The following is a 288,358-nucleotide window of genomic DNA, read 5'->3' on the forward strand; positions in this document are numbered from 1 at the left end:
CCTGTGTTTTATTTCGGCTGGTGACCGTATCGTGGGACCTACTCTCCTGCGTGGGTCCATTCAGCCAATACTAAAGTGGCCCGAACATTTTAAGTGTTTCATCCGATGCAGAGCCACGAGACTGTAACTAGTGCGGGAGGGACTTTAACCTTCCGACTGCCGTCTCTAAAGGAGCAGAACGGGCGCTATGTCTCACACGTTCTCGTGTTGCGTGTCATCCTGGAACTGTCCCAGACGACGAGTCGCCGTGTTACGATTCAGGTGAAGTCGTTTAGCGCGGATCCATCCAGCCGATATGTCGAACGCGATCAAAGATTCTGTGTTTCATCCGATTTTAAGAGACCGAACTGCACGAGTTTTAACGTCCCACGAGGTGCGATTGTCTCGACGTTTTCGATTTTCAAACTCAGAACGAAGGAAAATAGCGTTTCTTCTGCTAGTGCGCGCGTGAAAATATTTTTCCTGTCCCAGAGACAAAGAAATAATACTGTTTGTAGAACTCGGAGAGGCTAGCCTTTCAAAAGTAGGTCATTCGAGGGTTCTCTCTGGTGAAGACTTGGATCATCAGATTTGTTCCTGGAACTTGAAAAATAGGCGAAATCGAAGGTACACTCGACACACGAATTTATTGGACCTTTGCTTGAGGTCCAGACCTAGGCACGTTCTTCGTGAGAATCGAGCGATCAGTGTTTGATCACAGTTGGGGACGACACTTTTTTCAACCGACAGGCCGGTAGTGACCACCGAACATTCACCCTTTCGTCCGATACAGGGAAGTACAACTAAATGTGGTGGCCTTACAAGTCCATTGCTGCGGAGAAGGTGCTGTGTGCCACACGTCCCGCGCGTCGAGAGTCATCTCGGAACGGTCCCACACGACGACCAGCTGCCGCGGAAGGCAACGAGTAACGACAAATTGTCCCGCGGCGAGGTACGGCGCGGTTTAAAAGCGCGGCAGCTGGGAAGGCGCGCCGTGGAGTGCCCCTGAGGGCTCCGGGGCAGCGGCAGGGTCGCCGTCGGCGGCGGGCAGGCACTTGCGGTAGAAGTCTGGCGGCGGCGCGGCGGCGGGGCCGGCGTGCGGCGCCAGCAGGCGGCGGCACGAGTCGCAGACGGTGTCGCTGCGCGGCGAGCAGGCGCGCGCCTCGAACAGGCCGGGCCCGCAGCGCGAGCACAGCCAGCATGGCGCGCGCGCCGAGTGGTGCGGCGAGTAGGCGACGCCGGCGGCGCAGCGCGCGCACGCCGTGCCCCGGCCGCGCGCCGAGTCGCACGGCGCCACGGCGCCCCAGCCGGGCGCGCAGCGTGCGCAGCCGGCCCGCCGGTGGCGCAGCCGCGGCAGCGCGCCGGCCTCGCGCACCTGCAACACCGGCAGCCGCCGTTAAAACGGGCCGCTTCCCACCAGGGCAGCCGCGGAAACGCCGTCAGCGTCGCGGCGCGGCGGGGTCCGCTTCGCGGTTTGCCCGTGCCGCGCTCCAGGTCCACGCCGCCAATCACAGAACGCGCTGAGCGTGACGTCAGGTGTGGAATCCCGGGCCACACGAACTTTCGCCGAACCGCTGGCGCGGACGCGGCGGCAGCTATGAAATACTCATCATCCGGTTCCAAGGAAACTATTCGGTAGAAAAATCTGATTCTTGTGAATAGTACAGCTTTATATCTTCTCTCGATAAAGGACCGAATTTCTTTTCGTTATTCGTCATGTTTACTTGTTGTATCGCATTTACGTAAACCGTTACACGAGATTTTAATGAGTGTGCAGAAGTAAAAACGCATTGCGTCGACTTTTCGTACAATTCATTTTAGATAATACATTATTGCGTATGAAATTTAGCTAACATATGGAAATTGTTTTTAAAGCTGAGAGCAGAGCGATAGCTATCACCGTTGTCGAGATATTGAATGATATGTTCACATCTTTTTTACGTGAATAACTCATTACTTACAGTGAATCGAGTTTTTGGCGGACATATACGTTTCCCCTCACCTGGTCACATGCTGGAGGTTGAACTAAAACTTAGATTATGGAACATAAGCACATTTTCATGTTCGCTCTTTTTTCTTCTGTCACTAGCAGTAGACGTTTTACTGAAAACTCTGATTTGACGTCGTAACTACAGTGTGTTCACCTCATGTCCCTTCCTGTCTGGTTTGTTTATGTACATGTTGCCAAACTGCAGAATTATATGCTGAAAACTAATGTTTGTTTATTTTCGTTCTCCTTATATCTGTATGTGTGTGTGGCTAGCCGATGATAGTTACAGAAAGTTGAAAGTGAATCCAGTAGTTGTCAGACAGAGGTTGAAAGATTTGGTGTTCAGCTGATTTCAGTTTTGGTTTAAATGTTTTGTGGAGGAGTGCATGGAAGAGTAAATTCACTGCTTACATTAACAGATAAAATAGTAGAATAGTATTTCAACAGATGATTATTATCAGAATAGTATCAACCAACCCGTTTGTCCTCACTCTTTGACGCCACATAATACGTCCTGTCAACTAACCCCTATTGTTGTCAAAGTTGTGCCGTAATTTCCTCTTCCTCCTCTATTTAATTCCGTACCTCTTCTTTAGTCACACGATCCTCGTATCTAATGTTCAGCATTCTTATGAATCACCACGTTTTGAAAGCGTCTATTGTCTTTTTGACAGAACTGTTCATCATCCACGTTTCACTTACGTACAAGGCTGCACTCCACACAGATACCTTTGTAAAATAGTATCCAACCATTAGAATTTATATTCGGCATGAACAAATTTTCTTTTTCAGAACGCTTTTCTTGCTATTAACAGTCTTCAGTCAGGTTTGCGTCTGCATCAGGAGATGCCTTACAATTTAAAATCTGGTTTCGAAAACTGTTCGAAATATATATTATTCTTTCGTGATTCTTAAGCAAGGTGCTGGCGATGATTACATTATGCTCTGTGGGAAATTCTATCAGGTGGGTTCCACTTTCATCCCTTCCCCCTAGCCTTTGTGTTCTTACTGTTTCGTGTACCTGCTACCGTATCACATTTTAAATTTTTGTCACGCTTAACTATCTGAATAATTTCTTTTGTCGTACATTGTTTCAATGTGTTAGGAGATAGTGAACAATCGTGAACGATAGTCATGAAATCTGTTCGTGGTGAAATGAGAAAACATGAATAATGAAATATGTGAAAGAGTACATTGTACAGAAAATGAAAAATTGGTATGTCTTCACCCAACTTCGTCTTTCCTTCATGTAGGTGTAAGATACAGTTAATCAAACGCACCGCGCGTTTCAGTGGGTCCTGCCCCGTACCTCAGTGGCTGTTCGTCATTGGCTACCGCTAGCGTCTGCCGCTTCCAGGTGGGAACGCCAATTCCGCGAGCCGCCGCGTCAAAGCAGAAAACGCTTGCCGCTGCCGCTGCCGCACGCCGCGCTGCCGCGCTCTAGTGGGAACCGGCGTTTACGCGCTGCGATTGCAGCGTGCCAGGCGGCCGATAAGCCACACTATCGAATATGAAACGGGCGCGGATCCGCGATTCAGTGTGCTTCTGGCAGATTCGCGCGCCGCGCGAGTACTGCGGCAGGGGTGAGGCGGTGAGTGGGAAGGCAGCCCCCTGCCGTACGTTCACTTCGGCTCGGAGCATACGGGCAGTGGAAGTATTGCCCGTCCGAAAAATACGGCCTTACGGTATGATGTATTTCATTATCACTCAGTAGTGTTTCATTTTTCGCCGTTTAAGCGCTCCATCTCTTTTCGTTAGTACATAATAGTTTTCAGTTACACATATCTCTACAGTTGTTTTGTTTTGTTTGTTCTTTTGCCAAGAACAATGCACAGTTCAGTAACTGGCGAGCCGTTAGCCGCTGGGATTATATCTTCTGCCTCCACAATGTTTTCAGATCGTAAGGAGGGACAGACGATTCATCGTGACGGTAGTGAATAAGGAAGTAAGGAGTATTATAAAATCACGTGATTTAGAAGTAAGGCAAGAAAGTAAAACACGGTTACCTGCTTGCTGCCTGTTATGCTGACGTATCTCTACGATCTGTTGCAAAAAGTCGATGAGGTGTAATTTGCATAGATATGACCCCTTTCTGCTTCTGGTAAAAAGCGTCCGAGATATGAAGTACGTAAGTTTCACTATCGTTACTTGGATATGGATGTAATAAGAGACATTATACTATGTACATGTAGACATCCGATTTCCACTGCGGCCGGCCGAAGTGACCGTGCGGTTAAAGGCGCTGCAGTCTGGAACCGCAAGACCGCTACGGTCGCAGGTTCGAATCCTGCCTCGGGCATGGATGTTTGTGATGTCCTTAGGTTAGTTAGGTTTAACTAGTTCTAAGTTCTAGGGGACTAATGACCTCAGCAGTTGAGTCCCATAGTGCTCAGAGCCATTTGAACCATTTGATTTCCACTGCAAACTAGAAACAGTCGAAAAGCAGTCACAAATAACAATGTTTTAATTGCCTCACGGTGATGAGAAAAAGCATTTCAATTGTTGCATACCCATTATCAGCATAAATAAATTAATTATACAACAGGCTACACAAATGAAAAAAATGGTCGGTATTATTATGAGAGTAGGAATATCGTAAAAGAGTGAGGTGATTAGATACATTTAATTTGTTGAAATGTACTGCTGACAAAGGTAGATCTACTTTCACGACGATGTTTTTCGAACTCCATCTCACAAGGCACACGCGGCTAGCTTGTGCATTCCCGTCGCGCGCATTATCCTCCGCTGCTGACAATACACTGACTATTGTGTTGCGCGACAGAGCAATTGTTCTCAGTAACAACTATTTTATTCGCGATCACAGTTTGGCAAGCCGTAAGTGAGTAACCAGCATCAGGCATGTGCGTATCATTCCGCTTAAAGGAACGCTCATCATTACTTTAATACTGCTCAGATCAAGATAAGGAATAAAATCCTTTGGTAAGTTTCCATTCCAGTCGCTCAGTGTTAAAAATACGATGGGTTACCGTGATTCAAACAAAACTCCAACAGAATTGGCAATTCATTTTTGTGTGCGTTGTTAACCTTTTCTCATTCGAAGATGCATCACCATTTATAAGTAACGGCCTCATCCCTCTTGTTGGCAGATTTAATTGTACTTCCTTTACCAAAACACAGTGTAATTTGTACGTACAACAGAGTGCCTCATTAAACAAGTAACTGGCAATCACGGCGCTCAAGAACTTACGAGAAACCTCATAGTGTCGGTTTGCAGTAACTTAAGCAGAAGTCTGATATTTATTTTCATATTAGGAAACTCTTGTTTCGCTAGCTGTCGGTAACACTAAAAAAATTACAGTCACTGGAGTGAAAAAACTAAAACGGGAAGTACTGATATATCGCCATAAAAAGTTCCATGTGTTTACGAATTGGTAAAATACTCTCCTACTTGTGTGCTATTATTCCCCAAACTTTCGTTTCGATTTCTGTATATAGCGGTTTAGGAGATATAAGAGATGTTGCGAGTATTTCATTCTCGCGGGCGTGAGATCGGAAGTGAGCGCGCTACATGTGATACATTTTCTCGAGATTGGAAGCAGGCAGAGACAAGCCTAAACAAAAATTCAACATGTTAGCTAAATTTCATACGCAGCGACATATGGTATAATCCGCACCAAACGCAAAATCATAGCGACCTCTATTTTTCGTTGCAAACTTTTCGAATTTTCCGTAGCGTCTTTCTAAAAAGTGTGACCGTTAGCGAGATGATGGGCACTTCACCACAAAGCTGACATATAACGCTACAAGCAAGGTAAAAATGAAATATATTTACTGAATAGTTTCTGTAAAATCGATTGAGAAAGATCGCAGTGTTCGCGTACATCGTTTCTGTCAGCGCAAAGCGTCGCGTGCAAAGTATGTGTACGCCTGTCCATACGCGTTGGACCCGCGCGACAAGAACGTGCGCGTCGCGCTGTAGTGTCGTGCCACGTCACACGTGCTGTACACGTCTCAGTTTGCCTTATGCGGGTGTCACTGTTTGCTAGTGTCTGCTGCTTTCCCACCACCAATGCCAGATTAGCCACGTAGCAGGAGTTAAGTTTAGAGGTTTTTTTTTTTTTGGACAGTCATTTCAAGTATAGCATTTATTTGTTGCAAGTAGACCAGTGAAGAGGGTGAATTAGCTCACCATTTGGTCAAGTTCGCAACATTCTCCCAACTGATTAATAATGTTTCTGGCGTCACAATGAAGAACAGGCCTAAACGCTGTGTCGGAGCTAGCCTCGATGGCCAGCAATAGCTTCTTAATGAAGTTTAGTTCACGCAATAAACCCCTTGCATGCAACCAACGCCACACAGCACAACAATTAGAAATGTAAAAGCTCCTTGATGTTGGCAACAGAGGTTCAAAAAGGGCAGTCGGCACAAGTCCCTTGAGGTACAGACATCAAACAGTCGGTGCCTGGAGACCAATCGTCAACTTTTTTTACAAAGTAATAGATTATTAAGTGGGTAACATCGATTTCATAAAGTGATTACAAAGTTTTTGACAGAAAAAAGGGAACCGCTGAAGCATAAGGTAAAGTGCTTCTTTGTTCATATATACGAGGGCTATCCACAAAGTACATTACGTTTTGGAATTAAAAATAAATAAAGTATTGGAATTTTTTTTATTATATACAGATGAAAGCGACACTTCAATACTACTTTTCTACGTAGTTGCCATTTAAATTAAGGCACCTATCGTAGCGATGGACGAGCTTGGAAAGTCCTTCGTCGTAAAATTCGGCCGCCTGAGCCCTCAACCACGTGCTTAATCAGTAACCCGGTAGAAATACGATTTTTGTGGATTTCCTGGAAAGAGGCACTACAATAAACTCTCAAAGGTATTGCCAAACTCTGCCCAACCTCAGAAGAGCAATACAAAACAAGCGCAGGGGAAAGTTGGGCTCAAAGATCTTGCTGATTCACGACAACGCCCGGGCCCACACGGCAAATGCCACTCGTGAAGTTCTCGAATCTTAAGTGGGAGTTGTTTCCTCATCCGCCGTACAGTCCCGACCTGGCACCGAGCGACTTCCACTTATTCCCAGCAATGAAGAAGTGGTTGGCTATGCAGCGTTTTGATGACGACGCACAGCTTCAAGAAGAGGTAACCACGTGGTTGAAGGCGCAGGCGGCCGAATTTTACGACGAAGGAATTTCCAAGCTCGTCCATCGCTACGATAAGTGCCTTAATTTAAATGGCAACTATGTAGAAAAGTAGTATTGAAGTGTGGCTTTCATCTGTATATAATAAAAAAAATTTCCAATACTTTATTTTTAATTCCAAGTATGTTGGTTCTCGGTACGTAACTATGTAGGAATCAGCTATTTGTGTTTCACATCATCATAAAACACTAGTTTTAATTTGGATGATCCCGAATACAGTAGACATTTATTTAGCGCTCAGAATTTTTTCACTCTTAGTACTGGTAGAGTTTTTAATACCACAATGGAACGTCATAGACTTGAAGTCATATTTTAAAGATGAAAACAGAACACTGGTGAAATAACAACCTTGCAATCGATTTTGCTTTAAAATTTGAGCAATAATTTTGATAGTGCGCAGTTTTGTCCATCTGTGACGTACATTTTACGCATTAGCAGGTTACAGTACCCCACCCCACTGTATCCTCTATATTGTAAAGCGTGAAGCACGAACACAGCTAATTGGTTAAACAATTTTTTTAATAATAAGTTAATAATTTTCAATTTACAAATCGTAGCGCTGACGAACGGTGTAGCTCTTGAATCTGTACTTCACATTAATATTGTCAGCCTTACAATTCAAAGGAAGTGTTCCCTTAGCTTTACATCTAGCAGTTTTTCAAAGGGTAGTGATCTGGAGTGACGGCTACCCAGCTACTCAAGACATTGGCAGCGAAAATTATTCAATATTGGACACAGCTTTGCTGCATATAAGCCGGTACTCTTTAAATGATACGCTCAGTGGTTTCCACTGCATTGTGAATTTACACATCCAATAAAATTGTAACTTGCATTGGCAGCGAAAATTATTCAATATTGGACACAGCTTTGCTGCATATAAGCCGGTACTCTTTAAATGATACGCTCAGTGGTTTCCACTGCATTGTGAATTTACACATCCAATAAAATTGTAACTTGAAGATGTCTGTACGTAGGAGATACTTAAGAAAACTGAATATGAGGATGTTTTTCATAACAGCTATCAAAGCGAAAACAATTATTTTTAGAATTTTGGTGTGTCTGTACGCGCACTACGTAAAAACTAATGCACGTAATTGGATGCGATTTTCAGTTGTATTTTTCCAGGTCTAACTTAAAATGTGATACAGCTTCCATTTTGACACGCCGGACAGAATCAAAGTTATGGCAGTTTTGCCATAAAAGCATGGGCTGTCACACCCCACGGGACACTGCTGCAGACAATCAAATGTGCCGGCAGGACGGCAAAGCTTTGTGGGCCGCCGCCTGCGACTGCGGCTTTCATGCGCGGACGAGCTCACGGGGAAAAGCTAGTCGCAGTATAAAAATCTTCCAAACAAAGATGTCTCTGGCACCAGTTACAGGCTAATGAAGTAGGTGAGCGTCTCAAGACTACGGGGTGTACACAAAGTCCGGGAACACTTTCAACTATTTATTGCACAAGAACTAAACATTGTACAGATGTCATACATATTGCATTTTGAAGAGAAACTCTGCGATATGCGAACCGTGAGAGACCCGGCAGACGTCAATACGGTAATCAAATTCTTGCCATACCCGTTCCAGCATGGCATCGTCGGCTGCGGCAGTCGCTTCCCGTGTTCTCTCCCGGCGCTCTGCTACACCACGTGGTAGAGGCGGTACAGAGGCGTTACATATACCAGATCTTGGTTTTAAACATCTGTTGAACAGCTGTAGCACACTTCTTTTTGTCGAACTCCAACACAGAGAGCTCGCTCCGCACCTGAACTCGCCGTGTTTGCGACTAGTGCCGACTATCGGCAAATTACCAAACTACGCTGCGGCGGTGTACATGGGGAAAAAAAAGACTTTCAGGGTTTATCTTCAAAATGACATATGCATGATATCTGTACACTGTTTGGTTCTTGTGCAATAAATAATTGAAAGTGTTCCCGGACTTTATGTACGCCCTGTATATTTTGCGGGAAGTGGCGAAAAAAACACGTGTACAGGAAACGGTGAATTGTGCGCGGCACTGGCTTTTTCAAATGGCCGTTGAACTTTGCACACTACTGTCGCCATTTAGTAAATTTTTGGCAAAGAGTGTTTATTAATGTGTTGTTTTCAATCGTTGTAACTTCTCCGACAACAGAAATAAGTTCGGGCTTGTCTCAGACAGTCCCTCCGCGCAATGGACAGCCTTGGATGCGTTCAGTGCGAATACAAATCCGGAGAAAGTCAGACTCGTGACAACTCTAAAGCAATAGGCAATCTTCTTCCACCTGGTTTTATTGTCATTCCGGAAACGGCAGACTCTTTAGTTCCATGTTCTTCATTCGTTGACAAGGTTTTGTGACCTGAAAACTATTACGGAATGAAAACAAATGTACTGCAATCTTGTATGATTTTAGAAAACATGTCTTCTCGTGACATTCGTCAATATTCCTTGTCTATAAAATTACCTGTCTGCTAAAATATGATCCCCTTAAAACAAACTTTGCTCATCTCGTGCTCCTAGTATGCACGTCGCTTTTTTTAAACGTAGAAACAGGGGCGACAGCAAGTGTCGATCTGCAGGTACCGGTGGCATATTGTGTAGCTTTATATAGTATTACTGACGCACAGACTGCACGAGTGTGTCGTCTTTCGTCCCTTTTTGATAGCAGGACGACCATACGTGATTTCTAAAATGAAGATACGCTTATACATATTCTGTCTATCGAAAACTCACGTAGGATTAGCACCTAGGGTGTCGTTGAAAAATTCTTCACAAACAGTAAATATGACTGTTTCGTAACGATATCTAGTTGTTTTGCTGTATTAAGTAACATGTGTTACCTTTCGCATCACAATAGAACTCTTATTGAATACGTACACCCACGTAACAGATTATTTGAAAAAAAAAAAAGGGTCCACTTGCATTGTGGCTACAACGTCCCTTTCCTCAGTATGTTGACGTCACGTACCGCCACGTTATTGTAGCATACGATATTAAATTTATGTAGATCGATTATGTTGACCTTTGAAAACATCTGCACACATGCACATCACTTTTTACCCTATTTACTGTTAATTTACAGCCGGCCGGAGTGGCCGTGCGGTTAAAGGCGCTGCAGTCTGGAACTGCAAGACCGCTACGGTCGCAGGTTCGAATCCTGCCTCGGGCATGGATGTTTGTGATGTCTTTAGGTTAGTTAGGTTTAACTAGTTCTAAGTTCTAGGGGACTAATGACCTCAGCAGTTGAGTCCCACAGTGCTCAGAGCTATTTGAACCATTTTTTTGTTAATTTACAGATCGTTTCTTTTTTTTTTGTTAGTCTTCAAGAAAGTGACAGACCGTTTCGTATACTCCTTCGCTGTCATCTCGAACTATTAGCCTATTGATGATTTTAAATCTTCAGAACAGTCTTCATTATCACTTACTTGCTCATTTTAGCGTCCATTGTCCTTATCACCATTGGAGGTTATAAAGAAGAATCGAACGTCATTCCATTATTTGCATCTTCATTTGGAAAGTTGTCTATGATATCTGCAACGAAACTGAAACGTATGAGTAAGAGGGCAACGAAAAGCCCATATTACTTCCATTTTCACGTGAAATAGCTGGAAAGTAATGATTTTAGTCAGTCGTTGTCTTTACTAGCTCTCGCTATTTTACATTCAACCATTTCAATATGACTCTTTCCATTCGAATCCAGGAACTGCCGCACAGTAGTTAGTGGGTAGCCGGTAAGCCGAGGTCACGTAGTTGTGTACTTCGCGCTTAGGCGGTGTGACAGAGGGAGTGGGGAACAACCAGTGCGCACGAGTACAGTCAGGTCTCTCCTGCACACTTTCTCTATGTGGCCCACGTTCTCAGCAGGGTCGTTTGTGGGAGCCGACATTTTACCAGCGTGCTTCTCTTATTAAACATAAAACAGGAAGCCAAGTGGATGATGTTTTGTTGAGAGCGCTAATTAAGAGTAATTTAAACATGTGCCTGAGTTTGTATGGATGGAAAGACAACAGCTGAGGGCTCACTTTCAACGCGTTTTCTTCTTCTTCTTGCAAAATTTTGATGGTCAGAGATTCAATACATGTCGATAGGCGGGAAGCTATAGTGGTCTAAACTCTTGGAAGGCGGCTGTCGGTTCCGCCCACTCTCGTATAGTGCTGGTGAACAGACTCTCGCTTCTGCTTTACTATTCATCAGCCATGCTGGGTCATATTAGTTGCGAAATTAAGAGATTCAAATGCTGTTTAGTCTCATTGGATTCTACCCCTGATATATCTCACGTAGGTCAGGTGATTCTGATAGTGTGCTATGTCCTACTATCAGGACCAGTGGAAAGATTTGTGAAGTTTTTGTATATAGAAGGTCATACTGCTGAACAACTCTCCCAAAACTTACTATCTTTTTTAACAGAGAATGGCATTAATGTCAAACATTGTCGAGGGCAGAGCTATGACAATGCCAGTAACTTGAGTGGCAGGGACACCGGCTTAGAAGCACGAGTTAGTGACATATGTAAGTACGCTGAATATATTCCCTATTTTTCGCATTCGCTAAATTTGGACGCCATGCGTGCTGCAGAATGTTGTATAGAAGCCTCCATTTTCTTTGATTTCCTTGAAAGTATCTATACATTTTTTTCCACTTCGATCTATTGATGGGGCCTTCTTTTGAAAGCACTGAAAAATGATAGTACTGAAATTCCGATTCTGGAAAGGTTATCGGACACTAGTTGGTCGGCCAGAGCTGATGCTATAGAGGCGCTTTTATTTGGTTTTCATACGACCAAGCAAGTTTTGAGTGACATATCTACCAATATGCATCAAAAGGTAGAGAGCCGCAATCAGGCGTAGGGACTGGTTTTGAAAATGAGTAAGTTGGAAACGGGAATAATGTGCGTCGCTTGGAACAGAATCCTAGAACGCTTGCAAGCGGCTAGCGTTTCGCTGCTGTCGTCTGATCGAGATCTGAGCGCCTGATATGCACTTTATAACTCCTTCAATGAATATATCCAAGCAATGAGGTTCACGTTTTCAGAAACTGAGGTAAAAGCCAAATCCCTGACCAACTGTGAAGAATATCAGCAACAAACTTCAAGACGACACAAGCGAAATACAAAGTTCGACCATTTTAGGGATCAACTACACTAGATGAAGCTGTAGAAAATCAAAAACCTGGAGAACATTTTGAATTTCAGGTGTTTATTGTAATAATTAACAAGGTACTGGCTGCATTACCTAAACGCGTGGAAGAATACGATCACCTGACTAATCTCTTTGCAATATTGCGCGACATTCGATCTCTCACAGCAGAAGAGATCTTGGAAAGAACTCCCAGTATCGTGAATGCTCGCCCGCATGAATCAGAAGTGTCGCTAGGCGACGAACTGGTTCGGTTCGCTGGGCTGCTGAAAACGGATATCGCTGCTGTCATTGACAAAAAGAAGAACGAAACTTTGGAACTACAAATTTACACGTCTTTTATGGGAAATGTACAAAAAGCCTTATGCATTTACTTACGTTTAATGATCATCAACTGCAGTGGAGAACGTTCTTTTTCAACGTTAAAGCGCATTAAATATTAATTAAGAAAAACGGTGGGAGGAAGCGTCTAAATGACCTCAGTATAATGGACTTTGAATACGATTTGCCCAGAGACGTTGATCTAATTTGTATTATTTCTAAATTTGCAGAAATTAAATCGAGAAAAGTTTGTTTTATTTTATATCCTAAACCATACGACCTCAACAAAGCAAGCGCCCCTTGTCAGAACTTAGTACGGGCCCCGCGCTTGCTTAATCCGGTACTGCCCACCACCGTCCTTCAGGTACACAGTAGTTTGCAAAATAAATAATAACCGAGATTTGCAACATCTCACTTTACGTTTAATAATGTCAGTGATGCAATAAATAGCCGGTATTCGTAACTTTACCACTCACCATTTTACGGCGGCTGACGCTATTCCATCCACCTCCCAATCGTCATTACAGTCTGATACAGCACCGAAACCGTCTTCATGTTCGTCATTGCAAACACAAATATGATTGAATGTCTTTGCCAACAATTTTGTGCAAGAATAAGCTTAGAGCTCTAAAAATATGGGCGTTTTCTAACAAAATTTAGCATTCGTCTAGCGTTTTGTAAAGAAATCCATACATTTCGGCACATTTTTTAGTGATGTTTTCCCACCCCCGAAATGTTCACTTTATTTTAACGACACTTGTGACTTTGCTACAGCACGAAAGTCTTTACTGCTGTAGTAGGCATAAATATGCCGGCGAATTGCACCCGTCTTGAAACAATTTAAGTGGGTGAGGCAAATTTTTTTCTCTCCAGGGGTCGCTAGAAATATATTATCTGATCCAAACGGCTCTGAATCGTTACAGTTCACGTCTACATCTTTCAACTTTTGCGATTACACCCCTTTGCTTACCACTCTTCTTGCACTAATTGCATGAGCTTTTGATGTTGGTTCCAAAACTTTATCTGCAGGAACTGTTGGCTCTCCATGAATATTTGCGTCTTTTTTATCCTGCTCGTGAAAGTCACCAGTTCTTTGTAGTAACTAAACTGCCTCGCTGTCTAGCGATACATCTTGGCGCAAAGTATTGTCAATAGTATCAAATGGTTCGAATGGAGCTGAGCACTATGGGACGTAACTTCTGAGGTCATCAGTCCCTTAGAACTTAGAACTAGTTAAACCTAAATAACCTAAGGACATCACACACGTCCATGCCCGAGGCAGGATTCGAACCTGCGACCGTAGCGGTCGCGCGGTTCCAGATTGTAGCGCATAGAACCGTTCGGCCACTCTGGCCGGCTCAATAGTATCAGATTTCCCAAACCACAGTGAAACAAAACACAGTACAGCGGAAGCAGACGTTACAAACCATTCACAAGGCACGTTGTTTATGTTTACAGCAAACAAACCCGGCAACGTGGGAGCTTTGTGCCGGCCGGTGTGTCCGAGCGGTTCTAGGCGCTTCAGTCTGGAACCGCCCGACCGATACGGTCGCAGGTTCGAATCCCGTCTCGGGCATGGATGTGTGTGATGTCCTTAGGTTAGTTAGGTTTAAGTAGTTCTACGTTCTAGGGGACTGATGACCTCGGATGGTAAGTCCCATAGTGCTCAGAGCCATTTGAACCATTTTTTGGGAGCTTCGACACCACGATCGGCAGCGATTGCCACACTGGGGTTGGTTCGCGCACCACGCCTAGCATCTAGCGCTCCTCTTTCATCACTTGCTAACCTGTTACGCTGCCAGCTTGCAACACATACGTCAAGTGCAAAATTTCAGTGACCTGGGTGTAATAGAAATAAATCTTAACACCAAGAAAGAGTTTCACGGTATAAACGAAACTTGGTAGGCGTGTTTCTACACCTGAAAGATGATCCCTATTCAAATTTCGCGCCAGTCACATAACAGTGGCGCAACTAACAGGATTAAAATCAGGTTTCTTTTAAATACAGGCCGTAACGGTCTTGAGCGTTAGTTGCCTTTGACGCTGCACGTGGTGAGTTGATGTTAAAACAAGAGAGCGTTTAAGGTGGCAGAGACGCCATTATCAATACTTGACTGAGTTTCAGCAAGGTCGCACAGCAGGTCTACGAGAGACCGCATGTCGCTTCTGCGATACTGCGGACAGATGTGGCAGGAATGTGGCCCCTGTACCTGGCTGCTGGCAGCCGTGCTCACGGGAACGCACGGCCGCAAGAAGACCGGCCACAGGATGGCCACGTGCGCTACCGAGAGGGGAGGCCGTTGTGTTCGGCACATCGCACGGCATCTGCGGGAGCAATCCGAGCAGCGGCTGGTGCCACAGCGACACGAAGGAGAGCTGCAAATCATTTACTTGAAGGACAGCTACCAGCCAGACGCCCCGCATCGTGTGTTCCACTGATCCCAAACCACAGACCTTTGCGATGTGGCCGAGCGTGATGGCACAGTGATTAGCACACTGAACGCGTATTCGGGTGGACGGCGGTTCAACCCCGCGTCCGGCGAGCCTCATTTAGGTTTCCCGTGATTTCCCTAAATCGCTTCAGGCAAATGTCGGGATGGTTCCTCTGAAAGGGCACTGTCGACTTCCTATCCCATCCTTCCCTAATCTGATGGGACCAATGACCTCTGTGTTTGGTGTCCTCTCTCAGACCAACCAATCAATCATTTGCGACTTCAGTTGTAGCAAGCGGCAATTCATTGGAGGGCAATGTGGATGTCTGTTGCGTTTCCTGTTGAAAGCTCGTTGTGCCTCGGTGTCAGCGACTGCCGTGTTTTTGTTAGGAGGAGGCCAATTGAGAGCCTCCAACCAGCCTGCCTGCGTGCTGGACACACTGGACCTACACCTGGAGTTACGGTCTGGGGTACGATTTCGTGTGACAACAGAAACACTCTCGTGTTTATCCTATGCACGCTGACTGTAAATTTGTACGTCAGTGTGATGATTCGACCTGTTGTGTTGCCATTCGTAAACAGCATTCCAGGGTAACACTCGCCCACAAGCCGCTGGTGTAGCTCAACACGCTCTGCAGAGTGCCGACATGTCGCCTCGGCCTGATGGATCACCAGATCTCTCTCTCCAGTCGAGCACGTATGGCACGTCACCGGACGGGTGCTTCAGCGTGATCGACCACCAGCGTTAGCCGTCGTAACAGGCCCGGTACTCCTTCTCTCAAACTGACATCCGTCGCCTGTACGACACAATTCATACACGTCTGCGTGCTTGGACTCAACATTGGCGCTTACACCGGTCATTAATACTCGTATACCGACATTTCACATTTACAATGGCTTCCTTGCTCTCTATTCTTGCAATGTTAATCACGTAAATATGTTACCTAAACAAGTGTGCTCCCGAAATTTCATTATTCTACAGTAACTATGTTTGGCCGCGGTGGTCGAGCAGATATAGGCGCTTCAGTCCGGAACCGCGAGACAGCTACGGTCGCAGGTTCGAATACTGCCTCGGACATGGATGTGTGTGATGTCCTTAGGTTAGTAAGGTATAAGTAGTTCTAAGTTCTAGGGGACTGATGACCTATTTAAGTCCCATAGTGCCCAGAGCCATATATTAAACATAACGCGTAGTCAAATCAAAACAAGACAGATGGACAAAGTAAGTAAAATGTTCATTGTTTCAGAAGTAATCGCCATAACTCTTAATACAATTATTCCACTGTGAGACAAGACGGTCAGTGCCTTCGTGGAAAAACGTTCGCGGTTGCCTACGGAACCATGATTCTACCCACGCATGCACTTCTTCGTCCAAAGCAAATCGACAGCCACGAATGCCTTTCTTCAGGGCCTCAAAAATATGGAAAAAAATCACATGAGCAGGGATTGGGACCGCATGGAGAATGTGTAAGGACTTTGGTGCGAAACTTCTGCAGCGTAGTGCAAGCAAACGGGGGGGGAGGGGGGGCTGCTTATGGGCGCTCAACGTCGAGGTCATCAGCGCTAGTGCAAACAGTCTTTGCAACATACGGGAGGCTATTACCCTGCAACATAATGGTGCCGTCCATCAACCCTCTGTTTACTGACTTTCTGGAACGCTGCACCATAACTGACGCACAGTCCTACGTAAACACTTTACAAAAATCGAAGCGCGCCAAGTCGAATCCCTAGAAATGTTGAAGGACGGCATAAAAATAAAAAAAAACGTTCGAATGGCTTTGAGCACTATGGGACTTAACTGCTGCGGTCATCAGCCCCTTAGAACTTAGAACTACACTCCTGGAAATTGAAATAAGAACACCGTGAATTCATTGTCCCAGGAAGGGGAAACTTTATTGACACATTCCTGGGGTCAGATACATCACATGATCACACTGACAGAACCACAGGCACATAGACACAGGCAACAGAGCATGCACAATGTCGGCACTAGTACAGTGTATATCCACCTTTCGCAGCAATGCAGGCTGCTATTCTCCCATGGAGACGATCGTAGAGATGCTGGATGTAGTCCTGTGGAACGGCTTGCCATGCCATTTCCACCTGGCGCCTCAGTTGGACCAGCGTTCGTGCTGGACGTGCAGATCGCGTGAGACGACGCTTCATCCAGTCCCAAACATGCTCAATGGGGGACAGATCCGGAGTTCTTGCTGGCCAGGGTAGTTGACTTACACCTTCTAGAGCACGTTGGGTGGCACGGGATACATGCGGACGTGCATTGTCCTGTTGGAACAGCAAGTTCCCTTGCCGGTCTAGGAATGGTAGAACGATGGGTTCGATGACGGTTTGGATGTACCGTGCACTATTCAGTGTCCCTTCGACGATCACCAGTGGTGTACGGCCAGTGTAGGAGATCGCTCCCCACACCATGATGCCAGGTGTTGGCCCTGTGTGCTTCGGTCGTATGCAGTCCTGATTGTGGCGCTCACCTGCACGGCGCCAAACACGCATACGACCATCATTGGCACCAAGGCAGAAGCGACTCTCATCGCTGAAGACGACACGTCTCCATTCGTCCCTCCATTCACGCCTGTCGCGACACCACTGGAGGCGGGCTGCACGATGTTGGGGCTTGAGCGGAAGACGGCCTAACGGTGTGCGGGACCGTAGCCCAGCTTCATGGAGACGGTTGCGAATGGTCCTCGCCGATACCCCAGGAGCAACAGTGTCCCTAATTTGCTGGGAAGTGGCGGTGCGGTCCCCTACGGCACTGTGTAGGATCCTACGGTCTTGGCGTGCATCCGTGCGTCGCTGCGGTCCGGTCCCAGGTCGACGGGCACGTGCACCTTCCGCCGACCACTGGCGACAACATCGATGTACTGTGGAGACCTCACGCCCCACGTGTTGAGCAATTCGGCGGTACGTCCACCCGGCCTCCCGCATGCCCACTATACGCCCTCGCTCAAAGTCCGTCAACTGCACATACGGTTCACGTCCACGCTGTCGCGGCATGCTACCAGTGTTAAAGACTGCGATGGAGCTCCGTATGCCACGGCAAACTGGCTGACACTGACGGCGGCGGTGCACAAATGCTGCGCAGCTAGCGCCATTCGACGGCCAACACCGCGGTTCCTGGTGTGTCCGCTGTACCGTGCGTGTGATCATTGCTTGTACAGCCCTCTCGCAGTGTCCGGAGCAAGTATGGTGGGTCTGACACACCGGTGTCAATGTGTTCTTTTTTCCATTTCCAGGAGTGTATTTAAACCTAACTAACCTAAGGACATCACACACATCCATGCCCGAGGCAGGATTCTAACCTGCGACCGTAGCGATCGCGCGGTTCCAGACTGTAGCGCCTAGAACCGATCGGCCGCCAAGGTCGGCACGGACGGCATCAATCGGTCGCAGGATAACACCTGCCCACACGCTGCGACGGTTGTTTCGGGTAAGCTACAGAGATTTCGCCTGCACATCCCCCATCACTCCCGATCCCTTCCCACGCGATTTCCGTATTTTTGGCTGCTTGAAGAACTGGATTCGTGGCCATCGATTTCCTTCGGACGAGGAGATGGACGCCTGAGTACAGTCACGGTTGCGTAGCAAACGGCAAACATTTTTTCATCTTGGCATTCACCGTATGGTCTCACAGTGGATAAATGCATTAATAGTTTTCTATTGAAATAACGAACAGTTCAGTTACTTTTTTCCAAGTGTTTCGTTTTCACTGTCCCTTATACCTAAAGCACCCAGTGAAAAGCCTGTAACCACCTACCTGTCACTTCCTGTCATTTCCTGTCATTTTATCGCACCGAATACGTTACAAGATCTACGCGTTTTCAGTTTTTCCACAAAGTGCCACTGCTCTGAAACAACATATGTTCCCTGCACTTAAGTTAAACCACCAAATACGGGCTTCAACTGCAAAAAACGCTATCCTGTATGGCGTCTCCTAAGTTCTGCATATGGCGTAGTCACCGAAGATGCACCTCAGTAGCCATGCCCATCAGCACGGAATAAATGCCTGACTCGTCTGGTTCTGCCTTTCACTGTTGGTAGTGTTCTGGCCTGCGGGATTCCACAAGACTCGACCAGCAACACGTCCGTGTCCCGTGTGAACACGACTTACGAGTGTGCGGATTCTGCTGGCTGGTGCTAGTGGGACTTTGCGTCACGCAACGTAAGCTCCGAAGACGGGCGAAAGGAACGTTTGAAACTTTTAAAACAATGGTAATCGCTAATCTTAGTAGCGGTACGTCCAAGTATCAACAAATACGTAAAAGGCTACACCTGTAAATCCGTCCTCACACGGGGCGATAAAACATTCGTGGACGAGGAGCTGGTCGAGTTTTGTGACGTCACAACGTGGAGTTTCGCTTTCCACGTTTTATCTCGATACACGTCGTTTTGATACGACTTTTTTGCGATAAAACGACGGGAAGCGTCATAATATTGTCGATTAAAACCCTCGGCATATCGGAGCATCAAAGGCACAGACTCGCATAACCCGGTTTCACTCCACTAACACTGCGAACTACTCCTACCTTACCGTCTTCCCAACATCCGCTTCATCATCTCCTCCACGGAAGGATGTTGCAAACTCAAAGGTAGTTGGTTTACACCTTGCCATCTGCAAATAGTTTATTCAACTTCACGTTTTCTGGGACTTTCTTTCCAGTCTACTAGAATTTGTTCCGTAGTATTCGATGTTTCAGAACGTTGTCACTCAGGAGTGAGTTCGTTCGATTTTGTGAACGTGCCGGAGATCATGGACCAATAAATTGCGAGACTGCTATCTATATCACTAAGTCAGTCGATTGCGATTCAGTATTTATTTTTTTACTTATTCACTCAAAAAACTTTACACATTATGGGATACTCAATTCCTTTATAAATATTATCTGAAGGAACGTGTATATATGCACACACACACACACACACACACACACACACACACACACACACACACACATACATACATACATATACATATACACTCCTGGAAATGGAAAAAAGAACACATTGACACCGGTGTGTCAGACCCACCATACTTGCTCCGGACACTGCGAGAGGGCTGTACAAGCAATGATCACACGCACGGCACAGCGGACACACCAGGAACCGCGGTGTTGGCCGTCGAATGGCGCTAGCTGCGCAGCATTTGTGCACCGCCGCCGTCAGTGTCAGCCAGTTTGCCGTGGCATACGGAGCTCCATCGCAGTCTTTAACACTGGTAGCATGCCGCGACAGCGTGGACGTGAACCGTATGTGCAGTTGACGGACTTTGAGCGAGGGCGTATAGTGGGCATGCGGGAAGCCGGGTGGACGTACCGCCGAATTGCTCAACACGTGGGGCGTGAGGTCTCCACAGTACATCGATGTTGTCGCCAGTGGTCGGCGGAAGGTGCACGTGCCCGTCGACCTGGGACCGGACCGCAGCGACGCACGGATGCACGCCAAGACCGTAGGATCCTACGCAGTGCCGTAGGGGACCGCACCGCCACTTCCCAGCAAATTAGGGACACTGTTGCTCCTGGGGTATCGGCGAGGACCATTCGCAACCGTCTCCATGAAGCTGGGCTACGGTCCCGCACACCGTTAGGCCGTCTTCCGCTCACGCCCCAACATCGTGCAGCCCGCCTCCAGTGGTGTCGCGACAGGCGTGAATGGAGGGACGAATGGAGACGTGTCGTCTTCAGCGATGAGAGTCGCTTCTGCCTTGGTGCCAGTGATGGTCGTATGCGTGTTTGGCGCCGTGCAGGTGAGTGCCACAATCAGGACTGCATACGACCGAGGCACACAGGGCCAACACCCGGCATCATGGTGTGGGGAGCGATCTCCTACACTGGCCGTACACCACTGGTGATCGTCGAGGGGACACTGAATAGTGCACGGTACATCCAAACCGTCATCGAACCCATCGTTCTACCATTCCTAGATCGGCAAGGGAACTTGCTGTTCCAACAGGACAATGCACGTCCGCATGTATCCCGTGCCACCCAACGTGCTCTAGAAGGTGTAAGTCAACTACCCTGGCCAGCAAGATCTCCGGATCTGTCCCCCATTGAGCATGTTTGGGACTGGATGAAGCGTCGTCTCACGCGGTCTGCACGTCCAGCACGAACGCTGGTCCAACTGAGGCGCCAGGTGGAAATGGCATGGCAAGCCGTTCCACAGGACTACATCCAGCATCTCTACGATCGTCTCCATGGGAGAATAGCAGCCTGCATTGCTGCGAAAGGTGGATATACACTGTACTAGTGCCGACATTGTGCATGCTCTGTTGCCTGTGTCTATGTGCCTGTGGTTCTGTCAGTGTGATCATGTGATGTATCTGACCCCAGGAATGTGTCAATAAAGTTTCCCCTTCCTGGGACAATGAATTCACGGTGTTCTTATTTCAATTTCCAGGAGTATATATATATATATATATATATATATATATATATATATATATATATATAGGGTGGTCCATTGATCGTGACTGGGCGAAATATCTCACGAAACAAGCGTCAAAAGAAAAAGTTACAAAGAACGAAACTTCTCTAGCTTGAAGGGGGAAACCAGATGGCGCTATGGTTGGCCCGCTAGATGGCGCTTCCATAGGTCAAACGGATATCAACTGCGTTTTTTAAATACGAACCCCCATTTTTATTACATATTCGTGTAGTATGTAAAGAAATATGAATGTTCTGGTTGGACTACTTTTTTCGCTTTGTGATAGATGGCGCTGTAATAGTTACAAACATGTGGCTCACATTTTTAGACGAACAGTGGGTAACAGGTAGGTTTTTTAAATTAAGATACAGAACGTAGGTACGTTTGAACATTTTATTTCGGTTGTTCCAATGTGATACATGTACCTTTGTGAACTTAACATTCCTGAGAACGCATGCTGTTACAGCGTGGTTACCTGTAAATACCACATTAATGCAATAAATGCTCAAAATGATGTCCGTCAACCTCACTGCATTTGGCAATACGTGTAACGACATTCCTCTCAACAGCGAGTAGTTCGCCTTCCGTAATGTCCGCACATGTATTGACAATGCGCTGACGCATGTTGCCAGGCGTTGTCGGTGGATCACGATAGCAAATATCCTTCAACTTTCCCCACAGAAAGAAATCCGGAGACGTCAGATCCGATGAAGGTGGGGGCCATGGTATGGTGCTTCGACGATCAATCCGCCTGTCATGAAATATGCTATTCAATACCATTTCAACCGCGCGCAAGCTATGTGCCGGACATCCATCATGTTGGAAGTACATCGCCATTCTGTCATGCAGTGAAACATTTCGTAGTAACATCAGTAGAACATTACCTAGGAAATCAGCATACATTGCACCATTTAGATTTCCATCGATAAAATGGGGGCCAATTATCTTTCCTCCCATAATGCCGCACCATACATTAACCCGCCAAGGTATCTGATGTTCCACTTGTCGCAGCCATCGTCGATTTTCCGTTGCCCAATAGTGCATATTATGCCGGTTTGCATTACCGCTGTTGGTGAATGACGCTTCGTCGCTAAATAGAAGGCGTGCAGAAAATCTGTCATCGTCGCGTAATTTCTCTCGTGCCCAGTGGCAGAACTATACACGACGTTCAAAGTCGTCGCCATGCAATTCCTGGTGCATAGAGATATGGTACGGGTGCAGTCGATGTTGATGTAGCATTCTCAACACCGACGTTTTTGAGATTCCCGATTCTCGCCCAATTTGTCATTAAATGACGTAACTATCCGGCGAACGGTCCGGACACTTGGATGATGTCGTCCAGGATACCGAGCAGCATACATAGCACACGCCCGTTGGGCATTTTGATCACAATAGCCATACATCAACAGGATATCGCCCTTTTCCGCAATTGGTAAATGGTCCGTTCTAACACGGGTAATGTATCACGAAGCAAATATCGTCCGCACTGGCGGAATGTTACGTGAAACCACGTACTTATACGTCTGTAAGTATTACAGCGCCATCTATCACAAAGCGAAGAAAGTGGTCCATCTAAGAAATTGATATTTCCTTACGTACTACACGAATATGTGATAAAAAATGGGGGTTCCTATTTTAAAAAACGCAGTTGACATTCGTTTGACCTATGGCAGCGCCATCTAGTGGGCCAACCACAGCGCCATCTGGTTTCCCGCTTCAAGCTAGACGAGTTTCGTTCTTTGTATAGTTTTTTCGTTTGATGCTTATTTCGTGAGATATTTGGCCCGGTCACTATCAATGGACCACCATATATATATATATATATATATATATATATATATATATATATATATATATATATATATATATATATGCCTACGCATGCTCGGGCCCGCACTTACATGAAGTACATAAAAATTACCAGTAATACTGCAGTAAATAAATGATTTTTTAGGTTATGTCTAGAAGACAGTGAATTATTTGCAGGTATTGCAGTTCCTCCAAAGTATTATATTGCAATTTGATGCACGTCAGTTTGGTAAACTATGCTTTTCGTACCGCACACAGCAGCCGACGACTGCTCTGCGGTCGCAAATCGCGGTAAGGGCCACGTTTTGTGTGAGGCACCAGATCACTTCCGATCGGGCATCAACCGCGACGAAACAACGCCTGGCGTGCTTCGTGCTGAGGAAACGCCCCGCGCTAGGACGGCTTAGCAGAGTTTGGATTCTGACAGCTGTCGTTACTGGGGTTTTGTGCGGCGCCTTGTAAGCTTCGAGAATGGATGAAAGGAATGTTTCAAAATTTTATAATAATGTTAGTGCCTAATGTCAACAGCGCATCTAGTTGTCGCTTCTAAAACTTGGCGATCCTCGTAGCGATGCGACAAGAGCGAGCATCGAGCCTGTCTTGCGAGCCCAGGAGCGCACGTGCCGGTCCGGCTGCAGTGCGCCTCGCTCGCTGTGGTCCCCGAACCGGCCCCTGCGCCCCGCGCGGACATCGAAGCGGCGACCCGCGGCCACAGGAGGAGGAAGGGCGGCCGGGCGGCGCGCTTCCGGCCGGGCGGCGCGCTTCCGGCCGGCCAACGCGGCCCGGCGCCACCCACGCAGGCGCTCCGGCGACACGGCGTGGCCGCCCCGCCGGCCGCTCTCACGTCGCGACGCCAACACGCTCACACGTTAACACCTCGCCTCCGGCGTCCTCCTGACCACACCGTGCCCGCAGCGGCATCGTGGCTCGTCTTGAAGCTCAGACGCGCGGGAACTTCCGTGCCTCGCAACATACCAACACAAACCTAGCGTTCAGTTGATCCTGAACACCGTAAGGTCCTGAAGAAGATTCCAGCAAAGACGTCGAAACATCGATCGTCTAGAAGAAACGTGATGCGGCCTAACAACTCGGAAGATTTTATCTTTAACACAGATCTACTTCTACAAGTGTACTCTTCAGACTACTGTGAAGTGCATGGCAGAGGATGCTTCCTAATGTACCATTTGTTCCGTTCCATTTGTGAAGAGAGCGCCAGACGAGTGATTGCTTAAATGGCCCCGTGCGTGCTGTAAATTCATCTGTGTTCGTGGTCCCTACGGTGACGAAACGTCTAAGGTAACAGTATATCCCTGGATTACTGACTCAACGCTCGTTTTTGAAACTTAGAGTTCGCGTTAACGGGATACGTACATTTAAGTTATATCTCTGCAATTCACGCTTACGGGCTTGGCAGATGGTCCATAGAACCACTCTCGGACTACGCCTCGACGATTCCATCCTCGAATACGACGCAGGAAAAATGAGCAGCTACATCTTTCAATGTGAGCTCCGATTTCTCTTATTTTGTTACGACGGTCATTTCTCCGTATGTACAGCAAGCATGTGAGAGTCAGCAAAAAGTTTCGCCGTTCTGAGGAGAAGGTTGCAGACTGAAATTTCTGTAAGAGATCTCGCAAAATCGAAAAATACCTTTATTTTAGTGATTGCCACCAGAAGTAGCTAATCATACCCGTGAGACACCCTGCCCTGTTTAGCGAAAATACATAACAGGCTGCGTTCCTTTTAACTTCTTCCGTGTCATTTTTCACTCCTGTCTGCAGCAAAACTCCAGAAAAGGAAGGACAACGCTGTCTCTTTAGCAGATTCGTTGCAGCTTCTATCAATTAAACGCAGTTGGTTTGCCTCTATCTTTAAGCCTCTGCATTTTCAGATTTTTCAGTATCTTTTCCATTCTTGCTGCTCTTGTCTGTATACATTCATATTCGCTGGTTGATACTGATCCCACACACTTGAGTTATATTCCAGGATGGGCGGCGCGAGTCTTCGTAAGGAATCTCCTTCGCAGACTGATTGCAAAAACCAGTATTCTACCGATGAACCGAAGTCTGCGAAGTGCTTTACCTACAACTGGGCGTATCATTCCGTATCCCAAAAACTTATTACACCGAGGTATGTGTATGAGTTGTGTCTTTCATTGATATTGTAGTCATAGCATATTAAGTTTTCTTTTCGTTTTGCGAACTCTGCAATTTTATGTTTCTGAACATTTAATATAAGTTGCTAGTCATTGCAACACCATGAAATCTTATCAAGATGACAGAATACTTGGGGAGCTTCTTTCTGCTAGGCCTTTATTATAGATACCTGTGTCACCTGCGAAAAAATATGAGGTTACTATTAATATTGTCTACAGTGTCATTAATACACATCAACAGCAAGTGGTACAACACACTTCCTCGGGGCGCACCTGAAGATACTTGCACACTGTCGATAACTCCCCGTCCGAGACAACACCGTGCGCCCCCCCCCCCCCCCCCTGCCAAGGAATCGCCACTTCAGCCACAAATTTCTCTTGATTCCCTGTACTATCGTACTTTTGATCAGCTGCTTTATACAGGCCTGTCCTACGGGATTTTTCGTGTTTGTTGTTGTTGTGGTCTTGTGTCCAAAGACTTTTTTTTTGATGTAGCTCTCCATTCTAATCTATCTCGTCGAAAACCTCTTCTTCCCTGCATAACTACTGCAGTGTAAATTAATTTGCGTTACTTACTATGCTCAGGACCTCGTCTTCCGGTACAAATTTTACTCTTCCTTTGTGGGCGTACTGTTACTGTATAAATGTTTGAGTTTAACTGGAATAATTGGAACTTTTAATTCCGAAGCGTATCGCAAAATTTTAGAAGTTTATCTCGGGTGAACCAGCACTATTACGGATTTAGCATAGAAACCCTCTGAAAACATTGATGTTGCGGCACGACACTGAGGGCAGGAGCCCTGAACCTAGCATAAAACTGCACATGAAAAGTTAAATTCAGTGCGACAGTCAAGTTTACCCGCTCCAGGCGAGACTAGAAAAAGCACAGAATACTGCGACACATATCTTAGAAAAGAACAATGTGCCTAGCTTCATGCGCAAACTGCCAATAAATAGAAACTTCACACTGTGTAATTAATTGAAAATAAAAATTCACACATCTTCTCTCAGTATATGAAAGAAAACAATAATCACGACGAACAAATAAAATTCTGCATATACAGATGATTCCGTGATGATGTTACAAAGTTTTAGGGGCGATGGAGAGGGGTAAATGTATCGCTCTGAGGTAAGGGAACCCAGTCACGAAAGTCATAATCGAAAATCGTTTTGATACTTCCAGATAGTGGACTTCTTCTCTTGTAGCTCTTTGCTTTGCATATTTTGGGAGGAGTTAGTATGGACCAAAACAAGGTAAAATGACGAGTAAACATGGGCTTTAAAATGCACTCCTTAACAGCTACAGGCACTTGTTCATGTTGGCTACTGTCAGACACACCCCTGCTGCAGAACAAGTGCTCGTAGCTTTTAAGTCACAGATTTTACGGCCGATGTTTACTAGGCAATGTTTCCTTCTTTCGGTACATACTACCTCCTCCGAAAATACGGAAGGCAAAGAACTTGCTGTAGAACAGATCCGCTGTCACAGGTATCAGAACGATTTTCGCTTATAACTTTCGACTCAGTCGCTTCCGAACCGGGGTCCCTTACCTCAAATCGATACATTTACCCTTCTCCATCATTTCTAAAACTTTGTTAACATCAAAACGAAATCACTCCGTATATTCTTCATGTATAGTGTGGTGAAAGGAATTAGATGCATTCCTATTCATAACTTTGAAGATACCTTCTCTATCACACATTAAAATCTCCAATACTTGAAGATCGAAAATTGTAGTGCTACCTCCTTCTGTCCTGTGTACCGATCGAGTATTACGTTAGAAATGACACACGAAAGTAACAATGTTTCGTGAAATCACATGCTAAGGACGTTCATGTTTAGATGTTGCATTTAGCTGATTTGCAGTCACGCACATACCATCAGCTACAATGCCACAACTAGTACTTCGTTGACGTTGTCAGCAGTGGAAAGCGAAACGTCGTAACGAATCCTTCGAGAGCAACAAATGCTGTTCATTAGCACGGTTTTTTCAATAAGTTTCGTCTAAGAGTAAACGGACGTAACTTCGTGCGTGTTCGTTTGCCGCCGTCACCAGATAATTCGATGTGGTCCTAATTTTCAGTTTCTTCACTTTGAATAGCTACGACTTCCTTTATTATTATTATTTACATTTTATGTCCTTCACTGGACCACTCTAGCCAACTTTATACAAAGAATTTTTCAGTTTCCTGTCAGGCCAGTACTTCTTCATTCTCTCGGATCTCATCCTAATTTCTTCATCGGAAATCACCCGTCCTATTGTCTGTTTGTTGATTCTCGTTTGCAGTCTGGTTTGTTTATCTCTGAGTTTCCTGATTTTTGTCAGTTTTGTTTCTTAGGTCTTCCAATGTAATCTGTAGCTCATCCATATCTTCCTTGATTTCTGTAATTCACTTAATGTTGCACTTACTATTCCACAATTTTTCTATTATTCTCCAGATGATCCTGTTCTCTGGCGTTCTGATTAGATGTCCGAAAAATGAAATGCGTTTCTTCATGATTGTACTCATTACCGATTCTATTTCCTTGCAGACTAGTTCATTTGTGGCTACTCTTCAGTGTCCATCTTTCTGGTACGATTTGTTGATGCACGTTCTGATGATTCTTCTATTTTGAGTATTTTTTCTATTTGTGCAGTGTTAGTTGTTTTGAAGACTGTTTCACTTGCGCATGTTATTTCTGGTTGAGTTACTGTTTTGTAATGTTTTAATTTTGTTGCTATTGACAGACTCTTTTTGTTGTAAGCGTTCTTGGTGATATATTGTGCTCTAGTCAGTTTGTTTATTCTGTTAGGCCATGTTGGCTTTTCATTGAGGTTATATGTTATGATTTTTCCCTGATATTTAAATTTGGTTTCCTATGGCAATTTTGTTTATGAATGGTGGGTCACTTAAAATGACTGTTTTTTCAAAGGATATTCCAAGACCAATTTTCTGTGCTATTTCCTATAGTGAGATAACTTGTTGTTTGGTTTCCTGAATGCTGTTGGACAAGAGAGCAAGGTCATCAGCAAATCCTAGACAATTTAAACTTATGTTGTCTTTGGGTCTTCCAATTTGGATGTTCTTTTGGTTATTCTTGTACAATTGCCTCATTATGTACTGTAAAGCACAGTTGAACAGCAGGGATGCCAAGCAATCTCCTTGTCTTAAACCTGTTTTTATGATGAATGACTCAGAGTGTTGCCCCCTGAACTTGACTTTTGATACAGTGTTGGTTAAGGTGAGTTCTATCAACTTGATTAATTTTGTATGGAACCTGAAATTTCTTAAGATTTTTAACATTGAAGGTCCATGGATACAGTCATATGCATTTTTAAAGTCCACTAAGATTATTACAAGAGGTTTATTTCGTGTCTTGTAATATGCTATGGCTAATTTTAAAGTGATGATCTGTTATGCACAGTTTCTCCAAGGCCTGAAGCCTCCTTGGTATTCACATAATTCTTCCTCTAGTTGCTCTTTGATCGTCTTGTATAGGATTCTGGAGAAGTCTTGTATGTGCAGTCTAAGAGAGAGATACCTCTGTAATTATCTGTGTTGCTTTTATCTCCTTTTTTGTGGAGTGGGTGGATTACGGCTGTGGTCCAATGTTCGGGAAACTTTCCTGTTATCCAGATTTTTGTTAGGGCTATGTGTAAGGATGTTCGAACTGTATCACTGGCATATTTCCACATTTCTGCAAAAACTTGGTCTTCTCCGCATGCCTTATAATTTTTCATCTCCCTGAGTGCCGTTTCCACTTCTTGGATTGTTGGACGATTTATGAGATCAGGTGGAGTCTTGATGGGTGGGTCTGTATTAACTGTTATAAGTTTCTAGGGTTCTTCACAATTCAAAAGTTTAATAAATGCTTTTGCCATGATTTCGGCATTTTCCTTGTCATTATGTGCCATTTTTCCATCTTCCCTTTTCAGCATTAACGCGAGAGGGGCAAATTTTTGTAATTGGTTTCCAAACATTTTGTAAAAGTCTCTGGAATTGGTTTTATGGTAATTTTCTTCTATTGAGTCGATTCGGTCTTTCTGTGATTGTCTCTTGGATTGCCTGAGAATTTGTGTGAACTTTTTCCTGATATTTTTTAGGTTGGTTTTCTTCTGTTTTGTGTGTTTGAAATTTTAACCATGCATGATGTCTTTCTTCATGAATTTTGTCACATTCTGAGTTCCACCAGACATGTCTTTTACGTGAGTTCAATGGAGCTAAATTTCCTGCTTGTTGTCTGAAAATTTGAACCAGTTCTTCTAAATTATCTGTCAGTTTTACGTTTTGTGTGACTTCTTTATATTTATCATTTATAATTAATTGGTGGGTATCGAAGTTCCTCTTTCGTTTACTGAATTTTGGTTTCTTTTTTAGTGGTGTAAACTTAATTTTGATTTTGACAATGTAATGATCTAAACCTGTATCTACCCCTCTTAATATTTTAACAGTGTAAATTTCTCTGTGGAAGAATTTGTCCATAAATACATGATCCAGTTGTCATTCTCCTTTTCTCCAATCAGGATGTTTCCAAGTTTGGCATCCTTTTGGAGTATGTGGACTTTGAGATCAATTTGTGTTCCCTAGAGAGTTCAACAAGTCTTTGACCGTTCTTATTTGTTTGTTTATGTGGAGCCCATTTCCCAATGATAGCCCGCTATTTCTTTCCTCTTCCGAGTTGGGCATTCAAGTCCCCTAACAGGATCTTAATATTGTTTACTTGGTTTATTGTTTGGTCAAGGAGATACCAAAACTTCTCCACTTCTTTCATAGTCTTTGTTAGAAAATTCTTTTTATTAGTGGGGGCATGGGCATTAATGATGGTGTAGATTTTGTTGGATGCTTTTAAACTCAAAGTTGCAATGCTAGGGGAGATGGCTTGAAAATTGATATTCGAATCTATTATTTTCACATTGACTATAAACCCAGTTCCAAATTGGGGACCTTTTTTCGTAACCCTTATTCCAGGTTTCCCATTGTAAATTCTGTAGCCTTGTGATTTGAATCGTTCTTCCTTCCTTTATTATACTGAAATTATATTCGTTTTAGGGTATGGCTCGAAGAAGAGCACTAAAGGGGTCGGACTGCAAGACGAAGGGCTAGACAGACACAATCCTTGTGTAGGCAAAGTAATAGGAATAGGGTGGTCGGTGATGATGATAATCCTACCGCTGATTTGAAAGAGAAATTTAAATGTGCATTGAACGTAATTCCAAGTAATTAAGGGAGTTACAATTGTGATTTGATGAATTTACACCGCAGATTTTGTAAGGCAAATCATTTCGTGTCTGAGGTTACTTCACGCGATACAATGACATTCACATTGTGTTGGCATACGAGGAAAATTAATCTGCTGCCTTTAACACAAGATTTATTTTCCAGTGCACTGTATCAAGGACTCAAGTCAAATAATGGAACAATTTAATAGAAATCAAAGAATTATTTCAAGAGAACTCGTAGCTACAATCCAGCATTTGCTACGGGTCACTCCTGAGAGTAAAATTTAAGATACAGTTGTACCTAGGGTATACCACTTTGAGATAGATGACCTTTTTTTATCACAGATCAGGCCCTGTGTCTCAATTGCTCGAATTTCGACCATAAGCCATACTAATTATTAACATTCTTCTGTCTCCTCTCCCTCCCCCTCCCCTGCACCCCCTTCGGAACCGCCATCCAGGTATTGCTTCCCCTGGCGTTCGGAGCTGGGTGGTGGCTCGGAAACTCTTAAGTGACGGGAATACGTAATAGGTTGTCAGGCTCATCAGTCTACTGACTGACTGGTTTGATGCGGCCCGCCACGAATTCCTCTCCTGTGCCAACCTGTTCATCTCAGAGCAGCACTTACAACCTACGTCCTCAATTATTTGCTTGACGTATTCCAATCTCTGTCTTCCTCTACAGTTTTTGCCCTCTACAGCTCCGTCCAGTACCATGGAAGTCATTCCCTCATGTCTTAGCAGATGTCCTATCATCCTGTCCCTTCTCCTTATCAGTGTTTTCCACATATTCCTTTCCTCTCCGATTCTGCGTAGAACCTCCTCATTCCTTACCTTACCAGTCCACCTAATTTTCAACATTCGTCTATAGCACCGCACCTCAAATGCTTCGATTCTCTTCTGTTCCGGTTTTCCCACAGTCCATGTTTCACTACCATACAATGCTGTACTCCAGACGTACATCCTCAGAAATTTCTTCCTCAAATTCAGGCCGGTATTTGATATTAGTAGACTTCTCTTGGCAGAAATGCCTTTTTTGCCATAGCGAGTCTGCTTTTGATGTCCTCCTTGCTCCGTCCGTCATTGGTTATTTTACTGCCTAGGTAGCAGAATTCCTTAACTTAATTGACTTCGTGACCATCAATCCTGATGTTAAGTTTCTCGCTGCTCTCATTTCTACTACTTCTCATTACCTTCGTCTTTCTCCGATTTACTCTCAGACCATACTGTGTACTCATTAGACTGTTCATTCCGTTCAGCAGATCATTTAATTCTTCTTCACTTTCACTCAGGATAGCAATGTCATCAGCGAATCGTATCATTGATATCCTTTCACCTTGTATTTTAATTCCACTCCTGAACCTTTCTTTTATTTCCATCATTGCTTCCTCGATGTACAGATTGAAGAGTAGGGGCGAAAGGCTACAGCCTTGTCTTACACCCTTCTTAATACGAGCACTTCGTTCTTGATCGTCCACTCTTATTATTCCCTCTTGGTTGTTGTACATATTGTATATGACCCGTGTCTCCCTATAGCTTACCCCTACTTTTTTCAGAATCTCGAACAGCTTGCACCATTTTATATTGTCGAACGCTTTTTCCAGGTCGACAAATCCTATGACAGTGTCTTGATTTTTCTTTAGCCTTGCTTCCATTATTAGCCGTAACGTCAGAATTGCCTCTCTCGTCCCTTTACTTTTCCTAAAGCCAAACTGATCGTCACCTAGCGCATTCTCAATTTTCTTTTCCATTCTTCTGTATATTATTCTAGTAAGCAGCTTCGATGCATGAGCTGTTAGGCTGATTGTGCGATAATTCTCGCACTTGTCAGCTCTTGCCGTCTTCGGAATTGTGTGGATGATGCTCTTCCGAAAGTCAGATGGTATGTCGCCAGACTCATATATTCTACACACAAACGTGAATAGTCGTTTTGTTGCCACTTCCCCCAATGATTTTAGAAATTCTGATGGAATGTTATCTATCCCTTCTGCCTTATTTGACCGTAAGTCCTCCAAAGCTCTTTTAAATTCCGATTCTAATACTGGATCCCCTATCTCTTCTAAGTCGACTCCTGTTTCTTCTTCTATCACATCAGACAAATCTTCACCCTCATAGAGGCTTTCAATGTATTCTTTCCACCTATCTGCTCTCTCCTCTGCATTTAACAGTGGAATTCCCGTTGCACTCTTATGTTACCACCGTTGCTTTTAATGTCACCAAAGGTTGTTTTGACTTTCCTGTATGCGGAGTCTGTTCTTCCGACAATCATATCTTTTTCGATGTCTTCACATTTTTCCTGCAGCCATTTCGTCTTAGCTTCCCTGCATTTCCTACATTCCTCAGCGACTTGTATTTCTGTATTCCTGATTTTCCCGGAACATGTTTGTACTTCCTCCTTTCATCAATCAACTGAAGTATTTCTTATGTTACCCATGGTTTCTTCGCAGCTACCTTCTTTGTACCTATGTTTTCCTTCCCAAGTTCTGTGATGGCCCTTTTTAGAGATGTCCATTCCTCGTCAACTGTACTGCCTACTGCACTATTCCTTATTGCTGTATCTATAGCGTTAGAGAACTTCAAACGTATCTCGTCATTCCTTAATACTTCCGTATCCCACTTCTTTGTGTATTGATTCTTCCTGACTAATGTCTTGAACTTCAGATATTGTGATCTGAGTCTATATCTGCTCCTGGGTACGCCTTACAATCCAGTATCTGATTTCGGAATCTCTGTCTGACCATGATGTAATCTAATTGAAATCTTCCCGTATATCCCGGCCTTTTCCAAGTATACCTCCTCCTCTTGTGATTCTTGAACAGGGTATTCGCTATTACTAGCTGAAACTTGTTACAGAACTCAATTAGTCTTTCTCCTCTTTCATTCCTTGTCCCAAGCCCATATTCTCCTGTTACTTTTTCTTGTACTCCTTCCCCTACAAACGCATTCCAGTCGCCCATGACTATTAGATTTTCGTCCCCCTTTACATACTGCATTACCCTTTCAATATCCTCATACACTTTCTCTATCTGTTTATCTTCAGCTTGCGACGTCGGCATGTATACCTGGACTATCGTTGTCGGTGTTGGTCAGCTGTCGATTCTGATGAGAACAACCCAGTCACTGAACTGTTCACAGTAACACACCCTCTGCCCTACCTTCCTATTCATAACGAATCCTACACCTGTTATATCATTTTCTGCTGTTGTTGATATTACCCGATACTCATCTGACCAGAAATCCTTGTCTTCCTTCCACTTCATTTCACTGACCGCTACTGTATCTAGATTGAGCCTTTGCATTTCCCTTTTCAGATTTTCTAGTTTCCCTACCACGTTCAAGCTTCTGACAGTCCACGCGCCGACTCGTAGAACGTTATCCTTTCGTTGATTATTCAATCTTTTTCTCATGGTAACCTCCCCCTTGGCAGGCCCCTCCCGGAGATCCGAATGGGGGACTATTACGGAATCTTTTGCCAATGGAGAGATCATCAAGACACTTGTTCAATTACAGGCCACATGTCCTGTGGATACACGTTACGTGTCTTTAATGCAGTGGTTTCCATTGCCTTCTGCATTCTCATGTCGTTGATCATTGCTGATTCTTCCGCCTTTAGGGGCAATTTCCCACCCCTAGGACAAGCGAGTGCCCTGAACCTCTATCCGCTCCTCCGCCCTCTTTGACAAGGCCGTTGGCAGGATGAGGCTGACTTCTTATGCTGATTATTTATCAAAATTTGAGCAGTGGCGGGGATCGAACCCGGGACCGAAGACGTTTTGATTATGAATCAAAGACGCTACCTCTAGACCACGGGAGTCTCAGTCCTATAGTGATAAAGTTGCGAGCCTGGATGCCATAAGGTCGCGAGATCGAATTCCCGCCAGACACAGGGATTTTTCAGTCTGCGTTTATACACTAGTTCTACCAGGAACGATACGCGGTTCGTATTCAACATTAAACTGTTCGTCCCCTGTTCCCAGGAGGATTACTAGTTTAGGTTAAACCTGCGCAAGTTGAGCAGTGGTGTCCAATTGAAAGCACTTGCAAACGGGTGGATGAACATTCCTCTTGAAAGACTCCGAGCCAATCGTGTCACACGAATTTAATTTACTACTTTGCAACGTATTTTCACGCAGTGAACAATAAAATATTTTCTTCCAACTTGCAGCCCTTGTCCCGACACTCTAGAGACGTTTTTAATAACAGATCTATTCGGAAAGTAAGGTCCGACTGGGCACGAAATAGGGACCACAGTGAAAATGCGATGCAAATTTGCGCTGATGTTCCGAGCGCACAGTCATCACGTAAAGATACCTAGGTAAATAGTGTCGCCCGCCAGGTATTAGGGCAGGGTGAGAGATTTCGCCTGATGTCGTGCAGTCGACATAACATAACTGCCACGCGTTTCGTTCTTGATGAGAATTCTCGGCCGCACTCTGCAGGGGCAATGAAGATGCTGCAGATGCTCCGGAAGCGTTTTCGACGGGAAGTGTTTCACCATCCACAAAACAGCCCGTAATTGGCTTCCCCTGAGTTTCATCTCCGCTCACGTGAACCGCTGGCTATAAAGACAACACTGTGGGACAGACAGCGGGCTGTAGAACAGTGTAGAGAATTGGCGGATGCCGCAGGGGGCTGCCTTCGACGACGAGAACATAGGAAAGTTGGCGCAACGCTACGAAAAATGTCTTAAGTCGGAGCGGTGACTATGCAGAGAAGTAGCTAATCGTTGCAAATAAAACATTTTTGATTTTCACAGTAGTTTCCATTTCGCAGCCGGTGGAACCGTTACCTTCCGAACAGCCCTCGTACATTCCCCTACTTTTACATCCTGAATCAATATTTCATAGGGGAATAAAAGAAAAATAACTGAGCCATTACAAATTCCTTCGACTACTATGCCACCCGGGGTAGCCGTGCGGCCTTAGGGCGTCTCGTCACGGTTCGTGCGGCTGCCCCCGTCGGAGGTTCGAGTCCTTCCTCGGGCTTGGGTATGTGTGTTACCCTTAGCGTAAGTTAGTTTAAGTTAGAGTAAGTAATGCGCAAGCCCAGGGAGCGATGACCTCAGCAGTTTGGCCCCGCAGTACTCACCACAAATTTCCACAGTGTTTCTCGATGCCTCAAGATGCGTCCTGTCAGCGCTGTGGTAGCAAACATTTCTCTGCAGGCCGTGCGGGCAGAGAGAGAGAGGCCCGCCGGAGCGGCGGGGTCGCGGTCCCGTTGCCGCAGGCCGGCAATAATCGGAAACAGAGAGGCCGGGGGGCGGGCCGCGCCATTGTGCGGCTGTGCCCTACGTAGCGGGCGGGCCGCCGCCGCCGCTTCCTGCCGCCTTCCGACTGTGAATGCCGCGGCGCGGCGGAAACTGCCCCGGAAGCCTGTGGGAACCGTGCGCTACTGTACGCCACCGGCGCCATGCAAATTCGCCCGCTCCCGACTCGCGGAGCGATGGCGCACCGTTAGCGAGATGTTTTTTTATTTTCATTTTTCGCCGCTACTCTCTCCATTGCTATTCATGACATGCGTACCTGACTTAGCCCACAAACGGTCGCAGCACTCTGCCATTCTTCACGGGCTGTGCGGTATTTATCTCGTGGGAACTACAGCCGCAACGATGCGGACGTCCAGAAAGTTAGACACTCTCTAGATGACCGGTGCCGGTCATAAGTAACTGTACACCAGTGGTCGTCAAACTGCGGCCCGCGTTCTCAGCCGTACTTTATACACTGAAGAGCTAAAGGAGCTGGTACACCTGCCTAATATCGTGTACAGCCCCGTCTCTAATGACCTCGTTGTCGACGGGACGTTAAACACTAACCTCCTCCTCCTCCTCCTCCTCCTCCTCCTCGTGTACAGCCCTGCGAACACGACGGTGCGCCGCAACAGGACGTAGCATTGGACTCCTCTAATGCTCGAAGTAGTGCTGGAGGGAACTGACACCACGAATCCTGCAGGGCTGTCAATAGATCCGTAACAGTACGACGGGTAGGATATCTCTTCTGAACAGCACGTTGCAAGGCATTCCAGATAAGCTCATGTCTGGGGTGTATGGTGCCACCGGAAGTGTTTAAACTCAGAAGAGTGTTCCTGGAGCCGCTCTGTAGCAATTCTGGACGTGTGGGGTGTCTCATTATACTGCTGGAATTCCGTCGGAATGCACAATGCACATGAATGGATGCAGGTGATCAGACAGGGTGCTTACGTTCGTGTCACCTGTCAGAGTCGTATCTAGACGTATCATGTGTTCCATATCACTCCAACTGCACACGCAAGGGACGCCCTTCCTCGTACTACTTCTGCCCGCTTTCAAACCGCCGTCTCCACATCTTACTCGATACAACCAGTACGTAAGGGACCTTCGACATCTTGGCCAAATACAGAGCTTCTTTTCTGAAATCGAAATATTTATAACTTTTGGAAAACGAAAGCAATACCGACGATTATGTCGGTAGGTAATTAGTTCTGCCAAGTATAAATATCGATTCCTCTGTCTGTACGGTAGCTTTCTTTCACGCTTACTGATTGCGATAGAAACAGTCGATCGCCATGGGAGCAACAAAAAAAGAACGATGTAAACAGAATGCGAATGTACACTAATCATTTCTTTTGATCACTGCATTTGTGCCTACTTTAATTACTACAACTGCATGCTCAAAAGACAACAGGGAAAGAACAAATGGGTATGTGAATATTTGAAAAGAAGAACGACATACTCCACATTAATTTACTCTCTAAAATGCGATATCCCTTGCGGTGAAACATTAGTTAATAAAGTGTAGCGGGACAATGTTCAAAACGTAACTGAAAATACGTTCACTAAATACAGATAAGAACATCTATGATTGACATGTCATCTAAAGTCGACGTGCAATTTTAAAATGTTAGAAATAAGGAAATCCTTGTAACGTACGTTGTTGTTCTACATTGTTTAGCTCTGTTATTTACAGGGTCACAGACAAAGCATCCTAGGTTTTGGAGGGAAAAACCGTAATTGTAATGATCTGCACTACAACAGAAACAAGAAGCACAACTTAAGGAAAAATGATGTAATGTGTGTTCCATCTCACAAGCGACGTTGAAGCAGATAGTTCCTGTGACTTAGTATGGGCAGAGGTTATATTCGACAACCGGAACAAATTAATAACTGGCTCCTCTTACCGACCCACGGTCTCACATGAAACAGTTGGTGAACAGTTCAAAGAAAACTTGAGCCTCATCACAAATAGGTACCCTACTCATACAATAATAGTTGACAGTGACTTCAATCTACCTTCCGTATGTTGACAAAAAATACGTTTTCATACCCTATTGTAGATAGAAAACAACTTCCGTAATTGTTCTAAATGCTTTTTTTTTAAATTATTTTGAAGAATTAGTTCACGAGGCCATTCAAATTGTAAATGATTACGAAAACACAGTTGACCTCTTGGCCACAAATAATCCTGAGCATCACGACGGCTACAGGGATTAGTGAACACACAGTCGTAGCGAGGCTCAATTCCGTAACAAATAAATTCACCAAAACTAAACGCGAAATATATCTATTTACAAAAGCAACTAAAAATTCGGTTGACGTCTTTCTAAGAGACAGTCTCCAATCCTTCCAAACTATGTAAGTGAAGACCATACGTGGCTTAAGTTCAAAGAAATAGTATCAACAGCACTCGAGAGATTCATACCAAATAAATTAGCCGGCCGGAGTGACCTAGCGGTTCTAGGCGCTACAGTCTGGAACCGTGTGACCGCTACGGTCGCAGGTTCGAATCCTGCCTCGGGCATGGATGTGTGTGATGTCCTTAGGTTAGTTAGGTTTAAGTAGTTCTAAGTTCTACCCCCCAGGGGGTCCACAACTCTTTCGTGGATACGTGCGTGGCGAGCACGGGGCCCCGAGCCATTGCAGCCTTCTTTCTCTCCCGGGCTGCATTTCCTTTCCCTTCCCCTCCTTTCCCCTCCATACCCCTTTCCCCTCGCCCTCTCCTCTCCCTCTATTGGTGTCCTTGCTTATGTTGGCCCCCGCTATCCTCCTGGTTCTGTTGGTTTTACACTCTGGCTTTGTTGCGTAATCATCTCCTCCTTTTGGCATTCCTTGGTCCCCCTCTGGGGTTTGACCTCCATTCCAAAATTTCTCTTCCGTAGTGTGAGCCATTTGGGGAAGAGCACCTTACCTAGTGTCTCCGACGTGTGCCCTCCTAGTATATTCCACCTTTTCTTCTACGTCGTTGTCTGATGCTAGGGTGCATAGCCAGCACGGTAGCCAGCCCGTGTGGTGGGGTCGCTATGTACCCTTTTGGTTGAGCCCCCTGAACACACAGGGATCACACTTCTGATACCTGAGCTGTGACCTCCTCATGCATGCCTTGGAGTGGTTGCTCGTCCTCCTGGAGCATCGGAACTCCCGACAATGGCCGCCGTGCCAGACGGCCCTTGCTGTGGCTGGGTGGCGCCCGTGAGGAGAGCCCCTGATCGGAGTGGGTGGTATCAGGGCGGACACTATGCAGATGAAACGCATAAGGGTCCAAACCTCTGGCCGCTCTTCTGCGGCCGTCTCTCTGCGTGGTACTGATTCCTCAAGTGCTGCTTCTCTTGCCCCTTCGGCCTTCCCTTCCGTGGCTACCCCCTGGGAGGAGGGTCAGGCCCGTCGTCTAGGGGCAAAACCTTTCCCCCGTTATCTAGTTTGCACCAGGACTGATGGAGGTACTTTCACCAGTGTCAAACCTTTATTCTTTGTGGAACACATTGAAGACAAGTTCGGCGAAGTGGACTCCCTGAGCAAGATGCGGTCGGGTTCATTACTGATAAAAACTGCTTCGGCTGCCCAATCTGCGGCCCTTCGTGCCTGTACCCATCTTGGCACAATTCCCGTGTCCATTACCCCTCACCAGTCTCTAAATATGGTACAAGGTGTGATTTTTCACAGAGACCTCATCCTTCAAACTGATGAGGAACTTCGGGACAATCTCGGACGGCGGGGTGTTCACTTTGTTCGGCGTGTTCAGAAGGGTCCTAAAGATAATCGTATTGATACTGGTGCCTTTATCCTGGCCTTTGAAGGGGATACCCTTCCTGAGAAAGTTAAGATTATGGTCTATCGCTGTGATGTGAAGCCGTACATCCCACCTCCTATGCGGTGTTTTAAGTGCTTGCGTTTTGGCCATATGTCTTCTCGCTGTACCCAGGACCCTCTCTGTGGTGACTGTGGACGTCCACTCCATGAGGGGAGTCCCTGTGTTCCCCCTCCTGTATGTGTAAATTGTCATGGTAGTCATTCTCCACGTTCAGCAGATTGCCCAGTCTATAAGAAAGAAAAAAAGATACAGGAGTATAAGTCTCTTGATCGTTTAAGCTACACAGAGGCCCGTAAGAAATATGCACGACTGCACCCTGTGTCCATGACATCTAGTTACGCCTTGGTTACATCTTCATCCCTTCCTCCCCCTTCCTTACCCCCGTCCCGGACCCCTCTCCTTCCCCCCTCCCCTGCGGCTCCCACACCTTCTCCTCTGGGCGCCGCTCCCCCTCCCCAGCCGGAGAAGTGTCCCACTCCTTCGGCGTCTGCCGGTCAAGGGCGCCTCTCCCGGGATGCCCCTTCCCGGCACCTCCCAGGTCAAAGGTCTGCTGCAGCGCGGCGACCGCGAGAGCCGCGGTCTATCGGCCCCCAGGTCGCCAGGTCTCTTTCTGTTCCTGATCTTGCTGCAGCTGGCTCCATTATGCCACACAGCCCCCCTCGATCTCAGCCTGAAAAGAAGAAGAAACATAAGTCCCGGGACAAAGAGCCTCTGGTGTCACCGGAGGTCCCTTCACCGGCTTCACAACCGGATTCTGACCTGTCGTTTATGGATGTCGCCCCCTCCTTGTCGGTGACGGGTGGGGACCCGGCGGTATGACTGGATTTAGCGTGTTCAGCCCTCATTTAAACCATCGTTCTGTGGTTCTCCAATGGAATTGTAATGGCTACTATCGTCACCTTCCGGAATTGAAATCCCTTCTTTCGTCCTACTCAGCAGCTTGTGTGGTTCTCCAGGAATCTCATTTTACTGATGCTCACTCACCGACCCTCCGTGGGTTCCGTGTTTTCTGTCGAAATCGGGTCGGACCCTTGCGGGCTTCTGGTGGCGTTTGTACGTTGGTCCGTACAGACATTGCTAGCACGTGGATTCCTCTCCAAACTACATTGGAAGCAGTTGCTGTTAGGGTCCACTTAGACTCTGCAGTCACAGTATGCAATCTTTATCTCCCTCCTGACAGGACTCTTACACCTGCTGCCTTAACCACCCTTCTTCAGCAACTTCCTCCTCCCTTCCTCCTCCTTGGGGATTTTAATGCTCATCATCCTTTGTGGGGCAGTGCCTTTCCATCTAGACGAGGTCTTCTTATCGACCAATTTATTGCAGACCACGACCTGTGCCTTCTTAATGATGGCTCCCCTACTCATTTCAGTGCTGGTCATGGTACCTTTTCTGCCATTGATCTTTCTCTTTCTTCTCCCTCTCTCCTCCCTTCATTACACTGGTCGCCACACGACGACCTTTGTGATAGTGACCATTTCCCGTTGATTATCACGCTCCCTTCCCGCTCCCCGATGGACAGGTTACCTCGTTGGTCTTTCCACCGCGCCGATTGGCCTCTATATACTGCACAGGTCGAGTTTTCTCCCTCTTTGTCGGGTTGTATTGATGACGTCCTACGTGACGTGTCTGACGCGATTGTTCGCGCTGCTAACCTTGCTGTCCCGCGCTCATCTGGACAATTTCGTCGTCGGCAAGTCCCGTGGTGGAGTACGGCCATTGCCATTGCCATCCGTGATCGCCGTCGAGCTTTGCAACACTTTAAGAGGCACCCATCTGTAGCCAGCCTTTCTACCTTTAAGCGCCTTCGCGCTAAAGCCCGTTATTTAATCAAACAGAGCAAGCGGATATGTTGGGAACGATTCGTTTCTTCCCTTGGTTCCACTGTCCCTCTGTCACGGGTATGGGCTACACTTCGCTCTCTCCAAGGTTGCCATCGGCAGTCCACCCTCCCAGGCCTTCACCTCCCAGATGGCATTTGTACGGACCCATTAGTTCTCGCAGAACATCTTGCGACCCATTTTGCAGTGGCATCAGCGTCGGCCTCCTATCCAGCTGCTTTCCTTCATCAAAAACAGCAGGCTGAAGCTGTCACCTTATGTTTCACCACTTGTGAGTCAGAATCTTACAACGAACCTTTCACTGAATGGGAATTTCTTTCTGCTCTATCTGCTTCTCATGATACGGCTCCTGGCCCAGATTCCATTCATAACCAGCTGCTTCAACATCTCAGTGCTCCACAACGGCACCATCTTCTTCAGGTGTTTAACCGTATCTGGCTCCAGGGTGACTTCCCTTCTCAGTGGAGGGATAGCATTGTGGTTCCTGTCCTTAAGCCTGGTCAGAACCCCCTATCTGTTGACAGCTATCGGCCAATTAGTTTGACCAATGTTGGTTGTAAGTTACTTGAACGGCTGGTAGCCCGTCGGCTCACTTGGGTCCTCGAATCTCGGGATCTATTGTCCCCTTACCAGTGTGGCTTTCGAGAGGGACGATCTCCAATCGATCATTTGCTTCGCTTGGAATCCGCAGTTCGGCAGGCTTTTTCCCAGCGCCGCCATTTGGTTGCAGTGTTTTTTGACCTTCGCAAGGCCTATGACACGGCCTGGCGCCATCACATCTTACTAACCCTTCATCAGTGGGGTCTTCGGGGCCCACTCCCGATTTTTATCCGCCAGTTCCTGTTCCATCGGTCATTCAGAGTTCGAGTTGGTACTGCTTTTAGTTCTCCACGGACCCAGGAGACGGGCATCCCACAGGGTTCTGTCTTGAGTGTCCTTCTTTTCCTCATTGCTATCGATGGACTTGTGGCCTCTGTCGGTCCCTTGGTCGCCCCTGCCCTGTATGTGGATGATTTCTGCATTTGGGTTAGTTCCTCCTCGATGCCATCTGCAGAACGGCAGCTCCAGGTGGCTATACGGCGTGCCTCTGCATGGACCCTCTCCCACGGGTTTCAATTCTCTCCTTTAAAATCGCGGGTGGTCCACTTCTGTCGCCGTACTACGGTCCACCCTGATCCAGAGCTCTATCTCGCTGCACAAAGATTGCCTGTGGTTCCACAGTTTCGTTTCCTAGGTCTTCTTTTCGACAACAAGCTCACTTGGCTGCCCCATATCAGACTCCTGAAGGTAGGATGTTTCCGTAAACTCAATGTCCTTCGCTTCCTTGCCCACTCCTCCTGGGGTGCGGACCGTTCCCTCCTTCTCCGTCTTTATCGTGCTCTAGTTCTGTCACGTTTGGACTATGGTTGTCAAGTTTATGGTTCAGCTGCTCCTTCCACGCTGCACGTGCTGGATCCAGTCCACCATCGTGGTATCCGTTTGGCCACCGGTGCCTTCCCTACTAGCCCTGTTGATAGTCTCCTGGTTGAAGCTGGGATCCCCCCCCTTTCTGTTCGGCGGTCCCAGCTTCTGGTGTCTTATGCCCTTACTATCCGTTCTTCTCCCGCTCATCCTTCCTATTCTATCCTATTCCCAGACCATGGACGTCGCCCGCCTGACTCCCGCCCTCGGGCGGGTTTACCGGTTGGGCTGCGCCTTGCGTCTCTTACCCGTGATTTTCGGCTTCCTTCTTTGTCCTGTCTTCCTCGCTCCCTCCCCTCCACCCCTCCTTGGTTAGTTCCTCGGCCTCGAATTCGGATGGATCTCCGCCGCGGTCCGAAAGATTCCATCCCCCCGGTGGTGTTCCGTTCCTTTTTCCGCCAAATTTTATGGGAGTTTCGGGATGCTGTTGTTTTTTACACTGATGGCTCTAAATCTGCTGATCATGTTGGGTATGCCTTTACGTCCTTTGTTGGAACGGAAAATCATCTACTGCCACCCTCATGTGGGGTGTTTACTGCGGAATTGATGGCAATTTCCCGGGCCCTTACCTTTATTAAACAATCCCAACACTACCGCGTTTTGTTATGTACGGACTCGATGAGTGGCCTTCTTGCTATTGACCGGTGTTTTTCGCGCCATCCCTTGGTCTCTGCCATCCATGACCATCTCGCTGATCTTCACCGTGCTGCTTGTTCCATTGACTTCCTATGGGTCCCGGGCCATGTGGGTATCCCGGGTAATGAGCTCGCTGATCGTTTGGCTGGGGGAGCAGTTACTTACCCCCCGTTTTCTGTAACCCCTCCTGCAGCGGATTTACGGCTTCACATCAAATCCCACTTTGCACAGTCTTGGGCCAATTCTTGGGAGGCTACTCCACTGTCTAATAAACTTCGTGCCATTAAGGTGAATACAGGCCCATGGCGTTCTTCCTTTAGCCTCTCCCGCAAGGACTCGACCACACTGTGTCGTCTCCGCATTGGCCATACCAGGCTGACCCATGGTTTCCTTTTGCGTGATGAGCCACCCCCGCTATGTGGTTGTGGAGCCTTCCAGTCAGTGGCCCACATTTTGGTTGAATGCCCCCTTCTTTTGGCTCTGCGTGCTAAGTACAGACTCCCCCACACTTTACCTTTGATGTTGGCTGACGATTCCCGGATGGTCTCTCTGGTTCTAGGTTTCCTCCGGGAGAGTGGTTTTTATTCTCAGTTTTAAAGTTTTTAATCTCCCTCTGGTGTTGGGGCAGGGCGGTGAGTGTTTGGGTGTCTCCCACTGTAGGCAGTGTTCAGAGATTCCCGATTCACCTCCCTGACCGGAATCCTCTTTTCTTTCCCTTTTACTTTGTTTTTACTCCTTCTTTTTAAGGCTTGGTTAGTTTTTCTATTCCCATACGTACTTTCTGCATTATAGCAGTTGTACCTTTTAAGTCACAGGTGGTCTTGCCTATGCTGTTTCAGCATAGTGTTGGGTTCGTTCTCTTGCCAACTTCCCTCATTTGTTTTTACTAATGACAACGTGACTGCCCTTTTACGTTTCCCCTTTATCCGTTTTATTTTTCTGACTATACTGAGATGTCCCGTTAACAGAATGGAGTCTATTTGAAACAAGGGACTGATGACCTTGCTGTTTGGTCCCTTTACCCTCAAACAACCAACCATCTAAGTTCTAGGGGACTGATTACCTCAGTAGTTAAATCCCATAGTGCTCAGAATCATTTGAACCATTTTTTAACCAAATAAATTAATAAGAGACGGAACTGATCCCCCATGGTACACAAAACGCGACAGAAAGCTGCTGCAGGAGCACCGAAAAAGGCAAGTATAATTTAGACGAACGCAAAATCTCCAAGATTGGCGAAGTCTTACTGAGGCTCGAAATTTGGTGCGGATTTCAATGCGAGATGCATTTAATAGTTTCCACAACGAAAATCTCTCTCGACATGTGGCGGAAAATCCAAAGAGATTCTGGTTCTATGTTAAGTAAACCAGCGGAAAGGCTCAGTAAGTGATGAGGAGGAGGAGACAAGGTACCCAACCCTTCGGAGTAGGTAAAATCGTGGCAAATGTCCGGCGTGGCAAATGTCCGCACACGCTCCACACCATTACAGAGCTTTCAGCAGCTTCAACTGTCCCCTACTGACTTGCAGAGTCGATGGATTCATGACGTTGTCTCCATACCAGCACACGTCCATCCGCTCGATACAATTTGAAACGAGATTCGTCCGACGAGGCAACATGTTTCCAGTCACTAACAGTCCAATGTCGGTGTTGATGGGCCCAGGCGAGGCGTAAAGCTTTGTGTCGTGCAGTCATCAAGGATACACGAGTGAGCCTTCAGCTCCGAAGACTCATGTCGATGATGTTTCTCTGAATGGTTCGCACTTTTTTGATGGCCCAGCATTGAAATCAGCAGCAGTCTGCGGAAGGGTTGCTCTTCTGTCACGTTGAACGAGTCTCTTCAGTTGTCGTTGGACCCGTTCTTGCAGGATCTCTCTGTGGCCGCAGGGATGTCAGAGATTGGATGTTCTACCGGATTCCTGATATTCACGGTACTCTCGTGAAATGGTCGTAAGGGAAAATCGCCACTTCATCGCTACCTCGCAGTTGCTGTGCCCCATCGCTAGTGCGCTGACACGTTCAAACTCATTTAAATCTTGATAACCTGCCATTGTAGCAGCAGCAACCAATCTAAATCTACATGATTACTCTGCAATTCACATTTAAGTGCTTGGCAGAGGGTTCATCGAACCACAATCATACTATCTCCCTATCATTCCACTCCCGAACAGCGCGCGGGAAAAACGAACACCTAAACCTTTCTCTTCGAGCTCTGATTTCTCTTATTTTATTTTGATGATCATTCCTACCTATGTACGTTGGGCTCAACAAAATATTTTCGCATTCGGAAGAGAATGTTGGTGACTGAAAATTCGTAAATAGATCTCGCCGCGACGAAAAAAGTCTTTGCTTTAATGACTTCCATCCCAACTCGCGTATCATATCTGCCACGCTCTCCCCCTATTACGTGATAATACAAAACGAGCTGCCCTTTTTTGCACCCTTTCGATGTCCTCCGTCAATCCCACCTGGTAAGGATCCCACACCGCGCAGCAATATTCTAACAGAGGACGAACGAGTGTAGTGTAAGCTGTCTCTTTAGTGGACTTGTTGCATCTTCTAAGTGTCCTACCAATGAAGCGCAACCTTTGCCTCGCCTTCCCCACAATATTATCTATGTGGTCTTTCCGACCGAAGTCGTTCGTAATTTTAACACCCAGGTACTTAGTGGAATTGACAGCCTTGAGAATTGTACTATTTATCGAGTAGTCGAATTCCAACGGATTCCTTTTGGAACTCATGTGGATCACCTCACAGTTTTCATTATTTAGCGTCAACTGCCACCTGCCACACCACACAGCAATCTTTTCTAAATCGTTTTGCAACTGATACTGGTCTTCGGATGACCTTACTAGACAGTAAATTACAGCATCATCTGCGAACAACCTAAGAGAACTGCTCAGATTGTTAGCCAGGTCATTTATATAGATCGGGAACAGCAGAGGTCCCAGGACGCTTCCCTGGGGAACACCTGATATCACTTCAGTTTTACTCGATGATTTGCCGTCTATTACTACGAACTGCGACCTTCCTGACAGGAAATCACGAATCCAGTCGCACAACTGAGACGATACCCCATAGGCCCGCAGCTTGATTAGAAGTCGCTTGTGAGGAACGGTGTCAAAAGCTTTCCGGAAATCCAGAAATACAGAATCAACTTGGGATCCCCTGTCGATAGCGGCCATTACTTCGTGCGAATGAAGAGCTAGCTGCGTTGCACAAAAACGATGTTTTCTGAAACCATGCTGATTACGTATCAATAGATCGTTCCCTTCAAGGTGATTCATAATGTCTGAATACAGTATGTGCTCCAAAACCGAACTGCAAACCGACGTCAATGATATAGGTCTGTAGTTCGATGGATTACTCCTACTACCCTTCTTAAACACTGTTGCGACCTGCGCAATTTTCCAATCTCTAGGTACAGATCTATCGGTGAGCGAGCGATTGTATATGATTGCTAAGTAAGGAGCTATTGTATCAGCGTAATCTGAAAGGAACCTAATCGGTATACAATCTGGACCTGAAGACTTGCCCGATCAAGCGATTTGAGTTGCTTCGCAACCCCTAAGGTATCTACTTCTAAGAATCTCATACTAGCAGCTGTTCGTGTTTCCAATTCTGGAATATTCCATTCGTCTTCCCTGGTGAAGGAATTTCAGAAAACTGCGTTCAATAACTCAGCTTTAGTAGCACAGTCGTCGGTAACAGTACCATCGGCACTGAGCAGCAAAGGTATTGACTGCGTCTTGCCGCTTGTCTACTTTACATATGACCAGAATTTCTTCGGATTTTCTACCAAATTTCGAGACAATGTTTCGTTGTGGAACCTATTAAAGGCATCTCGCATTGAAGTCCGTGCCAAATTTCGCGCGTCTGTAAATTTTAGCCAATCTTCGGGATTTCGCGTTCTTCTGAACTTTGCTTGCTTTTTCCGTTGCCTCTGCAACAGCGTTCGGAGCTGTTTTGTGTACCATGGGGGATCAGTTCCATCTCTTACCAATTTATGAGGTATGAATCTCTCAATTGCTGTTGCTACTATATCTTTGAATTTGAGCCAATCTCGTCTACATTTGCATAGTCAGTTCGGAAGGAATGGAGATTGTCTCTTAGGAAGGCTTCTAGTGGCACTTTATCCGCTTTTTTAAATAAAATTATTTTGCGTTTGTTTCTGGTGGATTTGGAAGAAACGGTATTGAGCCTAGCTCCAACGACCTTGTGATCACTAATCCCTGTGTCAGTCATGATGCTCTCTATTAGCTCTGGATTGTTTGTGGCTAAGAGGTCAAGTGTGTTTTCGCAACCATTTAAATTCGCGTGGGTTCGTGAACTAACTGCTAAACATCTAACAACCACACCAGACACTTGTTGTCTTATACAGTCGCTGCCGGCCGTAGCGCCGTGTTCTGCCTGTTTACTGCCTGTACCAGTTTCTTTGGCGCTTCAGTCTAGTAACTTGTTTGTAGCAACTACCAGCCGAATCCATAAACACCAACTAACGTTAAGAAGTTATCGCTCTGTTGCATGGTGTTGCCAGTCGGCAACGAACCGTAGAGTTACGTATAGTGATAAGGAAACCACTCGTATATGCATGATGACGTCGTCTGGCTACACACACAGTCTGCCTGCATCGAGCTAGGCTGTGTTCAGCCTCATTACGTTGGCAGAAACAGTTCAAAATACATAATCTTCTCTTGATGTCCAGTGTACATAAACAGTCGCGAAAGCAGACGAAAGAGTGCATTATTTCTGCCCCATACATCAGATCTAGTTAGATTTTTCAGGTGTGCAAAACGAAGCTTAATGATAGCCGATAGTACGTTTTCACGTCTCTGTAACTAAACTATTAATAATTAATCAATATTTTCGGTGAATAAATCAAAATTAAATCAAAAGTTCTTTGTTTGACGTGTTTTATAGTAATCTGGTTTGGTGTGTCAGGTCTTACCTCCAGATTTTTTTCACTTAAATTGGTTTCCTAAAAAAAGTTAGGCATAGAAGTTTAAGACTGTAATTTTCCTGCTCAGAAAAAAAACAAAAATACTTACAAAGACAGTAATATTTTAAGAAGTGCTTAATTCTAACTGGCGTTCTTGAATTCGGCCATCAGTTAGAGTTGGCCGCTCACCTCAGGGGTATCGAGGTAAGGAGAGCGGCCATTGCAATGTTGGAGGGAGGAATATTTTATTGTTTGTCTCCAGTACTGACAACAGACAAGCGTGCGCGATCCGTACCGATTAGCTGCCGCGGTTCACACTTTGACGCGTAGGTAACATGGATTCGTGGATGTCCGTTATAGAGACGGCAGTTTTCAAATGTAGTACAGATCTGTTGCAAGGAATATGAAATAAATTTTTAATGTAGTAAAGCGTAATGAGTAGAAGAAAAATGACATTTGAATCATTTAGTAAACATTTTTTATCGTTAGTTACATCTGACATTGTCAGAGAACGAGAAACCTGTCACATATAGATTTCTTAAAATTAAAAAAAATTGTTTTTGATATCTAATTTTATAATTGACTGCAATCTCATTAAGCATGGTTTTAAAATATTTTGTTTTACATTGAAAGCATTACATGTACGGACACACTGCAAGCTACACAGACAATACAGTGTTTCAGTATGCTGTATACCTGCTAACATTTATTTTACGATGAGTGATCTGAGGGTGGTTGCGTAGTCCACTGAAACCAGTCATCACATTTTAGTGTTTTATAAAATGTACGTGGTCTAGCCAATTATAAAAAATTTAAAATATATATTTTTTAATTTTAAGAAATTTGTTATCCTGTCTCGTATTGCATAATGCATTTAAAAAGCAGCACAATTGCTGAAACATTCTGGGAAATTAAAACTGTGTGCCGAACCAAAACTCGAACTCGGGGCCTTTGCCTTTCGCGGGCAAGTGTTCTACTGATTGAGCCACCTAATCACGAGTCACGACCCGTCCTCACAGCTTCACCTCCGCTAGTACTCCGTCTCCTACCTTCCAGACTTCACAGGAGATCTTCTGCGAAACTTGGAACACTCCTGGAAGAAAGCATACTGCGGAGACATGGCTTAGCCACAGCCTGGGGAATATTTCCAGACTGAAATTTTCACGCTGCAGCGGAGTGTGTTAGCTCAGGCTGTAGGCCACTTACCCACGAAAGGAAAATGTCCCGTGTTCGAATCTCGGTAAGGCACTCGGTTTTAATCTGCCAGGAAGTTTCGTATCAGCGCACATTCCGCTGTAGGGTGAAAATTTTATTCTCGTACAATTGCTGTCATTAATCACGTAATCATTCGCTCACACATACCACTCAACAACACGTCGTTAGACAACTACAGTGGGCCGGCCGGTGTGGCCGTGCGGTTAAAGGCGCTTCAGTCTGGAACCGCGTGACCGCTACGGTCGCAGGTTCGAATCCTGCCTCGGGCATGGATGTGTGTGATGTCCTTAGGTTAGTTAGGTTTAATTAGTTCTAAGTTCTAGGCGACTGATGACCTCAGAAGTTAAGTCGCATAGTGCTCAGAGCCATTTGAACCACAACTACAGTGTCGAAAGTTTGAGGTCGCCGAGGGTGGTGGCAGTCTGAAACAGGGAGCAGTCGACACGACGTATTGCTAGTGGTGCACTCTTAACGATCACTACTTGGGGGCCGGCTGTGAACTTCACGCATCCTTACTATAGCTAGCTCACTGGCGGCTCATAACTTACTGTACTAAATTATGTAGGTTACCAGTTAATAATAAGATCGGAACATATAGGGCCCGAGGTGTTGCTTCATATTTTCAGCACTGGCTCTTGAGCGAAAAGGTTTGACGACCACTGAATGTGCACATGTGCCATCACCTGTTTCATTCGTGAAGTCAGGGGCTGAGTGTGAACACTTCAGACGGTGGTGTGGCAACAGAGTTAGCGGATCCACTCAAATAAATCTGTTCCTTATACTCTGCAGCAGAGGATGTGCTGCTTTTGTCCCTGTCTGATTAAAACTGGGCGCTGGAATGTATGACGTACGTTATCACAATCGGCCGATTTTATTTTCTATAATCGGATCTTTTAGTTAATAGTAAGAGTCTTCCCATCCGGTATTGTGTCGAGCAGTAGTTTATAGAGCCACAGGGCTGTAGCAACAGACTGTTCCTGAGGCTGAAAAGTAGCTTGACATCGCAGTCACTGATGAAACGAAATATTATGACAATCTACGCCTACGTCATACTCCGCCAGTCACATATGGTGTGTGACAGAGGGTACTTCCTGTTCCACTAAGTGATCCCTCCCTCCCTCCGTCCCTCCCCCTACTCTGTTCCACTCGCGAATGGCGGAGGGAAGACGGAGGGAAGAATGATTGTCGGTAAGTCGCTGTATTGACTCTAATTTTCTCGTTGTGGTCATCACACGAGAGGTGTGTGGGAGGAAATAATATGTTGTCCGACTCTTCCCGGAAAGTGCTCTCTCGAAATTTCGATGCACAACGCCTCTCTTGTAATGTCTACCAACGGACTTTTTGAGCATCTCCCTAACGCTTTCGAGCCAGCCAAACGATCCCGTGACGAAACGCTCCGCTCTTCGTCGTATCTTCTCTCTCTCTCTCTCTCTCTCTCTTGTATCAGTATGAAAAATCCTAAAGCCTCCGTCAAATAAATGCTTTATAAGCCACTTCCTTTGTGGATGAGTTACATTGCCTTAATATTCTTCCTATGCATCTCAATGTGGCATCTGCTTTTCTTGTTGTTTATTTTATGTGATCATTCCTCGTAAAGTCGCTTTGGCTATTTACTCCTAGTTATTTCGTGGTAGGTACTGTTTCCAGAACTTTCTCATCGGTAGTGTAGTTGTACAGTAGTGGATTTCTTTTCCTGTATACGCGCAATCTGATGCGTTTATTCACGTTCAGGGTCGACTGCCACAGCCTCTGCAGGACATTATGCAGGTCGATACTGTCCTCCGGGGTTGCTACTTAGTTGTAGACAACCGCATCGTCTGCGGACAGTCATACGAGTTTCTGATGCTTTCTGCTATACTACTTACATACATTGTAAACAGCTACGGTCCTATCACACTTCCTTGGAAACCTCCGAAAATTACTTTTACATCAGTCGATTTTGTTCCGTTAGTAGCGACTTGTTGAGTTCTATCTGCAAGGAGGTCTTGAATCCAGTCACAAACCTGGTCCGATACTCTATAAGAGTCAGTGATTACAGAATCAACCTGAATATCATTGTCTACAGCGGTATGGACCTCATAGAGGAACAGAACGAGCTGAGTTTTGCAAGATATATCTTTGCTGAATTCATGCTGATATTTTAGTTCTCCAAAAAGTCATAATTCCTGAGCGTAAAACATGTTCCATAATTCCACAACAGGTCCATAATTGCGTGATTCTGTCCTACAGACCTTCTTGAGGGACACGCGTTTTTTTCCAGTCGCTAGGTACCTATGTTGCTCAGCGTTCGCCGATAAACTGCTGTTAGAAGCGAAGCAAGTTCTTTCACATAATCTTTGTGGATTATTATAGGTATCTCATCTCGTTCTGATGACTTTCCAATACTAAGCGATTATAGTTCCTTTTCCATTCCGCGATCGGTTATCTCAACATCTTCCACTTCGAGTTTCGGACAATGATTGAAAGATGTTACGATCTTCCGCGGTGAAACAATTTTGGAAGACCGAATTCGGTTTTTCGGCCTTCTCTCTGATATCTTCCGTTCTGGTGACAGTACGGTCTGTGAGCGAATGGGCAGGTGATTTAGAACCTTTCGTATCCCGCCTGGGAGGCGGCGCGTGGGTAAGGAACAGGAACGGGAAAAGGTACTAAGCTCTCGGTACTGCAGCTGCAGTTAACGCAACTTTACTAGTGAATAAACATGTACAAACATACACTCCTGGAAATTGAAATAAGAACACCGTGAATTCATTGTCCCAGGAAGGGGAAACTTTATTGACACATTCCTGGGGTCAGATACATCACATGATCACACTGACAGAACCACAGGCACATAGACACAGGCAACAGAGCATGCACAATGTCGCCACTAGTACAGTGTATATCCACCTTTCGCAGCAATGCAGGCTGCTATTCTCCCATGGAGACGATCGTAGAGATGCTGGATGTAGTCCTGTGGAACGGCTTGCCATGCCATTTCCACCTGGCGCCTCAGTTGGACCAGCGTTCGTGCTGGACGTGCAGACCGCGTGAGACGACGCTTCATCCAGTCCCAAACATGCTCAATGGGGGACAGATCCGGAGATCTTGCTGGCCAGGGTAGTTGACTTACACCTTCTAGAGCACGTTGGGTGGCACGGGATACATGCGGACGTGCATTGTCCTGTTGGAACAGCAAGTTCCCTTGCCGGTCTAGGAATGGTAGAACGATGGGTTCGATGACGGTTTGGATGTACCGTGCACTATTCAGTGTCCCCTCGACGATCACCAGTGGTGTACGGCCAGTGTAGGAGATCGCTCCCCACACCATGATGCCGGGTGTTGGCCCTGTGTGCCTCGGTCGTATGCAGTCCTGATTGTGGCGCTCACCTGTTCGGCGCCAAACACGCATACGACCATCATTGGCACCAAGGCAGAAGCGACTCTCATCGCTGAAGACGACACGTCTCCATTCGTCCCTCCATTCACGCCTGTCGCGACACCACTGGAGGCGGGCTGCACGATGTTGGGGCGCGAGCGGAAGACGGCCTAACGGTGTGCGGGACCGTAGCCCAGCTTCATGGAGACGGTTGCGAATGGTCCTCGCCGATACCCCAGGAGCAACAGTGTCCCCAATTTGCTGGGAAGTGGCGGTGCGGTCCCCTACGGCACTGCGTAGGATCCTACGGTCTTGGCGTGCATCCGTGCGTCGCTGCGGTCCGGTCCCAGGTCGACGAGCACGTGCACCTTCCGCCGACCACTGGCGACAACATCGATGTACTGTGGAGACCTCACGCCCCACGTGTTGAGCAATTCGGCGGTACGTCCACCCGGCCTCCCGCATGCCCACTATACGCCCTCGCTCAAAGTCCGTCAACTGCACATACGGTTCACGTCCACTCTGTCGCGGCATGCTACCAGTGTTAAAGACTGCGATGGAGCTCCGTATGCCACGGCAAACTGGCTGACACTGACGGCGGCGGTGCACAAATGCTGCGCAGCTAGCGCCATTCGACGGCCAACACCGTGGTTCCTGGTGTGTCCGCTGTGCCGTGCGTGTGATCATTGCTTGTACAGCCCTCTCGCAGTGTCCGGAGCAAGTATGGTGGGTCTGACACACCGGTGTCAATGTGTTCTTTTTTCCATTTCCAGGAGTGTATTACATAACTTGCAAGGTGGTGTGAAGTTGAAGAGAAGTGTTCTGGCTGTCTGCATCAGATAAAATGGGGCAGAATCTGTGGCGGAGCTCGTAGAGCTGCACAGCACCACTGTCGATACCACAGAACTTTATAGTTATGTATATATACTATTGATCCGCATGGATAAAGGGCAAAAAGAAAATGTAAAGTGGCGCAAGCCCCCCTTCCGCAAGGATGTCCGCAAGGACTTTAGCTCCGCAAGGAGATGACCGCACGGTCTATCAGGGTCCTGTTCCAGAGGTTGCCCCTCAGTCTGCAAGATCCGGGCAGTTGCAGAGGGTGGGCTTACTGGTAGTTGGGAGCTCCAACGTCAGGCGCGTAATGGGGCCCCTTAGGGAAATGGCAGCAAGAGAGGGGAAGAAAACCAATGTGCACTCCGTGTGCATACCGGGGGGAGTCATTCCAGATGTGAAAAGGGTCCTTCCGGATGCCATGAAGGGTTCAGGGTGCACCCATATGCAGGTGGTCGCTCATGTCGGCACCAATGATGTGTGTCTGAATCAGAGGCTGAGACGGTTCTGCGACCGTGTGGGCTGCAGATTCCTCGACTTGCGCCATAGGGTGGTGGGGTTTGGGGTTCCGCTGGATAGGTCAGGAGTCCACTACACGCAACAAGCGGCTACACGGGTAGCAGGGGTTGTGTGGCGTGGGCTGGGCGGTTTTTTAGGTTAGATGGCCTTGGGCAAGTACAGAAAAGGCAACAGCCTCAACGGGTGCGGGGCAAAGTCAGGACATGCGGGGACCAAGCAGCAATCGGTATTGTAATTGTCAACTGTCGAAGCTGCGTTGGTAAAGTACCGGAACTTCAAGCGCTGATAGAAAGCACCGAAGCTGAAATTTTTATAGGTACAGAAAGCTGGCTTAAGCCAGAGATAAATTCTGCCGAAATTTTTACAAAGGTACAGACGGTGTTTAGAAAGGATAGATTGCATGCAACCGGTGGTGGAGTGTTCGTCGCTGTTAGTAGTAGTTTATCCTGTAGTGAAGTAGAAGTGGATAGTTCCTGTGAATTATTATGGGTGGAGGTTACACTAAACAACCGAACTAGGTTAATAATCGGCTCCTTTTACCGACCTCCCGACTCAGCAGCATTAGTGGCAGAACAACTGAGAGAAAATTTGGAATACATTTCACATAAATTTTCTCAGCATGTCTTAGGTGGAAATTTCAATTTACCAGATATAGACTGGGACACTCAGATGTTTAGGACGCGTGGTAGGGACAGAGCATCGAGTGACATTATACTGAGTGCACTATCCGAAAATTACCTCGAGCAATTAAACAGAGAACCGACTCGTGGAGATAACATCTTGGACCTACTGATAACAAACAGACCCGAACTTTTCGACTCTTTAAGTGCAGAACAGGGAATCAGTGATCATAAGGCCGTTGCAGCATCCCTGAATATGGAAGTTAATAGGAATATAAAAAAAGGGAGGAAGGTTTATCTGTTTAGCAAGAGTAATAGAAGGCAGATTTCAGACTACCTAACAGATCAAAACGAAAATTTCTGTTCCGACACTGACAATGTTGAGTGTTTATGGAAAAAGTTCAAGGCAATCGTAAAATGCGTTTTAGACAGGTACGTGCCGAGTAAAACTGTGAGGGACGGGAAAAACCCACCGTGGTACAACAACAAAGTTAGGAAACTACTGCGAAAGCAAAGAGAGCTCCACTCCAAGTTTAAACGCAGCCAAAACCTCTCAGACAAACAGAAGCTAAACGATGTCAAAGTTAGCGTAAGGAGGGCTATGCGTGAAGCGTTCATTGAATTCGAAAGTAAAATTCTATGTACCGACTTGACAGAAAATCCTAGGAAGTTCTGGTCTTACGTTAAATCAGTAAGTGGCTCGAAACAGCATATCCAGACACTACGGGATGATGATGGCATTGAAACAGAGGATGACACGCGTAAAGCTGAAATACTAAACACCTTTTTCCAAAGCTGTTTTACAGAGGAAGACCGCACTGCAGTTCCTTCTCTAAATCCTCGCACAAACGAAAAAATGGCTGACATCGAAATAAGTGTCCAAGGAATAGAAAAGCAACTGGAATCACTCAATAGAGGAAAGTCCACTGGACCTGACGGGATACCAATTCGATTCTACACAGAGTACGCGAAAGAACTTGCCCCCCTTCTAACAGCCGTGTACCGCAAGTCTCTAGAGGAACGGAGGGTTCCAAATGATTGGAAAAGAGCACAGATAGTCCCTGTCTTCAAGAAGGGTCGTCGATCAGATGCGCAAAACTATAGACCTATATCTCTGACGTCGATCTGTTGTAGAATTTTAGAACATGTTTTTTGCTCGCGCATCATGTCATTTCTGGAAACCCAGAATCTACTACGTAGCAATCAACATGGATTCCGGAAACAGCGATCGTGTGAGACCCAACTCGCTTTATTTGTTCATGAGACCCAGAAAATATTAGATACAGGCTCCCAGGTAGATGCTATTTTTCTTGACTTCCGGAAGGCGTTCGATACAGTTCCGCACTGTCGCCTGATAAACAAAGTAAGAGCCTACGGAATATCAGACCAGCTGTGTGGCTGGATTGAAGAGTTTTTAGCAAACAGAACACAGCATGTTGTTATCAATGGAGAGACGTCTACAGACGTTAAAGTAACCGCTGGCGTGCCACAGGGGAGTGTTATGGGACCATTGCTTTTCACAATATATATAAATGACCTAGTAGATAGTGTCGGAAGTTCCATGCGGCTTTTCGCGGGTGATACTGTAGTATACAGAGAAGTTGCAGCATTAGAAAATTGTAGCGAAATGCAGGAAGATCTGCAGCGGATAGGCACTTGGTGCTGGGAGTGGCAACTGACCATTAACATAGGCAAATGTAATGTATTGCGAATACATAGAAAGAAGGATCCTTTATTGTATGATTATATGATAGCGGAACAAACACTGGTAGCAGTTACTTCTGTAAAATATCTGGGAGTATGCGTGCGGAACGATTTGAAGTGGAATGATCATATAAAATTAATCGTTGGTAAGGCGGGTACCAGGTTGAGATTCATTGGGAGAGTGCTTAGAAAATGTAGTCCATCAACAAAGGAGGTGGCTTACAAAACACTCGTTCGACCTATACTTGAGTATTGCTCATCAGTGTGGGATCCGTACCAGATCGGTCTGACGGAGGAGATAGAGAAGATCCAAAGAAGAGCGGCGCGTTTCGTCACAGGGTTATTTGGTAACCGTGATAGCGTTACGGAGATGTTTAATAAACTCAAGTGGCAGACTCTGCAAGAGAGGCGCTCTGCATCGCGGTGTAGCTTGCTCGCCAGGTTTCTAGAGGGTGCGTTTCTGGATGAGGTATCGAATATATTGCTTCCCCCTACTTATACCTCCCGAGGATATCAGGAATGTAAAATTAGAGAGATTAGAGCGCGCACGGAGGCTTTCAGACAGTCGTTCTTCCCGCGAACCATACGCGACTGGAACAGAAAAGGAAGGTAATGACAGTGGCACGTAAAGTGCCCTCCGCCACACACCGTTGGGTGGCTTGCGGAGTATCAATGTAGATTTAGATGTAGATGTAGATGAACCGGTTACTGATTTTACTCAAGACCGAAGGCTTTAGGCCTAAGTGTTTTTACTCAGACCCGTTGACAGAATTTTAATTTAAAACGAACGCTTCTCTCGTTGCTCTTCTTACGCTCATAATCACCTACGTAACAGCATCACGACCCACGTTGGAACGAATACAGAAACGATCCTGGGTAGGTTCGAAAACTCGTTGTTAGATCTCCGGAGGTACATGCACCAGTTGTCTAATCACAGATCACACAACTCCGCTGAATTACGGGACGATGGTTAGTGGGAGCAGATCTAATGCCCGACAGCATCCGTATTTGTTTTACCGGGCTCAGATTGCGCGAATCTGGTGCCCACAACGCCAACGTGAGTTCAGTATCATGTTCCTCAAACCGCTGTAGCACGATTCTGGCCTTGTATCGCACTAGAAGGTCCCATCAGCGTCGGGGTAGAAAATGGTTCAAATGGCTCTGAGCACTATGGGACTTAACATCTATGGTCATCAGTCCCCTAGAACTTAGAACTACTTAAACCTAACTAACCTAAGGACAACACACAACAACCAGCCATCACGAGGCAGAGAAAATCCCTGACCCCGCCGGGAATCGAACCCGGCGTCGGGGTAGAGATCAAGTATGGAGTATGCAGGTGGTCTGCAATTATGTTCGTGCAGTCCACAGGTTACCGGGCCTTAGATTACTAACACACGTCCTATGAAAGCACGGGCGAACGTCCCTCATGTTGTAGTACTGTTGCCGCCGCCCTGCGTTCGTGGTGTGTTGTGTGTTTCGTGTGGGCGTTCACTTGGATGACGATGTACCCGGTATAAAGAGAAACGTAATTCGTCGGACGTAAATGTCGATATCATGAGGCCAACATGGGAACACTTGGGGGTCGTCAGCTGCGAAGCCCTGTGTCCAACAACGTGAGGTGACCCGTGTCGCTGCGTACCTGTACCTCGTCCTCGTACTCTGTCGTCATATCTGTCACAGATACCGCTTTTCCGGGTTCTTCGACCCCCAAGTTTTGTTATGAGGCGCAGATACCCAACACTTTGTCGCCTAGCAGTGCTTTCACCGTTCTTCAACCACTTTCCGTATATGTTAACGAGAGTAGCCACCTGACCATAGAAATCTGCTACTTGTCAACGTCGCTTATGCCACTGGATTGTACCAGTCGCGGCCCATATCGTCGCTATAATGATTGCTCATTCTTTGTTGCTCCGCTTACAGGCTTTTCTTCCGTCACGTGCCTGCATCGACACCAGCAGACATTCAGTCTCGCGGCGGGCAGTGGTTATAATGTTTAGCCTCTCGTGGCGTAATGGTAATTATGGCAGGTCGGCGAAGAGAGGAACGGCTCGCTACGTGAGAAGGCATCACAAGGTAACATATATACGGGGTGCTAACTAATATATCTGAAACTTCTGGAAAATCGATATAGGACTTAAAAAGAAACAAAGAAGTTCATAAATTAAGTGTCCCAAAAGGAATAGCCAATATTCAGCGATATGAAAGGAACTATCATACCAAGCAAAACGCCTATAACAATGGGCTCTGAATGCTTACCTTAAGAGCTATGAGCACTACCTCATCTTTCGATATTGTGAACAGATCTCCCCTATTCCAAGCTGTTCCGTTCCCATATTTTGGGAGGGGGTAGCATGAACCAAAACAAGGAAAAACGCCCAGTAAAAATAGGTTCTCGAGTAGATATCGTAAGAGCTCTGAGCGCTTCGTTAGCGTGAGACAGCCGGCCGTAGTGGCCGAGCGGTTCTAGGCGCTTTAGTCCGGAACCGCGCTACTGCTACTGTCGCAGGTTCGAATCCTGCCTCGGATGTGTCTGATGTCCTTAGGTTTGTTAGGTTTAAGTAGTTCTAAGTTTAGGTGACTGATGACCTCAGATATTAAGTCCCATAGTGCTCAGAGCCATTTGAACCATTTAGCGTGAAACACATTCTTCTACTGAAAAAGTCCTCATACCTCTTCAGGCATGCATTACAGAGCCCATGTTTACTAGACTTTCTTACTTCGCACGATCGTTCCTATCGTATCCCTAAATACTGGTCACCGCTTCTGCTACAAACTCTATACATATGGTCAATTTTTTTCCTTAATTACAAATACTTTTTTGTTGTTACACATTTGGTTTCTTTCTGTCTCGTTGTTTTCAAATTTCCATCTTGGTTCTACAGAATTTTTTCTTTTCAAATGTTGTCTTCTTAGCCGGCCGGAGTGGCCGAGCTGTCCTAGGCGCTACAGTCTGGAACCGCGCGACCGCTACGGTCGCAGGTTCGAATCCTGCCTCGGGCATGGATGTGTATGATGTCCTTAGGTTAGTTCGGTTTAAGTGGTTCTAAGTTCTAGGGGACTGATGACCTCAGAAGTTAAGTCCCATAGTGCTCAGAGCCATTTTTTGTTGTTTTCTTATGGCTAAATTAAATGCTTAAAAATGTCTGCCATTAGCTTTAACACAAGCATCTTCTGTACCTGCTGAAGTCTTTCTTTAACACGCTGGCGAACAATACCAACATTCGCAATGAGTCCTGAATACACTATGTCCTTTCGGAGATCAAGCAGACCAAGATCTTACTGCCTCACGACCTATTTATTTGGGAAACGCTGATTTAAAATTGTTCTCGCTTACATTCTATTAAAAATATACTGTATGAGGTTCCATTATGTATACCATGGAAAATGGAAAGTCCAGTTAATCTGTCTGCAATTATGCCAGTCCGTGCTTGACTGTTGTTGACGCTTAATACTCCCATCCGCACATACAAGAGTGTTGTGAAACTTCTGCACTCCATTCCTGGTAGACTTTGCTTCGTCAAGTGAATAGCACGTTAGACAGGAAAAGTTGGTTCTGACCACACGTGCCCAGTAACGAAGCACAAATTGTTTCTATAAGACCTTGCACTCTCTGAAGAGGGTATGGATAAAAGAGCTGCTCTCGTAATAGTTTCCACACAGCCACACGAGTCGTGTTCTCGATTTCTGCTGCTTCTCTGGTACTGCTACCATCATTGCCCTCAATACGATGGAGTACTCTATCTTCTAAATCAGTTGTTCTAATACAATTTGGACTTTCACAATGAAATTATCTTTGCTCGAAAGAGCCTGTCTCCACAAGACGTTCACGAAGTTTTTGAGAGGTCTTATTGTTCGGCAAATCTCCAGTTATGAAATCTTTCAGCATACAAACGTCTGGTTTCGGACGCATTGCAATTCGCAGGTCCGTGCATCAGGTGCAGGCTAGCCATCTACTGATCGGAATATATTTCTGCCAGAAATGGACAGTACAGACTAGCTGAATAAGAGCGCCGAGCAGGCGTCACGCCCACGACTGGAAGTCAGACAAAACACATGGCTGTCCAGCTGAGGTCGCTAAAGCGCGGTTGTTCGTTGGCGCCCCTCTCGGGAATAGCCGATTCGATTCCTACTGGGGGAAGAACGTTCACTAGACACTTAACATTAATCCAATAAGAAGTGCAGAGTACGCTTCCACTGTTGATTGTGTTTTCAGTACTAAAAGGATTTGTTTATTTACTACTATCATGGCAGCTAAGGTAAACACAAGAAGGGTCTGACGTAACAGTTCCCCAAACAAACATTTAGAAAGAAAAAAGAAGTACCTGCAAAACCAAGATGGAAATTTGAAAACAAATAGACGAAAACGAGGCAATGATAGAACAACAAAAAAGTGTGAAAACGAGGCAATCATAGAATAACAAAAAAGTGTCTTTTAAATAAGAAAATAAAAAAATGACAATGTATACGTGAACATTTTGACATCTTTTAAAATCTGTCAGTTCCCCAGAGGTTTCCCACAAATTAGTTAACATCCTGTATACAGAATAAACATTAATAAAACCGAGAAACCGCAGGGACGGATTCCTGACTGCAGATGGAGGAAAAACATTTGTCCGGAAAAGCATCGTTGCAACGGTAAACGGCGCTGACGAATGGAAGTTCCTCTGACCACGTGCGGTGTGTCCCTTGTGTGATTGACGCAGCGTAGGAGAATGGTCCGGTATTGATGTCGGTAACAAGCCGAGATGGTTTTTCTGTACTATTGTCAAGCAGACAAACAGTCGAGAGGCACAACGGCTGTACCAAAACAAGTACTCTCATAGACACTAAACATCACACAAATTTTCAAGCTATTTTTGGGCGTGATCGTGGGTACTTCCAGACAGGCGACCAAAAAAGGCCTGAAATGTTGTGTGATAACGTTCGTGTCTCTGACGGTACTCGTTTTGGTATAGCCGTGCTGTCTCTCGACCGTTTCCATCTGCCTGGCTGTACACAAACACTATCTCGCCTTGTTCCCGACATGGATACTAGACCATTCTGCAGCTTCCAGTACGCTGTGTGAGTCACACATTTTGCAACACACGGAACGTGGTCGGAGAAAATCTCATTCGTCAGCGCCCTCTACCGTGGCAACGATGCATTTCCGGACACGTGTTCGTAGGACCTTTTTTCCTCCATTTCCAGCCAGGAACCCGTCCCTGCAGTCTGTCGAGTTTATTGGTGTTCACTCTGCATACTGTAGATGACCTGGATGGGCGCCAAGCAGTGATAAGTTGAGACAGAGACACTGTGTCGTGATGAGCACGCCACCATTTGGCTCGACACAAATTTCCCGGCGGCGCTGCCCAGTGAGGCCCCTGCGCGAAGCAGTGGAGGCTGTAGTCATCACCTGGGCCGAGCCAGCTGGCTGGGTGCGCGCCGTCCGGAGGACAGCGGGGAGTAGGCCGGCGAGCCAAGCAGGGTCAGGCGGCACTGATTTGGCGCTTCGACTCTGATGTGTCGGCCAGGTAGCCATAAAATGTTGTTCAGATCCTCCGGTGGCAGTTACATGTATCTGGCGTCGTTAGTCATTCCAAGTAATCTGAGATACTGACTCATTTCCGTTACTGTTCCAGGGTTGCGGAATTGACGTGCTCTGCAAACAGTTCGTAAATAATTTTCCTTTTTCGATTACTTCGACTTGAATCATTTCTACTCAAACACTATAATTTACAGCCCTCTTTCCTCGCTTCCTGGCTCGAGTGGTTTCATATGTCTCGTCTGACGGTATTTCTGGGACGTAGTTATTTTAAGCACTAACTATCTACTTTTTGATTCATCTCCAGGACTGTAAAAATAAATAAATAAATAAAATAAAATCCGGAATGCGAGTACGACTTTCTGACCTAAACATAACTTAGGAAATACTCATTACAGAGCTGATGGTACAGCAAAGCTGTTCCATTAGCGTTTCCAGAGCCTCGCAAGATGGGTGCCGTGTAAATGCAGCGTCCTTCGACGTCGTCCTTCTCAAACCACTTTACGCTGAACACGACGACGCCTTACGCAACACGGCCTGACAGCCGCGGTGCGACAGTGTTTGTCCTACTGATTTCCATGCGTGTCTTGGAGCGATCCGACAAAGCTGACGACTTCTCCATTACTTTGCGGTATCGACGATGGTAGTTCAGTTTCACGCGTCGCCACTGACAACGGGTTAGATTTATCACAATAACATTTGCTTCTCGCCTGCAGATGTGCCAGTAGATTGGACACGGTCACAGAGGTAAACAGAATTAGGTACTACTACAGTCAGAGACTACTCGAGGGCAACATCGCCTAGAACATCAGATGGCTGCTCGGTTACTTCTGATGATTTGGCGTCCCTTTATCGGGTTTCCTGTGGTGAACAGTACACAGTCGGTCATTATTTTCCTTAAGCACCCGGATGAGACTTGGCAGGGCTTGGCAGAACTGTAACGCTATAAATATAATTAAGAACTTATCAGAAATTTGAAATAAAGTTGTACAACACATAAGCTACATTAATATAAGAGATGATTAAATAGACTGTATTACATGTGTGTGTCAAAGGTGCCGCTCTATCTTTTGGGGCATCTATTCCTGTCTTTTGCTAATCTTCTCGTCTACATTGCCGGGCTACGGTCGCAGTTTCGAATCCTGCCTCGGGCATGGATGCGTGTGATGTCCTTAGGTTAGTTAGGTTTAAGTAGTTCTAAGTTCTGGAGGACTGATGACCTCAGATGTTAAGTCCCATAGTGCTCAGAGCTATTTGAACCATTTTACATTGCCGGAAAAAAAGCAACACCCTCAATGACAAGGTCATTTTATTGACAGGTGAGGTAACAAGTAGGTCATCATTGTAGGCGTATATAATAACAGATTCAGACCAACTGAAACGCACATATCACTGGTAGCGGCGTCCAAACAGTTGCATTATTTTACAGCGGAAATGCCCCCTCCCTTGGGGGCAATGTTGCATTTTGACAGGGGCTCCTGCGAGTCCTGGAAAGGAGTAAGTTCCCATTTCATCATGTCCCATGAATCTTTATCTGGCGAAAGATCTGGTGGTCTTGTTGGCCAGTGCAGTTCTACACTGTGAAGAGCAGGACGTTGCGTCGCAGCCGCGATGTGTGGACGCGCATTGTCCTGCTGAAAAACACAGGCCCTTCCTCGGAGGAATGGCAATAGCGCAGGGATAACGGCTTTGCAGAAACAACAAATGTGACAGCTAGCTATAATTCCTCCAACCTCCCCCCCCCCCCCTCTCCTCACCCCCACCACCAAGAAGCCTGCGATGGGATTTACATGTCGTGGGCGAATACTCTGGAACAGGCAGCTCACCAAGTCTATGCCGTGTACGTGTACCACTCCACTCCCATACCGAGAGAGCCTACTGCCATCAGTGAGCACCATTTCACTCCCCAGTCAACTCTCCACGACGCCAGAACGGCCGCGCTTGGCGGTGTCGAGGTACCGGCGATAGTCTGGCCAGAGGCACGCGTCATCTTAATCTTGCTGCAGGAGGGCGGCTTCAGATGATCCTTGCTGACACAGCAGTTGCAAAATGTTCCCGAATTTCGTCCCTGCATGACGTTCGGTCTGCCACCGCTGCTCGTACAGTGCTTCGATCCTGCCGTGCGTCTGTACAAGGCGGACGCTTAGAGCCTGGTCTACAGGTATGGGAGCGGTCCACAGGTCACTGTTGAAAGTAGGGACACCGTGCCCGACATGTGCAGCAAGGCGTCGATACGTCCACTCTGCTTCCTGCTGGCCCAAAATGCCACCCATTCAGATGGATGAAGCTGTTCAGCAAGGCTATGTACTCATCGGCAGGGCAGTGTTGTGCCCTAGAAGGAATGTTGCAGACACTGTTCACCTCTAAACCCAGCACAATTACTGCCTGCAGTGTCAAAACAAATGGTGTGCAGACAGATCCCCGATCGCCATCTGCTCGCCGATGATCGTGTGAAAGGAATCACCAACACCACAGCCCTTTAGAAAGCACTAATACTACCTGGTGCCACTGAACACAGTCCTTTTTCTGGGAGTGTACATGGGAGACTGGCAAAAGATAGAAAGACACGCCCGAAAAGATAGTGGCAACGTTAACACAGACTGATTTATGGCACATGAATGTATGAACATCTACTACACATAATGCCTTTGCGATATGTTTTACATGCTCTAATATTTTTATGCCCTCTTAATTCTCCCCCCCCCCCTCCCTCCTCCAAATGCTCATTTCACTACTGAGTGGGCTACATCTGCATCTTTTTTGCTCAACTGTCACACTCGTTCCTTCTTATTTCCTCAGCAGTTCTTTCTATCACCGCTTCATTTTCGACTTCACAAAGGCACTCCTTTTTTTACCATTCTTATGTTACACAACAACACCGCAGCGAAGTGTGGCGTTGCCGCACCATGTATCTGCCACGTTCCTCAACCATGAGCCATGGGTGAAATTTGAGCCGACTTACGTTCAGACTTAATCGGACAGTTCACATTCCAGTTACTTTTCGTTCTAACTGCGACAATATCTCATCCTGGAGACGGTGGTGGCTGGTGACGATACAGTTGCAGTTATCTTGTAAACAGCACTTTTGGAGACTCACGTTTACCGGAAACTTTCACACCTCATAGTTTTCGCCATTAATTGTGATACAGTTCATGTAGCTCAAAAATGGTAAGATTATGTACATATGCACATCGTCAGTGAAGACGGCTAACTGAATAATCTGAACATATATCTATTATTAGCAAATACAGCTCAACACCCAAGAGATCCACTAAGAAAAGAGATCGACTGAAAAGAGGAAAATGAAACTCATATGGAGGCTTGAAACTAATCACGAATGGGGAAGAATGTTAGTGGTGTATTGCACCTTACACTATATACTAACGTGCAAGGTAAAAATATAAACAGACAAGACACATGAATAGAAAGAAGAACAGAAGGCTGGGTAAAAATTTAATCTGAACTGGCTGTTTTGCTGGTAGCAATTAAGGGAAAGAACTCAAGATAAGTTCGAAATTGGGCTATAGATTGAGGTGACAAAGGTCATGGGTCAACGATCTGCACATACACCGATGGCGGCAGTATCACGTACACAAGGTATAAAAAGGCAGTGCGGAGCTGTCACTCGTGACTCAGGCGATAATGGCCGCACGGCGAGAACTGACAGACTCTGAACGCGGATTCGTCTTTGGAGCTAGACACAGGGGACATTCTATTTTGTAATTTCATAGGGAATTTAATATTGCGGCATTCACAGTGTCTGTAGTGTGCCGAGAATAACAAATTTCAGGCATTACCTCTCACCACGGACAACGCAGTGGCCGACGGCCTTCACTTAACGATCGAACGCATCGGCATTTGTGTAGAGTTCTCAGTGCTAACAGGCAAGCAACAGTGCTTGAAATAACCACATTAATACGACGAACGTATCAGTCAGGACATTGCGGCGAAACTTGGCAACAGACGACAGACGCAAATACCTTTGCTAGCAGCACGACATCATCTGCAGCGCCCCTCCTGGGCTCTCGGGCATAACATTTGGACCTTAGACGACTGGAAGTCCGCGGTCTGGTCAGACGAGTCCCGATTTCGGTTGGATGGTAGCTGATGGTAAGGTTCGAGTGAGGCGCAGATCCCACGAAGCCACAGACCCAAGCTGTCAATAAGGCACTGTGCAAGCTGATAGTGTTTACATGGAGTGGACAGGGTGCTCTGGTCAAACTGAACCGATCGTTGACTGTAAATGGTTATGTTCGGCTATATGCAGATCATCTGCAGCCTTACATGGACTCACGTTCCCAGATATGTCACCAGGTCACAGTTGTTCGCGAATGATTCGAAGAACATTCTGGACAATTCGAGCTAACGATTTGGCCATCCAGATCGCCCGACATGAATCCAATCGAACGTTTATGGGACATCATCGAAGAGGTTTCTTCATGAACAAAATCTTGCGCCACAAATCTTTCGTAATTATGGAGAGCTGTAGAGGCAGCACGGTTACATATTTCTTGGCGCCCACTTCTCGAGTCCAGGCTGCGTCTAGTTGCAAAAGGAAGTCCGACACGATATTAGAAGGTAAGAAGGTGTCACGTCAGTGCATATACCAGAGATACTTAGCATGTTTGTTGTAGCAGGATTCAGAGAAGGAGATGTTGGCTGTGAGACGCTGATGACTGTGGAAAGACGACAGTAATTTCTTGTCAGGAGGTTCTTGTCCTGTAGTCCAGGGACGTAACAATATTCGTGGGGGCCTTGGCCAAAATGACCTTAAAGTGATGTCCGATCTTTCGTGCATGACAGCCACCTTTCTCCCTTCGCCATCTCATTTAAACGCGTCCCCCTACCCTGTCCCCGCCAGACAAATACACATACATAACCAGAGACAGAAAGAACAAGAGAGAGACATTCAAATTATGGTCCAGGTACAGGATGAAAACAATCTAACATTGGATCCCCACTTATAGCATCAATACAAACATTGAAACAAGTGACGAATTATAGTACCGTGAATAAACAGCATTTGCATTGTTTTGAGAACTATGTTTCCATTCGAGGAACTTTAATATGAAGAGAGTAACGACAAAACAGCTGTAATCTATTACAAGAAAAATAGTTTGTGGCTTTTGTCAGATTTATTCATCCTGCAGCACAATTACGGTCTTATTTATGACAAATTTGATGACAAACTACCCATCCAAAATGAACGAGCGTTCTCTGAACAACGGAAATGTTATGGGTTGATTTGGCATCGACACTATTATTTTTAAATTATTTGAAAATATTGTTGATAGTACAAGTGTGGAGAAAATGTTTGGGTGAAGAAATATAAAAATACCTAATTTGCAGGCAGACCTGTTCGTTTAGTGAATTAAATGGACTAAAATGAAGTGATCGTATAGTATTATTAGTGGAGGCAACGTCTGGGGTTCTCTGGCCGCTAGCTGCAAACAGTTTTATTTAGCACCACTTCGGCGACTTACACGTCTTTGTGATGAAGATTAAAAGACTAGGAAAACACAAACACCCTGTCGAATGAGGAAGTTCTCCAACCCCACCGGGAATCGAAGCGGGGTCCATGAGATCTAGAGACACAGGGTCTAAGCACTACACCACGAACTGCAGACAATGAGTAAATTATTTGCTGACGTGGTACCCGAAGATTGAGATTGGACCTTGAGAATCCATAAGACCAACAGAAAAGTCAAAATACATTAAAGGAAAAAAACCCAAAACATAATTAATGTAGAGTGATGAAATTTCGGGAATAAATTGACCTTTTTTTTGTCATCAGTCTACTGACTGGTTTGATGCGGCCCGCCACGAATTCCTTTGCTAACCTCTTCATCTCAGAGTAGCACTTGCAACCTACGTCCTCAATTATTTGCTTGACGTATTCCAATCTGTCTTCCTCTACAGTTCTTGCCCTCTACAGCTCCCTCTAGTACCATGGAAGTCATTCCCTCATGTCCTAGCAGATGTCCTATCATCCTGTCCCTTCTCCTTATCAGTGTTTTCCACATATTCCTTTCCTCTCCGATTCTGCGTAGAACCTCCTCATTCCTTACCTTACCAGTCCACCTAATTTTCAACATTCGTCTATAGCACAACATCACAAATGCTTCGATTCTCTTCTGTTCCGGTTTTCCCACAGTCCATGTTTCACTACCATGCAATGCTGTACTCCAGACGTACATCCTCAGAAATTTCTTCCTCAAATTAAGGCCGGTATTTGATATTAGTAGACTTATCTTGGCCAGAAATGCCTTTTTTGCCATAGCGAGTCTGCTTTTGATGTCCTCCTTGCTCCGTCCGTCATTGGTGATTTTACTGCCTAGGTAGCAGAATTCCTTAACTTCATTGACTTCGTGACCATGAATCTTGATGTTAAGTTTCACGCTGTTCTCATTTCTACTACTTCTCATTACCTTCGTCTTTCTCCGCTTTACTCTCAATCCATACTGTGTACTCATTAGACTGTTCATTCCGTTCAGCAGATCATTTAATTCTTCTTCACTTTCACTCAGGATAGCAATGTCATCAGCGAATCGTAGCATTGATATCCTTTCACCTTGTATTTTAATTCCACTCCTGAACCTTTCTTATATCCATCATTGCTTCCTCGATGTACAGATTGAAGAGTAGGGGCGAAAGGCTACAGCCTTGTCTTACACCCTTCTTAATACGAGCACTTCGTTCTTGATCGTCCACTCTTATTATTCCCTCTTGGTTGTTGTACATATTGTATATGACCCGTCTGTCCCTATAGCTTACCCCAACTTTTTTCAGAATCTCGAACAGCTTGCACCATTTTATATTGTCGAACGCTTTTTCCAGGTCGACAAATCCTATGAAAGTGTCTTGATTTTTCTTTAGCCTTGCTTCCATTATTAGCCGTAACGTCAGAATTGCCTCTCTCGTCCCTTTACTTTTCCTAAAGCCAAACTGATCGTCACCTAGCGCATTCTCAATTTTCTTTTCCATTCTTCTGTATATTATTCTTGTAATCAGCTTCGATGCATGAGCTGTTAAGCTGATTGTGCGATAATTCTCGCACTTGTCAGCTCTTGCCGTCTTCGGAATTGTGTGGATGATGCTTTTCCGAAAGTCAGATGGTATATCGCCAGACTCATATATTCTACACACCAACGTGAATAGTCGTTTTGTTGCCACTTCCCCAAATGATTTTAGAAATTCTGATGGAATGTTATCCATCCCTTCTGCCTTATTTGACCGTAAGTCCTCCAAAGCTCTTTTAAATTCCGATTCTAATACTGGATCCCCTATCTCTTCTAAATCGACTCCTGTTTCTTCTTCTATCACATCAGACAAACCTTCACCCTCATAGAGGCTTTCAATGTATTCTTTCCACCTATCTGCTCTCTCCTCTGCATTTAACAGTGGAATTCCCGTTGCACTCTTAATTTTACCACCGTTGCTTTTAATGTCACCGAAGGTTGTTTTGACTTTCCTGTATGCGGACTCTGTCCTTCCGACAATCATATCTTTTTCGATGTCTTCACATTTTTCCTGCAGCTATTTCGTCTTAGCTTCCCTGCACTTCCTATTTATTTCATTCCTCAGCGACTTGTATTTCTGTATTCCTGATTTTCCCGGAACATGTTTGTACTTCCTCCTTTCATCAATCAACTGAAGTATTTCATCTGTTACCCATGGTTTCTTCGCAGCTACCTTCTTTGTACCTATGTTTTCCTTCCCAAGTTCTGTGATGGCCCTTTTTAGAGATGTCCATTCCTCTTCAACTGTACTGCCTACTGCGCTATTCCTTATTTCTGTATCTATAGCGTTAGAGAACTCCCAACTTATCTCGTCATTCCTAAGTACTTCCGTATCCCACTTCTTTGTGTATAGATTCTTCCTGACTAATGTCTTGAACTTCAGCCTACTCTCCATCACTACTATATTGTGATCTGAGTCTATATCTGCTCCTGGGTACGCCTTACAGTCCAGTATCTGATTTCGGAATCTCTGTCTGACCATGATGTAATCTAATTGAAATCTTCCCGTATATCCCGGCCTTTTCCAAGTATACCTCCTTCTCTTGTGGTTCTTGAACAGGGTATTCGCTATTACTAGCTGAAACTTGTTACAGAACTCAATTAGTCTTTCTCCTCTTTCATTCCTTGTCCCAAGCCCATATTCTCCTGTTACCTTTTCTTTTACTCCTTCCCCTACAACTGCATTCCAGTCGCCCATGAATATTAGATTTTCGTCTCCCTTTACATACTGTATTACCCTTTCAATATCCTCATACACGTTCTCTATCTGTTCATCTTCAGCTTGCGACGTCGGCATGTATACCTGAACTGCTGTCGATTCTGATTAGAACAACCCGGTCACTGAACTGTTCACAGTAACACACCCTAATACCATTTGCTGCTGCTGTTGATATTACCCGATACTCATCTGACCAGAAATTCTTGTCTTCCTTCCACTTCACTTAGCCCTACTATATCTAGATTGAGCCTTTGCATTTCCCTTTTCAGATTTTCTAGTTTCCCTACCACGTTCAAGCTTCTGACATTCCACGCCCCGACTCGTAGAACGTTATCCTTTCGTTGATTATTCAATCTTTTTCTCATGGTAACCTCCCCCTTGGCAGTCCCCTCCCGGAGATCCGAATGGGGGACTATTCGGGAATCTTTTGCCAATGGAGAGATCATCATGACACTTCTTCAATTACAGGCCACATGTCCTGCGGATACACGTTACGTGTCTTTAATGCAGTGGTTTCCATTGCCTTCTGCATCCTCATGTCGTTGATCATTGCTGATTCTTCCGCCTTTAGGGGCAATTTCCCACCCCTAGGACAAGAGAGTGCCCTGAACCTGTATTCGCTCCTCCGCCCTCTTTGACAAGGCCGTTGGCAGAATGAGGCTGACTTCTTGTGCCGGAAGTCTTCGGCCGCCAATGCTGATTATTTATCAAAATTTGGGCAGTGGCGGGGATCGAACCCGGGACCGAAGATCTTTTGATTATGAATCAAAGACGCTACCCCTAGACCACGGAGACTAGATAACAGATTTAAGTGATTAATATTGCAAAATGACGGGTTAATGTAAGCACGGTGGCTACATTCCTGGCAAGCCTTCCTGCAACATCGCAGAAGGAATACTCAGCTTCTCTCAGTCCTATTACAGAATATCGTTCAGACTCAGTGACGTGCCAATAATGGCATTTTTGTTGTCTTAAACACATTCTTGAGTAACATCAACCTACCAAGTCGGCCCCGGTCATTACTGACATCGTTATTGTGATGGCTGAATGGCTTCGGCTCGAAAGAAAGTCAATCGCAAGAAAGAACCTCACAACGCACGGTCACAAAGGTAACGAACAGTCACGACCGTTGCAGGTGTGTTTAAACCAAGTAGCGCCACTCGTAAGTGACTAGCGCGAAATCTGAACAGATATCATCTTTCAGATGTAGAAACACGCTTACGAAGATTCATTTATGTCCCACAACTCACGCCTACGGCGATTCCTTTATGTCCCACAACTCCTTCTTGGTGTTGTAATTTTTTTCCGTCAGTATATATCAAGCTAGACCAACATTTGTATTAGAACACTAGTAACAAGGAGTGTTGTCAGCAGGCGAAACTATTTTCGTCGGACCACAACTGTGAATGCTTTGATTGGACGGTGAGGTGGCACATGAGACTAGAACACATGAAATATTATTTCGCTTTGTTACATAAATTAAAAAAAAATTACTTAACTCTAACACACTTCTTTGTCACAGGAGTACCGGATAATTTACAACTGTCATGGACCAGCAAAGCACCAATTGATTCACTAATTTTCAAACTGTTCTCTTCAGCTACAACGTTCAACATTAAGAACACTACAAGTTCATATGAAACTTTAACTACTCGTTGGTCTCGAAATGAGGCAGTATGATTGCATGCTCAACACTATATTGACCTCAATCTGAGTGCGTTGCAGAACTAAGGTGCGGGAGGTGTAGTCTTCAGGAACGCCTCGTATACGTCACTGGGATCGCAGCGAATCCTCGCTAATGTCTGTGAAAACGATTCGCGTTGCCAACTTTGGAGTGGCAACGCGTCCTCTGTATGCTATCACAAACAGCAGATTAGGAAAATTAACCATTGACGACTCTAAAACAGAAACATTTGAATAGCGTTGGAATTAGTTACCCTATCAGCAGACTTCCTTGGCAATCGGATTTTAACAGTTTCTGAGGTGCTGTGCCTCGTGAATGAAGCATACGTCTTAACAGCAGCCTGTTGTCTGTCAGCTATTGGCAGAATCTGAACGGAAAGAAGTCCATTTTGATCGCATTCAGAGGAAAGGACTGGTTCGACAACACAGCTGTTGGTCATCAACGTGCTATGGACATTTGCAGTCGTATATCGACGCATGTAGTTTTTCTTATCTATTTTTCACTTTCCTATTTTCACTTTTCCTCTCTTTTGGGCGTCGGCGGGCTCCTTGTTCTCGGACGGCCCGGGGCATTGCCCCGTCGTTCCAGCCTAGTTACGCCCACGGTCTGGTCCCAGTATGGCGTCTGGAGCAATAGACTGGCTGCCCGATAGCCGGCCGTCCATTAGGGAACGCGGGATGGCGGCAGAGTCCTTGTAGAGGAGTGTGACGCCGGGAAAAACTGCCCGGCATTCCTGTGCGGCGTGCGACCCGATGTCGGCGGGATACAGATCGGCCATTAGCCTGTTCCCGGACACTTCCTCCACTGGCAGGACGTCCAAATCAGGCGAGAATGGCCGTAAGAAATGCGCCAGCTCTGATCGCGATTCCGCAGGTCCCGTGGCACGCCCGTTGCGTCGTGCTCACGGCGAAAGAAGAACGGAGAGTCCAGCTGACGCTAAAGGCACGACAGAAACTCGAACCCATCCATCCTTCATGCGTGATGTTATACATATGAGTTTATGGTAGACAGAAAAGTTAATTGCGGCGACTGGTGTCGTACGTATTGCGAGTATGCGGTGGACGCTTAATCACTTCTGTTTTGTAATTGCAGTAACAGTCGGCTTCCCAAGCTTCTTTTGTATCACCCATACCGTCGCGCCACAGTGACCTTGTATACCAATAAATGGCTCAAACGGTCACTGGTTGCCAATTATGGGGGTCTAGATAAAAAAAAGGTATTTTCAGTATTCCATATAATTATTGATAAAATTTAAAAAACTTAAAATGCTGTAATAATGTACACTCATTAAGAGGTATGAGCTAACGTTAGAGGTTTAACGCAATAAATCAATTTAATTTTATCCGTATTTTGCAGCTGCAAACGTGACTGTATCCGGTACACTGGAAGTATGAGTTAAGAAACAAGTTCAGTTGCAAATTGTCCTTTAAAAAAAAAAAATACACGATGCAATTCGTACCCTGTGGGTCCATCATCAGGCGTAAACTGCCTTAATAGATGATTTATTTTTGTCTTGAATGAGTTGAAATTCATTATCCTGTCATGAAAAGGTTTGATGTTAGGTTATGAAGTTTGTAAGTCAAATGCGGAAAATATGTGCTAAACAGTGGAATAAAATGAACAGTGTAAACTTACCACATGATCAAAGAAAAGCGTTTTTAACTTGCAACACCATCATAGATTGGTTTCTCCATCGTGTTCTTGTATATCACTTCACTCAAGAGACAAATTTGTACACACATTTTTGCAAACACTTCACAAGGTGTGACCCAAGATGAATTTACTCGTAGTACCAGAGATCTAATTATAAAACAACTGACGTATGCAGGGAATAACTTTAGAATGGGTCTTCAAAATTACTAAAATAACTGTGGCTTGCGAAAATCTGTCTGTTCATTAACATAGATTCTGGATTTTTTATTTTACGGTCCATTTTTTGTGTATTTAATTTTATGTTTGGACGATTAAGTTTCCTAACTCATTATTAGTTAAGAATGCAACTGTTACTTTTTTCTGAAAATGTTTGGGATTTTTAGTGATATGGGGCCCACGAATGGTATACTGGCGAATTTTTTTCTCTTCTTTCACTATGTGGCCATCTGTTGTCTTACTTTGGTGTATCTGTCTGTCTAAATTGTCAATTGTTTGGCTGTATAGCCATCGTTCATGGCAATGCTTTTTATTGTATCTAGCTCGTGCCTGAGGCTGTTTTCTTCGAATTTAAGAGAGTTCGGCATACATAGAAACCACGCATACGCAGACATAACACTGGACAACTCATCATGCCATCCCACCACACAGAAACATGCTGCCTTTAGGTCCATGCTACACAGAATACACTCTCTTGATTTCGAAGGAACTGCCTCAGGAATGAGATAGATGCAATAAAAAGCATTGACATAAACAATGGCTACACAGCCAAAACAACTGAAAATTTAGATGGACAAGTACACAAAAGTAAGACAATAAATGGCCGCATTGTGAAAGAAGAGAAAATATTCGCCAGTATGCCATACCTGTGCCCAATATCACAAAAATAAACTTTTCAAAAAAACAAATGAACAGTTACATTCACAACTAATAATAAGTTAGGAAACTTACTCATCCGTAACATAAAATAAAGTACACAAAAATTCGACAGGCCTGGAGTGTACAAAGTACTATGCCCCAATTGTCCTGCCTACTATGTAGGGAAAGAAGGCAGAAACTTAAAAAACCCATTTTCAAAAACACATAAATGCTTTCAGGCTCAACCACTTCGAAAAATTACTTATTGGGCAACATATGTTGGAAACGAAACATATCATCAACAGTCTAGAAAACAATTTGGTAGTATTGCATAGTGAAGCCAATGGTAAGATCCTAAATCTGTTAGAACAGCTGGAGATACACGATCATAAAATATAAAAACCAGAATGAATACTGCTCACTCGCTGTGAAGTGTTTACAAAAATATATGTATAAATGTGCCTCTTGAGTGATGTACGTAAACGTGATGGAGAAACCAATCTACAATGGTTTTGATCTGAAGATCTCCATTGAACTGGCTGAAATTGGTTATCGCCGGCCGATGTGGCCGAGCGGTTCTAGGCGCTTCACACTGGAACCGTGCGACCGCTACGGTCGCAGGTTCGAACCTGCCTCGGACATGGATGTGTGTGATGTCCGTAGGTTAGTTAGGTTTAAGTAGTTCTTAGTTCTAGGGGACTGATGACCTCAGGTATTAAGTCCCATAGTGCTCAGAGTCATTTGAAACATTTGAAACTGGTTATCTACGTAACAAAACTTGCGATTTAGGTAATAAAGCGCTCTAAAACGACACTAGACTCTCAAATATAGGTCGTCTCCCGCTTCACTGACGATGTTTGGTAATATAACGGTTTAATTTATTACTTCTTATTGTTTATTCGCACAGCAGTTTTCAGACAGTACTCGTCTACAGCCGAATGTACTTGCAAAACTGTATCATTTTACGACACACGAGCCAGGAGATATGAAATGCGTGAAAAATGAGTTGCGTGAAAAACTATCTTTTCTCAAAATGGAGTGCATATTACGCAGACTCAATGTTTTCCTTCTATCTTTATTATTAATAAATGGGCGAATCATCAAAAATTAATGAAACCAATATAATTACGGTTTTGCGTCTTCAGCCAAATAGACTCTACATATTTAGCGTCAAATATTTAGGAGCTCTTGGCCGCATTGCTACTGGGAGCTTGACGGTAGATTGGCTCTGTTAATGGCTGTTGTGTCAAGTTCTCACAAGGTTCCTGAAAAAAAGAGCACATCTTAATACCGGCAAAGATAGCACATCGGCCGATTCACAATAATCTTTTCGGTGGACGAAGAACAAGCAACAGGACAGCACTGCATCCCCGTCGATAAATTTCGTTTTCAGCGTCACATTCGGAGCATTACAACATTTTATTTCTGAATTCGCCGAAAAATAAACAGTTCCTAATTTGTTTTTCCATGTATTTTTTTGTAATCCTTTTTACACTGCCCTAAAAAAAGTTAGTATACCTGGAAAGACGATGTAAATTTTGATCCGATGACGGCATATGCCACCTGGGGGATAGTAGATGTTCTGATAATAGTTTCAGCATAGTCCACCAACAGATAGCGTAATGGAATAGAGACCAGAGTGCCGTCTGTGTTTTTGAAAGCTTACTACATCCGAGTGAATGAGTTTGAAACAGATCAAATTGCAGCCTTCCGAGTGTCGCGATGGTCCTTTCGGAGAACTGCCATACAAGTTGGACGTGCTGCGTCGGTTGTCCAACGACGCTAGTGTCAGTGGTCACGTGAACATTCACTCACACAGAGACGAGATTCTAGACGTTCACGCAGCACAGACGCCCGCCACGGTCGTCGTAATGTAAGGGCAGCAGCGGCAGATCGTACAGCTACCACAGCACAGGTAAGAGGGCCTGTGAGCCCAGACGTGTCAGCACGAGCTGCTGCGAACCGATTATTGGCAGTGGGGCTGCGGGCACGCACAGCTCTAGTCCGTCTTCACCCGCACCACAGCATCGACGTGCACCGCTCAACTGGTGCCGTCTGCAGATCACTAGCAAGTCGGAATGACGCACCGTGGTCTTCACTGATGGTGATGCTCTTTTGCGTGTAGATGTGGACCTGATGAGCGCTGTCTGGCAGATTCCATTCGTCCAAGACATACTGGCCCGACACCAGACCATCTGCTGTTTCTGGAGGGGACGCGTATCAGCCCACGGTACGTGCAGAATGTTGTTAGACGCGATCTTTTGCCGTTCTTGTACAGAAAGATGTGTCGTTCCAACAGGATAACGCTCGCCCACACACTGCCAGTGAAACTGAACGTACTCTGCAAGAAGTGCAGCAACTTTGCTGGCCAGCACCACCTGCGGACTTGTCTCCATTGCAGCACGCACGGGATATGATGGGACGAGAAGTGACTCGTGCGGCTCGTGAACCAGCAACTGTTACAGCACTGTGTGGACCAGTCGAGTAGGCATGGCATAATGTACCTCAGGTCAGTATTCCCCACACGTACGATAGACTAGATGGCAGAGCCAGTACCTGCACTGTCGCCTGTGCAGGCTGCACCACGTGGTGATACGTGTGTTTCAGCAAGGGTCGATAACTGGCACCTCAGATACGTCTGCCACAGACAAGCGTACACGTACCTCATACCGTCGCGTAAGAGTACGCAAAATTACTTTTAGGAAAACTCTTATTACTCCTCTAATGATAATTGGATCAGAATAAAGCTTTCACACAGTGTTACCGAGATGTCAGACTAGTTGTTCCACGGGTAATTGATATAATATTCTTGCAGATTTTTAAATTATTTAGTAAAATTAAGAATGCATACTTCTACCTGCGCCTACCGTATGCTCAGGGAGCACACTTATCTGCCAGAGTAACGCTTTATACAAGCTTTCTTAAAAAATCTCAACGAGCTAGGTCACTTTAGACAAATAGGTAGTGATGAAGCGCTTCCCTCTCCCACCTCACGCCCCGCACTCTTAAGTGCCCCTATAACACTCATATATATATATATATATATATATATATATATATATATATATATATATATATATATATATATATATATAAGGAATGGCAATTTTAATGACTTTATTAGTGATGCGGTTTGCCGATTGTAACTGTAAACTTTCAACTGTATCGGATTTCACGTTAATAGCATGATAGCATGTAGAGTCTGCCTGTAAGTGTGCACACTTACGTGGCCGACATGTTGCAGGTAGGACTTGGTAACAGTTCTGCACAGTGACACGCGTGCGGAGACAGAATGTGTTGTCTTGTCATTTCTGCACTGCCCAGGATACTACAGGTAATCTCCTGCTTTCACATTCTTTGGCTTCCCCAGCTCACAGTCAGACTATCACCTTCCAGCCTAACATAGGCGTAGGGCTAAGCTACATATCAGTCTATCACCCAACCAGGTTCTTTGCTCGCGCAAGTAAATGAAAGATATTCCGCGTTAAAATAGCTTGTAAATTCTAACATTCCTTGACGTTTTCCAGATTCTTTACAGATTAAAAGAAGAGAAATTTGTACACTGGAGGGTGCACGTAAGAGTGTAAACGCTATTAACAAACTTTTTTGGGGGGCGGAGGTTATGACCTCCACGATGATTCCCCTGCCACCCGCCTCCTTTGATCCGCACCTGTTCTGCTGAAAGAAGAAGAAGAAGAAGAAGAAGAAGAAGCCGCAGGAACCAGTCGTCTCACCTCAGACCATGAGCGTAAGTCTTGTGGCCTTCGGGGAGCACGAAGTGTGTCAAGCTTCCCTCCTCCCTCTGGATACCCACAAACCAAACAAGTGCTGGTCGCTCCCCGCAACTTGCCTTCTACTGTGCGTACATTCAGCGGCATATGCAGATACTGTGTGCAGAATATGTCGCGAATACACTTAGTAATACTGTAATAAAGAAGAAATAAATTAAATAGGTCATGTTTCATGTGCCAGTTTTACTGCACGGACAGCGAAAACTTTTTTCGTCTCATCATTTTGTGTAGGCTGTCAGCGAGGAAAAGTTTCATAAAGGTTTGAAATTATGCGTAAAGTTTCTTGAAAGTCACTAAGTGTTCTCATTCTCCAATGCTGGACAAATAAAGTATCGGCATTCGCGCGGCGTGGGCCACACTTCTTTTCCACCCCGCCTTCATCCCCAATCGTTTGATAAATAGGTAGTTCTTACCTCCGTAGCGGTTCCCTCCTGCCAATAAGTGATACACTATGTGATCAAAAGTATACAGACACCCCCAAAAACATACGTTTTTCATATTAGATGCATCGTGCTGCCACCTACTGCCAGGTACTCTATAACAGCGACCTCAGGAGTCATTAGACATCGTGAGAGAGCAGAATGGGGCCTTCCGCGGAACTCACGGACTTAGAACGTGGTCAGGTTATTGGGTATCACTTGTGTCATACGTCTGTACGCGAGATTTCCACACACGGAATGGACAGTGTCTTGAAAGGAGGATTTAACATGAACATCAACAAAAGCAAAACGAGGATAATGGAATGTAGTCAAATTAAGTCAGGTGATGCTGAGGGAATTAGATTAGGAAATGAGACACTTAAAGTAGTAAAGGAGTTTTGCTATTTAGGGAGTAAAATAACCGATGATGGTCTAAGTAGAAAGGATATAAAATGTAGACTGGCAATGGCAAGGAAATCGTTTCTGAAGAAGAGAAATTTGTTAACATCGAGTATAGACTTAAGTGTCAGGAAGTCGTTTCTGAAAGTATTTGTATGGAAGTGAAACATGGACGATAACTAGTATGGACAAGAAGAGAATAGAAGCTTTCGAAATGTGGTGCTACAGAAGAATGCTGAAGATAAGGTGGGTAGATCACGTAACTAATGAGGAGGTATTGAATAGGATTGGGGAGAAGAGAAGTTTGTGGCACAACTTGACTAGAAGAAGGGATCGGTTGGTAGGACATGTTTTGAGGCATCAAGGGATCACAAATTTAGCATTGGAGGGCAGCGTGGAGGGTAAAAATCGTAGAGGGAAACCAAGAGATGAATACACTAAGCAGATTCAGAAGGATGTAGGTTGCAGTAGGTACTGGGAGATGAAGAAGCTTGCATAGGATAGAGTGGAGAGCTGCATCAAACCAGTCTCAGGACTGAAGACGACAACAACAACAACAACAATCGTCCCTAGGTCGACTGTTCCCGATGAGATAGTGAAGTGGGAACTAGAAAGAACACATACAGCACAAAAGCGTACAGGCTGACCTTGTCTGTTGACTGACAAGAGACAGTCGACAGTTGAAGACGAAAAATGGTTCAAATGGCTCTGAGCACTATGGGACTTAACATCTGTGGTCATCAGTCCCCTAGAACTTAGAACTACTTAAACCTAACTAACCTAAGGACATCACACACATCCATGCCCGAGGCAGGATTCGAACCTGCGACCGTAGCAGTCACGCGGTTCCGGACTGAGCGCCTAGAATCGCGAGACCACCGCGGCCGGCCAGTTGAAGACGGTCGTAATGTGTAATAGGCAGACATCTATCCAGACCATCACACAGGAATTCCAAACCGCATCAGGATCCACTGCAAGTACTATGAGAGTTAGGCGGGAGGTGAGAAAACTTATATTTCATGATCGAGCGGCTGCTCATAAGCCACACACCACTCTAGTAAACGCCAATTCAGCTGGCCACAAAACTCCGCAGACATGAACATTATTGATCATTTCTGGGATGCCTTGCTACGTGCTATATCAAAAAGATACTTCCACTCGCTCGTACTCTTACGGATTTATGTACAGCCCTGCAGGATTCGCGGTGTCAGTTCCTTCCAGCACAACTTCAGACATTAGTCGAGTACATACCACGTCGTGTTGCGGCACTCCTGCGTGCTCGCGGGGGCTGTACACGATATTTGGCGGCTGTACCAGTTTCTTTGGCTCTTCAGTGCCTAGAAGTATGTACATCCATTTTTTTAATATGTATCGATTCGCTCATTTATGTAATTAACTTTAACAGATCTTAAGCAAACCCGATAGAAAGGCGAGATGTAGTGAGCAAACAAGCAGAGAGAAAACAGCAGAGATTGTTACTCCGCTAGGTGCAGTAAGTACCCGAGGGGTAGGGGGTCAGCACCGAAGTCCTTGGGTCCATCGCCACGGGAAAGGCCCTTCTACTTACTTGCGTGCTCTGTGCACGCCACCAGCCCGGTCACACGAGTCAGGGAGTTGGCACTTTGTGCCACATCGCCCTCACCTGCTACGTTCAGTTCTAAGAAATCCCGCGTGCCCTGCCACCCGGCGGAATGACACCTCTCACGTAGCCAGCTGGGGACGTGTCCGGACAACGACTCGCGTTCGTATCGCGAGCGGTGTGAAGTTTTTTCTCCCCGCGAACCGTCAGGCTGGCTGCGCTGCTCGTGGCAGGTGTAATTAATTACGCGACCGAACCCCTCGCCAACTCGCAAACTGCAGCTCTGCGACACGCGACGGCCGCACAAAGCCCGCCCGACGCGCCGATTCCCTCGAGAATCTGGAGGCCCGTTCTACAACTCCACTTCACACGTCGTAGTCGCATGACTAGCAATCACGCTGTGAAACCGCAGCGTTCTCCGCAGCTGGTATTGAGGTGCAACGACGTAAGACACGAGAGCAATTTTTTGTGATGCTTTCAGTCCCCTACGGGAATGGATAGCTGCAACGTTCAGCTCTTACGCCGTAGGCATACAACTGACCGAGAAAACATTATAATACAGGGTCCGGCAAAAGGTCTCCCGTGTTACAAAAGGTAGTTACAACCAACAAACGATAATACAGATAAATTACTCTTAATTGTAAACAACAAATACAATGCCATTTTATATTATTTGTTTTAAAAAAATCATGTGTGATAAATGGTGTCCTCTATTGTTGACACATTGACGTAGCCTTCCCGGAGTTTGTCCACAGTTCTTAGAGTCTTTTCCTGTGGAAGGGCAGCCACTTCCTGTGTGCTTTAATAGTTTAGTTTCTTAAGTTTCTGCAGGTTAATTTAACATCTAATAGCCACAGTTCTAGCGTTTTCGTTTGCGTCGGAAAGTAAACCGATTTTGTGACATATTACAAGATCCCAATCAGGGGTGAATTCTTTAGTTTCACCTGAGTGTTTCGGTAGTTAGGTTTTTGAACATCTGCGTATTATTACACACACTTCCTGCGTTTTCGTCAGGGTCTACAGTAGAGTTGCGCAGTACGTGCCGATAGTCCGTTTATCTGCACAGTTTAGTTTTCCACGGTCTTTAGTATGGACAGGGACTGCGATTGTTGTGTGTGGATGCGAGCCGAGTTGGTGATACTTCGCTCTCAGCTCCAGGCTGTGATGGCTTCGGTTACAAAGCTTGAGGCTGCAGTGGATGGGCGCCACTGTTGTGGGCCGGCCGTGGGGATCCAAAGGACGTCCAGCACGTCCTTCGAGCGGCCCTCACTGGTGGCCAGCCCAGTTACTGCTGTCACTGAGGCTGACCCCTCACCTGTGGTCGAGTGGGAGGTCGCCCCAGGGCGAAGCAGGCGGCGAAAGACTTCCCAGGCGGCCGCACGTGAGGCCTCCCCGGTTTATCTGACAAAGAGGTTCCAGGTGCTGTCTGTGGCTGACACTGTCGCTGAGCCAGATGCTGTCGCCTGTCCTCTTTCAGAGGAAGCAACTCAGCCTGCAAGATCCGGACAATCACAGAGGATGGGATTATTGATAGTTGGGAGCTCCAACGTTAGGCGCGTTATGGGGCCCCTTAGGGACATGGCTGCCAAGAACGGAAAGAAAACCAATGTGCACTCCGTGTGCACACCGGGTTGAGTCCTCCCGGATGCCATGAAGAGCACAGGGTGCAGCCAACAGCAGGTGGTTGATCACGTCGGTACCAATGATGTGTGTCACTTTGGATCAGAAGAGATTCTCTCTGTTTTGAGTGGCTAACAGAAGTGTTAAAGGCTGCCAGTCTTGCTTCCAAGATGAAAGTAGAACTGACCATTTGCAGCAAAGTCGACAGGACCGATTGTGGACCTCTGGTACAAAGCCGAGTGGAGGGTCTGAACCAGAGGCTCAGACGGTTCTGCGGCCATGTAGGCTGCAGATTCCTCGATTTGCACCAAAGGGTGGCTGGGTTTTGGGTACTGCTGAATAGGTCAGGTGTCCACTATACGCAGGAGGCGGCTACACGGGTAGCAGGGGCTGTGTGGCGTGGACTGGGCCATTTTTTAGGTTAGAGGGTCTCGGGAAAACACAAGAAGGGCATCAGTCACAAAGGGCGGAGGCCGAACACAGGCAGAACTTAAATACAGGAACCATTGATATAACAGTTGTAAATTGTCGTAGCTGTGTTGGGAAAGTACCAGAGCTCCAAGTCCTAATAGCACTGATGCTCAAATCGCTATAGGCACTGAAAGCTGGCTAAAGCCGGATATAAGCTCAGCCGAAATTTTTGCGAAGAACCTAACGGTGTTCCGAAAGGATAGGCTAAACGCGATTGGCGGTGTCGTGTTTGTTGCTGTTAGAAGTACAGTAGTTTAACTTGTCACGAAATTGAAGTAGATACTTCCTGTGAGTTAGTATGGGCAGAGATCATTGTTGGCAACCGGAATAAAATAATATTGGATCCTTACACCGAACTGGGACTTAACATCTATGGTCATCAGTCCCCTAGAACTTATAACTACTTAAACCTAACTAACCTAAGGACATCACACAACACCCAGTCATCATGAGGCAGAGAAAATCCCTGACCCCGCCGGGAATCGAACCCGGGAACCCGGGCGCGGGAAGCGAGCTGCGGACTACACCGAACTCTCAATTCAGATGATACAATTGCTGAAAGGTTCTAAGAAAACTCGAGCTTGATTTCAAACATGTACCCGACTCATACAATTATAGTTTGTGATGACTTTAATTTACCCTCAATATGTTGTCGAAAATAGATGTTTAATTCCGGAGGTACGCTTAAAATATTGTGCGGAATTATGCTAAACGCATTCTCTGAAAATTATTTCGAGCAATTAGTTCATGAGCCCACGCGAATAGTAAACGGTTGTGAAAATACACTTGACCTCTTAGCAATAAATAATTCTGAGTTAATAACGAGCATCAAAACCGATACAGGGATTAGTGAACACAGGGCTGTCGTAGCGAGATTGAATATTGTAATCACCAAATCCTCCAAAAATAAACGAAAAATATACCTATTCAAAAAAGCAGATAAAAATTAACTTGACGCCTTTCTGAGAGACAATTTCCACTCATTCCAAGTTAATAATATAAGTGTAGACAAGATGCGGCTTGAATTCAGAGAAATAGTATCGGCAGTAGTTGAAAGATTTATACCAAATAAATTAACAAACGACGGATCTGATCCTACTTGGTACACAAACCGGGACAGGAGCCTGTAGCAGAAACAAACATACCAAATTTAAACAGACGCAAAATCTCCAAGATTGGCGATCTTTTACAAAATCTGGAAATTTAGCGCGGACTTCAATGCAAGACGCTTATAACAGTATCCACAACGAAACTTTGTCTCGAAACGTGGAAGAAAATCCAAAGAGATTCTGATCGTGTGTGAAGTTTGTTAGCGGCAAGGAATAACCACTGCGTTCTCTGCGCGATAGAAATGGAGATATTATCGAAGACAGTGCTGCCGAAGCAGAGTTACTAAACGCAGCCTTTCGAAATGCCTTCACAAAAGAAGAAGAAGTAAATATTCCAGAATTCGAAACGAGAACAGCTGCCAACATGAGTAACGGAGAAGTAAATATCCTCGGAGTAGTTAAGCAACTTAAATCACTTAATAACAGCAAGTCTTCTGGTCCAGACGGTATGCCAATTAGGTTCCTTTCAGAGTATGCTGTTGCATTAGCTCCATACTTAACAATGATATACAACCGTTCGCTCGGCGAAAGATCCGTACCCAAAGTTTGGTGACCTCTGGTTTAACACACAGGTAACCAGATGAGCACGTTCAAGTTACTCTCTCGCAATCGAATTGTTATGTTCAAAGTATACGAATTCGTATATTAAAAATGCCAGCAAGTAAATTGTTTAATGATTAACAACAAACATATTAATTTTATTAAGATGACTTTCCATATCAATATTCCTGCCACAGCTCACACGGTGGCCTCACCAAAAAAGGGACTTCTTTCTGCTGGGCTCTGTATAATGCAAGAAACAAACGTTTTTTACAAAAGCAACTTCACTGGACAAAATATTAGTGGTTACTTTGGAATGGTATGTAACTTCTGCCTGTTGGTCGTGTGAGGCGCCACCGCTGACCCAAGTAATGCCACTGAAGTGGTGTCTACGTGCCAGTCGGCTGTACGGAATCATTACAGTCAGATGGCTCTACCTGGAGACGTCACAGAATGGCAGAAAGGAGCTATCGTGTTCCGTCCTGCAAGTGGCCACATTGCGAATAAAGTTGCCCGATTTCTTGGAGCATCATCGCAGACTATCCCAAGCGTCGGCAAGGAATGGGGCACCACTCACAGCTACGTAACGCGGCCTAAGAACAGCGCTTGTAAAATGCTCCTGATGCGCAAGAACTGCAGATCAGTGTCACGTCGTGTTACTGACAATGTTATTCACTGTAAATCAAAGGAGGTCTATCTCAACCAGTCTACAGGGTGCCCATAATTACAATCACAGTTTCAAAACGCTGTGGAAAGAGAACCACTCTTCAGAATGACATGTAATTTGAACATAATATTATTGACACAGAGAGAAATGTCACAAAAAAAATATCAACGAAAAGTTGACCACTAGATGGCGCAGAATGCGCACACCAGGAGAGGCGCGGCACACCACTGTCGGTCAGTCTGCGTCCGAGGCGCCCAGCTCGGTGACCGTCTCCGTGAAGCGGCGCTCGCGGCTGGTAGAGTTCTCTCACCAGAACGTAACTACGAGCCACTAGCCCTGCAGAAGCTCCGGACACTCTGGGGTATGAAAAAACGGCACTGATCCGGTGTCCGCTAAGGGTTTGGAGAAAACGATTGCAAAATTCGAAAAAGACAGGTTCTTTTGAAGTGCAATGTGGCAGAAGAAGGAAAGCAGTTGATCCTCCGTCTGGCTACAGCACTGCAAGAGGGTCGAGCGGTTGTGTGCCAACACGCAGTGCACTGGAATTGCCCGAACGTTGGACACGCCTGCGAGCACGGTGCATAAAATCCTACGAAACATTCTGCGCTGCTGTCCATACAAAATCGGTCATGTTCAGGACTTGCTTCCTGCTGACCTTCCAGCAAGACAAATGTTCGCTCTGGAGTTTCTTGCTCACATGGAAGTGGACATTCCACGGCCACGGAACATTCTGTGGACAGCCAAAGCCCACTTCCACCTCCAAGGACATATCAATGCGCAGAACTGCAGAATATGAGCAACGGAAAATCCGCACGCACATCAGTCAGTACCGGTTCAATCTGCAAAGGTGACTGTGTGGTTCCGATTGACAGTACAGTTTACCGTAGTGCCGCATTTTTTCGAGGATGTGAGTCCTGCGGGATATGTTACCTGTAACGTCACTGGCAAACGCTACAAGAGTCCTTTGTGCACCAACGTCACTCCAATCCTTCAACAGCGTGGATGTGTGGGTAGCATTTCTGTGGACGAGGCGCTCCTCCGCACATTGCACAGCCAGTGAAGCGCCTGCTGCAGACATGCTGGAATTATCAGCCGTCATTTCCCTGCAGCCTGCCCATCCAGATCGCTCGATCTTCATCCGTGTGACTTCTGGCTGTGGAGCTACCTGTCAGATACTGTGTTCACTGCTCCAATTACGTACGCAGCTGAAACAGAGGGCGCGCATTGCGCAACGCACCCTGAACGTCAGCCCCCAGACCCTTCGACCTGCTGTGGAACACTCTGTTCCTCGATTTCAGTTTGTGGCAAAATACGTTGGACAGCACACTAAACATGTCTTTTGCCAGTCTCACGACGATTAGAAACCGATGTCATTTTGATTTTTATGCAGGTTTTGGCCACAGGACAATTAACAATCAACGTCATTTTGATTTTTAAGCGGTTTTGTCCTAGGAAATACAAAAATCGGTGTCATTTTTCCTTTTTATGCGGTTTTTGGCCTCAGGACAGTTAAAAACCGATTTTTCCAGTCCGGTGTGGCACTATCTCGCCACAACTGTTGACTGCCGAACTCGTGCAGTCATGTACGTTGAACTTTGAGGATGGTCTAATCTGCAACTCAAATCATAGCCGTCGTATTGTGATTCATCTGCATTTGTAGCCGACTCCATTTGCGTTAAGATGCTTACAGCGTCATCTAGTGGCAATTTTTTTTTTGGTTTCGTGACGTTTCCACCCTCATAAAATATGACGTCATTCTGAGCAGTGGTTCTCTTTCCACAGCGTTGTGAAACTTGAACTTTAAACAGACCACTGCTCACAGCGATACATAAAGCTGGATCAAACAACCCAGAATTATTGAACTGCACAGTAACTGACTAAATGCGTGTATTGTAGCCCGATGTTGCGATTTTGCTTCTTTTCAAATGACGCAAGTAGTCAACTGCACCGACGGTCCATGAGGTGTTCAACCCAAAGTATGTTGCCCGTTTAATTCAGGCTGGTGGTTCTGTGACGTTTTGTGCTGGTTTCTCTTTTCATTACTTGGTACTACTCACTCAGATGACCGTGAACATGAACCAAAATGTTTATTTAAACATTCTTAGTGATCAACAGTGGCACTGCCCTTTCTTCTAGATCTTCATGATGAGTTTGCTCTTGACACTCATTTTTTCCAAGACGAAAACAGTCATGCCATACTGCAGCACGCATCGTTCTTGATTCGACGAACATCCAGCATCTCGAATTGCTCGCTAAACCACTTCGTCTTAATTCCGTACGAAAATGTATGGAGCTATTTGGAACAGAGAGCGAAACGTAGCAGTCGACTTCCAGGCAGTTTGGTGGCTCTATGGGATGTAATCATCAATAAGTGAATTCAGCTAGATATGGAGAACGTGAAGAAACTTGTGACTTGTGGATTGTCTACCACTCCGAAATGAATCCATTACTAAGACTACGAGGGTGGTTTGGCAAGTCTGATAAAAATGCACTTTCCTTACTTCTCGACATAGTCTCCTTTGAAGGATATACATTTGGTCCAGCGATCCTCCAGCTTTTTTTAACCGCTTGAGAAAAATAGGTTCTGTCAAACTCTGCAACATACTCGTTGGCTGCAAGCACCACTTTCTAATTTGATGAAAACGTCTTCCCAGCAAGCCAAAGTTTCAAGTTAGAGGACAGGAAGAAGTCAGTTGGGGTTACGTCTGGTGAATGTGAGCCTTCAACGCGCAGTTCGTGCACTTTCGCCGTTGTAATAGCTGCTATGTGGGATTGTGAATTATCCTGGTGAAAGACCACTTTTGGCATGTCAACTTTGGTCTGTTTTCAGCCAACGCAAGTTTCATATGACGTAACAATGAGGCATAATAGGTCCAGTTATGTTTCTCTCTTTTTCCTAGTAATCCGTGAAAACTATTCCTTGGAAATTCCAAGAAATGGCGGCCATCACGTTACCAGCTGACAAAACGGTCTTTGGCTTCTTCGTTCCACTTTCACCAGCCTGTGTCCGTTGTTTTGACTGCCGTTTTGACTCTGATGTGTAATGTTGGACATAGGTTTCATCAAAAGTCACAAATCGGCGGATTACGATTAAACATCGCCAGACATTGTGTTGAAATGTTGTGCCGGATGAGCTCTCCTTCGATTGTGAGCGACTTCACCCACCTCGCACACAGCTTCTTCATAGTCAATTCTCCGTGTAGGATATTATGCACTTGCTCAACTGAGATGTCTATAGCTCAGAAATCTCACGAATTTTTATTCGGCGGTCTTTCATTACTATATCATGGTTTTTGTCAATGTAGTGACCTCAAGCGGATGACCAGAAAATGCTTCCTCGCTTCTCCGAGCACAATTAAATTCGTTAATGCAAAAGTAAATGTTCTTTAGTGATGATTCAGAGCCCGCGTGAACTTGGACCTATTCTGTTTTAATTTTTAAAGCAGTCCAACCTTTCTAGCGAAAATGTTTAGTAAGAGCACGAAAACTCGGTTTTCTCCGTTTTCAGTCGCAATCGATACGATGTCAAATTCGGACGGCTGTCAACGACGAACTGTAGCCTGTATATTGTCGAAATCCTTTATACGATCCTTGGAATAATCGAGCTGGCCAACCGTGAGGGCGCAACAGCCGGCCGCTGTGGCAGAGCGGTTCTAGGCGCTTCAGTCAGGCGCCGTGCGGCTGCTACGGTCACAGGTTCGAATCCTGCCTCGGGCGCGGCTGTGTGTGATGTCCTTAGGTTTCAGTAGTTCTAGGTCTAGAGGACTGATGACCTCAGATGTTGAGTCCGATAGTGCTTAGAGCCATTTGAACCATTTTTTGAAAGCGCAACAAGAATGTTCCACTCTTTCAGGAACTGTACCAGACTTACCAAAAGAAGCAAAGAGTGGCTTCAGCTGTATGTTAGCTACCTGAAGAAACTTGTGGATTGTCTACCACCCCGAAATGGGTTCATTACAAAGGCTACGGGCGATGTTACACAGCATTAGTGAGATGCCTCCCGGGGTGACTAATTTTTTCGTCAGGTGTCCTTACATCCGCGCAAAGAATACGGAAGCAGCTTCAAGCTGGCACGCCTGAAGGTGGCGGTCGTTTGTGTGCGAGCCGCCAGCCAGCAGTGCGCCGCTGCCGCTGCCGCCGCAGCCAGCGCCGGCCCCAGCCGTTTGTCAGTGGTGCGGCCCCCCCCCCCCCCCCCCCTCAGCTGCTGCCTGCTACCCGGGCAGGACGTGGGGGAGCCGGCGCGCGACAATGCCCGGGGGCGGGGCTGGCCTCCACAGGGCGCGCCTTTCGCTCTTCTCCCGCGTTTACGAGAGCCCCGCCGCTACTTCAGCGGACATCTGGTTTGTTCTCCATTCGTCATTGTCAAAGCCGCCGAGGGAGACCTGGCCGAGACCGTTATTATGTGGCCGAGGCACCGTTCCGTTCCTCCCCCGCGTGGGAAAGAGAAATTTGGCGAGGGGCTCAAGGGTGGGCCGGGCGCGCAGGAGGAGAGCCGGACCTGCGTGCGCCGCGGAAGCTGTTCGCCACAAGTGCAAGGTGGCCTCCACTGCGTTGAATATTTCTATTACTTTTTCAATTTCGTTATTTCATCTCCCTCGCTGCATGCAGATGCCTGATCTGAGACACCATTTCACAGAAGCAGACCGAGTGCAGAACCGGTTGTCTTTCGTCCTTTGAAGCGAACAGAATCGAAACGCTGTCGCACAGTTCTAAATGTTTCGTGTGCTTCTCACTGTCCAATATGTTTACACAGGCAACAAGTTGCAATATGCGGCATCTTTCCATTCTAATACCCTTGTTCCTGTACTGTAGAGCTGGGAGACTGCTCTCGACAACCACGAAAGGTGTACAGTGACCCCACGTAATGTCACCCCACAACATCACCACCATCTTGTTGTCCTTATGGGGCACAGTGTTGGAGGCGTTTGATATTACCAGATTGTCTCTAAATACGTTATGTGCGATTGTCGGGGTACAAACACACCCGACTTCCGTCCCTGAATACCTGACTCCTGCCCTGGAACGTCCATTCTCCTCACTGCGTGATTCCTTTCCCATCTGTGATGGAGTTGACGGTGTTGTATAGAACATGGTGTCCGCCACGGCCATCGGGAATGGAAATTCGCATTATACAGTCATTTCCCATCGATTTGATGCTAAACGTAGCGTCCTGTTAGTTTCTCAGAACGCCGAATTCAGTCCTGGAGCACTCAGCCTAAGGTTCCTTTGACTCAGATGTCGTACATATCGATGATCGCGTGCACCTGTCCAACGTGGGCGGCCTGTGTGATGTTGAGTCGACTGAAACCGATGCACGTCTGCGCCGTATCACTCTGAGTACCGCTGAAGGTAACTGTGTGTATGTTTATAGACATACGTCAGGGGGGATCAGGAACAGTCACACTAGCAACACACACGCACGACATATGGGAATGATTCAAAACGATTCTTGATGAGTGTAGCAACTAAATATATCGAAAACGACGCATGTTCTCCCGCGTCGGTGGCGTCCACTTCGTATTTTCAAACGGGAAGCCCCCTTTTTATCGCATATTCATTTTCTACGCCAAAAAATACTTACGGATTACAGTAATCCACAAATATCAAGATAGCCTCTTTTTTCGTAATTAACAAACGAAGCATTTTAATCTGCCTTTTATTTAAGATGTAAATGAATCGTGGTGCCTAATTTCGCCGAGTCCTCTTGCATCTTACGATAATTCAATGCACGATAAGTGCTCAGAGTGAGAACCTCCATTTCGATACCTTTATTAATTCCTGCATACCTTTATGGTGAAGGCGAGGAGACTCACCCCAGTGGTGAGAGGCAAGGGGATTCATCACAATCGAGGACCCCTGGGGGAACAGAACACTATTGCATCCACGTCGTTGTTCCTAGATCACGTTAAACGGAGTTTTTAACCAGACATTGAAACAACTAAAAAAAATCTGAAACACTACGAACATAAATATCAACTATTAGCATTTACATTTACGCGGCAAATGAAATGCAGAATCAAATGCGTTGGTTCTTAATTCCAAAAACAGGCAATCTTGAAATTTGTCGATTACCTCGCCGTCTATCGCGAATGGGAAACAACGATATGAGTAAACCGTACGTACGTTTTGGCGTACAATCTGGATATGCAAGAAAAAAGGGGAGCTTCCAATTTGAAAATACAAAATTGACTGCGCCCAAGCAGGAGGGGTGGCTAAAAGGTCTCTACTTGCAGACAGACGAATGTCTCCTTCATTAATATTAATTTTTCATCTAGAACATTTTTTTAGGACGATGCGTCGTTTCCGAGGTATTTAGTTGTCGCAAGTTGAAACAAACACACACATTCAGTGATGATGTTGCTATACTCAGTGGAAGTGACGAGGGAATCAGAACCTATTGAATGGAGTAAACAATCTACCGAGCATACACTACGGATTCAGAACAAATGGAAGAAAGACGAAAGTAACGAGGAGTAGCAAAAATGAGACTAGCGGGTAGACGAAATAAAAAAAATTCTGCTGCTTTTGCATGGTGGGCGAAGTAAGGAGGGCATAAAAGGCCGACTAGCACTGCCAAGGACGCCGCTCCTGGCCGAGAGAAACCTACGAGGAACAAACCTCGGCCTTAATTTGCCGAAGAAACCTCTGAGAATGTACGTTTGGACCACAGCGCTGTATGGCAGCGAGTCGAGGACTGTGGGGATATCTGAAAAGAAGAGCATCTGAGTGTGTGAGATTTGGTGCTACAGAAGGATGTTGAAAATTAGGTGGATTCTTAAGATAAGGAATGAGGACGTTCTCTATAGAATGGGCGAAGAGAGGAACTTATGAAAAACATTGACAAGAAGAAGGAACAGGATGATAGGTCAAATGTGAAGACATTAGGAAATAACTTCCACGGTAGTTGAGAGAGTTGTAGAGAATAAAAACTGAAGGGCAAGACAGAGAGTGGAATATACATCAAACTAGTCAGAAGTTCGACGCCATGTTGTAGACGGGAATTTTTTGAGTCAAAAGGTAAACTGTTGGGTGGCACAGGAACCAAGTGAACTGAACAGAGCCCATGGAAAGTGAATGAGAACCGTATCGAAGCCTGGAGAAACGAATCTATACGAGCTTTGTGATCTAGCAACATTCATAGGCAGTGTAATAAATTCTAAACAGCAGTTATCTTATAGGAATGATAAATCTGGTAGAAGCTGACCCCAGAGAAGATCAGCTTGGATTCTGGAAAACATGCGAAGCCATACTGACCATACGGTTTATATCAGAAGATAGGCTGAAGAAAGGCAAACCTAAGTTTACAGAATTCGCAGATTTAGAGAAATCTTTTGATAATGCTGTCTGTTGTGGACTCTGAAACTCTAAAGATAGCAGGGGTTAAACACAGAGAGAAAAAGGTTCGTACAAATTGTAGAGAAACTGCAGTTACCTGAGTGTAAGGATGTGAAAGGGAAGTACTAGTTGAGAAGGGAGTGAGACACGGTTGTATCCTTTCCCCAATGTTCACGCAGCAAGCAATAAAGAAAACGGAGGAGAAATTAGGAAAAGGAACGAAGTTAAAGTTGTAGAAACAATTGCAGTCTGCCGACATAATTGTATTTCTGTCGGAGCTGGCGAAAGACTTGCAAGATCAGCTGAAAGGGATGGGTAATATATTGAAAAGTTATAAGAGGAATATCAGAGAAATTATATAAGACGAATATCAACGAAATTAAAACAAGAGTAGTATGTAGTCGAATTAAAGCACATCAGGGAATCAGATTAGGAAACTAGAGACTGAGAAGATGAGTTTTGCTATTTGGAGAGTGAAATGATTGATGAGGGCCGAAGTAGAGAGAATATAAGATTTATAACGCAGACTGGCTCTAGCGCAAAAAGAATTTCTAAAAGAGAGGAATTTGCTTAAGTCGGATATAAGTTTGTTTGAAAGTCTTTTCTGGAGTGTATTAAGCAGTTCTGACAAAAAGACAATAGATTTAGAGAAGTCTTTTCATAATGGTGTCTGGAGGGCACTACGAAACTTTGAAGATAGCAGGGGTAGACCACAGGGAGCGAAAAGTTATCTACAAATTGTGCAGAAACTGCAGTTACTAGAGTCGAGTGGCAGTATAGAAGAATTTTGAAAATTAGGGGGGTACATCAAGAATAATAACGAGGAGGTACTGAATCGTATTGTGGAGAAAAGAAATTTGTCGCACAACTCGACTAAAAGAAGGGATCGGTTGATAGGACACGTCCTGAGGCATCGAGTAACTGTCACTGTGGTACTGAAAGGAAGTGTGTGGGCTAAAAATTGTAGGAGACCAAGGCTTGCCGACAGTAAGCAAGTTCTGAGGTTGTAAGTTGCAGTAGTTATGCACAGATGAGATGCTCGTATAGTGTGGAGAGGTGCATCAAATCAATTTACTGACCGAAGACCACAACAACAACAACAACTACCGTCGCATGACACTTCCTTGGGATACTCCTGATATTTGATATTTGTCTATATTGTTTCTTTTAGAAAGGCATCGTAAAGTTCGGTATAATGGACGGCGAAGGGGCGTGGTGCGTTGTACGGCGTGAGCTGGTGGCGGGCGGCGGGCAGCGAGTTGTGGCCTCGTGTGTCCGGGCGAAGCGGCTGCTGAGGCGGCAGGTGCGGCGGCAGCGGCAGCGGCAGCGGCCCACCTGCCCGGCTCAGCCCGGGGACACGCCAGCTAGCCAGCCAGCCAGCCCTGGGAACGGGCCGACGCAGACGCAGACGCCGGCGCCCAGCAGGTTCCCACAGCGGCCGGCGCGCGGGAGCCCCACCTGCCACACTGCGGCGCCGACCGAGCTGCTCACAGTTTGCCACTGTCTCTCTCCTCGGCTCCCCAATTATAACTTGCCGTCGAGACCACTTTTGAGGCAACACAGATGCCTACAATCCTAATCGTGGCAAATTCCCCGTCGGCGGCTGTCTCGGGTACTTCGACCGATGTCTGACGTTTCATCAGCGCGAGTGGCTGCTAATGTCAAAACTCCAGCCTGCGTTGGTGGTGGTGGACTGGAGTCGGGATCGCGACCGCAGGCTATTCACTAATGCGCCAAAGAAACTGGTATAGGCGTGCGTATTCAAATGTAGGCAGGCAGAATATGGCGCTGCGGTCGGCAAGGCCTATATAAGACAACAACCTTCTGGCGCGGTTGTTAGATCGGTTACTGCTGCTACAATGACAGGTTGATTCAAATGAGTTTGAACACAGTAACATGTTGTTTTGTAGGGCGGGCAACCACAGCCAAACTTAGACATTTTCCAAAGAAAATTCCGCACTGGCTGTATCAGTGATTTTTATTAAATCTGCGACCGGTTACTCACCACTTATCGGTCCATCCTCAGGCAATATACGCTATTTATAAAATGGTAACGTTGAACATTGCCCTGTAGCCACTCCCCATCTTTTTAAAAAAAATTTAAATTTTAACTACGTGATGTTCAACGTTACCATTTTATAAATAGCGTATATCGCCTGAGGATGGACCGATAAGTGGTGAGAAACCGGTCGCAGATTTAATAAAAGTCACTGATACAGCCAGTGCGGAATTTTCTTTGGAAAAATTTGAACGTAGTGTTGTATTCGGCCCACGAGCGATGGCACGCAATATCTCTGAGGTACCGATGTTTTCCCTCACAACAATTTCACGAGTGTATCGCGAATATCAGGAAACAGGTAAAACATCAAATCTCCGACACGGCTGCGGCCGGAAAAAGATTCTGCAAGAACGGGGCCACGACGGCTAAAGAGAATCGTTCAGCCTGACGGAAGTGCAACGCTTCCGCAAATTGCTGCAGATTTCAATGCTGGCCCATCAACAAGTGTAAGCGTGCGAACCTTTCAACGAAACTTCACGATATGGGCTTTCGGAGCCGAAGACCCAACCGTCTACCCTTGATGACTGCACGACGCAGAGCTTTACGCCTCGTCTGGGCCTGTCAACACCTACATTGGACTGTCGATGACGGAAAATATATTGCCTGGTCGGACGAGTCTCATATCAAATTGTATCGAGTGGGTGGACGTGTACTGTTATGGAGACGACCTCGCGAATCCATAGACGCTGCATGTCAACAGGAGATTGTTCAAGCTAGTGGAGGCTCTGTAATGGTATGGGGCGTGTGCAATTGGAATAATACGACACCCCTGATACGTCTACATACGACTCTCATACACACATACATAAGCATCCAGTTGGATCACCTGCATCCATTCACGTCTATGGTGCACTCCGAAGGACTTGGGCAATTCCAGCAGGACAAAGCGACTTTCCACACTTCCAGAATTATTACAGAGTGGATCCAGCAACACTCTTCTGAGTTTAAACACTTCCGCTGGGCACTCACTAGATACGGAGCATACACGTGATGCCTTGCAACTACCTGTTCAGAATCGATCTCTACCTCCTCCAGCTCTTACTGATTTATGGACAGCCCTGCAGGATTCACGGATCAGTTCCCTCCAGCACTGCTTCAGACATCGGTAGAGTCCATGCCACGACGTGCTGCGGCACTTCTGCGTGCTCGGGGGGGAAGGGGGGGGGGGGTTCACGATATCAGGCAGTTGTACGAGTTTCGTTTGCTCTTCAGTTTATGTACGTCCTCCGAGCTCGACTCCAGTCCACCACCGCCAATAGAGTTGACACTTTGACATTGGCAGCCACTCCTGCTGGTGAAACGTCAGGAAAAATCATCAAATAAACGTCGGCCGAAGAACACGAGATGGTAGCCAAGAGGCAACTGGTTAACAAGCGGCCACGAAAGCCTTAACACTTTTGTAATTGTAATAATAATTATAATTTTCGCACAAGCTGAGAAAAAACTTGAATACACTGAGGTGGCAAAAGTAACGGGATGGCTATAGCACATATCGTGTACACAAGGTGTAAAAGGGCAGTATATTTGCGGAGCTGTCATTCGCACTCGGGTGATTCATGTGAAAAGGTTTCCGACATGATTATGGCTGTAAGATGGGAATCAACAGACAGAGCGTATATAGATACTGTCTGCAAAATATACTGCAGATAGTCACTTGAAAAGAAGTAATAAATGAAAACGTTATACCCCATGCCGAAGTTTTACTCATGAACAGCGCAAACGTGCTAAGCGACAAACATTTTTTCTTTCATTATTTTGTGAGGGTGTCATAGAGAAAAAGTTTCTAAAAGGTTTGAAGTAATTTGTAAATGCTTCTTGTAGGTCATTAAGTGCTCTCATTTTCAGTTACTCCATGAATATAGTCTGGGTAATTTACGCACTGTCAGCTATACTGCCTGAAGACATATACAGCCGGCCGGAGTGGCCGAGCGGTTCTAGGCGCTACAGTCTGGAACCGCGTGACCGCTGCGGTCGCAGGTTCGAATCCTGCCTCGGGCATGGATGTGTGTGATGTCTTTAGGTTAGTTAGGTTTTAGTAGTTCTGAGTTCTAGCGGACTGATGACCTCAACAGTTTAGTCCCATAGTGCTCAGAGCCATTTGTACCATTTTTTTTTTTTAAGACTGTAAGTAGGCTGTTTAGGTTTTTATATTGGTAACGCCACGTAGCGCTCTGTATGAAAATCACTGGCTGTGCTGTGTGCAGTCTGTGGCTGGTTTGAATTGTTGTCTGCTATTGTAGGAGGTGAGCCGCCAGCAGTGGTGGATTTGGGGACAGAAATGGCGGAGTTTTGAAATTTGTAAGACTGGATGTCATGAACTGCTATGTATATTATGATTTTTCAACACTATTAAGGTAAATACATTGTTTGTTTTCTATCAAAATCTTTCATTTGCTAACTATGCGTATTAGTAGTTAGTGCCTTCAGTAGTTTGAATCTTTTATTTAGCTGGCAGTAGTGGCGCTCGCTGTATTGCAGTAGTTCAAGTAACGAAGATTTTTGGTGAGGTAAGTGATTTGTGAAAGGTATAGGTTAATGTTAGTCAGGGCCATTCTTTTGTAGGGATTTCTGAAAGTCAGATTGCGTTGCGCTAAAAATATTGTGTGTCAGTTTAAGCACAGTCATTTATAATTTTTCTAAGGGGACGTTTCATATGGCGACCCTGCCAGGATACCTCACTGGAATCTTCTGATTTTTTCTTGTAGTTTGTGTAATTAGTGTAGCTATTGTTTACTGCTAACGTGTAATTTTAGAGACAATATCCTTTGTAGTTGCAGTCTTTCATTGTTGTTGTGGCATGCAAGTAGATTTGCACCAAGTATTTCGCAGCTGCACTTGCAATTAACTAGATATTATTTTCAGTGCTATGTTAATGTGTTCTCTTATTTTTGCTCTTCAAAATGTATTTTTCTGTGTTGTCGTGTGAAATATTGTGACAATAATGGCGTGTGAAAAACGTAATACTAGGCTCCAAAGTAAACTGAGGAATGACAGTGAAGACGAAAGCAGTGTGTTAGCGCCACCGTGTAATGAATGAACTAATGTTCAAACTAGTGATTTGGTAATTGTGCATAGGGAAATGGTGCGGGCGGCAAATAATGGCGTAGACAGTGAAACAATTAGTGAACAGGGAAGCATTATCGATCGATCGGTCGGCAATAGCTCGCCTCAGGAATCCGAAATGACAGGACACAATCTCGCAAATACTGTAGATTCAGGTTTTGGATCCTCACCGTTTTCTCAAATAAGTCAAGACACATTTTCTGCTTGTCAAAATGTGAATGTTGCCGGTGCAAATTCACTGCCGAAAAGCACTGAGGAACATGTTTCAGACACCAGTGCATTGTTATTACAATTAATACAACAAATGGGACAAACACAGCAAAAGCTTCAAAAGTTAGACACAATGGAACAAAATCTTCGGAAGTTAGACACCACACTTGAACAAACACGTGAAGATTTAACTACTGAGTTACATAACATTGAATCGAAAGGTCAAAAAGTCTGTAATGACGTAAAAACACAAATTTGTGAGCATTTCCAACCTATTTTTTCGCGTCATGAAAATGCATTACAGAATCACAAAGCAGCCATAAAAGAACTGCAAACTATTGTTTATGAAAATCACGACACCTTGCAAGCTAAAATTGACTCACTTGCATCTACCGATTCGGTTACGCAACTTGCAAGAACTCAGGAAAACTTAAAGGACACGGTAGAGACGATTTCAACACAAATGGACATTCTGAAACTTGGTTCAGAAAAACATACAGAGGAAATAATTTCACTATCGGATAAAGTAGCCGAACTTTCAGATCAGTTCACTAACTTATCTACAAAGGTAGATGATGATCTGAATGACACAAGACCTGTAGCCTTCACGGACACTGAAGAGTATGAACAAATTAGAAAATTCAAACAAAATCAAAATCAAATCAATACACAGTACAAAAGAGAAATCCAGGAAGTACAAGGTCAGTTGACACAGGTAATACAAGAATTACGTATTTCAGAGGATACTCGCGCTCCAGTACGGGAAGAGGGACATAGAAATACGGAACAACCACAAAATAATAACACAGGACATTTCGGAAATTATGAAAGAAATTGGCAAGGTGCACCGAATTTTGAAATGGAACCGCCGAAACGACGTAACAATGACCGATATGCAACTCGCCGACATGATGATTTTGACTATAAGCTGTTCATTACTACACGTAAATTTAAAACATTTAAGAATTCTGGCAACGACATTCATCCACAAGCGTGGCTCCATCAATTCTCTCATTGTTTTCCTCCCAACTGGTCATTAGAGCACAGATTAGAATTTATGTGTGGCTATTTAGAGAATGAACCAGCTGTAAGAATGCGATCGGTCATTCACGATTGTCACAGTGAAGGAGAATTTTACCATGCCTTCCTCTCAGCATATTGGTCTCAAGCTACACAAGACCGAGTAAAACATAGCAGCATAATGATGAAACATTTCGAACAATCTGAATTTTCCAGTCTTGTGAAATATTTTGAAGACATGTTGCACAAGAATCAGTACCTGTCAAACTCATACAGCCCCTCAGAACTCATCCACATTTGCTTAATCAAATTACCTGAACATTTACGACATATTATTTTGGCAGGACGTTGCAAAGACGACATTGAAGCTTTTCAGGGACTCTTACAAGAATTAGAAATTGACAATGACAATCGCGGAACGCGAAAACAGGAACACAACAATTACAGGTCACATCCGTCGCAATTCCACGATGAAAGAAATAATAACTGGACACGACAAGGCTATTCTCACAACACAAATCGTGACCAAAACAGACACCACTCATATGACAACCGCTGGCAGAGTAGTAATAATTACAGGGAAAGATCACCTCTCCGCGGTAGTAACTATCACAGAGACAATCAGAGAAACAGACAATTTGGGAACCAAAATAATTATTATCAAGGGAGACAGAATAATTTTAGACGCAACGGTCCAGCGCGCAGTTACGATTCAAGGAGAAATTCTCCACCACGTGACCGACAAGAAAGAAACTATGGAATCTACCGACATGACGACAGACGATATGATTGTAACGACAGACCTGAACTGCATCAGAACTGGCGGGATTCAAACAGAGCAGGGCCCTCTCGACAAGGTGAATTTTCAGAAGTTAGGTCTCCAAATCCCAATAACGACGCGCGCCAACAAAGACATAATAGGCAATGACTCATACCGCTGGCAGCCACAAAACGTACTTATGAAACTGACGACGCAGCTGCCGTAGCTAGTAATTACGTAAAAATGGAAGACATTAGGGACATCTTACTCCAGGAGCACGACGTAAAACATAACAACATTGCATATCCTGTGATTCAAATTACTGTAAATGACGTAAAATTTACGGCAGTACTTGACTCTGGCAGTCCCATTTCAGTAATTAGTGAAGCAGCTTTTAGCAAATGCAACAAATCGAACGATTGTCCCACACTTCCGTTACGTAAGATTAAATTACAAGGTGCAATCTTTGGAAAAGGTGTAGATGTACGCCAACAAACCAACTTAGAATTCTTTTGTCAAAGCCACAGCTTCTCTATGAACTTTCTTATTTTTCCATTATTGTCGACGGAAATTATATTGGGAGTAGGCTTTTTGAATGAATACAAAGTAATCTTAAACTTTCACGATGCTGAAATAAGTTTAGAGAAAGAAGGTAGATCAATAGCTTCGAAATTTGAAGATTGGCTCTCAAGCCATGACGAGGGAATCAATCGGCTTTACCTTCTGTTAGACAACAGTTCGGAATTTTCTACGGAACTAGACACTAACAATCACTGAACAAGTACTGACAGGGATGATATCGACGGCATATTTGAAACTAATGAGTTAATTCAGAATAAAATTCAAACAATTGAGAATTGTAATGACACCTATAGGCAGGACCTCTTTGAGATTTTAGAAGCACATTCCACAGTTTTTACTCACAAAACAGGAACAATCAAGGGATTTCAATACCAATTTCGTGTTCGCGAGCATACTAAATTTTCTGTTAGACCATACGTAATTCCGGCACATTATGGGGACCGTGTTAGAACAGAAATACAATCTATGCTTGACGAGGGCATTATTGAGCCTGCAGTAAGCTCATACAACAATCCATTACATGTTGTTGAGAAGAAAAATGGATCGATCAGGCTTGTCTTAGGTTCGAGACAAATCAATACTATCATTATTCCTGAAACAGACAGACCGCAAACGTTGGAAGAACTTCTTCAAAATTTTAATGGTGTAAAAGTGTTGTCTTCCATTGATCTCAGATCCAGCTTTTATCAGATCGAACTTCATCCAGAATGTAGAAAATACACAGCTTTCCTTTGTTTCGGCGTTTGTTATCAGTTTCGGAAACTTCCTTTTGGTTTGAACATTTCTTCGGCAGCATTCATTCGCGGGCTAAATTTCATATTACCTGAGTTCTTAAAACGTCACATCACCTTATATGTGGACGATATTCTGATAGCAGAAGCCTCATGGGAACAACACAATCGCATCCTCAACAGCGTGTTACATATTTTTGCAGAATCTGGAATTACAGTTAACTTGGAAAAGTCTGAATTCGGTAGGTCAAAGGTGAGGTTTTTGGGACATATTATTTCTGGCATGGAGAGCTGCATCAAACCAGTCTCAGGACTGAAGACCACAACAACAACAACATATTTCTTCTGAAGGCATTCAGCCGGATCCTGAAAAGTTAGAAGCAATCAGAGCCATTCCAGTTCCATCCACAAAAAAACAAGTCCGCAGTTTTGTATGTCTCGTAAATTTTTACCATCGTTTTCTGAATATGCAAATTCTTGTTACACCAAAACTTTTTTTCTCTCACTGGAAAAAATACTATTGGAACTGGGACGAACAAGCACAGTTGGAATTCAATTCTTTGAAAGAATCGCTACTTAACTAGCTCATCCAGATCTGTCACCAGATTTCTGTCTTAGCACGGATTCTTCTAAAGTCAGTCTTGGTGCCCATTTATTTCAAGAAGCCACAGAAAATGACACTACTGTTCAGAAAACCATTGCTTTTGCTAGCCGAGTGCTAACAAAATCTGAAAAAAAAATATTCAGTTACTGAATTAGAAGCTTTAGCTATCGTTTGGGCATTTAACAAATTCCGTTTCTTTCTTCCTGGTAAGCACGTAAAAGTATACAGTCATCATCGAGCATTACAATTTCTTATGTCTTCAGTTGAACCCGTGGTCTAGGGGTAGCGGCTTTGATTAATAATCAAAAAGTTTTCGGTCACGGGTTCGATCCTCGCCACTGCCTAAATTTTGATAAATAATCAGCATTGGCGGCCGAAAACTTCCGGCATAAGAAGTCAGCCTCATTCTGCCAACGGCCTTGTCAAAGAGGGCGGAGGAGCGGATAGAGATTCAGGGCACTCGCTTGTCCTAGGGGTGGGAAATTGCCCCTAAAGGCGGAAGAATCAGCAATGATCAACGACATGAGGATGCAGAAGGCAATGGAAACCACTGCATTAAAGACACGTAACGTGTATCCACAGGACATGTGGCCTGTAATTGAACAAGTGTCATGATGATCTCTCCATTGGCAAAAGATTCCGGAATAGTCCCCCATTCGGATCTCCGGGAGGGGACTGCCAAGGGGGAGGTTAACATGAGAAAAAGATTGAATAATCAATGAAAGGATAACGTTCTAAGAGTCGGGGCGTGGAATGTTAGAAGCTTGAACGTGGTAGGGAAACTAGAAAATCTGAAAAGGGAAATGCAAAGGCTCAATCTAGATATAGTAGCGGTCAGTGAAATGAAGTGGAAGGAAGACAAGGATTTCTGGTCAGATGAGTATCGGGTAATATCAACAGCAGCAGAAAATGGTATAACAGGTGTAGGATTCTTTATGAATAGGAAGGTAGGGCAGAGGGTGTGTTACTGTGAACAGTTCAGTGACCGGGTTGTTCTAATCAGAATCGACAGCAGACCAACACCGACAACGATAGTTCAGGCATACATGCAGACGTCGCAAGCTGAAGATGAACAGATAGAGAAAGTGTATGAGGATATTGAAATGGTAATGCAGTATGTAAAGAGGGACGAAAATCTAATAGTCATGGGCGACTGGAATGCAGTTGTAGGTGAAGGAGTAGAAGAAAAGGTAACAGGAGAATATGGGCTTGGGACAAGGAATGAAAGAGGAGAAAGACTAATTGAGTTCTGTAACAAGTTTCAGCTAGTAATAGCGAATACCCTGTTCAAGAATCACAAGAGAAGGAGGTATACTTGGAAAAGGCCGGGAGATACGGGAAGATTTCAATTAGATTACATCATGGTCAGACAGAGATTCCGAAATCAGATACTGGACTTTAAGGCGTACCCAGGAGCAGATATAGACTCAGATCACAATATAGTAGTGATGAAGAGTAGGCTGAAGTTCAAGACATTAGTCAGGAAGAATCAATACACAAAGAAGTGGGATACGGAAGTACTAAGGAATGACGAGATAAGTTTGAAGTTCTCTAACGCTATAGATACAGCAATAAGGAATAGCGCAGTAGGCAGTACAGTTGAAGAGGAATGGACATCTCTAAAAAGGGCCATCACAGAAGTTGGGAAGGAAAACATAGGTGCAAAGAAGGTAGCTGCGAGGAAACCATGGGTAACAGAAGAAATACTTCAGTCGACTGATGAAAGGAGGAAGTACAAACATGTTCCGGGAAAATCAGGAATACAGAAATACAAGTCACTGAGGAATGAAATAAATAGGAAGTGCAGGGAAGCTAAGACGAAATAGCTGCAGGAAAAATGTGAAGACATCGAAAAAGATATGATTGTCGGAAGGACAGACTCCGCATACAGGAAAGTCAAAACAACCTTTGGTGACATTAAAAGCAACGGTGGTAACATTAAGAGTGCAACGGGAATTCCACTGTTAAATGCAGAGGTGAGAGCAGATAGGTGGAAAGAATACATTGAAAGCCTCTATGAGGGTGAAGATTTGTCTGATGTGATAGAAGAAGAAACAGGAGTCTATTTAGAAGAGATAGGGGATCCAGTATTAGAATCGGAATTTAAAAAAGCTTTGGAGGACTTACGGTCAAATAAGGCAGAAGGGGTAGATAACATTCCATCAGAATTTCTAAAATCATTGGGGGAATTGGCAACAAAACGACTATTCACTTTGGTGTGTAGAATATATGAGTCTGGCGACATACCATCTGACTTTCGGAAAAGCATCATCCACACAATTCCGAAGACGGCAAGAGCTGACAAGTGAGAGAATTATCGCACAAGCAGCTTAACAGCTCATGCATCGAAGCTGCTTACAAGAATAATATACAGAAGAATGGAAAAGAAAATTGATAATGCGCTAGGTGACAATCAGTTTGGCTTTAGGAGAAGTAAAGGGACGAGAGAGGCAATTCTGACGTTACGGCTAATAATGGAAGCAAGGCTAAAGAAAAATCAAGACACTGTCATAGGATTTGTCGACCTGGAAAAAGCGTTCGACAATATAAAATGGTGCAAGCTGTTCGAGAATCTGAAAAAAGTAGGGATAAGCTATAGGGAGAGACGGGTCATATACAATATGTACAACAACCAAGAGGGAATAATAAGAGTGGACGATCAAGAACGAAGTGCTCGTATTAAGAAGGGTGTAAGACAAGGCTGTAGCCTTTCGCCCCTACTCTTCAATCTGTACATCGAGGAAGTAATGATGGAAATAAAAGAAAGGTTCAGGAGTGGAATTAAAATACAAAGTGAAAGGATATCAATGATACGATTCGCTGATGACATTGCTATCCTGAGTGAAAGTGAAGAAGAATTAAATGATCTGCTGAACGGAATGAACAGTCTAATGAGTACACAGTATGGTTTGGGAGTAAATCGGAGAAAGACGAAGGTAATGAGAAGTAGTAGAAATGAGAACAACGAGAAACTTAACATCAGGTTTGACGGTCACGAAGTCAATGAAGTTAAGGAATTCTGCTACCTAGGCAGTAAAATAACCAATGACGGACGGAGCAAGGAGGACATCAAAAGCAGACTCGCTATGGCAAAAAATGCATTTCTGCCAAGAGAAGTCTACTAATATCAAATGCCGGCCTTAATTTGAGGAAGAAATTTCTGAGGATGTACGACTGGAGTACATCATTGCATGGTAGTGAAACATGGACTGTGGGAAAACCGGAACAGAAGAGAATCGAAGCATTTGAGATGTGGTGGACTGATAAGGTAAGGAATGAGGAGGTTCTACGCAGAATCGGAGAGGAAAGGAATATGTGGAAAACACTGATAAGGAGAAGGGACAGGATGATAGGACATCTGCTAGGACATGAGGGAATGACTTCCATGGTACTAGAGGGAGCTGTAGAGGGCAAGAAGTGTAGAGGAAGACAGAGATTGGAATACGTCAAGCAAATAATTGAGGACGTAGGTTGCAAGTGCTACTCTGAGATGAAGAGGTTAGCACAGGAAAGGAATTCGTGGCGGGCCGCATCAAACCAGTCAGTAGACTGATGACCAAAATAAAAAAAAGTCTTCAAAATTAAATCATGAGAGCTTAAAACGTTGGGCATTGTTTCTGCTAGAATTCCACTTCACAATAGTCTACATTCCCGGCAAGGAGAACATTGTTGCGGACGCACTGTCACACGCACCGGCTGGGCTTGAGAAAAGTAACACAGAAGCCAACCTCGAGTAAAATTTCAGTATTCTTTAGATTCATAAAGTCGTCTTTGAAAACTTCATCACCACATCTTTAAAGGACATTGCTCATGAACAAGATAAAGATCCGATTTGGAAAGACATCAAAAGTAAATGGCATGAAAAGACACACACTCAGATTCGGCATTATTATCTGGTTAGAAACAACATACTCTTCAAACGCTGCACTGTTGATGACAGGCTATGGGTACTTTGCATTCCAGACAATTTTGTTAATAAGCTCATTTGGTACATTCATTTCAGCTACGCACATTTTCGTCCACGAAAATGTTATCATATTCTTTGAACGACTTGTTATTTTAACAATATGGAAAAGAGAATTCGAAGAGTCTTGTCTATTTGTAAACTTTGTCAAAAGGCGAAACCATCTACTATCTCACATCATGCTCCGTTGTTTCCTATTATTCCTTCCATTAAAAGAATTTGCTGCTGTTGATCTCTTGGGACCGCTTGTCAGAACATCTAATGGATTTTCGTACGTTCTAGTCGCTGTTGAACTTACTTCAAAATTTGTTTATTTCACACCGTTACGTAAAACCACTGGACGGTCTGTATCCAACGCCTTTGTTAAAAATTTCTTACGTGAAGTTGGACACTTTAGTAAAGTCATTTCAGATAACGGACCGCAATTCAGATCTACTGTTTGGTCACGCATGCTTTGGAATCATAAAATCAAACCTGTTTTTATTTCATTGTACTCACCACATTGTAACCCGTCTGAACGGATTGTGAAAGAAATCACTAAGCTTTGCAGACTTTATTGTCACAGAAAGCATCATCATTGGGACAGATATTTACACTTACTTCAAAATGTGCTGAATGAAATGCCTCATGATTCCACTGCTTTACCACCTACTCTTGTACTGAAGAATGAAGAACCACCGAACAGAATCAGAGAGCTTGTACCTTTCCCGAATACACGTAAACTTCGACACAAAGACATAATTGATTTGGCTCTTAAAAATATAAAATCTCCAGCAGACAAAAGGAGAAAACTACACGGTAAAGCAAATGCAAAGTAATTATATATTGGTCAGAAAGTTCTCATTAAAGCTCATTCATTGTCACATAAGAAGAAACACTTGAGTCACAAATTCTTCCTAGTTTACAATGGACCTTACAGAATCCGACGTATACCACATGATAATTGCGTTGAAGTTGAAACTCTGCGTACTAGGAAGAGTAAATGTTTACACCACATTTCACATGTAAAACCGTTTATTGAAAGATAATCTACTTTTTAACTTTGTCTTTGCCATAAAACTTTTCACTTCACATTTCTAGTATGCATTGTCCGACTTAGAAACTGTTACCATGCAACAATGTTTGAAGTTAAATATCCAATCAAGAACCAAGAGAACTTATTTAAACAGAAATTACGAACGCATTGTTATTGTGAACAGACATCACAGTGTTATTGTGTGTACATTCTTGCTTGTTAGTTGCACAATTATGTAACGACTATAAGGCTTACATACTTAGAACATATACTGGTACTGCTAATGAGATTTTTAATGCAACATTTTGGTTTACTTGAAAATACATTCTGGATTTAAAGTACTTTCTGTGAGGTACCAGATGAGACAGTGGTTAGTTTATGTGACAGCTACACGATTTTATCACGACGCTACTAATGAGTGACAATTTACAATGTTGCTTTTGCAGTGTTTCTGTTTTATATCTGCACAGTTTTTCTGTATTATCCTGGAAAGTAAAACATTTTTAGTAGTAACTTTTGTGGTATAGCTACAATGTGAGAGCCTTTTCCGTAACACAACAATACGTTACAGGACAGTACTTTCTTCATCACGGCAATAAGCGTAATAACTAAGATATCTATAAGCAAGGCATTTCACTTTTGTTTATCATGAGGTAAGTACATTGACTTCTGCAGAACTTAGCTTTTGGAGGACAATAACTACGACACTTCCACAGAGATTATCATACAGCAAGACGCACATTTAGCGGTACAGGACACGTATTTGAGTGATTAATTTTGTACTTAAAACATTTATTTTTAAAGATATTTGAAGTACAATGATACAAAGGTTTTCCATGATACATTTCATTCCATTGCTGTAATCTGTAACACCTGAGGGTATAATTACATTAATCCTCAGGGGGGTACATGCTTACTTTGTGTACCACGTGTTTGGCAAGCACAAGGAGCCCTAGCTAATATGGTATTTGCTTATACAACTTTACACATCGGTACCATATTTCTTTAACACACAAATTGCACAGCTATCTGATCATTTAACTGAGAGATAAACATTTTTTTTTACTACATCAGTGACACATGTTTACGCAATTACACAGTTTGGTAACTTCACACTTATGAAATTGTATTTTGTCTGTACTTTGTGAACTGTTCATATTTTTTTGGAGCAATTTTGATATTATAAGAGTTTTGAATGATATATTTGGTATGGGGTCACGATTTTTAAAGTACGATTGAGGTAGATGACGCTATTGAAGTGAGCAGAGAATTTTTTTGGGTTTTGACATTATAGCTGAAAGCTACGACGTTTTTGAGATTTGACTGAGTGTTTATGATGTTATTTTTACGACGACGATGTGTATTATGCTGTTCAGGTATGTTTATGATCAATAAGATGATGCTACCATAAATGAGGAATTTGATTATGCTATGTATTTATTTTGATGAAATATTGAAGAAGTGTCAACGAATACGTATATGAATAATGAGTAGTGGTTAGGGACTCTGATTTGTGGAAAAGGATGTTGGAAACCAAGAATCGTACTTTAAGAGTTATGAAATGTGTGTAAATGTGCGAATGTATCACAATGCCAACGAAAACTTTTTGAAAACTGTTATATTCATAGGATTTCGTTTCTACACATTTGCAACGCAAATTCTCGACCTGTGAAATTTTTTATATGAGACTGTCACTGTAATGCAAACTGGTGTTGCAAATATTTCAGTAAGAAAGTTAAGTGACCACCTTCACGTAATGAGTCGTGGGCACCCAGCTGCGCGACAGTTGCCTGGAAAAAAGCCATTAGTGTGTGCCTTTCAGAGGCACAGGTGGAGAAAAAAAAAGGGGGGCCATTATTGACATTCCATTGTAGAAAGCATCGCAAATACGACACGCTCAAACTTGAAAACATGTGATAACACTGTGGAGCTCTTAATTTATGATATTTACTGAAATGCCTAATGGAATGACAAGAAATATTTTTATGTCTATACACCTGATTATGACTACTGTCTTTCTAGTTGAGAGATTTTTTTACTACCTTATGAAATGCCATATGGCTAATGAATGATGTCTCATGCCTTCCTTTGTACATATTTGCTCATTTTCTTTAATATCTAGTTTCTAGCTGCACTGCATTGCTTATTATAAAATTTAATAGATGTACTAATATCACTATTTTCTGTCTACGGACCCAGTAAAGAATACGTTTATGATGTACTTTCTTAGAAAAGAGAGCACAAATAGACATTTCCCTTCACAGGAATTGCATAAATAATTTTTTAATGACTTGGTAACTTTCTTGCAGAGTAAGTTTTTGTGATGCATCACTCTAGTGTTAAGATGTGACATAGGTATTAAACATGGCCATTTTTACTGTAATAAGTTATTGCATTTGCTGCTGCTGTTTGCCAGGCATAGTGCTACTAAATTTCACTTTACATTACTCTGTTAGGCCAGTTTTACTACTGATTTATTTTTCTTGTTTGCTGCTCATTGCCTTATATTAGTTGTAATATTGCTGCTTGCTTTGCCAATCTGCATTTTTTATTGCTGTTTGTATTAATTGTTTTGTGCTGCTGCATTGCCTCGTCCTTCAATTTAGCATCTGAGCTCAGTAGATTTAAGTTAGCTTAAGATGGGGTAGGCCATATAAGAGAACGAGTTATGATGACTTGGAAGAAATGCATTGAGAAGCTATAAGAAAATGATTTGGCCATAAGAAGAATTTTGAAAGAGGATATGAACCAAAAAAGTAGGGTTTAGGGACAACAGGTTTAGGTAGGATTTTCTTGGAAATAAATGATGAGGTAAGATAATGGTAAATAAATAATGAGGTAAGAAATGTGTGAACATATAAATACAGAAAGCATGCTTGGATAGAATTTTTTTGGTGGAAACAAATGTTGAAATAAGAGAAAAGATATATGGAATGAAGTTTTGGGGTGGACTGCAATACCAAATGTCACACTGAAAACAAACCCTGTCCTGTATTTTTGTGTTATTACACTATGTGAATTTGTGTTTTTCCTGTCTTAATGTGTTTAGCTAATAAGAGTTATGTTGTAGAATTTTTCTGATAATATGTTATTTTCTTTGTAAAGATGTTTAGACATTATTTATTCTGTTCTGTTTTAATGCTCATGTGTGAAGTTGATGTTTCGAAAGTTATTCTGATCTTTTATGTATGTACTCATGTCATAATTCCTGTAACACTGATGTATATGTTATTTCGATTCTTTTGTAAAGCTTGTACTACAAATGTTATCTGTATTGTTATGTTCTATAATTATGTATTTTGTACCTTTGTAATTGTATTCTTATGTTATAAAATTGTAATTGACACCAGTACATCATATTATTAACTTGTAAGTTCCATTTCACTGCACACATTTCTGTTGGTCATAGTATATGGACAATATGTGAGAAGTAGGGACTGTTAGTGTTTGCACGTGTGTTAATAATTCAGCAAGGGACTGGATAACAGCGTTGCTGGTTCTAAGGACAATTCCAAAAACTTTGCGAGTGCACAAGTGGTGGTTATGGACTTGCTATATTATCCGCAAGACTCTTCAATGGTGATTGTGCGCCTGCACAGTCACAACAGATGGCTGCTGGCCATCTCTACAAGGACTACAGTGGGTCTGCATCTTTGATGACCCACCAATACCATTATTTCTACAAGGACTGCAGTGGGTCTGCACCTCTGGTGGCCCACCAATACCGTAACCTCTACCAGGACTACAGTGGGTCTGCTCTGTGATGACCTACCTACCAATATTCTTCAAATCGTCGAATGACTCTACGGTGGGTTTGCTCTGTTGTGGCCCATTACCTGTCTACATATCGAGAGTCAGCACTGTCTTTCCGTTGGAAGGACAACACTACTTCTTCAAGACTGCATGGAAATCCACTACTTCCGTGTGCATTTTCTTTTACTGCTCAGACTTTGAGAAAAGAAACGTTAGTTTTACTGTGCTGAATGGTCAGGACTGTCTTTATGGACTGTGAGAAAATTTTAGCTTTTGACCAATATTGTATTAATAAGTGTGTGCATTTGATATCTTTCTTACTGTAATTATGAAAATTTTTTTCAAATCTGTATTGGCCAGTGCCCAAAACAATTTGTAAAATTTTTTTGTGGGGAGCATGGGGACTATGTAAGTAGGCTGTTTAGATTTTTATATTGGTAACGCCACGTAGCGCTCTGTATGAAAATCACTGGCTGTGCTGTGTGCAGTCTGTGGCTGGTCTGCATTGTTGTCTGCCATTGTAATGTTGGGCAGCTGGATGTTAACAGCGCGTAGCGTGGCGCAGTTGGAGGTGAGCCGTCTGCAGTGGTGGATGTGGGGAGAGAAATGGCGGAGTTTTGAAATTTGTAAGACTGGATGTCATGAACTGCTATGTATATTATGATTTTTCAACACTATTAAGGTAAATACATTGTTTGTTTTCTATCAAAATCTTTCATTTGCTAACTATGCCTATTAGTAGTTAGTGCCTTCAGTAGTTTGAATCTTTTATTTAGTTGGCAGTAGTGGCGCTCGCTTTATTGCAGTAGTTCAAGTAACGAAGATTTTTGGTGAGGTAAGTGATTTGTGAAAGGTATAGGTTAATGTTAGTCAGGGCCATTCTTTTGCAGGGATTTCTGAAAGTCAGATTGCGTTGCGCTAAAAATATTGTATGTCAGTTTAAGCAAAGTCATTTATAATTTTTCTAAGGGGACGTTTGAACTTGACGTTTCTAACTTGAATACTTGATTTATTGTTTTAAAACTTTAACGTAAGATTACACCCCTTAATGAGTAGATTCTTACAGCATTTAACCTTTTAAATTCATTCAGGAATTATATGAAGTATTGAAAGTAACATTTTTGTTGCCCTTGGAAGCTGCTTAGACAGTCAAACTGCAAATGGAATTGTGGGACCATTTTGGCCGTTTAGTAATTGTGTGCCAAACCAGAACTCGAAACTGAAACCTTGCATTTCGTCTTACCGGGTGATCTGACCAGGCAAAATGCACGAATCGCCCTCACAAATTTACTATCTGGGTACCTGTCCCCAGCCTCCTAAATTTACCTGATGTTCTCGTGTATATATTGCGGACGAGCACTTCTGAAAGAGAGGATTTCGCTTAGCCACATTCTAGGGCCTAAATCAGTGAGAGGACCTCCTGAGCCGTGGTTGGGTAGCTCAGTCGGCAAGAGCATTTCCCGCGCAATGTGTAGTTCCATGTTCCAGCCCCGGTCTTCACCTGCTACGGAGTTTCAACGGAAAACGCACTCCCCGCAAAAGAATGAAAGATTCATTCTGGATAGGAGCCAGCTGTTAGTATGTCTGCGTTAGCTATGGTCTCAGATTCTTTCAGATATATTCATAGAATCCAGATCACTAACCGACTGAAACAGGCGCAGGAGTGCAAACACCGCTGCAGGTTGCCTATCTAAAGCCCCTTTAACACGATCAACTTAACTTGCGTCAGTTGACTAATCGGGACTAGTGAGTCTACTGCAGTGCCCCTGGAGTTTTATTCCTGTACTGAGTGTAAGTAAGTCTCATCCGTTTCGACTGGTCATTTTGGTTTACACGTCAGCGCCAAACTGCGTATGGTATAAGAGCTGTCTGCTGTGCAGTTTGGCATCCGAACAGTGAAAGTGAGGTTATGAGGGACTGTCCTTTTTATGAAAATCGAAATATGGTAATAAAAATGAAGGAACAAGCAATTATAACAGTTTATTAACGACCGCAGCAGAGTTCATTGTGGTTGTTAAAGGTCGCGTGGTAAATTCTTTACACTTCTAAGAAGTAAAAGAGAAGGAAAAGTGTCATTCAGTCGTTTCAGAACATATACATTTATTTGCTCGAGAAAATGTATACTTGCAAACAATATCTAGAACTCCGTAAATAGTGTCTTTTTGCTTTACAGTATCCTTTGTACCTTGTTTTCTTGCTAAGTGTCAAATAACATAGAAAATTATTTTTCTCGTCAGATTCTGACTTTTCACTGTCGAAATAATTTTCTTTAAAATACATTTTACGCTCTTATTTATGCTTACTGTAGGTTTTGTCTACCTGAAACGTAAATTCCTTTTTACTTTAAAGAAATTCGCCTCTCTGGTAGGAGAACATTAGTAGGAAAAAAGTAGCAGGGCCTTGTGTAACTTTATAGTGTGTCACGAAAACAAAGCAGACAACACAGTAAAGATTAAGAGGACACGAAAGCACAAACTATATTTCTATATGAGTAGCAAGCTCTCCATGCCAGCAGACGCCGCCATAGTCCCCTGTTTCGGCGCATACTCGGAGATTTAGAAGTGCACACTCGGTACAGTCTACAGATCACTGACATCATAAACGTACTCTCGTCGTTGTTGGTTGCTGATTTACACAGGCGCGCGAAAGGTGCGCATACTGCAAATAGTCGATTTTGAGCAGGAATCCACTAGTGTAAAAGCGGACTTAACAGCTTTTAGGGGGAACTAAAATTTGATTTTTCAGTCTTTCATGTAATTATTGACCGATTTTAAAAATTTAAAACTCTTTCATAATCTGCTCACTGAGAAATATTATCTTACGTTAAAGGTTTAACAAAAGAAGTAAAGTACTGAAGTTAGAATATATATGAGTGCACTTAGCGACTTCCAACACTTTACACATAACTTCAAACCTTTTCGAAACTTTTTCTCGCTGACTTCCACCATGATCAGGAAAACACTTCCACTTTTTGGCTGTTCTTTCAGTAAAACTTCAGCAATAGGAATGATGTTTTAATTTATTACCTCCTTAATACTGACTCTATTCGCAACATATTACGCAGATAGTATTCACATACATCACTGAACGAAGCTGCAGAATTACATCATTGTACGACAGATAGTTCATGGGATCAGGAGCTATGGTCTCATAAACATTATATTGGCGGTGGGGGGACTTTTACTGGTCAGATAGGATACGAATTGAGTGGGTAAATGTTTTTACCGAAACACACCGACGAAATGTTTGTGAACCAATTTTGTATTTGCTGGATGTTTTTTGTGGGGACGAAGAACTCATTCAGCCAACCTATCATTTCTCGACAGTTTATCCAGTTTCGAAAATATACACCATCCATACGACGCGACTTCAAAGTTCTTCATTACTGCTTTATTCCAACAGTATCGGGCTTGGTCCGATCGCATGTTTTAGGGGAAGTCGTAAATGCAGAACAAAAGACACTGTAATAGATACTATTTTAATACTGAAAAATAATGAAATACACTGCCCCACAAGAGAAGGTGACGCACGAAAAGAGGAGGAGGAAAGTACACGAAATTTCAAGGGATGAGAAGGTATGTGATGTTACTTCACTGATTTCAAAATCGAATCAAATTTACAAAGATCTTGACAGTATGGGTACACTCACCAGCACGACGTTACACCTCCTAAAGCTTCGGTGCAGGCACTGATTCAGTAGGGACTGTGTCATAAGGGCGTTGTATCGTCTCCTGAGGCGAGCTAGATTATACCTGTAGTATCTGGTGCTTTACATCCTGGATACTGCCACTGAAATGACATCCGAGTTGATTCCAAACATCTTCTATCGAGGACAGATCTGGGGATCTTGCAGGCCACTAGAGTACCTCACCTTCGCATGAACAGTTCATGGAGACGCATGCCGTAAGTGGACGAGCATTGTCCAGTTGAAGAGCGGCACAGCAATACTGTCGCCTGAGAGGCAACACATGATGTCCGTTGATGTCCGTGAGGCACCGCAGAGCTCTCCCAGTCACTACCAGCCATGACCTCAAGTCACTAGCGACGGCTCCCCACACCGTAACATCGCTGCGCCTCTCCAAAACCACTGGAAGAACGGGGTCCCTCCCCAGGTCGCTACCACGCTCGCCGACTATGTTCGTCCGGGGTAGCGCGGAACCGCGATTCATCTCTGAACACAGTGCGACGCCACTGCAGACGCAGCCATTTCTGTTGTGGTGCTGACGGCGGCCTACGCATAGGAACGATAATTCCCCAGCACGGCTGCTGTTCGTCTCCGACCAGTTGCGTAGGGAGACTCATTTGTTCTCGGATGGTTGCGACGTGCTTTGTGCACGATACGGCGATCCACCCTTGCCGGGATCAGTTATGACGTCCGCCGCTTTTACGACTAGATGCTTGCCCTCACCGCCCATCCAATCCAACATCGTGTCACTGTGATGTTATAATGGCCCACAAACCTGGGTTTGCACGATTCGACCAGCAGACCAAAAGAGGACCCACCGTTAGGCCCCTTTCAAATTCTGTCAGGTACTGATAACGCTATCTCACATGATTTCATGGGTTCTCCGTGTCCTTCACAGTGACCACCCAACATCTGTCGCTGTTCACAGTACTTATACCAGGAGCGACAATAAAGTAATGAGACTGAGGTAAAAAAAAAAAAGTTGCTTACCGTTTTAGTAAAGTTTAGTGTTGTCTCCTTCAAAGTAGTTCACTTCTCATTGCAAACACCTTTTCCAGCGCTTCTGCCATTGATGGTAACATTTCTGGAACAAGTCTTCTGTAATATCCTCCAGGACCCTCGTCACAGCCTTTTGGACGTCTTGTGTTGTTTGGAAATGGTGTCCCTTGACCGCCGTTTTGACTCTTGGAAATAGAAAAAAAGTCGCACGGGGCGATATCTGGTTAATAAGGTGTCTGTGATAGTACTGAAATTTGTTTTGAGGTTAAAAATTGCTGTACTGACACAGCAGTATGCGATGGCGCATTCTCGTGATGCAGAATCCAATTATTAGCAATGTTGGCATGGACACGAAGAACTCTTTTACGAAGTCTTTCTAAAATTTCTTTGTAGTAATATTGGTTAGCTCTTTGTCCAGGAGGCACTCACTCTTTATGAACAATTCCCTTGGATTCAAAGAACACACAAGCATGCATTTCACTTTTGACTTTGACATGCGAGCTTCTTTTGGCTTGGGTAATCCCTTTGAGCACCATTGCGAACTTTGGGGTTTTGTCTCTGGATCGCACTGAGAAAAACCAACTTACATCACTAGTGATAACACGGCACAACAATTCTCGATTGATTTCCGTTTGCTCTAACAGATCGGCTGCCACATTTTTCCGTGTTTCTCACTGTTGTGGTGTGAGATTTTTGGGGACCATTTTTGCACAAATTTTTCTCATACCAAGATCTTCAGTTATTATTAGACGAACCGTTTCTCGGTAGATGTTCAGTTCTTCTGCAATCATTTTCATGGATAATCTTCTATCAGATCGTACGAGTTCACGCAACCTTGCCAAGTTGACAACTGTCCGTGAGGCTGATGGTCGTCCACTGCGGTCTTCATCTTCAGTATTCGTTCTGCCTTCACTAAACATTTTCTTCCAACAAAAAACTTGAGCTCTTGACATAACCTCCTCTCCAAAAGCCTTCTGAAGCTTACCGTAAGTTGTCGTCGCGTTTTCACCCAATTTAACGCAAAACGAAATGGCATACCGTTGCGCAATATTAGCGGTTCCATTTCCGTGACGAGAGACACAAACACGTGTTAACTTATTACAGCACAACTCACGACTGAGCAGATGCATCGATGTGCCACTTGGACTAGAAGCAGCTTATAGACCAAGGTCAAAGATATTGTGCCTACGCAAGCCTGCAGAGTCGCCACATCTTGCAAAGAAAATCAGTCACATTACTTTATTGTCGCACCTCGTATACCCTACATGACTTGGTTACAACATTAAACCCGAACAACACTAATGTACTCTGGTGGCTATTCTACATGTTACAGGGAATTGCAACTCTAAGTGTTTACATGCTCTCTGATGGTGTGAACGTGTACGACATTCGAATGAAACGTATCTTCTGGGTGCTAAATGTTTTCCGCCAGACAGTGTGTTTAATAGGGTCTGCTATTGGTTACAAAATTGACACAAGGAGATCGTGGACTACAGGAAAGACACGTGACATCGTGGACCTGATAGACAGGTATTTTCTAAACGAGTACTGATATTGTTAATTATAGTATTTAAGTGACAGACACCGATTTCGACTGCAGATGGCAGATTCGTTCTGACACAGCCATACGCTCTTCTTAGTGTCTTGGTTTTTTCATTTGGTTGACGATGACAAGTCTGCAACTTCCCGTAGTGCTGAAACTGCCTTACAGTAACGACGTCAGCAAGACTTATTCCTTGCCATAGTTTTGTCTTTATCATTCCTGCTCTGAACAGACTGTGATTCCTAAAGAGAGTCAGAATAGTTTTTATTTTCTTTACAGTTCCGTGCAGTATGGAACATTTCGACGTCAGAAACGATCTTTCAAGAATAGTACAAAATTTTAGACCTAAAGTATATCATGCTACATCTCGCTACATTGCAACCTAAATTAATCCTGCTTCCTTCATGGTTGACAGTAGCGTTTGTTTTGTTTCCTTGGGGCTTTTTGCGCTCTATTACTACCTCACTTGACGTATTATGTCTCTATCGACTGCTTTCGCTTCACTTGACAGTATAAAATGAAAAAGGAAACATATGAAAACGTTCGGCATAGTAATCTGTAAACGCCCGTTGTAAGCACTCAGAATAATTTATCCAGGTAATGTAAAAAACTGTTGCTGAACTTAACGCAAAACTTCGGATTCGCCTAAACTATTGTACATAAATGCTCAGCGTGTCCACAACTTTCATTACGATTCAGTTTGCAGAGCATCGACACCCAGGTTGATTTACATTGTGTTATTACAGACGTCTAAGGGTTGGAGAGCGGACTTAGTAAATAAGGTTTTGATAAGGAACCCATGTCCATAAACGTACCATTTGAATTTACAAAAAGTTTGAAGGTCGGATCACTTTCTCTTTCAAAACTCGCGATTCACGGTACAATAAGTGATGGCAAAGCGGCACAAAACATGTTCCAAAAACTTCCCCGGAGTGCCTCTCTTTCATTGCGTCCAGTAAACGACGTAGAGACGAGGTGCAGATCGACCAACTCCACGTCAGTAAACCTATCCATGCTGCCGTGTCCCACTGTTAACGTGCAGCTAAACATTGTCGGAAAAAAACACCCGAGCACTGCTGAAAGCAAGCCTGAGAGCTAAGAGTTAAGTGGGCATTACTGTAGTCAACATCGAGCACCGGTAATGAATGGAGCAACTTTGTTTCCAAACAAGACACGCAGCAGATATCGTCGACATTTACAGTCTTGTGCAGATATTTTCAGTGCAATACGGATACAAAAGAAATCATACGAAATGCTGTTACCCCGTAACGAGTTATCGGAGACAGTGGACCTCTTATACCAAAATAATTAGGAAATATTCCTGAAGATTCTCAGAAATCGTGACAATGGAATTCAGGCTTACTCAGCCTGCACACGATCATAGTAGAGTGACATGTCTTTGTCACCACTTGCACGGAAATATCGAAACGTTGGAAACCGACCGTCAGCTTTGTTTGATCCATGATGTCAACAAAATGGGGAATACCTTATTTAATACGGCGACCATGATATCACACATTCAAGAAGTGAAAATACGAAAACAACGCCATTGTATAAAATACGATCAAAATAATTCAAATGGTTCAAATGGCTCTGAGCGCTATGGGACTTAACATCTGTGGTCATCAGTCCCCTAGAACTTAGAACTACTTAAACCTAACTAACCTAAGGACAACACACAACACCCAGCCATCACGAGGCAGAGAAAATCCCTGACCCCGCCGGGAATCGAACCCGGGAACCCGGGCGCGGGAAGCGAGAACGCTACCGCACGACCATGAGATGCGGGCTCAAAATAATTCGAAGAATATGAAACTAACGGGACAAGCCTGGGAATATGGGGTTTTGGGTGAGGACAAGTAAACGATTTTCCTAATATAAATTACATACCGAAACAAAAACTTAGGCAAAAATCCAGTAAGCCAATATTACACCAAAATGGACAAAATTGGTATCGCCAACTTCAGTTCTACGATACCAACAAACAAATCAGCAATAAACTCGTCTCAGAAATTTCATTTGACCTGGCTCAAACAAAATTAAGGATACCACGAAATGACAACGCTTCAAAATCGGGTAATGAAACCTTCACATCATCTATATCGCCCAAACGAAGTCCACGATACGACGAAACCACAACTGGCTCCAAAAGCTGGTATAAAAACCTCACTTAATACGTGAAAGTCACCGATACTACAAAACCAGAACTCGTTCCAAAAACTATTATAGGAAACTTCACTTGGCCTATATAGCTAAGATGAAGCCGGCGATGCCGGGAAACCACTATTCATTCCACTAACTAATGTCGGAAACTTCATCTATACAGCAACAACAGGCTCCATAATATATAAAAAAAAAGCCTCGCTGCACTTTTGCTCTAAACGTCACTCAATCAAAACGGCTACAATAATAATAATAATAATAATAATAATAATGTCGTGTGACGAGGGCCTCTCGTCGGGTAGACCGCTCGCCTGGTGCAGGTCTTTCGATTTGACGCCACTCCGGTGACTTGCGCGTCGATGGGGATGAAATGATGATGATTAGGACAACACAACACCCAGTCCCTGAGCGGAGAAAATCTCCGACCCAGCCGGTAATCGAACCCGGGCCCTTAGGATTGACGGTCTGTCGCGCTGACCACACTTTTTTTTCCATTTTGTTCGTTGTTGATCGTAGTGTTTGGTCGTTGCCGACGTCACATGACATCCGTTATAGTTCGTTTCTTGATCCTTCCACTCAGTTTTTTTATTTAATTACAGAAGCCAACCAGCTCTCTGACCGAACACGCTGAGCTACCGTACCGGCATCAAGGGCAAAAATTACACCACAAGAACTAAGTATTTGACGTCGGCATTCTCTGGAGACTGCCCTCCACCACTCAGCTACCGGGGGCGGACAACGGCTACAATAAAATCCACAGTATCAAGAAAAACGAAACTCTCTAGTATAAATGTTATCGAAAATCTAACTTGACCGCAAGAGCTGAAACTCCGCAAAACCTATCAGTCGTAATTAATCGTTATTTAACGCAACCCACAAGTTCATAAAAATTTTTCATTAACATACTATAACTAATAGCTATAACTATTACTCTGCAAATGAAGTAAACACTGATGTAATTTTGTTCAATACACTGTCCTCCTTCACCAATAAAAATATCTGCGGTTATACCCCTAACAATATATGCCATTAGGAGTTCAGAACAAAATAAACAGCAGTAACTTTGGTCAACTTCATAGATTTTCCACAAGCATGCCATTTGACGCGCTGGGTCAGCAGACAACGCAATTGGAACGATTTTGCTGTTGTTGCCATATCGTCACCCATTACGACATGCAACGACCTACTACTGAATTTCCTCGTCGTGTCTAACTAATCACAAAAAGCAAATCAAAAATTAAATCTGCAAAAATGTACAACATGCCGAGCTAACAGTTCCAAGGCCGAAAATCAAATATGTCGCCAGTAACTGCAGACACTACATTAACTCACTAACGACGTTCCAAACACACAATTCCAACATCTGATAAAGAACACGGCACCAGACCCGTCACTGATTAACAACATTTAAAATCAATTTCAAAACGGCGACATTGAACACTAGGGAGCAGCACTAGAAACTACAAAACGCTCTCTTCAAAGACGGCCCATTTCACTTGCACCTCGCAACCGTGACGTCACATAACACACGTGCGTCTTGAGTCAATGCAGACGACGGTATCGGACGTTTCGGTTGATCCCTGTGTACAGATTATTTTGCAGTCCATATATTCTAATTTAACTTCAGGTTATGCTGAAGCTTTTACTAGAGCTTTGTTACGAAAGTGAACCGGTGCTTCTCAATTGACCCTCCAGTCTCAGAGTGGGAAATACTAGTTGCGTCGACAGGGACGGTAATGGTGTACAGTACGTAGGCAGCGCATAAACGAAATGAAGGCGATGCTAGAGGACGCGGGCCGACCACTGGAGTGCCACGCTTAATTATTAGGAAGGACAAGGGGGCGCAGGTAACAACGAAACAATGAATGGCCGTCTCCCGGAGCAGCCCTCATTAAGGTGGATTTGTAGCGACCGCCCGAGGTCCTTTTTATCGTTTTGTCGTATTTTGATGAAAACGGCCGGCCGGCTTTTTTTTGTGAAGGCGGCGATAAAGAGGCTGCGGCGGCGAGCGAAGCAATTAAAGCGGCGGCCCGGGGCGGCCGCTTCCGGCAGAGGCGAGTAGCCCGAGGCCCGTGGTCCCAGCCCAGCCCCGCCGCGAGGCGGCGTGGCGTGAGGAGGCAGTAGGCTGGGCTGGGCTGGGGAGCCTGCCCCAACTGTGCACGGCGATAGTCTGAACGTAGACGAGTAAGCTGCAAGAACAGCACCTACGTCACACGCTCGGCAGTACAGAGTCGCGAGGCGCTAATTGGCCCTCAAATGCTTCAAACGGCTCTGAGCACTATGGGACTTAACTTCTGAGGTCATCAGTCCCCTAGAACTTAGAACTACTTAAACCTAACTAACATAAGGACACCACACACATCCGTGCCCGAGGCACGATTCGAACCTGCGACCGTAGCTGTGGCGCGGTTACAGACTGTAGCGTATAAAACCGCTCGGCCACACCGGCCAGCAATTGGCCCTCAGCTGAAGCGCATATGTATATATGCCGCTTGTGAGCGCCAGAGAATTGATGACCTCTTGAAAACCCGTGGTTAATTGTATGATTCGTTGTAATAAAATGACGGGAAACGTCATATTCGTGGTAAACGAAATATGAGACTATGCCATTTGAAGCCAGCGGCACATTGAATATCCATCAAAAACGCATTATCCTTGGTATAATTTGTTATAATTAAATGTCAGTAACACATCTACGGTTAAAGATTTCACGAGATTGTGAGGTGCGAAGAATGGGGGTGAACCATTCATGATCGGTAGCGCAATGAGTAGCGTCATAGTCTTGATCATAATCCACTGATTTGTTGTTGCTCCGCATCTCACTGCTTCCAAACACTTTATTAATAACTTCCTCATTTTCAATAGGTTCTCATACTTTCTTACCACTGTAATGTAAATATGTTCTATAATATTTGCTGTTATATAAATATAACTGCGCTTTTCTGAGAAGTGAGTTTGTTCGATTGGCTTTATCTGCAAGACAGCTTACGCTACTTGAAGTACAATATATTGCACTTTCTTGTTTTAAGTTTAGTGTTTTCATATGTTGCACACATTTTGCTATTGAATAGAAACAGAGATGAAGCAAGAGTGAACTTAGGGCTCTACTAAAAAGTGAGAATGATGAAATATCTTGCGTGGAGAACTATTGCATATTTGTATCGCAATATTTATAACGGAACTTTTATAAGGCGATGTCCTTCTTGACTGGATACCACCGAGCGAGGTGGCGCAGTGGTTAAACACTGGACTCGCATTCGGGAGGACGACGGTTCAATCCCGCGTCCGGCCATCCTGATTTAGGTTTTCCGTGATTTCCCTAAAGAGACAGCTTACACTACACTCGTTCGTCCTCCGTTAGAATATTGCTGCGCGGTGTGGGATCCTTACCAGGTGGGATTGACGGAGGACATCGAAAGGGTGCAAAAAGGGGCAGCTCGTTTTGTATTATCACGTAATAGGGGAGAGAGTGTGGCAGATATGATACGCGAGTTGGGATGGAAGTCATTAAAGCAAAGACGTTTTTCGTCGCGGCGAGATCTATTTACGAAATTTCAGTCGCCAACTTTCTCTTCCGAATGCGAAAATATTTTGTTGAGCCCAACGTACATTGGTAGGAATGATCATCAAAATAAAATAAGAGACATCAGAGCTCGAACAGAAAGGTTCAGGTGTTCGATTTCCCGCGCGCTGTTCGGTAGTGGAATGGTAGAGAGATAGTATGATTGTGGTTCGATGAACCCTCTGCCAAGCACTTAAATGTGAATGGCAGAGTAATCATGTAGATGTAGATGACCTCACACTTTTGATTATTTAGGGTCAGCTGCCAATTTTCAGCCTGGAACCGCGCGACCGCTACGGTCGCAGGTTCGAATCCTGCCTCGGGCATGGATGTGTGTGATGTCCTTAGGTTAGTTAGGTTTAAGTATTTCTAAGTTCTAGGCTACTGATGACCTCAGAAGTGAAGTCCCATAGTGCTCAGAGCAATTTAAACCATTTTTTTGCCAATTTTCACACCATACAGATATCTTTTCTAAATCTTGTTCAGTTTGTTTTTCACTTCTTATGACTTTAATAGACGATAAACAACTGTATCACCTCGAAACAACCTAAGTCGGCTGCTCAGATTGTCTCCTAAATCGTTTATATAGATGAAGAACAGCAGAGGACCTATAACACCACCTTGGGGAACGCTAGAAATCACTTCCGTTTTACTCGACGATTTCCGTCAGTTGCTACGAACTGTGACCTCTCTGACAGGAAATCAGGAATCCAGTCACATAGCTGAGACGGTATTCCATAAGCACGAAATTTCACTATCAGTCGCTTGTGAGTTACAGTTTCAAAAGCCTACTGGTAATGTAGAAGTACTCAATGAAATTTAAACCCCTTGTCAATAGCATTCAACACTCAAGTAACATATCCCAAAGAGGTTGTATTAGTGGAGTCAGGAAATGGTAAATGAAAATGCCTGTGTTCTGCTTCTGCAGTTGAACTTTGAAATGCTTGAAATGAAAAGTAAGCGAGGAGCTCTCGAACTTGGGACTCAGCAGGAAGCCCTCAGGGCGCTGTAGATGGGCGATGTGGGGCACAGGTGGGACTTTCAGTGTTTCCGGAGTTCGGTGTGAATCGTCCTTAGTGGTAAACCAAATTGTTCTGCCAGTACGGGGTAGAGACGCGGTCCAGGGCGTCTTGCCACGGTTCGCACGGCTTCCCCCGTTCGAGTCCTCCCTTGAGCATGGGTGTGTGTGTTGCCCCTAGCGTAAGTTAATTTAAGTTAGATTAAGTAGTGTGTAAGCCTAGGGACCGATGACCTCAGCGGTATGGTCCCATAGGAACTTACCACAAATATACAAATTTACAGAAATCCTTCAAAGAGTGGCTTCCCTTGCACGGAGGACGAATTCTGGTGTAGTCATTTCTGGTCATTTTGATTCTAACAGTGTTGCCTGTTTTCGGTGGGTGGTGGTACTTTATCAGACCGTTTATCCATTAACTAGCTGGAGGTGGTCAGTTATCTAAGCGGCGAGGATGGACTGGAGCAGAGAAATTCCATTTCTGTGGAAATGAAAAAAAAGTTTTTTTTTGGTGTAACCTTTTCCCTACTGCTTTAAACCGTTTTCGGCTTTTGTTGCTGTGTATATGTATTGTCGCAGCGTAACTCGGGGCACACAAGTTATTCAGACTATTTTCTGGTATCTGGGTATGAGAGCACTGAGCGACATTCAACATACTTTATACATATTTTCAAATCTTTTCGAAACTTTTTTCTCGCTGATACCCCGCCACGAAGTACTGAAAGGAAAAAAGATTATTGCTTCCTATATTTTCGCTGTTCATACAGTAAACATCAGCATGAGACATGACGTTTTAATTTATTACTTCTTCACTACCAACTTCATTCGCAACACATTTTGCAGACAGTATAATCACAAGACACTGAATATGCTTGCAAAATTATATCGTTATGCAACAGAGTTCCAGGGAGAGCATTAGGGAACGATTTACAAGAATGGGGGGAAGAAATACAGTAGAAGAAGAACGGGCAGCTTTGAGAGATGAAATAGTGAAAGCAGCAGAGGCTCAAGTAGATAAAAAGACGAGGACTAATAGAAATCCTTGGGTAACAGAAGAGATATTCAATTTAATTGATGAAAGGAGAAAATACAAAAATGCAGTAAATGAAGCGGGCAAAAAGGAATACAAACGTCTCAAAAATGAGATCGACAGGAAGTGCAAAGTTGCTAAGCAGGGTTGGCTAGAGGACAAATGTAAAGATGTAAAGGCATGTATCACTAGGGGTACGATAAATACTGCCTACAAGAAAATTAAAGAGACCTTTGGAGAAAAAAGAACCACTTGCATGAATATCAAGATCTCAGATGGAAACCCAGCTCTAAACAAAGAAGGGAAAGCAGAAAGGTGGAAGGAGTATATAGAGAGTCTATACAGGGGCGATGTTCTTGAGGACAATAATATGGAAATGGAAGAGGAGGTAGATGAAGATGAAATGGGAGATATGATACTGCGTGAAGAGGTTGACAAAGCACTGAAAGACCTAAGTCGAAACAAGGCCCCGGGAGGAGACAACATTCCATTAAACTATTGATAGGCTTGGGAGAGCCAGCCCTGACAAGACTCTACCATCTAGTGAGCAGGATATATGAGACAGGCGAAATACCCTCAGACTTCAAGAAGAAAATAATAATTCCAATCCCAAAGAAAGCAGGTGCTGACAGATGTGAAAATTACCGAACTATCAGTTTCATAAGCCACGGCTGCAAAATGCTAACACGAATTCTTTACAGACGAATGGAAAAACTGGTAGAAGCCGACATCGGGGAAGATCAGTTCGGATTCCGTAGATGTGTTGGAACCCGTGAGGCATTACTGACCCTACGACTTATCTTAGAAAATAGATTAAGGAAAGGGAAGCCTACGTTTCTAGCATTTGTAGACTTAGAGAAAGCTTTTGACAGTGTTGACTGCAATACTCTTTCAAATTCTGAAGGTGGCAGGGGTAAACACAGGGAGCGAAAAGCTATTTACAATTTCTACAGAAATCACATGGCAGTTATAAGAGTCGAGGGGTATGAAAGGGAAGCAGTGGTCGGGAAGGGAGTGAGACAGGGTTGTACCTATCCCCGATGCTATTCAATCTGTATATTGAGCAAGCAGTAAAGGAAACAAAAGAAAAATTCGGAGTAGGAATTAAAATCTATGGAGAAGAAATAAAAACTTTGAGGTTCGCCGATGACATTGTAATTCTGTCAGAGACAGCAAAGGACTTGTAAGAGCAGCTGAAAGGAATGGACAGTGTCTTGAAAGGAGGATATATGATGAACATCTGTTTCACAGAGAAAGACCGCACTGCAGTTCCTTCTCTAAATCCTCGCACAAACGAAAAAATGGCTGACATCGAAATAAGTGTCCAAGGAATAGAAAAGCAACTGGAATCACTCAATAGAGGAAAGTCCACTGGACCTGACGGGATACCAATTCGATTCTACACTGAGTACGCGAAAGAACTTGCCCCCCTTCTAACAGCCGTGTACCGCAAGTCTCTAGAGGAACGGAGGGTTCCAAATGATTGGAAAAGAGCACAGATAGTCCCAGTCTTCAAGAAGGGTCGTCGAGCAGATGCGCAAAACTATAGACCTATATCTCTTACGTCGATCTCTTGTAGAATTTTAGAACATGTTTTTTGCTCGCGTATCATGTCATTTCTGGAAACCTAGAATCTACTATGTAGGAATCAACATGGATTCCGGAAACAGCGATCGTGTGAGACCCAACTCGCCTTATTTGTTCATGAGACCCAGAAAATATTAGATACAGGCTCCCAGGTAGATGCTATTTTTCTTGACTTCCGGAAGGCGTTCGATACAGTTCCGCACTGTCGCCTGATAAACAAAGTAAGAGCCTACGGAATATCAGACCAGCTGTGTGGCTGGATTGAAGAGTTTTTAGCAAACAGAACACAGCATGTTGTTATCAATGGAGAGACGTCTACAGACGTTAAAGTAACCTCTGACGTGCCACAGGGGAGTGTTATGGGACCATTGCTTTTCACAATATATATAAATGACCTAGTAGATAGTGTCGGAAGTTCCATGCGGCTTTTCGCGGGTGATGCTGTAGTATACAGAGAAGTTGCTGCATTAGAAAATTGTAGCGAAATACAGGAAGATCTGCAGCGGATAGGCACTTGGTGCAGGGAGTGGCAACTGACCCTTAACATAGACAAATGTAATGTATTGCGAATACATAGAAAGAAGGATCCTTTATTGTATGATTATATGATAGCGGGACAAACACTGGTAGCAGTTACTTCTGTAAAATATCTGGGAGTGTGCGTACGGAACGATTTGAAGTGGAATGATCATATAAAATTAATTGTTGGTAAGGCGGGTACCAGGTTGAGATTCATTGGGAGAGTGCTTAGAAAATGTAGTCCATCAACAAAGGAGGTGGCTTACAAAACACTCGTTCGACCTATACTTGAGTATTGCTCATCAGTGTGGGATCCGTACCAGGTCGGGTTGACGGAGGAGATAGAGAAGATCCAAAGAAGAGCGGCGCGTTTTGTCACCGGGTTATTTGGTAACCGTGATAGCGTTACGGAGATGTTTAATAAACTCAAGTGGCAGACTCTGCAAGAGAGGCGCTCTGCATCGCGGTGTAGCTTGCTCGCCAGGTTTCGAGAGGGTGCGTTTCTGGATGAGGTATCGAATATATTGCTTCCCCCTACTTATACCTCCCGAGGAGATCACGAATGTAAAATTAGAGAGATTAGAGCGCGCACGGAGGCTTTCAGACAGTCGTTCTTCCCGCGAACCATACGCGACTGGAACAGGAAAGGGAGGTAATGACAGTGGCACGTAAAGTGTCCTCCGCCACACACCGTTGGGTGGCTTGCGGAGTATCAATGTAGATGTAGATGTAGATGTAGAACATCAACAAAAGCAAAACGAGGATAATGGAATGTAGTCGAATTAAATCGGGCGATGCTGCGGGAATTAGATTAGGAAATGAGACGAACCGGTTTCAGGCTCTGTCTCAGGCTGATACTGATCTTCGGCCTGACATGGCTGCTTGTCCTGTTCCAGAGGTTGCCCCTCAGTCTGCAAGATCCGGGCGGTCGCAGAGGATGGGCTTACTGGCAGTTGGGAGCTCCAACGTCAGGCGCGTAATGGGGCCCTTTAGGGAAATGGCAGCAAGAGAGGGGAAGAAAACCAATGTGCACTCCGTGTGCATACCGGGGGGAGTCATTCCAGACGTGGAAAGGGTCCTTCCGGATGCCATGAAGGGTACAGGGTGCACCCATCTGCAGGTGGTCGCTCATGTCGGCACCAATGACGTGTGTCGCTATGGATCGGAGGAAATCCTCTCTGGCTTCCGGCGGCTATCTGATTTGGTGAAGACTGCCAGTCTCGCTAGCGGGATGAAAGCAGAGCTCACCATCTGCAGCATCGTCGACAGGACTGACTGCGGACCTTTGGTACAGAGCCGAGTGGAGGGTCTGAATCAGAGGCTGGACGGTTCTGCGACCGTGTGGGCTGCAGATTCCTCGACTTGCGCCATAGGGTGGTGGGGTTTCTGGTTTCGCTGGATAGGTCAGGAGTCCACTACACGCAACAAGCGGCTACACGGGTAGCAGGGGTTGTGTGGCGTGGGCTGGGCGGTTTTTTAGGTTAGATGGCCTTGGGCAAGTACAGAAAGGGCAACAGCCTCAACGGGTGCGGGGCAAAGTCAGGACATGCGGGGACCAAGCAGCAATCGGTATTGTAATTGTCAACTGTCGAAGCTGCGTTGGTAAAGTTCCAGAACTTCAAGCGCTGATAGAAAGCACCGAAGCTGAAATCGTTATAGGTACAGAAAGCTGGCTTAAGCCAGAGATAAATTCTGCCGAAATTTTTACAAAGGTACAGACGGTGTTTAGAAAGGATAGATTGCATGCAACCGGTGGTGGAGTGTTCGTCGCTGTTAGTAGTAGTTTATCCTGTAGTGAAGTAGAAGTGGATAGTTCCTGTGAATTATTATGGGTGGAGGTTACACTCAACAACCGAGCTAGGTTAATAATTGGCTCCTTTTACCGACCTCCCGACTCAGCAGCATTAGTGGCAGAACAACTGAGAGAAAATTTGGAATACATTTCACATAAATTTTCTCAGCATGTTGTAGTCTTAGGTGGAGATTTCAATTTACCAGATATAGACTGGGACACTCAGATGTTTAGGACGGGTGGTAGGGACAGAGCATCGAGTGACATTATACTGAGTGCACTATCCGAAAATTACCTCGAGCAATTAAACAGAGAACCGACTCGTGGAGACAACATCTTGGACCTACTGATAACAAACAGACCCGAACTTTTCGACTCTTTAAGTGCAGAACAGGGAATCAGTGATCATAAGGCCGTTGCAGCATCCCTGAATATGGAAGTTAATAGGAATATAAAAAAAGGGAGGAAGGTTTATCTGCTTAGCAAGAGTAATAGAAGGCAGATTTCAGACTACCTAACAGATCAAAACGAAAATTTCTGTTCCGACACTGACAATGTTGAGTGTTTATGGAAAAAGTTCAAGGCAATCGTAAAATGCGTTTTAGACAGGTATGTGCCGAGTAAAACTGTGAGGGACGGGAAAAACCCACCGTGGTACAACAACAAAGTTAGGAAACTACTGCGAAAGCAAAGAGAGCTTCACTCCAAGTTTAAACGCAACCAAAACCTCTCAGACAAACAGAAGCTAAACGATGTCAAAGTTAGCGTAAGGAGGGCTATGCGTGAAGCGTTCATTGAATTCGAAAGTAAAATTCTATGTACTGACTTGACAGAAAATCCTCGGAAGTTCTGGTCTTACGTTAAAACAGTAAGTGGCTCGAAACAGCATATCCAGACACTCCGGGATGATGATGGCATTGAAACAGAGGATGACACGCGTAAAGCTGAAATACTAAACACCTTTTTCCAAAGCTGTTTTACAGAGGAAGACCGCACTGCAGTTCCTTCTCTAAATCCTCGCACAAACGAAAAAATGGCTGACATCGAAATAAGTGTCCAAGGAATAGAAAAGCAACTGGAATCACTCAATAGAGGAAAGTCCACTGGACCTGACGGGATACCAATTCGATTCTACACAGAGTACGCGTAAGAACTTGCCCCCCTTCTAACAGCCGTGTACCGCAAGTCTCTAGAGGAACGGAGGGTTCCAAATGATTGGAAAAGAGCACAGGTAGTCCCAGTCTTCAAGAAGGGTCGTCGAGCAGATGCGCAAAACTATACACCTATATCTCTGACGTCGATCTGTTGTAGATTTTTAGAACATGTTTCTTGCTCGCGTATCATGTCGTTTTTGGAAACCCGGAATCTACTATGTAGGAATCAACATGGATTCCGGAAACAGCGATCGTGTGAGACCCAACTCGCTTTATTTGTTCATGAGACCTAGAAAATATTAGATACAGGCTCCCAGGTAGATGCTATTTTTCTTGACTTCCGGAAGGCGTTCGATACAGTTCCGCACTGTCGCCTGATAAACAAAGTAAGAGCCTACGGAATACCAGACCAGCTGTGTGGCTGGACTGAAGAGTTTTTAGCAAACAGAACACAGCATGTTGTTATCAATGGAGAGACGTCTACAGACGTTAAAGTAACCTCTGACGTGCCACAGGGGAGTGTTATGGGACCATTGCTTTTCACAATATATATAAATGACCTAGTAGATAGTGTCGGAAGTTCCATGCGGCTTTTCGCGGATGATGCTGTAGTATACAGAGAAGTTGCAGCATTAGAAAATTGTAGCGAAATGCAGGAAGATCTGCAGCGGATAGGCACTTGGTGCAGGGAGTGGCAACTGTCCCTTAACATGGACAAATGTAATGTATTGCGAATACATAGAAAGAAGGATCATTTATTGTATGATTATATGATAGCGGAACAAACACTGGTAGCAGTTACTTCTGTAAAATATCTGGGAGTATGCGTGCGGAACGATTTGAAGTGGAATGATCATATAAAATTAATTGTTGGTAAGGCGGGTACCAGGTTGAGATTCATTGGGAGAGTGCTTAGAAAATGTAGTCCATCAACAAAGGAGGTGGCTTACAAAACACTCGTTCGACCTATACTTGAGTATTGCTCATCAGTGTGGGATCCGTACCAGATCGGTTTGACGGAGGAGATAGAGAAGATCCAAAGAAGAGCGGCGCGTTTCGTCACAGGGTTATTTGGTAACCGTGATAGCGTTACGGAGATGTTTAATAAACTCAAGTGGCAGACTCTGCAAGAGAGGCGCACTGCATCGTTGTGTAGCTTGCTCGCCAGGTTTCGAGAGGGTGCTTTTCTGGATGAGGTATCGAATATATTGCTTCCCCCTACTTATACCTCCCGAGGAGATCACGAATGTAAAATTAGAGAGATTAGAGCGCGCACAGAGGCTTTCAGACAGTCGTTCTTCCCGCGAACCATACGCGACTGGAACAGGAAAGGGAGGTAATGACAGTGGCACGTAAAGTGCCCTCCGCCACACACCGTTGGGTGGCTTGCGGAGTATAAATGTAGATGTAGATGTAGAAAGTAGTAAACGAGTTTTGCTATTTAGGGAGCAGAATAACTCACGATGGTCAAAGTAGAGAGGATATAAAGTGTAGACGGGCAATGGCAAGGAAAGTGTTTCTGAGGAAGAGAAATTTGTTAAAATCGAATATAGATTTAAGTGTCTGGAAGCCGTTTCTGAAAGCATTTATATGGAGTGTAGCCATGTATGGAAGTGAAACGTGGACGATAAATAGTTTAGACAAGAAGAAGAGAATAGAAGCTTTCGAAATGTGGTGCTACAGAAGAATGCTGAAGATTAGATGGGTAGATCACATAACTAATGAGGAGGCATTGAACATAATTGGGGAGAAGAGATATTTGTGGCACAACTTGACTAGAAGAAGGCATCGGTTGGTAGAACATGTTCTGAGGCATCAAGGGATCACTAATTTAGTATTGGAGGGCAGCGTGGAGGGTAAAAATCGTAGAGAGAGACCAAGAGATGAATACACTAAACAGATTCAGAAGGATGTAGGTTGCAGTAAGTACTGGGAGATGAAGAAGCTTGCACAGGATAGAGTAGCATGGAGAGTTGCATCAAACCAGTCTCAGGACTGAAGACCACAACGATAACAACATGCAACCCATTATTCAGGAGTTCGATTCTTTCAAGAGTGTGGTATGGTGTTACTGAATAGTGCATACTGAAAGAAAATCCACGAGCACCTAAACGTCGAGTCTCCAAGCTGCTTCTTCCCAGCGCATCCTCTAAACCAGGAATGTCCGAACGGAGCTCCGCGAGCGCTCCGCCTGGTGGGGCAGTGGGGTGAGGAAGAAAAACCTGAAAGCTGCAGACAGACGCTGCTAGGGCAAAGCAGTGGACTTGTCAGATGCCAAGCAGGTTGCTGACAACACTACTTGCGTTAAATCAGTGTAAGTTCTGAATTTGGAGTACTATGGTACGTATGTACTTGGGAAAGGTGGGGAGGCCACATTGTTCAATGCCGAGCGGAAATTACCTTACTTTTCGTATCGTTTAAGAGGCATGGGAAGTGCTTCAATACAGTATTGAAACTCTATTACAAAACTAGCCACGAAGACGACATTATGCACTTTTCTTCTGAACGAACGACTGTAAACGATGGCTGAACTGAAGGCGACCATCAGGAAAAAATCTGAGCTAACTCTTACTGTAGTGATGACAACATGTTTTATAGTCGACGTCACCAGTTATTGGAACTTATTGAGTGTCTTAATGCAGGATCATTTGGTAACAGATATGGCGGACAAGAAATAATCCTATAAAGGTGAAATAATCCTGTAGAAAAATCATCTTTTAGTTCGTCACATCGAACTTTTCCCGTAACTCAAGGCAGTCATTTGCGGACCAGACATGACTGACTACCTTTCAGTAAGTGAAGAGTTTCATTTTGAGTTTTCAAAGGTATACCAAGACACTGCACTATTGAAGACGCGTTTCGATTTGTTTGTCAGACTGCTCTCACGTTCGGCTGCTAACGTACCCCATTACTTCCAGATTCCATTACGGGGTGTTACACAGAGCAGCAACCTGTTTATCCAATCCAGGATTTTACAAGACTTTTATAAAGTGTTACCTCGAGAGCAATATCTTCGGCTGCACAGACAAGCCGCCAAAGGTGTTCCAGTGTTTGGCTCAGCACATGTGCGAGAACTTTTTTTCTCTGTTATGAAACTGACAAAGTCCACCAGCGTTTTGGTTTAACAGATTTTAGCCTGCGTAACTCCATGTGTTGGACAGTACTGCGATACAGTTTCCACTTATATTATATATTCTAAAAACTAAGAGTGTAAAACGTCACAACTTTATGTTGAATGCGTGTTTGTAAAGATTCTTGTAGTCCCACCGATCATACTATCACTATCTACTGTTTTTATTTAACCAAGTAATGCAAGTTACTGCTTTGGCGATAAAATAAAAAAATAAAATAAACTCACATGATAAAAACTTGACTGTAAAAGTATCCTGCAATATTCGCCTCTTAGAAGTCGTTGCAGTATGCTGCAAACACGTCTTTCTAACTTTCGCGCGTGGGCAGACATCGGCACTCGCACAGGACTTTCTTCGCATTTGAAATTCTTCCTACTGTTCTCTTCATTCCGAATCCTTGTTCTTAGATACTGTTTAGTGCTCACCTTTACGCTGCAGTTCTCGAGGCTGCTTAGGAGACACTTCCTTTCGCGCACAGACCAGTAGGACGCGGGGTGTCGTCGGAGGACTGGTAGTGGCGGTGTTATGGTGATGGAAATGGCACTGGTTCCTGTTAACCATTTCTCCTACAGGGAAATCACTTTCCAACCTTAAGCGTCACAGCATTTTTAAACTTTCTCTTCCCTGTGTCACATATATTTGGACCACAGCAGTTATCATTTTAGCGTTTTGCCCCTCAAAAATTACCAATGTGGCAGCTGATTTTGATCCCATTTGAAAGCTAAGTCAGCTGCACCATGTTTTAATATATATATATATATATATATATATATATATATATATATATATATATATATATATATATATATAATAGAGGGAAACATTCCACGTGGGGAAAATATATCTAAAAACAAAGAAGCTGTAACTTACCAAACGAAAGCGTTGGTATGTTGATAGAGACAATAAAAACAGTAAAAAACGCACACACAAATTTCAAGCTTTCGCATCCCAAGGTTGCTTCGTCAGCCTGTGTGTGTGTCTGTGCGGATATATAATATATATATATGTATGTGTGTGTGTGTGTGTGTGTGTGTGTGTGTGTGTGTGTGCATGTGTGCGCGCGCGAGTGTATACCTGTCCTTTTTTTCCCCCTAAGGTAAATCTTTCCACTCCCGGGATTGGAATGACTCTGTACCCTCTCCCTTAAACCCCACATCCTTTCGTCTTTCCCTCTCCTTCCCTCTTTCCTGAAGAAGCAACCTTGGGTTGCGAAAGCTTGAAATTTGTGTGTGTGTTTTTTATTGTTTTTATTGTATCTATCAACATACCAACGCTTTCGTTTGGTAAGTTACAGCTTGAAACTTCCTGGCAGATTAAAATTGTGTACCCGACCGAGACTCGAACTCGGGACCTTTGCCTTCCGCGGGCAAGTGCTCTACCATCTTTTTTTGTTTTTTTTTTGTTTTATCCCATTCCAACCAAAACTAAATAGGGTACCGACAACTTCACACTTTTTTTTCACTTGAGGAAAGACTTTTTTTTATTTTTTTTATTTTTGACCATTTTGGTTTTCTATTTATATATAAATAAAGAAAGAAAATTACCTCTTCCACTTCAGGTGTTGGCCCCTATCACCCATACTACCCCCAAAAACCTATCTAGCCTAAAAACAAAAACAAAGCTAGTGCCACCGCCACTTTCATCCTAAAGCTAACTAGGACGGCCGTTCGCCACCACTTCAGGTTCCGCCGACGAAACAAAAATTAAATATGCCTCTGAACTTTTTATTAAAAAAATATAAAAGGAGAAAGGAAAGGGATAATACTTTATTATATTTTATTTGTTGTTCATTTTGTTCTTAGTTTGTTCTTGTGTATTTATTTGGATTCGAAAGCAGGTCTCTTGCCCACTTTTTTTTATCTTTTTTTATTTATATAGATATCAATGTGCGAACAGTCATAGTTAATCAAGCCTGGAAAACTAAAACAGAATGAAGACACCATCGAAGATATTAAACATAAATAACATGAAAAGAAAGCTACCACGTCGTAGTTAGGCTTCCCAGGGACTGCGCCCACTGACAAAGATTGTTCAATATAAGCTCGTTTGCAGTTCGTTTTGAGCTCATCTGCCACTGCCTGGAACATTCCAGCTGCACGGCGGGCTGTGAAAGGCACTCCATAGGTAGTTTGCGAAGCTATGTCGATATCTGGTATGCCCGGAAATAGCATGATGTCTTTCTTGCAAATAGAGCCAGAAGTCAAGGAAATTCTTGTGTCCGTCACGACAGAGGTAATGGACCGCATATCCACGTATCCAGGTGACGGAGTTGGTTCGAGTCTTGGGGTTAAATGTCTCATCCGGAAACAATAACGTGCGTGCAGATATATGCTCCGGCCTAACTCGCAAGAGATAAGCCAGCATCTGCCGCACGAGGTGCCAAACCGGTTCCGCCTCTCCACAGCTGAGGCGGTGCTCGTCAGAATCTACTGTATTACAACCCACACAATTGGGAGGTTCTGCCATGTGGATATTGTAGAGACGTTCTTGCGTCACCAGCTTCCCATTAACGACTACGTACCATTGGGAAACAACATCGGAATCAAGCATGGCATCGTGTACAGTCTTCCACACCACGCGCCACCGTACGTCAGGATATTTTAGTTCGACCACACTTAGGGGACGGCGTTGCAGCATGTCGTGATATAGGCGTCGAGTCGTGGCCATTTGTGGTGTCGTGAGCGCTACACTGCAATAAATTTGTTCTAAATAGAAACGTCCTATATAAAAGAGGGGCGCTGGGATGTCCTGTAGGGGCACCGGCGCTCTTAGTGAAGCAGGTCGTAGCGCCGTCAGAAGCAGACTCGTGAGGCTCGTAGGACAACGGCGCAGCAGACATAAATGTGAGCTAACATAGAGGGCAATGGCCCTATCATGGACGTTAACTAGGCCGAGACCACCTTTTTCCTTGGGGAGGGTAAGAGATACGTATCTGATCTTCAGTAACATACCAGCGGTGACGAAGTACCCCAGCGCTGCCATAATGCTACCAGCCAAGGGTTTCGGAATGGGTAGCGTTTGGGCGACATGCGGTATGCGGGACGCAAGGTATACATTGGCATAATACGCCCGCTGAACGATGTTGAGGGATCGCAAGCGCTGATTTGCAATTCCGGCCCTAATTTGGTGAAGGAGGCGTCGATAATTGAGCGTCGTCGCGCGTCGCATGTCGTTCATGAAATCTAAGCCCAAGCAGCGGACAGTATCACTGAAGCGTAAGGGGGCAATGTGTTCCTGCGGTAGCCCAATCTCGACGCTCAATGAGACAGGCTTGTCAACGTTGATTTGGCTACCAGAAGCTGTACCGTAGGTTGCAATCCAGTCCAACGCTGCGGCCATATCGTCAGCTCCTCGTGTGACGGTCATCAAATCATCCGCATATGCGGTGCAGCGATAGATGGAGCCGCCGAACTGTATCCCAGTGAGCCTGTCTCGGAGACCACACAACAAGGGTTCTAAGGCCAATGCAAATAACAATGTTGATAATGGACATCCCTGTCGTACTGAGACAGCATGGGTGCCGTCAGTCTTCCATTAACAAGAACTCGAGAAGTAGCCCCATGCAGAAGGCGAGTCAACACTGTGATAAAGGGGTCGGGGTATTCCATGCGCCGTAGAACGGCCGTGAGGAAAGTGTGGCCCACACGGTCAAAAGCCTGGCTAAAGTCGATGGACGCCAGGGCTGCCGGCAAACGTCTCACCCGTGCACGGGAGATGAGATCTCTGTAACGTCATAACGCAGTTCTGATGTTGTTGGGTTCCCCCGAGGACCTCTGATCGCTGGACAGGACGTGCAATAGTGTGCCGCGAATACGTTCTGATAGCAGCCTCGAGAAGATCTTGAAGTCGCTGTTCAATATCGTTAAGGGGCGATAATCGCGGACATAATTCAGTCCCTTCGGCTTATGGATGGGGACAATCAGTCCTTCCAAGAACGGAGCAGGCAACGGTATACCTGGGGACATCAATTGCTGACAAATTTCAACCCAACACGGTACCAACAGTTGTTTAAAGGCTCGATAGAACTCTAATGGTAATCCATCGATTCCTGGTGATTTATGGGGTGCACCTTTACCAATGGCGTCGAGCACTTCCTCTTCTGTCACTTCTCCCAGTAAAGTCGGTACCATGTCTGGTGGAACTGTACCGTGGACATGTGCTGAAACGGTGTCTACCGTCGCCATATCAGGGAGCACTGCTGAATAAAGTTGAGCGTAATGCCCATAGAAGGCTTCTGCTATATCTGCTTGTTCTGCCACGTATCGTCCGTCGTCCGTTATCATGTCGGTTACCAGTGCCCTACGGCGCCTCCTGCGTTCTAGGAGCACGTGGTGCATAGATGACCTTTCTGATTGTATCATGTCTGGAGCACGCGACCGCATAACAGCGCCTTGTAAATGATGGCGTGCTAAGGAGACGAGCTGAGCTTCCGCGCGATTGACTATGAACTGCCGGTCAGGTGAGGGCTCCATAGCAAGACATTCCCGTAGGACGGTGTAATAAAAGTTTTCCGTGCTCCTCCTCCATGCCGCCGCTTCCCGGCCGTAAGCCATGAAGGTGCGCCTAAGAGCAGGCTTCGCACATTCAATCCACCCACTGAGGGTAAATCGGTAACGACCACGACGCTGTAAAGACGCGTTCCACGGCTCTTCGATAGCACCTTCACATGCCGGCTCGTCCAGATGGGCGACCTTCAGTTTCCAGGGGGGCCTACTGCACCACACACGTGCAGGTTGGAGGGCAATGGTGCAAATATAGGCTGTGTGGTCGGTGAATGCAATGGGCCAGAGCTCTGCTCCTCTCGTCGCCATCGAATGGATGCTTGTGACGTAAATCCTGTCTAACCGACTTGATGAATGACTTTTATAATGGGTGTAATCAGGAGCTGGGCCACGGATGTGGCGCCACGTGTCGATCAGGTGGAGGTAACGCACTAGCATTTCCAATTCCGCACACGGGACGTGATGTGGCTGCTGATCAGACGGAGATAATGTACAGTTAAGATCTCCTCCGATCACCATATCGTCTATGCGGCCCATAAATAGACGCGTAATAGCTTCCGAAAAAAAGCGGGCCCGATCTCTCCGTCTCCCTGATCCTGAAGGGGCATATACATTGATGAGTCGTACACCATTGACAGCTACTGCCATGGCTCTTGCACTCGGTAAGTACAGTACGTCCGTAGCCGCCAAACCGTCCCGTAGCAGAACAGCCACACCACAATCGGTAGAAGAGGCGTGGGAGATGTGGGCGGTATATCCGTAGAAGTCACGAAAACTAGCGACACATACTACCTGTAAGAGGGCCACGTCGATGTCCGCCGCATCAAGCATGCGTTGTAGCATTGTCAGTTTGTGTGGTGCCCTTATCGCGTTGATATTGATTGTGGCAAGGCGAAAGGTGTGCTGCCTAGCCTCTTCACCCAGGGTAGGCGCCATGGCAATCAAAGCTAACCGCAAGAGATGCCGGACCCACCAAACCCGTTACAAATTATGAGTCTTTCATGCTAGGAGTGGCATCCCCAATGCCACCCCCTCCCCTGTCACCCGTGCCCTCTTCAGGAAGTTCCTCAACATCGTCCGACCACAGTGGCTGCAACACGATGCTGTGTAGCTGATCGGCACCTAAATCTCTCTCACGTACGTCGTCTTTGGTAGAGGTACACGGAGCGCCATCCATCGACGTGACCTGCTGCATCTGTGGTGCAAGAAGTAACTGGGCACTCGTAGTATGGGCAAGTGAACCGCCTACACCACTTAGATCCTCAGCAGGCGCAGCATCCATGCCGTCTGATGAGATGTCACCTTCTTGACCGGCCGTGTGTAGGAGGCAATCGTCAGAAGGGGTCCGCCGACGTCGCTTCCGTCGTCGAGGCGAACGTTGCTTTCGAACGTGGACATCCGTATCCGAATGTGGTAAGCAATCCAGCGTCGTATCACCTTCCGCTAGGAAAGCCGCGGTCGGGACAATGTTCGCGTCCACGTCCATCGCGTTCTGAATGTTACGTTGCGTCTGGAGTCCGTGGGACTGTTGCTGCTGTTGTTGCTGTGGAGGGGGCGACATATGGGCTGGCATCGGGGGTCCTTCCTCTTCCCCCCTTGGTACTTCCGACGTCGATGGGTGTGTCTGATCGCCCGCTTCATCCTCAACTATGGTGGGCATCGTCGTCTGAGCGTACGTGAGGGGCAGGATTGTCGTTCCCGTCGGGGAAGCGGAGTCTCCCACTGGTATCTGCGTAATTCAGCGTTGTAAGCAGCTCGATCGAACATGGCCTTCCTGCCCGCATCCGGAACAGGTACGCGGTTGACCGTCGTACATGATGATTGCACGACAGCACCGATGTTCAAATAGGACGCCACATGTTTCTTGAGCTCAAGTTTAATTTGGTGCACACCATTGTAGACCTTGTAAGCCGAGAAAGTTTGCCACTTTTCTGCAACGTGGCTGATAACATTGCCATATGGTCGGAAGGCGTCCTTGACAACTTCCTCTGGGACCTCGAAGGGGAGCTCAAAAACTCTTACAGTCCTTAGGCCCATGCCTGCATGATCCACCGTCACTGCACCGATATGCCCGTCATAATGTTTGAATCTGAGAGAGTTCGAGTATTTAGACACCACTGTCGCGCAGACCTCTGCACTGGTCATTTTAACATAAACCACGCTCGCCGTTATAGAAAAATGTATTCCGACGACAGTCGCCGGATCTAAACGTAGATCGTCGCGTCTGAACTGTTCTATTTCATAGGCTCGAGGACGCGCGTGATCTGGTTGGAAAGTAATTTTGATCGTATCGTGGCGCCATGTGTGTGCCATAGTCGCACTCAACTTGGAACAAATACAACTCGCACCGCGAGAAGGTAAACACAAGCAAGCGCTCACGGTCGCGCACGGCGGGGCGTAGCGGACGTCCTCGCCCCACCGCAGCCGAAAGCAGACTGTGCCATCTGAGCTACCGAAGCACGACTCACGCCCCGTCCTCACAGCTTTACTTCTGCCAGTATCTCGTCTCCTACCTTCCAAACTTTACAGAAGCTCTCCTGCGAACCTTGCAGAACTAGCACTCCTGAAAGAAAGGATACTGCGGAGACATGGCTTAGCCACAGCCTGGGGGATGTTTCCAGAATGAGATTTTCACTCTGCAGCGGAGTGTGCGCTGATTCTGGAAACATCCCCCAGACTGTGGCTAAGCCATGTCTCTGCAGTATCCTTTCTTTCAGGAGTGCTAGTTCTGCAAGGTTCGCAGGAGAGCTTCTGTAAAGTTTGGAAGGTAGGAGACGAGATACTGGCAGAAGTAAAGCTGTGAGGACCGGGCGTGAGTCGTGCTTCGGTAGCTCAGATGGTAGAGCACTTGCCCGTGAAAGGCAAAGGTCCCGAGTTCGAGTCTCGGTCGGGCACACAGTTTTAATCTGCCAGGAAGTTTCATATCAGCGTACACTCCGCTGCAGAGTGAAAATCCCATTCTGGAAGTTACAGCTTCTTTCTTCTTTGTTTTATATATATATATATATATATATATATATATATATATATATATAAAACAAAGAAGAAAGAAGCTGGTTTCTCACTAATAGGACGAGGCATCGGCACATTGTGAAGTCTCTGCCCAGATACGTATATCACGAGCTGCCCAATTCGCAAATGGATACCAGCCGAACACAAAATTCCTCTTAGTGACTAGACTGGTTTCCGATAATGCCGAAGTCCCACAGAGCACAGCCGCGAGAACTGGCTCCGCCAAAGCCTGTAGTCGCTCGGGACTCCTTTGGGGCGAGTGTCGTCCTGTAAGTGACTGCTACGGCTTCATCAGTCGTCAGAGACAAACTGCGGTTCATTTCGCTCCACTTGTTCGTATGGGAACTCGCGAACGGCGGCGAGCAGTACAGCGTTCGTTGCAGACCCTCAGGGTGCCAGTGGCCGGCGGCAAAGACGACAGGAGGCAAGGCTAGTCGGGCCGTGACAGCGGCCGCAGCGGTGCACCGCGCACTGCCTACTGCCCAACTAAAGCCCGCTGTCCGCGAGCAATTGTCTCGTCTCCGTCGCCTGCTTGGGTGGAGTGAGTGTAACCTACAGGTCACGTACTTGACGTTATTTTGATGTCACAGGCACTTATCGAAGACCGTAGGAAATGCTAGCGGCTTTTGCTAACATTCGATGGGGCTGTGGGAAAAACCATATCCGATTCCGTTATTTCGTGTCGTGATTTGCGAGTTACGAAAGTATGCCGTTTCATGGCAATGGCACATTAATAATAAATCATACAAAGAATGTGTTTTTATAAATCTTCATTGTCACATGATGACGTACTGGCGGCTAAAGCCTCCATGAGATCAGTATAAAGGAAAGGTGTAGTTATTATACGTCAAGTTCGCGTCCGGCCGTGTCTGAAACTTTTTTTCACCTGCACGTTTCAAAAAGGTACTAGAAAGTTAATAGAAGTATGGTTTGTAAAATTTGATGTTATGTAAATATGGGGAGTTATCTCTATCCGGAGTGAACTGTCGTGTCAATAACTTACAAATTAAGCATGAAACACGCAAATGCAAATAAATACTCAAAATGCGTCGGTAACTTAGTAAAACGGACTACCACTCAAAATAAAAAGCATAGAAAAAACTGACACATTTGCAAAAGAGTTAAAAGATAGTTTAGTGTCAGACGCCTGTAAAGTATAAAAGACAATGTACGAGCTTCTCCTTTTAGGGCACATTTCTTTGCCAAAAAAGGCCTGCAACTAAAGTACATCTTTAACCAACAATATGAACATTTTTTTGTAATTTCGATATGATAAATTTTACCAATACCGTCACGTTTCCGAGAGATCCTCCATGTTTTGATGTTTTAAAACAGTATTTATTCACTGTACATAAGACAAATGAGCCGCCACTTTATTTCGTCTGCTAGAATGGCTACTGTCTTTTCTAACTACAGGCCAACTAATTTTGAGAGCTTCGAAAAATAAGTCTATTTTGTTTAGACACCTTAAAGAACTTTCTCGATTTTTTTAAAAATCAGTAAGCCGCTCACTTTCAGTGTTGATGAAGACGAAAAACAGTACAACTTTTTCAGTACGTTTCGAAGTTAATTCTTGCCAACATTTTAATTTCTCCCTTATCCACAGCCCAGTCCACATGAATGCAGAACTTTACATATTTATAATCGATGTAACTTCGAGGTCTAACCTCCAGCTGAACCGAACGATCACGAAAGGCGATAGACAGCTCTTTTCGCCTTCGATACAGCTTGTGACTTCTAAATGACGTCACGTGTGCACGAAGTGTAGGTCGGCCGGCGAGTCAGTGTAGTGCAGCGGCCTGGCGTTCTGCCGCCACTGTGCGTACTCTCGTCCGACCCGACTCGTCACTTTCGTTTACACGTCAGCAGCAAAGTAGTGTGTCCTGTGACAGCAGTGTGTTGTGTGGTTCGGTACCTGAAACTTGAATGTGAGATCATGATGGACCATCCAACGAAAAGACCGAGACGAAGGAACAAGGAATAATAATCGAGTTTGTTAATGGTCAAAGGAAAAATCGGAGCGGATGTTCTTGACAAAAGGCCTAGTAAAGTGAAAGAATAGAAAGAGCGTCATCCATACGCTTAAAAATCATATGTTTGTTTCCTCGAGAAAATATGTACTTACCATAAATATCGAATCATGAAAGGACGCCAGAAAAAAAACACAAAAAAAAACTCGCCTAATCATGAGTTTTAGCTGTAAACCTTGTAACTTAAGCAGAGACGCACAAATCGAGCCACTTTCGCTAGCCCTTTAAGAGATCACACGCATGCGGTAACTGCTCATTTCACGCTCACTGATTGGGAATTGGAGGTAAAAAAGGGACACAGCCACGTATCATCTATAAGCAAATAGTCCCGAAGGCAGTATTTAGAGTCTCTCAAAGGCCAAGCGAATTAAGACTTCGGTGGAATTAGACAGTTCCAGCGGACGACTGCAGCCTCGGATGAACGGAACTACAGCAATACTATGTAAGTGAGCATCGGACTCGACTAACTTGCACTAAGAAGGACTTGCAAAAGCTCGCCTGCACATGCCTCTGGGCTATGGTTGCTGGTTTTCATAGTACATTTTTCTGCATGTACACCGTATATCTGTTCAAATGGTTCAAATGGCTCTGAGCACTATGGAACTTAACTTCTGAGGTCATCAGTCCCCTAGAACTAACCCTAGGACATCACACACATCCATGCCCAAGGCGGGATTCGAACCTGCGACCCGCAGCGGTCGCGCGGTTCGTGACTGAAGCGCCTAGAGCCGCTCGGCCACATCGGCCGACCGAGGAGAAGCACCATCAGTCACTTCTGGAACAGCAAGTCGGGAGCGGGCACACGGAGTTATGGAACTAAATATCGCCAAACTAGAATTAGTAAAAGTCTGAATGATTCTGACTTGTCGTCTAGCAAAATTTACTAATGTGTTTCAGTTTCTGAGGATGCGTCAGTCTACCCATGCTTATAGAGCTGAGAAAAATACGATATACAGTGCTCATTGTATTTGAAAACGTCGCCGTGTTCATTATTTTACCCAGCACTGCTGGATTTCGGACCTGTCCAGTTTACATCATCATTGTCATCATACGCTGGAAGTATGCCTTTCCATCAAAGCGCCACAATCTCGAACAGACTTTGAACATAAGAAAGCTCAAGTAAAGTGCGCTTTGTTGAAGCTATTATATTAAAATATTGGTTCCCGATCCCTACCAGTATTCGTGGTACGGTTACCAACAAGTGGATTGTTTAGTAGCATTTAAGGAATTCGGCCTGATGGAGTTATTTACCAAGGAGATGTGTAATTTTTTGGTGGGGTTCTTTTCAGAATGCAACTTTAAATTACAGGTGTTGCGTGCCACATTCACTTTAGACAAAATGCACTCCATACAGTCTATGACCACTGGCCCGTAATTGTTGCAAGTATGGGCCCATCAAATCCAACTATGGCGTCATGATGACCGGAAACTGAATTCGGGTCCGCTGTCATGAATTAGGATTTCGCTGGCTTCTATCGAGTTACAGGAAAGTCGGCATGTTTCTGTAAAACAGGCCACGAGTGGTTCCTTATGCGGTCGTTCTTCAGTCCAGCTACTGCTGTATCTTCGGTGACCTGAAACTTGACCGGGTGATGGCTTTTAGTGTAGAGACTCGCTCCTGACGTATACTCGTGAAAAGCATTGTCAAGGCTGTCCATAATGAAGGCCAAAGCTGTTTTTTTGTAAAATCCAAAATTGTTGATACTATTTTATATTATAGAATACAATTGTAGCCCAAGAAATCCTCGCCGCAGTCTTACCGCCTGGTGGTGGGCTTGGTACCAGCTTTCCTCTTCACTGATGTAACAGGAGCCATCGGCATACGTGACACACGTGCTGAACCAACAGTACGTGTGGTATCTGCCTGGCTGCTTCACAGTGACCGGCGCTTCTTGTAACTACAGTCCAACGATATATGCAGATACCGTTCAGAGTAAACAAAGAAATCCTTCTAGTTAAGTCGTTAATTCCTTTGTGTTCCCACTGGACTCGCGTTGGGGAGGACGACGGTTCAATCCCGCGTCCGGCCATCCTGATTCAGGTTTTCTGTGATTTCCCTAAATCGCTCTAGGCAAATGCTGGGATGGTTCCTTGAAAGGGCACGGCCGACTTCCTTCCCTATCCTTCCCCAATCCGATGAGGCCGATGACCTCGCTGTCTGGTCTTCTCCCCGAAACAACCCAACCAACCCCTTTGTGTTCCATTAAGGAAAGCTGCTCTGCAACTCTTTTTTCTCCAGTGATATCCTAATCATGCACATGATTTGACACCACCTACAGCTGTCATTTTTTATATATTTGCGTTTTACTGTACAGTTTCGGTCCTTAGGTCATTTCCAAGTATCCACATAAGCTGAAGCAACAGAAATTCTATACAGTATGCGTATGTCACAATACGGGAGGGGTGAGGTCTATATAGACCTGTAATTGAAAGTTTTGATGGCTCTGTTTCATTATATAGCTGTAACAGTAACTATTTATTTTATTTTATTTTACTCGACTGGCCATTTTATTTAACCTATCCCATCATTCCAAATTCGCATAAAGGAAGTTTATAGACGCAGACTATTGATAGCACTGGTTATATCGTCTCTATTGGTCGCATATATCATCTCTTTGCGTGTGCTGCATACTTAAACATTGTCATTCCCTTATAAACCATTGTTAGGACATGCCGTGACGATGCATGGAAACACGTGTAATGTTAAATGTGCAACGTGCATCCGTATTAACGGTGCTGATGTTTTATGACAACTACGATATCTGCACTCACAGAGACAATTACAATGGACGACATTCAAACATGACATATGCCGAGGCCACTACGGCCCAATGTTACATACCTGAATTTTTGCACAGTTAGTGTATATTGAAGATAGCACTTTTATCAGCGTACCAGTAATTCCCTTCTTCCCCTGGTTCTCTGAACAATCTGACTACGTTTTAAGAAGACGTAGTTCTTGCAGGCACGATCGGTGTGTATGTGGAGTCTGCCCGGAAAACGTTTGAGAATACAGTTAGTGGTAAATAAGTAATAAATTAAAACGTCATGACTGATGCTGCAATGTTACTGCGTGAGTGATGAAAATGTTGTAAGCGACAAAAATGTTCGTTTCATTATTCTGTATGGGTTGTCGGTGAGAAAAAGTTTCGAAAAGGTTTGAAATTATTTGCAATGTTTGGAAATTTGTGGTAAGTTTGTATGGGACCAAACTGCTAAGGTCATCGGTCCCTAGGCTTACACACTACTTAATCTAAATTGGAGCTCGATTAAGTGCTGTCATCCTCAAATACGCCGAAAATATTGTCTCGACAATTTACGACGCTCGAATTACGCTATCTCAAGGTATGCAGGTAATTTCTAACTGTAACATTTGACCTTTTTATTAAGCTTTTACCGTTTCCTTAATGAGTAGATTATAACAGAATTTTAAATTATTTAATTCGGTCAATAATTATACGAATACTGAAAACGAATTGTCGTGAAAACAGTTAGATGGACAACCTGGAAGAGCCACTGCGTACCATTTCAGCTGTTTTGTAATATATATTAGTTACTGCGTTTAATTTTTAACAAATTGGTAATGCACTGAAACTTCCTGGCAGATTAAAACTGTATGCCGGACAGAGACTCGAACTCGGGACCTTTGCTTTCCCCGGGCAAGTCCTCTACTAACTGAGCTACCCAAGCACGACTCACGCCCCGTCCTCACAACTATACTTCCGCCAGTACCTCGTCTCCTACCTTCCAAACTTTGCAGAAGCTCTCCTGCGAACCTTGGGTAGCTCAGTTGGTAGAGCACTTGCCCGCCAAAGGCAAAGGTCCCGAGTTAGTCTCGGTCCGGCACATAGTTTTAATCTGCCAGGAAGTTTCATATCAGCGCACACTCCGCTGCAGAGTGAAAATCTCATTCTGGTAATGCACTGCTTTAGGCGGTTTCAAATCGTGTAAACAATTTATCACAGCTGCAGACCAAGTACAATGATGGTCGTGATATCTCTATTCGAGGGTTGCCTAGAAAGTAATGCCCCGCATTTTTTTTTCTCAGTCCAAAACAATGTTACGGTTGCGAAATGTTACGTATGTATTATTTGAAGTCTATTGAGTGAGCGCGCCAAGTTTCCGTCACTTCCGACAGACAGCGTAGCTGCAGGACAGTTTCGAAATGGAGTCGGTGGGTGACGTACGTTACAAGCAACGTGCCGTCATTGAATTTCTCACTGCAGAGAAAGAATCTGCGGAGAATATTCACAAACGGTTGTGCAAAGTCTGTGGAGCATTTGCTGTCGAGAGAAGAAAATTTAGTTGCTGGCCGCGGAGGTCGACGTCATCAGAAAGCGCTCCACGATATGCAGCGGTCGGTGAGACCATCCTCGGATGCCACTCCTGACACATCTGACGTAGACCCCTCGAACTTCCACTTGTTTGGGCCATTAAAGAATGTAATTCGTGGGAGACATTTTGAGGACGATGAGGCGATTCGTACCGCCACCGGCACAAGGTTTGGTACCGACAGCGCATAAACGCCCTTGTTTCGCACTGGGTTAAGGCCATAGAACGGGTTGAAGGTTACGTTGAAAAATAGAGTGTGTAGATAAAACACCATTCTTTCGTGTGTGTAATTCTCATAATGTTGAAGGAAACAGAATGCGGTGGATTACTTTCTGGACAACCCTTTCTGTTCATGTATGAGAGGTAGTCAAATGAAAACCGCACATCCGACACAGCGCGACCATAGAATGTTTCCATTCACAAGTAATCACCACAAGAGGACATTTTTCCCACTAGCAGACGAGACGATCAGTTCCTGTTTCGTAGAACGCGGTCGCCGATGATGTTCCACAACCGCATCCACTCTTCCACTTCCTCGCCCGACTGAAAGCGACGTCCACGCACGTATTTCTTCAGGTCACCAAAGACGCTAAAATCTCACGGTGAAAGATCCGCGCTGTACGGAGGATGTTGCAGTGATTCCCAACCAAATCGCTGAAGCTTAGCCTTCGTCCGATTGGCAGTGCGGGGACGAGGACGATTTCACCGGACAGCATTCCGACAGCCTGAGAACAAACGGCGAAGACAATACTGAGGACAACCCTCGACAAAGAAATCCACAGCTGTCCACACAAGCTCAGGTAAGATTACGATGACCTTCTTCTTTGACTGTAAGAGCCCGCTGCTCGTCGAAAGTCTCGAGCGTGGAACCATAACCAATTCGCAGGGCTGTGAAGACACTTTGCAGAAACTGCGACGCGTCATCAAGTCAAAACGCCCAGATACACTGTCGGACGAAATTGCCGTCGTGGACGGTAACGTCCGGCTCCGCGCTGCCAATGAGACGAAAGCTACACTTCAGCGATTTGGCTGGGAAACACTGCAACGTTCTCCGTAGAGCATGGATATTTCACCGTGTAATTTTCACACCTTTGGCGACCTGTCGGAAGACGTGGGTGAACTTCGGTTTCAGTCGGACGGGGAAGTGCAAGAGTGGGTGCGGTTGTGGATCCCTGAGCCGCCGACCGCGTTCTACGAAACGGGGACTGATCGTCTCGTCTCCCAGTGGGACAGACGGCTTAACGCATGCGGTGGTTACTTTTGAATGGAACTATTCCGCGGTCTCGTTATAGCGGGTGTTCGGTTTCCATTTGATTGCCTCTTATACACTGAAGCGCCAAAGAAACTGGTGTAGGCATGCATATTCAAATGCAGAGATTTGTAAACAGGCATAATACGGCGCTGCGGCCGACAGCGCGGTTCCTGCTGCTACAATGGCAGGGTGTAAAAATGTGAGTGAGTTTGAATGTGGCGTTATAGTCGGCGCACGAGAGACGGGACACAGCATCTCCGAGGTAGCGATGAAATGGGAATTTTCCCGTACGACCGTCTCACGAGTGTACCCTGAATATCGGGGATCGGGGAAAACATCAGATCGACATCGCTGCGGCCGGAGAAAGATCCTGCAAGAACGGGACCAACGACGACTGAAGAGAATCGTTCAACGTGACTCAAGTGCATTGGACTGTTTATGAGTGGAAGCACGTTGCCCGGTCGGACGAGTCTCGTTTCAAATTGTATCGAACAGATGGACGTGTACGGGTATGGAGACAATCTCATGACTCCATTGACCCTGCGTCTCGGCAGGGAACTGCTCAAACTAGTGGAGGCTGTGTAATGGTGTGGAGCGTGTGCAGTTGGAGTGATATGAGAGGCCTGGTACGTCTAGATATGAGTGGAAGCACGTTGCCCGGTCGGACGAGTCTCGTTTCAAATTGTATCGAACAGATGGACGTGTACGGGTATGGAGACAATCTCATGACTCCATTGACCCTGCGTCTCGGCAGGGAACTGCTCAAACTAGTGGAGGCTGTGTAATGGTGTGGAGCGTGTGCAGTTGGAGTGATATGAGAGGCCTGGTACGTCTAGATATGAGTGGAAGCACGTTGCCCGGTCGGACGAGTCTCGTTTCAAATTGTATCGAACAGATGGACGTGTACGGGTATGGAGACAATCTCATGACTCCATTGACCCTGCGTCTCGGCAGGGAACTGCTCAAACTAGTGGAGGCTGTGTAATGGTGTGGAGCGTGTGCAGTTGGAGTGATATGAGAGGCCTGGTACGTCTAGATACGACTTTGACAGGTGACACGTACGTAAGCATCCTGTCTGATCACCTGCATCCATTCACGTCCATTGTGCATTCCGACGGTCTTGGGCAATTCCAGCAGGACAATGCGATACCCCAACACGTCCAGAATTGCTACAGAGCTGCACCAGGAACACTTCCGCTGGCTACCATCCTCCCCAGACATGAATATTATTGAACATATCTGGGATGCCTTGTCATGTACTGTTCAGAAGAGACCCCTCCAGCTCTTACGGATTTATGGACAGCCCTGCAGGATTCACGGTGTCAGTTCCCTCGAGCACTACTTCAGACATCAGTCGAGTCCATGCCGCGTCGTGCTGCGGCACTTCTGCTTGCACGCCTACGCGATATTAGGCAGGTGTAGCAGTTTCTTTGGCTCTTCATTGTGGATATGGCGTGGAGGTCGGTTAGCAAAGTGCACAGTCGATATCGCAGATGAATGTCAAAGACATGACGGGTAGCTAGAGATTGAAATGGTGTGATGGTGGCAGTGTAATATTACACTTTGAGTGATATTGTGCCGTCAGGACGAGAAAGCGACATGACGTTTGCTTGTAATGGTCCCCGAGCGCGGACTGGTTCCCCCGGCTGGCGCGCGTGGGAATGGTCGCCGGTCCCCCGAGTACCGGGTTCAAGGCCAGGGAAGGGCAGCGCGTAATTCGTGGTGCGTACGTGCTCGCGCGCCGCCGCCTTAATGGGCGTAATTAGTTAATCAGATCGGGGGTGGCAGGAAGGCAGGCAGCGCCATTTCGTAACTAGCTGGGAACCCGGGCGCTTCCTGTGGGACCCCGGCCCCGGCCGCACAGATAGGCATCGCGCCTGCCCCGCCTCGCGCCGCGCGCCGCGCGCCCAGGCGCCTCTACACCTGCCGGCGGCTGCGCGCGCCCTCGAGTGGCCTGCCAAATGGCTTCTAATTGCCAACAGATCTACAGCAGCTACCCCAAGAGCTCCTTCACTTGCCAGCTCCAGTCACCCAGATGTGCGCCCTCCCTTTCCTTCATTGTACACATGCTGCCTGGACAATTCTTCTTCCCATCCCACGGTAGTTCTTCCCACTTCACTCTCACATCGTCGTTTTCTTAGTCTTTCCCTCGACATTTATCCTTTCACTACTAGATAGTAATAATAACAGCAGTGGCGACATGCCGGTCTTGCCGAGCGGCTCTAGACGCATCTGTCTGGAACAGTGCGACCGCTACGGTTGCAGATTCGAATCCTGCCTCGGGCATGGATGTGTGTGATGTTCTTAGGTTAGTTAGGTTTAAGTAGTTCTAAGTGCTAGGGGACTGATGACCTCGATGTTTAGCCCCCATCAAACCCCAAAACCAACCAACCAACCAACCTAGCCAGATTAAACGCAGACTGAAAATTTTTGTGTTCTGCCCGGGATACGAGTCCGCGACCGCGGTTTTCAGGCAAGCGCTTTCCCTCTTGACCACCAGCCCAGACGCCCAATTCGATGAGAAACCTGCCCTGGTGTTCTCATAGCCTTCACTTCCATTTATCGTCTGTGGTATTGAATTTTGATATTCTCTACAGCTTCGTGTCAGCACGAGGGAAAAAACAGGGAAAGTTGCAAATTACGCTTTCCTTACTTGATGACTAGTTTCGGACCGCGACCTCATTTTCAAATCATCCTACAGTAGAGAAAACCAATATTAAAGTCAGGTGTAATACATTTGTTACCAAATTATTACGCGTACATAAAAAACACTAAATGTATATCAGAAATACAACAATCAATACAATAACATTACATGTGAACAATAAAATTAATACCTTTAAATTTTTACCAAAAGCAGAACAATATTTTATCACTGAACAGTAAATATTTTGGCTGTCTGGTACATATATCTTGAACCATTAATATTTTCACTTATTCTCAATGCATTTGATCAAAAGATAGATCAGTATAGGAAAAAAATTATAGAATTACAGGAGAAAAAAATACAAAAACTAATAAGCGAACAAATCGCTCCTAAATTAGAATTTTCTGAATACCACCATAAATTTTACCCAAGGTTTGCAAATTTGACAAAATCGATTTTTCATCAGCTCAATTAAACTTACTTAATAAAGGATTAAAATACAACATCCCCCCTATAAATAATAATAATAAGAAGAAGAAGAAGAAGAAGAAACGAATTATCGCCTAAGTGAAAATGGCAAGTAAAAAAGGCAAATTAGACAAACGCGACACTTATAGAATAGCATTGAAACTGAAAAAAACTTCAAAAAGAGAAAGATGAAAGTTTTAGGGGTAATAAACAGGAAATTGGAATCCTTAAGACCATTAACAAAAAACTAACTACTAATAAATCAATCATTACGAAAGCAGATAATGGCAACACCCTTATAGTCATAACCGAAAGTGACTATATTTCTAAAATTAAAGAATTCTGTCAAGATAATGACATTAACGTAATTACAAAGGACCCAGTACCCAATTTTTAAACAAAAATTCGCTGAATGATAGACGAAAATTAAAATCTATTTCCTCCCTACAGAAACACTCCTTCTCAGAATAACGAACCCTCAAATACCAAGTCTTAGGGCCCAAATAAAACTGCACAAACAAGGCTGGCCTATACGACCAATTGTTAATAACATAGGGTGTCCTTCATATAACCTCAACAAAAAACTAAATTTTATGTGTATGACGAGAACTATACAGTGAAAAATTCCTATGAACTAGTGACAGAAATACATAATATTAGTATACCGGTGACTGCTAAATTCGCCACATTAGATATACAAAATTTGTACACCAATATACCACTAACACAATCATTAGAGAGAATATTATAAGTCATAACACTCTTAACCAAGTAGAGATAAATGAGTTAATTAATTTACTCGAGGTAACCCTAAGTTTCAACTATTTTACCTTTAATGATCAAATTTATCAACAGAAAGAGGGTCTAGACATGGGAAATTCACTGGCGGGAACTATAGCAGACATCTTTGTTAACAACAAAGAAGCAGCTTTTTTAAAAAATTCATCCTCATATACGTCAAAAAATAATATATTACAAAGGATACGTTGACGATATTTTAATATTATTTGACGGCACAACAGAAGAAATAAATAACTTGACAGAAATAATGGATAGTATACATCCAAAACTTACACTTACAGTGGAACAAGAACAACATAAAAGTATTAATTATCTGGATCTAACAATTTATAACGATAATGGACAGCATACATTTGGCATATATCGTAAACCGACCACTACTGATACAATAATCCATGCCAAATCATGCCACCCAATGAGATATTAAAAAGCTTTCTTCGTTACGATGATAAATCGGTTGAATAAGATATCACTAATGCCAGGGCAGAGACAAAAAGAAATCAACATATTAAAACAAATAGCTGTATCCAATGAATACGATGCCAGTATAGTAGAGACAATACAAAAGAAAATACAGGCGCAACGGCCCAAAATACCCCAAAATAGAATCTTCTCAAAAATGCAATATATGGGGACGATATCGGATAAAATAAATAGACTATTTAAGAATCAGATATTACGATAGCCTTCTTCTCGAACACCCTAGCAAATAACCTTAGACATAGGATAGGAGATTTTAAAAATAAAATCTTCTCTACATCGGGCGTCTACAAACTAACTTGCAATCACATCAAAAAATCAGAAAGTACTAAATGAATACACATCACTGTGCAGTAATACCCTCTTCGCCACAATTGAAGAATTATACAAATAAAACCCACACCAAAACTACTCATGGAAAAACAAACACACACAAACACACACACACACACACACACACACACACACACACACACACACACACACACACACACACAAAGCTAACACCACACCGCCAAATACGTACAAAACCGCGCACCTCACCCAGTCAAACTCGCTGCGAAACAAATCAATACTACACAGCCACAACAACACGTAGAGGCAGTGAAAACTGCCCATGTTTAGAAAAATCTGAGAAAGTGCAGTGTCAAGCGACTGTAGGTCACGAAATCAGCCTATTCGCCTCGCCAACGACCTATGAGAAAACACCACAACATCAAAGCCGTAAGTTACACACAGAAAACGTGATCTATACTCATTTCCGTTTGTAAACGCATAATACAAAAAAATTCAGTTTTGCTGTTTGCAGGTGAGGAGCTGTAGATTGTGTAGCAGACTAGCTACCAAAATAATATCCAATAGCATCATATAAGGTATATAAACTAATGCATACATCCACTCTCTTGCCAATTAAGCTATAACTAGAACTAGACGTAATGTTATGAACAACACGCAGAGCATCAGGTCGTTTATATATACCTCAACTGTGAACTGTGAACAAATGATGTTTAATATTTTACAACAATTATCCATTCACAATTGTAAATATTATGTACCAAAAGTTTCGCTAAATGTTAATATGTACGAACAATTTTACAGTAACAAAATAAAAAATAACCCACTGAAGATAGCACAAAAATTGCTGAACATGTGTGGGCAAAACAAAATTGAAATTGTGTCTCGCGTAAGGCGGAATTCCTTGTCCTATTTTCATAGCAAGCACGGATATAACAAGAGGAACTGCAACACCACAAGATGCGTACTTACAAATAGAGGCCCGTCCGCTGCACTACGAGCGGTTGTGAGGGAAGGTCGAGAAGCAACGCAGAGGGGGAGAGCTGTGGCAGACGGGTGCCGCAGACAAACGGGCAACAGGAACAGGGGGTGTACGGCGGTCACAACAGCAGCGCCACACTGGCTGGTAGTGCAGCCGTGGGGCGCGCCTCACTACCCAAGCAAGTAGAGCAGGCGCCCCTCACCGGCAACCGCGATGCCGCCTCGCAAGTAGGGAGCCGCCCCTTGCAACCAGGGGACCGTGAAGTGTCAGATCCCGCCCCGGCGCCCAAGAAACCGACGGCGTGTGCCTACGAATCGTGGACCGACAGGGTGCTTTGTGAAATGTGACAGACAGAAAACTGATGTAATCTGTGTGACCTAGGTGTATAGTGGCAGGCAGGAGAGAAACAAGTCGCGGAACAATAGCAGTTGTAGCTACAGCTATGTTGGTAATAGGTGTAGTCTATTGCATAAATTAACATCTGCTTCAAGGTTGGTTTGTAACTTCTTCAAACCGTAATCTCTTTCTGGACTGTCAGTCCTATCTTCAGTTACATATTGAAATTCCCATGTAATCGATGTTAGATATTTGTTTTTAAGTATCGCTTGTATTATCTAGCCTATATTTCAAGGTGAATGTGAAGATGGGGCTGGCAGTTATAGAATCCCATCTTCAATTTAATTTTTTTGTCTTCTATATGTAAAGTTTAAAATGTATGTTACGACAAAGACGAGCAAAGAGTCCGCTAGTGATATTTAAATTACTGTAATAACATCATTTATAAATAAAGAATGACGCAGCCTTCACGTTTCCTGCGAGCAGCGAGGAGAAGCCTCGCTTGTATTAGATTAGTCTCTTAGTAGTTAAAACATACTGAATTCATTTAACATTTATTTGGTCTGTTTACTTAAAAACCACACCATATATTTGTATATCGTGCTATGTAATTATCAGGTTTTCATTTATAGTTATTACGTGGAATTTCAGAGTGTGATTAGTCCGCCATTGGCTTAATGTGAAATTCTAATATATCAAATCATTTTCTTTTATCGTGCGGTAAAGGACCTGCAGTCTCTCAGAAACGAAGACCAACTTTCAGTTAACCATGTATCGTGGCGTGATTGTCCGGTCGTGTTATGCACTCGTCCTGCACCTACTTTTCAAAATTACGATTCACGTATTTGAGGTAGCGAATCCTTTCACTCCAAGTCTGACGCCAACGACGGTAGTCGGCATCGGCATTCCTTGTGAGTATCGCTCTTCGTGGAGCGAAGCTTTTACGGAAAATTAAGTGGTTGACTGCTGAGGAGCTGAAAGAAATTACAATCTCTAATCTTTACTTCCCTTACCTTCCTTCCGTGTTCACAGATAGCGGTCAACTCACACAATCCCGAAAGCGATTATGCATTAAAGAAACTACAAATCATCATTTATTACTGCAGATCATTATCCACCTGCGTTCCCATAATCTACTACGATGAAGTCAGAGTGAAGTCTTCGTTAATAGTAAAAAAAAGTTACGGTAATAGGAAGAGTGGTGTGCTAACCCTACTAGAACAGGCTACGATGTAATAAATGATTAAATAAACACCTTTTTTGTTTCAAATAGAAATGTCGCGTGACGCAGGTAAAATATGTTCGTACAAGTTGTGTGGTGCAGCTGTTAGCCTTGCAGCAGGCGGCCGGGCCGGACGCTCGCGTCGGCCGACGTCTGCGTCGTTTCGCGTCCTCCCAGCTGGCTGACGCGTGACGCAGGCGCAGGCTGCGCTAGATCTGTCCCAGGCGGGAGGTGCGCGGCCTTCGCCCGTCTGCGAGGCGCAAAGTGCCCTTATCTAGCTTTAAATGAAACTGATTACGTGGATGAGAAGACACTGAGACACGAGTGGACTTCAGTTCCGTCGTTACGTGAATGCTAAACTCTACATCTACACGACTTCTCTGAAATGAAACTTTTGGCAGCTGCACGAGTAGTGCCGGAATTAATACTTGCCCGCATGAAATCGACACGTAAGAAAACATGTGAGGTGTGTTTGGATCTGTGATTGCATAAAAAAAAAAAAATACCGGACACATACGAATAGGATTCGCACTCTGAAGGTTCCGTACAATCACTAACTATGGCACGAAGAAATTACGGACATTGACTGCGAGTGGGCGTTGATTTCAATCAATGGCGAAAGTTAAACTTGTGACACACCGGAATTCGAACGCGGGACTCCTGCTTATTTGGCAGATGCTGTGACACGGTGGTCATCCCAAATGCACGGACTACCCTAGCACTCTTTGCGTCATACCCAAATTCTCAACTGATCCACACACTACTATTCTCATTACTCGCGGCATTTCGCCAGTTCGCCTGGTGGAGAATTTGGGTCTGAGAGGAGGCGTGCCAGCTAGTCCGTGCAGTCGCGCTGATCACTGTGTCCCGATGGTGTAGTGGTTAGAGCGTCCGTCTAGCAAGCGGCAGAACCGGGTTCGAATCTTGATCCGCCACGAATTTTCAACTTTCTCCATTGATTTAAATCAGCCCTCAATCGCTACCAATGTCTGTAATTCCTTTGTGTGTTAATTCATGGTGGCTGTCGGATCAAACAACAGACACCACATAATACACACAATCATAATTATGAAACTTCCTGGCAGATTAAAACTATGTGCCGGACCGGGACTCGAACTCAGGACCTTTGCCTTTCGCAGGAAGTGCTCTGCCAACTGAGCTACCTAAACACGACTCACGCCCCGTCCTCACAGCTTTACTTCTGCCAGTACCTCGTCTCCTACCTTCGAAACTTCACAGAAGCTCTCCTGCGTACATTAGACGTTGTCCGTTCAGGAACCAGCTGTTTTACTTACTTCGCTCTTTTTCTTTTGGTAATTCGCTTCTGTACTTGTTTTTAAGGGAATGAATCTTGCTGTTCAGTCTTTCCATGACCAGGTCGAGCAGGACAGCTTGAACTGTAGCAACAGGGGACTGTCTGTTAATTATATACAGTCGATGTTCCTGAGGCATGCTGAGTATCATCTATACCTACGATAATTATACAGGTTGAAGCAATGACTTAAGATTTGTACCGCTGCTGGCATTCAAACCCGGGTCTCCTGTTTACTTGGCAGATGTGCCGTATTTTGCACCACATTGGTGCTGCGGCTTCCACAATTGCGCGGAGTACCCCAGAACGTCTTCCTTCCCAATTGAACTTCCATTTCATTGCTGTTCCCCTTCGAAACTCGCATCAGCTTTGTCAAGGCTCTCCAACATTTGATCGGCACTTCAGCAATGAGCAACATGGGGTTAACTCCGTCTGTATCTCAGGTGCAACATAGCGCCTCTGTCTAGTAAACAGAAGACCCTGGTTCGATTTTAGCATTGGTACAAATGTCATAGATAAAGATAAGATTCAGTATTTCTCAGGAACATCAACTATATATGGTTAATTATGTCACCTACGCCTAGAGTCCAAGCAGGATTAACTCCATTTCGCTCATTGGTGAGGTGGCATTCCAAAACCGGAGAGCCTCGGCAACACTGATGCGGGTTGAGAAGGAGAACAGCAGTGGGGTGAGGTGAGAGGTGAGAGTCGGAAGTTGTGGAGCAGCACTGGCAGCTGTGCTGGCTGGAGTGCGTCTAGCAGGCAGGACACCTAGCTCGCAACACTGGCGCTGCTACAAACCATAGTTCATTGGTCCGGCCTGTATCACTATCACGGGTCGCTGCTTGTTTGTGTAGGAAATATCATTGAAATCCCACAAACTCCCCTGCACGTAGCATAGATGTCCTGCAAGCGAACAGTTTGCTCAGTTCCCCACTTCACAATTAAAACTTTGTTGACACGATACCGACACGGCTGGAACCAAGCCGAAATTCTTCAGTTTCGTCCGCGACTTGTGTAACCGAACGCCTCTCATGCGCCGTGGCCCGTAGCGCAGTTTGGAAACTTGATTTCACAAAATAGTGTCGTGTTAACTAGCCTTTAAACTGGCCACATGACCGAATTCACGCATACTTCCCATAATGACAAAAATAACTATAGGACAGCTTAACACACACAACAGCAGACTCGTAATTCAGGAGCTCCGAAGGGAGGTGGAGGAGAGGAGACTAGATGTACTCTGTCTACAGGAGCCATACTCCCTGGCTGGGAAAATAGCTTTTGCTGCTGCAAGCTGGCAAATAGTCAGCAGAGGGGATGACCCGAAGGCAGCAATTATAATAACTAATAAACTCTTGAGAGTTACCATACTCTCACAGTTCACAACTAGCCACTGCTACGTCGTGGAGCTTCAATCCCCTACGGGAATTTTAACTCTCATAAACATGTACTTTCAGTATGGGGACAACATAGAACTTTACATAGACCACCTAGCGAGAGTTACCACGGCATTGCGGGGAAGAAAACTCGTAATAACTGCCGACATTAACGCAAAATTCCCCCTGTGGTACAGTGGCACAAGAGATGCTAATGGCGAAAAGGTCGAAGAACTTATTACGGCATCACAACTTGTGGTGGCTAACAGACCCGGCAATCCTCCCACCTACGCTGCAGGTGGAGGACAGGGCACAAACATCGATGTCACCCTAGTAACTCCGAACACAGCTAACAATCTTCAAAACTGGAGAGTCACATAGAATGCCACCACAAGCGACCATAATCTGATAACTTTCACCGTAGGAGAAAGAGAGTGCCGCTGGGCCACGGGGTGGGAAGTACAACTAAATTATAGAAGAGCCGACTGGGAACGCTTAGCGAGGGAGTGTGACATTCCTCCATCACCGGAAGATGACATGCACTTGGACATGGACGTAGACCAGAGGGCAGAGAAACTGGTGACTGCAGTGACAAGAGCGGTGAGGGCAGCCGTACCTACTAGGAGGAGGGCCATGGCGGCCTCCCCGTCACCATGGTCTGTCGAACTAGGAGAACTGCGTCAGTCTGTCAGAAGGCTAAGGAGGTATTATCAGCGCAGTGTCGTCTGGCAAGAACGACAAAGGTGGCAGTTGCTGTACGGGGAGGAAAAGCGGAAATTCCAAAAGGAACTGCGGGAAGTTAGAATGAAAAGTTGGGAAAACTTTGTGCTCAACCAGCTAGTCATAGACCCGTGGGGGCTCCCATATAAGTTGGTGAGAGAAAAAATCCGCTCTCCTCTGGAGTTATCAACAGTCAGGTACGGGGATAGGATGACGGAGTCCTGGCAGGAGACTGCGGGGGTCCTCCTCCACTCCCTGCTGCCTGACGACAGTGGGGATGGGGAGACAGAGGGACAGCAGCAACTCAGAGATCAAGACCAAGAAATATACACCAATGAGACGGCTGTCTACCCCTTCTCAGAGGAGGAGGTGGCAACCCATATAAGATCTCTGCAAAGAGGAAAAGAACCTGGGCCAGACGGCATTGTGGCGGAGGTGGTGCAGTTTCTGGCGCCTCAGCTGACTGCGCCACTAACACATCTGTACAATGAATGCCTCCGACAGAGAAAATTCCCAAAGAAATGGAAAATGGCTCATGTAGTTATCATAAAGAAAGGACCAGATAAGGATCCTGCAGAAGTGAAATCTTACAGACCGATCTGCCTGCTGGATATATTTGGCAAAATATTGGAGAAATTGCTGGCTGACATATTGACAGCACACCGAGTGTTGTGCGGGATGAGTGACAGGCAGTTCGGGTTCAGGCCGGGGCGGTCGGCATCTGATGCAATCGCCCTGGCGGCCGAGGTCTGTGGCTCGACCCCGCACAAATACGTGGTTGGCATCATGGTTGACATCAGTGGCGCCTTCGACAACCTGTGGTGACCTTCGCTCTTCTCCTGCCTGCGGGAGAAAGAGTGTCCAGGGCCGCTATATGGTTGCCTGAGGAGCTATTGCGAGGATCGGGAGGTCTGGCTATCATCCTCTAGCGAAAGAGTTGGAAAGACAATTACTAAAGGATGTCCCCAAGGTTCCGTCTTAGGACCCCTCTTCTGGGACATCCATATGGAGCCTTTGTTAGATAGTTTACAACAGAGTGAAGAGGTGCTAGAGGTGATAGCCTATGCGGATGACCTCCTCCTGTTGGTTGGCGGCCGCAACCGCGAAGACATCGAACCGAAAATAGAGACTGCATTAGATAAACTCCAACAGTGGTGCCACACGACTAAAATGACGATATCGCCCAGCAAATCTACTTACCTCCTGCTAAAAGGACATCTCATTAGAAATCCGACTGTCAGAATAGACGGCTCACCAGTTCTCAGACGACGTGAGACACGCTACCTAGGAGTCATCATTGACGAGAGGTGGAGTTTCGGAAAACATATTGATACCGTCACCCAGAGAGCCCTTCAGATACTAAACAACCTCATCTCAATAGGCCATAAAAGATTCCATCTTCCTCCACATCTAATTAGACTTTATCATAGCAGCATCCTAATCTCAGTTGTGGGCTACGGCTTGGGAGTCTGGACGCACAGGCTCACGAGGGTGGTGCCCGCCATGGCAGTGAGAAGGGTCCAGAGAAGCATGATACTAAGAGCTGTGGGTGCCTACAGAACATCTCCAGGGGGGGCCCTATTAGTCATAATGGGGCTTTGCCCTCTGGACATAAAGATAAGGGAACAGGCGGCCTGGTATTGGGCCAAAAAGGTTAATTACGAGAAGATTGTAGATATTATGGGTATTAGGGTGGGGGATAAAAGAGAAATAAGGAAAAGAGGGGAGGAACTCTGGCAGGAGACTTGGGTGATAGAAGAGGCTGGACGACGAACCTTCCAGTTTCTACCTGATGTGAGGGAACGCCTGGGAATGAAGTACTTCGAGCCCACACGAGGTCTGATTCACTTTCTCACTGGCCATGGACCCTACCCGACGTACTTATGTCGATTTGGGAAAAGGGCAACATCAGCGTGTGACTGTGGTGATCCGGAGGGTACACCCGAGCATGTTGTTTACGAATGTCCCCTCTTCAATGATGTCGCGAACACACTACGAGACAGACTACCCAACTATGACACGTATCAACTGCTCAGACGAGAGGAAACTTTTCAGACCCTAAACACCTTGGCAAACGAGGTATCACGAAAAGTTCTAATTGAATATCTAAGAGAGATACAGTAAATAACAAGGACAATAATCACCGATTTCGACCAAGAGCCCTATTCCCATGCCGCCTGTGCGTGGACTGGCCGACTTCATCCGAGTTGGAATCCGCCATGTGCAGGACTAGGGGGAGTAGGGATCAACCACCGATTATGACACACACCGGACATGACGTAGGATAAGTTAGTTTGTAGGACTTAGATAAAGGAAATTAGAATAGGTACTGCAGAGAATTATAACGTCGAGGCCTGCCCAGTGCCAGGGGCATGTTCTTCGGGATTAGCTCGAAGAACAAGGCATATTATAGTAGGTTTATATTCTTACTGGCACACATGTGACGCTGCAGAATATATATATAAATTCAATTAGTTATAGGAATTAGGTATAAACAGTAGATGTAGATATTAAATGCCCATTGTTGTTAGTAACTGTAGCTCACTATAAAACTAAAAAACTAGCTGCACAATTTAATAAAAAATGTATTACTGTTAGGACCCACTAATGAGCTAAGGAAGTGGGTTAACTTGTATTAATTATAATGATTATCTTAATAAATATTTTTTTTTTTTTAGCCTTTAAACTGGCACGTCTCCTCAGTGTTACCTCGTAGAGGCCGAGGTGCTACGCCGCTATGACAGGTGGTGGAACTGGGTTGGCAGAAGTCAGGGAGACATTAAGTTTATCACCCTGAGTGGGTTAGCGGTGCGTGGATGCCTCGTAATTGTGCAACATGTCGTCATGGGAACATTCATTTATTGCTCATTACCAAAAAGAATCGGCGAACCTCCTGTGGACGCAGAATGGTACGTGGCCTGTGAAGAAGTGCGGTTAAGGTTGCCAGGTCCAAATATAGAAAAGCCGGATCGGTGCTATATGTAGTAGCAAAATTTGCCCTAAAAGACGGACAACCCATTTTATATAGAAACAGTGTCAGCTGCTTATTCTGAATCGTTTATTAATAATCAATTACAGCCAGTTTTTTGAGACATTAACCTTAAACGTGCACCAAAAAATGTTAGTGAACAGCCTCACAACTTGTCAAAATGGTTCAAATGTCTCTGAGCAGTATGGGACTTAACTTCTGAGGTCATCAGTCCCCTAGAACTTCGAACTACTTAAACCTAACTAACCTAAGGACATCACACAGATCCATGCCCGAGGCAGGATTCGAACCTGCGACCGTAACGGTCGCGCGGTTCCAGGCTGTAGCGCCTAGAACCACTCGGCCAACCCGGCCGGCTTACAACTTGGCAGTTACGATAACAACTAAGTGCCCAGACTTCTTAATCTCTGAGTCCTTTACCTATGATAATATAATGTCAAAATAAGCAAAGCTTTTCATTAAACAAAATAAATGTTAATCTATTTTTCTGCGACGGAAAAACGAAAAGATGATCAATAAATTTCGTCGTTTAAACTAGATTTGTAAAGAAGATAACAATAATGTGTAGCTTGGTATTATTATTTCTCTTTTAAAAACAATTTTATCAAGAACGGTATTTTTCTTGGAAATCATTTCGTGAAACTCTCGGCAAGATTCTTTTAGATTACACAACGACAACATCGTCTCTGTGATTGCTTCGGTTTGCAGTTTATTGCGTTCCTTCTTTCAATGGCTGTTTATGAAAGAGAAGATCCTTTGGACGTTGACAATACGACCTGAAATTTCAAACTAGTATTCCTCCAGTTTCCATAACTCCGAATAAAATTCTTCGTTGTGATGTGACTTGAAATAAGCTGTCCACTTTTCTGTAGTGTTTGAAGTACCGAATTTTGTGAAATAATGCTACTGTGACTTTTCAGTCTTTCCCGACGGTCCTGTTGCAAATACACTTGTGGAGTTTGCCGCCGGATCATACTGTGAAAATCCCACAATATTTCGTCGATACAGCTGTTGGACATGTTCAGCTGGTGGTGGTTGCTGTTGTCACTGCTGCAAGAGGCGGCTGGTGATGACTGCGCGGTGGCGTCCGAATGAATCGGACGGAGCACGAGGTGGCAGCAGGCGAGGCGTGCGCGGGAAGGCGGGCGCTCGCAGCTGCACGGCCGCAGCGCCTGCTGGCGGAGCCGCGGGCAGGTCAGCCGCGCGTGCAGCGACTGTGCTACCGGGCAGGGCTCTGGGCCGAGTAATGAGTCGGAACTCCTCGTTTCTCCTGTTTTAATTTAACGGCAGCCAGTGCTGGATTCCAGGCGGCACTTAATTGAAAACCTGCATCCCTAGTGATAAGATTGTCCGCCGTACGAATGTGTATGACCTCCTTAAGAATACAGTCCCAGAAAGGTGGCACTGAGGATAGAACTTTAGTCTTCCCGTAAAATATGCCGTGCTTCGTGTACAGACTGGGTTCCGCTACCGCTTGTTTATCGTGTTGCCCCAGGCGTGTATGACGATGGTGTTCAAGACAATGTTCTCGGACGGTTCAGCGTGTCTGCCCTATATAAGATTTTCCACACTCGTATGGGAACTTATATATACCACATCTGCTAAGGCCAAGGCCGTCTTTGACCGCAAATAAGAAATTCCTCAATTTTTCTGCTGGACAAAAAACATACTTGTGGTCATTGTTGACCATACAAATCCGTACGGCGGACAATCTTATCACCAGGGACACAGGTTTTCCATTAAATGTCGCTTGGAATCCAGCTCTGACTGTCATAAAATTAAAACTGTAGAAAAAAGAGCGTCAGATGCATGGTATCGCAAAAAAAGCCTGACAAAAGCCAGGCGAGTCGGACATATAGATTGACGAAAACAATTTGCGACACCGAAAAATAATTAATGTTGGGTAATGAAATTTCTGGAATATATTTGTGGAGGTAACACACATTACGTGATCAACACTGTAAGAACATAGGTTAATGTAAGTACGAGATTAGCCACTGCAAATGTGAAATGCAGGTACATTAACAACCGTTGTAGCCACCGGAATGTTGAATACAAACATCCAAAATTGCATGCGTTGTGTCGTATAGGTGCCGGATGTCAGTTTGTGAGATGCAGTTTCATGCCTGTTACCCTGGGTCGGGCGATGCAGGAACGGTTAATGCTGTCTGAGGATTGCGCTGGAGGTCTCGTGCGATGATGTCCCATATGTGTGTTCTATTGGAGACAGATTTGGTGACCGAGCAGGTCAAGGCAACATGTTGACATTCTGTAGAGCATGTTAGCTTACAACAGCGATGTTTGGGCGTGCATTATCGTGTTGGATAAAACCTCTGGAATGTTGGTAATGAACTGCAGCATAACAGACCGCATTACCAGACTGACGTACAATTTTGCCGTCAAGGTGCGTGGGATAGCCACAAGAGTGCTCCTGCCGCCGTCACACGAAATCGCGCCCCAGATCGTAACTCCAGTCGTAGGTTCAGTGAGTTTAGCACGCATACAGGCTAGTTGCGGGCCCTCGACTGACCTCTTTCTGTCCAACGCATGGCGATCATTGTCACCGAGGCAGAACCAGCTTTCACCAGAAAACACAACAGACCTCCACCCTGCCCTCGAGTGAGCTCTCGCTTGACACCACTGAAGACGCAAATGGCGACGGTTTTGTGGTCAGTGGGACGCACGGTACAGGGCGCCTGGCTCGGAGCTGTCCTCGGAGTAGCGTGTGCGTAACAGATCGTCACGTGACTCTGGTGCCGGCTGCTGCTCTGACTGGGACAAATAGCACCATTGCGGCATTGTGCGGCCTAAATATTGGCGGAACTGCGGAGTAGTAGACACTCCTCTGCTCCCTTTGTTGTGTAAGTAGAGACTTTCCTCCCCTCCCCCCACCCCAAATCAGGCTTTGCATGGACTACCGCTGGTCGGGTGTCTACACGACACTCTTAATCGGAATGTGACCATTCGATGGGCAACCACTCTCCCAACAAAACACATTTTGCTGTGGTGGCGCGTGGCAACAGAAAATGGTAAAATATAGTATGTAGTAGACACTCTCAGCAGCACATTACAAGGAATATCGACGATCGATTTAGGATCACCAACATCCATTATCAAGTGTTCTACAAAAATCAAAAATCTAAACACATAACTCAAATTTTAAAAGAAACTACTTACATATTCGAACTGGCAAAAATCTTTAAAACATTGATGAACCCACCTTGATCTTACATGCTATTTCAGTTCTGCATTTTATGTAATAACTATCATGATTATGGACTGGGTTTTCTCTACAAGTTCTTTGTAAAGACTCTGTGAATTCTTTGTGAAGTCGTTGTGACGAAGTGGTAGCTTCATCACTCGGTTATGTGTGAGTAATTTACGAATTCTGTTATGAAAGTAAATTTCTCGTATAAGTTGCACATTTATATCGGTAATCTTTAATTTTGACCTTTTGTAGGAAACTTAACAATGGATGAATATCATCCAAAACCTGTCGTCAATAAACAGTAATATGTAAATGAAAACTGTGTACTACATACAACAACTCTATAGTTTAGATTTTGGATCGAAGTGTCTCTTCAACGATATTTTTAAAAGACTCCTCTGGGGTACACATATCGCAGCCATACCTTGTGAAATTTTGTAGATGGCCAGCGTATTATAATCCCACGGGGTTTCGTGAACACTGAACGCGTTCACTGAATGAGCTACTAACTACAGGAGAGCGAGATGGAGCCGTGGTTAACACCCTGCCCTCGTATCGGGGAGTAGCGCGATTGCAAATCCCCTCTGGCTGCCCTGAATCATAACTCTCCTAAGTCTTCTGTAACTATGACCTACATCTACGTGATTACTCTGCAATTTACAGTTAAATATTTGACAGAAGATGAACGGAACGAGTTTCAGATTATTTCTCTACCGTTCCACCTTGGAATAGCATGTGGGAAAAATAAACACCAGAATCTTTCCCTGCGAGCTCTGATTTCTACTTATCGAATCACGATGGTCATTTATCCCTATGTATGTGAAACTAAAAAAGAATATTGAGGCGTTAGGAGGAGAAAGCTGGTGACAGAAGTTTAGTGAAAAGATCTCACCGCAACGAAAATGCCTTTGTTTTAACAACTGATATCCCAGCTCGGTTGTCGTATCCGCGACACTCTCTCTCCTACTTCGAGATAATTGACAACGAGCTGCCCTCGTCAAAACTTTTTCGATGTCTGCTTTCACTTCTATCCGGTAGTACCAGAAGAAGACGGAAAAGTGTAGTGGACGCAGTTTCTTTAGTAAATTTGCTTCAGCTGCTAAGTGTTCTACCAATAAAATGTTTCCCCAATACATGTTCTACACAATCTTGCTGGTCCCACGACATCATTTCATGGTTCCAATTTAGTATCTAGGCATTTAGTTGAATCGCCAGATTTCAATATTGTGTGATCTGCCGTTTACCGGAATTTAACGGAATTTTTTTAGTAATAATGTGGAGAACTTTACACTTTTAAATGCTCACGGTCAACCGTCACTATATTTTGTGTAGCTCATTTTGAAATTCGTTTTGGTCATCAATTTTATCTAGTCTAAAACGCTTTGTAATTCGTTTTGATTTTTTGTCGAGTCTAGTAAACGATGAACTTGGCGAGATCTTCAAACAATCTAAGAAGAATGTTGTCTCTTTTATGTGGACTAAGATTTTATGTAGACTAAGATGAGGCTAAGGCCAGACATAACTTCGGTTTCTATCATTTGCGAAAATAGTTCATCAAGAAGGGCAAACAATTATTCCCATGCCACACGGTAGCTGAACTAACGCCCTGCTTCTGACGACTGTAAAGGTGGAGCAGATAGTGATCAGTTTCCTCCTGTGTAGTGGCGACAGTTCAAGGCAGACATTTCCAGACGCAGGTCCTCTGGGGCAGGCACGGCGATTTCGTGAGCGAGGCCGTCACGTGAGGAACTGCGCTGGAGAACTCTTCAGTGTCTCGCCGGTTCGGGACGAGCGGCCGCGTCCCACGCCTCCGTGGGGACAACTCTGCCGCAGCCTGACGTGAGCGCTCCGGGCAGCGTCCTGCCTGCGTGTCGCGGAAGCGCCACTGATACCATCTCGCCGGGTCGACGACAGCAGGTGGCGTCAAAAAGTGGGAAGGGCGGAGGGGGGCTGCCGTGTGGCCCGCTCGTTACTAGGGTCGTCAGCTGGCGTGGGGGGTGGCACCTGCCGCACCGGCTGGCGCCACGCCACAACACGCCGACCGGCTCCCGCCTTAATGCTTGCACCTTTACCTACACTGTCGGCCTCGCGGTAACCAGCCTCGCAGGGTGCGGCTCACTTCTGAGCAAATGTGCCTAGCAGAAAAACATGTTCAAGCTTCAGTAAAGTGAACTCCTCAATCACTCTTGTCCCTTGTTGAAGGTAGGTGGATCCAAAGCTCACTGTTCAGTATGATAACAGTATATATATTTCGCGATGGTCAGTAGTTAGATGTTAAAAAGTAAAGTCGAATGGTACGAATGGCTGGGAGACCTCGAAGGCATCCTTCCTTCCCAAAGTGTGAGAGCCGTGTGTGTAACCGTATGTGTCGAGTGTAGATGACTGTAGTGGCGATGGATAGTGCAGTGTCGTGTTCGTGTTGGAAGTGATGAGAGAAGAGAGAGGGTGAAACTCGGTGCCGGCTCACAGCCCATTCTCGAAGAGCACCCAGGGACCCGCCTAGCCTGACGTCCCCACCCGACGGACGAATCACCACCAACAGCATCGCATGCTCTCACTTCCCTAGGCACTGCGGAGGGGTTTTGAATTTAGTCCAGGACACTGGCGCAAAGACTGGTGATCAGCGCTTTACGTCATCGCCCTGCTTTCCCCTTTGTCGTAAAGTTAAAGGGAAAATTATCAACAGCACTTGTCGTATCCGCACGGTCACGCATCCGAGTACTGGCCACGGCCGACGGTGACCTGACGTGAACCGGTGTATCCACCTTGGCACGGCCGTTAGTTGATGTTGAAAAATCTTCGATAAGTTCGTGGCTGTAAAACTTAGAGTGCTTCGTTGTTAGTTTCACTAATAATGGTTTTAGTTCCTTTCCATTAAGCGGAAATTGTTTTGACATTAACGCCTCAGTATTTTTCTGAAGGATTCAAAGCAGTCGCCACTGAGCTTCGGTAAATTATCATTTCTGCTTTGTTCCGTTTTATATTTAACTTAGCACCTAAAGATCTAATTACAGTATCTTAAATATTTTAACAAATATGAAAGCACCCGAACGCTCCGATAAATCCCTTTCAGAATAAATGTGTAGTCTTTCACGGCCATTGTCAATTTGAACGAAATTCTTTAGACGTTTTGAAATACTGAAACAGCTACGAAATCGACATTTGGATTTTCCTTTACACAGGTCCTTTCCTGGACGACGAAATGAGAGAAATCGTGCTTTTTGCAGGCTGATAGGACTGTTGCTACGCGACATTCATCATTCGAATACAAATGGTGAAAGCCAGTTGTGTAAATTTTGAGAACTCGTGTTCAATTATCTTCCCTCCGTAGCCGGGGTCGCTAACGCAAGCCTGTGCGGTGGCTCTCGACTCGGAAGTAAGTCGGTTCAAACATCGACGGTGGAAAATTTTCACTGCCAGTATCTGGTCGGCAAGGGCAAGACGGATGGTGGCCTAAAGTTCCTGGTCACTGGTCTTTGCGCCAATGTCCGGAATTAAATTCCAAGCGTCTCCGCAGTGTATCAGGAAATGGGGGTATGTGACACTGTTCGAGCTTATCCGTCTGCCCGTCGGATGGGGACGTTAAGCTCGGCAAACCCCTTCGTGCCTTTCGAAAGGAGTAGGGTATGTGGCGGCATCTGCTTTCTCTCTCTCCCTTCCTTTCATCCATAACAACACTAACGAACGGTACGCTATGCAAGGTAGACGGTATAGATTCACAACTGACGCTTCCTGACAGGTGGAGGAATGCGAAGGCAAACAGCTTTCAATAAGAACTTGCCACGAGCAGCAAAAATTCTGTATCTGCTCCACTACACTAATTCCTTGGGTATGGCACCATTGGACTTTCTGTATTCCAAAACCATTGTGCGACCACTATGTTACCACCATCGTATATTATGTGTAGGGATCATGAGAATAAGATTAGAGGCATCAGGACACGTACAGAGATATATAGAAAATCATCTTTCATTCGCTCAGTACGGTTAGAAAATAGATAATGCCATGTGGCTTTCGGAGAACTTGTGTACATCTAAAAGTAGGCTTCCGCGGCCATTGTCACAGTCAATAAAATCTGGGTTTGTGACCGCATTGTCAATATGTAAAACTAACGACGTTTCGGTCACTGTTGTAAGTAACCTCCTTCAAAACACCCTGGAGAAGTTCACTTGTAACAGTGACCGAAACGTCGGTAGTTTTACATATTGCAGTAGTTGTGTAGTGATGGAAATACATCAGGAACTTTGTCTTTCCTCTGTCACACATAATACCCCGAGGTTCGTACCCTAGAATTGGACCGCAGCAAGACGGTCGAAACACTGTTTTTTTTTTAAAAAAAAGAAAACGTATCCTCAACAATTTGAATCCGTTTGTCTGTGGTAGAATGCCTAAAGTTCGTCTCCTGTCCTTGCGTCGAAGTCTCCATTCTGAAGGCCGCGGTACCCGCTCTACACTGACACCTGTTGGCATACTCCGCTCACGGATCTGTGCGTCCCTGAGGACGCTGCCGTCACCTCGTTAAAGTGATATACAAATATCGCACGGGCAATACATTTCTCCAAATACAGTGCGGCTGCTGTGTTAAAGTGATATACAAATACCACGGGGCGCAATACATTTCTCCAAATACAGTATGGCAACTGTGTTTGTTCCTACTTCTGTTTAAATTTGGTTGAACAACGTATTTGAAGAAGTACTTTCCAGCAGACGATGGTGATGTCACAGAACCTTCATTAAAGCACGTACTGCAATCGTTGCATATGTGTAGTGGGCGTCAGAATAAGCGTCACACTTACAACTGTTCATCGACTTACAGTATGTGGCGTTTGAAGGTAGCAGTCATGAATGGAAACACAGTTATTATATGGATCAAACCTTTTACACTTTTGCTAAAGGGACCAAAAGAAATGTGGTTGCCAGAAGTCGTTTATTATTTTTGAATCGTTTGCAGTAATTTCAAAAGTTCGGTTTTCGAAAAATACCTACAGTCACATCATTGACGAAGTATTATAGATTCATATAATTATTTCCTATTGGCATATGTTTTCTAAAACTTCATGTTAATAAATTCATGACTAGATTACGTTTTTGATATTTGGCAATTATATACAACCGCTAGCTCACAGAAAGGTCCGTACCTAACGACTGGAAAATTGCTCAAGTCACACAAATACCCAAAAAAGGGAAGTAGGACTAATCCACTGAATTACAGGCTCGTATCACTAACGTCGATTTGCGTTAGGTTCAAATGGCTCTGAGCACTATGGGACTTAACTTCTGAGGTCATCAGTCCCCTAGAACTTAGAACTACTTAAACCTAACTAACCCAAGGACATCACACACATCCATGCCCGAGGCAGGATTCGAACCTGCGACCGTAGCGGTCGCGCGGTTCCAGACTGTAGCGCCTAGAACCGCTCTGCCACCCCGGTCGGCATTTGCGTTAGGGTTTTGGAACATATACTGTGTTCTAATATTATGAAGTACCTCGAAGAAAGCTATTTATTGACATATAGTCAGCACGGATTCAGAAAATATCGTTCTTGTGAAACACAAGTAGCTCTTTATACTCATGAAGTAATGAGTGATAACGACAGGGGATGTCAAATTGAATCCATATTTTTAGATTTACAGAAGGCTTTCGACACCGTTCCTCACAAGCGTCTTCTAACCAAACTGTGTGGCTACGGAAAATCGGCTGAGTTGTGCGATTGGATTCGTGATTTCGTGACATAAAAGTCACAGTTCGTAGTAACAGACGGAAAGTCATAGAGTAAAACTGAAGTAATATTTGACACTCCCCAAGGAAGTATTATAAGCCCTCTATTGTTCGTGATCTATATTAACGACAAAGTACACATTCTGAGAATGTCTGCAGATGATGCTGTCATTTACCGTCTTGTAAAGTCATCAGATGACCAAAAGAAATTGCAGAATGAACTAGATAAAATATCTGTATGGTGCGAAAAGTTGAAGTTATTGACATGAGTACTAAAAGAAATCCATTAAATTTCGATTACGTGATAAGTCACACAACTCTGAAGGCTGTAAAGTGAACTAAATACTTAGGGAATGCAATTACAAATAACCTAAATTGGAACGATCACGTAGATTATGTTGTGGGTAGAGCAATCGAAAACATTCTGTTCCACCAACCTACATAGGGAGACATGATCATTGCGATAAAATAAGAGAAGTCAGGGCTCCCACAGAAAAATTTAAGTGCTTGTTTTTCCCGCGCGCCGTTCGAGAGTGAACGGTAGAGAGACAGGTCGAAGGTGATTCATTAAACCCTCTGCCAGGCACTTTGTTGTGAATAGCAGAGTAATGACGTAGATGTAGATGAAGGAATGGAAGGGCTGGCGGTGAGTCCCGACTCACCCCATCGAGTATATGTGGGATGTGTTTGGCGGACGTGTTCGTGGTCGTCGTCTTCCGCCACAGACTCTCCGACAACTGTCACAGGCTCTCACAGAAGAATGAGAAGGGACACCGCAGTGTGATCTCCGTAGAGTTATACGGAGCATCTACGTAGCTGTCTGGCAGTGATAAGCGCTGGCGAAGGGCATACACGTTACTGAAGTTCTCGAAGTCCAATGAAAAGCTCCCAGGATGCCGGGGTGAATGGTAGTTTGCACTTTGTTTTCAACACCTGTCGAACATTTCAGTTCTTTTTTATGCAAACGAAAGAGGATTTGATAATGTTTTGTTGTGTTATTAATTTGTGACAGATAAAGGCGTAATTTGGTAAGATACACAGTCCTCAATCGTTGCTTAAACCGATCGAGGTGGCGCAGTGGTTAGACACTGGACTCGCATTCGGGAGGACGACGGTTCAATCCCGCGTTCGGCCATCCTGATTTAGGTTTTCCGTGATTTCCCTAAATCGCTCCAGGCAAATGCCGGGATGGTTCCTTTCAAAGGGCACGGCCGACTTCCTTCCCGTCTTTCCCTAATCCGATGAGACTGATGACCACGCTGTCTGGTCTCCTTCCCCTAACAACCCAACCCGCCAATTGTTGCTTAATGGAGTACGTCAGACGCCAGTTCGCCAATGTCTCCGAGTACATTTCACGCCACTGTGTACCAGCAATATTCTCATCCGAACAGTTCGCTTTTCGGTTCATTGTACCACACTCGGGACAAAGACGGCCTCTGTGGGCTCCGCACATTTATCGGAAGCTATTTTGGGAAGGCTATAAATTGCGCTCAGGCGAGTGAGGTGTCGGTTTGCCGATTACGGCGCGGCCTCGGCTGTACGAGCGTTTAAACTAAACGAAGCACCGCCGGCGATGACGCGGGCGGGCGCGGCCGCGCACGTGACCGGCACGCCCGATCGCCGGCCGCCGCCCACGCGCCTCACTCGCGCCGCGCCGCAGCCGTCGCCGGGCGGGCGGTCGCGTGGGCGGCGGCGAGGGAGGGGGAGGCAAACCCGGTACAAGTACACGGACTGTCCCTCTCGAGCACTGGACTCGTTTAGTGAACGGGAACTCTCATCAAATGTAGTTAAATGCCGACTTCGAACGCAACGTAAGGAGAGATGGGTTGCAGAATGGTGCGGCGACTGTTGGCGTAGGAAAGCTGGACAGGAGGAGAAATGATCAGCGAACATAGTAAACATATATCAATACAAACAATGCAAGAAGAATTAGTGTCCGGCTATCAGAATGTCAACAAGGATGAAGCACGACGACGGTGTAGTGGTGTAATGGTGCCCACTGCAAGTGGGGCAGAGCGGCTGCCAGCGGCCGTCCTGTATCGCGGTGGCAGAGGGCGCTCGTGGTGCACAGCCAAGAGCCAATCGAGGCGTGGCACGGTGGGCGCGCACCACTGCCTCCGCCCGATCCCGCATGGCCGCTGTCGGCCTCCAACGGAAACTTGCAATTCCATTACCAACGTAACGATGCCCAAGCATGGTACTGATACCTCATACCACAGTTACCATCTTCCGAGATTAATTGTATCTTACAGAGCCACTCAAATTTAGTGCTCATGCTACGAAGCTGTTTGTAATTAAACAAACACATAAAATCGCCAGTACTGAAAGACAGTACGTGTTGTAGAGCAGACACCAAAGTGATCCGTATACTCATATTTTATGATCAACAGAGTAATATCTGGCGAGTTGAAATGTCAGAAGTTCTAAACATATTTTTTCCACAAAACAATTTTTCTCTGCTATTGTGTTCTTGCTACATGTCTCTAGACATGTTCAGAGTACCAAATCGTGGAGATAATGTTCTGAATATTTATTACTAGAGGGGCACGGTCATTGTGTCAAGCAGTGCAATCTTCTAGAGTTGTAAGTGTCTTGCCTTGAGGTCTCCTCTATTTAGTTGATGTACGGTTGTATTTTCGATGATGTTTCTGTTGAGTCTCGGATGGTTCAAAATGGTTCAAATGGCTCTGAGCACTATGGGACTTAACATCGATGGTCATCAGTCCCCTAGAACTTAGAACTACTTAAACCTAACTAACCTAAGGACATCACACAACACCCAGTCATCACGAGGCAGAGAATGAGTCTCGGATGGTTTTTGGTGAATGGAGACTATTTTGAGCTGCGGCAGAGATTTTGAAATTATAGGGAAACGAACAAAGGTAAACAAGGCCTCTATTCTGCAAGATTTCGACAAGTTTGTTGAGTCAGCTAAAACTATGAACACATTTCATTAATATATACATATAGGGGGTGTCTGTTCTTTCCGACACGTTCGAAAAAATAGACACCTTATGTGATCCAACGGCCTTACAAATACTTATTCAAAGGTTTCAGTGACGTAAGACGCATTTGGGTGTTGAAATGAATCCATGGTAACAAGTGAAAAATTGTGCTGCCAACTCCAGCAGTCGCCTTAACCGCCTCGAGCATCCGAGCACCCTTCCCACCCGATCCAAACTGCCGGCCTGTCACACACCACTAGCGCCACCTGCCCAACAGCCTCTTACTCACCGTTTCGGATTCCCACAAGAGACAGGGCTTGGTGTGCACCTGCAGTGAAAGAATGTTTCTTTGGTCGTCTGTTCTTTCGGACCCGATCTCTTGCGGTTATCCGAAATGGGGAGTAAGGAGCTCGTGGATAGGTGGCGCTACGCAGGTAGTGCGCAACAGGCTGGGAATACGGGTGAGATCGTAAGCGTGTTCGGACGGCCGAAGCTGTTAAGGCGACTGCTCGCGTGAAGGGGAGATCCAGGTTCTCGAGCGCAGCACCGGCCCAAATTTTCGGCTGCCCAAATGAGGATAACGTCACTGAAAACCTTTGATTAAACATTCGTTTAATTCCAATGCACACGACTTCTTTGATTTTACAGATGCTGCTGAAACGTTGTTGTTTATGTAGGCTGTAAGATCTGTCAATGCAGTATGTTAAAAGTGCTCATACTCATCCATCTCATCTCAGCTATTAAATATTCTTACTCTGAAAAAGGAGAATGGAAAGATTTCAGCGTATTCAAAAGAGAAAAAATCGTGGCAAATGTATGCCTTTCCGTACTCAATATGAAAGACCAACCATGTTTTCACACGTATCTTAGACAAATAAAATTGCAACATATACACTGAGACACGTCAGACTGCCATAGAAATGACAACAGTCGATCTATTACCGCGATACAATCTCTTTTTTCTAGTCATATTTGTACAGTACGTTGCGTGTGCGATGAGGAGGAAAACTGTGAATACTGCATTAGAAACCTAGTCAAACTTTAATGTTAAATACAAGTGATTCTTGTGTTCAGCTTTGGTGTACTCGAAATATTATGGCTGAGAATTATTTTTAATAGCACTGTATTTCGTTTTTCGCTGTCTTGGCCCTCGCAATACAAACTGTCACTACAAACGAATTTCTCAGACCAGACATTTCTACAATTATCAGTGTCTCGCACCAACAGCAGCTTCTTGTCCCAGTCATCGGGAATTAAAGAGCGTAATATCGGACTGAGATGTTTCATTTGGAAGGAACACATGTAATAGATTCAATTGTTTCGCTTCATGTGAGCATACGAATAAGATGGCGGGTGTAGAGGCGGAGGAGTGGACGAAATTAACGGGAGATGACGGTCGTTTATGATCCATTTAATACACTGGGCAGCGAGGAGTAATTATACGCACGAATGACCGACGTAAATAGCTTCTCAGGCACACGACCTGGGCAGAGCCACTGACCGTTGCGCTGTAAATTGGTTTTCGTTACGTTGCCTCGAATCGCAGGTACCGGGCGCTCGTTACCTCGGCTGCCGGAATTCTTCTGCTGCTGCAGCGATCGGAAAACTGCCTCGTGAATCACAGCGCGCGTGACAGTCGAAAAAATGGATACGGCTTTCTTTTATGGCGAATATTAGAGCAGCAAGTTCTATAAAAAAAAATCAGGAAGTGTAAATATGAAGAACAAAACAAGCCAATCAAAATGAATATCAATTAATGAGAGAAATACAACTAGCACTTTAGCAGCGGTAACAAAGAATGCACTTTTCATACGAGACCTGTGGTGTTTGCGATTATTACATTCTAACGCACATTACCTTTTCCACATTTCGCTTCAGCAACTGCTTCGTGGCAATGACGCTCAAAATCGGTTCAGTTCTCCGACGGTGTGCGCGAAAATTGCAGTGACGCGGAATTTCCTTGCAATATTTTTTTTTACGGATGAAGTGCCATTTACAAAACCAGGCCAAATCGGTCTTACCAATATGTGTTACTGTTGAGCGCAAACTCCATGCTGGTTAAAGTACTGGATAAACAACGAACTTGGTCTGTCAATGTATGGTGCAGGGTTCCCAGTTTCATTGATGGAACTCATAAGTAACCCTAAGAACCTACAGTTCCCAAAGCGTTCTTTGGTACAGTCATTGGAAGATATCCTACTAGACATAAAGAAGCCCTTGTGGTATCGACAGGGCGAAAGTAACTGCCATTCAGGACGGATAATTGCATATCTTGTTAACAGAACACTGGAGATGGTTGGAAGTGTCGTTCGTGAAACACAAAATGGTGTGCACGCTCGCCAGACTTAACACATTGGGATTTTTTATCTGGGCGGAAAATTAAAACAAGAGATCTACATGGAAACGCCGACAATTCCCGAAGACAATATAATTTCACATAACGCGTGTCTGTGTTAAGTCCAGATGAAATACAGCGTGCAGCAGGGTCTATCTGGAATTGTTTTATACCATGAGTCAGTGCTCAAGGTCACATTTTGAACATTTCATATCGGAATAATAGTAATAAACACGTGAACCGTACTTCAATTACTTGTCTGCGTACATTTAACACAGTAGAGCAGATACTTGTGGAACCTCTTCTGAAGCGACAAGGTTTTTGTATCCCGTCTGGGAGGCGGCGCGTGGGTCTGCTCTTGTAAACTGAAGGGTAGGCCGAATGTAGGAAGTGAGTAGGAGCAGGAAAAGGTGAAACACTTCGGTACTGCTGGTAGATTTTATAATTTTACTATAGTCAGAATTAGGATTACATTAGGCTTACTTAACTTTGGCTGAGAAGAGCACGTAGGTGCGAAGCCGTACAGGTATCAACGTTAACAGCTACTAGTAGTGGACAAACTACCATTGAAGTCACTGAAGTAACAAAGTCTGTAGTGGCTAGCCTCCTATCAAGTAGAAGCTAAGTTGCTTGGTCGTCGGTTCGGAATCACATGGGCTGAATCTGGAGCGGCGCTCGTAGAGCTGCACAGCGCCGGCTAGAGGGCGCTGTCGTCGATGTCGGTGTCGTAGTGCCAACTTACGAACTTGTACTTACTCCGTGGAATCGTAGCTATCGATACCACAAAGGTGATTTGAGGATCTCTTATACTGTAACTGTTTGATCGTGTTGCACACATAATATGTTGTTGAGCTTCTCGTTGAAAGCAATTTCAAATGCCACAGGAACAAGTGGATAGTTCCATAATAAATTCGATGTCATAATTCGCCAGTTCTAAAAGTACATGAAAATAATAATCACATTATCCACCATAATTTTAAAAAAGTCACATCTATAAATATAAATAGATAGATCTATTTACTCTTTTTTGTTAGAGGTATGCGGCTATTAAACTCCATAACATCCGTATCACGTTCCTCCATTGAATGCCATTGTACTCCGGTGTGCTGTGTCTTGCGGGCGTCAATGGGAGAAATAATACGTAATTCTCGGTAAAAATCAATGGAGAAACGGCGATGACTGCGAAGACTAGTAAGATGAATAATGACCTCGTAAGGCGGGCATGTCATTTCGATTTCTGTCAGTTAAAGATGTTGTGCTCGTCAGAGAGAGAGCGAGTTATGTTATTGTTATACAATCTGTGGTCTTGTTGTGGCACAGTCTTTGGCTCTGCGCAGTCTGATGCGTTCTTCGTTGCAGTGTGGTGGCAGGCGACGCACGTATTCAGGAGTGCTGTGTTGACTTGTGATTGCATCTGTTGTATGTAGAAGGATTTGTGGAAAAGAAAAGACAGCAGGGATGAATATGATGTATATATTGAAAGGCGAAAAGAATGTAAATGTTGAATAACTTAAAAAAAAAGAAGTTTGAGTTAAAGACTGCAGGAATGTGCAGCTACTTTGTCGAAATGATTATCGTCAGCTAGTTAACTTTGTTCACTTGATCAGAGTTGAGAGAAACACTACCCCACTTCCCTGAGTCACACATCAACGTACAAACTGATTAAGCTCTTTGGTTTTTACAGGAATTCTCCGTTAACATTTTACCATTTTAGATCATTGTTAACTTTGCTAAGCATGGTATTGTTCGGACCAATGTTATGTGTGAAGATCAGGGAAGTTTTACGCTGTTTTTCTGTATAAATACTTCATTCTAAAATCGTTGCCTAGGAACATAATTTCATAGGAGTAGTAACTCCCCTCCCACTGTTTAAAGAAGATTTGTCATTACGCGTTACCACATTGCACTATATGGTATGCAACAGTTTGAATAGAGTTTGGAAATTATAAAAAAGAGAAATTTAGCTTAGCCGCTGCCTGTCTCCTGTTTGCTATTATGCTTTCGAGAAATATGTAACGATGTTGTCAAGACGCGAGGTAAGTGGAAATTTTGATTAGAACCAGATAATTGTTTTACTTCATTTGCGCATTTAATATAAAGACAAGTTGTATTCAGAACAGTTACAGTTCATTTCGAATTGGGCTCTGTTTAGTCAAACGTTGATTACGAGTTTAAGGTGGATAACAGTTTGTGAGTACGTAGTTTTGGTGATACGTAGACTTTTCGTAGATTGGGATGTAAATTTGGGTTAAATTTCATACAGGAACAAATAATGGCGAACTTATAACTTGCTACAAACAGACGCTGCGAAAGACAACACAAGTAGTGGAAATATTCCGCTATGTTGGCAGCAAGTTGGCACATTGTGGGCAGACCAATACATTTCCAGAAGTAAACTGCCGTAGGTACAGGAAACACCCTCCAACAAAAGACCTCGAAGTATCCAAATACAGACTTGACAGGTATGAAGATGCTTTCGAAATGTGAGCGTACTGTTGGAATATTGCAGAACAAGACACTGGGAACGTCAAAAATGTATGGATGTTAGTAATTAAGTGAACAAATGAAGTACAGAATAGGCCCTTACTTCCTCTCATATTCTGTAATTATATGGAAAGTGTCCCCCTGCGGCTCGATGGCTGTCGTACACATTCTGTGAGAGGGACGCTACACGGCTGTTGGAGATGATTCAGTGTATGTCGACAGACTGTCTTATCCAACTGTTACTCACACCATAGCGAACACATACTAAAAATAATTTGAAATTCCAGCATGTTTTATTTGCAATAGTAGGAGGCAGCTACTAGAGTAGAATGGTGACAATGCAGGACTTGTGATGGAGCAAACAGGCGTTCGCGTGGTATTAACTTCCGTTCATTGAAGAGTATTTAGAGTAACTTTCGACACATTACGTATTTTGAGGTGGTAGTGCTTTACTTATAGAAACTTGTAGCTTTTTCAACGAGTTTGAATATTCGAGCCGAATGATGTGTTAAATTGTGACTCAGAATGGTGGGAAGGAAATGGGAATGAACTGTTTTCATCCGACCTGATATTCCGGAACGAAGCAACAAATTATTAGTAGCGACAGTTCAGTCGAGTGCGGGGAAACCCTCCTGGGAGATTAAGTCTGTGTTAGCTGGAAAATGGGGGCACCCTTTGCTGCCAGAGTCCCAGCTTCACTCTGCCAAAATCTAACTCCTACTCCTCCAAACGCCACACCAGTTCTCACGCGCACCTTGTTGGGTGATGCGACGCAAACGTTACACGAGTCTTTTCCCTCCCTGAGAACCCAGCAGCATGCCACATTAATGTGGGTGAGCTGCAGTTGCTGTTCTACTCACGATAAAATTATAACTTCACCGAGACACGAAATCTCTCACTGGAACATCGATGTTCCCCGCTACCAAAATCAAGGACACCCGAACACTCGATTACATCGGTTAGTGAGAACGAGAGTTACATCACCATGACCCCCCATGTCGCCAGAGCATACACTATGGTTTCTTATTTTGCGATATCTTCAATCCCATGTTTACATCTCTCACTGCCACAAGAGATAGCAAAACATACAACAGTGCTACTGTTGTGAGCACTGAAGGGTCAGTGCTGTGTGGAATACACAGCGACCTCCATCAACCTTTCGGTTTGTGTCGTGGAACTATTATGAAACCTGTTTCGTCTTTAACGAACTGTTTCGAAAGCTGAGATTTTCTGCCCAAGTCACTCTTTATATATGCCAACGGGACACATAGGGTGATTCTAAAAGAGCTTTATATTTTCTAGAGGTGGTGCCTCCAGCTCTCATGCCTATTTGAAAAATATCATATTACTACCTTAGGCTGCTGTTAAGATACTTTATTTATACATGTAAATTGATGACGTAATTTTGTGTTATTGCATGATAACAGTGTCTTATTCATGGTTTTATGATCACACGATAAAGATTTTATATTTCTCCCAACATGATGCTGTGAATACTTTTATTACTCTGGTGATGGTCAAACTGGTAGTGCAAATAAAGTATTCTACCAGCAGCTCCAACTGCTAATACGACATTTTTCAAAATTACAACTTTACGTATATAAAGAATTTTACTGAGGAGTCTTATTTACGTCGTAAAGGTGTCATCTTGTAGCAAGACAGTGGAAGTTTCATTCCATGGATTCACTTTCACTTTAACTTTCACTTCGGCTAAGTGAGTCATTAGTCATACAGCGAATGATCCATCTGAACTCAATTTCTTACCACACTTTATTCAGCATACCTGGCGTCACTTCTGCAGCTGGTTATCATATCACTGGCGTTCCTAATGGTGGAATTCGGTACTACAATAGCAGGTGAATGAAACTCGAAGTATTTCGCTACAAAATGGCACCTTAACCACGTGTCTAAGTCGTCTCAATAAAATTCTAAACGTAAGTGAAGTAGTAAAGCTCTTTGAGAATCACCCTGTAGTTTGAAAATATAGACAGTAACGTGAAAATACTTCATAAATAATATAAAATTGTTGTGGACCCGAAGGCTGGTTTGAACACCACCGCGCTTAACTAGGAATATTCCTAATGGAGATGGTGTACTGTTTCCTTCTTCCAATGTTTGAAGTAGCTTACCGAACTAGTTATAGGATTACCTACAGTTTTACATGGCCTTCGAACCACTGTGAAAATCGGAATTTTTCACATCAATAAATACTGCTAGAGGGGACAGAAGTGTTAAGAAGCAGACGGAATTTCTACAGCTGACCAGATATGTAATACAATATTTAGTGTCATAGGCACACATAAAAAAGGTCATAAAATGAATGTATATGAAAATAATGAAATTTAGACAAACAGCAAGCAAATTGCACAAATATACACTCTCAGACAAAACAAAGGAAACCGATGCACTACGAAGGATTTACCAGAAATGAAGGGGCAAATCTGAAATTTTGATGTAGGTACATGTACAGACAAACAAATGATTACAATTTAGAAAATGGATGATTTATTCAAGAGAAAGAGTTTCGCAAATTGAGCATGCCAGTAATGTGTCGGTCCAACTCTGACCCTTACGCAAGCAGTTATTCGGCGTCGCATTGATTGACAGAGTTACTCGATGTTCTCCTAACGGATGTCTTGCCACATTCTGTCCAAATGGCGCGTTACATCGTCAAAAGCCCAAGACAGTTGCAGGGCGCTGCCCACAATGCTCCAAAACGTTCTCAATTGAGGAGAGATCCAGGGACCCTGTCGCCCGACGTAGGGTTTGGCAAGCACGAAGGCAAGCAGTAGAATCCTTCATTGTGTGCGGACGGGGCACTATCTTGCTGAAATGTTAGCCCAGGGTGGCTTGCCACGGACGGCAACAAAAGGGTCGTAGAATATCGCCGACGAACCACTGTGCTCTAAGGCTACAGCGGATGACAACCAAACGTATCCTGCCGTGAAATGAAACGATGCCACCCCAGACCGTCACTGCTGGTTCTCGGGGTGTATGGGCGGGCGACAGTCACGTTTGTCTCCCATTGCTGTCCGGGACGTCTACAGACACTTCGCTGTTCACGGGGACTTAATTTGAAGCGGGACTCTTCACTAAAGACAGTTCTACTGCCGCAGATGAGATTCCAGGCCGAAGACGTGTTGGAGACGACCCGGACAGAGGTGCGACACCACCCTGCCACCAATCGTGCGGATCGACAGCTAAGAGTGGCGGTCCGGGGTGCCATTTCTGTTCATAGCAGGACCCCTTCGGTTGTCGCCCGCGGTATCCTTAGAGCACAGTGGTTCGCCGGCGATGCTCTACGACCCTTTTGTTGCTCTTTACGGCAAGACATCCTGGGCTCACATCTCAACTGATAATGCCCGCCGGTACGCAGCGAGCGTTTCTACTGCTTCGCAAACCCTACTTTGGCCAGTAAGGCCGCCGGATCTCTACCCAGCTGGGAACGCCTGGAGCATCATGGACAGGGCTCCCTACTCAGCTCTGGCTTTTGCCGATCTAAAGTACCAGTTGGACAGAATTTGGCGATACCCCTCAGGACAACATCCAACAATCTATCAGGCAATGCAAAGCTGAATAACTGCTTGCATAAGTTCCAGAAGTGAACCACAGCATTATCGACTTGTTCAGTTTGTGAATCTCTTTCTCTCGAATAAGTTATCCATTTTTTTCTGAAATTGTAATCATACGTACATATTCATCACGTCTACCGACTTCCGTCCCATTCGGATAATTCCTCGTGATGCGCCGTTTTTTTCCCTTAGAGTGTATATTCTTTCAGTGCTAAACGGCCGTATTTCTCCGCCATTGCAAGCGGACTCCTTATCTTACCGTAGGCTGCCGGAAACGCGCTACACATTCTCTAACCAAGAGTGAGGATCTTGCCGCTCAAAGCTGTTGTGTCTTTGTTTACAAAGCCTGTGGAAAGGTACTAACTGTGATGAATCCTTGACAATAGCGGCTAATGAGGCCCACCGGTAGCAAAGCGTCAAGCGGACGGGCAGGCATGAGTCGTTAAACAGCTCTCTAGCGAGTCCGCGTGAGTAGCTCTCTACGCCTGCACCGAACGAGCACTGGGGTCGGTGCCCTCCAAGACGACAACTGCCACCGCACTGCTCATCCAAGCACAACTCTGAGTAGCACGGCAGGTGTAGATCTGCGTCTATGATTCACAAGCACCCTGCTGTGTGAAGGAGAGTAATTGTGGTTCCCCTATCACCCTCCTCCTTCCCCCCACCATTTTCATGTCTTCATTGTACCAACAATGATGCATGGGAAGAAGGCCTGTGGATAACACCCACGAATGAGTTCAGTTTCTCCGATTTCCTCGTCTTGACCGATGCACCTGATGTTTCTAGGAATCTTCTAGGAACGCACGCTATCAAAATTATAACAGTAAACCTCTCTGGGGTGTACGACGCATCTTTTGTAGCTTATGACCCTGGTCTTTGGTGAGCTACAGTGAGCTCCGCAGTTCATATTTAAGTGTTTGGCAGAGGGCGCAAAGAACCCAATTTCAGAGTTTTCCTCCAAAGTTTCACTCGTGAATAGCACGTTAGGAGAGTGAACACCCAAACCTTCCAATGGAAGCTCCGATTTCTCTTATTTTATTATGATTGTCGTTTCTCCCTTTGCAGGTAGGAGTCATCAAAAAATTGTTTTTGCGTTCGGACGAGATATTTCATGAATTTAGTTTCGTGAAATGATTTTCTTGTAATGTTTGTCGCCCCAACAGACTCACAATATCCGTGACGCTCCTTTACCTCTTTCGTCATAATACAAAGACCTTCTTAGAAGGTTTTCGACATCCACCGTCGGTACACTTTAGAAATGGTCCCATATCCCGCAGCAGTATTCCTGAAGAGAACGGATAAACGCACACTAGGAAGTTTCTTTAGTAGATTTTCTACACCTCCTATCAAGTCGCCAGTTCGCCCTCCCCACATTTCCTGTCTTATAGTTACAATTTAAGTCGTTCCTAATATGTAGAGTTTAAAATTATTGAGTTATCGAGTAATCGAAATGTAATGGAACTTTTTCAGTACTTTGTTTAGGCTTAATTGACACTTCTTCTACAATGCAGACACGTTGTCTAAATCATTTTGTAATTCGATTTGATAGTCTGACGACTTCTCTAGACGGTAAACGACGGCAACATCTGCAAATACCTTCCTAATTCATTTTCATAGAATATGAACAGAAGAGGTCCTATAACGCCTCCTTGAGGATGAACAGCCCCTTAAAGCCGTCGCGCTTACTATATGAACCTGCGACGAAACGCGCAACGCTTGTTTGAATATTCACACCAATGAAGCAGCCAAACGAGTGTTTGTGTAAGTCATTTATGTCTGTTACCGATGATTTATATTATCCCGAGTTTTTTCCTATGAATCTCAGGTTGCCGCCTACTTTTTCTACATCTAATTTTATGGCGTCGTTTCACTTTTGGTAGGTCCGAACGTTTACACTCAGGCACTGTATGCTCGTTTTTATTTCCATTTTTCACCAGTAATAGTGTATTCGAATAGTAATGGTTCTTTCGTCACACTTATACACAGTACAGTACTTTTATTTAAGTTGAGACTCAACTGATAATGCGTGCACCAGTCGTCACTCCTTTCCAGGTCTTCCCGGTTTTCGCTACAGTTTTCTAGCGCTGTACCTTTGGAGTACGCAACAATACCATCCACGAACGACTTCACGGAGATTCACATCTTCAAAGACGAAAGCATTTTGTATAAGTCGTCACTTGTGGAATATCTACTTGACGATGTCTTACAACTGGACGTTCGCATAGCACATCAACAACATCGCGACAGTTTTTCCCTCTTTGCACTATCTCCATAGGAAACGTGGCCGCTGCCACGATCTTCCGCCGGTGCCTGCTAAATGGATGTCCATTCAGCATGTGCGGGGCGTCCCCTAAAATCTGGCCTTCCCCTCCCCCCCTTGGTGAGATGTAGTAGTCCCACCTCTGCCTCACGTGAGGTTGCTCCCATACTCATGGAAAATTCCTAGAAATGAAAAAAAATTTTGTACGCAGCTCGTGATCGTGTGGTAGCGTTCCCGCTTCCCACGCCCGGGTTCGATTCCCGGTGGGGTCAGGGATTTTCTCTGTCTCGTGATGACTGGGTGTTGTGTGATGTCCTTAGGTTAGTTAGGTTTAAGTAGTTCTAAGTTCTAGGGGACTGATGACCATAGATGTTAAGTCCCATAGTGCTCAGAGCCATTTTTAGCCGGCCGTGGTGGCCGAGCGGTTCTAGGCGCTTCAGTCTGTTAAGTCCCATAGTGCTCAGAGCCATTTGAACCATTTGAAAATTTTAAAAATTTGTTTTAAACATTGATGAAAACACTTTAACAAAACCATACTCTACCAAGAGCCGACACAACAATCTACCAACGCAAAATCATATTTTATTTATAAAGCGTATTAAATAGTGTTTTTAACGTGTGATTATAAACATTTTATTTTAAACACGTCAACGCTGAGTAATATTCAGACGGACAGACAGACAAGAGAGAGACGGATAAAATGGTTCCACGAAAATAGTAGTAACTGTTTTGATGGATCACTAAAAAATTGGCCGTTGATAGGTATACTGTTGTATACATTAAATGTTATTGAACCTTCGCTTACATTGCAGACGAAAGACAACATCCTTTGTACCGTCCTTTGAGCTGCATGATAACGAGGCTTTTCCGTCTCTTGGTTTATATGATCACTAAGAGAATTCTTGTGCGTGAACTTCAGCTTAGCTTCCTTTCACAAACAAATAACTTCTTACACTGGAGGTATGAATTAAAAAACGCCTCCAGCCACAACTTTTCGTGTTTTGTTAAGTACACGATGCATTTCGCCCCTGTGGGTCCATCATCAGGTGTAATTTGTCTTAATACGTGCTTTACTTCTTCTCTTGAATGAGGTGAAATGCATATCCCTGTCACGAAAATGTTTAATGTTAGGTTATGAATTTCGTAAATCAAAAGTCGAAAATATGTGCAAAATAGTGGAACAGATGAACAGTGTAAACTTACCACATAATCCACGAAAAGCGTTTTTAACGTTTTGGCACCAGCAAACATTCTTTTCTCCGTCGTTTCCGTACATGTCACTTCATTCAAATTTGTATATTTGTGGTAAGATCTTATGGGACCAAACTGCTTAGGTCATTGGTCCCTAAGCTTACACACTACTTAACCTAACTTACGCCATGGACAACACACACACGCCAATGCCCGAGGGAGGACTCGAACCTCCGACGGGGGGAGCCGCGCGGACCGTGGCAAGGCGCCTGAGAACACGTGGACCGTGGCAAGGCGCTTCAGTCAACAGGCATATTTGCACGCCGGCCGGAGTGGCCGTGCGGTTCTAGACGCTACAGTCTGGAACCGAGCGACCGCTACGGTCGCAGGTTCGAATCCTGCATCGGGCATGGATGTGTGTGATGTCCTTAGGTTAGTTAGGTTTAAGTAGTTCTAAGTTCTAGGCGGCTGATGACCTCAGAAGTTAAGTCGCACAGTGCTCAGAGCCATTTGAACCATTTGGACCATATTTGCACACACATGTTTGTAAAAACTTTACAGATGTTTTTGTACATGGTGTTGTCAAGGATGAATTTATTCGTAGTGCTGAAGATATAACTATTAAACAATTGACATATGCAAGAAATAACTTTATAATAGGTCTTTAAAATTATTGAAATAATTTTGGCTTGCGAAGTGAGTTTGTTCATTTAACGTAGATTCTGGTTGTTTGATTTTGTGGAACTGAAGAGCGTCGGAATGCACAATAGACATAAATGGATGCACCAATAATACAATACAAACAGCCGTTACTTTGGTTTTATTTATTAGGCAACCAGTTTCGACATTATATTATGTCATCTTCAGGCCTGCGTATATCGAGTAAGCCTCGTGTTACAAACCAAACAGTGCTGCATTGCTTTCTGAGACGAGGGTTACTCGATATACGCAGGCCTGAAGATGAGATAATGTAATGTCGAAACTGGTTGACTAATAAATAAAACCAAAGTAACGGCTGTTGGTATTGTATTATTGGAAATCGACCAGACGAAGTCCTGCACTCCAGAAACAGGATGAAGTTACATTTATTAAATGGATGCAGGTGATCAGACAGGATGCTTACGTACGGGTCAGTTGTCAGAGTCGTATCTAGACGTATCAGGAGTCCCATATCACACCAACTGCCCACTCCCCACACCATTACAGAGCCTTCACCAGCTTGAACAGTCCCCTGCTGACATGTAGGGTCCAGGGATTCGTGAGGTTGTCTCCATACCCGCACACGTCCATCCGCTCGATACTATTTGAAACGAGGCTCGTCCGACCAGGCAACATGTTTCCACTGATCAACTGTCCAATATCAGTGTCGACTGGCCCAGGCGAGGCGTAAAGCTTTGTGTCATCAAGCCCATATCGGTGATGTTTCGTTGAATGGTTCGCACGCTGACACTTGTTGATGGCCTAGCATTGAAATCTGCGGAAGGGTTCGACTTGAGTCACTCTGAACGATTCTCTCCAGTCTTCGTTGGTCCGTTCTTGCAGGATCTTTTCCCGGCCACAGCGATGTCGGCGATTTGACGTTTTACCGGATTGCTGATATTCGGGGTACACTCGTGAAATGGTCGTACGGGAAAATCCCGACTTCGTCGCTACCTCGGAGACGCTGTGTCCTATCGGTCGTGCGCCGACTATTACACCACGTTCGAACTCACTTAAATCTTGATAATCTGCTATTTTAGCAGCAGCAACCGATCTAACAACTGCGCCAGAGACTTGTCTTATATAGGCGTTGCTGACCTCAGCGCCGTATTTTGCTGTTTACGTATGTCTGTATTTGAAAGCTCATGCCTATACCAATTTCTTTGGCGCTTCAGTGTAAAACACAATGTTATCCGTTGTCTTTGAATTGAAAATTTGACGTGAAATTTTTCCATTGCCTCCTCCCCCCGCCTTTAAATGAGATTTTTTTCCTCTGAAGGCAAGGACTCGTTGCTGGCGCTGTCACCTGTCGCAGGAAGCCACCACCACACCATTTCAGTCTCTAGATAGCTACGTTGTGGTTGACATCCATCTGCGGTCCGTCTGTGCACTTCGCTCACCGTCCTGCGCGTTATACCTCTACGATCACAACTGCAATGAAACGTTCTTCTTTCTCGCTAGTGCAGCTGTTATTCTTGACTGCAGTGCAGCGGACCTGTCTGCCTGGTAGCCGAGTCCGGCCCGCCGTGCCGCTGGCGCTGACAGAGCCGGCTCCCCCGCCACTTGGCGCATTTCCTTTAGGACGGACGCCGCAGAGGGTCACGCCCACCCGGCCTCTGCTTGCCTCACTTCCTACAATAATTCGGCTCCATCTTTTGGGCGCACACGGCACATGCAGTGCAGGTTTTCAGTGATAAGATTAGCTACTGATATAATCAGTGAAAATAAAGAACAGTTATAGGAACGAATAGTATAATAGGCACAGAATATGGAGTGAGCGCAAATGAAAGTAAGACACAAGTATTGATGAGCAGCAGAAATGAGATGATCGATAGACATCACATCGAAATTGGCCGATCTGAAGGAATTATTTTCGAAGCAAAGTAGCACACGAAGGGCGAATCGAGAAGGATATAAGAAGCATTGCAGCACAGGAAAATAGGGCATTTTACGCTAAAAGAGGTCTAGTATTATTAAAAATAGACGCTAATTTTTGGAAGAAATTCCTGACAGTAAACTTCGTGAAAGCCACCATTGTACGCAAGTGATTCGTAGTCTATGGGATAGCAGAGAAGAAGATGGGAACGTTTCTTGTGTGCGGGGTGGTGGAAATATTGAGTGGTGTCTGGTTTCCTGTACACTGACTGACCAAGTCCCCTGCCTTCTGCTCAGCTAAAACACCCCAGAACGCTAGCTCGAACTCCTTCCCTGTCTCGATTGTAAATCTCATGCTGTGATGGACAGCGTCCTGTGATCCGTAAAATGCTGCAGCGCGTATTCGTTGTGAGGCAATATCGGGGAAGTGAACGTAGCTTTCTCTTCACCACCCTGTACCCAAGGAATAGATCCTGTACACGGAGCAAAAATTATTTCTGTCGACGACCTCCTACAGACTGGATTGCAGAATTGAGACTTGTGTTCAGAGAGAATGGTTACGACCAAAGAGATTTGCAATCTCTTTCAGGTGCCACCGAAGAAAGGCAAAGGGCAAAGAGCAGCAAGTGAAGCCGTGTGCTGCGGGGGCGCGGACTGACACCGCTGCTCCGGCCCGCCCTCAAAATACGGGATAAGCTGCGCATTCTTAAAGGCGACGTAGCTTTTTACGTGCCCCGGGTGTACGGCGCCTCTCGCGAATGCAGCAGCATCTGTATAGATAAAAACAACTTGCACAGTTACGGAACGTTGCACTGAGCACAAGAGACACATTAAACAAAGAAGTACGACAAGTCAGCCATAGCTCAGCACTGACTGCAAAAAAGACACAAAATACAGTTTGAATAGACGAGAATGTTTGCCATCGAAAGCTCGAGAATTTTATTCCAACTGACGCTATTCGAAAACCGAGAAGATTTCATGCAACAAATAATGATAAGAATAATAATAACAATAATAACAATTATAGTAGCAATAATAGTAATAATAATAATAATGAAATTCTCTCGGGATTCCACAGGCGTCAAGTGATCTAAAACCCACGAGCTTTTGACCGAGTGACATTCGGCCATTGTCGAGTAGTAACTGTCGTTGGTTGTTGCTGCCGTCCTTACTTAGCGGCCCTACCCTCTGTGACGTCACTGATGCTGAGTCCAGCGCCACAGAAGGTTGCAAGACAACCGTGCTCGCTTCAACCTTCCGATGGTTGGGTCCCGAGCTGTCTTTAACTGCAGATCGCAGTCTTTTTTGGGGGTGTTCTTGGAAACGTTGATCTCCATGGCTTGTTTTATGATGCTGTCCCGGAAACCATTTGTCATTTTAATAACAGAGGTTTCAGCGAATGCAGTGTGGTATCCGTTTTGCAGACCGTGCTCTGCCACGGCTAATTTTTCAGGTACCGTATGCGGAAACACTTTTCATGTTCTATATCGCGCTATTGCATAATGTGCACAATCTCTCCGACATAAAACTATCGACACCAGTACGGTATTATGTGTATTCCCGGCGTTCTGAGGCTTACATCGTTTTTCACAGAACTTGTCGACTATTTGCGGGAAGCCTAAAAAGATTGAACAGATTTTGTGCCTCTTGATCCATCTAGTCTTTCCTGATACTGAGCCACAGAATGGCCAAAACGCAAGCTTCTTCTTCTCCTCCTTGGGGGCCTACTGCTTACAAGTCCTCGATGAAGTAGCTTGAGAAATTTGTGATGATGTCTGGCATACGCTAAAGAAATGAACTATCCCAATGCTATTTACCTCTGCTGCAAAAAGTTGACAGGGAGTGGAACATGGCGACCCACAGTGAAATACGAGTGGAAAAAAAAGCAAGTGAATCAAAGTGAGTTGCCTAGCCTTTGCTGATAATATGTTCCTACTAGGCGAGAAGTGGAAAGATGTCAAAGAACAGACCCTCAAACGACAAAAACAAGTAGAAAATAGAAGTCTCAAAATTTCTACCGAAAAGGCCAAATTAATGACAAACCATAAGAAACCGATCGAAACATCTTAAAGCGGGAGAACAAAATGTAGAAATCGTTTAAGAATTCAAATATCTTGGACAGTGGATCAGCTGGAATGTCCTCGAGACAAAGGCAATGAGATCTATAAGAAATGAAATTGAACTGGTCTTCCAACTCACAAAAACACATAACAAGAAACCTCTGTCTTGGAATGCGAGCATAAGTCACTACAACAGGTTAATCAGACCCGAAGTCCTATTTGCAACCTGTTACGGCGTAAAGTGAAGCGCTGGCACGCCAGTCGGGACCGACAAGAAAGGTAAGACTGTGGGAAGGAGTCAGCCGACTGCGCGCCGACCCACCTCCCTTCCACGACGACGTAAGCGCCGCGACCGAATGCTGGCAGCCCAGTTCAACAGCAGCTTCTAGATTAGCAACTCGGATAGCAGCGTCGACGTTAGGCACTTCGATAGCAGTTCAAGAAAGACTTTCGTCAGTTAGAGATCAGCAGTTACTGTAAAGGCTGATTATTTCTTACGTCACCCTTTGCTTGCGACGCATCTGTGTCATTGCCAAAGTCAAGTATTGTATTTGATTAATTGTAACAAAATTCATTAACACGACTTGTTTGACTGTCTGTCTAGCGAACCGAGTATGCAGCCTTCCTCGACACGACGAGATTGACGCCGAGTATGGACGAGACACAACCGAAACATTGTCCTTCAACAACCAAGGCCCAATTGAAAGGTTGGAAATCAATCAAAGAAAGGTATTAATAAAAATCCTAGGCCTCAGACTCCATAACAACAAACTAATCCAAATCAGACGTGAAACTTATCAAACAACTAAAAACCTCTTCAACACAACGAGGTAAAGTAGAACTCATTTTTGTGGACACATCTTCAGAATGAAACCTAATAGATTATGCAGAAAGATTTTTGACAACTTCCGCAACAAAGAAACCAAACCACACTGGTTTAATGAAATGTAGAAGGAATTAAAAGAACTCCGAATCACAGAAAATATGCCCACAGATAAAACGGCAAAAAAAAGTAAGAAATTTCCTAGTCAAAATCAAAACAAAACGAACAATCCAAATCTGTGAAGTAGGAAGGACAGCAAGATCATAAAGAATGAAACAACACTGGGCTAAAATAAAGGAACTAAAAATTAGAAAGTGACTGGGCTAACGTACTCCAAAGTCGGGTAAAACGAAGAAAGAAGAAGGAGAAGGAGAAGAAGCAGAGAGTGCAGTGTTGACAGAGCCTCGTGCAGTGTTTCCGGTCAGCAACTGCGCAGCTCAGACCTCTGTGGCGTTCTGGCCAGACAGCGTCCTACAGAATGTTGCGGCATTCGTAAACAGTTCTTTCGCGCTGACAGCTGCAGAAGAAGCTCATTCCTCACCGCAGCCTGAACCAAGTTTATCGGTTCTCTTCGCCTGAGTGATCGAATGGCCGTTATGGTGCAGAGCGCGGAATTCATTAGAGACAAGCGTATCACGCACGTTGCTCATACGAACAATTGTAACCTCTGAAGCTTTCACTTCTGACATTTTTAGTTTCTAGCGTACTTACATTTACGTACAACGTTGGAAGGACAGCGTGCTTAAGACTGTAATGGATTGTCGATTTTTGCACTTAGTGGTTGATGAAAAATGTTTAAGGTAATAGAGGCACCCGTATGCGATAGATACTGCAGGTAAAAACAACTACGTCGTTGATCATACAATGCGGGCTTTTTGTGTCCTTGATGAATTATTTTTTACTTGCATTAGGCCGTGGACAAGGGCATATGTCTGTGAGGAATGTTTCTTCTCCTAATGCTGGGGTACCATCGCACCCAAGTTGCATTTTTAAAGCAGCTGAGCGAATCCTTTACGCGTAACCGCGCGACACTTGGGTTGGACGTCACGAGGCTGCTGGCTAACGCGGATTCGCGCCACCGTGTGTCACGGAGCTTGTAGTGGGGAGGAACGGCGCTGATTGGTTAATTTGGCACTAAGGCCCACGACTTACTTGGTTTCAATCCACCGTCTTGCCTCTTAATCTTGTTTTTGGGCTTATGAATCTCTATGGCCTCTGCACTGTAATGATGGATCTTGATAAAAGCATAGTGCTGCAGAAACGAATTTCGTGGTTCCGTGGTCCCAGTGCGCGATCTACTACTGCCTATTTATAACCTACTACTTTGATTTGTCTGTGTTTCCCAGACAACAACAACTCGTGTTCCTGAAGCCAGATGTTAATTCTTCTTCTTGTAATATTAATGCATCTTTTTGTAGTGTTAATCAGTGACTTGAAGACGGTCCTTGGTCTAAACTAGCTGTCTGTGTCTAAAAATTCATTACATCATCTTTTGGTGGTTCCATGATGTCGTTCCTTGTGCAAATTGCGAATAATATAACAACTGCTGATATGATTCCACATTGTTGCTGTAACTGATCCTCTTGAAAATCTTGTATCACATTCGGTGGTTCGGTGGGACAAAATCACCTGACTTGTCCGCGATGTTAATCTAGTCGGAAAAGGCGAACTGCATTCCCGCCGGGCTTTGCGAGCATAGTTTACGTCGTCCCGTCGCCACTGCCATGAGCAAGTCTGTCTGGTAAGGACTGTAGATCCTAATGAGCTGGAAGGAAACAGTTCCCCCCGGCCGTAGTCTCGCGACGGCTTAATCGTGCTGTTGGTGTCACCACAAACGCCCGCAGCCAGCTCACGAAATTCTGCTTGGTGCACGACAACCCCCATGGCACGGCGACACAGCGGCGTCGCCCCCACGGACAGTTAGGCAGGCTTTCTGAATAGCGATAAGGAACGTATAGGCAGGAAGGATCTTTCATCGAGCGGCATAGTGTGCACTGTTACGAAATGTCCTGCTACATTAAAACTGCTTGTCTGACCAGGACTCGAACCCGGTACCTCGCGTATTGAGACGTGCCTAACGCCGCTCCCACACTGGCGCTGGAGACATGTTTTCCGTTGCAAACACGTTTCCTGTGCAGTTGGGAACAAGTCTGCAACATTGTTTCTTGTTATGTATCTGGCAACACTCGCGGGAAACATTTGTCATGTTCCCGCATCATCTGCATCGGTTTGTTTAATAGTGTCCACAACTGGCGCCTATTTATTACAGTGTCTCGGATTCGATTCACAGCCAGGTCGGGTTTTTCTTCGCTCGGGGACTGGATGTTTTTGTTTTCCTAATCATTTCGTACCGTCTTCATCACAAAGACGCCCAAGCTGCTGAAGAGGCGTCAGATACTTTTCTTTCGTGTGCTGCAGCTGTTTTCTGACCCACCGCCTAATTTCTTACGATGGGTCGTATGGCCTCTTAGCCGCTGTGTCTGCTTGTACATAACAGTATTCTCCGGCCCCCACAACCACGCACACCGTTGGTCGTGTACCGCCACGTGGAGGCGGGCCATACCAGTATCCCTCTTTTTAACCTATCTTCCATCTCTTTGTTCACTATCTGCAGCGTTATTTACCTTGGAAATATTATAAAAATGAGGAAATTGGAAAATATAAAATAAATATTACTTTAAGAAGAAGAAATAGATGACAGGAAGTGGTGAGAATTATGACATACGTAACCGTAATAATATTACAATCTTTGAATAACATTATAATTTTGTCTAAAGCGCTGAAACATATTTTTTCCTTACAGACATGCTTTCTCAATATTACCTAAGATTTACAGACAGACAGACTTACAATTTCATCTTGTTTTTCAAATATTGTTAGCGGTAGTGTTTCCTATCAATGGCTCGATAATTACCCTAACCTGAATCTAAAAATGTACGTTTCTTAGTGGCTTACATGGTAGATCCATACATTATATTCTATCAAGATGCAGTGATGAATTACAGTGTTTCATGCTTACTCGATATTCTATAAGTGTGCGGTACTGAAGTACAGTGTTTCATGGTGTAAACTTTTTTATATTATTATGCTTATGTAGTAGCTGCAGTGATAGCTTCTGCAATGATTGCAATGATAGATGTGCAATACTGAGTTGCGAGGTTACAATCTTTCATTTTGTATTATTCTGAATTTTGTGACATCTATTCTAGTAATTCCTTCGTGGTCGACATCGTCAAAGATCTTGAAGCGTCAACTTTAAAATAATGTCTCTTAGACTGTTTAATGTTCGCCAGTGTTCAGTGTGTCGGACAACAATGCATAATCTTTCATCTGCAGGTAAGTTGAAGTCATTCGCCTATCTTGTGTCCCTGTAATTTCTACACTGTAGAACCACATGCTCTGGGATCCTTCTTCTCCACATGTGTATATTTTTGTCCGCCTTTTGTTCACGCGACGTAGATGAGTTGGATATGGACAATGCCCAGCCAATGTGGCTCATCCTTAGCCTCTCCCTAATACTGGGGATTATTTCATATACCCGTCGCCTCTTGTCGCTTGATTCCCATTCCGTTTGCCAGGAGTCAATTCGCCACCGTTTTAGTTGATGCTTGTCTTCGATTCGTACACCTGTTATTGCAGTGATCTTGCCCTATCTTCCTAACTCAAGCCAGTACATTGCAACTCGAAATTTAATTGTCTATGATGTAAATACGTAGCGCCACACATAGTCCATCCACTGAAGTGGTGCCAAATGCTCCAGATAGCCGTAGTAGCACACTCCTTTGTCCACGTATGACAGCTGCTACGTTCGTCACTCAGGCAAGACGGTGTGTCCACCTGCTGGCTGCAGAGCTCATTATCCACTCAAATAGAGCACAGTGATACGTTTTTATTGTTTTAGCCGAGACTCTGTATTTTTACGTATTTATTCGCGCCAGCTTGTGTAAAAATTTTTCTGATTTTCTTTTACAATATACATTAAAGTTCTGTCGTTCATCAGCATGTACCAACAGGAATTGTGTGACTATTGTTCCTTTGATGTTGGTGTCGATAAGTTCAACGGAACTGTCTCCCTTCTGAGAAACTTTCATTAAAATATATGTGGTTTAGTTTTTTCTAGTGCAAGCTTGTGTTGGTTGAACCATCGTGATACTCTGACAGTGTGCCACTGGCTCTTTCCTCTAACTGTAATCTTGTATCTGCTGAGATCATGACAAGTAAATCATCAGCGTATGCCACCAAACCATCAATTCTATTATTGGCATCCGTCACCTGTGGGAGTGGCTCAATGCTGATGTCCCAGGAGATGGGACAACTTATTGATTCCTGTGGGTATCCCTTGGATATCTGTTTGATCACTTTACGACTGCCCATTCGCCACTGTACAGAATGTAGAGTCCAACACTGTTGGTAAAGCCACCTTGCTAACCAAGGAGCATGCATGTTACTTTTAGATCGCCACATATCATCCAACCATGAGCAGAATAGCCTATTTTATTTAGCACTATTTATAGGTTTTCGTAGCTTTCTCTCATATGTACAGAATGTCCAACAGGTATAGATGCATACATGTTACCATTGAGTAATAAAACAGCCTTTAAACTAGTTTTGGATTAATCAATAAACAGCCTCCAGTTTTCCACTTTGTATTCAATACCAGACTGGGAATGTCTGAGCCGTACACTAGATCACCTTATTGTTGAAAAAACTTGGAGAATTGCTGCTCTGTCTTTCTATACATGTATATGCTGATTCCAACTGCCAATAAATTCAGTTCTTTTAATGTAGAGCCAAGCAATTCAGCTTTTTCCTTCGTTAAGCCCACATCCTTAACCAGCTCGTTAAGCTCGGTCTGAGTAAACAATTTGGGCTCTAGACTTTCTGTATTACAGTGAAATTCATCATCATCTGGTTCATGTAAATCAGATTGTACATCAGAAAACACTGCTGTTGGAATAGAATTTAAATCATCTGGTTGTTCAGGAAACGGAAAATCTACACCATACCCTACTGGTGGACAGAAGGTCAGGGTAGCTTGTTACCTTCTTGTTTTTCGAATTGTGATCAGTAATATCAACACTACAAAAATAGCAATCATCAGAATGATTTCTTGGCACCCTCCATATCATAGCAACAGCAAATACGAAGGCTTTTTTCTCCTTTTTGAACTATTTTCTCAGATCTACAACACACACATAACATGTGTGTTGCGCCCAAGATTTATCTTGATCACCAAGTTTAGATCCAAATTAGATAAACCTTTTCCACAAAGTCTGTAATGTTTCTTTGGTTTTTTTAATCACAAATTCACCACAAATATAACAAAAACTGTCGGAAGGGTTTTTACAACCGCGATTAGACACTGTACTGAGCACGTGAACAGTGAGGTTAGGTTGACAGTAAACAAAACACCATCTGTTAACACAAAAATAGGGTCGACCTTCATGACACCTCCTTTTTAAATTACTTCAACTGTATAAAAGCTGTTAAATTCTTTAAAAAATCGCTTAATTTAATAAATTGAACTGTAAAATGTCAAGAAATGGTGGGTGATACAGTTTTTTAAGTATCGTATTAGGATTCCCCACCCTAAAAAAACATAAGAATAAGATATTTTGAGCAAAAAAGTTTTTTCATCGTTGGCCTGTGTTATTATTGCGACTGCATATTTACGGGTGCTTTCTCCTATAATCGCCGACCGGAGTGTCCGAGCGGTTCTAGGCGCTACAGTCTGGAACCACGCGACCGCTACGGTCGCAGGTTCGAATTCTGCCTCGGGCATGGACGTGTGTGATGTCCTTAGGTTAGTTAGGTTTAAGTAGTTCTAAGTTATAGGGGAATAATGACCTCAGCAGTTAAGTCCCATAGTGCTCAGAGCCATTTGAACCTTGAGTATGCTGGAGGGTGACCCTCTGTGTTCATAACGAGTAGACCTACTTCTTGTATGACGTCATTCGTCGGTCTCTCTGTCATTTGTCCTGTCAGAATCCTACAGGGTGGACTTGGCATTGATGTCAAATGGAACTATTAATTTGTTCAAACAATCCTGTCGGAGGAACATCCGCAACTGAGCATTATACCAGAGGTTGAAAATACCGCTGCAGTTGTAAGGTTCTTTTATTTAGGACACGACCAGTTTCGGGCTCTTATACGCCCACCTTCAGGTGTCGTAACTTGATGTTGTGACTACGAGCACCGCGGTGGACAAGTGTTATGAAGGCTTCAATTCTGTGGCAATATTGAGCATATAGGTATGAGACTACTCAGGTTTCATTCCCATTGGAGATCTCTATGGTTAAAAGGTGTTTGTTGCACAATTGGTTAACTTTGACAACCTTCCACTCCGATTTTGGGACGACTATTGCAGCCATGGCATGAGTGATAGCACTTATGGATACTGTCCTGGTAGGAAAACATGACAGTCTACCTTGTTTCACATAAGGCTCCTGAATACAGAGCTCATCAACTCTTAGGTCTCGAGCAATTTTTGAGATTTCCTCAGCTTCAAGTAAACTTCGCATTGTGTTAAGTAGCAGAAATTTTATGCTAGCTTATTGTAATGGAAAAATTCTTACTAGCTTTAATACAGTATTATTAGTTGTCTCAGTTTATTGAGTTAGAGTTATGAGCATCTTACAAATGTGTAAACTATTTAGAAGTATTCTGCCTTCTCTGCCTATTCTATATATACATAGCAAAAGATGTAAAATAAAAGACAGAAGACAAATGACAAAAGGGTAGGTCTATCATAATTATTTTATCCTAGTTAGTGGGTTTAGTTATGTTAACACTGGTCTGTTTGTCTGTTTGGTGTTGGTGGACCATGTTGAGTCCTTATTCCCTTGTGTGGTTTCCATCGCCGCTCTCTGGACTATCTCCAGATAATGCAGCTTGGACTGTTGGTGTTTAATGTCAGAATTTATGTTCCATGTGGTGGCTAATCACAAGAATGTTATGTTCCAGTGCCTTCTCTTGTGTTCGCATAGTAGTTGGTTCTGTTTTGTAACTGAGTGTCAGTCGTAATATTTGGTACACCCCACTAAGGCCATACTCAGTGGAGTTAATCAGTCTATCGTACAACATTCTATACATTGGGCACTCGCCACCCTTGCTTTCGTCATATTTTTTGTTTCTTTTACACCGTGGCACACAGATGGGGGCATCCCTAGATGTACATTCTGCTTTTTTGTGTCCGTTTTTGCCACATTCTGCGAGAACGATTTCGTTGCTCCTGCAGCTTTTTGTGGAATGGCCTAGATCATAGTACTTAAGGCATTGCCTTACAGCACTGTAGTCTTTGACTGGAAATGACTGGTATTCGAGGGAAACTCTGTTTTTTTTGTTGAGGGGTTTTTCTCACAGTGGGGCTAATCTCAAGAATGTTATGTGAAGACCCTTTACCCCTTGGTCCAGTCTTAACATTCAGTTCCACATCTTTGTTGATATAGCCATTCGAGAAATTCTTCATCACTGCAAGTGGCTGGCTCTGAGCACTATGCGACTTACCTCCAGAGGTTATCAGTCGCCTAGAACTTAGAACTAATTAAACCTAACTAACCTAAGGACATCACACACATCCATGCCCGAGGCAGGTTCGAACCTGCGAGCGTAGCGGTCACGCGGTTCCAGATTGAAGCGCACAGAACCGCACGGCCACACCGGCCGGCATCACTGCAAGTGTCTGGCACTTGATAGACTGCTAGCAATAACTTTCTTTTTCGTAGCTTCACACATTTTGTTTCCTTTATGGTGTTGGCTCCCTCTGTTAGTTTTTGACAGTCTTCCTGTGAGACTGTCTCAACAATGATTGTGTTGGCAGTTGTTCCGAGAGAGTTAATTTGCTGATCTGGCTGGTTGATGCGTCCATGACTGTTTTGGAGCGCTTGTTCCATGTCGACTTAATGAAGACAATGGTTGCCCGTTAAACTTTTGCCTTTTGGATCTTTGGATCTTTACTGATTACTGCTGCATGAAGTTTTTGGAGATTAAGCCACGTAGCAGTTTCCTTCACCTTCCTCGTATTTTCCTCCTGTAACTTCGTGATTTGATGTTTCAGTGCCTCAGTCTGCACATATTTCGCTCGGTCATCGATCTCTGCAGTCTTGAATTTTCCTCTCTTAAGGCAACAGTTTTCCCTTCCAAGCAGGTGAGTTCAAATGCAAATGGGTAGAGCTTCTGCTTGATCAATGAGACAAGCCTTGCTGTAGTTCTACTGCAAACTCACTTAATATGTCCTCGATTGAGCAATTTTGTCCCTAGACGGCCTTGGCACGAACTCCGCTTCCTGTGGATGCACATCAGATGTCACGGGCGATGAAGCTCTGGCAGGCCCTGGTTCGCCGTTTCCCTTCTGTTTGTTCCGGTATTAGCGTGGTGTTTTGCTCCCCATTACTGCGGCAGTCGGATAGAGAGATTTGCACCAGGCAGCCGAACAACCCCAGTTGGGTCTTCCGGCCAACTTTTTTTTTTTTTAATTCATTGTCTTTCGACACATTCTCATACATCATACAGCAAGCACAGGAAACGTTATATAACGGTTGGTTTGTACAGTTCGTGGTAGGCATTAACTTACATGGTATCCAGGTACGATGTAATAGTCGATTAACAAAAGACTGATTCGAAATAAAATAAGATTTATAATCAGAGTATACGAGAACGAGTAAACTGAAGGAAATGGAACACATAGTGATTATATGCTATAAAAATCCTACCGGTAACACAACAAGGAACGATAAATCGCCGTTGGTACACATTTGGGATATTCTCATTTCAGCCCAGTTGTACGTCCTGTGAGAACTGTTTCAGAAGCTACGGATGACGAACTGAATAATTGTGCCGGTCTACAGGTACCATCTAGATGGAACAGGAGAACAGTTTACAAGAACCAGAGTTATGTGTTACAATATTCAGACACGTACACATCCGGACAGTAACACCACACATACATTTCATTATTTTTTTTTTCTTATTTTCGTCTAACCCGTCTACTACTCTATGTCTAGTGACGAGGAAACTGTATTGATATGATTAATGCTCAAAAATTTAAGCACATAAAGAGAGAGGCGAAGTCGTTGGTGGATGAGAACAGAGTGTGATCGTTGAGTATCCGAGTCTCGTGGCATGTTTTATTGCTGTTATTCAATAACATCTTTCGACAAGGGACAAAAAAACTCATAGTGGCATATCAATCCATTGTGCTTAAAGAACTTCACCCAACAGATCATTAAATAACACTGACGATGAAAGACTCCATCATCGTCAGGCAGGAGGGTAATTGTCAAGACGAGATGAGCCTTACAAGCTGATTAATGATCTCGCAAAACAATCGTCACCACTTACATCTGGAACCTCTGCTTGATGTGAAAACAAGAGTGTGGCGTGCAGTCAGTACAACACCAATTACTCAACCGATCTTTTTCCCCAAACCATAACTTCTTTTACTCGAACCTTTTTTGCTGGAACAAACATCTAGGCGAAATGACGCACGGTTATTTCATGCACGAGAATGCGAGAACTCAAACATCGCCAGAGCGTCTGTGCTAGTATTTCCAGGTGTTTTCAGTGGTAGGAATTATCTTCATAAAAAAGTCGTATAGCACGCATTCTCTTACAGGAAATAACCGTAGGTATTTTCGTCTAGTTCGGCTAAAGCTGAAACGTCACCTGTCAAAGTCCGATCTACCGACGAAAACAACCTCCTGCGGAACGAATGTGCAAGGCGGCACTGAAAGATCTGATCTGGAAGACGCTCGAAGACAGACGCGTACTATCTAGAGGAAGCCCAGGCAGAAGGTTTCTAGAACCAACGTTAAATGGGGAAGAACATCGTGATTGCCACCAAGAGCTGCTGACAAAATTTCTTTGTTTAACAAACAGTTTCGGTCCACGGACCATCATCAGGGTCATAAAAGCGTTTACAACGTCACATTAGGCGACATAAAACCGTTGGCGTCAGATTGTAAAATCCATGAATTCGTCACTGTCGTCACATAGTAGTACAAATTACACCCTAAATCCTAAATGTACCAGACGTGTAATTATTCATGCCACTGAGTACGCAGAACTCTGCTCGGTTCCTAGCGTTAAAGCTTGTAAGGCTCCATCTCGCTTTGCTCACTTGTTGATAATTGCCTTCTGCTTGACGATGACGCATTGTTTCATCACTAGTATTACTTAATGACCTGTTGGGTGAAGTTCATTGACGTGCCACTACTAGTGTTACTGAATCATAGTAATTTAATCATAGTAATAGAATCATGGCACGTGATCGGAATAAAACTTCAACTTTCGTGAATGCTTCAGTCTCGGATAACATTTCCTACGTGAGAGGTGCTTTTCAGCATTCTTCCGACACGCGACCGCAAAGTTCAGCACACTACTTGGTTTTCTCGCAACCGACCACATATGGACACTCCACTCAAAAACAAACAGCCGTAAAACTCACAGTTAAACCCAGGGACGCATAATTGCACATTGGCGCACCTTGCAGAGGTTGTAGTTGTTCTCGTATTGATCGAGGCGCAGCACCGGTCACCTCACAACCTAAATACAGTCACAAATTTTTTTTTAAGGAACTATGCCATTTTTGTGTCAGGACATCAGATCTGCACGAGACAAATGCTGTGACGTAACTCTTTGCAGGCCTGACAGGGATTGCGGGGCAAAACTACATTGTGCTGCTTCTGTGACCATTTGAATGGTGCGCCGTCCAGATAGGTACGAGAGGGCATCCGATGTACGATGTTACGCCACTGTCACTATTCTAGACTTCCTAGAGGCGTGACATTCAAAGAGCTGCAACTACAAAATAAAAATCCCCCTATTCAGTATGACTGTGCTCCATAAGTACTTGTCATGCTATAAAAGAGCTACGTCACGAAATTTGCCATATATATTCTGTAGCAAAAATACCATAGCTGCATTAAAATTAGAAAAGCTTAATTCTTGTATGCATTACTGTGTTCTCAAGCAGCAATAGAAGCACAAGGCATTATGTTCCACCGAGTAATTTAGGACTATTTTCGCAGTCTGTTAGAAGTATACGACATATACAAACGGTAGTGAAACGAAGTTAACCACACACACACACACACACACACACACACACACACAAGTGCTTCCCTGTCGCATGTCATTCAGAAAACAGGACAGTGTATGTAGCTCGTAACTGAATGGACAGTGTATGTAGCTAGTAACTGAATGCACAGTGTATGTAGGTCGTAACTGAATGGCCTGACGAATACTGGAAATGGCTTGTCGAGCTAATAGTCTGTGCTTAACGAGGAAATCGGACTCATATGTAAAATTATCTGCAGCTATGAGTCCCTACTATCACAGAACAATCAACGCTGCCTCAAGAAATATGATTCATTACCCAAGGAAATAGGATTCATCATCAGGTTCACATCCTCTGTGAACTCAAATATCATTCGACAAGCAGTTTTATTTATGTGGCCGCAAACTGTGAATTTTTACATTTTCGTACTAGGAGACAATAAATGAGACAATCCATTTATCTCTCAAAAACTCCAGTAGGGTTGAAGGTCTCATAAGTTGTAGTTGCTGTCACCAGATGGTACCGAACAAATTTTAATATATTTTTTGAAGGACAAATATATTTTGGTACCAAAGGTTGGCCTTAGTACGCTATTAGTTAGACTTCGTCAAGCAAATCTGTAGATAGGTGTTTTCTTTTCGTTAAGGAAGTGGTGTAGGATCACACGAGAGGCAACGCATCCTAACTTGCTTCGAACGTCTAATGTGGAAATAATTAATATCAAGCTGATGATTTAGCAGAACCAGAGTAAAGTCAGAAAACAGCTGTTGTATCAAAACGCGTAAAAATTCAGATGCTCTTATCCGGATGCATAAAAAAAAATGCGATTTCGTCAAGATCATGAATAATTGAATGGCATTATAGGCACATCTACACTTATCTCGATACGTATTTAGAAAGCTATACAGGGTGGTCCATTCATCGTGACCGGGCCAAATATCTCACGAAATAATCGTAAAACTAAAAAACTACAAAGAACGAAACTTGTCTAGCTAGAAGCGGGAAACCAGATAGCGCTATGGTTGGCCCGCTAGCTGGCGCTGCCATAGGTCAAACGGATATCAACTGCGTTTTTAAAAATAGAAATACCCATTTTTTATTAAATATTCGTGTAGAACGTAAAGACATGTGAATGTTTTAGTTGGACCACTTTTTTCGCTTTGTAATACACTCCTGGAAATGGAAAAAAGAACACATTGACACCGGTGTGTCAGACCCACCATACTTGCTCCGGACACTGCGAGAGGGCTGTACAAGCAATGATCACACGCACGGCACAGCGGACACACCAGGAACCGCGGTGTTGGCCGTCGAATGGCGCTAGCTGCGCAGCATTTGTGCACCGCCGCCGTCAGTGTCAGCCAGTTTGCCGTGGCATACGGAGCTCCATCGCAGTCTTTAACACTGGTAGCATGCCGCGACAGCGTGGACGTGAACCGTATGTGCAGTTGACGGACTTTGAGCGAGGGCGTATAGTGGGCATGCGGGAGGCCGGGTGGACGTACCGCCGAATTGCTCAACACGTGGGGCGTGAGGTCTCCACAGTACATCGATGTTGTCGCCAGTGGTCGGCGGAAGGTGCACGTGCCCGTCGACCTGGGACCGGACCACAGCGACGCACGGATGCACGCCAAGACCGTAGGATCCTACACAGTGCCGTAGGGGACCGCACCGCCACTTCCCAGCAAATTAGGGACACTGTTGCTCCTGGGGTATCGGCGAGGACCATTCGTAACCGTCTCCATGAAGCTGGGCTACGGTCCTGCACACCGGTAGGCCGTCTTCCGCTCACGCCCCAACATCGTGCAGCCCGCCTCCAGTGGTGTCCCGACAGGCGTGAATGGAGGGACGAATGGAGACGTGTCATCTTCAGCGATGAGAGTCGCTTCTGTCTTGGTGCCAATGATGGTCGTATGCGTGTTTGGCGCCGTGCAGGTGAGCGCCACAATCAGGACTGCATACCACCGAGGCACACAGGGCCAACACCCGGCATCATGGTGTGGGGAGCGATCTCCTACACTGGCCGTACACCACTGGTGATCGTCCAGGGGACACTGAATAGTGCACGGTACATCCAAACCGTCATCGAACCCATCGTTCTACCATTCCTAGACCGGCAAGGGAACTTGCTGTTCCAACAGGACAATGCACGTCCGCATGTATCCCGTGCCACCCAACGTGCTCTAGAAGGTGTAAGTCAACTACCCTGGCCAGCAAGATCTCCGGATCTGTCCCCCATTGAGCATGTTTGGGACTGGATGAAGCGTCGTCTCACGCGGTCTGCACGTCCAGCACGAACGCTGGTCCAACTGAGGCGCCAGGTGGAAATGGCATGGCAAGCCGTTCCACAGGACTACATCCAGCATCTATACGATCGTCTCCATGGGAGAATAGCAGCCTGCATTGCTGCGAAAGGTGGATATACACTGTACTAGTGTCGACATTGTGCATGCTCTGTTGCCTGTGTCTATGTGCCTGTGGTTCTGTCAGTGTTATCATGTGATGTATCTGACCCCAGGAATGTGTCAATAAAGTTTCCCCTTCCTGGGACAATGAATTCACGGTGTTCTTATTTCAATTTCCAGGAGTGTAGATGGCGCTGTAATAGTCACAAACGTATAAGTTCGTGGTATCACGTAACATTCTGCCAGTGCGGACGGTATTTGCTTCGTGATACATTACCCGTGTTAAAATGGACCGTTTACCAGTTGCGGAAAAGGTCGATATCGTGTTGATGTATGGCTGTTGTGATCAAAATGCCCAACGGGCGTGTGCTATGTTTGCTGCTCTGTATCCTGGACGACATCTTCCAAGTGTCCGGACCGTTCTCCAGATAGTTAAGTTATTTAAGGGAACAGGAGGTGTTTAGTCACATGTGAAACGTCAACCACGACCTGATGCCCAAGCAGGTGTTTTAGCTGCTGTCGAGGCTAATCCGCACATCAGTTGCAGAGAAATAGAGCGAGAATCGGGAATCTCAAAAACGTCGGTGTTGAGAATGTTACATCAACATCGATTGCACCCGTACCATATTTCTGTGCACCAGGAATTGCATGGCGACGACTTTGAACGTCGTGTACAGTTCTGCCACTGGGCACGAGAGAAATTACGGGACGTTGACAGATTTTTTGTACGCGTTCTATTTAGCGACGAAGCGTCATTCATCAACAGCGGTAACGTAAACCGGCATAATATGCACTATTGGGCAACGGAAAATCCACGACGGCTGCGACGAGTGGAACATCAGCGACCTTGGCGGGTTAGTGTATGGTGCGGCATTATGGGAGGAAGGATAATTGGCCCCCATTTTATCGATCGCAATCTAAATGGTGCAATGTATGCTGATTTCCTACGTAATGTTCTACCGATGTTACTACAAGATGTTTCACTGCATGACAGAATGGCGATGTACTTCCAACATGATGGATGTCCGGCACATAGCTCGCGCGCGGTTGAAACGGTTTTGAATAGCATATTTCATGACAGGCGGATTGATCGTCGAAGCACCATACAACCGAAATAAAATGTTCAGGCGTACCTACGTTCTGTATTTTAATTTAAAAATCCTACCTGTTACCAACTGTTCGTCTAAAATTGTGAGCCATATGTTTGTGACTATTACAGCGCCATCTATCACAAAGCGAAGAAAGTGGTCCAACTAAAACATTCATATTTCTTTACGTACTAGACGAATATGTAATTGCCGGCCGCGGTGGTCTCGTGGTTCTAGGAGCGCAGTCCGGAACCGCGCGAATGCTACGGTCGCAGGTTCGAATCCTGCCTCGGGCATGGATGTGTGTGCTGTCCTTAGGTTAGTTAGGTTTAAGTAGTTCTAAGTTCTAGGGGACTGACGACCTCAGATGTTAAGTCCCATAGTGCTCAGAGCCATTTTGAATATGTAATTAAAAATGAGGGTTCCTATTTAAAAAAAAAAAAAAACGCAGTTGATATCCATTTGACCTATGGCAGTGCCATCTAGCGGGCCAACCATAGCGCCATCTGATTTCCCCCTTCAAGCTAGACAAGTTTCGTCTTTGTGGTTTCTTCGTTTGACGCTTATTTCGTGAGATATTTGGCCCGGTTACGATTAATGGACCACCTTGCACATGCTGTGTAGCGGACTGAACATTCTTTTTTAGAAGCGACGTTGCTGAATGGCATCGGAGGTAAGCAGCAAGGCTTGAAACCGCTCTCCCTGATCAATAGCACTTGGAAACCACCTCAGCGAACAAAGAAAGGTGAATTTCGCAGGCTATTAGAGCTCCTGGCGTCCCCTTTGATTCCTATACACTTGGTCCGCTTCGAGAAAGCAAAAGATGTGTTCCACAATTCAACAACAAATTTAAGTCGTTGTCGCTATCGTCCAGTGAAGCGCTATCTAGAGATCTTAGTAGGTTATCCAATATCGCCCTAATGCATCTCTACTGCGCTATCTCATCAGAACTATAGAGGTCCTGATTTAGGTTTCCAACGATTTCCCTAAATCACTTGAAGCAAATGCCGGGATTGTTCCTTTGAAAGGGCACTGCCGATTTCCTTCCGCACCCTTCCGTCATCCGATGGGACCGATGACCTCGCTGTTTGGTCCCCTCTCGCCAACCAACCAACCAACCAACCTATGTAATGCGGAACTGGCCACTAGATGTCACGAGAAGCTCGCCCGCCATAGAGAGCCTGTATAAGGAGAGAGTGGCCAACCGGACGATACGGCGGCCATTTTTCTGCCAAACTGCGAGCGGGACTTTTGAATGGCCAGTAGTGGAGTAGTGGAGTACACACTCACCGAATCAAAAGCACAAGACAATATGGCGAAATCATTCGTTAAATGCCTTTCTTTGCAGCTATAATATACTCATAGTAGCCTACTACGTACAGCACAGGAAAATTTGATACAGTGGCTGTAAAAATTATTCGTTACTTGCATTTATCTCCTTTAAAGTTCGTTTACTAGACATATTGCAATGAAAGTAACGTAAATAAAAAAACATAGTGTATAGCATTTGTTTTGTATCGGAAGTGCATAACGCTAAAGATTTAACGTACCTGTATTACGTCAGATGAATGAAAGTCGTAAGCAGTTGTTTACTTGTGACATGCAAAAAGTGTGAGACGTATTAGCACTTCTTGTCACGTCTTCAAACTTTTTGCATGTCACAAGTAAACAACTGCTTACGACTTTCTTTCGTATATATATATATATAACCTCTCGTAGATAACAAACGAAAAAGATTACAAAAATCAGATAATGTTAAATGCAGGCTACTGTAATAACGACCAAATATAACAAGAAAACTATCGTATCCCTTCTACCCCACAGTAAGTAGGCCTATTAAAAACTGTCTTCAAGGGTATCTACAATTATTTACTACGAATAATGTTTCAGCAACCACGAGAAAATGAAGACAGAAATCTGGGAAACTTCCTGCCCTAACAGCATTAATGAAATAGTTATAAAACTACAATCAGATTGCCTGGAATTACTAACAGTGGCCTAGAAATCAAATGACACTCGTGGAAATCTTCAATACAGTACTGTTTTAAAAAAACACCTTATGACACTGAAGGACGTAATTATGACGTCTGCAGCTTAGCAAAATTCTTACACATTAGATACAGAATCCCATTTTAATTCTATGTTCCTAAGAATAATGTGTTATAATAATTTTCACACAGCCAATTTACAGATCTATTTTCAAATTTAACTATGTGTACTGCAAGTTGTTTTATTTGTAGTAAGAAGCAAAAACGACTTCCTTCGCACAGATAAGAGTACTTGGTTTGTTTCCACGTGGCTCCTGTTTGATTTATGTCATCCCTGTTGACTGCGACTGCCCACTGCCTTCGCCTTTCTTCATTGCGTGGAAATGCTAACATGTAAAGTCCACCTTCGCCCCTATTGGAACAACCAAATGCAGCACAACCTGGTATCGTTTACGAACGTCTGCAGAACGAATTACAGACGTCAAAAACAATACTGTACAATTACTAACGTGTTTACTTCAAACATGTAGGCCTACGGACTTCATCACAAAACGCTTCATTACTTCAACTCCTATTTAAGATCGCAAACGCTAATTACGTACTAAAAACGATATACAACTAAATCGAACATGCATGTACAACGCACAACAAGTCTCTCAATAATTGAAATACCTTTTAATCGTTTCCAAAAGTCATCTGAACTCAAAAGCACGGCGAACGTAGGAAGCACGAGAGACGTTTGGCGCCATTTTTTTGCCAAAGCTAATCAACCAATGACGGGCAACTTCACGTATGGCCACTCTCTCTGTATACAGGCTCTCTAGCCCGCCAGTATAAGAGGAGAGGGGGGGGGGGGGGAGTGCTGTGTTGTCAGCAGAGAAGCAGCGGCAGCAGAGGGGTCTGTCACGAGAGGTCGGTGACTTGGATCGCGGATACCTGGACGTGACCTGAGTAACAAATCACCAGAGACATTTCAAGCCTTTCAGAGGTGCCCAAGCCGACGGTGAAGTGGAGTGGAAGCGCGAGGGAACAGCCACAGCTGAAGCAGCACCAGAGAGACATCACGCACTGACCGACAGAAATGGCGCAGCGTTGTCGTAAAGAGTCGCGTGAAGCCAGCAGCAGGAATCACTCGCCAGTTCCAAAGCGCTGCCACCTCTCCAGCTAGTACAATGACTGTGCGTTGGGAGCTGGCTGGAGTACAATGCTCCAGCAACTCCTCCTGCCCCACACATTTCTTTAGCCAATGCTACGCGACGCTTGAGCTTGTGTAGAGTGCGACGCCAGTGGACAGTGATTTGGGGCGATGAATCACGAAATCGCCTGTGGCAATCTGATGGAAGGATCTGGGTCTAGCGAATACTTGGAGGACGTTACCGCCATGATATGCAGAGCAAACATTGAGGTAACGGAACAGGAGTTAACGTATGCGAATGTTTTTCGTGGGATGAAAGCAGAGCTCACCATCTGCAGCATCGTCGACAGGACTGACTGCGGACCTTTGGTACAGGGCCGAGTGGAGGGTCTGAATCAGAGGCTGAGACGGTTCTGCGACCGTGTGGACTGCAGATTCCTCGACTTGCGCCGTAGGGTGGTGGGGTTTCGGGTTTCGCTGGATAGGTCAGGAGTCCACTACACACAGCAGGCGACTACACGGGTAGCAGGGGTTGTGTGACGTGGACTGGGCGATTTTTAGGTTAGATGGCCTCGGGCAAGTACAGAAAGGGCAACAGCCTCAAAGGAAGCGGGCAAGTACAGAAAGGGCAACAGCCTCAAAGGAAGCGGGGCAAAGTCAGGACATGCAGGGACCAAGGAGCAATCGGTATTGTAATTGTAAATTGTCGAAGCTGCATTGGTAAAGTACTGGAACTTCAAGCGCTGATAGAAAGCACCGAAGCTGAAATCGTTATAGGTACGGAAAGCTGGCTGAAGCCAGAGATAAATTCTGCCGAAATTTTTACAAAGGCACAGACGGTGTTTAGAAAGGATAGATTGCAAGCAACCGGTGGTGGCGTGTCTTCCGCTGTTAGTAGTACTTTATCCTGTAGTGAAATAGATGTGGATAGTTCCTGTGAATTATTGTGGGTGGAGGTTACACTCAACAGCCGAGCTAGGTTACGGCTCTAGTCGTAGCTTTCCTATCTAACGGTTTCCAGGAGCAAAAGAATTTTCAATATCTGATACAGTTATTGACCGAATTAAAAAATTAAAGTGCTGTTAAGATCTGTTTATTAAGAGCTATAAACTTGTGTTAAAGGCTTAACACGGTAAGTCAAGTATTACAGTTAGAAACTCTGTATATATCTGAAGACGAGCGTAACTCACGGCGCGCAGTTCACCCAGACTATGTTCATTCAGTGTTTGAGAATGAGAGCACTTAGCGACTTCCAACAACCGTTAAAGGCAATTTGAAGCCTTTTGTAAACTCTCTCTCGCTTACATGCTTAACGATATATGTTTAAGGCAATAACTCATTCTTAATCAAGCGTTTGAATCTGTTTTAAACGTGAGATTCAATAGAGAATCAGAGGCGGAGGGTTTAGTGGTAAATAACAGAAGTGTTTTCTGAAAGTTTGATTAAGTTATGTTTCAAAATCGTCATGACCTGCTGAGATATATCTTTATTTATTACCGGTTTCGCTCTTCTGGCCATCTTCAGACATCATAAAATTGTTTATAGCAGTTGGCACAGAGTGCTTTTAAACGAAAAAGTGAAACTTCATTATGACAACACGCGAAGTTTGTTACTGTTCACTGACGCAAGATGGCTTTGCTTCTGTTTGACGCTACAGTAAAAAAAGATGCCGTAGCGGCAGCTGTAAATAACTGTTGTGATATCTGAAGTTGATGAAGTGTTCGAAAACAAAACAAAAAAAAAATCATTTTATCATTTTATCGGCAGTTCTTAGCGGCTTTCAAATGTGACTATTTTGACACACTTACCAGCTGCTACGCACCACCTACCAAAAATATGTTGTACAAAATTTTTGTCTGGAATGTAGCCTTAATCGTGGAAGATAAAACAGTACAGACAGGAAGAGGATAGAAGATTTGGAAGAAATCTAGTGTCACAGAAAAAATGCTGAAGATTATGGGGATCGAATAACTAATGAAGAGGTACTCACGCTCTGGTGAAAGGAGTCTTATAGAGAAGTTTGGACTGATGGGACACATCCTGAGGAATCAACGACTCGTCGGTTTGATTTTTGAGGGATGTGCACGTAGAAAAAATTATAGAGGCGGACCTTGACTGCAGAAGTCGTGGTCAAGTGGATGTGGGATGCAGTGGTCATACAGTAGAGTTGCGCTCTACCAAATTGCGGTTCGGTAGTTTTGGCACAGTACATGAATGACGCAGTAATGGTATGGTACTGGAAGTATTGGTAGCATTGGTAGGGAAAGAAACGTAAATAAATGTATGAGAGATAAACTGGGAGGAGGCAACTTTTGCTTTGTTTGTTTGTTTGCTTGTTTTGCACGTATGTAGAACCGCACATCGTTCAGTGTTAGCCGTTGTGTATTTTACATCCTTACAAAATATAAATTATTTTTTATACGTAATAAAAATCATTGCGTAACTTATGCCCCTTTATGTAACCAAAGGAATTACTTTTTATACAAGTATAGTTTACACGCACAAATATGAAAAAATCTATATAATTATTGCCACTCTTTTGTAGTCGATAGGATGTTCTTCATCATAGTCAAAGGCAAGAGTTTCCTGTCATTATTGATAAGCGCGGAAGTTGTTTATGAATAACAGAAACATGTTTCATATAGGCTCGACGAAGTATTGATACGATGTGTCATATGTTTTTGTTTTGCGTTTTTTTTTTCTTTTCAATTTTGCCCTTTATTACTACATCTCTCTGTTTCACGTTTCAGATCGACAATGAAACCTGAATTAAACATTGACAGTTTGAATTTTGTTATAAATACTGTTCATTTTTAAGTAACAGATAGGAGGATAACTATGTGTGACAAAATTGTTCCATAGGTTATGCTGCCCTCTATGTTCCCTCATTCAGCTTCTAGACAGTTCACCGCCTCCTGTTTCTATGGGAATCTAGTAAGACACAGATTGCATACACAAACATAGGGATCGAAACGAGGTAACGCCCGAAAGGTATGCAGTACACCTAACGTTCTGGTAACGTGGTTATTGTCTCACCTGACCAAGGCTACTAGGAAAACTACTCAGTCTACGCTTACTTATGACAGTCTACAGCAGCCTAATGTAGTTTTACAACTCCGATACAGATATAAAGAGGCTTGCACTGGACAGAGTAATGTGGTAGCTGCCTCTAACCCGTCTCCAGACTGGAGAGGAGGCTCGAGTGTGGTATTCGATTCCTCCCCACCCCCTCCTTTCCCTTTACTCTTTTAAATATTGACGATTGACTTGTAGAGTAGCCCGAGATCTAGATGACTTCGAAAGGTGATAATCTGGTTGCGAGATGGCGATGCGAGTGAAAGCGAATGCCAAATAAAGACTTTGGTAAGAGATTAACTTCTACCGTACCCTAATGTTGACGTTCGCGCCATATTTAAACGCAGTTTGCCATATTCGACGCACTTTTCGTCTTAAAAACTAATACTGCAAAGTAAATTCAGAAAATGTGTGTAACGTACTGGACAAGTCTCAGACGAGTATTTTGATGCATATTATGTACATACATGTTGTACATTAACGAAGCAAAATGTGAGTCCACTATGTAATTTAGCGAACAACAGTAGACTGCTTTCCTTCTGGCATGTACAACAGACTAGAAAATTTCTGAAACAACGATATTTCCACCATAGACTATAGCCGTTGTTTATATTCAACCACGGGCCAGTTCCCTCTGTTATGCCGTTGTCACGCGGTATTCGACGTGCACGAGGACGGGCCACAGAGATGTCTGCCTGCCGGTACAGCCCGGCAAACGTAAAACACGTGACAGGCAGGCAGGTGTAAAAATCAGCGTAAAAACAGTTGAAAATCTGCAGCAGAAACGAAAATACACCTCTGCCTGAGACAGCTGCAATGAAATAAAGTATCCTTGTACCAGTAGGGGTGACACCGATAGTAATATTAGCAACTGGGTGTTCGCTGAGGTGTTGTTCTCGTCCGTCTCAAAAAAGACTCTTTGCTTTTGAAGTCTCGAACATGGTAACAATCAGGAACCGTAGCATTATGGATAGAATGGGAAACATTCAGCCAACCAGTTGCATGTTAAAAATTTATTCGAACCTTTATCTAAGTTTATGCGGATATACACTTGTCTTCCCCAGAAACAGTAATAATACTCGTTATATGCTGTGCGAAAAGACAAACGAAGTCATAGGGCTCAGTTATCAGTAAAATGATCCATGTAAATGGTCAATGGCTGACTATAAACAATGATTATAATCGATGGCGGAAATGATATCACTTCAGAAATTTTTTACCATTGCTGGACGAAATATTCGCTGGAAACTTGTCCATTATCTCACACACCTTTTCTGAATTTACTTTGCAGTTCTAGTATTTACGACCAAAAGTGGGTTCTAATTTTGCTCATTACTTTGTGAAAAGTTTTATGTTTGTTCACTGTATGCAGGTGGACAGACAGCTTGGTGGCCTGACCTCTTGACAGCAGCATAACAGACGAAATAATTATAGTCGATGGCGAAAATGTTGTTTCTTCGGTAGCAGCATAAATGACATTTGCCTTCACAGCGGAAATGCGTTGTAGAGAGGAGGCGCCGTGTACCTGTGGCAGGATGAGCAGCAGCAGCAGCAGCAGAGAGAGCGACGCGAGGGTGGTGCTAGCGGCCACCATGGTGCGGGCGTGCCATGGCAGGAGCAACCAGGGGCAGAGGCGGCGGCGGAGGCTGCGGCGGAGGCGGAGGCGCGCTGCGGACTGCTCGGCCGCCCTGCGCGCCGCCTCTCGCCACCCCTCCCCCTCCCCCTCCCCCTCCCCCTCCCCCTGCCCCCACCACCTCGCCGCTGGTCACGTGCCGCGGCCCTCGACCTGCTATTGTCACCTGTTGCTCCTACACCGACACATTTGGGACAGGGATCTCCGACAGACTCCCGGGGCTTGCAAGCCGCCTCCACCTCGCATGCGCCTCAATGAATACAAAAAAAATGGTTCAAATGGCTCTGAGCACTATGGGACTTAACATCTGAGGTCATCAGTCCCCTAGAACTTAGATCTACGTAAACCAAACTAACCTAAGGACATCACACACATCTATGCCCGAGGCAGGATTCGAACCTGCGACTGTAGCGGTCGCGTGGTTCCAGACTGAAGCTCCTAGAACCGCTCAGCCGCTCCAGCCGGCTCAATGAATACAGAACACGCTTACGGTTTTCTGAGATTACTCGGGGCCGACACTGCACGAATAAACGGGAACTCTAGATAATCCCAAATTGGCGCGCACTTCAGTCCGAGAGGCTAAAGTCCGCTTGGCCATACCCTTTCTGTACTGTCTATAGTAAGTTCCGGGAAACAATTGTTCTACTCGAAGAGATAAGAAACAATTGCACAAATATTGCGAGAGTGGGCGTTAAAAGAACATAAGAGCATATCACGACGTCATCTTCTCCATGAATAGACGAGTTATCCGAAGCAGCTGTTCTACAGAATTTCGCTCGTCTGCTTTCCAGTTATTTACGTTTCAAGTTTATTTAAAGCTCTACTCCCTTTGACAGTAACAATACGCAGATACTAACCCAATTAACCTAACATGTTCTTTTAACGCCCACTCTCGCAATATTTACCTATGTGCAATTGTTTCTTATCATTTATTTTGTTCCATTAGTAAACCACAATATATACATAACATAAATGTCAATAACGTTTTTTTACAAACTTTTCGTTACTTGTTTACTTACCAATGTTCATTCACCTTAAACGGTATGTAATGAAACGTTTGTACACTGTAAATTTTATGCTGTCACATCGATGTACAGAATTATCATAAGATCCCTGGGAGCAAAATTCTTTGGCACTATTTTATGTGTGACATGTTGTTGTTGTTATGGTCTTCAGTCCAGAGACTGGTTTGATGCAGCTCTCTATGCTACTTTATCCTGTGCAAGCTTCTTCTTCTCCGAGTAACTACTGCAACCTACATCCTTCTGAATCTGCTTAGTGTATTCATCTCTTGGTCTCCCTCTACGATTTTTACCCTCCACGCTGCCTTCCAATACTAAACTGGTTATCCCTTGATACATCAGAACGTGTCCTACCAATCGATCCCTTCTTCTAGTCAAGCTGTGCCACAAATTCCTCTTCTACATCTACATCCATACTCCGCAAGCCAAACAAGTGGATCATGCTTCTTAAATAAGGGGCACACAATTGCAGTTTTCCAATCTGCAGAAATGGTTTCTGTCTCCCAAATTGTTTCTATTAACGCCTGTATTTCTAATTCCAGTAGTGGGCCTTCATTCTTTAATAACTCAGCGTATATCTTGTCCTCGCCACAAACCTTGTTACTCTTTAATTTCTTTATTGCTTGCTGTATTTCATTTACTGATGGGGTAGTAACTGTATCAGCTGTATCAATTGTATCAGGTTCTTCCAATTTAAAGTAAGAGTGTGGGTCACTGCAGTTAAGAAGTTGTGAAAAGTATGTCTCCCATCTTTTTTGTATGTCACTTTTGTTGGTCAATATTTTCCTATACTGATCCTCTGTAAACTGTTCCCTTTTATTGAGTTTACCAAAGGATTTTTTTATATTTCGATACATCTGCCTTGTCCTGTGATGTTGGAAATGATCCTCTGCTTCTCTCATCACATTGTTGTAGTATCCTCTTTTCTCTTGTCTTAGGGTTCTTTGTGTTTCTTGGCCGAGTTTATGGTATCTTTCCTTCAATGTCATATTGTCCCCTTCTTTAATCCATTCATTCCTTTGCCTTTTCTTAATCTATCTTCTAAGATAAGTCGTAGGGTCAGTATTGTCTCGAGTGTTCCAACATTTCGACGGAATCCAAACTGATCTTCCCCGAGGTCGGTTTCCACCAGTTTTTCCATTCGTCTGTACAGAGTTCGTGTCAGTATTTTGCAGCCGTGACTTATTAAACTGATAGTTCGGTAATTTTCACATCTGCCAATAGCTGCTTTCTTTGGGATTGGAATTATTATATTCTTCTTGAAATCTGAGGGTATTTCGCCTGTCTCATACGTCTTGCTCACCAGATGGTAGAGTTTTGCCATGGTTTGCTCTCCAAGGCTATCAGTAGTTCTAGTGGAATGTTGTCTATTACCGGGGCCTTATTTCGACATGTGTGACATAACCATCTTTAAATGGTACAAACAATTTGGTGTGTGTGTATGATTGTGTGTGTAATGATCTACATTAAGTGCATATTTTTTCTATGAAAAAAGTGTTTAAATGCTGGCGTACGCCTTCGCCAGCACACCCGTCGGCACTAGGAAACTCTGTACAGCAGGCGCTGAACTAGACGAGCGTATGACAAGAGACTGAAGACACGCCACTAGGCTACGCCCCCTGGGCAGCGTCAGCGCCCACACAGGCCGCCGCCGCCGCCCAGCTGTCTCTGTACCTCAGTACGTCGCAGCGGCACTCAGTTCACATTGCACCTCAGTACGACCCACTGTGCTCAAGTCTTACTCAGTGGTAGTCGTCGCCTCGCACCTTAGCTAGCTGTGGGGGAACGTTAGTCATTGTATACGGTTGTGATATGGACACGGACAAGATGCAAGAATTAGCACATGTCATTTGAATGCTGATAACCACAGAACTTCAGATTGGACACGACTGAAGTTAAGTACTCAGTTGGTTTCTGTAATAAAGTGTATTTTAACCACGTGTGCATTTTGTGTTGTCGTGAGAGGAAACCGGCCACCCACCTATCGTACCACCCTTTTCTCATCCAGCCAGGAACCACAGAACGGTACAAGAGAACACAGCCACAATATTTTATATAGTTATCAGCACTTCGTGAACATTAGCAGTCAACCGTATAACATCATTACGTAGTAGATTGGACGTACGTAACCTAAAACTAATACAATACTACGTTAGTGATCTGTTTACATTGTTTTAATTCCTTGTTAGGTACGGTTTCTCACTTGTCTTTTTGCTGTAGTGCACTATCACACCAAGGCATTTTCGCCACACAGGAGACAAACAGCAGAGAATCAGTATAAACAACAAAAAATGTAGTTCTCAAGATGAAATTGTCGGATGCAAATGGAAATGAGCGTTTGGCGTCATTGGTCCAGGTCTTATTACATTCGACGCCACATTGGGCGACTAGAGCGCCGAATGGGGATGAAGACAGCGCAACACCCAGTCCCTGAGCAGAGAAAATCCTCGACCCAGCCGGGAATCGAACCTGGGCCCGTAGGACGGCAATCCGTCACGCTGACCACTCATCTATCGGGACGGACAATGCGTCGGATGGAAAACTGATTATGAACATAAATAGCACTATTGACAGTGGCTGGTCGCTGTTTTCTTCTCTTGTATTTAATGCTCAGCTATGCTCTCAAAATGTCAGTTTTGGACAAAACAGAACAACATTTTTCTGTTCGACATTACTGAAGTACCCACTCCGAAAGGCATCAGTTGCGTCCTTCGTAGCACTGATACGCAAACGTCCAGACGCCAGTCAGTCAGGTCGGTACCAAAGGCTGTATATAGGCGGAGTATCAACCAAAACACCGATAAAGTTTGTGCTATGAGCTGTCATCCAGGACGACGTGCGTAAACGGTGGATAATAAGTACCACATAACCTACGGAGCACAGGAAGAACATAAGTGTGAGCGTTTGTCGGGTGAAGCTTCTTCGGAGAAGTCGGTAGATCGTTAGTTCGTCGTACCAAGAGTACCGGATTCGAGCCCTGGCTATCCCAGGTTTTGTACTGCAGCATGTGTGAACCTTTTATATGAGACTGTTCGGAATTTGTAGATATACAGCAGTGCTGCCATATAGCAGTCAGTTATTGTTCTTATCATTACTATTAATACTTCCGCACGTGTTATGCAATTGTTTCTTAAAATTTCTGTTCATATTGCTTGTTTATTTTTTGAAACTAAAAAGGTACTGTATGTTTTATACTTTCGGGTAAACAAAGGGCTACCAATAGAACATTGCTGTAAACTCCGGACAGTCGTTTTACATGTCAGGAACATGCTGCCCATGTGACAGTTGCACCTGTACTGCAGTGCAAAAAGTGGCAAGAGAAGGGCTGGAAACCGGGAACCTTCGTACGACAAAGTAACGCTCTGCGAACTTTCCCGAAAGAGCTCTGCGCGACAGATGCTCACACTTATGCTTTACCTGGGCTCCGCAGTGTTAGCTATTACTTATAGTCTACGCAAGTTCTGCTGGACGACAGCGCACAGCACAAACAGTGTCGACGTTTGGTTGATACTCTGTGGATAAACAACGTTTGGTACCGCTCTGAGTGTCTGACATCTGCATGCCTGGGGGTGAGTTTCTCGGCTAGAACAGCAATTGCTTGGATCCTGTAGCAATGTTTAAATGGTGTCATTCCTCCTGATGAAGTGTTAATTTTTCCTTTAATCTTCGGAGTTTCATTGAACTCTCTTGCGTTCTCTATTTACATCTACCCTGCTGGAATCATAAGTGCTGTGCTTCATCTATTTCATCTGTTGCTGACCTGCTATATTGTAGCTAAATGATAAAGGATCTTTCTTTCTATGTATTTGCAGCACTTGCTCTTCAGGCTGTTACGTACGGCTTTGTACCTGCTTTGGTTGCAAATTTGACAGTTTTCTCTTTCTTTAAGTCTCTCACTGTTTGTTCGCCTATTTCATAATCATGAGAAAGTTTAACTGGAGATTCACCGCTTTTATAGCTTTTTTATAACTTCTAATATCTTTTTTTACCTTTTCAACAAACGCTTGCATTTCTCTGTCCTCTTCCTAGAACACCTAAACTGCCCGTAACTTTACATCAGCGAGACATGTGATATGTTAACGCTAATTGTGAATAAACTATGGTATTATTGAGATTTGTAGGAAGTTTGAAAAGTACCTCTATCAATGCAATTCCTGGCGCTATTTAACAGTAAGCTTTATTTTCCAATCAATACAGATCAAGAATTGTGAAGTGAAGAGACCCAGGAGGAAACCTAAATCATTTTCTTTTACTATTGCCTTCAAGTGAATTAGAAATTAGCTGTCAGGAAAGCACACAGGGCGTTTAATAGGAGTGTGACATATTCCTAAAGGAGGATATTGGTCGGATCTACAACACAAATTTCTATAATGTTATGTCCGGAAACCATTACATGTTGAGATAAGGGCCACTGAAGTTTCGCAGTTTATAGCCTGCATTTTATTTACAAATAATCCAGGATTCGTGAGAGATGGCATATTAAACGTATGGGCAGTAATTGTCAGTGACAGAATCATAGGGCCATTCATTTTACGAAACAGATTAACTAGTGTTCTATATTAGGTGTGTTGATACAATATCGACATGGATCTGTAGATTCTTTCCCCGAGAAACGTCCATATATCAAGATGGTGATTTGCCCGACGGTACAAAATGTATCGATATCGAAATGGTCATACCGAGTGCCGATATTTTTATTTCATTTTATATTCTTTTTCGCAATTTTCGGTAAATAGTTGAAGCTGTTCTTTTGAAATTGTAGTACAACATAATTTTATTTTCACTGTGTGTTACATGGTCATTCCATTTTAAATGACTCCCAATGCCTACTCCCAGATAATTCATGGTATTAACTGCTTCCAGTTACTGACCTGCTGTATTGTAGCTAAATGATAAAGGATCTTTCTTTCTATGTATTTGCAGCACATTACACTTGTCTACATTAAGATTCAGTTGCCATTCCCTGCACCATGCGTCAATTCGTTGCAGATCCTCCTGCATTTCAGTACAATTTTCCACTGTTACAACCTCTCGATATACTACAGCATTATCCGCAAAAAGCCTCGGTGAACTTCCGATGTTATCCACAAGGTCATTTATATATATTGTGAACAGCAACGGTCCTACGACACTCCCCTACGGCACACCTGATATCACTCTTACTTCGGAAGACTTCTGTCCATTGAGAATGACATGCTGCGTTCTGTTAACTAGAAACTCTTCAATCCAGTCAGACAATTGGTCTGATAGTCCACATGCTCTTACTTTGTTCATTAAACGACTGTGGGGAAGTGTATCAAACGCCTTGCGGAAGTCAAGAAACATGGCATCTACCTGGGAACCCTTGTCTATGGCCTTTTGAGTGTCGTGGACGAATAGCGCGAGCTGGGTTTCACACGATCGTCTTTTTCGAAACCCATGCTGACCCCTACCGAGTAGATTTCTAGTCTCGAGAAAAGTCATTATACTCGAACATAATACGTGTTCCAAAATTCTGCAACTGATCGGCGTCAGATATAGGTCTATAGTTCTACACATCTGTTCAACTTCCCTTCTTGAAAACGGGGATGACCTGTGCCCTTTTCCAATCTTTTGGAAAGCTACGCTCTTCTAGAGACCTACGGTACACCGCTGCAAGAAGGGGGGCAAGTTCCTTCGCGTACTCTGTGTAAATTCTCTTCTCCCCATTTCTATTTAGTACCTCCTCATTAATTATGTGATCTACCCATCTAATCTTTAGCATTCTTCTGCAGCACCACATTTCGAAAGCGTCTATTCTCTTCCTGCCTAAACTATTTGTCATCCGTGTTTTACTTCCATACAAGGCTACACTCCATACAAATACTTTCAGAAACGACTTCCTGACACTGAAATCTATACTCGATGTTAACAAATTTCTCTTCTTCAGAAACGCTTTCCTTGCCATTGCCAGTCTGCATTTTATATCCTCTCTACTTCGACCATCATTAGTTATTTTGCTCTCCAAATAGCAAAACTTATCCAGTACTTTAAGTGTCTCATTTCCTAATCTAATTCCATCAGCCTCACCTGACTTAATGCGACCACATTCCATTATCCTCGTTTTGTTTTTGTTGATGTTCATCTTATATCCTCCTTTCAAGACACTGCCCATTGCGTTCAACTGCTCTTCCAGGTCCCTTGCTGTCCCTGACAGAATTACAATGTCATCAACAAACCTCAAAGCTTTTATTTCTTTGCGATTGATTTTAATTCCTACTCCGAATTTTTCTTTTGTTTTCTTCACTGACTGCTCAATATACAGGTTGAATAACATCGGGGGTAGGCTACAACCCTGTCTCACTCCCTTCCCCAACCACTGCTTCCCTTTCATGCCCCTCGACACCGGCTGGCGGTGTGAATGGAATAACAAGATTTCCGACGTCAAGAAATAGCACACCAGTTTCGGTGAGAAACAATTTTTAGTGCAACTATTGTGCAATTTCTTCGTATCGGCGTTCTCCAAAAACAGTTGCTGGATATGATGAACAAAAATCTAAATGACACGATTGGTCTTTGCGGTGGCCGGAGACGTCTGAGGGGAAATGCTGACGTAATCGGCATTCGGCTCTATGAACAAAAACTGCAACGTTTAGCTTCATCACGCAATTCTGATACTATCGTGCAGTTTTGACGCTACAGCTGCTAGGACGCTGGCGTTGGCAGAAATGAAAAAAAACAGGAAGTCTACATGAAGTGTTGTGGACAAATGCGATATGTGACCAAACCGAATGACGGGCCTATAGGACACCTTTTATTGTGCCTCTTACGTGCAGTCAACACTGTTAGCAAAGTGGTTATCGTCAAGTGTGAACGTGGATAATTTTCCTTTCAATTCTTGGTCCAAGGGGGATAGGCAGACTGCTAGCTTGTACAGAATATCTAATAATAAATCAGTACTTAAGAATGCAGTTCTGAAACCAACAGTATATTTACAACGTGTAGCACTGTAGCCGATATTTTTATAGGCCGGTACATCGATATTTTTCCGACGATAAAACGATACATTTTTTGATATATCGAGAGCCAATAATGATTTTTTAAATACCTAGGTATGGGATTTCTGATATTTTGAAAAGTATCAATAGTCCTAATCTGTATCACCTGTGACTGGGCTATGAATTGCCAGCGCTATTGAAGAACATTACCCTTGCAGAAGGACAACGACTGTGGTTTATGCACGATGGGCACTACGCCACTTTATACGAATCGTGCGGCTATTACATGGGCGACGTGTTGGCCGAGTAGGTCCGATAGCTTGGCTTCCTCATTCACCGGAGCTCAATCCTTTGGATATGTGACTACGTGGACATTTACAGACATCAGTGTATGCAAAAGCAACCGGCAATGTGCAGACGTTGCGGGTGCCTGTGGCAAATACACTTGACACAATCCAAATGGGGCCAGGTGTACGTGGAAGAGCGCGTGATCCACTGTGAAGAAGGGCTGGAAGAGTATCAGGGTGCACTGTAACCACACGCGGAACTGGCTGTAGTGTCTGCTTCTTCGCAGTAGGCAGGTAGGAATGGAAGAAGAGACTGGCCATAGCTCCATAGGTACTGTTTCCCGAACATATAAATATACGAAAATTTCTTTTAGGTTTGACCAATACTACCTCCTGTAGGAGTATCTGACTTTTTTCAAAACTCTCTATACAGAAAAGGATTCTGCTGCAGCCATGTCACAAGAGTAGTGTCACGGATTTATCTGGATGTAAAACGAGAAACAATGGAAAAATTTTTCGGGGATGTCCAACGGTGGAACTGGTGTCAGCGATACAGAACTATTAAAAATTAGATGGGTAGATTCAACAGCTAATGAGGAGATACTGGACCTAATTGGGGAAAAAAGACGTATACGGCACACATCCTGAGTCATGAAGGAATAATCGGTTTGGTAATGGAGGTAAGTGTAGGCATGAAAATTATCGAGAGAGACCTAAGCATGTAGATTTTCGTAGTTACGGAAAGACGAAGAGGCTTGACCAGGTTAGAGTAGTGTGGGGAGTTGCATCGAACGAGTCTTCAGACTGAGGACCGCAACAACTATAGTGTCTCCAATTGACGCAGCATACAGACCAAAATTGAGATGAAATGCAAGGACATCAAACAGGATCAGTTACCAAAGGTTTTTACAGACAGGCTGTGGCACATTTGAACTGTCAGAATGATGGCGTAGTAACTACAATAAATTTGAGTCGGTTTCCATCCATCAGGAGAAGGCGATAAGAAATCCGAAATCTCGATCCGTGCCATGGTAGAGCACTTGACTGTTCTTGTGAAGCGGCTGAACGTAAATTATCATTTACACTACATGAGCGCAACGGCGCGTGCTAAAATTTTTCCAGTAATAACAAACAGGATGACCGAGCTACTCGATTCCTTAGCAGAGAAAAATACTGTGAAAAGCTTGCAAAAAGTGCCGCTGTTTGGGAAGTCTAGGCAATAACAAGAAAACTCACCAATAAACCGCCAACATTCGTAAACAACTGAATTGAAGACTTTGCTGACATTACTACACCCCCACTGGCAGAAAAAGAGCGTTAAGAATGAAAGCAGCATTCACGATAACGATATGTATCTTGTGAGTTACTCACGACAGCATATTTAATGCAAGAATTAGAAATGATACTTAAATATTATACTAACACGGCACCTGGAACTGATCAAATAAATCTCCCTATGGTACTGAACATACAATAGCAATAAAAAACATACTGTTGCAAGTTTTTAATGGAATATGGGTAGAAAATGAAATTCCTCGACAATGGAGCATACAAATTATCATACCTTTACCAAACCCCAGCAAAGATCCTTCAACAGCAAACTACTATGGGCTAACTGCATTGTCACTGTGTTTAACAAAGACTTTTGAACACCGTTCCAAATTATTTACTTTTCGAATGGTGGTTCTAACAAAAACTTTCGTCACTGTCGCAATATGCCCTTCGGAATGGGAGAAGCACAACTGGCTATTTAAATATCCTGATGATGGGCATCGAGAAAACCGTTGCTGAAAATGAATATGTAATGCCTTCATTCTTTGACAGAGAGTGGGCATGTAACTATGTCGACATTTTCTTACTTTTACAAATGGTATAGAACTTAAGTGTGCACATATTTGAATTCGTTTTCTACTAAATTATTTACACGGTAGAATCGGTTACACGAGAAAGCGAGAGAATTGTCTATATGGAACTTTATCAGTGCTGAGCGGAGTACCTCAACGTGCCATTCTAAGTCCCCTTCTGTATGCTTTATTTGTAGTTGACTGTGCATGTGCTATATTATATAGATGATGTCCGTCTATATATGTCGTTTATCACCTTCGAACTGAGTTGCACATGGATGGATAATGCATGTGATATTCTATCTCAGGGGCCCATGACGAAGATTTCATCTGTCACCATCCAAATAGTCTGTGGTTTTCTTTAAACGAATGCACCGGATGTACCCAATGAATACAATAAGCTTGGGAGTAGAGTCAGTTCTGGTAGCACAGTCGCGCTTCAGAACCCTATGGTGTGTTGATGGTGTTGCTAGTTGACCCATCAGCGGCTTGCGGCGAAGGCGATCTCCAAGGAGCGAACTCTGGTCCCTGACGTGTGACTGACAGCATCAGGCGGCGGTAATCGTTAAGTGGATGGTGGTGGCCAGGAGGGTCCCAGTTCTATCGTCGATCCCACTGAGGCTGGATGCAGGACTGTCTGGGGGCAGGAGCAGGCGACGACTGTGTTATATGGCAGTTTGTGCCAGAACTACCACACGACCTATCTGGTAAAGTATTATGCACATCTCAGTAGTCACTATAGTCGACACTACAACGCTGCGTGAAAACTACAGACAGTGTTCACTACAGTCATTGATTGCACAACTCATGACTTCTTCTTCTCCTTTCCTTTTAATATGGTGAGGGGGCCTGTTATTTACTGCAGCCTAGGGAGCTTTCCTTACCTGGCTTACGACAGCCAAGTTGACTTAAAAGGACCAGTGTGTCATAAACTCGTTCAGCGTTGAAAGCAGCCCCCAAGCACGTACACAGTAAGATAGGGAAGTCAGTGTGCCCCATCTCAGCACAACAGGCGTCTGGGAGGGGGCTAAGTGCCATAAAAACTCGATTGTGCAACACAATGGAAGGAATTCTTTGGGCGAAACAAGATCTGAAAGCCAGGTGAAGCACTCAGAACTTGAGACCATAGGATTGGCCATTGTCTGCAGCCACATCACAAAGGGAGATCTGTTTAAATCTGAGTAACAGAGACTGTGACTGACCCGCAGTAATTATTTCGGTAGAAGGTGCGTTTTTTCGCACGTATCTGCATGCAAGCCTTTTGGTTGGCTGCCGCTGTCACGCAGTGGGAGAGGTTTACTGCCTGTCTGCCCGTGCCACATCATTATCGGTTAATCGTGGCAGAATCCGTGAGATTAGCAATTTGTTAAACTTATATTTAAACTTATTATTGGTCAAAATTTAAAAAATATGCTGCAATTGGCCGGCGAGATTCCGACACTAGAAGTGCTCTGGAGCAATTAGACTTTCGGAAGTGAAAATCTGATAACAGCTGTGGCATGACGTAGTAAAATTAATGAGGAAAACAAAGAAAGAAAATAAAACACTTCATGTAATGTGGTTAAAGAGCCACGCAAATATTCGACACAATGAAGTAGTACACGGTGGTTCAAAAGAGAGCATCAAAGAGGAGAATCCACTATTTATACAGTTTCCAAATCTTCATGTTCTCCGTGTATCAAGAAAAGATGCTTACTGGCAATGGTAACAGCAGTGGGAAATATCGAAGCGCACCTCTCCAACAAAACCGTGGCACCACCACAATAATCTATCGAGGAGACATGCAAACACCACTTATACGAATAAGGTGCACTATAGGTGTACCTGTTACACACCTGCTGCAGACCCTGGTGCGTGTCCGTGGAGCGCAACAGTCAACCCTCCTAAGTGCAGACGTCGCCGTTTCTCGCAGCTCTTGGTTTTGCTGGATGAAAATTGTATGTGATGGACTGAGGCGTTATGGAAGTCTTTCGCGAAAAATGCGTTGCGCAACTCTGCAATTATGAAAAGTGGAAGATTTGAAAGAGATTCGCTGTTCAAACTTGTTTTATATCCAAACACTGCATTTCTGGACATAAGTTCCTTACCAAAAACTTATCTAGCAAGTCGCCTCTACAACCCCTAGAAGCATGTAATAGGAATTGTGAAACAACTTGCAGGTAGCACACTTCCACATACAAAATGTAACTTGTCATCCTTTGATGTATTTCAGTTTGCACCCATAGCAGCAACAATTATTCGCCATTGCTGTTTCTAAAAAACAAATATATGAAAAATCTTAGCACAAAATACATACAAACAGAGTTATACGGAAGTCACATAACAATCCCAGTTTGACATCGGCGACATGCGCAGTACGTTACGTTCAGTCCATAGAGTATGTACATCTATGGAGTGAATATAACTTAGTGGGTATGTTCTCAGCATCGGGCTAGTCTCCTGATTTTGTGACGACGCTGTTTGTTTATAATTTGCGGTAATACCGAAACTTTTGAACATTACACGTCAAAGGAGGACCAGTTACTTTTCTTAGGTATGTACAACAAACCTATAATTGAAAATGTCATATTGATTTGAGGCATTTTATTATGTTGAAAAATATCAGGTCACTGTATTATAAAGTCTTGTATTGTACAATAATTTCTGCGATTTTATGGGCAAGTGTTTACGAGACAAGTACTATATAAATTTCCAAGTGTTTTTGAATAAACTGACAGTCAATGTTACATGCTAATGCTACGTTCATATGCAGATAAAATTTATGCTGTAGTCAATTTCCTACAATTTATACAGGTTCTCAAACCTTTGAGCGTGTCTTAGTATTTCTGCATGAGATAGTTTCCTATTCAGTATCGTTGTAACATAATTAAACAGATTCGACGATATGAATGAGCGTAAAAAAAAATTGTTGGTTGTCACTTTTTTTATTACTTTAAAATTCGAGGATTGATCTTGCATATTTTATTTTTTGTGCGTAGTGTATGTTTTTACTTTTTTACTGAGATGACCGAAAAATGTTATAGATATTTTAGTTGTCTATAAAAAGAAGACGTGTAAATAAAGAACAATTGAGAATAATAATGAACAAGCGGGCGATGCAAATCGCTTGTCGTGTTTACTGTAACAGTGTCGTAGTTCCAAATGCTTTGTTTCTCCGTGACACTCCACCGTCCACAGTGTCATTGTAACGTAATTAATTAGACCAGATTCGAAAACACGAACAAGAGTAATTAAAAACGTAAGAAATATTGTTGGCTGTCACTTCTTGTACGGTTATTGAAAAAACCTAAATAAAGTGGAATCTAATCTGTGATACTGTGGCGAAAATGCACGATACCATTGGTTCAAAATTCAAATGGCTCTGAGCACTATGGGACTTAACTTCTGAGGTCATCAGTCCCCTAGAACTTAGAACTACTTAAACCTAACTAACCTAAGGACATCACACACATCCATGCCCGAGGCAGGATTCGAACCTGGGACCATAGCGGTCGCGCGATTCCTGACTGTAGCGCCTAGAACCGCTCGGCCACCCCGGCCGGCGATACCATTGGTCTTCTCATCTCTAAGCCAAGTTCAGTTCCTGGTATCAAATTTTTAAGATGTCTGTAAAACGCATATACAAAGTTCCACGGTATTTCTGCAGCAGCGAAGTAGTAACACTCAAAATACACCAAGGACTATACGGGCTAAAATATGCCGTTCTAAAATCATGTGAAATCACGTGACTTGAGCTGCAAGAGTTGTTGCGGACAGAATTCTCGTTCTGCATAGTGAGTCCATAGAAATTTATATTCTATGGTTTACTCCACAGATATTCCTACTCTGTACTTTCGACAGTGATGTCTGCAGGTAGAACTCTGGTCTCTGGAACACAGAACTTCAGATTCGTGTCGTCTGCATCGCCCGCTCTGTTGCAGTGAGGCAAAAGATTTCTATCGATCTGTGTGTGATTCAGGATTATTTACTAATTTCTACTTATGAGCCTTATGTCATTTACTGTAAGGGTATCTGAAGCAGGGAATTGCCAAATCGGTACAGTACTCCAATACTTCGTTAGAAGACGCTCACATACCCAGAAAAAACGCTTCTGACTAAACTTAAGAACATGTCCGGATGGAAGGACAGTTGGCAGTAAGAACTATAAGCTGTGATAGCATCTCCTGCAGAGTTCGTACCAACTAGTGTCACTAAATGATGGAAATAGTTCCTCTTACGGTAAATATGTGGACTGCCATGGAAGAAAGATGACAGAGTGATCCGTAGCGTAGCCTGAGTTCTAGGTTAGGTTGCAGTGTTACAGTTTCGCCGCTCATTCGCAACAATCCCAATTAAAATTACCTATTCGAAAACTTCTTCGGCTGGTTTCAGAAAGTTCCGATTTCCAAGATGGTGGTTAGTTGGGAACGTAAGAGTACAGCTTAAATTTTACAGAACATCCTGTTTCATATGACAGCATTCTGTACAACTGAACTTCATTATGTCGCTACGTATTTTCACACACTCAACATAACGATGAGTTACACGAGCACAACTTTCTTAGGTTACGCCATCCTGTGCAATCAATCAACATCCGTCGTTGCCAGCTACTGTATCATATTTTGCGTATTTTCTTAAAATTTCCTTTTCAGTGAACTTAATGGCCATGTGTATGATTTGTACTAGCAGTTATACTTGGTATCCACGTTTCGGTACAATACATATGATTGCAATCAGTTACATATTAACGTCTTTTAATCGACTCCGGTCCGGTTCTTAAGTTTTACCAGACCTTTTTTTTTACCTAAGCTATTAATTTTACAATGTATCTTGGGGTTTCGTTGCTGCAAATGGGAGCAAAAAATTTAGTGCTACAGAAATATTTAGAGTGGTCTGTATCTTTATTACGTATATCCTGTATGAATCTGTCAAGCATTTGAAACATTATTCTCAAAATCCGTTGTCTGTCGCCTTATACTTATAGACCTGTCTCTGTTATCAAATTAGACGATACGTACCGAGAACACTATATTTAACGTCATACTGAGAGGAGTACATTGCTAGATTTGCAGGGCGTGTGTCTTTATCATACTGAGTGGTAACATAAGTGCTGGTAGGGAATAGATCACTTCAGATACTTAGTATATAAAATATAATTCGCCTTAGGGGGAGAACTGGGTACCGTTGTAAACATGTGACCATCCATCCTGCACTTGTTTGCATACATTCAGTATTCCATATTAGTCTGTCTGGTATGGTTGCCATACGTTTGAGACATATTGTGATGTAACGCACAACTGTTTTCGCACAAAGATATTCCGACACATCTTTGCACCATATTTTGATTGCACACAATGTAGAAGAGACATTACTATAGGCAGAGAGTCAAAAAATACTATTTTCTAATACTAGAACGTAAAAAATGTCACAAGATTTATATTTTTCGATTGCATTAAAACCACGAATAGAAGATTGCAGGGCAGGTGAGGCATATCAACACCCACACAAACATCGCACGAAACAGCAACGTAAATGTTTGTACTTTATAATGAGGATTAATTGTCGAAAAGCGTCGTGCTATGCATGAAAAAATGTGATGATGTTGTATGAGATTAAGTTGTGGCTAAGTTGTTTTGCTGTGAGGCAGGTGACGATCAGATGCATAGGGACAGTTCTTGTATTGACAGTTGTAGTGAGCTTACACATTGGCAACAAAAAAGTGAAAAATAATAATGTCACTTGAATGTACAATGTCCAGAAACTTTTAGAACACACAGCCATCTGACATTTTCAATTGCATGGAGAACAGCAGTGAACAATAAATTCGGTTTAGGATTTCACAGCAATTGGCTCTGGCTACGCTTACCACTAGTCAATGTCCATTACGTGTTCCGACTTCCTCCACGTTGATACTGAATTGATACGCCTATCAGTTTTCAGGTGCAGGATCGGTTCACAAAGACACTTTTTTTCCGTCTCTGTATATGCCTTTGATTGGCTCTCTATGAAGGAGACAGGATGCGATTCAACCGCAGAAAACGTGCCTCAAACTGAAATCCGTAGGAGAATAAAAGCTGTGTACGGCGATGATTGTGTCGACATCAGTAGTGTACGATGTTGGGTTGTTCGTGCTCACATCGTGATGCCGCAAACAGGAGAACATCAGTGGGGTTCCGCCACAGAGCCAAAAACATTCAGGGCCGTGCCATCAGCAGGCGAAGTCATGCAGTGTTCTGGGTGTGGTGCCTAAAAACACCTCCAGAAACTCTGAAGAGTACTGCGAGACCCTCAGAAAACTGGAAGCACGAATTCGCTGAATCAGTCATCCAGCGTTACAAAGCCAGACCGCACACGAGCGCCGCGACGTCTGTAACAGTCGCACGCCTTGGGTTCTGTCATCGACAATCCTCCGTACAGTCCCGACTTGGTCCATCCAATTATCATCTGTTCCCAGAACTTAAGGAACACCTTCGAGGACTTCACTTCGATGGTGACGAAGGGGTGCAAGCAGAGGTGACCTTGTTGCTGCATCAACAGAGCCAAATATTCTGCAGTACGGTATCAACAAAGTGGTCTCTCGTTGGAGGAAATGAGTTTGTCGCCAGTGTGATTTTTTTTAGAAACAAATATGTAGACGAGGAGAATAAAGATGTAGAATGTTAGTAAGGAAAGTTTTACTTAAAAGAAAAAAAAAAAAGACTTTAAGAGTTTTCACATAAAAAATCCGGAGCATCGCTTTTCAGTACGCCCTCTTCGTAACACGTAGCTATCATTTCTTCTCAAAGCCCTCAGCTGGAATAGATTATTTATAGCAGTATCACCCACGCTGACGTCACGGCCGGCCACCCGCGCTGCTCTGTTGTGTGTATGCAAAATATTCGCCATTAATCTGGTCTGCTATGAATGCGGCACGCTTCATCAGTGTTGCACGACAGGTTTCTCCATTGTATTATAAGCAGTCTCCTGTACCGATGGAGTGGTTCCCGGTATGAAACGAAATCTGTCCCGTACCTTAAGTATCAATTAAGAAATGAGCACGGATTGTCTTCCTTTTGATGTCGCTGCTACTTGTATTTTTACTATCAGTGAAACGCATTACATTAGATGTTTCCCATTAACTGGTATTATCTATTTAGTGTCCGCCTCGATACGTGAGCAGGCGGCGCGGTAGCTCGGCGTGTTCGGTCAGAGGGTCAGAGGGTCAGAGGGTCAGCTACATTCTGTGATAAAAGACTGAGGGAACTGATCAACGAACAACCTGAACGGGTGTCATCGGACGACCGACCCGAACAACGAACAATATAGAACAAAATAGGTTGAGAAAAAAAAGTGACAGCGCGACGGAATGCCATGCTACGGGGCCCGTGTTCGATTCCCGGCTGGGTCGGAGATTATTTCCGCTCGTTCCCATCGACACGCAAGTCGTCGAAGCGGCGTCAACTCAAGACTTGTAGCAGGCGGCGGGTCTATCGGACGGGAGGCGCTAGCCACGCGACTTTTCATTTCATCTGTTTCGTCCGGATTACCGTCTCATCAACATAAAACCGGCCAGAAGAAGCTCCTTAGACATACCGATACCAAAAGTAGCACTAAATAAGTTGCTGCGTGGTACATGGTACCACTACTACGAGTTTTCGTCTTTCTACCAATTCTGCTCACATTCTAATCCTTCTAGTTTTCATTAGTGTGCACTCAGTGAAAGGCTGTAAAAATCGGGTAGAAGTAATGGGATGACCTATTCCGCATTCTGAAATGGTGGGTATATCGGATCAGATACGTGACAAGTACAGTTCCTTATTATTCACATGCGTTTGTCAACTTTTAACCAGCCTAGGCACACTTAATCAGAAAACCATATTCTAATAAATCCCTCTAACAATCTCTTTACCCATAGTACTAATTTATACTTTTCCTTTCATCATGTCTATCCTACTTCACTCACCGTCTACATTAGTATCTTATTTCCTACCGATAACTGTTCCACGTATCGCCACTCTGTCTCTTAGTTTCTACCGCACACTTTCCTCTACTACCAAATTAACTTTTCCTTGATACTCCAGAATATATCGTATCAACAGATCTCTTTCGTTTAGTAATTTGTGCTATATTTTTTCCATGATTAAATTCAGTATCTCTTCATTAACAGCCCTAGTTTCCCATCTAATCTTCACCATTCTTCTGTAAGACCACTTTTTAAAAGCTCCTGTGATCTTTTTGTCTGTACTACCTAGCTTACATGTTTCTCTTCTATAAGGCTGTATCCCAGAGAAATAGTTTCATCAAATACTTCCCATCACCTAAATATCTCAGTCTTTTTCTTGCCTTGCTGTTGCAAGTCTGCATCACTACATCCTCTTCTCCTCTGCCATCACCAGCTATACAACTCTCCAGATAGGCAAAATTGTCTGCTAATTCGATCACACTTCATTATAGTTATTTTACTTTTGTCTGTGTTCGTCTTTCAATCTCCTTTACAGCCACCGTCGATTCTGATCAACTGATCTTCCAACTCCTCTGCTGGCAGAACTACTATGTCTTCGACAAACTTAAAATTTTTTATTTCTTCTCTCTCTACATTAATTCTCTCTTGAAGTTTCTCTCCGGATCTCTTTACAATTTGCTGAATATACACATTGAATAATTTCGGCAGGTAGGCCAACAACATATCTAAGTGTTTATGTATGTAGAGTACCAATTCCATCCGCTTTACTACAGGTAACAGGCTCAAATGTATGCAGGATGCAGTAGTTACACACAAATGAAAAGACTTGCACAGACTACACTAGCATGCATTAAACGTCTTCAGACTGCTTACGACGCCAACAATATTGATGTAACTCAATAAACATCATTCAACACTGCAAACTGTGACGCAAAGAAGCAAGATAATCCGCGTTGGGCGCCAAAAAGTAGGTTTCAGGAGTGTCTCCAGAACAACAAGAGTTTTTGCTTGTTAGAACGAGCTCGAGTCTTCCTTGGGCATTGGTGGTTTGGGAGAAGACAGGTGAGACACGAGGGAAAGCTGCAGACAAAACCAGAGTTGATCATAAAACAGCTGAGTAGCGCCCTTTGTCTGACTCTGTTAGTCTAGCTCCTCCTTTGCCCTCTTTCTGCCTGTCTCCCCCGGCTCCTGTCCGTCCGTCTCTTTTTCTCCTCTCTCTCTGCCTGCCTCCTCCACCCCACTATCTCTCTACCTCGTCCTGCCCTCTCTGTACATCTGCCAGTCCCCTCTCTCGCTGTCCATCTCCTCCCCCCTGTCTTCTTGTTCATCTCCTCCTCTTCCTTTTCTCTGTCCAATTCTTCCCTCCCACTCTCTGTGTCCATCTCCTCTGCCTTCAAATCTGTATCTATGACCTCCTTCCCCCTCTCTGTCCATCTCTTTCTCCCCCATCTCTCTCCACGTTGCCATCCCCATCCCAATACGATGTTACCGTTTCTTACCCCCCACAGTATTTCTTTCCAGATAGTAAGTAATATGTGTACCCAGCTTGGCTGAAATCGATCCATTGGTTTAGGAGGAGTTCTTTATTCACAGCCTTGCCTGCATACACACATGTCACACGCAATTCACATATATTTAATATATTTCGCACATATTTGTATACATAGTATCTCCAGCGAATTTCGCTCTCCCGTTTCGTTTATACGCAGCTCAGTGTTATATCTCCTCAACTACGTGCTGTACAACTATATAATTTTATAGTTACACTCAGTGACGTATGTGGGAACTGTATTTCAGATGTGTTGCGAATAGAGTTTGTAGCAAAGAAGAGATAAATGTAAACGCCATGCACGATGCGGTAGTTTTTCATGTATCTCAGCGTTTATGACGCCATATCTTCTGAGTTGCAGTGATGGGCCAAAACATTACGACCATTGTCCATCGCGAGGTTCAGTGCCTCCTGGTGGTGCTGCCGACACGTGGCGCAGTAAGGAAAGAATGTAAGAGGAGTAAGAGGAAGAGAGACGAATGGGTACTCATTATAGCTAGATACGGGCCGCAAATGCGGAAATCGACTGATATAAGCGGTTTTGACAAATGGCACATTGTTGTGGCGCTGAGGCTGGAAACGAGAACGAGCAGCAGGTCGCCTGTTAGCGTACTACTGTCGTGAGCACCTGTGGAAAGTGGCTGAAGGATGGTGAAGTAACGAATAGGCCGTATGGTATTCGACGACCGCGCCTCATCACAAAACGTAGAGGTTGAAGGATCCTCCGTGTATAATCCTGGATAGGCAGCGATTGTGCAGATCTGAAGACAATGCTAGTGCAGGCACATGTGTTTCGGAGCACACCGTTCAAAGACCATTGTCGAACATGGAAGTCCACGTCACACTACCGCTACACGTTCCAGTGTTGATCCAACGACACCGTCAGTTATGATTGCAGTGGGCGCAGCATCACTGAATTTCTACCGTGGATCGATAGAGCGTGTCGCCCTTCGAGGGAATCGCATCTCTTGTTACACCAGGTGGGTGGCTGGGTGCTGACACGCGGTCACCCAGGCGACTGGCTGTACGAAACATGCACCGCGCCACAGATGCCGCCCAGCGAGGGCAGAATTATGCTATGGGGTACACCGAGTTGGGCTTCCGTGGGATCTGTGGTGGTAATCGAAGGCGGCGGTGGACTACGTGAACATCATTGCGGGCCACCTGCATCGACTTCTGCTTGAAGTCTCCCCCTACAGAGATGACGTCTTCCAGCAGGATAACACTGTCCCTACTGTAAGGTCAGCATCGCGCTACCGTGGTTCGGGAGCATTATAGTGAACTCACACTGATGTCTTGGCCAATAAATGTTCCTGATCTGTACGCATAGGAACACATGTCGGGTGTTAGCTGCGTGTTCGTAAACCAGCATCCCACAATTTTTGGGAACTGCTTGACCTGTGCGTAGACATGTGATGCCACATACTTCTGGAATCCTGTCAATGACTTGTAGAATCCGTGCCAAGCAAAATCTCTATTGCACTGTGTTTGAAAAGAGGAATGACACGCTATTAAACAGATCCTCGTAGTGTTTTGGCTCATCGGTGTATGTGTCGCACAATGAAATAATTTTGCAGGTACATTCAGAGGCACATGTCAATAATGTCTGCAGAATGTGTCACGAATACAGTCTCTAGTAAAGAACTAATCAAAGCGTCACGCCTGATGCAACAGTTTTACTGTATTAACAACGAAAATGTAGTAAGCGATAAACATTTCCCCTTTCATCATTTTGTGTGGGGGTTGTCACGGAGAAAAGGTTTCGTAAGTAAGGAGCAAAGGTTTCGTAAATATTTTTTGGAAGTCACTAAGTGCTCTCATTTCAAATACTTGATAAATAAAGTGTGAGTATCTGCTCGTCGTGGTCTACAGTTTTCACTCCCACCCACTTGATACGTAGGTGACTCTTACCCCCACAGTATTTCCTTCTAGACCGTAAGTGCCGGCCGCGGTGGCCGTGCGGTTCTGGCACTGCAGTCCGGAAACGCGAGGCTGCTACGGTCGCAGGTTCGAATCCTGCCTCAGACATGGGTGTGTGTGATGTCCTTAGGTTAGTTAGGTTTAAGTAGTTCTAAGTTCTAGGGGACTTATGACCTAAGATGTTGAGTCCCATAGTGCTCAGAGCCATTTGAACCATTTTTTTTAGACCGTAAGTGATATGTGTACAAAAATTAGTTGAAATTGGTGAAGTGGTTTAGCAGGAGATGTGGGACATAAAGACATACATACCCACATCTGTATGGATTCAACTTAGCTCTAACATGTAACTGGTCAGAAGTGACTGCGGACAGGCATAAGCACGAACACAAACAAATCTTTAATTAATCCATCAAACCAGCCGCTCGTGGCTCGGCGTGCTACATGTCGAGGCAGCAACCTCTTGTACTTTGAGGGCATCCCAGCGGGAAGGGTGATGGCCTTGGCAAGAGTCAAAGTATGCACCATGTGGCTGAAGACAAGGGACAGAAGGCTGGCAGAGCATTCGGCTGCCAGGGATGCACCAATAGACGGACGTCCCTCGTTCGCGGCTCAGTTTTGGCAGCGATGGCGGTGGCGGTAACATAATGGCAGCGAAGGCTACGATTAACACAGACTGGGCGTCACATACTGCTCAACTGGCCGGAAGCTGACGAGCTGGCTAGGGTGGGCTTAGATGCAGCTATTCCCTGCTGACTTATCGTGGCGTTTCTATGTCATGCCGAATTGTCTGGAGTGGAGGCAATGAGTCTCTGTCGAATCGCTAGCGGACAGTAGGCGGACAAAGTATGTTCTGCGCCAAGTACCGTTATCCTAGATGGCGGCGATAACGTCATCCTAGATGGTGGCCGTGAAGTCATCTGATGATCTCATGGCGCGAAGGTAGGTCTATTGGAGTACCTCCAATAACCTAACCCCCCCTCCCCTCCCCCAGAAAATGGTGGTAAGTTCAAATTCTATCAGGACAATGCAACACACCATGGCTACCTCTGCTAACCTAAGAAAATGGCGGGAGAATAGGTCCCTTGGGCTACCTCCATTAACATAAGTCATCCGACTGCCACCTCTTCCTAGAAAATGGTGTGAAGAGGACTCGGCCTATGCTGGACATAGTTCCTTATTTTGCATGCAATATTTATTTAAACAAGCAGAGGTAGTACCAACATCCAGTGTGTTTGCCACGAGGTCCAGAGTCCAACTGACCTAGTACACAGTACTGCCACCAGAGGGTGCTGTCATCCCTCCCATCTGTTCGACCGCTCACGATCCTAAACGGATATGCGTGACGTGTCTAGCCCACATGCGCATACTGACGTCACAGATCGTACTCTAGAAATCTGTTCCACATCTTGCGATCCTAACGGGAAATCCGTGATGCGTCAAGCCTGCATGTGTACGTACTGATGTCACAGCGTCTAATCCACACACTCGTACTGATATCACAGATCGTGCTCTAGAAATCTGTTCCACCGCTCGATATCCTAACGGGACATGTGTGACGCATCTAGCCCACATGCGTGCATACTGACGTCACAGATCGTGCAATAGAAATCTGTTCGACTGCTTGCAATTCTGTCTGGACATGCGTGATGTGTATCTGACACATCGCTGCGAAAAGCGTGCATCTAACGAAGTTCTCAATGTCACATCGCTGTGTAAAAATAAGAACCAAGTCGAACTCTTGGAAATTGTATAGTGTCCCAGAAATACTTAACGTTTGCTTTCTTGATGTCTCAGCTTATCTGCATAGAAAACTGCTTGCCCTAACATGAGATGTTTACTAAAGTAGCCCATAATTTCATCCTTCCCTTTTGTAAACCATTCCTAAATACTAAAAAAAATTCTCCGTTTTATCATCTCAAGACTTTCTAAATGATTTGCATCAGCGTTTACGAAGCTACGCTAAATGTAAGAAAAACTAGTCTTAATACCAGCAACCTAGAATTATACATTTACCTTCGAAAATCACTAAGCTCGCAGACTTTGAGTGAAATGCAATAAAAATACATCCCTTTCTGATCAAGAATATATCTAATTGTTTTCTCTGGAGATGAGCTCGTAATACACATAATGACTCCAGATGCAGAGGCTGAATTCAATATCGGCCACCGTGTATTTCAAAAAGCATCTTCACTCACAGTATGAATTTTTTCGCTGTAAATCCATAAATTATCGGGGACTCAGGTCTCCTCGAGGAACTGGAAGCACCTGGCTAGTTCAGCTTTCAGTCTCTAGGACTGCTGGCGAGATCACCCCCTCCCCCCCCTCCCCCCCCCCGCCCCTGGACCAAAATGCTCAGCACCCATTGGTTCACGCTGAGATCATGTGATGCTGCGTCTTCACATCTGTATAAGGAATCGCTGTCCAACAATCTTTCTCACTCGTCCTTAGTTTGTCTCAGCGTTCGCTTTTGTGTGCGTGTCTTTGTTCTCTACTTCTTTTATCGTCACAAGATGAAGAGAGGTAACTCCAGCAACACCTCAGAGTGTAGTGGCAAGAGACGTAGAGTTTAGGAGACAGGATTATCAAGTGAGTAGATAATTTCTATTTTGAGTCTAAATTTTCGTGTTTATGTTAATTTGCCTCATTAAATCCGTCTCCTTGTCATAGAACAACTCGCGGATTTTGTCCTCGACTGTGAGGAGAGGCAGGAGGGGGCTGGACCGCAACAGATTCTGGAAATCCAGCCTGCTGTGTTAGGTGCACAGTCGGAATTGCCTTGTGAGTTTAGTTTTCATTGTAATTTTTTCTTCGTCTATAGTAGCCATTCCAAATTTTTTTCTTATTTCATACTTCTTTTTTTTCTGATCACCTGAAGCAATGCAAATTCAGTTGGAGGAAGAGCTGCAGGCTGTTCCACATAGCGTGCCGCTGCTGCAGTAGATAATTGTTTCCGGCCCCCAGCTGTAGATAACCGACAACAGCATCCACGTAAGTATAGAAAAAAAAAGCATCCATGTCTGATCTTTCAGTGTAACTCGACATCCTGAATAAATAAAATTATGTCTGGTCCTGTTACAGGAACAGCTCTGCAGGACTTGGATTTGCTGGACAGGGAGCTGGAGGGTGTTCATCAGCAGATGCAGAAACAGCCTCCAGCAAGTAATGGGATGTCCAAGTGGCGTACTTGTAAGTTTAAAAAAAAGATTGTCTGTCTCTAGTAGTAGTGGTAGTAGTAGTGTAGAAAGTTTTTTTTTCTCTCTAAACGGTTTATATATCTTGTTGTAGGCGAAGACCGACAAAGGCACTCATATCCCTCTCTCCTGCACGATAATTACGATGATTTTTTTGAGGGTGCGGTGGAGTCACCTGATTGTTTTTGGCCTGGAGCCAGAGAGAAAAAGGTAATTACTCACTGGGCTTACACCATGTGATCGTCAGAATTGTTTCTTTCGCCGTGCCAGCAGCAGTAAACAATCTACTTAACTGTTATTTATTTTTTCTCTTCTCCTTCTTCTACAGCGGTCGCGCCTGAACATGGTGTGGCACGCATGCCGGTGGTGGCGGAAAGGCACGCCTCGCCTCGCCTCGCCTCGCCTCGCCTATAAGGCCGCCGCTAGCCGCCCCCGCCGCCGCCGCCGCCGCCGCCGCCGCCGCCGCCGCCCCTGGGTCCCGACGCCGCCCCCGCCCCGGCTGCGGCGGCTGCCACTGCCTCGCTATGGCGTCCATCGGCCGCCCCCTCGCAGCGGCTAGATTCAGCAGCGTCTCCTCCTGCGCCGTCACGTGGGGTTCAGCACGCACCCCTGTCCACCTCGCCAACTCCACCGACCAGTTCTAGTTACAGTGTAGGTAATAGAGAAGATCCTGTGGCTAGTGGCAGTTCCCCCGTCCTTTTAGTGAAGGACATCAGGTCAGTGATACCATACCGCAGTCAGAGTACTCGGTGATTGCCGACCCCTTTGAGCAGCGATCTCGTTCGCCAGTATCGACAACCTGGCCGGAGGGTACCGCGACCCTGTCTGATTTCTAAGCGCGTGCCTTACTGTCGAGGAAACGGAGCTCCTCAAGGTAGTCAACGATCCGCGGAAAATTGCGTGACAACACGGAGCATACCACTCGCCGAGTGGTTTCGTAAATCCACGTTGAGTGCAATATTGCGCCGGTTTTCTGAGATGGAAGTGAGAGACACTCAGCAGAATACTACACCTGGAGGGATCATCCCCATCGTCCCAGTACATAAGATTTAGGTTATAATATCTGTGCATGTTATAACTTTGATGGTATAGAGTTCCCTGTAAGATCCAGGACATACCTAAATTTGAGGCACAGAATACCTGCATATCGGTTCATGCTTATGGGCTGGAGAAGGAAAGCAAGTCAGATGAGCAAGACAAGCATACTGTCATCGTCCCCTCCATTTCTCAACATTTTCCGGTGAGCGTGAGCTGCATGTAAACATGCTGCTCTTCTCTCAAGGTGATAATTATCTCTATGTTTCGATGAAGGACATGTCCCGATTCCTTTCCTCCCAACTATCAACAAATCGTCGTGTAAAACATATTTGTTTAAGGTGCCTCAATTATTTCTCCTCACACAAGTTAATAGCTGTGGATCTAGTAGACTGCACTTTCAAGGATCCGGTACATGTTATTACGACTACTGAGGAAAACAAATTCATTAAGTTTAAGAATGTTCACCACCAGGAGCGATGCCTGTTTGTAGTGTACGCCGACTTTGAATGCCTCCTTGCACCTGTCACCCCTTGTGAAGGTGACCCTACAGCCTCACATACCACCTTTACAGAAATATACGTACCATATGCGGGAGCATACCAAATTGTATTGTCATATGATTCCAGTCTTAACCGCTATAAATCTTACTTCGGGGACAACCCTGCGGTTTGGTTGCTCACAGAGCTCCTAAAACTTTCATGGGAGGTTGATACGCTTTACGGCAACGTTCCCCTGACCAAATCGAAGGACAATGAAGATTTGTATAATAACGTTTGATTGTCATATTTGTGGGCTGCCATTAGATAGAAAAGCGGAAACTCCTCGTAGGGACCACTGTCATCTTATGGGGAAGATCTGTGGCGCAGCTCACAATGTGTGCAATGTGAGGTACCAGCTACCTAGACACATACCCGTTTTCTTCCACAATTTAAGTGAGTATGACGCTCAGTTTCTAGTTGAACCCTTGGGTGATATCGATCTGGAGAAAGATCAGGTCAGTGTCCCACCTGAGTGTGTGGAGAAATATATTTCATTCTCCAAACGAATGACGCCAAGAATTATGCTCTGCTTCATTGATACGCTACGTTTCACGCAGGCACCACTCCAGAAACTCGTTGAAATACTACCTCGGGGGGGGGGGGGGGGTGCATATCACTCGCGCTTCATTTCCCAACGAAGAAAAGTTTCAACTTGTGATGAGGAAGGGGGTTTTCCATATGAGTGATAGTATGGCGAAACTCAACAAAACCAGGCTACCCGACATAACTGCATTCTCCAGCAACCTCACAGGCAATGCCATAACGGGTGCAGTGTATGAGCATACCGTGAATGTCTGGCGGGAAATCAATATTCCACTTTAGGAGTGTACGCACGACTTTACATGGATACAGACGTGTGCTTACTTGCGGATGTTTTTGAGAAATTCCGGAGTCTATGTATGACCACATACCAGTATTCTCTGGATCCCACCTTTTATTACATGGCACCTGGGTTGTCTTGGAACACAATGCTCAAGAAAATGAAGTGCAGCATTGAATTATTGACTGATGCTGACATGCTTCTTTTCCTTGAGCGAGGGGACCGTGGGAGACTTTGCCAATGTGTCCATAGGAATGCGAAGGCAAATAACCCACCGATGGGTGACAGGTTCAGCGCATCCCTTGATTCCAGTTATATAATATGCCTCGATATGAATAACTTATATGGGCACGCCATGCAGCAATCACTGCCGATTGGTGAGTTTCGATATGTGTCCGAAGACGATGCAAGGGATTAGGTGGAAAAATCGTACGGTACGTAGTAGATGCAGAACTCACATACCCTGTTAGTTTGAATGATGCACACACCGATTTGCTGCTGTGTCCGGAGAAACTAGTTCCACGAGGAGGCTCCACACCAAAACTGATGACAACGCTGAGGAGTGAGCGGAGATATGTCATTCATAATTGTAACCTCCAGCAATGCCTCAGCTTGGGTATGGAGCTGGTTAGAATTACCCAGGCTGTCTCCTTCAAGCAGTCCCCCTGGTTGAAGGAGTATATTGGTTTGAATACCAGCTTCTGCGACATCTGACTTTGAGGAAGATTTTTATAAATTAATGAATAATTCAATTTTCCGTAAAACAATGAAAATTTGAGGGGACGACGTGAAATTTTGATTAGAACCGAATGGGATGGGCGCTATGGCGTAAGAAAATGCATTGCCAGACCAAATTTTAAGCAGGTGACTATATTCAATAAGAACATTGTTGCTGTGGAGATGTGGAAGACTGCAGTAGAGTTTACGAAGCCTATTTATGTGAGCATGTGCATACTACACCTATCCAAACTCCACATGTACCGCTTTCATTGTGAGTTTGCAAAAACTCATTTTGTAGATCCTAAATTACTTTATATGGATGCAGATAGCTTCGTCTGTTGTGATGACGGGTTTGAAACTCGCCCGTACTCACACTACTCACCTGTAGCGAGAGAAGGGGTGGGGGACTCTGATTGAGTGATAGTGTGTGTGTGTGTGTGTGTGTGTGTGTGTGTGTGTGTCATGTAAATATTTTTGTGTACTATGTACACGTGTATCATAGAGAGAGACAGAGAGAATATGTGGAAAAGAAAGGATAAAACAAAAAAAGAAAGTTTATATATGCACACCATGTGTGTGACAGAAAGAAGCACAAACAAAAAAAAGTAGTAAAAAAAAGCAAAAATAGAAAAAAATTCAATATTGATTTATTTGTTGTTTCGCAATGTATGTGTAGCATATATATATATATATATATATATATATATGCACCATGTGCGTGTTGGAAATAGAATAGCTTTTAAGTTTTTCACCTGCCGCTAGCCATCCATGTCAGAATAGTTTTAAGTGTTTGTATCCCACAGTCCTTCAGAATTTTTATTGTAAAATCCTTCGCTACTGTGGACTGTGGAAATTAGATTCTAAGTGTGCACTGTCCATCAGGATTATTATAAAAGTTGTGCTACTGGGGCTGTGGAATTTAGCTGTAGTCGTAAAGAAAATATCTCCACATTATTTTTTAGCATAGATTTATATAAAAAAATATTCCTACCAGTGTTAGTGTTGTAGCGAGTAAGTTAAAAGTATTTCTGCATTGGAATTGCAGAATAAATTTGCACCTCAAGAATAATATATTGTACCTCAAGAATTATATTGTACGTCAATAATATTCTATTTCCGTGAACTGAATAAACCAAGAAAAAAATTAGTCACCTTACATCTTTGTTGTTATTTACAAAAAACCCTATCCCCTATTGCATTATGTATGTTTTTATATATATAAAAAGGCTGTGCATGTCTCAAATGACAGTAGTTTTGCTGAAGATGAGTGCTATTAAGGAGGTGAGGTTTAAATATGTAGAATGGTTACATGGATCGTGCAGCACGAAATGGGTTATCGGAGCAGGAGGCACGTGACCAGCAGACATGCCTACAATTATATCTCCTGGGCTTGAAGAAAACCACAGACATAGCATGTGGTTAAAAAACTATACACTGTCACAGTGGGAACAGGGTTGAGAAAGAAGAACACAGAGGTTGTGAAGTAAACATTCATTTATTTCTCATCCAACTTAAAAGTAATTTTACATTTTCGTAAGCAGACATAGCAACACTTTTTTCATGCATGTTCTTGAGTCGATGGAGAGAAGGAGACCGTAGCATTCCAGGTCTTGAATAGCAGCAAACTTAAAGATTCGACGCATGCATGAGATCTTCTCCTTCCCCTTCACGTAGATGATGGTATCCATGTGATTTAATAATTTAAGTGACATCATCACGCCGGCCGAAGTGGCCGTGCGGTTCTAGGCGCTGCAGTCTGGAACCGCGAGACCGCTACGGTCGCAGGTTCGAATCCTGCCTCGGGCATGGATGTGTGTGATGTCCTTAGGTTAGTTAGGTTTAACTAGTTCTAAGTTCTAGGGGACTAATGACCTCAACAGTTGAGTCAAATAGTGCTCAGAGCCATTTGACATCATCATATCTTTATAGGGTATGCCAAGATCATCCCAGTGAATTCAATGGTAGAAATGTGTTAACCACTTTGCACCCTTTCGTGTCTTAGCACGCTTCACATACTTGAAAGACCTAGGTGATGCAATGTTTGCTGAGAATGTCTCTATTATTCTAGCATCTTGTGTGTACGCTACAAACGCAACATCTTTGAATATGAAGTGTCTACGTTCACCATCATAGAAACACTGAGCATCCGCAATGATGTTCACACCTTGAGACGTCATTGTGACATGCTCTAGGTATGGTGCAGCACCTGTTCATTTATACAGCTTGTTGCACAACACTGGTGAGCTAGCAGTAGTTGATCAAACGGTCATGTAGAACTGGAGCATACGCGGTAGTGTGTTCTGGGAACATTGTCAAAGATTCAAATTCAATTCGCACTTCTATAGGTCCAGACTTAATTATCTCGTTCTGAGTAGACACTCTCCTCCCTCTCCTTCGGCAATTTCATACTAAGAAGCACAAAATCTTGCATACATGCAATAAGTTAGGCTGTATACATTTTGATTCCACTGCAGATGTAAATTGTCATATGGGTAGAATTTTGAATTGAGGCAGACTTTGGTATTAGTTAATTTGCAGTTGTCGAACACGGTGGAATCATTTGCTATTTCAGCTGTTATATCAGTCTGAAACGCAAGCTTGATGATCTAGGTGTCTCTAGCTGCGAAGAGGTTTTAATAGCCCACGTTTGTCTGCTCGCAGTCGGCAACACTGGGTACTCGGAAACCTCCCACGAGCGAAATGTGAGTGACAGAAATATAACGGAATTCAGTACTTTTAAAAGCTTGAAACGCTCCTCGTTGGATACATTGATGTGAGGCATTTTCCATATTATCTTGCTGATTGTGATCATATTCTTCTCTTGAGCTCCTTGAATGTATGAGTTACTGTCCGTAGCATTCCGAACCAGAATGAGTTCCTTTTTAGCGTTCATAATAATCTGTCTCATGTCCTCAAAGTACCCCATAAGCATTTTTAGAGGTATGCACGCAGTAAATCGCTTGTACTCTGCAACTGTTCTATCCTCTGGATCGCCTATGAACCATCCCGCATTTTATAAACCATGTAAATCTGCGGGTGATGCCGAGACGTGTTTTAAGGGTTGATGTTGTGCCGACATTGCGTGTACGATCGATCTCAGACCCATTGAGTTCATAGCGTATCTCTTGGAACAGGAATGCTAAAGCTTTACGTGTAAGCTTGGATCCCACTGTATCCTTGCCGTCGGCTTTCTTGAATGACCCCTCTAGAAATATGAAACTCTAGCATGGAAGCGTGAGTGCGTCTTGGTGCTTTTCATCGTTCTTGTTAAATGTGGTTGAAGCGTAAGGTTTATGAGAGAAGTATTCCTGTCGTATAATTCTCTTGTCCTAGTCTACCGGACTGGTTATATTGAGTGAGGACGTCATTGCGCGGTTTCAAGCCAACTGATTTAAGAAACTCGTATTTAGCACGTGTTGTCACTTTGCTGTTCATTAGCGAAGTGGCATGCTGTGAATTGCGTGCACTTGTTTTGTAACATACGCCCATCCTGCCTTAGATTTAATCGTACAATGATTTCCTCACCACGAAAGTCAACAAGTTGGTTATTCTGGTCTACAATATGCAGCTCCAAATAATCCAATGTCTGAGCTGTCACTGGAAGGTATATTGCATTGGCAGGGGTCCCACGATCTTAAACCCCGTTGCAACTGAGGGGAAGAATCTGGAAATAGTTTGAGTGAGACTATCTTTGAGATAGGAATTCGTTGCAATGTTACACTCGACTCTGATTGTGCAGACGGGAAGTACCTCCACAGTCTGATGTGACTTTTAAAATTTACTTGGATCCTTCTTCAAAACCTGCCCTTTTGTGAAAGCCAGCAGGTCCCTTTTGAACCTTTCTGGCTAAAGTCAATCATTGTATTTACAGTTCTTTACGTCACATTTAAGGAGAATGGAGAATTCGAAAAAACCAAGAATTAAAAGAGCTTTGCGCCCAGCCTGACATTATAAAAAGAATAAGAAGAAGAAGGTTGACCTGGGCTGGACATGTAGCAAGGATGAAGGGAGGATTCACCATGATGTGTTTCTGGGAGCTGTAGCTGAAAGGAGATACCGAGGACGACCGCGGACAAGATGGAAGGACAATTTTGACAAGGACGCCGAGGACATGGGACTAGGAGCGGGCGGGTGGTGGCAGTAGGCTCGCAGTCGGGAACGATGGAGGAGGAGTCTGGAGCAGGCATATGGTCACTGAGGCCCAAGCCACGGGTAAGTAAAGTAAGTAATTTCAGATTTAAGTGTATTGATGTTTACACGTAGTTCAATACCTTTTCCAGACTGTTTTAAGACTTCGTTTAAATCGTCGATGTCGTATGCACCCGGTTCTATTTTCACACTATCTTTTTCACCATTAATATCCAGATGCAGTTTGTTGCTAGTCTCAGTGATATTCGGGATTCTGTTGTACGTCTCCAGTCCAAGCAAAGCAATACTACATTCACCAGAGCTCAAATCAATTGGCGGGAAGTAATTTGCACATAATACAGATGATCGTCCTTTTAACGTCAAAGTGTACAACATTGCATCTGAACCTCAACTGACGAAGGAATGTTTAAAGCTCCTCCTCATATAGCATGCTTCTTCTTCTTTGTAAACTTCAAGAGAAACATGATGCATAGATGTCCACAGAGGTGCGTATTAAAGTCTTGATAGCGCTGATAATTGTAGAACACACGTCTTCTGTGAGTGAAGTATCGTTGTAATTCTTCTGGCGGTTGCAGGTCACTAAATGAGTCGAAATACTAGACGGCATCCGCATTTTTCACAACATATGATACCCAGTGGGTGCCGGGTCCTCCAGAAATATCTAAATTCACAATGCCACATTCACTAGTTTTCGGCATAGTCTTCGATAATGTAACCCGCATAAACACACCGCGGAATCTTGGTATGTTAACTTTGTTTCTAACAAAACTTAAGAAGATCAGTGGTCGATCTGGAAGGATCTGGAAGGACCGTTAATGTGCTAGTTTTAAAATTTATGAATAGACCAAGCCCTTTACTGTACGGTTTCAAGTATAGTCGTTTTCCGATGGCTGCGGTTACGTCTTCTTGTCTCTTCTAGCTGTGCTTGGGAGTTTTGCTCGTTCTTGACTGTTCGAGCGATAGCTGCAGCACCACCAGCGAGGGACCCTCCCGCCGAGAGCGTGGAGAGGGCCGGGATGAGAAATGGGAGAAAACCGCCAGATGTGTTGGGTCTTGGTAGAAGTCGAGCTGCTTTAAAACTGATCCTCTTCCTTTTCTTCTTCCTGCATCTTTCTACTTCAGTGCGTTTTTAGCTGCATGCATCGCAGACATTTCTTCAAATAGTTCTGCTTCCCGCCCTTGTCCTTCTTCTTGTTTAGTGCACAACGTGCAGCATTCATAACTCGCTTGAAAGTCATCACTCCTGAACACAACATAATTTTTCCACGCATGGTTTTATCAACTGCAAATGCCGCGATGCGTTGACCTATACCAATATCCTTTCTTCTCCGTATCGCCTTAGCCTTATCAGCCAAAATCCTATCTGCAATGTGAGGACTTTATAGATCTTTATTTGTAGCGTATGCAATGCCATGTAATACACGTTTCGTCGAGCAGATTAACCCCCTTATCACCTCGCGCCAAGCGCCTTGACGCTTTGTCCCAGGTCCACAGTAGTTGCACCCAGGGATGTGTAATTCCACTGGCAGTTTGTCTAGAATACCACCACCTCCTCTAATGCATCTCATAGCAGGAGTGTTGTGCTGCTGCGGTGGTTGTAAACAATGCGCCGCCGTTACATAGCAAATCGTCGGCATCAATCCAACTGTTTTGTGTAGGAGGAAAACCAAGCCATTTGACTAGTGCTTTATTTCCACGACGTCTTATGACATCCGGTTCTGAGCTTTTCTGCAACTCCTCGGTGTAGAAGCAGCCTGCAACTTCTTCACCTTTACAATACGTCAATATATAAGTTCTTTGCACTTTTGAAACTCTAAATATCTCTGTTGGCCGGCCGGAGTGGCCGAGCGGTTCTAGGCGCTACAGTCCGGAAGCACGCGACTGCTACGGTCGTAGGTTCGAATCCTGCCTCGGGCATGGATGTCTGTGATGTCCTTAGGTTAGTTACGTTTAAGTAGTTCTAACAAGGGAACCTCCCCATCGCACCCCCCTCAGATTTAGTTATAAGTTGGTACAGTGGATAGGCCTTGAAAAACTGAACACAGACCAATCGAGAAAACAGGAAGAAGTTGTGTGGAGCTATGAAAAAAATTAGCAAAATATACAAACTGAGTAGTCCATGTGTAAGATAGGCAACATCAAGGACAACGTAAGTTCAGGCGTGCCGTGGTCTCGCGGTTACCGTGAGCAGCTCCCGAACGGAAGGTACTTGGTTCAAATCTTCCCTCCAGTGAAAATTTTAATTTTTTATTTTCAGACAATTATGTGACGCACATGCCGTCACCAGTGTCGTATAGAATATATCAGAAGTGTTTTCCTGTGGAGGAATCGGTTGACTTATGACCTTGCTATCAAATGTTATCGGTTCCCATTGGAGAGGCACGTCCTTTCGTCTACTAATCGCACGGTTTTGCGGTGCGGTCGCAAAACACAGACACTAAACTTATTACAGTGAACAGAGACGTCAATGAACGAACGGGCAGATCATAACTTTGCGAAAAAAAAAGTAAAGTTTTGACTCGAGGGAAGGCTTGAACCTAGGACCTCTCGTTTCGCAGCTGCTCACGCTAACCACGGGACCACGGCGCTCCTAAGCCTACGCTGTCCATGAAGTTGCTTATCATGCGCATGGACTACTCAGTTTGTATATTTTGCTTATGTTTTTCATAGTTCCACACAACTTCTTCCTGTTTTCTCGATTGATCTGTGTTCAGTTTTTCAAGGCCTATCCATTGTGCCAACTTATAACTAAATATGAGGGGGGTATGATGGGGAGGTTCCCTTGTAAGTTCTAGGGGACTGATGACCTCAGAAGTTAAGTCCCATAGTGCTCAGAGCCATTTGAACCATTTTTTATCTCTTTTGACCAGTTCCCTAGGTATGATTTCTCAAATGCCGTTCTGTGTTTTGAGATATGTACTAAGTCACCTACATTAAATTTCTGACTGCGTCGATCCAGCATTTTAATGCGATCTTACACCGCATGCATGATTCCATTATCACGAACATCGAATGGTCTCATTTTTATTGTGGTATGTTTGGTTCGACTATACTGAGCAATTATTTCGGGGAGTATACCTGTCTATTTGTATGAGCTGCGTACGTTAAAACGCATCCACATTCGACCTTTTATTGCTCTGTTCAGACGCTCCACGGTACTTGGCTTCAGGTGGGTGAATGGTGAGTAGTGACGTATTCCATACCGCTGCATGACAGTCTTGAAATACCTGTTGTAAAACTCTCCGCCGTGATCGGTTTGGAGGTTGTCTGGGCATCGATTCGTCCCTGTCTGAAGCAAACGCTCAAAAACTTCCGCGACATTTCTACCCGTTTTTGTTTTAACAGGTAATGCCCAAGCAAATTTGGAGTATGTCTCAATAACCATTAAAATATATTTGAATCCATTATTCTCATGTGAATATTCCTTCATATCTACAAGATCAGCTTGCCATAAGTCATCCAAACCTTTAATCATAACACGCCTACGAGGGTACGTTTTGCGTGCTGGTTTGCGCAATTCTCGAACTACTGTCTTCATACTTATTCGATGATACTTCTCTCTCTAAGCCCAGAGATTTCTGAAACAACCTCATTCGAATGAGCTGTATTACCTGCAGCAGCTGATGCGTGAGCAGCCATAGTCGATCTATCAGCTCGTTGGGGTCGTCATAATATACTGCGGGATTCGATTGTTCACTGCTTTATGTTTAATGTCAATACCATCACCGCTGCTGCTGCTCTTGTTGTTGTTGCTGTTTCCGACATCAAGTATTGCTTTTATAATAGTTTTATATTTCTTGTTGCTCAGGCTTTTCGCGATCTTATGTACATCAGTCATGTGCAGTATTTCACGGTACGTTTCCCTATCATTAACTGAATAATTTATAGGTTTTTTGGTAGGTCTTAGGAAAATAAGATTCATTAAGCCAATCTGTATTATGTCATCAGTTATAGTTATAGGATGCGTACCCAATATGTATGTTCTTCCCCTACTAACGCCAAATGTTCTATCCGTCTGTCTGACCAGGGACGTGTGATGGATAATGAATTCGTCAATGGCAACACCGTCGTTATCGTGCGTTTTTGTTTTTGCTGACAGCTGTTGGAGAGAATCAGCAACCGGCTTAAAGGTCTCTCTTAGTGTTTGTTGCCGATCCATATGCCCTAACCTCAGCAACCGTAATTTCTCACGAAGTGCTTTCCGCGCTTGAATCACTTTCTGCTTCGTTGACATCTCGGTGTATACTAATCAGACATCTCCGCAGCGTTAGGCTTTATATATCCCCTCATCTTCTCCTCTTACTATGTACCTGCTCCCGCTTTTCAACAACAAGGAACTCTATATGTATTATCCCCTCAATAGCCTCGTCCTCTTCAGTTAAGTCTCTAGTTCCCTGCGCATACTGCGCATACCTCCAACTTTATGCACAATAGCCTGAATTTCCGCATCCATGAACAGGCGAATGTTCTGTCTGTGTACACCCATTTTCTCGTTTTGAGAGCTAGACATACGCGCGAATTTGTCCATGATGCAGCTTATACTGATGTGCTAACCTCTCTTACCATGCTACATATGCAAAAACTCTTGAAAGTTTCGCCTGTACCTACCATCACTCAGTTTTCTTGTTTTATCAATAACGAGAAACCCATACTGTGAATGATTCCAGCAATCAGCACATATCTTTACAAAATCATTGAACGACATGTCCGTTCCGACATTTGCCTGGTAAATATCTTTTAAATTCAGATTGTCTTGTTTGAAGGCTCTAATGAGGTTTGCATTATCCCTAACCAACTGTTTCGGCATTCTGGAATATGTTTGGCTTAGATAAAATACGTCAGCACCCACATGAAGACCGAAACAGAAATATTTTCGAATTTGGTCTTGCTTTTTCACAGCAACATCGTCAAATATGAAGACAGTGTTTGGCTTCGCTTTTTCAGGTTGAGAGATATCGCCGCTTTCACTGAGTGTCGTGTATGTAATACCATCTATACCACGCAATATCTCCTGTAATAGCTGATACTTGGGTTGAAACAGTGCTTTTGAGGCTGATATTTGAGTTGAAACAGTGTTTTCGAGAGTACACAAACATGTTCAAATCGGACTCCATCTACATGTGTTAGCAGCGTCATGAGGACATTAGTCTTCCCACAATTGTATCGACCTACAATACTTGCTCGTATATTATCAGGAAGGAGAATTCCGTTCTTCTTCTTCAGGTCTTCTTTTGCACCTTCACAGGACCAGTCACTGAAAACAAAGTCCTTGTGATGAGGTTGTTTCATCCACACTGCCATGACACTAACTATGCCAGGTATTGACAAGTACTTGGTATATATAGAAAGATACACTTGAAGGGACAGTACTAGTACGTGTAGCCACTATAGCTCCATCACTTAACAGACAGAGCTATATTGGCTACAAAGAGAAAACACACACACACACACACACACACACACACACACACACACACACACACATATATATATATATATATATATATATATATATATATATATATATATATATATTACCCATGAAGAGTAAGTCGATTATTCATCATGTCAATAACTGGTATAGTATTGAAAAAATGTTAATAAGCGTAATACTTTGACTATGATGAGAGAGGTATGAAATAAAACACAAATACAGATTGAGATTATATATACATAAATTATTTATTTATTTAAATATCAAATATAGCATGTAGTATTCAGGGAAATCATTACACTCTTTATGTATCTTCTTCTTCGCACCTGTACAGTATTTTCCAAACAAAGCTTTTTGATTTGCAATAAATTCCGCGCGTATCTCACTCAGGCCAACAGATGCCTCACAGTACTCAGGTTTTTCACATGCACACTTAATCTGTTTCTCTTTCGGTTCAGCGTTCATTTGCAAACAAAGGTGCTGCTTCAAATTATCAACATGTACACTATGCACACGTAGGGCGTTTACAACATCATTGTATGCAGAGTCTGTGCTTGGCAACCAACGGTTCAGTCTCTCCAATGCAAGACATAGTGCAGTATCCAGATCGTATAACTTCATAACTGAGCCGTGCCTTAGATAAACACAGGTGTCACCCGATTCCACACATAGTACACAGTCATCATATGCTGTTGTAATAGAAAGTGTAACACCAGTAAGGCGAATGTCTGGGGGTGAGCGAGTTGGATAATACTCTGTAGTCATCTGCTGATTGATGTAGCGCTCTGCACTACATATTTCGTTCCAGTCGAACTCGGAAATTCGTACTTTAACACCCTTCGATAGATTTTAAATTTCCATTCTCGCCTGCAAGCCTCAGACATGACGTGCTTCTATACCAACGTTTACACACTTCGTTCCACTGGGAGTTAAATTGTGTGTGGAACTGAAAGGCATGGGTACACTCGATGCCTTCTTATCCATAACATCTGCACTCTGTGGTTGCACTATCACAGGGATGTTCTGCTGGGATGGGTCATATGTTGGTGACCAGTCTGTCCTCCATCTTAATGTTGTTTAGGACCACCAGCAGTATTCGATGTATTGGGGTACATCGTGTGTCCTCATTACACAAATCGATGAGTGGGACGGACAACAGCAGCTCCTTGTCCTCCTCCAGCAAGTGGGCTATGTGTACTACAGGATCCCAGTCCCACATGGTCACTACAGTTTCAGACGAGCTTGAGGTTGTTGCTGTCATAGGTCTAGAGGTCGCTGCAGGTCTCGAAAAGATGGCAGTTGAGGTTGCTACAGGTCCGGACATGGCAGAGATTGACATGTTGGCGTTCGACCCTGCTGGCTTGGCTTTTTTTTTTTAAATGGCTCTGAGCACTATGGGACTCAACTGCTGTGGTCATCAGTCCCCTAGAACTTAGAACTACTTAAACCTAACTAACCTAAGGACATCACACACATCCATGCCCGAGGCAGGATTCGAACCTGCGACCGTAGCAGTCACACGGTTCCTGACTGCGCGCCTAGAACTGCGAGACCACCGCGGCCGGCCCTGCTGGCTTGGATGCATCGAGAGCTACTGCTGAACAAAGACGAGGAAGCATTACACATGAACCAATACGCGGAAACAGTGAATAATAATAATAATAATGATAATAATAATAATAAAATGCTAACCACAGAGAAAGATGTGATATGTGATACTTACTTTTCCGTTTCCTCCTTGTGCAGGGTGATGTTGGATTGCAACTGCTGTTGCTGCTTCATGGTTCTTCTTCTTTTTCTGGTGCTGCTAACTGACTGAGCAAGACTGAGGTCCCAGAACTGCTGAGCTGGCCCTTTACCCCCTCCAATTACGTTACCAGATACTGCCATCCTACTGGCTGAAGTCTAACACATGACTGGATTAAGGGCTCCTATTGGTTCCCAACATTTTCCTGCCCACACCCTGGACAGCCATCTTAGGTTACATCATGGAAGAGATGACTGTGCCCTCTGGTGGCAGTTCTTTTCCTGCCATTTTCCCCCCACCCCAGACCACCATCTTGGATTATGTCCAGCCCCTCCCGCCGGAGGTTGATTCCTCCCTTGGGCATGGGTGTGTGTGTTGTTCTTAACATAAGTTATTTTAAGTAGTGCATAAGTCTAGGAACTGATGACCTAAGCAATTTGGTCCCTTACGAATTCACACACATTTGAACATTTGGATTACATCACAGAACAGACCTTGTGGTGAACACACTGTTTCCCACCATTTTCCCCAACCCCAGACCGCCATCTTGGATTACATCACAGATTGGATGACAGCACCCTCTGGTGGCAGTACTGTGTACTTAGCCAGTTGGACTTTGTACCTCATGGCAAACACACTGGATGGTGGTACTGCCTCTAAATGTTTAAATAAACAGTGCATGAAAAATAAAGACCTATGTGCAATACAGGCCAAGTCTTCTTCTCGCCATTTTCTAGGAAGAGGTGGCGGTCGGGTGACGCAGGTTAGTGGAGGTAGCGCAAGTGACCTATTTTCCTGCCATTTTCTTAGGTTACTAGAGGTAGCTGTGGTGTGTTGCATTGTCCTGATGGAATTTGAACTTCCTGACATTTTCTGGTAGAGGGGAGGGGAGGAGGGTTTGGTTAGAGGAGGTAGCCCAATAGACCTATCTTCCCGCCCAAATCCGCCATCTCAGATGGCGTTATCAGGTGACTTCACAGCCTCCATCTTGGATGACGTTATCGCCGCCATTTTGGATAACGGTACTTGATGCAGAATATACTCTGTCCCCCTACTGCGGACCTGGCAATATTACTTCTTGGTGGCTGGCGTAGTTTCATCAGGCAGAAGGCTGTGACGCAGAAGAGTCACTAAGTACTTTGACCTGATTACCGTCCTAGTGCTCCACTGCTCCAGTCCCAAGCCGCATAATACCTTTTTCCCTTTTCAGTTGCCCCCCACCCCAGGGAAAAAATCTGCCCTTGTATTTTGCTGAAACACAGACACTGATTTACTTACAATTATCTACACTTCACCTCTCCACCTACACTTACAGTGTCTCTTTGTCCTTTGCACCGTTTTCTTATCCCACTTCAGTAACATGTAGCTCTACACACAGGTCGTTGATCATGGTTAACTTTAATCTATGTCAAAGTGTTTCTCATTAGTGACCAGCTTGTGGCTCCATTTCATGGGGGGAAGCAGATAACAGGAGGCATCCTAGCACTACTATCTGATTTCCTGTTATTTATTCCCCCCTCCCCCTCCCTTAGCATCTTCTACAAGTTGACACTAACAAATTACAACCTATTATTAACGACTAACATGGAAACTAGAAATATTGCAGTATATACCCTTACTTAATCTATGGAGGACAAAACTGACCTATGCGAAAATAGGGGTTCGTGCACTGTCTTATTATTTGGTGATACTTGCCTCCATGAACTTTATGGTCTGTGCACTGTCGTTTTGCTCCTCCTTCTTGTGTCTTACAAATTCGGAAAAGGTTATTCACCACATAGGAGATCTATGGTAACCTTGCTTTCGTCACTGTCTCAAACTGTCGTGACTGTGGAACCCATCCAAACTTCTATAACCTATTACTGTTTATTGATTCGTTATTTAATCCTCTCGCCCTGAGAGCTCTCCAGTACCACAACTACAGGTACTGTACCAGCCCTATATAAGCTGTATAGTAATCCTATCTTTTCCTTAATTGTTCCCTGACTACACGCACTGTATCAGCCCCATATGTATCATGTGACAAAATTGAATCCCTTCAATTTCTTTACTTCCACATATCTTCCAACATCTGAAAGACTTACCCGTTTTTTCACTTGGTCAGCTGTTGCCGATAGACCTATCAAGATTGTGAACATTGTTTCTTGAGGGACGTTGAGTGGTTTATTTTTCTGTCAGTAGAGGAATGATGGGGGTGCTGGGCCAGAGTGCATTGTTAACAGATGTAACTAAGATGGCAGTAGTGACAAGATGGCGGCCCTTAGACTTGACAACAGCATATGACATCATACAAGATGGCGGCTGTGACGTCAGCTGGTGACGCAAGTCCCATTATCCAAGATGGCGGCATTTGGTGGGAAAGTGCCACACCCCCTGCCAAGCTCCCCTGGCATGAAGTTTCAGTTTCGGTGGGAACTGGAATTATGTGTTTCTTCAGGTCACCTGACAGTCCCCTGCCCCCCTTTCCGACTTTTTGCATGATGGCACGATATCCTCTTGGAAAATGAGCGGGAATTTCGAATTTTGGAGGCAATTTTGCTCTAAGAGCTTATTCCTGCAGCTGAGGGGAGTTAGTATGGTGTTGCCCCCATAGAGACTGCTCATGATGTCATTCAGTTCTAATACAATTTGTTTAAATTCGTATAAATTTGTTTAAAATTTTTGAAATTTGTTGAAATTTGTTAAAACATGTTGAAATCGGTTGAAATTTGTTTAAATTTATTATCTACGTGCAGCATTAGTGGCTTAGTGTGGTGTTACCACCACAAGAGGCCGAGATATCAGTGCTTGTTGAGCTGTCAGTGTGGAAGGAGCATGTTTTCAACTAGCAAGATGGTGGTGCCAGACAGGGGGAGTTTTAATAGCTGTGTTACATGTGCTCATTCATCTGAGGGGTGCACCCACAGCTCACTGCATGAAGAATGGAAGTGAGCATGAATGCTTCAACATATGAAGAGGAAGAATACGGTCCTGCAAATAAATGCTTTGCATTAAGATGCATTAAAGATGCATTACACAATGCATGGAAACATCTGTCTCTGCTGGAACTGTCTGTCATTAAAACCTACGTATAAGATCCCACCTGACAAGAGACAACTGCCTCCGATCCTGCAGACCAAAGAACTGAGCTAGTTCGCGTGTTCACTGCTAGAGGGCACTGCGATGGGTCACGTGATCGTGCAGTTTAGTTAATAGGAACACAGCATCATGATGACATCATGTGTTTTTCTCAGCTGCACGTGTGCCCCAGCCTCCTCATCCCAATGGCGGTTTGGAGAGGAAAAATGGTTGAAAAAGGACTTAATCTGTTCTGTGTTGCTGCAAAAAAGGAAGGAGTGTATGAGCCGTTTATTGTTGTCGTCTTCTCTTACGATATTGCCGCCTCGTTTTCTTATTCCAATTACTGGCTGCCTTACTGCCCATGAGTGGCAGCAGCAGCGCTTATCGATAAGTGCAATGTCGGACCATCTCTGGAGCGACCAGTTGTATTTCTGGGTCGTCTTTTGTCGGGAGTTCAGTTGGGTGATCAGTCGGGACGCAGCAGCAGTGAAGTTGGGGACGGAGTGCCAGTGAGGTACGGACAGCCAGTGCTCGCTGACCACTGGCGACACACATGAACTGTCCGACGGAAGGAGATTGGAATGGGACACCCGTTGGTTGGTTGTTCGGTTGATCGTCTCATCGGGCAACGCGTACTTGGTCCTTTGACCATTTCTTGGCCTCGTCAGTTGTTCATCTTGCCGGATGTGGGTCGGTTCCTTCCTTGTGCAGAGACGTCATGGCCAGTGGGCAAGAGTTACCTCTGCTTGGTTGGGTTTGAGCCAGTGTGCCCGGGTAGCCGTGTCTCCAAATTCCGAAAGGACATGGAGTTGAGTCGGGTTGGAGCTGCAGTCAACTTCGGACAGCCAAACTCGCCCGACCGTTGCCGACACTCAGAACTTCACTGGGAACGACCTGGGTTGGTCGTTCGGTCGGTCGTCTCATCGGACGACGTGTATTTGGTAGCAGACCGCCTGTGGAAACTCTCTGTGTGTCGAACTGATTCGTCCTTGGTGTTCCACAGTGATTGCTTTCATGATTGTTCGAGTTCTTGTGCAAGTGTGTTTACGTGGAACCGTGTGTAGCTTCTGTGATTCCCACTGAGCAGATGAATGCTGTTTGTATACTGGAGTAGTTAGTCGGCCAGTCGAAATGGAGCAGCGAGTGTGTCTGGTGGAAGGTTTAAATGGCTTTGAGCGCTATGGGACTTAACTTCTAAGGTAATCAGTCCCCTAAAACTTAGAACTACTTAAACCTAACTAACCTAAGGACATCGCGCACATCCATGCCCGAGGCAGAATTCGAACCTGCGACCGTAGCGGTCGCGCGGTTCCAGACTGCAGCGCCTGGAGCAGCTCGGCCACCCCGGCCGGCTTAGGTGGAAGGGAATTGATTAGGCTGTTGGTCGGTTCCTCAGCCGTCCCTAGGTTGTGTCGCCACCTGATTGTTCGGTGTTACGCTTGGCTGTCTGTCTCACCTAAACTGTGGTTAGAGTTTCCTCCCCAGGGTGACCCTAGGAACGCTTCTGAGCACCACTGTTAGTTGTTTGTGATTGTCATTCGATTTGGTCGCGGGTACTGTGCCAGGCCTTCAGCCGTGTATTAATATTGTCTGTTTTATGTTTAGTATATGGCCTCCAGTCGAACTTCATAACAACTTTAGGATTAGGCCTTCAGCCGTGTTTCATTGAAAATTCTTATTGCTTTGTATTTAGACCTTCAGCTGCGTTTGTTTCAGAATCTGTGGCTTTAATATGTAAGTCCTCGTCTGTATGGTTTCTCTTTAATTATTTTGAATTCTTGAAACGGCCTTCGGCCGTGGTATGTAAATGTTTATCTTAAGGTTGTCTTTAATTATTCTAGAGTAGTTGTTTGGGCCATCAGCCGACAAGGTACTTCAAGTTTTCTTAAGATGTTTCTCTGTTGTACTGTGTAAAGGCCGGGGTGGCCCAGCGGTTCTAGGCGTTACAGTCTGTAACCGCGCGATCGCTACGGTCGCAGGTTCGAATCCTCCCTCGGGCATGGATGTGTGTGATGTCCTCAGCTTATTTGGGTTTAAGTAGTTCTATGTTCTAGGGGACTGATGACCACAGAAGTTAAGTCCCATAGTGCTCAGAGCCATTTAAACCATTTTTTAAAGTCTCTCTTTTATTATGTAAAGAAATTTTTTTAATTGGGCTTTCAACCGAAGAAATAACTTGAATTTTCCTTAATATGGCCTTTAGCCAGAATTTGTAAATACATGGCATTTAGACGAGAAGACATTGTAATTTTACTTAAGTAAGGCCTTCAGCCGTTACTCTAAATCCTGGTGTTTTAAAAGCAATCATTTAAACTTATTCTGGAGAAATTACTTGGGCCCTCAGTGAATTGATCTTGTTGTTTTAAAGAGAAAAGTGTGCATTGGTTTGAGGAATAAAGTTGTATGTGTTCTTGTATAACTAACAGTAATTGACCTTGGTCCCTTTCCACTACCTGATACGCTCTGTCCTGCGAATCCAGATTTCAGTGTACTTTATTTTTGGAAAAATTTACTTAGGGACGGATTTCACATAGTTTATTTATTATGTTGATACAAAACACTCATCCTGACGTGCTTGTGGTCACAATATACAGTTTACATACCTGGAAACTACTCGTAAATAATGCAGTACACTGATGTACAGAGAAGCAAACAACCAGTAAATTACCGAAATAATCCAGTATACAGCATACTGACGTGCAAACTACTCGTAGATCACTGAAATAATGCATGTGTAACCCAATGCAAACACGCTCACAACATTTAAACACCCAGTCACTACGTGCATGTAGAGAACGCAATTTATCAGCAAATCAAACCCCGGTCCTCCTTGTCGGAAAGCCCAAGTGCACCCCCCTAACACAATTAAACCACCAGAGGCACTTGGAATTGACGGGAAATTAAAAATAGAGTTGCCCTTTCCTGGACTCGAACCCTGGTGCTCCTGCATGGAAAGACCAAGTGCACCCCATAACACATGGAAACTGTCAGGATGCGCGAGGGGAAGGTCAGGTTAGTGTACTTTATTTATTTTGGTCGAGAAACTGACGCAAATATCGATCCTAATTGTGGAATTAATCACAAAGATCGGTCCTAATTACACAACTATATGAATAGCGTTGCACAAGAATGGCATAAAATCGCAATACAGCGCAAAAACTGACGATACCATACAACTGGTGTTATCCTGCTGGGAAAAAATTCCGCAGTATCACTCGAAGCCAGCGACAGAAATACTCAAACTCTACCCCGCACCTTCAAGCTGGTGGGAGAAAGGCTGAGGTGTAAGATACTATCTTTATTTTTTTTGGTGGGAAATACGTTCAACTGATGAGACACTGATGTTGGACTTAGAGGCGATTAAAAAGTATATTGCCTGTAAGCATACAGCATCAATCGCTGTTCGACATCAGAGTTCACTACAGACGCCTACTAAAAATGACCCTAATACTCAGCTAACCGAAGCCAATACACGCAATCACAGCTGCCGGAAAAAATGCGTCACAGTTCTAATTATTCTTTGAAATTGTCATGAAAAAAACCAGCACATGTACAGGGGAAAATCATCATCCTAAAAGTCTGCAGAGGAGGCGGTAGTTGAACAGGCATTCTGCTCTATGGACAATCACAAACTGCCGAAAATCAGTGCCCTCCCTCCCTCCAACTACCTACGGGATGGATGGATGGAGGGGGGGGGGAGGGAGGGAGCTACTCCGTCAGCAGCCTCACGACACGTGCTGGACGCTGTCCGCCTTCAGACGATGGTCCTTCGCCAATACAAAAGCGGGTATAGTTAACTAAACAATAGGAGATAAAAGAACGTCCGTCCCGAATGCGGTCATCTAAAGTGTAGTGACACAACCGCCCCTAATGCATAGGGGGCGCAGCTGCAGCGACGATCTGTCACAGACTACACTGGTCCCCAACGCCTCCAATAGGCCTCTTGTTCTGGGATGGAAAACACTTTCGTTTAACGTCACGTAGGACGCTCCAGCTGGGACTAGGGCAGAGCACCGGTCTCGTAGAAAAGTCGCCGCCGTTCTGCACTGTTTCGACACATTTCTCTAAATGAATGAAGATTAATGCGATGTACTCCATTCCCTTGTCACATCCATCATGCATAAAAACAACCCATTTCTTGTTCTTCTTAACTGTCTGCTATTACATGTACTGCTGTACACCAATAAGGGATGCTAACCTCCTCGACATGGGAGCATCTAGAGAAATCTTGAGCACTTGGATAGGCAAGGAGTCGGCAAGCTCCAATCATTCACGAGACACGAATGTAGCAGTCTAATTCTGGTCAGCTGCAGACTAAATCAGTAACGGTGGTGCAGATTGGATTGGTCAAAGACAGTGCTAGGGTGTCTTTCAGTCTCTAATTTTATCCTAAGACTGCAAGGATGCTCTGTGTCTCCCATCCGCATAGAGATAGATCTTAAATTATGGTAGAAATATTTAGAGTGCTGTCTCGTATACTTTGATGGTGTATAAATGACACTTGCGAAGTAGAGGAGAGACGGTTTAGCAATTACATGGAAATTGGGAAACATGCTGTTGCATCATTGGTTGGTGTTGAAATTACTGTAAAATTGCTAAAATTGTTCGCACTATCAACTGTGAAGCTTATTATTAGAGTATACCTGCTTTAACAAGTACGACTGTATAGTAAACTGTGTCACGTGACGTGCTGAAGCAGTATTTCTTCTTTATGTAGGTCAAGGGCGAAATTTGAACCGAATTAGTTGGTATGTAATGTTGGGGTTTTCTTTTCAGATACATTTCTACCAGCTAGTACAGTATTTCATACTGCAGTCAGCATTGGCTTGTAACCACGCTTTCAGTATTATCTCGCTAACGATACGTTTGCAGACCCACATTTACCGAAACGTTTTTGCTTGTGCAGGGTGACAATTAATTACTTAATGGCCACCTTTACATTGAAATTTCTGTGGTACTTACTTGTTTCTTTTTCTCTTCCTTGCTTTTCAGGGGAAGGTAAGGAACAACATCTGAGAAATTCGTTGGTGTAACACTCAAAGTCTCCCCCCATGAACCATGGACCCTGCCGTTGGTGGGGAGGCTTGCGTGCCACAGCGATGCGGATAGCCGTACCGTAGGTGCAACCACAACGGAGGGGTATCTGTTGAGAGGACAGACCAACGTGTGGTTCCTGAAGAGGGGCAGCAGCCTTTTCAGTAGTTGCAGGGGCAACAGTCTGGATGATTGACTGATCTGGCCTTGTAACAATAACCAAAACGGCCTTGCTGTGTTGGTACTGCGAACTGCTGAAAGCAAGGGGAAACTACAGCCGTAATTTTTCCCGAGGGCATGCAGCTTTACTGCATGATTAAAAGATGATGGCGTCCTCTTGGGTAAAATATTCCGGAGGTAATATAGTCCCCCATTCGGATCTCCGTGCGGGGACTACTCAAGAGGATGTCGTTATCAGGAGAAAGAAAACTGGCGTTCTACGGATCGGAGCGTGGAATGTCAGATCCCTTAATCGAGCAGGTAGGTTAGAAAATTTAAAAAGGGAAATGGATAGGTTAAAGTTAGATATGGTGGGAATTAGTGAAGTTCGGTGGCAGGAGGAACAAGACTTCTGGTCAGGTGACTACAGGGTTATAAACAGAAAATCAAATAGGGGTAATGAAGGAGTAGGTTTAATAATGAATAGGAAAATAGGAATGCGGGTAAGCTACTACAAACAGCATAGTGAACGAATTATTGTGGCCAAGATAGATACGAAGCCCACACCTACTATACGAAGCCCACACCTACTACGGTAGTACAAATTTATATCCCAACTAGCTCTGCAGATGACCAAGAAATTGAAGGAATGTATGATGAAATAGAAGAAATTATTCAGATAGTGAACGGTGACGAAAATTTAATAGTAATGGGTGATTGGAATTCGAGAGTAGGAAAAGGGAGAGAAGGAAACATAGTAGGTGAATATGGATTGGGGCTAAGAAATGAAAGAGGAAGCCGCCTGGTAGAATTTTGCACAGAGCACAACTTAATCATAGCTCACACTTGGTTTAAGAATCATGAAAGAAGGTTGTATACATGGAAGAACCCTGGAGATACTAAACGGTATCAGATAGATTATATAATGGTAAGACAGAGATTTAGGAACCAGGTTTTAAATTGTAAGACATTTCCAGGGGCAGATGTGGACTCTGACCACAATCTATTGGTTATGACCTGTAGATTAAAACTGAAGAAACTGCAAAAAGGTGAGAATTTATGGAGATGGAACCTGGATAAACTGAAAGAACCAGAGGTTGTACAGAGTTTCAGGGAGAGCATAAGGGTACAATTGACAGGAATGGGGGAAAGAAATACAGTAGAAGAAGAATGGGTAGCTTTTAGGGGTCAAGTAGTGAAGGCAACAGAGGATCAAGTAGGTAAAAAGACGAGGGCTCTTAGAAATCCTTGGGTAACAGAAGAAATATTGAATTTAATTGATGAACGGAGAAAATATAAAAATGCAGTAAATGAAGCAGACAAAAAGGAATACAAACGTCTCAAAAATGAGATCGAGAGGAAGTGCAAAATGGCTAAACAGGGATGGCTACAGGACAAATGTAAGGATGTAGAGGCTTATCTCACGAGGAGTAAGATAGATACTGCCTACAGGAAAATTAAAGAGACTTTTGGAGATAAGAGAACCACTAGTATGAACATCAAGAGCTCAGATGAAAACCCAGTTCTAATCAAAGAAGGGAAAGCAGAAAGATGGAAGGAGTATATAGAGGGTCTATACAAGGGCGATGTACTTGAGGACAATATTATGGAAATGGAAGAGGATGTAGATGAAGATGGAATGGGAGATACGCTACTGTGTGAAGAGTTTGACATAGCATTGAAAGACCTGAGTCGAAACAAGGCCCCCGGAGTAGACAACATTCCATTGGAACTACTGACGGCCGTGGGAGAGCCAGTCCTGACAAAACTCTACAATCTGGTGAGCAAGATGTATGAAACAGGCGAAATACCCTCAGACTTCAAGAAGAATATAATTTCCAATCCCAAGGAAAGCAGGTGTTGGCAGATGTGAAAATTACCGAATAATCAGTTTAATAAGCCACAGCTGCAAAATACTACCACGAATTCTTTACAGACGAATGGAAAAACTAGTAGAAGCCGACCTCGGGGAAGATCAGTTTGGATTCCGTAGAAATACTGGAACACGTGAGGCAATACTAACCTTACGACTGATCGTAGAAGAAAGATTAAGGAAAGGCAAACCTACGTTTCTAGCATTTGTAGACTTAGAGAAAGCTTTTGACAATGTTGACTGGAATACTCTCTTTCAAATTCTAAAGGTATCAGGGGCAAAATACAGGGAGCGAAAGGCTATTTACAATTTGTACAGAAACCAGATGGCAGTTATAAGAGTCGAGGCGACATGAAAGGGAAGCAGTGGTTGGGAAGGGAGTAAGACAGGGTTGTAGCCTCTCCCCGATGTTGTTCAATCTGTATATTGAGCAAGCAATAAGGGAAACAAAAGAAAAATTCGGAGCAGGTATTAAAATCTATGGAGAAGAAATAAAAACTTTGACGTTCGCCGATGACATTGTAATTCTGTCAGAGACAGCAAAGGACTTGGAAGAGGAGTTGAATGGAATGGACAGTGTCTTCAAAGGAGGATATAAGATGAACATCAACAAAAGCAAAACGAGGATAATGGAATGTAGTCGGATTATATCGGGTGATGCTGAGGGAATTAGATTAGGAAATGAGACACTTAAAGTAGTAAAGGGGTTTTGCCATTTGGGGAGCAAAATAACTGATGATGGTCTAAGTAGAGAGGATATAATATGTAGACTGGCAATGGCAAGGAAAGCGTTTCTGAAGAAGAGAAATTTGTTAACTTCGAGTATAGATTTAAGTGTCGGGAAGTCGTTTCTGAAAGTATATGTATGGAGTGCAGCCATGTATGGAAGTGAAACATGGACGATAAATAGTTTGGACAAGAAGAGAATAGAAGCTTTCGAAATGTGGTGCTACAGAAGAATGCTGAAGAGTAGATGGGTAGATCATATAACTAATGAGGAGGTATTGAATAGGATTGGGGAGAAGAGAAATTTGTGGCACAACTTGACCAGAAGAAGGGATCGGTTGGTAAGACATGTTCTGAGACATCAAGGGATCACCAATTTAGTATTGGAGGGCAGCGTGGAGGGTAAAAATCGTAGAGGGAGACCAAGAGATGAATACACTAAGCAGATTCAGAAGTATGTAGGTTGCAGGAGGTACTGGGAGATGAAGAAGCTTGCACAGGATAGAGTAGCATGGAGAGCTGCATCAAACCAGTCTCAGGACTGAAGACCACAACAACAACAACAACAACAACAACAACACTCAAAGGTTGAATACACAACAGCGAGCAGTAATAATGGAATTTTATTTTGCTAGCAATTACTCAGTTATCGCTGCTCAAAGAAGGCTTCGCGCAATTTTCAGTGGCGTGCATGTCCTTCTCGAAAGTCAGTTCTGCTATATACTGAAAGCCATAGAACTAGTGGAAATGCAGTTTGTGCTATACGTACGGGTTGACACAGATCTGTGCGCAATGAAGAAACCGTTGAAAGTTTGGGACCTGCGTTCAGAAACAGCCCAAATAAAACTGGAAGTAGGCCGCCACCAGAAAATGGTTTCAACTGGGAATCAGTGCGCAGTATCCTGAGGAAATATGTGATATTGTTTCCTTATAAGCGTCAGGTGTCCCACAAGCTGGACTCATCTGATTTTCAAAATCTTTGGGCGCTGTGCAGCACCACGACTGGTTTTAACTTTGTCAATCAGAATTTTGGAGAGAGGCTCATAATGACATGAAATACTCTTCAGTTTATCCGATCACGTAAACAAAACGTGAGATTATGGGCTAGTCAAACTCTATGAGAATTAATGAACGACCTTTACATAGTGCAAGCGTTACTGTATGGTGCGTAATATCAATATTGGCTCATATGTTTCGAAACCGAATATGATCCTGCTGTCACTGCTAGTGCCGCTCGAACAGACACATGCTTATAGTTAGTTTTCCTGTGTCACAAAGTCGGAATACCAATTTTTGGGACATAGTCTTTCAGCAAGACGGTTCAAAAAACTACACAAGTCGTAAAACAGAGAAACTATTGCAAGGATGTTTCCCAGTCGTGTGACTTCGAGGTTTTATGACACTGAGTGGTCTCCCTGTGCCATAGACATAAGTGCACCAATTTTTTATGGGGTTACTTAAAGAGCCGGCCGGAGTGGCCGAGCGGTTCTAGGCGCTACATTCTGGAATGCGCGACCGCTACGGTCGCAGGTTCGAATCCTGCCTCGGGCATGGATGTGTGTGATGTCCTTAGGTTAGTTGTGTTTAAGTAGTTCTAAGTTCTAGGGGACTGATGACCTCAGAAGTTAAGTCCCATAGTGCTCAGAGCCATTTTTGTTACTTATAGTCTAAAGTCTATGTCAATAAACCAAACAATTTAGAGGTTATGGAGAAAGCTATAAGAAATGAAATGCAGTTGATATCAGAAGTTACAAAAATTATGGTTGAAGTGTTAGTTTGCAGCAAAGAAGACATGTGATTCTATAGATGGTATGTAAAGTCTGTAATTTTCGAGAAATAGACATTCTTTGTTGTTCTCCTGTACTTAGAACATAGTTCTTACTGCTTCAGTTTTATACCCGTTATTTTACAAGAGTAAAATTACCCTTAATATACAGTGACACCAAAAAGTACTGGCACGGACATCGTGTCTAATACCAAATAGGAACATTATATATTGTAGGAACATTATATGTATACCATCAACTCTGACTTATTAAACGAAATAATTAGTAGATTAAAATATATTCTCAACACGACAGAAACGCATGAAACCATTTAAATGAGAATTTTCTCTGCATTGGCACACTGTACGAGGTTTGACAAAAGAGTTCAGTCGCTTGCCTGACGGGCAGTGTAAAAGACATTCACCTGGCACGGAAGCAGAATTCCTTGTCGTTCCCGAAGCAAGGCGATTTTACTGCATTCGCAGGATGGAAGTTACCGTGAGATTCGTAAAGAGCTTTCTGTAAATTATACATCAGTACGGGCAAGTTTCAAGAAACTGCAACAACAGACAATAGACACAGATCCGGACGTACAAGAGTTCTTACACGTAGGGTGTGTCGAAGGTTATTTCGTCTTGCATAAAAAGAGTTTTTTAAAAGTGCAGACTCGTTTGTATCGGACATCCGGTCAACGCCCAACAAGCAGGTCAGTGCTCAAACTGGTTGGAATGTTCCGAACGCAGCTGGTATTCGTGTCAGATCTCCCAGAAAGGAGCCATTTATTTTGGAAGTTAACCGAAGAAAAAGCTTGCTGTTCGCCAAAGACTATGTCGATAAATCGTTTGAATTTTGCAAAGTGTAGCGCAAACCAAATACAGAGGTCCAATCACAACACGTCATACCTACAGTAAAAAATGGAGGCAGGGAGCATAATGGTCTGGAAATGCGTGGCAGCTTCTGATGTCGGTGACTTGGCAGTTATTGACGGTGTCGTGGATCATCGTAACTATATTGATGTGTTGCGAAGCCACTTACTTAGCAGTGCACAAAAACTGGGTCTTGATGACGTTTTCTACTTTCAACAAGACAACGACCCTAAACATACGGCTCCACTGAGCTAGCTGACGCTGTGCTTAGCACGCTGGACTCGGATTTGGAAGGAAGACGCTTCAAACCCACGTACGGCCAACCTGATTTAGGTTTTCCGTTGTTTCCCTAAATCGCTATAGGCAAATACCAGGATGGTTCCTTCGAAAGGGCGTGGTCGACTTTCTTCCCTAATCCGATGGGATCGATGATGACCTCGCTGTTTGGTCCCCTCCCCCAAATCCAACCAACCAACCAACCAACCATACGGCTCTGAGGACTAGGGAGTGGTTATTATATAATGCTCCAAGAAGGGTTTTCACTCCACACAGAGGCCTTATATTAACCTGATCGAGCATCTTTGGACGCATTTGGATACAGAAGTTCGGAAACGTCGTTCTGCAGGGAAGCGGGAGTTACTGAAGGTGTTGTTAGAGGAATGGGCGAAGAACTCACCAGATATTACTCGTAGCTTGGTTCACTCCATGCCAAGTCAATGCCAGCGGTATCCACACAGACTACTAGAATTGTGTTACGTGTGTTAGGGAGACCTGCACTTCATTTTTATGTATGTGTGCCAATACTTTTTTCATGTGTAGAGGAACGAATATCTTTGCTGTGAGAAAGCAATTATACTAGAAGAACCCTATGTTTACTACTGTACATTTAAATGAATATAAGTGTCTTGGCATCGCCTTTATTTGTTTGCAGTGTATATGTAGTGGTAAGTGTACCAATATTTTGTGGTGCCATTCTAAATATGATCGTTAATTAATTGTCACCTTGCGTTATGCTGTAGTTTCACCTGTATGGGTTTTCGCTATTAATTATGATACATTGTGTATAGCGGCTAGGAAGGCGGTCCGGATGTTTGTGTGGCCTGGCTGTATGCGGGCCGTGTTGTGGCTGAGCGAGGACAAAGCAGCGGAGGCTGCAGCCGCCACCTGCTGGAGCCCACAGCCCGGCAGCTGCCCACCTGCCTCCCTCAGGGGGTGTGGGGCGGGCCGACCCGCTGTGTCCGTGGCCGCGGCTGTGGGAAATGATCCCTTCCCAGTCGCTACACACACAGATGCAGCCGTTGCAAATCGTACGAGGCCTGCTCGGTAAGTGCGGTCCGTTCGGTCACGTAATGGACAATAAACCGTGAAAATCCGATGAAGCTTTGCGCAAACGTGGTGTGCAGTGCCTGTAGTACGGCTGTCGATCGCGACACGTCGCTCTTTTCAGTTCTGAGCCCACAGTGAGCACGTAAGGAGAGCAGTAGTGTCCGCCGCCAAGTACGGTTACCCGCTGAGAGGTTTCCTCTGATTTCATGCAACCCCACACAACGTAACAGTCATGCATATCCTTCTTCGTGAAACATCTAGGCCGTACACCGCAGCGTTTTCGGAGGCCAATGATTTGGTCAACCACCGTACAGCCCGGAATTAGCTCCTTCTGATGTTAATCTTTGCTCACATGAACCGATGGCTATGAAGACAACATTTTGGCACAGGCAGTGAACTACAGACCAGCTTACAGAAGTGGTGGAAAGCACAGGCGGCTGCCTTCTATGACGATTGTATTGGAAAGGGGCGACTACGTAGAGAAGTAGCTGGAACGTGTAACAAACTGTTGCAAATACAAAATTTCCCATTTTCACTGTGGTTTCCATTTCAGGACCTATTGTACCTTACTTTGCTAAAAGCCCTCGCGCTCTAAGACTGTTTCATATCGTTGTTGTGATCTTCAGTCCAAACACTGTTTCGAAGTAGCTTTACATGATAGTCTGTCCTATGCGAGCTCTTCATCCGTGCATAACACTAGCACAAACGTCGACGCTGGAGACACATTACACCATATACACGCCCAATGTAGTTCCATGACAAAGTCAAGGTGCCTTGCTGGACTGATAATTGACTTGGAGGGACCACACACTCGTACAATACCTGACCAACAGAGCACACGCGATCCGGAACCGCGGGACTGCTACGGTCGCAGGTTCGAATCCTGCCTCGGGCATGGATGTGTGTGATGTTCTTAGGTTAGTTCTAAGTTCTAGGGGACTGATGACCTCAGATGTTAAGTCCCATAGTGCTCAGAGCCAAGAGCACACGCGAGGCTCAGACAACCCTGTCTAATGCTTAACACGCAAAATGCACTAAATAATAGGGCGTCAAGCTCGATGTACAGCGTGTTTTACATGTCATGTTACACATTTCTTGAGGCCGTAGAGAGGAATTAGTAGATCAAGTTTTACATAGGAATCCATGTCCGGAAACGTCATCCAACGACGCTATTATAGGTACCAGCGCCTGTAAGTATATGTATATACAGGGCATCCCGTGATGATGTTGCACACTTTCTAGGATGACGAAGAAAAATAAGTGAATCAATTCGAGGTAAGGGTCCCTTTAACGGAAACGAACGAGTCGAAAGTTATAAGCGAAAACCATTCTGATACCTCTGACAGTGCAATATATGCATTGTTACTGTTATTGCTAAGGTTGTGGAACAGGCAGCTTTCAGAGGTGGCTGTATGGACCGAAGCAAGAAAAAATGTCCAGTAAACACGGACTCTAAAATGCATACCTTAAGAGCTATGAGCTCTTGTTCAATAGAGGAGATGACTCACAGTAGCGGAGATGAACAAGTACTCATGACCCCTCAGGTATGCGTGTTTACTAGACACTTTTCCTTGATTTGGTGCATACTACCGCCTCTGAAAGTTGCCTGCCTTACAATATTAACAACAGTACCAGCAGATGTGTTCCACAGTCAGACGTGTCAGAACGGTTTTCCCGTATACTTTTCGAATCTTTCGTGTCCAATAGAACGACTAGAGGGACCTTTACCTCAGAGTGATACTTTTATACTTCTCCATCATCCTAGAAAGTTTGTAACATCAGGGAACCACTCTGTATAGACATACATTTACAGACGCCGGCGCCTATAACTTTGACGCTCTGTAGCGTAGGTGACGTCCCCGGACATAGGTTACTGTTTAAAAGTTGGTCTACTAAGTTACAAGTGTGTAATATGAATTGTAAAACACCCTGTACGTGATTCTTATTAGACCAATAACGGCGTATACAGCTGCAGTGTGAAGTTACCCAACTCCAGCATATCTGCGCCGTCTGCAGGTCACACAGAACAAAGTTCTAGGAATTACAAGAAAGCAACCACAGTGCCAGGCTTTGCACGGGATGTTTAACACGTGGCGCACAAAGTGATTGGCACTGTGCCTTGTTGAAAATCATAGCGAATGCAAGTTGCATGGCAACAGCAGTCGATTTAAATCGAAGGGATTATTTGAATCACCAGTTATCAACGGAATGCTACGAATGAAATTCATCTGCATGAAAAGATTAAATTTCACGATAAGCATCTTATTGTGTTATTGGAGTATTCGTCTTCATTGTTTCAGCTCAGTTTCCACTGATTCAAGTGGGGTTGTGTTCGAGCACGTCTCGGATTTTTCAAACAGTTTACGTCAAAGTTCGGGAATTCCTGGGTTCTGTTCCATCTTTCGATTGCCCGCGATCTAGTACCTTTTGTTGGTAGTATATTCATGACATGCCTTAGCGTTTGTGCGGCACTGTGGATTTTAACAACAACGATAACTATGAATCACGGACTAAAATATTTTCTAGGTATATATCATATGTAACAACGGCAAATAATCAACAAATAAGTTTGCAACCATGTTTCTGTAAAAATCTTGAGCTTTCGCTCGTCTCAAGATCTAGTGACAGCTGATTGTACTGTCTCCAACACGGGTATTGCCACGGCAATTTATTCTCGCGGTAGGAATTACAGTCAGTTTGTTGTTGTTGTGGTCTTCAGTCCTGAGACTAGTTTGATGCTGCTCTCCATGCTACTCTGTCCTGTGCAAGCTTCTTCATCTCCCAGTACCTACTGCAACCTACGTCCTTCTGAATCTGCTTGGTGTATTCATCTCTTGGTCTCCCTGGGAGAGGAAGAAGCTTGCACAGGATAGAGTAGCATGGAGAGCTGCATCAAAACCAGTCTCAGGACTGAAGACCACAACAACAACAACAACGATTTTTACCCTCCACGCTGCCCTCCAATACTAAATTGGTTATCCCTTGATGCCTCAGAACATGTCCTACCAACAGATCTCTTCTTCTAGTCAAGTTGTGCCACAAATTTCTCTTCTCCCCAATCCTATTCAATACCTCCTCATTAGTTATGTTATCTACCCATCTACTCTTCAGCATTCTTCTGTAGCACCACATTTCGAAAGCTTCTATCCTCTTCTTCTCCAAACTATTTATCGTCCATGTTTCACTTCCATACATGGCTACACTCCATACAAATACTTTCAGAAAGGACTTCCCGACGCTTAAATCTATACTCGAAGTTAACAAATTTCTCTTCTTCAGAAACACTTTCCTTGCCATTGCCATAAGTTATTTTGCTCCCCAAATAGCAAAACTCCTTTACTACTTTAAGTGTCTCGTTTCCTAATCTAATCCCCTCTGCGTTACCCGACTTAATTCGACTACATTCCATTATCCTCGTTTTGCTATTGTTGATGTTCATCTTATCCTCCTTTCAAGACACTATCCATTCCGTTCAACTGCTCTTCCAAGTCCTTTGCTGTCTCTGACAGAATTACAATGTCATCGGCGAACCTCAAAGTTTTTATTTCTTCTCCATGGATTTTAATACCTACTCCGAATTTTTATTTTGTTTCCTTCCTTCACTGCTTGCTCAATATACAGATTGAATGACATCGGGGATATGCTACAACCCTGTCTCACTCCCTTCGCAACCACTGCTTCCCTTTCATGTCCTTTGACTCTTATAACTGCCATCTGGTTTCTGTACAAATTGTAAATAGCCTTTCGCTCCCTGTATTTTACCCCTGCCACCTTCAGAATATGAGAGTATTACAGTCAACATTGTCAAAGGCTTTCTCTAAGTCTACAGATGCTAGAAACGTAGGTTTGCCTTTCCTTAATCTGTCTTCTAAGATAAGTCATAGGGTCAGTATTGCCTCAAGTGTTCCAATATTTCTACGGAATCCAAACTGATATTCCCCAAGGTCGCCTTCTACTAGTTTTTCCATTCGTCTGTAAAGAATTCGCGTTAGTATTTTGCAGCCATGACTTATTAAACGCCGGCCCGAGTGGCCGAGCGTTTCTAGGCGCTACAGTGTGGAACCGCGCGACCACTACGGTCGCAGGTTATAATCCTGCCTCGGGCATGGATGTGTGTCATGTCCTTAGGTTATTTCGGTTTAAGTAGTTCTAAGTTCTAGTAGACTCATGACCTCAGAAGTTAAGTCCCATAATTTAAAAAAAAATCTTATTAAACTGATAGTTCATTAATTTTTTCACATCTGTCAACAGCTGCTTTCGTTGGGATTGGAATTATTATATTCTCCTTGCCGTCTGAGGGTATTTCACCTATCTCACACATCTTGCTCATCAGATGGTAGAGTTTTGTCAGGACTGGCTCTCCCGAGATTGTCAGTAGTTCTAATAGAATGTTGTCTACTCCTGGGGCCTTGTTCCGACTCAGGTCTTTCAGTGCTCTGTCAAACTTTTTACGCATTTCATCTTCATCTGAATCTACATCCTCTCCCATTTCCATATTATTGTCCTCAAGTACATCGCCCTTGTATAGACCCTCTATATACTCCTTCCACCTTTTTGCTTTCCCTTCTTTGCTTACAACTGGGTTTTACTTGATGTTCATACAAGTGGTTCTCTTTTCTCGAAAGGTCTCTTTAAATATCCTATAGGCAGGAAGTCCTAGTCCTCTAGCTATCCCTGCTTAGCCATTTTGCACTTCCTGTCGGTCTCATTTTTGAGACGTTTGTATTCCTTTTTGCCTGCTTCATTTACTGCATTTTTATATTTTCTCCTTTCATCAATTAAATTCAATATTTCTTCTGTTACCCAAGGATTTCTACTAGCCCTCGTCTTTTTACCTACTTGATCCTCTGCTGCTTTCACTATTTCATCTCTCAAAGCTACCCATTCTTCTTCTACTTTATTTCTTTCCCCCATTCTTGTCAATTGTTCCCTTATGCTCTTCCTGAAACTCTCTACAACCTCTGGTTCCTTCAGTTTATCCAGGTCCCATCTCCTCAAATTCCCACGTTTTTGCAGTTTCTTCAGTTTTAATCTACAGTTCATAACCAATAGATTGTGGTCAGAGTCCACATTTGCCCCAGGAAATGTCTTACAATTTAAAACCTGGTTCCTAAATCTCTGTCTTACCATTATATAATCTATCTGATATCTTCTAGTATCTCCAGGGTTCTTCCATGTATACAACCTTCTTTCATGATTCTTGAACCAAGTGTTAGCTATGATTAAGTTATGCTCTGCGCAAAATTCTACCAGGCGGCTTCCTCTTTCATTTCTTAGCCCCAATCCATATTCACCTACTATGTTTCCTTCTCTCCCTTTTCCTACTCTCGAATTCCAATCACCCATGACTATTAAATTTTCGTCTCCCTTCACTACCTGAATAATTTCTTTTATCTCGTCATACATTTCATCTATTTCTTCATCATCTGCAGAGCTAGTTGGCATATAAACTTGTACTACTGTTGTAGGCGTAGGCTTCGTGTCTACCTTGGCCACAATAATGTATTCACTATGCTGTTTGTAGTAGCTTACCCGAACTCCTATTTTTTTATTCATTATTAAACCTACTCCTGATTACCCCTATTTGATTTTGTATTTATATCCCTGTATTCACTTGACGAAAAGTATTGTTCCTCCTGCCACCGAACTTCACTAATTCCCACTATATCTAACTTTAAAATATCCATTTCCCTTTTTAAATTTTCTAACCTACCTGCCCGATTAAGGGATCTGATATTCCACGCTCCGTTCCGTAGAATGCCAGTTTTCTTTCTCCTGATAACGACGTCCTTTTGAGTAGTCTCCGCCCGGAGATCCGAATGGGGACTATTTTACCTCCGGAATATTTTACCCAAGAGGACGCCATCATCATTCAACCATACAGTAAAGCTGCATGACCTCGGGAGAAATTACGGCTGTAGTTTCCCCTTGCTTTCAGCCGTTCGCAGTACCAGCACAGCAAGGCCGTTTTGGTTAGTGTTACAAGGCCAGATCAGTCAATCATCCAGACTGTTGCCCCTGCAACTACTGAAAAGGCTGCTGCCCCTCTTCAGGAACCACACGTTTGTCTGGCCTCTCAACAGATACCCCTCCGTTGTGGTTGCACCTGCGGTACGGCCATCTGTATCACTGAGGCACGCAAGCCTCGCCACCAACGTCAAGGTCCATAATTCAAGGGGGTTCAAATGGCTCTGAGCACTATGGGACTTAACTGCTCAGGTCATCTGTCCCATAGAACTTAAAACTACTTAAACCTAGCTAACCTAAGGACACGACACACATCCATGCCCGAGGCAGGATTCGAACCTGCGACCGTAGCGGTCGCGGACTCCAGACTGAAGCGCCTAGAACCGCTCGGCCACTCCGGCCGACGTTCACGGGGGGACAGTCAGTTTACCATTATATATTTCGTTTGTTAGGAATTTAATTTTTTCATTAATTTTCTTCATTTTTCCACCAGAAGTGAAATTACGAAATCTTATGTACATAGTCTTGTCGTGAAGGTAAAATATGCAAAATTTCATCAAGATCCGAATAAAACTGCAGTTTTGTACTTATTACGAAAAACAAACAGACACTGTTGTTTACATATACAGATGCCCCTCTACCTGGTAACGACATGAGCATGTTACAGATACGCCGACAGTGAAGTTGGCCCAGGAGGCATCGTCGGTGCCCAGTATTTACGTTGACCTACCCGCTGTTAACACGTCCTCACACCCATGCATAAACCGTCGCTCCTGGCACCATAAATCCGCCACTAACCCTGCTTACCTATCCATGCTGTTGCAGAGGTTTTTTTTCCTCACGGGATTAGAAGCGACACATTTTTCCCTCTGAACTAAAACCGCTGTTCTTAGACCTCTTTCTGTCTGCTGTCTTCTAGACCCATATTAGTGGGTGATCGCATGCTGTTACTCTTCGATAGAAATGCTAAACCTTTTGCCGAGGTGCCAATAGAACTTCCTTGTGAAGCCTCCCATGCAAATCCGGGCTTAGATCGGCTCCATATTTTTTTCTTTTTGTCTACAGGATGTACCCCACTAACCGATTCCTTCTTCTAGTCGACTTGTGCCACAAATTTCTTTTCCGTCACACATTCGAACGATCAAATTCCGTGCTCTTTCTTTCCAGTTATGGAATTATTGGTGGAGAACGCAGCCAGCCATGAAAAATTTTAAAAATCTTTATTTTAATGCAATTTTGGGGCGAAACTAAATTAAAATCAAATGGTAACTTGTCTAATCTGCGCCAAAGAAAAGCGCGCAAATTTAGTGTCTTGGTCAGTGGGTATACTCATTTAATTCGGAATTCCCCGAGCCAACTTACTTTGTGTGCCTGAGAGAATGTGTTGCCCGCACCGGTGAGTTGCGCTCCGCCCTCCTGTTGGAATTGAGGGCGCCAAATACTAGCAGGGCTTCCGGATCCGCCACAGCAGCATGCTTGACAACTATAATTTTCAAAATAATGTGTGTGTATATTAAATAAACTGGCAAAAATATAACTTTAAACGAATTAAGAACAACAGTTTATTAACTTTTAATACACTTACCAACTCCGTGTTGACAAAAGTTTCATGAGGTTTTTGCTGTGTATATGAAAGAAGTTCCACAGAAAAAGTTTGTGAATGCTACACGTATCAAGAAATTTAAAACATTTTTGTCTAAAGTGAAACACATTTTTGCAATTGTTTGATATTTTTAAGTATCAAAACAGCTTAAAACGCTATTGTTGGGGGGTTTTCCTGTAACTTTCAAGTAGAGGACCCCTGGGTCTTCTTTCTCTTCTGGACAACCGCCCCCACCCACAAAACTTCATTAATCCGCCCCTGTTTTGGGCTGCGTGTGCGTCTTCACATGACTACACTTCTCAGCAGCTGCTGATGTATAGTTTATTGTAATTAGACGAATGAAGGCATCTGAAGTTAGAAATGATAACCCGAAACCGGTGATGGCCTTAAAATAAAACTTTTTTTTTTTTAAATGCTTCTGGCTAGTTGTGTTCTCCAGCAACAATTCTTATTCCTTTTCTCCAAATGCGATGCTGTACCTTCTGATTAGCAATTTGATCAACCTATCTAATTTCAGCATTGTCCTGTAGGACCGTACTTCAGAAGCTTCTGTTGTCTTCTTGTCTGCGTTGTTTATTGTCCACGTTTTATTTTGGTACAAGGCTACACTCCATACAAATACCTCCAGTAGAGACTTCCTAACATTTAAATTTATATTCGTATTCGATGGTAAGAAAGTTCCTTTTCCAAAAACGTTGTTCTTGCTATTTCCAGTTTGAATTTATATTCCCTACCTCGGCCATCGTCTCTTATATTGCTACCCAACTAGCAAACACATGTACTCGTTTCAGCATATTATTTCCTAATCGTGTTCTCTCGGCATCCTTTGATTTAACTAAACTGCATTCAATTACTCTTGTTTTATTTTTGTTTATGTCCGTGTTATAACTTCTTTTCAAGACACTATTCACTCCGTTCAGTAGCTCTAGCAAGGCCAATGCAATAGAAGAGCCTCAAAGTTTTAATTTATTCTCCATAAACGTTATCTCTTTTTCAAAATTTATTCTTTGTTTCTTTTAGTGCTTCTTCGATGCATAGATTGAATGACACTGCGGGTAGTATACAACCCTGCCTGAACCGTTGCCACCCTATCATGTCCATCGATCCTTGTGTAACTGCAGTCTGGTTCCTGTGTAAGTTATGAAAGACGCAAGTATCCATCAGAAAATCGTAACTAGTTCTACTTACATATAAAGTTAATGAACTTACCTAAACCTTTCATTCAGTCTCCCGTGGATCCTTTTGGTATTGAAATTTAAGACAGCAGAAATGAAATTCAAACATTAAACTCGACATTTAAAAATGTGCTCATCCGTGAGGAGATTACCACACCGACATAGGTCAGTCGCATAAGAGCGCTAATGACAGATGTGAAAAAAACAATTAAGGCTGCCGACAGCGACGAGCCCCTAGCCCGAGACCGAAATTCAGTTACATTTTACATTAAACAGGTTACAGCATTGACCATATAATGGTTTATATTGCTTCAGAATTTGTTGCGCAGTCCATGATCCAGCATTACTGGAAAAGACCTCAAATCACTCATGTTGACGAAAACGATATAAGAACGGATGCAGGATCCTAAAGCGTGTACAAAAGTCGTTGGATAGCGATGTGCGCATACACAGGTGGCGGTGGTATCGCTTACGCACAGTATAGCCGGATAGTGCAATGGCAGAGCTGTCATCTGTACTCGGGTGATTGCTTTCCGACCTGATTACGGTCGCACGATGGGAATTACCAGACTTTGAAGGCGGAATGGCGGTTGGAGCTAGACGCACGGGACATTCCATTTGCGAAGTCATTAGGGAATTCAATATTCCGACATCCACAGTGTCAAGAGTTCGCCGAGAATACCAAATTTCAGACATTGCCTCTCACCGCGGACAACACAGTGGCCGACGGCCTTCACTTATCGACCGAGAGCAGCGGCGTTTGCGCAGAGTTGTCAGTGCTAGCAGGCAAGCAACACAGTGCGATTAAACCGCAGGAATCGATGTGGGACGTACGACGAACGAAACCGTTCGGACAGTCCGGCGAAATTGGACGTTAATAGGCTATGGCAGCAGATGACCGGTGCGACTGCCTTTGCTAAGAGCACGACGTCGCCTGCAACGCCCCTCGTGGGCTCGTGACCGTGTCGGTTTGACCCTAGACGGCTGGAAAGCACGTGAACCCCGATTCCAGTTGGTAAGGACTGATGGAGGATTTCTTGTCTGGCGTAGACCCCACCAACCCGTGGAGCCAAGTTGTCAACAAAGCAGCGTGCAGCCTCGTTGACGCTCCGTGACGGAGTGGGCTGTGTTTACAAGCAATGGGCTGGGTCGTCTGATTGGAAATTGTAGTGTACGGCTGCCTGGAAACCAATTGCAACCATTCGTGGACTTCATGTTCTCAAACAACGATGGAAATTTTATAGATAACAAATGCGTCATGTCACTGGCCACAATTGTTCGCGATTGGTTTGCAAAACCAATGACATGAACCGCATCGCACATTTTTGGGACACAATCGAGAAGTCAGTTCGTGCACAAAATCCGTGCCAGGTCGAGTTGCTGCACTACGAGGGCAAAAGGAGGGGCAACACAGTGTTAGGAGGCGTCCCACGTGACAATGGTCACTTCACTGTAGACTCAGACATTATGACGGTCCTAGAGCAGTACAAGTTTCTCTCAGAGAATAATCACGGATTTAAAGAAAGAAAAAAGCACTTGGGTGGAAAACAGCTTAATTCATTTGTACACGACATCTTTTAAACAGCAGATGCACGCGAATAGGATTTCCGTAAGGTGTTCGACATTGTACCACACCGTGGACTACTAACCAACGAGCAAACGCTGTAATGCGCTTCCTTAGCGCTGTTTATTACAATTACGTGCTACCAGACGTTAAGCATTATTCTGTAGTGAGTTGTACCGAAGGACACATCTGCATTACAAAAATATGAAGTTTTACATACCTGATTATCTTGATATACGCTTCGTTGTCATCTTTTGCGGCAGTGGTTCTCTTCTAGTAAAGAGAAAATTAACCGATGAAAGAGTTATAGAAATCGGGTAAATTTCGAAATACTAAACGAAGTAAAGTACATGAGTTTTCCCGTCCGGTTAGCCCCGCGGTCTAACGCGCTGCTTCCCGATCGGGAAGGCGTGCCGGTCTCTGGCACGAATACGCCTGGCGGATTAGTGCCGAGGTCCGGTGTGCCGGCCAGTCTGTGGATGGTTTTCAAGGCGGTTTTCCATCTGCCTCGGCGTTGCGGCCTGCTTCCCCTTATTCCGCCTCAGTTACACTATGTCGGCGATTGCTGCGGAAACACCGTCCCCACGTACGCGTGCACCATAATTACTCTACCACGCTAAGCCTCTGTGTCGTTTCTAGGTCGCCAGTCCCATACAATACAATACCTGAATTTTTAAACATTTATATTTTGCAACATTTGACGTATTATAACGGCATAATTTTGGACAAACACAACAATTAATACTCTGCTTTCTGTAGCTTCACAGATGACCCAAGTGCCATTCACAATCACTTCCAGCTAAGTCTGCACGCAACGAAGAGCAGAGATAGTATACAAAGCAAAGAGTTTACATCTTTGTCAGAGACAATCTCTCGTATATTTTTAGCACAATTAATATTACAGAATTCATAGAATTTTCCGTAAAAGCTTCAACATTATTTTAAATATGTGGAATAAAAATATTTAAGCGTCAAATAATTGATTTTTATGAACATAGATTAAATTAATGTTTCTTTATGCAATCGAAGATACCGATACCTGCTGGTGTCGTAGGCTTTCTACTATCTCATTGGCTTGATTATATTACAACACACAGTGTATCTTCATTGATATGTGATAGGATCGAGTAATATTTGCCTATCATAACCCAATATGCTTTAAAGGACGACGAATGTTGCACGTAAACGAAAGTAACCTCGGCCTGCCCCAGAGTAATAGGATCTCTAATGTCGTTAGTATACATATACAATCCATCAGATGCGATCAGTAGCACTGTAAAACGTCTTTGTTGTCTACGAGAGAATATCGCAGTTGAATGATTGGAAAGAAATGCAGAAATACTTGAACAAAATTTGCATTTGCCATAACGCATGGTAGCTCTCTTTAAATGTAATTATCCAAGATACGTCCCATAAAAAAGTGAAAGTATCGGGTAGTATCCGACTGAAACACTCCCCGGATGAACACACTAGGATATTTTGCGACGTTCAAATTTTTGGGAGTAACACTAAAAGGCAACACGAAACGGGACGAATAGTTAAAAATCAGTATTGGAGAAGGTGACGGAACAGTTACATTTGTTTAAAGGCACTGTCAAAGTGGAGTGCTTATGTAAAAGAAATTGCGTGCAGGACGCTCGTTGGCTCATTTCTAGAGTATTGCTGCAGCGGTGGGACTCGATTAGGTGAAACGTGAGGCTTCGAACGAGTTCAGAACAGCGCTGCTAGAATAGTGGCGGATTGGTGTAGCGTATACGAACGATCCAGCGGGCATAATGGCCATGCGTCGAGCTAAAACTCGCCGTGTGTGGAGAATCTCAGATAGACGGGGGTAGCTCAGTAGTCAAAACTTCAGCTATTAGATAAGAATGTCCGTATAATATAGGGTGTTTGACTATTGTAGGTACAAACCAAAAAACGGAAGGTATGATTAGACAACAGTAAAAAGCAAATAATAATAATACACGTAGGTACGGAAATCGATAATTTATTCGATACGAAGTATAACGATCATGCCAATGTCAAAACACTGATAATGACTAAGGCTACATTTATGCTTCGGTTTAGCTGATATTCTTTATGGTGAAAGGATGCGTAAACGGTATATGCTTGATGGTGCAGCAGTACACTATCATGTGGCTATTCGGGAATACATAGCATGAATCTTCGACAACAAGTTTATCGGTCGTGGTCACCCAAGTCCCCCGAATTGAGCCCACTGGATTTTTTGTGTGAGGATTGAAAGCTTTGGTGTACTGCAGCCCCGTTGATAGCGTCAAAGAACTCCGGGAACGCACAGTGGATGGTTGCACTGCATTTTGTCAGACCTAGGGCTTGTGAACACGTTCTGGCACCGATGAGGAGACATGCTGAAGCCAGCCTTCACACGAACGGTGTCCACGTGCGGCACTTGTAATGTGTTCTTCCTAAACTGCAGGTATGAATTTTGTATCATTGAGGACACTCTTATAAGCTGTTCATGTACTCTTTACTGCGACATATCGGTGAAAATATTCTTTTCCGGGGCTATGTTTATTAGGATTGTTTGTTTATTTCATTGCCCTCTACTTAGCCGTTTCCGTTGAAGCTGTAATAGTGGACCATCCGACATATTATGATCAAATACGGTACACTGGTACCAACACACTTACAGGTAAAATTTCAGGTCTCCCTACAGATTCTGTGTCGAGAAGTTATATCGTAACTTAAAAAAATGTATAGTACTAATTTGGCCCTTACAATACGTGTTAACAAAGCCAGTTAACCAATGATAATTGTGTTTATATCGCGCCTCAGCGTCCTTAGCTACGTCGCTTTTCTTGTAACAGACATGGCTATATAGTGCATAGTTAGTAGAAATTGTGCCTATTTCCTAATCAGTAGAAACATAATTGACCAGGGAGAAAATATCTGTTACGCCGTTTATTGTTATAATCTGTTACAGATCAAGAAAATTCAATGTTATGTGAATCTTTGCACGTGTGAAGTGTCACACAGATTGCAATATTTTGCTAAAAAATAAAATAGGACTTTTCATTAGTGTTTATGGCATCTATAACTCACTACCCTGTCTACAAAAAATCGGTGAAGTATGAAGGAACTGTTGTGACGTGGCTGTCTGTCCAGCAGCACGTCACCTCAATACGACTGCGCCAGTGTAGTGTCGAGGACAACTAAACAAATTTACACAAAATGTAGAACTCTGTCATAAATGAACAGAAATAGAATTTCCTGGAAAAAATAACTTTCAATAACTAAGTCTGCGTCTTGGCAAGCAGTTCGAGCCTGATAGTTCCCATTACAAGACCGTAGCTACCAAGTTACATTCCGAGATGAGGTACTGCTGCACTGTACTAGCGGTAGTACCGCTTTCCAGTAACTACCACAGGTCGCTCATTTCTTAGCTGGACACCAACTGCGTAACGGTCGCTTCGTGAAATCACTGTGAACTCCCTGTGGACTGAGCGCAGACTGCCTGTAGAGGCCCGGTGGCGTTGTTTGTATTGGATGAGTACACTCCGTCCGTGTCATGGCTGTCGCCAGCCAGGAAGCCAGGCTGCCTGCTCGTTGGCTCTCCGTGTAGTATGAAGTCATGCGGCGAGTGATTGGCGTCTGCCGAAGGCGTGCCAGTGTAGTTGTGCCGGCTGCAGTACCTTCTTGAAGTGGCCATAGCTATCAACTTTTCGAAACGGCGGCACCTGCTGATTATGCAACTGGTGACACTTCGCCGTAGGAAGGGACATCGCCCCGCAGGCGCCAGAGGCCGTTAACGTCTCTCCCCCTCACGGAAGAGGAAGCAAGGCATGGCGACTAGGGGTGCTGCAGCGGCGGAAGGGTGGCGCACACACTCGCTCTGAGGCACAGACGGAGTGCTTTCGTAGCACAAGAGGGGAGCCACCAGCTCCGAGCGCAGCAGTGGCGGAGTCCAGACGCGGACGGCAAGCACATCTCATGAGGCCCTCCAAGTGAAAATGTGGCCCTGAAAGAAGAGAATCTGGAAGGAGAGCAGAAATGAAGAGAGGTGTCCACCTGAAGGACAACGGCAGAAGGACTCTGCGTGGGGGCCGGAGGCAGATCGAGAAAGCAGCTGGCGAGTCTGTCCGAGGTACCGTGGTAGAGGCATACACAGTGAGCCGCTTAGGATGACGAAAGATCCTTCAACACGCAGTAAGTATCGGAGCCTGACACGATCCGTGGGTTGTCCTGTTGTGTGATGTACGGCTACTCGGTGGAAGCATCCAGAATGACCATCCACTTTGCATCCTGAAATGGCCCACACGACTGGATACCCTAGCATCAGCAGCTCAAGTCCAGGTGGGAAGAAGATGACCGAGCACCAGTGTCGGCCACATCCGACAGGTGGATGAATTGTGGCCACAGAAACTCAGATGCTGGAAGAGATCATGGCCCAAACCGTTGGCTGGCGTGAGCGAGTGCAAGACAAGAAGCTGCACTCGCACATTGGCTGAATGGTAGTTGCACATACACGTGACAACTACCATAAGGAGTAGTTCATAGTTATTATAATTTTCCAATGTGCTTGAATTAAAGCATAAGTATTCGCATTAATAGTAGTACACTTAGGAGACCCAGAAAATAACTGAAATTTAACAGTACGTCCATCAATGTCCAAGTTCACAATGATCACATTACTAAAATGTTCAAGAAATGAGGGCACTTCATTTTCAACAGCGTTATCAGTAGAACAAATAGTTTTATCGTTATCCATAGTATGTTCAATAGAATGTGCAAAAGAACAAAACGTTGAGCAGTATCACCATGGGAACGTTGCAAATGAACATGGAAACCTTATTTTCAAAGTCATCCCCATAAGAATCAGTTTCCCAAGCCTGAGGGGCTGTTCCTATAAAACCAGAAGGAATGGTGCGGTGCAATACTTGTTAACATATTTCAGCCTTATGAGCCATTCGCGGCGAAAGATGCATTGCAGGTATTGAAAAGCACAAGACCGCCTGTCGTGGTGGATGAAGCACTAGACACATGATTTAACAGACAATGATCAGTTATCGGCACACGGTGAGTCCTGGCCCCGAAGCACAGCCCTGGATCACAGTGGTGAGTAACCGGCAGGTGAAACGGAGCTCCCGTTCTGAGGCTTAGTCCGATACCCAGGGGGCGGCGACGAGCACAGGAACGGGGGAGTGGGGGGCTGGTCGGAGGTCAGGAGGTCTGGCTCAGACGACCCGAACAACAGAAACACATCGAAATGCCAATGCACAGCTTTCAGTTTATTCGAAAGCAAGCCCCACTGATAAACAATCATTTAAAGAAGGCTGGTCCAGGCAAAGGAGATCATTCTGGAGCCCTGAGTTCGGAGCATGAACAAGTAAAATGTCTGCATCAGACAAGGTACCCACATGTAAGCTGACAGTCACAAATTACGCTCTGCAAGCAAGCAGTCCATTCACTGTGTGATTGTCCAGATGTTTTACACGCTCGGAAAAATTTATGGCATGCTGCCGCCACAGGAAGATTTCTCTTAAAATACGCGCTTAGTTTACACGTTATGTCTGTATAACTCAATTTATTTGGTTGCTTATCCAGAAAAAGTTGCTTGACAAGTACAAACACAGGAGCACCAGCCGTGTACAGTAAAAAGAATGTTCGTTGTGTTGAATCACCGTAAGATTCGTAAGCAGCAAAGTGTCGATCCGTCGCTCCACATAGCAGATCCTCTAGTCCCACGCTGTGTCAAATGAGGGGAACGCAGGGTGTGGACGCCAAACGTCTATCTTGTGCTGTGACTCGACTTCCAAGTGGCGTAGCAACCGGCCGTGAGCAAGCGTAGTCTGCAGGGGCTTCAGGAGAGTACACGTGGCAGCAGGCAACTCCGCGGGCTCCGCCATCTGCAAGGAAGCACTCGCGATAAGAATTCGCACTTTGGAACGCGTAACCAACGTCCGACGAGGTGCAAAACTCTATCCGGAGTTCCGGCACAGAGTCTTGCCACAGCGAACCGTGAAAACAGTAACAGAAAATACCGTGACGGTGATGACCACAATGTCAATGCACTGCACTGGAGAAAAAGTTCATTACGTGAACGCTGCAGGAGAAGCGGAAGATACAGACCACAGCACCGAGGAGTTGCACAATAGCATGTCACCTCAATATACACTCCTGGAAATTGAAATAAGAACACCGTGAATTCATTGTCCCAGGAAGGGGAAACTTTATTGACACATTCCTGGGGTCAGATACATCACATGATCACACTGACAGAACCACAGGCACATAGACACAGGCAACAGAGCATGCACAATGTCGGCACTAGTACAGTGTATATCCACCTTTCGCAGCAATGCAGGCTGCTATTCTCCCATGGAGACGATCGTAGAGATGCTGGATGTAGTCCTGTGGAACGGCTTGCCATGCCATTTCCACATGGCGCCCCAGTTGGACCAGCGTTCGTGCTGGACGTGCAGACCGCGTGAGACGACGCTTCATCCAGTCCCAAACATGCTCAATGGGGGACAGATCCGGAGATCTTGTTGGCCAGGGTAGTTGACTTACACCTTCTAGAGCACGTTGGGTGGCACGGGATACATGCGGACGTGCATTGTCCTGTTGGAACAGCAAGTTCCCTTGCCGGTCTAGGAATGGTAGAACGATGGGTTCGATGACGGTTTGGATGTACCGTGCACTATTCAGTGTCCCCTCGACGATCGCCAGTGGTGTACGGCCAGTGTAGGAGATCGCTCCCCACACCATGATGCCGGGTGTTGGCCCTGTGTGCCTCGGTCGTATGCAGTCCTGATTGTGGCGCTCACCCGCACGGCGCCAAACACGCATACGACCATCATTGGCACCAAGGCAGAAGCGACTCTCATCGCTGAAGACGACACGTCTCCATTCGTCCCTCCATTCACGCCTGTCGCGACACCACTGGAGGCGGGCTGCACGATGTTGGGGCGTGAGCGGAAGACGGCCTAACGGTGTGCGGGACCGTAGCCCAGCTTCATGGAGACGGTTGCGAATGGTCCTCGCCGATACCCCAGGAGCAACAGTGTCCCTAATTTGCTGGGAAGTGGCGGTGCGGTCCCCTACGGCACTGCATAGGATCCTACGGTCTTGGCGTGCATCCGTGCGTCGCTGCGGTCCGGTCCCAGGTCGACGGGCACGTGCACCTTCCGCCGACCACTGGCGACAACATCGATGTACTGTGGAGACCTCACGCCCCACGTGTTGAGCAATTCGGCGGTACGTCCACCCGGCCTCCCGCATGCCCACTATACGCCCTCGCTCAAAGTCCGTCAACTGCACATACGGTTCACGTCCACGCTGTCGCGACATGCTACCAGTGTTAAAGACTGCGATGGAGCTCCGTATGCCACGGCAAACTGGCTGACACTGACGGCGGCGGTGCACAAATGCTGCGCAGCTAGGGCCATTCGACGGCCAACACAGCGGTTCCTGGTGTGTCCGCTGTGCCGTGCGTGCGATCATTGCTTGTACAGCCCTCTCGCAGTGTCCGGAGCAAGTATGGTGGGTCTGACACACCGGTGTCAATGTGTTCTTTTTTCCATTTCCAGGAGTGTAACTGTGCCAGTGCAGTGTCGAGGACAACTACACAAATTAATAATCCAAGAACAATTACTGCGTTTATTAGATCACTCGAACAGAACATATAGCTTTGGTATAACTAGAAACAAATAAAACTTCATGGAACAGGTAACTTCCAGTGAATATAGCGGGTCATACATTGTCTGATGCGCTAGACATGCATAACAAGTCTGATAGTTCCCATTAAAAGTCTGTATCTATCGAGTCACATTACGAGATGAATTCCTTGAGGTCCAACGTACTGTTGGTGGCATCGCTCTCCGATGACTGCCGTAGACGGTAGCTCGCTGGCTTCTTGATGTGGACTCCCACTGTGGACTGGTCACACTGCGCACTCTGTGTGAACTCAGTGTGGACTGAGCGTAGACTGCCTGCAGAGGCCTGGCGGCGTTGGTTGCACTACCACGTGGATGAGTACAACCTGTCCGCGTCATCGGCAGCCGCCAGCCGGGACGACGGTCTGCTTCGTCATTGGCTTTCCATGTAACGTGACGTCATCCGGCTAATGAATGGCACCTGCCAAAGGCGATGCAATGTACAAGGCATCCGTAATTAAGTTGCGAGTTTCTAAACGCTGTACAAAGAAAACCACTGCTAAGAATTACATCAAATATGCGCGTCATATTATTGACTCAGGGAGAAACGTCAGGGAACAAAAATAGCTAACGAAAATTTTACCAATAGATGGCGCTGTAAGCATCGTAACGTAAATGAGGTCGGCTGTGATTTGAGTTGCACAGTACGCTATCCGTGCTGTTTAATGAGCATGACTACACAAGTTCGGCAGTCAAAAGCTCGGCTATGTTAGTTAGGCAATCCCATCCATCTCTTCAATGTCGCACCACATCGGACGGGAAAAATCGTTTTTCATTCTCCGGAAGCTAAAAACCACATAAAAGGCAAAATGACTTCGATTTGTAACCGTTCTGGAGCCAAACACCGCATGAATAGCTAAATGAAACCGATTTCTGGCGCAAGACATATTCAGTGTGCTGTCTACCATTTTCTGCCACAAGCTAAAATCGAGAATCAGCATGTTCCACAACAGATCAGAAAGTCTCGGAGGTCACGTTCAGAAAGCTTTGCGTAACGTGTACCTTCAATTCAGCTACTGTCGTAAATGGAGCAATGAGCACAACATCTTTCAGATACAGCCTACAGCCGGAAGTCACACGGATTAAGATCAGGTGATGTGGACGGCCAGGCTGTAGGAAGGTGACAGTTTATAATTCCATCATTTCCAAAATGCGTCTGAAGCAGCCGCTTCACTGGCTGTGCAACGTGCGCAGGGGCGCCATCTTTCGTAAAAATGATCCTACGCACACGTCCCTGCTGTTGAAGGCTTGGAACGATGTTAATACGCAAGAGACTTTCATGGCGTTTACCAGTGACAGTACAGTCAACAGTAGGGCTCATCTCCTCGAGAAAAGTAAACGATAAACGACACCGTTACACAGTCACCTTTTCAGAATGAAGCGGTAGTGGTTGATTTGCGTGCGAATTTTTCCGTTGCCCGTATTCTGAAATTTGGCATATTTGCGTGTCCGTGGAGATGGAAGTTGGCTTCGTCTGTACACAGATGTTTCATTCCATGCGAACAAAAAATTATAGAGTGAACGTTTACTTGCACACCACCGCTCGACATTTCGTTGCTGTTGCCGCATCTTCGAGAGTTGCCGGGTCAACTGGTTTTCTCGCTCTGCCACATTGCACTTCAAAAGAACATGTCTTTTCGAATTTTGTAATCGTATTCTCCAGACCCTTAGCAGACATCGGACCAAAGCGTTTTAACATATGCCTCAGAGTCCGGAAATTCTGCAGGGCTACTCACGCACAGCCACCGTTCTTGTAAAAGAGCTTTGCCAGCGTCGCGCCATTCTTCATGTTGTGCGTCTCGGACAGCCGTATTCTGAGGCTTACAGCACCATCTATTCGTGAAATTTCCGTAAGACATTTTTTTTTTGTTCCATGACGTCCCCCCCCCCCTCCCACTACATCAATAATATGCTGTTCAAGTTGGACGTCATTCCGAGCAGTGGTTCTCCTTCTACAGTGTTTTCTTTATAGACACACTGTAGTTCCATCGACTGCGGTGGCCTCTGGAGCTGTTGCGCCGACCGTCGTTGATTAGGCAACCTGTGACACTGCGCCATAAAAAAAAGCCTGTCGTCCGGCGGGTGCCAGAGGACGTAACAGAAACCATGCCCGTTAAAGAATTGTATGCTTTGCGTTTCTTAATGGAATGCCAAAATGTAAGAATGGTGGTTTTTAAGCTTGTTAGAAAGGTTACTTAATAAGCGCAACTACCATATAGCTTGATTCCGTTTCTACCTACTGAGTTTCGAAAGAGATAAATACGAGAGGCATTCAGTAAGTAATGCGACACTTTTATTTCTGAGAACAAGTTGATTTTATTCGGTATTCCAACACACTACACAACTCCGCTCTGTTTTGGCCTCGAAACCCTGTTTTTCGACATAATCTCTGCTCAATGCGACGGCCTCACTCTACCTTACTCGGAGGGCCAGTACGCCAGCACGGCGCCACTCTACTGGCCGACGTCGGAGCGGACGTCTGACCTGCCCCTCATCCACGTAGTGCTTCCCGCAGGGTACATGTTTCATTGGGCAAGACAGATGGATGTCGGAAGGTGCGACATTCGGGCTGCAGGGCGGATGAGGAAGAAAAGTCCAATGAAGTTTGTGAACTCCTCCCTCTTGAGCAGATTTCTGTGAGGCCTTGCGTTGTCACGGAGAAGAAGAAGTCCATTTGCATTTTTGTGGCGACGAACACGCTGCTGTCGTTTCCTCGATTTCATGAAGATACCACAGTACACTTCAGAGTTGATCGTTGCACCATAAGGGAGGCCATCACACAGAATGAGCCCCCAGAGTCCCAGGAGACGGTCGCCATCACTTTACCGGCTGAAAGTGCGGCTTCGAATTTTTCTTCGCATGTAAGGTGGTGATGGTAGTGATGATGATGATGTTGGTTTGTAGGGCGCTCAACATCCCCCGAGGTCATCATCGCCAGTACTAGTTCCCACTCTTTCCAGATCCAGTCTCGCCACTTACCGAACGATGATGAGATGACGAGGACAACACAAACGCCTAGTCCCCGGGCGCAGAAAAGCCCCGACCCGAACGGGAATCGGACCCGGGACCCCGTGATCCAGAGGTGGCAACGCTGGACCAAGAGCTGCGGGCGGCATAGGGTGGTGTGGGGCCACTCCACGGTCTGCCGCCTTATTCCCGATTCGAAGTGGTGAACCCATATTCAGTCGCCTGTGACGATCTTCGACAAAAAATCGTCACGATCAGCCTCGTACCGCATAAGCGGTTCCGCACAGACGGTCTTTCGTTGCTCTTTACTTACTTCTGTTAGGTGGTGAGGATCAGAGCGGGCACACACCTTTGAGTACCCTCAGCTGGTGGACGGGTATGCCAGCGCTAGCAACAGAGACGTTGGTACTGAAAAGCGAGGTGGTTTTCGATCCATCGGTCACCTCGAATGAGAGTATCCGCACTTTCCAACACTGCGGGATTCACTGTTGTGTGCGGGCGGTCGGCACGCGGGTACTGATGGATCGCATGGCTGAAACG

General features: G+C 44.5%; 1 protein-coding gene across 1 annotated transcript; it reads right to left on the minus strand.

Moving 5' to 3' along the window:
• Nucleotides 1–943: 943 nt before the first annotated feature.
• Nucleotides 944–212,946, minus strand: LOC126413291 (uncharacterized). Its single transcript, XM_050083192.1, has 2 exons — nt 212,812–212,946; nt 944–1,354 (listed from the first exon to the last, which is right to left on the minus strand). The coding sequence occupies exons 1-2, from the start codon at nt 212,878–212,880 to the stop codon at nt 944–946; spliced, it is 480 nt and encodes a 159-aa protein (XP_049939149.1). The 5' UTR covers nt 212,881–212,946.
• Nucleotides 212,947–288,358: the final 75,412 nt, after the last annotated feature.

Source organism: Schistocerca serialis, chromosome 7 (genome assembly GCF_023864345.2).
Source record: "Schistocerca serialis cubense isolate TAMUIC-IGC-003099 chromosome 7, iqSchSeri2.2, whole genome shotgun sequence".
NCBI lineage: Eukaryota > Metazoa > Arthropoda > Insecta > Orthoptera > Acrididae > Schistocerca > Schistocerca serialis.

Bases quoted from the DNA above. Each gene is read 5' to 3' on its own strand.
- LOC126413291 (XM_050083192.1), bottom strand. From the start codon at position 212,880: ATGGTGGCCGCTAGCACCACCCTCGCGTCGCTCTCTCTGCTGCTGCTG. The intron at 1,355-212,811 runs GTACACGGCGCC...CCGGTGTTGCAG, and splicing joins TGCTGCTCATCCTGCCACAG to GTGCGCGAGGCCGGCGCGCT.